General features: G+C 34.9%; 1 pseudogene; it reads left to right on the top strand.

Annotated features, from left to right (window-relative positions):
* Positions 1-93,333: 93,333 nt before the first annotated feature.
* Positions 93,334-227,807, top strand: LOC143390063 (uncharacterized; annotated as a pseudogene).
* The last annotated feature ends 60,551 nt before the right edge of the window (positions 227,808-288,358 follow it).

Genomic DNA, 288,358 nt, shown 5'->3' with positions numbered 1-288,358 from the left:
AATCAAGTTAAAGATCTAAGCATATGACAGAATTAACTCTCACATTTATAGATTTTCAAAATGCATATTTTTGGACATTTTTTGTACATTTCTAAGAACGTAGGAAAACAAGGAAGAATTAATTTTAAAAAGTCCTCTCTAAAAGAGGAAGCAATAATAGTGACAAAAAAAATGTGTGTGTGTATGTGTGCATATGTATATTATGTAGCACACATTCACAACATATACATATATATATATATATGTATATAATGTGTAGTTAAGTTACAAGAGATAAATGATGAAAAATAGGAAAAGCAGACAAGGCAGAAGGGAACAGGAAAAGCAGATATGATGGTGAAATAAGAGGAGGATGCAAGCTGCACTGGGGTTGAAGTTGGTGCCTGGAGGAAGAACAGCTTCCAGGGGGAGATTAGATCAGGGAGATTAGCTGGGGAAGCAAACTCTCCTTTGTATTCAGTCAAATGTCTTATACCTTCGGGGAGCAGAGGTGTTGTCAGGCTCATTGTTTTCCAGAGGAAACAAATCATAAAACAAATTTTTGCAGCCTGGGTCAGGGAGTTAAATCCTGTTTCCCCACAATGATTATATATATTCAGCTCTTTTCAAGGTATATATTTAGGCCCCCAAATGTCTACAAGGGGGACCTGTGTACATCTATTTTTACTCATATATATGTCAACCTCCAACTATTTAGACATAAAAAGAAACAATAAATAAAATGTAAATGTGCCAATGTACTATCGTTACTATTTATTATTGTTACTTATCGTATCAGAGAAATGTTTTTCTACTATTGTATTGTCATATAAACCAATTATTTAGATGAAAATTCTATGGGATTTTGGACTAAATATATTGAATTTGAAGTTCTGACATCAGTTGATAAGCGTGTCTCAAAGACAGAAATACCTACATGATTTTATGTTATAACGAATTCTGTTATACTTTCATTGTAGACATATATAATACAATAAGAATAACATCACAATGAACCAGGGCTAAAGTCTCAGTGCTTCTTTAGATGAAAAATGCAAAAGGCTTACAAAATAACCACCATCTGTTACGGATTGTATTTAGTTGTTAACACAATCTAAAATGCAACCAAAACAGAGGTTAACCTTTCCTCAGGAAAAACAGGTCTAGTGCATGCGTTGCTTTTTCACAATGTTACTGATATCCCACACAACTTATTTTTCTTCTTGACTGTGTGTCTTGTGTGGCTTGAATCTTCATGATTGTAGAATGATTCCTGTCATTCTGGTGAGCACATCTATGATCAAAGCAGAAGGAAGGCACTGCTTTTTTAATTACCTCCAAAGTCCTTTCCAATGACTTGTGCTTCTCATTCCTTGGCTGCACCTATCTGCAAAGGAAACCTACACAGTACACTCTTTGAGTGGGGGGTCTATCACCATCATGAATGATACCAAATTCTGTTATTAAGACAGAATGGGACAATGGATATTGGGTGGGTCACCAGCAGACACTGCCATAATCAAAGAAGTATCACCCAGCTCTGGAATTTGGTGACTGTAACTCTACAGGTGTCCTTTGGTCACTAAGTTTAGAGTCTAAAAATCTCTCCCAGAAACTCCATTCCTTGTGAACTTCCTATCACATTCTTCCTTATTTTCTTTTCCTCTACTTTTCCAGTTCTGCCCTTCCACCTATTCTTCCTGGTGCATCACAAAGGAAAAGAAATTGGATAGAAAGAAAGGAAGGAAATTGGCAACATCATCCCTGTAAAAAGGAAGTCACTGGCTGGAATTATCTTGTACCATATTAATGGTATTGAGAAACACATAAGAAGCATCGTATCTTTAGAGAGAAACTCAAGAATTATCAGATATAATTAGTAAGGACAAAGTTCCAATGGACCCTCCAACAAGAGTTCAGGGCCAGCTCATACCCGCACCCATAAAACAGATTAGCACAACTGTAAGCCATAAAACATCCAAGACACACAAAAGTAACAAGAGTATTTTGAACCATTGGCCAGTTCTTGATGTTGAATTTGGCAATCACAAAATCAAATGAAACAAATCTAAAAGGAAGTTGTATGAAATTTTTCCTATTGTCCAAGAATTAGTAATGACTCACACTTGAAAGCAATAAATGCTATGTACTCCACAGTCTAAAGGAGCAATTGGCAGTGAGCTATTGGGTTCCAGGAACCTCCACAGAGACCTTACTAGGAAAGAAAAGAATCAGCCTTATGAAAATCAACTATTGACTTGTTTCCCCTTACCAGGTAAATAATATATAAGGAGTGATGGAGAAAGGAACTGAGAAGTGAAGTCTTGGTAGAAGAGGAACCCTTAACAATGGGAGAACACATAAAGTTCTCCAACTGAAACCTTGCTGGAGATCCTCCTGGGGCTGTGTGATGGTGGTGAGGAGTGTGAGAAGGGAGTTCTTGGAAGAGAAGTCAGATTTCCAAATTTATGAGGTGTATATCTCCCCAGACACTGGCACTCCATCTGCTCTGGAGATTTCTGAAGAGAGAGTAGCTTGCTGGAATAGCCTAGAGGAGAACAAGAAGGACTATGACACAGGGTACCTGTGAATAAAGTGGGGTAATCCTGAACCTCATTCCATTTTTCTGCAACTCTTAAGGGAATAGCAGCTCCCACCGTTGTCTGTCAATTGAAGAATGGAGAAAACTGGAGCCTATGGACCAAGTTTTCTTCTACACTTTTGAGTATTTTTCTAGATTTTTCTAATATTCTTCACCTTTCTTCTTCTCTTTCACGTTACCTCTGGTATATTTGTAAAATGGGGTTATAATACATGTTTGGGATGACTATTAGATAACCCAGCATGACTTGCTTCAACATTTTACTTCACAGATGCAAAACTTGCCCCAAAACGTGTCTATTATTTTAACTAACCCCACTTAACCTAGAACATTACTCTCTTTCACTCAGAGTTCTCTGATAGCCTCCAGGCAAACTTTCTACTTGCAGTCTTGCTCTCTGTCCCACACCTCCTGTTCGTGGTATAAAAGAAGTAATTTTATTACAACATAAAATGCATCCTCACCTTGCTTTATGATGCCCAGAATGATCTGGATGCTGCCTCCCCTTCTATCCACATCTCCTTGACCAAATGGCCCACGGAAGAACCCCTAACTCTTCTTATCTCACTCTCCCCTCCCCATTATGTTCCAGTCACAGTTTTCTCAAATAACTGTCATATGTGAAAGTCTTTCTTACTCCAGAGTCTTTGTCCAAGTCTGTTTCTTCCATCCCTCTCTCTCTTCATGATTGATTCTCCTCCTTTGTGTCTTAGATCACCCAATCTAAAGTTAACTTCTCCTGTTATACCGTTTTCTTCTACAACATCATGGTAATAGTGTGTGGGGGGAGATGCTTTTATTACTGATCACAATTTTAAGTTGATTATTAGAATATATGCTTAGTTACTCTGCTTTTATTTCTCATCCCCTATCAATGTTGAATTTCAGGGTGCTGAGGATTTGAAAGCACAGGAAAGAGGAACAGTGATGAAGGATTGTGCCTGCAAGGAGGTGCTGGGGAAAGGGAAGAGGGGGATTTTAAGGGATTCCTACTGATAACTTCTATCTCTTTGGTGAAGAGATATATAATAAACTATGAAATATATTAAAATATTAAATGAAATGAGCATCAAAATAGCAAAGCACAGGACTTCAGAAGAAAGAAGAAGGTCAAAAAGAGCTTCTGAAGCAAAACAGAGAAGGCAACTGATTAGGGATATTCAAAATAGATTTATAGCACAATGAGATCAAGTCTTCATTTTGATATCCATTTGGTGTACTGACTTCCAACTCAGTTCCCAGCATTATACTTATTTCCAGCCTTCAAAGATAAATAGGCACCAACTTATTAAAAATCCTCTGAATCTGAATTAGAGGAGCATCCCTTATAGGATGCAAACAACCAGCCAACTCACTTTGCTCTTTTTGTATATGGTCAGAAATAAGACTCTGGTCATAGAACTTCCTTGCTCAGGGAAGACTCTTGCAGTTCATGAAAGGGCTTATTGTATGGAATCCAGAAATCCCTCATTTTATGAGCTTATGAGAATTTTACAAAAGATCCCCATTCCTCATTTATTGACCTGACTCTTCCACAATTTCCACAGGGCACTATAGCCCCTATTGTATGCCATTCTCAGGTGAGGAACAACAGATTATTCTGCGATTTCCTAAAATAGGTATTGAGCCTAAGCTATCAGAGCAATATTCATTTTATAAAAATAAAGAAAATGCTGTGCATTATCTTTTATATTTTTAAAAAGTTAAGAACAGTAACAGAAGCCCTCCTATGATCCACTTACCACTTTTTCTATTTAAACAGTATCATCTTTGCCATGGCTCAGGTTAACATCCAGATTCCTGAGTAAGTCAACTCATTCCTACAACTAAGACCATATAGAGCCTGACTGGAATTCTCCCTTCCCTCCTTTTCTCCTTTGCAGATCCTTCTATTTATGTTAAGCCCAAAGCCCTAAATTTTTGAGATTCTAAACAGAACAGTTCCAATCATCTAAAAATTTGAGGCTATCTAAATTACTTGATATATATTTTAATAATTAAGTCTTAAACTGATGGTCCTGAATTTAAAAGAGAAACCCCCAAATCCCACAAAACCACAAACCCCATATAAACAACTAAAATACACTATCCCTTAAAAATTTAAGCCTGGAAGTATCTAGGTAATAATCTCAGACTGAGATTTTAAAATAAAATTTGTGAGAATGAAAGAAACTAATGTTTAAAAAAAAGATATGTTCAGATCTTTTTGGCTAAAAGTTCAAGAAATATTAGACTTATATTATTAATTTGATAATTATTTGATAATCAAAAGTTATCAAAACTCATCAGAAAGGCCACACCAATACTTGGAAATAACTGGGACTTGGTTGACTCAGATGGCTTATTATTCCATCTCTCAGGAATGCAAGTCGTTAATGGTAGCATAAGAGATGAGGTGATCTACCCATAAACACAGGGCTCTGATTCAGCCTGAATGTTAGTAATTTTAATGCCAGACACATCCACTTTCAGCTGGAGGGTATTTGTTGAGAGCTGCTGTGGAGAATGCCCACACTTAGAAAAAAATGCACACCCTTAGCAACCACTAATGAATAAAATACAAACCCACCAACCAAGATTTGGAAATTTAAAAAAAAATGTTTTGGTATTTCAAAGTAATTTCAGGTATACAAACAAAAACAGAAGTAGAAAGACAGGTTGGCTTCTGTTGGCATCACCAAGCTATCCTTTCTTTGTGATCCTTGGGAATTCTGTTCAAATAAGCTCTTGGAGCTGAAATAGCATTTTTTTTTAAAATTCTTGGACTGTATTCTTCACAGTGTGCAAACGGTATTTAGCAGTGGGATTTTCTCAGATTGGAGGATTGAAACCTATGTCATGCCAACTGAAATTTGTCTGTGTAAAGAACATATCCACCATGAGAAATATTCAGGAAAATGAGAAACCAGCGGCAGGTTGGAGTGTTCCCAGTGGTTCTCACCACATCCACCTGCTCATCCCACCCTGGACGTTGACACAAAAAACTGACTATTTCACAGAGATATCAGAGACTGAGGTTGAAGGAAGGCTGAGGGAAAGCATCTGCATTAAATGACCTACAGACGTCCTGCCTTCCATGTCCATATCCACTACTGAGAACACCTATCACAGAGGCAGTGAGTGGGTAAGTCATATAACCAGTTTCAAGAGTCGTGTTCCCTATTGGTAAAGCAGGGATTCAAATGTTTGCCTCTCCATAACTCATTTAGCATGTGCTGAGCACTGAGTATATGCCAAGAGTTAGTGCACATCATGCCAAACACAATCCCTATTTTCATGCAGCCTATTTGTTTGGAGAAGAAAAACAACCAGACATACCAACAATGTGTAACTACTTGATAAAAACAAAATTGCCATAAATAAAAAGTATGAATAGAAAAAAAAAGTAAAAGGAAGATTCAACTTAATTGAGGCGGTCAAGGAATATCTCCTTAGGGAATGAGATTTAAGCAAGGTGGGTGGGAAGGGAGGAGGTGGAAAGAACATTCCAGAACAAGAGGATAACATGTGCAAAGGCCCGAAGGCAAAGAGGAGTTTGATGTGGTCCAAGCACAGCAAGGCTCATGTGGCTAAGCTGAGGGGAAAGTGGCAAGAGATAAGGCCCATAATGTTATTACAAGAATTAAAGGAGAAATGTGTGCGAACATGCTTTTCAGAGTACAAAGCCTATAGCACTGTGAGAACTGACACAGTCAGTGTATCAGGTGTACTTTCCTCAGTAGAAGCCAATCAAAAGGGAGGAAAAAAAATCACTTGAATGTAGATTTTACTTCTATTCCACCCTTTTAAAATCAATTACTTCTCTCATCTTTGTCATCAACTAAAGCATAAGACAATTTTCAATTTGCACTGATGCCAGGCTTAAAACAAGACCTCATTATTTCTCCTTCATATACCAAACTGAGCTTTTTAAAAGCCAGAAAGCAGTATGACTAAAGCTCTTTTATGTCTGAGCAACAGAAAGCAGTGGACCTTAAATATCTAGAATTCCACTGTATTTCCAAATATAAAATTTCATATTTTCTGTGACACATAGAAAAAATGACTCTGTGATTTTACGAGGATCATGCAGATGAAAGAATAGGGAAAAGTTAGATTACCTCTACTCAACTGTTTCATTCTCCTCTCCCACTCATTTTCCAATGGAATTTAGAAAATGGAATGTGGGAGGAAGAATGACGGGGCTCTCTTCCAACAAATGCACTCACTCATTAATTCATTTATTCAATAAGCAAATATTTACTGAGTGCCTATAATCCCCATTGAAGTTAAATATGGGGTTTCCAAAGGCTGATATTTATTATATTGATTTAGTTTCTCAACTATGCACAGGAATCAAGAACCTGGGGAAAATCCCCATTTAAGTTATCATCTTGTCTCTTTTATGTAAATATATTGTTAACCCATTAGGATGATTTGGATTTCAACTTCCTGGACAAGGGCCCAGAAATTGGCTATTTGCCATCAAGAAGGCTTAAAAACCAAAGGTCAAGAATGGAGGGGCATGGGGAAAGAGAAAAGAGAGGTCAGAGTCTTCTGGTGTGGCGGTGTAGGGGGCATTGATGTGCACACAGGGTACACTGGTGACAGTATATGCAGACAGTGTAGGTGGATGTGAGCTCACTTTTCTCTGAAGAGTGCATCAGGAGACAGCTTTGCTTGGAAGAGATTTTCAAACCAAAGTCATCAATAAAGCTTTTGCCTAGTTCAATAAGTGCTGTCTCCAGACCATTTTGTCTTCTGTTTCCTAAACACTGAGTACCTTGGGAAAACCAAGCTGACAGTGATGAATAGCAAGATATTAGGCAATTGTTGCAATGAGACACAGAATGAAAGGGGTGCTTCTGAAATGTTCCACATAAGGAAGGATACAGAGTGAAGTAGAAAGGAATTACATTAATGCAGCTGAGGGGACATGGGGAATGGGGTGCTGTTCCTGGAGCAAGACTACGGAATAATTTGGGAATGTTTATCTACAGATGATAAAGCAGACATTTGATTGCACCATCTAGAAGCGAACATGCAACACAGAGATTTAGAGTAGTTAATTCACCACAGAGAAACTTACCAGTTCTATATACATATGGTACTAGTATTAGTGGGGTGAAGGAAATTGTTAGGCCCAGACCGAATCAGTTATTTTTGTTATTGCTGTTGTTCTGATTTTTCCAGAAAGAGAAGCAAAAAGTACAGTGAAGCATAAAAACAAGTAAAAACTGATAAAGAGAAATCTCAAGAGCTAAGCTAGCTAGAAGTTTACTCTTAAGAAGGAGACAACTTCATATTTCATATAATATCAAGGAAAAAAGAAGTCGTAGGAATACAGAGAACAGATAAAAAAATTAAAGGAGACACAAAAAGTCTATTACAAATAAATGTCTCATATTTTACAGAACTCCTTTCCTGAACACAATGAGAATACAACAGGAAATTTAAAAAAAAAAAAAACATGAGCTTTTATCCTGATTTCTCTCTGGCTTTGTCACTTTCAGAATGTCAATTATCCATTACTCTCCTTTTGGCTATTCAAACATTTTAAAAGGTGCTGGGAAGGACTTGATTACAGTAATTTCACTGTCCGATCCAAATGATAATTTTGGTTACTTAAAATTAGCTTAAAAATGAGATTAGATGTTCCCTGAAAACAAGTACCACTATAACTACCTCTTGTGCCAAAAATGCTTTCAATAAGATTTACTAAGTCAGTGTTAAAATAAGGTTAAATCAATGTGAAAAGTCCCAAATGCTCCTCACCAGCAGCAGGAAACTGACACTGTCTGCCTCCTTTGGACACATATTAAATATCTGTCTAAATGGACAAGCCAACTCCTAGTAAACAAGATCCACTTATAGAAGTAGCAATATTTAAAAGGGCAAACTTCTTCATATTTAAAGATTTTTTTTTATCTTATGAGCTAATAATAGACTTAAGGAATCACTTTCAGACATGTCCATAGGACAGTTTCTTTTCTGGTGCTGGGGATTGAACTCAGGGCTTTGCACATGCTAGGCAAGCTCTGTACCGCTGGCCCACATCGCAGCCTCTATGAGGTAGTTTCCAGTAGTGAGTGTGAGTTCTGGGTTGTGGTAGAAGAAAAATTACTTATGAATGTATGTATAAATGATATACCCTTTGGTAGTAGACAATATTAAGCATTCAACTTTGCTAAAGGCATCTATTAGCCAGATATATTTAGAGAACAAAGAGCAACTGTGTTGACAAATTCACCCCAATCCTTGAATTACTCATTCAACTCATCTCTTAATAGTGATTGATTAACTGTGAAATATATCACTGAGCTCTTTCATCAAAACCTGACTTTTCCAATCAAAAAGCATATTTTCAACCCCCAGTTGCAAGCTTTATTTTTCCTGATTTCAACTATCTTAATATTCTCTTAATTGGGCTTTCTTCCTCCAAAGTATCTCTGCTGAATCCACTCTCCACAGTGGCAGGCTATCAATCTTCCTAAAAAATAAACCTAATTAAAGATTTTTTTTTTCCATCCCAATGATGCTAGAGGATAAAATTCAACTCCTTAGTGTAACAGTTTCACACCTTCCTACCACAGGTGTTCCCGCCTGCCTCACACACTCACTACCATTTGAGGATCCTGCCACTCAACCCTCTGGAACACTGCATTTGCTTGTAAATGGTTGAGCATTCCCTTTGACTGAAATGTCCTTCTCCTCACTTGCACCTATAAAACCCTACTCCTCCTTCACAAACAAAGCCTTTGTACCACCTCTCCTATCCTCAGAAGCTTTAAAACATTTCTTTTTGTACACTTTGTCTTTAAATGTTTGGAATTTTTTTTCTTGTTGCAGGAAAGGCAAGGTAAAGCTTTATTTTCAATGTGTCATATAACAAGAAGCTGCAAAACACCCTTCTGGATACTTCACTTAAAAGATATTTGGTTGGTTTTTTACATTTCTTCTATCGATCTTCTGTCTCCCTGGGAGGCTCTCTGATGCTTGAGGTTAAATTCATCCTTTCTGTGTCAACTCCAGTGCTTGTACAAGATTAGGAATTTTTTTGGATTGTATTGAACTACAGTATAAGAAATATTTGTTGGATTGTACTGAGGTGAAAAACATGTGCATTGGCAACATGGCCAATTGAACCTAATCCATAGTCATAGGAGGCTACAATAGAGCAGCTGTTGATGACCATCCTGTCCAATGCTGTTTTTTTCCCTTTTAACCAAGGATTGAACCAAGAGATGATTAACCACGGAGCCATATTCTCAGCCCTTCCTTATATTTTATTTTGAGACTGGGTCTTACTAAGTTGCCGAGAGCCTTGCTAAATTGCTGAGGTTGGCTTTGAATTTGTGATCTTCCTGCCTCAGCCTCCCAAGCCACAATGATAATGGTTTTTAAACTTTTTTCTCCCTTCCCTCTTATTTCTTTCTTAAAGTATCACAATTTTGTTTTCAACATAGAATTTATTCAAAAGTCCAAGGTGCAGAACAGAAAAGCATCATTCATGTTAACACTGGGGGAGCCCATGCATGTGTTTCTATCTCCTTTAAAGAACAGTTTAAAATACACTTTACAGTTATTAAAAACTATGGGGAAAGAATATATACATCCAAAATTGAATATCCAGACTTATACTCTGTCTAGTTTTATCAGAAGCAGACACTGAACATTGTGAACTGTCAAGTGGAATCCATTATTGGATTGCAGCTTCTCAGATAATTTCTAATAACAACCAATCTCTGATGTGCTTATTTTTAAAGCTCTTCTGGAGAATTATTTGCTTAAAAGCAATATACTGCAATGTTTATGTATCCAACACTGTCATGCTAGCTTTTTGACAACTTAGGCTCCCTATACTGTCTCCTTATATTTAAAAGGGGGCAATAATTGTACCTACTTCCTAGGATTTTGGTACAGATTCAATAAAATAATACAAGTATGAGCTTAGAACAGCTACAACATGTAGAAAATGTTCAGTTAAGCTGGGGTTTGTGAAGGTTCATGATGAGGAAGTCAAATGAAGAGCACCACAGGGGCTACTATTGGATTCAGTGCTTCCCAAATGAAAAATGTAGTGTATCCACTGAGGTGGTAAATATTTGCATGCTGCCTAATGTTTTCATTGTTCACTTTGCCAACCTAAGGAAATTGACAACTGGTTTAATTATTCTCCTCCTTTAAAGTAAAATATCTGATGATAATTAAAAAAATCCAACACACATATGCACATATTTACAGGGTTTCAAATCAATAAATCTTGCTAAGTAACAACATAATTATCCATATATTCACTAGATGCTTTGTTTTCTGGTCATGTAGGTTTCTGTCAGGGGACATGACACTTTCTTTAGATACAGATGTTCTGCATATTCCTTAGAACTAACTGAGCCACTTTTCTTCACAAAAGCAATACCTAGTACTCAGTGGAACAAAAGTCCACCAAGGAAAAGTCCACCAGAGAATGTGAAAAGAGAGCCCAAACCAGGCAGAAGAGAAACTGTATTCCAGGTGGTTAATCAGAAAACAAAATAGACTGTCATTGTGAGGCCAAACACAGGAGTGTCTTAGAACTTCCTCTTAAATCGTTTCACTAGACTGGGAAAGCAAAGTGCAACTTGGATAAAAATAAAAATAAACAAAGTGAAATAATTAGACGGTGGTCACCAGTGCTTCATCTGTGATGCTTCTGAAGAGCTGAACTGTCCTTTCTGTCTTCAATTACTAGATGTCTGCAGAGGCTCAGCAAAACCCTGGGATGGTAGGGAAACTTTAAAAGGTTACTTTGCTGGGGGTGCTTTTGGGGTGATTCAATCAATTGTGGACCAAGCTCAGAATCAGGATAAGGAAAGCTCTCTTCTAACAGAAATTAAAACAGCTAGAGACTTAAACACCTATTAGAGAAGCCCACCAACCAATGATGCTCAAATTAAAAACTGCAAATGAGTTGCCTCAGCAGTTTACAAAAATGTATAATTCAATGTGAAATAAAGAAGGTGACGGTGACTGTATTTTAAATGTTTGACACTTGAGAACTTTTAGATTCCCACCTCTACTTCACATTGGGCAATCAAATTTAGAGAGCTCACATATGCCAATAATTCTTTTGACACTGCAGAGAATTTCACATGTCTCAAATCTCTCTCTCTTGCTTCTATCTTTTCCCTCATTTACTCTACTGTTACTATAATGACTCAACATCCTTTTCTTTTGTTTTTGCATGGACCAAACCCAATGCCTTTTCTCTCCTTGGAGAATCCTGCCATTTACTATCTGTATTTTGTTTCATATATATTATTGATACATATATGTACCCTTCATCTCAACATCTACAAATTTCTGAGCTGGGGTGCTCAGCATCAGAAGAGGATTCTAGGTACCCACACCTAACACTTGGACAGATGCCAATGATCCTAATTCAGTAAATGATGTGGTGAACAATGGGCTCACTACCACTACCTGCATTCTAAACAAGTATCCCAGGTTTAACTATTGCAAGTGATTGACAAACTACTTAAATCTTCTTTGTAATGCTTTTCCAATCTTCAACATAAATTGCATTACTGCCTTCGCTGTTCTACATAGCTGCATTTGATGTTCCAATACAGTTTTATCACCCCTCTTTCTTCATCATTCATCAGTTCTCATGTAGTTCTTCCACCAAATATCCCCTAAATACATGAAAATAAGAACACTGGAAAGAATCACAATGTGCATTACTCTGGACTTACTTCCCTAAAGATGTACTGTTTATCCCTTGTGGTATATGTTCATGGACTTCTCTTCAATTTGGATTCCATGAGAACACAATTATCTGAGGCTTCATAAACCAACAAAGTGAATTTAGAAGACCAAGGGATTGAAATAATAGAAATATAGAAAAGGGCACCTTGGCGGGACTTGACTGAGTCATCTGATGACTATGGGATCAGGGTCACCTGCCACCACCACCACTACCAATGCAATAGTGATCAAATGACCTTTTGGTATGAACTTATTTTCTAGGATCTATGGGAATGTAGAAAAGTCCATAAATTGTCATCTTTATCCATTCTAAGAAATGTACTACATATACAATTTAACATAGACATTTTAAGGAATCTAATGGAATAAGCAGAGATAGATGCTGTTCAGAAGTCATCTCAAACCCATGTGCCCACAAAATTTTCCAGGAAAGATTGATTGGTATCCTAGTTAGCAGGCAGCTATACTTCAGTAAGAGAGAGTTGAATGTTCCTCACCAGATTGTGATTTTCATTGCATCACACTTTGAAATATGTCCATGTACAATACAAAGGTTATGTGCACTGACAATTGCAAAGACCCAAAATCTCATAGGCAGTCATTGAGAATTTTGTGCCACAGAAGCATAGCTGACTAATGGACAATGCCTCCACACTTGTTAAGTAATGAGATTAGAAATAGTATTTTTTAAAAAAAATTTTTGCCTGTTACTAAAGCAGTCTCAAACACCAAAGATACACAATACAGTATTTGGACCCAATGGACTGTTAATTGCCTGTCATCTCTTACAAAAATCAAGTCATCTTGAAAAGATGTCCAGAGAATGTATCATTTAAAGAGAGATTGAACTTGATATGTCAAAAAAGGTTTGACATGCTTTATCTCGCTCAAAGACTATATTCTAATTACACATGTGTTAAAGATATTTCATAAGTACCCACAAGGATTATTGTTTCCAATGTCAATAGAGACAGAAAGACATTTTGGAAACTACCCTTATAGGGGAAGGGTCTTCATGTGTAAGAAATATGTAAAGTAAGTGATACCCACATGAAATTTTTAGGAAAATAAATGGGATAATGTTTTATGTTTGTTTTGACATTTTGTTTCGTTTAGAACCAAGTCCTCTTCAAAGCAGGAATAGGTCCTGTCTGATGGAAATAAACTTTTATTTATAAAAGCTTTGGGTTCAGTCCCGAGTGGCTTTGTGGAGTGTCCCTGTTCTGCTTTACTGCTGGGTCGGGGTGACTGGTGTTTGGCAGCCTCTTCGCGTTCAATAAAGTCAAAATGCAGATCTTTGTGAAGACCCTGACTGGCAAGACTATCACCCTGGAGGTGGAGCCCAGTGACATCATTGAGAATGTGAAGGCCATGATCCAGGATAAAGAAGGCATTCCTCCTGACCAGCAGAGGCTCATCTTTGCAGGCAAGCAGCTGGAAGATGGCTGCAGTCTTTCTGACTACAACATGCAGAAATAGGCCACCCTGGTCCTGAGGGGTGGCTGTTAATTCTTCTGTCTGCATTCATGGTGCACAGTGATAGTATTATGCTGCACATAGCCATCTGCTCCAATATAAGTTTAGAAATTACCAGTTTCCATAATAGCTGAACCTGTCCAAAATGTTAATAAAGTTTTGTTGCATGGTAGAAAAAAAAAAGCTTTGGTGTTTTAGAACTTAGGATCCAAAACAAAAATAAATAAATAAAATGAATCTAAAAAATAAGCCCCCAGATAAATATATAGCTCATTATTTTGTATAGACTGAGTATAAAATACATTATTTTTTATATATAAATTCTCAAAATAAGCATTTCTCTACATACCAAAAGTTTTACTTAGGAAAATACAAGTTCAATAATTTTTTTTCTTTCTTCTTACAAGTTAAGACATACTAATGGTAGAATTTTTTTTTTAAAATACAAAAATTAAAAGAAGAACATTAAAACAAACATAAAGGAATAAGAAAAGTGAATTCAAAGAATTCTGTTATGAAACCAGAGAAAGACTTGGGAGCACATAGCTCAGGGATGACAGAGTGCCTTCTGGATTCTCTCTTTCCCACAGATGTGCCTGTTCCCAGTGGCAGCTCTAGTTTCTCATCCTGGCTCTGTGTGGGACATCTGTGGGCAGCCAACTCTAACAGCTTGGGAGCTTATAACCAGAGAAAATAGGGAGTCTACCTCTAGTTCTGGTTGGACAAATTTCAGGGAAGGATCCTGGGCAACTGAGTCACATAGTTAGGCCTGAAACATGGTATTCTCTGTATGACCCAGCCATAATCATAGCTCTTCCCTGTGTACCAGTGAAGAGGTAAGTTTTCTCCTTTGCAAACAGAGAAAAAGACATAGTTCTACCAAATAAATAAGCACATACCCATAAAATATGTTATAATAAATAAAATAATCAGTAGTTTTTTAAAAAATCTACTTTAAATATATTTGAAAAGATAATATTTCAAACTAAATTCTGAATTCTAAGGAGATAAAGTGAAGGGAGAAAAAGCAGGAATTCAGTTAGTACAGTCTAACATGGGCTGTGTTGAAAGTCATCAGATGAAGAAATGAAGCTCAGGTGGTCATGATCTTTCAGGGGTACCACATTAATTATGGCAGATAAGTTGATTCTAACCAGGCCATGCTCTGGGAAGCAAGTCATGGCCTCAATAAAAAGTGTGTTATAAACCTCAGGCCATAAGTGGACATAAGTAATACTTTACAACTTCTAGAATTAATAAATGAATTCCGCAAAGTAGCAAGATATAATATCAACACCCGTAAATCAAATGCATTTCCAAACATCAGTAATAAACACTTAGAAGAGAAATTAGGAAAACTACACCCCCAAAAAGAAACAAAAACAAACAAACAAACATACAAACAAACAAAAAGCAACTTGAAAATCAATCTAACAGAAGAGGTAAAAAACTTACACAATGAAAACTACCAAACACTAAAGAAAGACATTGAAAAAGACCTTAGGGGATGGAAAGGTCTTCCATGTTCTTGGACAGGAAGAATTAATATTGTCACAATGGCCATACATACCAAAAGCTTTATACAGATTTAATGAAATTCCAGTTAAAATCCCAACAACAGTTATCATAGAAATAGAAAAAAAAATCATAAAATTCATTTGAAAAAATAAGAGACCCAGAATAGCCAAAGCAATCTTTAGCAATTACAGTGAAGCAGGAGGCATCACTATACCAGACTTTATACTATACTACAGAGCCATAGTAACAAAAACGGCATGATATTGGCACCAAAATAGACATGTAGATCAATGGTACAGAATAGAAGACACAGAGACAAACTCATATAAATACAGTTATCTCATACTAGGCAAGGTGCCAAAAACAAATACTTGCAAAAAGTTGGTCTCTTCAACAAATGGTGCTGGGAAAACTGGAAATCCCTATTCAACAAATGAAATTAAACAACTGTCTCTCACTATGCAGAAAGCTCAACTCAAAGTGGATCAAGGATTTAAGAATAAGACTAGAGACCTTTCACATAATAGAAAAAAAAAGCAGGCCCAAATCTTTACCATGTCAGATTAGGGACTAAATTCCTTAACCAGACTCCTAAAGCACAAGAAATAAACTCAAGAATTAATAAACAGGATGGTGTCAAACTAAAAAGCTTCTTCTCAGGAAAGGAAATAATCAATAATGTGAAGAGAGTGCTTACAGAGTGGGAGAACATCTTTATTATATGCACATCAGATAGAGCACTAATCTCCAGGATACATAAAGCACTAAAAAAACTTAACACCAAAATAAATAAATAAATATAACCAATCAATAAATGACCTAAGGAACTCAAAAGATATTCTCAGAAGAAGACATACAATTAAACAACAAATATATGAAAAATGTTCAACTTCTCTAATAATTGAGAAATCAAATCAACTGCTCTAAGATTCCATCTCACTCCAGTCAGAATGGCAATTATCAATAATACAAGCAATAATAAATGTTGGCAAGGATGTGAAGAAAAAGTTACATTCATATATTATTGGTGGCACTGCAAATTGGTGCAACATGCTTTGGAAAGCAGTATGGAGATTTCTTAGAAAACTAGAATGGAACCACCATTTGACCCAGCTATCCCATTCTTCGGTTTATACTCAAGGGACTTAAAATTGGCATACAGCCACATCAATGTTTACAGAAGCTCAATTCACAATAGCTAATCTGGAACCAATCTATATGCCTTTCAACAGATGAATGAATAAAGAAACTGTGGTACATTTACCCAATGGAATATTACTCAGCATTAAAAGAGAATAAAATTATGGCATTTGCAGTTAAATGGATGGAGTTGGAGAATATCATGCTAAGCGAAGTAAGCTAATCCCTAAAAATCAAAGGCCAAATGTTCTCTGATAAGTTGAGGCTAATCCATAATGGGGTCAGAGAGCATAGGGAGAATGGATACACTTTAATTGGGCAAAGGGGAGAGAGGAAAGGGGAGGAGTAATGGGGGCAGGAACGATGGTGGATTGAGATGGACATCATTACTCTAGGTACATATATGACTGCACATGTGGTGCAATTCTACATTGTGTACAATAACAGAAATAAAAACCTGTGCTCCATTTGTGTACATGAATTGAAATGCATTCTGCTATCATATATAACAAAAATAACTTTTTTAAAAAAGTAAAATTTCTTTTCAATTCAAGAGTATGCATTGAGACCAAGGTTAAGAAAAGGCATGAAATTTATTCAAATAAAGTGCTGGAGTGGGAGAAAACTCAGACATTACAAGACAACAGAGAGTAGCAACAAGGAGAGCAGAACATAACTGGTTATTGGACAACAGTGACAGGGAGTGCCTTGTTTAGAGAATCACTTATATAGTACTAGGAATGAGCAAGTTAGCATATGCATTTAGCATTCAAAGAATAGTTATTAGAGTCAAGCATAAGCCTACTGGAAAATTTCCTTTAAGTGAAAAGTTGAAGTACCTTTGAAAGGTTTTCTTATATCTTTCCTTCCATATTGTAAGAGAAGTCTTCTGTTTGGGCGTGGACCAAGACATCAGGAAAACCAGGAAAGAAAGTAGGGGAATACATGGCAAAGAATTAAACAACAAAAAATCTCTGCCCTCTAGTTACTTGCACCTGGTAGGGCATGTCAAAAAAAAAAAAAAAGAAAGAAAGAGAAAACCCCACAGATTTATGCCTGGGGCTTTGCAAATTAAAAAAAGTTAAAAAAGTCTTAATTGTTTCAACAAATATTTATTGAGTATCCATTACTTGTCAGTTTGTTAGGAGACAGGGATAAAAAGGCATACAAGGCAGTCCCTTCTCTTGAGAGATTACAATTTCAGGCTGAGGCCAGTAGGTAAAATGTGCATTCTGACTAAAGCTCTAACAGAGGTATATATTACTAAGAAAATATAGACGAGAGAGCATTTCACTCGTTTTGATGAAAATAAAGCAAGAGCCAGAACCAAGCTATAAAGAATGACCCAAGAGACCCATGCAAACCTAAGGCCAATTGGAAAGACTGGGTTTAAGTATAGAAACCACCAGTGGATGAGGAAATCATGTTCAAACAGATATCTTATAAATGTTGAGTACTTCCTGGTTTGGGATGGGCCAGAAAAACCAAGATAACAAGTTTTGTGTATGCTAATGAAACTAGGAAGTAAAGACGACCAACCATGAAAATGAAACCTTAAAAATAATAATAATAATAATGAAGAAAACACTTAAAAGATTTGATGGGTCTGGGAGAATAGCTCAGTGGTAGACTACTTGCATAGTGTACACAAAGTCCTGGGTTCAATTCCCAGAACCACTAAGTAAATAAGTAAATAAATAAATAAAAATAAAAAAGAAATTAAGAAAAGAAAAATTTAAAAAAAATAAGAAAAGAGAAAAAATAGAGTTGATGACCAAAAATTGTTTTGGATTTGGGATGAGGTATAAGAAACTGGCATACTTCACATTTTAGAGCTATCTGTTTATTAATTCAATTTAATGTTTCCATCCTTCAATCTAGAAATATAACAAAAGATTAACAAGTACTAATTTGTCCCTTATTCAGCAAGAATTGCAATACAAAGAACTTAAAAATTAATTCTTCCAGGCTCCCTCTCTTCTCTCCTTCCATGACCTCTTGTAAGTCTTTGATCATTTGAAAGGAATGTGTGGGTGGTGTGTAACCTTTAGAAATGCTTTTCTGCCAATTTACTAGAGAGAAGATTTTTTTTCTCCCTACCCCTACACCTTTCCCTAGGCTCTGCATAAAACCACATCTCACTGCGTTGCACAAAGCTGCTCAGAGGTGTCCTTGAAAAGACTTCAGTGAGGAGAAGGGAGTCCAGGCTGTGAAAACAGACAGCACCCCCTCAAAACCAGATTTTGGTGTCCCCAAAAAATTCTGTCTCATTGTGTGGGATGCCTAGTGGTTGGTGAGTCATATTACCAGGTTTATTTATAGACCATGAACTAAAAAATAATAAAGTAGTTATTGCCCCTTTAGAATCTCAGGAGCAAAAAGTTTAGCCAAAGGAACAGTGGAAAATCAGAAATGTTGCTATTGTTGAGAAAACAGGGTAAATTCAACAAATTATCTAGTATAAAAGACTTTTATTCAAAAGACAGGGATCCTGGATGAGTCCTTTGTCAAGTCCATAAGATCTTCATAGGGTGGCTAACACCCAAAAGATGATCAACAATATTTGTTGTGGAATAGCTAGTAATGATTATCAGTGAATAAATTTGTTCATGTATCTATTTTTCATTTCAATTTGAAGTATGAATGGCATAGAGGAATGATTTTCCCTATCGTTAATTTTTTTTATATTTACTGCAAATTAAAGTTATTTCCATTAAATATAAGGATTAGACTCTTGATAAGTACTAAATTGGATGTTATATGGGCAGAAAAGAGCCAGAAGTAGTTACTGAATCATAAAACTCTTTTGCCTCAAAATTACCTATTGATTTCACAACCTAAGTTCCTCACCAATGAACCTGAGTTGGGAAAGGTCTCTTGCTTTCAGAGGTCGGAACTATTAACTGGTTGTGACTTGTTTCAGAAAGCATGTTCCTCCAGTAGGAATCAGAAATATAGGCAGTTTTATTTTTGAAACAGGAAAAATTTGGATAGTGATGGTCGAGTGGAATTAAAACAAGCAGATTTTCAAGAAAGATGGAATCAGCCATTAAGGCCACTTGCTTTCTGTAGACAGTTGCTTAAAATTACTTTCCAAATTGGGATGCACTGACCCAAAGTATGTGCAAGTTCATTCACTGGAATGAGTGGGGAAATAAAAAGTCAACATTTATATGTTTTTTGCCTAAGAAAGGAAAATTTTATGAATATCCAACATATGGATTTAAATATATACATATAAATATGTACGTATGTATTAAATACATTCAAATTTATGGGCTTTGTGAGCTATTATTTTTCATTGGTTGACTTTGTTTCTCACTAGCTTGCCATATATATTTTTATTGGTTTGTTTATGGAGCTTCCCAAGGTTTAGAAGAGTTCCGGGCTATAAAAGCATTCAAAAAATTGTTTTCAAGTGAAATGAAATACATTTGATCACCAAGATTGGAGAATAAAGGTTTAACTTGAGTGTGGTAAAGGTGGGGTTTTTCTAGTGATTAAATCAGCTCTAAACATTGAATCCTTCCTTTGCTCTGGACAAATGTGTACATTAGAGAAATACCCTTTGTCTTAGTCTGTTAAGGCTGCTGTAAAAATATTCTTGTTATTCCATAGTAAGGGTGGCTTATAAATTTCAATACTTATTGCAAATATTTATTTCTCATAGCTCCAGCTGCCGGAAAGTTCAAGGTCAAGGCAGTGGCAGATTCAGAGTCAGGTAAAAACCCACTTCCTAGTTCCTACACTGCTACATTGCTGTCTGTTCAATTTGTTCTGACATGGCAGAAGGTACAATAGTTCTCTGGGGTCTCTTTTATCAAAGTTCTAATCCCATTTATGAAAAGCTCTGCCCCCATGAATACCAAAAGCTTCCCTTTCCAAGTAATACACCATTAGGGATTAAGTTTCGTCACATGAAGGGGTGGGGGTAAACATTTTGGCTATTGCACATACTGCCGGGAAACACTGAATCACATGTAAAACCCACTCCTCAATGGATACAGAAAGAGTGAGCAAAATAATGTAAGGCCCCAAATGAGCCTGTTCAAAGGCCAGAGAGGAAGCATTTCCTTTATCTGGAATTAGAGACCTGAGAAGACTGCAGGAGGCTTTAATAACGTTGAAGGATCTAGGAGAGCTGGTAGATTCCACAGGACCCTAGGCAATACAATCCCCGACTTTAAGCTGCATGAAACTACACAGTTTACCTTAAACTGGGCCATAAAAATTTTCACCTTTTCTCAATTTAAGAAGAAGAGGGAACACATTAGACTCTGAACAAGATAAAATTAATAATCAGATATCCCATTAGAAAAGAAATATAATTTTTATAGGTTTTTTTTGTTTCTTTCTTTTAATACCAGGGATTGAACCCAGGGGTGCTTAACCACTGAACTACAATCCTACCCCTTTTTATTTTGTATTTTGAGACAGGACCTTGCTAAGTTGAGGAGGCTGACTTTGGACTTGTGATCCTCCTGCCTCAGCCTCCCAAATCATTCGAGAAATATGGATTTTTGAGTTATAGAGTAAGGGGTTTAAATACCTGTTCACTTACTTATTACTCATAATATTAAGAAAATTTTCTTCTCCCAGCTTCACTCTCCTCATTAATTAAAAAAAGACATTATCTCCTGCTGATTTGTTTTAATTAATAAAACATTTCTCACATCTTAGTTTTTCTTATTTTCACAATTTATATTGAGGCCAGCTAACACCAAGTGTATTATTTATTCTTACTGTGTTCCTTAAACATATTTCAAAACTTTGTAACTTATAAAAATTATCACTTAATATAACAGAAAATATTACAAAGATAAATACGCATTGCCGAACATCAGGGCGGTCACATTTTTTCAGTTGTCTGCAAAGCTTATTTCTGTCATCCTGGTGTAATTATTAGTAACATATTTTTGCTAATAGTCTAGACAATCAATGATGTGATCACCTACCTTTAGCTACCTGTGTGCCCCAGGGTGCACATATTATGGGGAAACGCTGACTCACATGTAAAACCCGCCTAGCAGAGCACATGGAAGACACTCAGCCAGGACAGGTGTCTTCCTTCCCTATGGTGCATGTGAGATGATAACCACAGTCCTAGCTGTAAGAGCTGTAAGAGCATACACACTGTGGGAAGACAGGGCCCAGAGAGGCCAAGAGCTATAGTTGTTGATCCTTTCATGTCCTGGTATCCCCACATGCTAGTATCAGAAAAAGACATGCAATGGATACCAGGTAATTTTGGTATATTAATGAATATAAATTAGCATGAATTAGCAAATTTGAAAGAAAAAAGTAGCTGGATTTCTAATGAAAAGGAGTAATAAAATAAATCAACCACCTCTTTCCCTTTCTCCCTACCCCTCTCCGCCTTTTCCATCCCCTCTCCCTTCTTACCTCCTCTCCCCTCCCCTTCCCTCTCCCCATCTCTGTCCTCCATCCCACCACACTATGTTTGTGTGTCACATATATATATGTAATTTATGTCACTGAGAGCAGGCAGGGATTGGGGGCTGGGATTGTGGCTCAGCGGTAGAGCACTTGCCTAGCAAGGGCGGGACCCTGGTTCAATTCTCAGAACCACATAAAAATAAATAAAGGCATTGTGTTGTGTCCATCTACAAAAAAAAAAAAAGAGAGAGAGAGAGAGAGAAGAAAGAGAAAAGATTCTCTCTCTCTCTCTCTCTCTCTCCCTCCCTCTCTCTCTCTCTCTCCTTTAAAAAAAAAGAATTTGAAGGAATAGCTGGGTGTGGTGGCTCACTTTTGTAATCCCAGTGACTCAGTAGGCTGATGCAGAATGATAGCAAGTTCAAAGCCAGCCTCAGCTATTTAGTGAGTTCCTGAGCAACTTAATGACACCTTGTCTCAAAATAAAAAATTAAAAAGAATTGGCAATGTGGCTTATTTATTAAAGGCTGGTTAATCCCAGGTATGAAAAGAAAAAAAAAACAAAAGAATTTGAAAGACTAGAAATTGTGACAAAAATTCCATTTTTCTGTTCCAAGTTTAGATTGACTTAAATAATTTGGTAGTGATTGAAGAAGAAAGTTGTCTTAGATTCTCTCTTAGCTTTTGAATCCAAGGATGAAAACTGCATAAGAATCAAACAAATGCATAAAACCAAACCAAAGCTTTCTAAGCATCCAAATCTATGTTCCTTCCATATCCTAGAAAATATTTTCTTGAATGAATGAATTACCTTTGAAGTATATCTAAAACAGAAAATAGTGGGACTACATGATTGAGAAAAATTTCTGAATTGTGAGTAAGGAATCTAAGTCAATCCTGAGAGACAGTGTTTGCACAGCTCTTGTCCTCCAGTGAGAGTTGGAGCCATTACAAGTAACACGTCCTTCATCTTGGGGATGAATACCAAGAACACTTGCTAAGCCAAAAAGAATGTCCCCAATAGCACAGAATGAAATAAGTAAACCATAAAAGAGAGAGAGAGAGAGAGAGAGAGAGAGAGAGAGAGAGAGAGAGAAACCCAGGCATTAGGAATAGAGTGTAATATCTTGCATGCTTGATTAATTGGAAAAGTACTTTTTCACTCCGCAATTATCTCGAGTCCATGACATGTGCTGGTTTATTCTATTCATAATACTGTTGAGTAGCACTGCTCTACTTTCAATGCATGCTAAGTGTTACAAAGTTCAGTTCTAAGTAAAAAGTGTCCATGGGAACATACTAAAGACCAGAAAATTAACAAAAATAACTCTTGTGATTTGCAAAAGCAGAAGGAAAATATTAGCTCTTTAAAGGTCAAAGAAAATTTTCAAATAGCTACATTTCTCTGCATTTGCCCTCTGAAAACTTCTTTTACAGCAAAATATCTTTCCAAGTGAAGTAGTTTTGAAAGTAGTTTTAACTCTTCTGATGTGTTGCTATCTAAATCAAGAAAACACTTCCTTCTGCTCATCAGTAGGTGCTGAAGTTTGCAGAAAGGATGAGGTTCTGAGTAGAAGGTACTTCCCCAGTACCTAGTAATTTGAACTTCTAAATGCTGGGCTACTTGCGCATTGGAAGAATAGTTTTTAAAAGCAGTATAAGCATGGTGTGCAAAATAAATATCCTTTGTGTTTTTCTTTCTTTAGGGTGGGGAAGGGTAGAGGAGGGAAAGGTTTAGAAAATGTACTTCATTATAAACTGGGATATTAGGTATAGGTACATTTTTTGTTGTTTCCTTACAGGAAATTTTTATTCAAGGTTTATTTGAGGTTATCTCCAAGCAAAATTCTAAAGACATAGATGTAATTGAAATTCACGTTAGACCTTGTTTTACTTTTATTGCTAAGTCTGACTTACTCTCACCAACACTATAATACTAGTAATTTGTTATTACTCTTTTTAGAAGCAATTTAAAGGAGTATCCTAACACCAAATTGATCTAGAGATTCAATGCAATTGTGATAAAAATTTCCGAAAGCATTTTTTCAAAACTGACAAGCTGATTCTAAAAGTTATATCAAAATGCAAATGACTCAGAATTGCCAAAGCAATTTTTAAAAAGAACTAAAGTAAAGAAATTAACTACTTGATTTTAAGATTTTAAGATAAAGCTGCATCAACAATGTAGTAGCAGCAAAAAGTAGACTTACTGAGAAAGGGATAGAAAAATCCAGAAACAGAACCATATAAATACATTGTCATTTGATTTCATTAGTTTTTAATGCACTCTTCAAACTGACAAAACTGTATATATTTATAATGTACAACATGATGTTTTGATGTACATATACATTGTATAGTGGCTAAATCAAGCTAATATTTTCCTAATAATAAGAACTCAACACCTATTTTTGTAATGATAAGAACAGTTACAAAGGAAGTAATCAGCAGAGTGAAGAGGCAATCTACAGAATTGGAAAAAAAAAACACTTGCAAACTATTCAACGGGGGATTAATATTCAAAATATACATGGAACTCAAACAACTGCAATAGCAATAATAATAATAATAATAATAATAATAATAATAATCTGATTTTTAAATGGATAAATGATCTAAATAGATATTTCTCAAAAGAAAATAAGCAAAGGACCAACAAATATTCAGAAGAATGCAAAACAGCACTAGTTATCTTGGAAATGCCAATTAAAACACAATGAGATATCATCTCACCCTCCTAGTTAGAATGGCTATGATCAAAAAGACAAAAAATGAGAAACGCTGGTGAGGATGTGGAGAAAGAGGAACTCATACACTGTGGGTGGGAATGTGAATTAGTAGAATCATGATTACAAAATGGAGGTTCCTCCAAAAACTAGACATAGAACTGCCATGTGAACTGGTAATCACCTACTGGGTAAATATCCAAAGAAAACGAATTAGTATATCAAAGAGACACCTTCATTCCCATGTCTAAGGCAGCATTACTTACAAAAGTCATGTTATCAAATCAACCTAGGTGTCCATCAAAAAATGAATGGATTTTAAAATATGGTTTATATCTAAATAATAAGATACCACTCAACCACAAAATGACATGAAATTCTGTCATTTCTGGCGATAATAGATGAAACTTGATTTCATGATGTTAAGTGAAATATAACAGGCACAAAAAGACAAATACTGCATAACTTTAGTCATATGTGGAATACAAAAAAGCTAAGTTCCAGAAGGAATAGAAGTTACCAGAGGCCAGGAAAGGTAGTGTGGGAGATGGAGAGACATTGGTTAACAGGCTAAGTCTCAGCCAAGTGGGAGGAGAAAGTCCTGGTGTACTATTACACAGAATGGTAATTATTTTCAATAATATTGTATCAGATAATTAAAAATAGCTAAAAGAGAAGATGTTGAATGTTCTCATCACAAAGAAATCATAAACGTTTGGGATTATGGAAAACCTAGGTATCCTGAGTTGATCAATACAAGGTATAAATTTTTTATAACATCACACTGCACCCCATAAAGGTGTGCAGTTATATTCTCCAAAGGAAAACTACTCTGTTAGTAATTTTGAAGAATATAATATATTGTCATTAACCACAGTCACCATGATATGCAACAGAGCTCTTGACTCAGTGTTCCTATCCAACCATAATTTTGCTTCCTTTTGCCATTATCTCCCCATTGCTCGTCACTCCCCAGACTCTGTTAACTATCAATCTACTCTGTGCTACTGTTAGTTTTTTTTATACATTTCATTTGTACTTCACATCATGTGGTATTTATTGGCTTATTTTACTGAACAAAATAATATTATCCAGGTTCATCTTTATTTTTTGCAAATGAGAGGATTTCCTTCTTTTAAAATTCTGGAGAGCATTCTTCTGGTCACGTGTGTCACATTTTCTTTATCCATTTGCTATGGTTTGAATGTGTCCCTCATGCAAGCAGGTATTGCTAACTTAATTCCCAATGCAACAATGTTGGTGGATGGAGCCTAATAGGAGGCATTTAGGCATGAAGTCACCTCACTCTTTAATGAATTAATGCCCATTATTTATTTATTTATTTTTGAGAAAGGGCTGAGACTTTCAGTTTGATCTCTTGCTCCCTCGTGCTTTCTTTCTGCCCACATACCAGGAGACAGTGTGCAAGAAGGCCCTTGACAGATGCCAGGCCTTTAGTCTTAGACTTCGCAGCCTCCAGAACCAGGAGTCAATAAATTATCCAACCTGTGATATTCTGTTATGGCAGCATAAAAGGGACTAAGATGACATTAATCCACTGATAGACATTTAGGTAGATTGTATATCTTGATGATTGTGAATAATGCCGCAGTGAACATGGGTGCAGGGTCATTTCATTTTAAATAAAGGCATCAAAGCTATTTAAAGGAAAAATTCAAGACTTTTAAATAAACTAGAGCACTTGTATAGAAAAGCTAAAAACAAAACAAAAAAATGCTTGATCCTTACACTTCACATTTCAAACAAAATTAAATGGATTGAAAATTTAAATATGAAAAATAAAAAATAGAAGAAAATATTTATGAGCCTGCATTGAAAAAACTTCCCTCTTTTAGATAGAACACCACACACATACACACATACACACACACACACACGCACGCACACACACACACACACACACACACACACACGAACCATAAAGGAAAGCCAAAATCCAAGCCACAAAAAATATGAATTGTCAACGTATGACTAGCCAATCATTTCACCTAAAAAGATACTCAACATTCTTAGACATCAAAAGTTCACAGAGATTTCTGTGGTGAAGGTCCATGGGAGTTTTGCTGATAATTGGTGACAACTGAAATTATTACAAATCTTTCAACAGAGGCATTAACAAATATGGGATGTTTACCCAGTGGAATATGACTCAAAAAGAATGATCTATTGATATAAGCAACAATATGGTTGAAGCGCAAAATCATCATGAGTTGAAAATCTAGACAGAAAAGAGCATATATTGAATGACTTCATTTACCTAAGATTCTTTGAAAAATACAAACCAATATACTATGATGGGAAGCAGGTTAATATTGTTAAACGCAACTGGAGGGAGAGTGGGCTTCAGAAGGGGTTAAGAAAATTTGGGATCCAATGGACATGTTCTGCATCTTGATTGTGGTGTTGGTTTTAGGCATATTAAAAATTGCCTTAAATTGCTCGATTTAACTGGATATAATTTATTTTATAAATATTATATTCCAAATTTGATTTAAAGTTGTAATGGCAAGAGACAAAAACAACCAGAAGAGATACTCCTGATGCATTTATTCCTATATTCATTTAGGAATGAATGTAATCTACATTACTTCATTCACATGTGTACTATTAAGTTGGTTTTTTTTTTCACCTATAAATAGAACCTATTATCCAAGTATTGTGTTCAGTTACAAAAATGAATAGTAACTGATCACCATCTTGGTGGAATCCACAATCTCACTCAGGAGGCAACTACGTAAAAAAGTAACACATCTACAATGTGATAAGTCATAATACAGGCAAGTACAAAGAAGTCTTAGACTTCTGTCTTCCAATATTGTTGCATTGGGAATTAAGTTAGCAATACCTGCTTGCATGAGGGACACATTCAAACCAAAGCAAATGGATAAAGAAAATGTGGCACACATAACCAGGGGAATGCTCTCCAGAATTTTAAAAGAAGGAAATCCTCTCATTTGAAAAAAATAAAGATGAACCTGGATAATATTATTTAGTTCAGTAAAATAAGCCAATAAATACCACATGATGTCAAGTACAAATGAAATGTAAAAAAAATCTAACTCACAGTAGCACAGAGTAGATTGGTAGTTAACAGAGCACCATATGAGCCAAAAAAGGGATTAATTAGTTTTTCCTGTTTCAGATGCAGATGGAAGGGAAAGAAGGCATCTGAGGAAAAATTAACAAAAGTAAACTGAACCAGATTTTGAATAGGATTTGTAGGTTGATTAAATAAATTCTATAAATACAAAATGTAGCGTGTTGAATACTATGGGGTTGTAAGTATACAGTCATCCCTTTTGTCTGGGAGTACTGATTTCAGGACCCTCCTTTCTACAGATACCAAATCTGATGGATGCTTAAGTCTCAGATATAAGATGGTATAACATTTGCATATAACCTATGCACATTATCCCATATGGTTTAAGTCATGCTTACATTACTTATAACACTTAAAACAATGTAAATGCTATGTAAGTATTTGTTCTGCTATACTGTTTATCAAATAATGACAAGGAACATATTCACTACAATGTTCCTACTTTGTTGTTGTTGTTGTTGTTGTTACAGGAGACTGAACCCAGGGGCACTGTACCTGTGAGCTACATTCCTAGCCCTTTTTATTTTAGACAACATCTCAATAAGTTGCTGAGGCTGGCCTCAGATTTTAGATCTTCCTTCTTCAGTCTTTAGAGTCAAAGGGATTACAAGTGTGCACCACACACCAGGCTCAAGCACAACTTAAAATATATATATATATATATATATATATATATATATATATATAGAGAGAGAGAGAGAGAGAGAGAGAGAGAGAGAGAGACAGAGAGAGAGACAGAGAGAGAGACAGAGAGAGACAGAGAGAGACAGAGAGACAGAGAGACAGAGAGATAGATATAGATATATAGATATATAGATATCTTACCCTTGGTTTGTTGAATTTGCAATATGGAAACCATGGGTACAAGTGGTAGAGTCTGCACATTTTGTTATAACAGACTAGTTCTGTTTTCTTTTCTTTTCCTTCTTTTTTTTTTTTTGGTTTGTTTTGCTGTTTGCTTCTCAATTCTGGGGATTCACCCAGGAGCCCACATGTGGTAGGCAAGTGCTCTGTCACTGAAGTATATACCAAGCCCTTTTAAATTTTATTTTGATACAGGGTTTCACCAAATTGCCCAGGCTAGCCTTGAACTTTCCATTCTCTTGCCTCAGTCTCCCAAGTAGGTAGTATTACAGATGTGTGCCACCACACAGGGCACTAATTCTTATAATATCATAAATTAGAAGAAATCTCTTTAAAAAATCTATAACAGCATATCCCCCCCTCTGCAAAGTCTGACTATGGTTCTGCCTCAACACCAGTATTATCCATAAATTAAGTGGCCTAGCTTCTCTTCACAGTTAGGCAGAAACCTGGACTTGGCAGGTTGAAAATAGAATATCAAATTTCATAGCATGTGAAAACTCATATTTGTACAAAGGAGCTGTAATAAAGGCTTTGTTGAATCAATTCATCCTTTTACTCCTGACTTGAATAACCTGTGAGTTAAAAGCAAACAACTCTAAGTCTTCCTTAACCTGCTCCTGGCTTCATCTGAAGTTATTAAGGGGAACAGGATTTTCAGAGGAAAATAAGATTTCCAAGAAAATGTACTCTGACAAAATTCCAAAAGCAAATTCACATTTTAGATAATAATATAAGTGCTCTCTTTTGCCTTCATTAGAGCTTTTGATGACAAATAATGCAGATGTCTATCCTAAATACTGATGGATTTTAAAACTGAATTTTAATTTGATATCGATTTTAAAAAAAAAAACCTTTAATTTTCAGTGTGTTAGAGTCATTTTTGGAAGAATCATCTTGAGATGAATCTTATTAGAGTTCAGTGTAGTAAGTTTGAAAACATCAACTTTTATATTTTGCTCTCCTACCAGATAATAAACTTTGGAATTATATTGAAGTCCAGTTATTTGTTATTTTGTTCCAATTTACAGTAAACAAGATACTTGGCAGGTATCAGGAAACACTGACTTTAAAATGGATTAGATAGCATGGTTAGGTTCTTAATTGAAAAAAAAAATTCTTAGTTGACATATATGCAAATCAAGTAGTATATTTACAGAAAATAATTGTTTATCATTTCCTTTTTTTAACATTTGCTTTAGTTACTTAATCAGTAATCCATAACATTTGCTTTTCTGTATTTGTATTTCCATAAGCCAAGTCAATGAAATCCACAACAATTTTGGGTTTTTGTTATTGTCCTGTTTTATAAACACACAGAGGGAATGCCTATTGTGTTAGTAAATAAGTGTGTATGTGTGATTCTAATAATAAAGTGACTATCTTTCAGGCTAATTATTAGCATAAAATATAATAATTTGAAAGTAAATAAATTGAATTTATGTCCTATGAACCTGATTACTTTTAATCTTTTATTGAACATCTACAGACTTAGTACTTAGCTAGAATCTATACAGACTATAAAGAAAACAAATTCTTCATTCTGTTATTTCTTAGAAACTTACAATCTGACTGAGAAGATCACAGAAAATATATTTGGCAAGGGAAGAACATGGATATATTTAAGATCATGTAGAACAAGAGTTGGACCTGAGAGAATGTAAGCAAAGAAATATTTAATATAGAGGGATCCAGGAAAACCGTCTTTTCTTCTGTCTTAGGAAAATATGCAAGAGTAGGAGTATTTTTCCAACTCACTCCTGGGGCTTAGGGTATACTTTAAAACACAAACAAAACCTATATTAGAAGTCTTAGTAAGATTGGTGACAGTAATCCTGATGTGGGCCATGAGGTTTACCTCAGGTTATGAAATAGTTAGGGACTCTATCAACCATAAAGTGTGACACACACAGAGGGTATTTTAAAGGCTTTCTGAGGAAAACTACAACACTTGCAGTTTCTCCTTAGCTTTCATAATCTAGGAAGGGAACTGTTCACCTGGGAATCCTTTGGAGGTCCTGTAAGAATTATTCCCAAGACTGGATGATAAACTGTATGTGTGCAGTTTGTTCTTGTGTGCAACTTAATAATTGAACTATGCATTTTAATTTAGTGCTATGGGAAGTATCAAATTATATCATAGTTCTTAAAAATGAACCTGCATTGACGGGGCTCTCCCCACAAGGGATGTACTTTCTTCTCAATCCTCAATAGGGCCTTCTCTGCTAGTGTGGATGAGACAAGCTGGCTTTATCATTTTGGGGCATGGATTTTGTCATATGGAAACAAAATTGTTCTGAAAACGAGGTGACAGTGTTGCTCTAACAAGCTCTGAACTGTTCTCTGACTGAGATAATTGCTCCTCCTGGGCAGAAACTATGACATGTGGCCTGATTGATTTACCAGAAAGAGTAAGTGTTTAGTATGAAGGTTGTCGGGTTTCATTTTCCTGGTGCTGCTGTGCTTGCAGAAATTTGGCTAGTGAGTTAGAACAGAAGTCAACTGGGAGAGGAAACAAGTGCCGCCTGAGTGTCACCTTCACACTCCCCAAGACACCCCTTCTGCTCTTCTCAACTATGTCCTCAGCTGCCTTGTGTCAGGCCATCTTCAACTCAAGGTCCTTCGTGAGTGTCTCCTAATGGCACATACCTCAGCAATAACTAGAGTTATCTACTTATCCTACCAGACAACTCTACTTGCCTGGCCTATTAGAATCTCAATCACAATATATATAAAATCAAACTTTCCCTGAGAAATCAGCTCCTTTTCCAGACTTCTAATTTCCCATTAGTTGCTGGACCATACATATAACCACTGGGATATGACTCCTCAAAATAACTTCTGACCAGATAAAGGAAACTAATTAGGTGGAAGAGTCAGGAAAAATCCTAAAATAAAAGTTGAAGTAGCACCAGTCAATAGGATCCTTTCTATATTTAATTGCCTAATAGATAAAATGAAAATGCATTGCTTATACCACACAATACCCCAAGTTTAGTCATGATGTCCAAGGTAATCTTAAAAAGCATGCTTAATTTTTCAAACTTCTGAATTATTTGCAGTGATAATGAACTATAAAGTTGGTAAAATATAGAAACATGAACATTAAAGAAAAAGAATTTGGCAAAATTTCCTAATAGTGCTAGGAAAGAAGATGCCCTGAGACTGAATGTTTATGCTTTGAGAACCTCAGCTGTCATTTCCTGGAAGAGACAAATGCATTTACCTATCAAGATTTTGATATACTAGCAATTTACACCATCAAACTTTCTGCTCCAATTAGTCAACTCTCTGCTAATTATTTCCACATTATCCTAGCTAAGCAGACTGGTATCCATACGAATGCAGATCATGTCATCTCCTACAGGATATTATAAGAATTCCATCAGGGATCTGAGTGAGTAGGGACTAAGAGTCGGACATGCCTGGTATGTACTAGAAGCAATGAATATGTGCCTTCAACATAACCAACTTCTTCACCATATCTATCTGCTAATTCCACTGATTTCTGTGGGGCCAGAGAGCTGTTTGATGCCCAAGAGGCAAGCAGTGTCATGTGTTTTTACGTACATGTAGTATGTACTAGGTTGAGACTTTGTTCATCAGATCAAGAGTAAAGACAGTAGCCTCTTATTTCTACTTGGGATCATTTAAGCATTCTTAGGATTTATCTTATGCAAAAACAGTCTGGGGCATCTACTCTCAAGAAGTGAGGTATTTGAATGTCTCTCAGTATGTAGCCGCCATTGCACTCTCCTGGCACACGTGGCATGGCATGAACTGAATGCTGGCTCTCTACTACCCTCACAGAGCTAAAATTCTGAGTCCTGCTTAGGCAAGCCTGGTCCTTCATGGAGGACTACTGCCCAGCATCTCTGCCTTCTCTGGGTCAAGCTTAACTACAGGCATGCCACATCCAGGTTCCCAAGGCTTGAAACTCTTGGTTCACTGGTTTTCAGTCATATACAACATATTTTCATACACAGCATTTTTCATCTTGCTCAGTATAAGTTCAGACCTCTGCCCTGATGGACCTGAAACTACCATCTCTCTTCTCATATTTGTATTCTCAGTCTCCCAACAGTCTGCTTTTCTTTTTTTGTTCACCTCTTCTTATTTCTATAGCAATGGTTATGAACTATCTACCAGCATCTCAAGATCTCAGACTTCAGAAATTCAAAAGAGCCTGTACAGCTTCTTTAGGAACAAAAAGAACTCTGATTACCTTCCTGTATCAGATCATTTTCATTCTTTCCAAACATGCAACTCTATCCCAAGAAAAAAAATGGAGGCCCTTTCCCTACAGCATAGGGAAAAATAAAAAAAAACAACAAACAAAATAAATACATTAATTTCAAAATGGGTCACACTACTACAGAGATATTAGAGTATTTAAGGTTAATTTCTAAATGGGTCATGCTGCTACTGAGATAAAAGGTGTGTGATAAATATGGGGCAGGCAACAGAAACTAAGCTGTAGGTATAAAGAGGTTAGGCATTTGGCCAGGCGTGGTGATGCATGTCTGTAATCCCAGTGGCTCAGAAGGCTGAGACAGGAGGATTGTAAGTTTGTGGCCAGCCTCAGCAACGTAGTGAGGATCTAAGCAACTTAGTGAGACCTTTTCTCAAAAATAAATAAATAGAGAGTTGAGGCTATGACACAGTAGTTAAGTGCCCCTGGGTTAGACCCCTGGTACCAAAAACAAAACAAAACAAAAGAGTCTGATGGAAGATCTTGACTCATCCACAAGGCTGAACAGGCAAAGGAGAATGGTAGTCTGCATCCAAGTAAAGAAAAAGGTGTGCCTCTGTGTGTGTGTGTGTGTGTGTGTGTGTGTGCGCACGTGCGCGCGCGCGCATGCACTTTTGCACATGGTGAACAAAACAAATATAACTGAGAAAAGCTTTTTACCCAATAGGCTTCATAAATTCTTATGTAGAAAGAGAAAGGGATAGTAATTTTGTATTGCAGGACTGAGAATAAGGAGTGAATCCCAGAATGTCCATGAAAGTTCAGTAACACAGAGTTGATAATAGCTGGGCCAAAAGGAGCAGGAGTAAGCCAAAGGCAGTACACTGGAAACTGATGGATCATTTCTAGGGAAGCTTCAAATGATTGTTTAGCAAATTCAGCAGCCACATGGGCAAAGTCAACAGTGGGGGCAAATTGGAGGCACTAAACTTTAGCAAATCAGTTCCACAACAGTAACCCAAGAATCTCTCCAGGGTTATACAAAAGATCTTCTCAAGACACAGTCAGTCATGAAGTAGATTGTGGGAACTCCTGAGGGGCTAGGAAAGAAATGAAACAGTAAATGTCTGTGAACTTGATACCAGGAATGTACGGAATAAGGCTAGGAAATAGCAGTTTTCAGATAAATAAATAAAGTGATTTGTTTGAACTGCAAACAGCCTGAGACAACTTTGCACATTTAAATATCTCTGATACTAGAAGCTAATCAAGCTTTCATTTTTTTTATTTCATCTGTGACATTTTTTTGCAAGTTGTCCAGAACTAAATTGGCCTTCTTATGTCTCTGCTGTGTGCGTGTGTGTGTTTGGTTTTAAGTTCCCCTGAGCGGGATTAATTCTGGATAACCCAGTAAAATCATTAATTTTTGGATGACCCAAGCTGAGGATCCAAATCCAGAGCCACAATAAACCAAGGGAAATGGGCATCATGGGCATGGGACATGTAATGAAGGGTCAGTCACGTATCTCTTTCATGCATTGACTTTATTTTCTACTTTCATAATTACAATCTAGGCCCTAATTAACCTTCATTCGAATCCTACACAGTGCTTCCCTTATACCTTATATGATCTCATTACTTCTACCTAAAATGCCTTACCTGTATTTTAAAGCCCAACTCAAATATTACTTTCTACATAAGAATTTTTTTATTATCCACTCAGGAAATCTTAAGTCAGTTTATTCAGGTTATACAAACGAGACTTTTTTACCTTCTTGTTTAGCAACTAGGGCACAAGTGTGTGTGTGTGTGTGTGTGTGTGTGTGTGTGTGTGTGTGTGTGTGTGTGCCCTAATATATACTAATTATTTGGAAAATTCCAAAGGACAAAAACCACATCTTTACCTCCTACCACAGTAGTCTTTGTTCTTGTTTAGCCTGCCCTCTACCCTGTTTGCTGCAGATCTCAAGCTGCCTGTTGAATTTTTATTGCTTTTTTTGTCTCAGGGTCATTTTTAATCCCTAGGTAAGATATATGTCATGTACATAAAAATATGGAAGGTTTGAAAGGGAAAAAGGTCAGAAAAGACCATTTAATTGTACTGAATCACATATTCCCTCACTCAGAAATGTATTTGACCCTACCAATTTCCTACATTTTAATAAATTGTTTTCAGCTTTTCTCCAAACTCCTGCATTATCCATAGGCAGAAATGTCTGACGAATATATAAAATAGTAACTTAAATGAGTTTTCCTACTGTTTCTTGCATGATTCTTTTATCTAGAGATTCTCCTATCATAACAATATTTTATGAGCAACATTATTGATGACTCACATAATTCAGGATCAACCAAATAAATAAAGTCAAAGCCAAATGAGTCATGTTTCCATTTCACTGTTTCATTCTATACTGACACTAGAAAATTTCTTTCAGTACAGCTGGTTAACTGAACCATCCATGAAAGGTAAAATTTAAGGAAGGCCAACCGTTCAGATCGTTCAAAAGGTGAGTGCAGTTGTGCCTCAAATCCTTCCATCAGTATTTGCACAATGAGAATTTGGTAAGTCCTGTACAATCTTGCTAAATTCCATTTTATAATATAAGTGCCCTTCTCCCCCCAAAAAAAGAAAAGGGAAAATGAACCATCACAGAAGTAAAACTAATTCCTGATTCCACAAAAGGAAAATATGGCTCATAGGTGTGGGTGGTTCTGGAAAAAACAATTTTCACTCAAGTTTCACTCACTTAAGTTGTAAGATACTTAATCTAAAGATATTAAAAAAAAAATCTAAGCTGACCTCACTCCAGTTCCTATTAAGGTCTCCTAACTAGGAATGTGACAAGTCTTACAATATTTCTCATTTGGAAAACTGATATTAAGGGCTGGTGTTGTGGCTCAGCGGTAGAGCGCTCACCTAGCATGTTCGAGGCCCTGGGTTTGATCCTCAGCACCACATAAAAATAAATAAATAAAATAAAGGCATTGGGTCAATCTACAACTAAAATAATAATAATAATAAACATTTAAAAAAACTGATATTAAAACTAGTCCTTCCCTCATAGATCTGTTTTGAAAAGTATATAAAATCACGCATATAAAAATAAATTGTATGTAGATCAGCTCAATAAATATCAGGTATTTTTTGCTTTTATTTTTATTTTCACAATACTAGAATTTGCACCCAAGGTGTACTCTACCACTGACTGCCATCCTTGACCCTATTTATTTTTTATTTCGAGACAAAATATTACTAATTTTCCCAGGCTGGGCCCAGACTTGTGATCCTACTGCCTCAGCCTTCCACCTGGCTGGAATTATAGGCATCTACCACTATATCCAGTTCAGCTATTATTTTTATTAGATAATTATTACTTTTATGCCAATATTATATCTATACAGAACCAAAATAAAGCAACAAAATATAAATATTGATAATTCATTTTATTTCTAGAAATTTGAATTGTGAAGAACAAAATGATAATCAGCATGAGTCTAAAAGTCTGCAATATTTTTCTAGGACTCAAACATTTTAAATTTCATATTTAATTATTTTGGTTTAGAACATATAGTTCTATTGTAAATGCTAACAATTTGCTTTTTAAAAAAATTTTTTTTCTTTGTTGTAGTTGGACACAAAACCTTTATTTTATTTATTTGTTTTTATGTGGTAATAAGGATCAAACCCAGCACCTTGCACATGCCAGGCAAGCACTCTACCACCGAGCCACAACCCCAGCACCACAATTTGTTATCTTGAATGAGTTCAATATGTAAAACATGTGAGTGAATTAATTTTTTTTTTTTAGTTGTCGAGGGACTTTTATTTATTTATTTATTTATATGCAGTGCTGAAAATTGAACTCAGTGTCTTACACATGCTAAGCAAGTGCTCCACCACTGAGCTACAACCCTAGGCCACATGTGATTTTGATTCCCAAATGAGAAAAAAAACACTTGAAATTTGCACAGAATGTTAATGTTTAACACACTAGTCCTGATGTATACCAGTGACAAGCCAAGCTAATGTACTACAGCAGATCTTAACAAAGGCTCAAAAATCTTCCTATTTTGCAGCACTCAGTTCTCTCAGCTACAAACATTAACCCTAGTTCACATCCTCATTTTTTTGAAATTTACAAACCACTGGGTGATTCATGAAATTTTTCACTTTCTGTTTGAATAAATCATTTAGTGTAAGCACCATGAAACTCCTGATTAATTTACTGATGGGGATAACAAGCACTTAAATAAACAATTTATATTTCTGTTTGTCACACTATTACCTTTCTAAAAGAGAGCAAGTCAAATCACTTTAAAAAAACTAAAATTTTCTCTTATTATTAATTGAAATGTCTTTCATTAGTGGCAACAGTATAAATGCCGTTGACCAGTTAGACTGCTAAGTGTCCATTATCAAGTGCTGATGAGCTGAAAGAAATTACCCTTTCTTCTGCAGTGTAACCTAAATGCTTTCCACACTTCCATCAGCTCTGGTAAGGTACACCAAATTATCTTGCCAACTACAGTTGTGTCACCTGGATGCATTTAACACCTTATTAAGTGTTAAGACATTTCTACAGATAATAAATTAGTCATGGCTCAGTACCTTGCAACACTTCTTTAGTACAGTACTTTATACACTTTATGTAGGCTATGGAAAATGCTGAAAACAAATAAATTCTTTAGAGAAATACAATTACGGAGATAATTTTATATTTGTCTAAGTAATGCTGATAGCACAAGGATTCAAAAGTAAAGCAATAATTTGAAACTGTCTATTTTTATAGCCACAGGGTTGTTTCTGAATTTAAAGTTTAGCTCCAGAAAGTTGATGATATACTTATTGATATTTTTCATTGAATTTAATTAAATCACTCCTTTATTAACTTTTGTTTTCATTTTTCCCTACAATGAAAGTTTTTAACCCTCAAAAATTGATTTCACTTTAAAAATTACAAGATATATAAAAAGGATGTTAACATCATAGAAGTAATTTTAAAATTTTATAGCCAATTTACATATATGCATTGTAAATTTTTACCCAACCTGTATTTTTGTTCCACAAATCCAAGTGTAAATATTAATAATTTGTTTCATCAACAAGAATGGAGAGATAAAATATCCTTTAAAAAGAAAAGTATAAATATTGCTAAAAAGGGCTTATGCCCACATCTACTGTTAAAGTAATTTTTTATCTATTTGTTTGTTTTTGATGGTACTGTACTGAGCATTGAATTCAGGGCCTCATATAGGCCAGTGCTCTATTACTGAGCCATATCCATAGCCCTAATTGCTATTTTTAAATAAAATTACACCTGGTTCTTTTCTCTTCTGTTAAAGATCATACATTACTAAAGACAGGCACAGAATTTTACTACATAACCACATTAAGGGAATTGGAGAACCTGGCCTATGTTCAAATGGTAGAAGTTATAAGATATTTAATTTCTCTGCTAAATACCACCTGGAGTTCCACCACTATAGAAGTGAGTTTGCAGAATATCATGAATACAGTAGTAAAGAATTCAAGAGTTATTTGCAAATAAGCAGATCTTTCGAAGTGTCCTGACAGATGTTTTAAATTTAAGCAATAGGACTTTTTTCTTTCTTTGTCAGCAAACTAGTAACTAGTATTAAGTGCCACATAAATAGATAATTGAGTGGAATGATCAAAAGATTACAAACTACTTCTCAGGTAGGAACCTCTAGAAAAGCTACCAAATAACTTGGGTCAAATGTTTAATAACCCTCCTCGATGCATATAAAATTAAAATTCCTTAATGAATTCCAGATTGGCAATTTTCAGCCTTCACATTAAGCTATGAATCAAAACACGATGACAAAATCCATTAGAATGCTGAGATCACTCTAGTTCAGTTCCTAGTGTTACAGTTAAGAAACTAAAATCTAAAAAGTTTAAATGAGTCACTCAAGGTCATGTAATGAGAACCTGGATCTTACAATTGCTTCAGCTGAAGTTTTTACCCCTAGAGAGGAGAGCAACACACGAAACATCCAAAGAACCTTTGGGCACGGTGGTTTATTACTGGTTTCTAGGAATAGTACTTAATAGATTAAAGCATATTCTTATATTCATACAGTATATCCTAAACTTTATAATAATTTTGATCTGCCATATATTAGAGTAGTTATAACAGTATAAACTGCCTTCCCCACATTATGACACTTTATTTGATAAACTGTGATCTCTTTGTTCTTTTTTTATATTCATGACAGTAGAATGTATTTTAACATATTATACATATATAGAATAAAACCTCCCATTCTTCTATTTATACATGATGTGGGATTATATTGGTCATGTGTTCATATGTGAACATAGGGAAGCAATGTTAGATTCATTCTACTAACTTACCTATTCCCAATCTCCCTCCCATCACTCCATTCCCCTTTGTCTAGTCCAAAGTAGTTCTATTTTTTCCTACCCCCTCTCCCCTTATTGTGAGTTAACATTGGCATATCAGTGAGAACATTCTGCCTTTGGTATTTTAGGATTTGCTTATTTCACTTAGCACAATAGACTCAAGTTTCATCCTTTTACTAGCAAATGCCATAATTTTATTTCTTTTTATGGCTGAGTAATATTCATCTCTTGAAGGGCACTGAGGTTTGTTCCATAGTTTATCTATTGTGAATTGGGCTGCTAAAAACATTGATGTGTCAGTGTCACTATTGTATGCTGATTTTAAGTCCTTTGGGTATGTACTAAGGAGTGGAATAACTGTATCAAATGGTCCATTTAGAATGGCATGCATCAAAAATGCAAGTAACAATAAATATTGGTGAGGTTTTGGGGAGGAAGGTACACTCATACATTGCTGGTGGAACTGAAAGTTGGTGCAACCACTCTGGAAAGCAATATGAAGATTCCTAAGAAAACATTGGACACTTTAATTCTGTATAAGGTTTCAGAATATTCCCATCCCTTTTTAGATAAGACAGGAGTAAGCCAATAGAAGTTTCAGTGATATTAAAATTGCTTACAATTTGCAATTTTAGATCAGTTTTCCCTTGCACCTTTGCAATATGACTTATCATATCCTAAAAAAAAACTGAAGTTGAACTACAAATGAATTGTTTCTTTTTTATCAAAAATATAATGATGTTGATAAGGTAAGAAATAGTTGAATACACCTGGGGGAGTGGGGATTAGAAAGAATATTTCAGACGATAACAAAATGCTTATAAAAACTTTTTGGAAAAGATACTGTAACTTCTACAGTTATGGTACTCTTACTATTGCATTATTTTTTCCACACTGAACCAAGATGGGGTTTAAATATTACTTTTTTATTTGTTTTAATTAATTACACAGGACAGTTGAATGCATTTTGATACATCATACACAAATGGAGTATAACTTTGCATTTTTCTGGTTGTATGTAATATCTAATTGCTCTGGTCATGTAATAATTTATGCACATAAGATAATAATGTCTAATTCATTCTACTATCATTCCTAACCCCACATCCCCTCCTTTTCCTTCACTCCATTCCCCTCTGTCTAATCCAAAGTACCTCAATTCTTCCCAACCCACCCACAATGTTATTTTTTTAAACAGATTTTTAGCTCTAGTTAGTTAAAAAATGGGTTAAGGGATGATATGCTCAAAATTAGTATTTAATTATTCCTTTGGGCCTCTCATTTTTTCCAGGTTGTAGTAATGAGTATCTATAGGAATTATTAGTAAATATAGTAATTAACTGTCCTTTTTCTATTTCTATTCTGTACCCCATTCTTTGATAATAACAGTGAGATTTATTTAAAAATGTATAAAGAAACAATAAAATAACAACTATTAAAGCTACCTTTCTTGATTATTTAAGGTAAGATGCCTATAATATAGCCAACAGATTATTAATCAATTTATGAAAGAAAACATGCATTTAGGGCTATTTTCTGTTCAAAGATTAAAACCCTATTCTTTGGGTAGTTGTACTTCTAGAAATATATATCATGGAAATCAAGATGCATTCAAAAATTTATGAAAATGTTTATTAAGGTACGGCCTAAGATACGAAACAAATGGGAAAAATCCATAGAATTCAGAGAACTGTTGTCAAGTAAATCACAGCATACAGTTATACTTGATAACCTTTGCTTCTTATTCAAAATTCCCTTAATAAATATCTATTACTTTTATTATTCTAAATACAGGCTGTGGACATGTTTTCAAAATGTCCTTTGACAAATATGAAAATTTAAAGAGAACCACAATACTAAGTTGCCATTGCCAGAATCTATATCATGAATGTATACTGAGATACTGTGTTCCAAAGGAGGCCAGTCAAAAGACCAACATGACCTCCTAGGGTTGACACCTACCCCAAACCTCAGCTGACATTTGCAAGCACCTGCACCAAGTAAGGATATTGAAATGGTGCTTCACTGTTTCCGTGGTTGGATCATGACATACCATGCATGCACACACCTCCACCTTGTTTTTTTGTTTTTGTTGGTTTATTTGTTGCTTGTTTGAAATTTTTGTTTGGTTTTGAAAGATTCTTCTAACTTTCCACCACACTGTAAAGAGTTCCAATCCAGTCCAGCTGGAGCTCTGGCCAACAGTTACAGCAAAAGCCACAAAATATTCCATTGTGCATATGTGCCACATTTTTTTTAATTCATTCATCAACTGAAGGGCATCTAGGTGGGTTCCACAGTTTAGCTATTGTGAACTGTGCTGCTATAAACACTGATGTGGCTGTGTCCCTATAGCATGCTGTTTTTAAGTCCTTTGGGTATATATCAAGAAGAGGAATAGCTGGTTCAAATGGTGGTTCCATTCCCAGTTTTCCAAGTAATCTCTATACTGCTTTCCATATTGGCTGCACCAATTTGCAGTTCCACCAGAAATGTATGAGTGTGCCTTTTCCCCCACATCCTCGCCAACACTTATTGTTGTTTGTATTCTTGATAGCTTCCATTCTGACTGGAGTGAGATGATATCTTAGAGTAGTTTTGATTTGCATTTCTCTAATTGCTAGAGATGATGAAAATTTTTTTTTCATATATTTGTTGATTGATTGTATATCCTCTTCTGAGAAGTGTCTGTTCATGACCTTGGCCCATTAAAAGAGAATAAAATCATGGCATTTGCAGGTAAATGGATGGAGTTAGAGAAAAAAAATGCTAAGTGAAGTTAGCCAATCTCAAAAAAAAAATGCTGAATGTTTTCTCTGATGTAAGAAGGCTGACTCATAGTGAGGTAAGGAGGGGGAGAATGGGAGGAATAAACAAACTCTATGTAGGGCAGGAGGGGGAGAAGAGAAGGAAGGGGGCAGGGGGTTAGCAATGATGGTGGAATGTGATGGACATCATTATCCAAAGTACAAGTATAAAGACATGAATTGGTGTGAACATACTTTATATACAAAGATATGAAAAATTGTGCTCTATATGTGTAATAAGAATTGTAATGCATTCTGCTGTCATGTAGTTAAAAAGTAAAATCAATTTTAAAAAGTCACAAAATAGCCAATATCAACCATTAGCCATGTGACTAAACCTAGAGGGAAAGTATCTCCGAGCTATTGAATTATCTATCTTTAAATTTTCCCAGCTAGAGCTCCAAACAAGCAGTTCTCACTGCATCTCTTCTGAGTTCCCAAAACTCAAAAAATCTGTGAAAAATAATAAAATGGTTAGAATTTTGTACCACTAATGTTGGGATGATTTGTTTTCTGGCATTGATAAATATTTCAACAGCTCCCTGAATATAGTTCAGTGGTACAATGTGTGTTTAGCATAAATGAGGCACAGGATTTAATCGACAGCAATAATAAATAAATAAATTGGGACATATGCCTCCTACATAGAGAAATAGTCACTTTCTACCAAAAGAGAAGAAATTAAAAAAAAAATCCATAAGGAACTCATCCATCCAAATACCCAAGAAAACAAATAAAATATTGGAAGGAATTATTACATTAATAAAAATATAACTATAATGCTTTAAAAAAAGAGTCTATTCATCTTGGTTTAAATGCTTAGAATCAAAATCAATTTTCAGAAAATACATTGAGTACACAGTGAATGCCTTACCACAAAAGGAAAATCATCAGACTTCACTCTAAGGGTTGAAGAACAAACCAAAGACTACCAAGGTAGGAGAAAGGAGAAATGTTGTGTTATTACTTTGAGAATATAAATAGCAGTACATAAGACATTGCTACAATAGAATAAAACATAAGCTTTCTTGAGGATAGAAATCAATTTTCAATTGGAAAACAAACCACTTTTGAATAGAATTTTAAGCTATATTTCTGAGAAGTCACCAGAATCATAAGGTGGATAAAATGTCACTGTTTTTAGTAGTGCCATACTGAGAAATTATTATAATTAATAATTTTGCATCCATCAGATGAATGTAGGGATATGTATTTTGTATCCATCCTATGAATGTATTATTTAACATTGTGATAAAGACTGAGTGTAATATACGCATTCCTTTGGATTGGTGATTGGTGTCCCACCTAGACGCATAAATGTCAGATGAGACTAAATTGTTATTTGTTGTATACAGGGACAAACTAAAAAGTCACAAACTCTTTCATTAACATAATGGGATAAGTGTTTACTTAAGAGTCATCACACGGTACTAAGCCACATATAATAAAATTAAATTTAAAAATAAAATAAAAATAAAATCTTGGGTAGGAAGAAGGAGGGGAAGTCCAAGTTAGTTATCTGAACAGCACATAAAACTGCATCTGATAGAGACAGTGGTGAGATGCCCCAGGTTCAGGCAATGTTATAACCTAAAAACAGCTCAAAGGAGAAAGAGCACACTGAGGGAACCCCAAGTAATTCATTGTGGTTGAAGTTAAGACTATGAGGTAGAAGGTGGCAGTGGATGAGATGAAATAGGGCTGCAGGGTCAGAAGGCGACATACCCCATCCATCAGTCTGTGTTTAGGTTTTATGCTGTGACTTTGAAGTGTTTTTTGCAAGGAATGTCATGATTAGACTGATTTCAACAAAGCTCTCCCTAGATGGGAGAAAAAATATCAATTAGAAGGTAGTTTGTATTGATCCAGGAAAAAGATGATAGTGGCCTCAAATTTAAAAAAAATAACAAAGGAAACAGAAGTGAATAGATTAGAGTGATATTAAGGTAAGACCATCAGTGATATTTGTTTAGTGTCTGTGGAACTGAGGGAAAGATTAAAACTTGAGAATGTACCAGAATGTTTTGCTCAAATGACTGAAAGCTTGGTGGTGCTGATCACAAGAACCACCAGGAGAGTGTTTGACTGGGATGGAGTGCAGAGATCACTTGTCAGACATTCACTTTGAGTTGCCTGTGAAACATGCAGGTGGAGATGTTAAAGAGACCCTTGGGTCACCAGCTCAAGGAAACAACTCTTTCTAGAACTGGTAGCTGGAGGAGAGCTTACTGAGGGCACCCAAAGCATAAAAGATAATTGAGAAGACCTGGGAGGAGTCTTCCAAGTAACAGATATAGAGAATAAAATATGTGGAAACCAGTGCTCTTTACGGCAGGACAGGAAGAGAACACAGAAAAAGTGGCTAAAAAGAAGTAATGATAAAGGTAAAAGGTCACATGTAAAGAAAATAAAACTATTTATTAAAAAAGAATAGGTCTGGGCTTGGGGTTGTGGCTCAGCAGTAGCATACTTGTCTGGCTATGTGTGAGGCAATGGGTTCGATTCTCAGCACCACATATAAATAAATAAAATAAATGTCTATCAACAACTAAAAAAATTTAAAAAAAAACAGGTCATCAAGAGTTTAAATGCTACAGAGAAGTCAGCAACATTAATACTGTAAAATTTCAATTATATATTAGCTTTTTTTCCTAGTCCCAGATATTCATTATGGTTTGCCTTATCTGTCTCTTTAGTTTCCACTCATTCTAGAAGGAGACTCTACTAAATTATTGCAATTACATGGGCAGGGACATTTGGGATATACAGGGCTTTACAAATTGTAAATATGCCAGTCAAAATATATTATATGAGAAAAGAATAATAGAAACTCCCTACAATTGGTTTCTATACTTGTTGTCTAACAAATTTAGTGTGTCACAAGTTTCTTCTTGGAAAATAGGGAAACTTAAATAGAGAAACTTTTAATGATCTTCAAAGTTTTTTTAAAGTATAGGAAATGGTCTTTGAACAGGGACATAGATATTCTAATACAGAACCCTATGTACAAAGCTCTAAGAATCATATGAGTAAAAAAAATAATATTTTAAATTTCCTTTAGAACAATTTTATAATACCACATTATTCAACTTGTATCATTTCAAAAAATACATACACAACTTTAGCATTGCACATAATTAAAAGAATTACTTTAAATGTGATTCTTTAAAGCCTCCATCAGTTTATCAATTAACAAACAAACCAAAAAACCTCATTTATTATAGTTATGCTTGGAAGCTAAATTTCTCAATAAAATTTTCTTATATAAGTAAAAGTAAAGGCCTTAAAGAATTGACTTTCCCCAACTTCCAGAACTATAAGTCAGTTATTATGCTTTCTGATATATTTGGTACTTTAAGCACAAAACAGAGAAGAAATTTGCTAACAATTTCTGCATTATAGTATCATTGTGTTTAACCACACTGATCTATGTACCATTTCATGAGGTGGGTAGAAATACAGACCGAGCTGACTCCCACAACTTCTAGGATACCTGCTATCTATCTGTCATAGGCTTACTCACCACATCCAGCGGAAGACAAATTCAAAGCCTGATCAAGAAATGCAATCATGTGCAACATTAGGCCTAAGCACATGTAAGGGATCTGTATAAGAAGGTAGGTAACTTTCATTGTTAAAGTGTTCAACATGCTTTATTCAAATGAAATATATAAGAAAAATAAATCAATCATTCTAATGTTAATGTATGAAATGAGTATGTACATGTAACAGATAAGATCAGACCTTTGGATACCTCTTAAAAATCAACAATCAGCTGGGCATGATGTTGTACACCTGTAATCCCAGCTGCTTGGGAGATTAAGGCAGGGGAATTGCAAGTTCAAAGCCAGCCTCAGCAATTTAGCAAGGCTCTAAGCAACTTAGTGAGACCCTGTCTCAAAATAAAACAAAAAAAGGGCTGGGGATGTGGCTCAGTGGTTAAGTGCCCCTGGGTTCAAGTCCTGGTACAAAACAAACAACCACCACCACAACAGCAAATAAAAAGACAATGTAATAATTTAAGAACTGTCCATTTTCATTATTTCAATAGTTATTTCCTAGATTTATAACTTAACGCTAGGAGCTAGGATAAATATGTTAAAAAATCATGATCCTCACCTTGAGAACTTTTAAGAAATGCCAAGTGAAACAAGAAAGTAAGTTGGGCTAAAGAGGTAGGATCCTTGTGGGCCCTGAGTTTAATCCCCAGCACAGAAAAAGAAAAATAAAAGAAAATTTGAAAGGACCCTAGGGTAATACAGCAGAATAAGGGGACATGACTAACAGCCACAGCCTTTCAAGTCCTCTCTTTTTTCACATCCAGATATCTGGTTTCCTGTTTCCAGTCACAACTTCAAAGGAGATGTGACTCAACCTTAGTTGCAAAGAATGATGATAAATAGAAGGCAATCAACACGTATTGATTCCTTTGACTAGTGATTGGTTTCCATGTGGGCATGTGATACAGTTTTATTTATAAGTTAGTATTCTGCTGGGGTCTCCTGGAAAATGCTTCCTTAATAAGAATTATATAGTTAAAAAATGTCTCTGATTCCACTGGATGTTGTTGTGATATGATAAGATATTTAGGCTGGCCACACACACACACACACACACACACACACACACACACACACATTTAATTTTTTTTTTGAGACAGAGTCTGGCTGAATTGCTCAGGCTGGGGATATAACTCAGTGGTAGAGCACCTCTGGGTTCAAACCCCAGTACCAAAGCTAAAAAAGAATTGATTGTCCCTGAGAGGAGACATCTCTCCCCAGATAGGAATGTTCCAATGCCACAATATCAACAATACACAAAATAAGAAAATATAGATAATACAGAGATTTCAGACACTCAATTTGAGGGACTATCTAAAAAATGATAATTTCAAAATTTTCAAAATTATAAAAGTCAAAGGAAGATTCAGAAGATGAAGTAAACTAAAGGGACCAGACAATTTAATGCAATGTGTGAAGCAGATCCTTGAGATAAAGAACATGACAGTGGATGAAATCGAATGGGGTCTGAAGATTATGTGACAGTGCTGTACCAGTTTCTGATTTTGACAGGTTGTATTGTAGTTATACAAGAAAACGACCTTGTTTGTAGGAGATCACATTGCTCAAGGGAAAGTTCTTCTGTGTGTGTCTTGTTATTATTGGGCTTGCAACCCTTCTGCAAAAAAAAAATGTTTCAAAAAAAATTTTTAAGTTATATATAAAAACATAAAAGTAAAGACATTTTAAATCAGTATACTTTATATTTAGAAAATGTACTTATGACTCCTTTTAAATCTTGAATTTTTCTTACAAACTACAACTGCTTCACACACATTATAACATTTGTTTCACAGGATGACTGCAGATGCTTCCATTTCCAGTGTGCAATGACAGGCAAGCAAGTTAAGGGAGTGTGCACAGGGTGGATTTCAGCCAAGCAGAAATGCTTACCAAGGCTCAGGCTGCTCAGAGTAAGCACTTTAAAAGTTAGTAGCCATGCTGGAAAAGCCCACTTTAGGTCCACCCCTAAGTGAACAAAAGAAAGGGACAAAGAACAAACAGCAGCTGTAGACTTGAAGGAACTTTGGGAATACTGAGAAACACCCCAGTACTTCCCCAACTCCATGATGTTCTTTGTATGTAGACACAGCCATACTCTTCTCTTAGACACTGCAGGCCTGTGTTTATACAGCAGTCAACTGCCTGAAAACTTTATTTTGCCCATTACTGTCACACTGGACTTCCCAATACTTGTCCTCAGTTGGAACATAATCGACCTGGGGAAAGAGCTGCCACCAGACTGAGCTCTCAGGGACCTGGTTTCTTTCTGCACTTAGATCTTTGAGACAAGTCTATTTTTGGTGCTTTTTTTGCTATTTGTCTTTATCTGAGCAAGGTTACAAACCCCTGGACATAGTTTTTCAGAATGTGTTTCTCTGTGTCACCATCTCTCTCTATACTTTGTATTCTCAGGGTCATCAAGAACTCTAATTCTTCCCATGGATGTCATAGAAAAGGCCATACCTTCCATTTCAATAGCCTGTGCTTAATTTTCAAAGCAGATGGAACTGACTGTAGTAAATAAATTTTCTGTGTCAATTAATATACAGATAATAATTGTGGCAGGGTGATGTCTCCACTCTCACACACATCTGCTTTATGTAACCATAACTTGGCAGGTACTTGCTCCTGGACACTACAACTTTTATTTATCCAGCAATAATTCCTCAGCCCCTACTATACGCCAGGTCCTACACTAAGTACTTAAGGTACATCAGTGAGTGAAATCGAAATAAATTAGTTCATTCGGGGTTTATGTCTAGCAGAGGATATAATGAATAAACAATTAATACAATTAACAAGCAGTTGTGCCAGAAGGTGATAAATGCTATGATCAAAAAAAAAAATGGGGGATGGGGGTGGAGGTAGGTCAGGAAATGAAGGGTTTGAGAAATACATGTTGAAACTTTAAAAACCAAACTAACAACAGAAGGAAGTTTACTTTGTCAAAAGAGAGAGAGAGAGAGAGAGAGAGAGAGAGAGAGAGAGAGAGAGAGAGAGAGAGACTTTTATGTAATAACAGTACACAAGACTGTGATAAGAAGTGGTCAGTTTTAATAATGGAAAACCTTATTTGTATTGCAGAGCTCTCTTCTGAAGTCTCCATCCCCAGGGCTACCCTAGGCCCATGAAGGGGAAAATGGAAAGAACTGAGCCAGGAGCAGAGGAGAAAAATCTGCAAAACCTTGCAGGGACAGCAGCAGGCTTAGAAGGTTGAGGGGATTGTGAAGAGGTAGGTAGAAATGAAGGAGAGAAGCGCTCAGGAGGAGGAATTTCCTTACACTATCTAAGATGCACTTAAAGTGGCCTGGTAGATGGAAAATCCAAGGAGAAAGTAGAGAGAGATTTTGCACAATTCCTTAGATGCACCAGTGTTCTTTATCACCTGTTAGGAAGATTTTTCTGGAAAAGAATCATGTTTTCTTTTTCTACTTTGTCAAGGCAACTAATGACCTCCAGGTTGCCATATCTAATGGCCAGTTCTCAGTCTTCATCTTTCTTAAATTCTCAGCAGTATTTTTGTAAGTAATTACTCCTTCTCATTAAATCCTCTCTACTCACCTGACCTGAGTGTGCTATCCACTGCCTCCGTCTTCTACAGTTAACAATCCTCTACACATCTTCAGCCTCTTCTTTTCACAGTGACCCAATCCTCTACATCTATATTTATCCTCAAAGAAATTATAGACATATTTCAGCTTTTAAATACCATCTCAATGACAATGGTAGCCTAATTCATATCAACAGCCTCTGACTTGTACTGCTACTTAACATTCCCACTGGGATGTCTGATGCCCATCTCAAAGTTAGCATATTAAAAACTTAACCTTTGAATTTTTCTCCCACATGCCAATTCTCTAGACTTTCCCATCTTCGTAAATAGCTACCCCATTCATCTAGTTTCTAAAACATCTTGAGATCATCCTTGGTGCTCTTCAAATTTATTAGGAATACCCCTTTCTCAGGGCCTTGTACCAGCTGGTCTTGCTCTTTAGAACTCGCTCATACATTTGAGTATGTAGTTGGGTGCTTTAACCATACCCAGAGTTTATAATCACTTTGTACCTTTTCTATTTCACAATTTGCAAAATGTCAAGAAGCCAACTGTTGAGGTATTTCAGTGTTTCATTTCTGGCAGTGTTTTATTTCTGGACCTTTGAAGGGATCTGCTTTCATAACAGTAAGTGTACATATACACAGAAAATCACCACAGATTTTTCCCAAGAGTTATTTTGTTCATTTCAATCTATTGCCAGAGTCTATGCCATACAACTTTACTGTTTTATGTCACTGGAACTACAAATATTTACTGAATGCCATCTATATATAGACCCCTATGTTTTACCTTCAAGGGACCAGAGTACTAACAACTGAAAGTGCAAGATGGCTTGGAGAAGAATGCAAATGGACATGGTGCAACCCATTAAAAGATTGTCACACTTTGCCTACCACAGAAAAGTGATATGAACTAAGAACCTTGGCAGAAATGCAAGATAATATAAAGGAAAATCATTAATAAATAAGGACTGACAAGTGATGATAAGAGGAAAGGGTAAAAGTCTTGACTTCTGTGAGTCCCTACGGTATACACTGTGCTGGCATTAGAAGTAGCTAGAGCTTAGGGAATTAAAGTACCACCAATAAAAATATGGTGGAAAAGGAAAAATTTTCGGTAATTTAATAATTTAATAATATTGATTTTGAGACAATAATTAGCCAATATAACTGTTAGCCAATAATATTCAGCTAACAGTTGTTCTGGAGGGTAAAGAGTTCAAAAAATCATTTCTAAAAATGTGTAAGAATGAATGAAAAGGCAAAGAAGGAACAAATAAAACCTAGTGTTTTCCTCTTGTTGAGTGTCAGTATCTTCAAATATTCTCAATCTATAATTATATCGTCCTCACTATCTCTCCAACACCAGTTAATGTTTTGACAATTTTCACTAGGTCTCTCTTCCAAGCTTCCAACATAAATCAAACTTTATTCTCATAAGGTTACGAGATTGTATTCCAGTGAATTTTCAAATTTGTCTACTTCCTGGTACAATCTCCTAATTACTCTGACAAACAGAAAAGTATTTTTATACTGTGGAAATGTACATGCAAAGTTTGTGTATTTTGGCACCTGGCCAAGTTAAACTTCAGGAATGTAACCCATTAATGTATAGTTGTTTACAAGCAATTCAGGCAATTTAGAATATCTCTCAGGTTTAACGAGTACTACAAATACAGCTGAAACTTTGTAGTATAAACTCTGTGGACTGACAGTTGCTTTTGATGTTGAACCTGAAAAACATAGCATTTTAAGAATGAGATAAGGAGGATACAGGGCTCTATTTTTGCTAAAGGCAAATGATATCTACATATTTCTTTGAGTTTGTGACAGAATAATTTACATCATCACATCTCCGTGTTTAATGTGTATTTATATGTACATTTTTTACATTTAGTATAACTGCATTTTAATTAAGAAGCCACCAAATTCAACAGAACTATCAGTGACTAGGATTTGGGTGGCCATGGTCTACTTTTGGAAGAAGCAAAACAAATAGTCTGAAAAATTTGAAACTATGCAGAAAGACCATGTAATTAAACTTATTCATTCATTAGATAAATGAGTTGATTTATAATAAAGGTATAGAGTGACAAGGAATGACAGAAATAGCTAGGCCCAGTGATGCATGCCTATATTCCCAGTGATTTGGGAGGCTGAGACAGAAGGGTCGCAAGTTCAAGGCCAGCCTCAATAACTTAGTGAGGCCCTATCTCAAAAATAAAAAATAAAATAAAAAAGGCTGGGGATTTAACTTGGTGATAAAATACCCCTTGGCTAAATCTCTAGTGCCAAAAAGAAAGAAAGCCCAGTTTGCCTCATCTAGGGAATGAGGTAGGGCTCCCTAGAAAGTAACTTTTCAGCTGAGTCCTGAAGGATGAGCCATCCAGAAAAAGAAGAAAAAGAAAGCAATATATGGGTGGAGAAAAAAGAATAGATCTTATTCCTATTACTTCCCATCCTTAAAAAAAAAACAGATATATCACAAGTACAAAACATATTAATCAATATAATATTATACTTTAAAATCTTCAAGTGATCTTAACTATACCAGACTTATGAAGATAAGTTAGCTGCTCCAACAATTGCAGGAAATTATTTTAAAACAAAGAAACCTTTCTGTGTCCTTTAAAAATGGCATTAATCAACTAAAGAATTTTGCTTTTTACCATTGGTCACATTTCTCACTCATAGACTAAAATCACCCCTGTCTTCCTTGGGGTTGTGTTGCTATTAATGGAAATCCACAGATAGAGAAACTTATAAAGAGGAGTATGTTTGGCTTATGGTTTGGAGGCTGGGAAGTCCAAGACCCTGGTACCAGCTCCTTGTAAGGGCTTTCTTGCCCTTTCATAACATGGCAGAGAGAGTAAGCATGGCAGGTCAGGTCTCTCTTCTTCTTAAAAAGTCCTAGTGCCATGCTGGGGGCCCCACTTTCAGAACCTCTCCTACTCCTAATTTACTACCAAAGGCCTCACCTCAAATACCATTAACATATGCATTTTATGGATGATACTTCTACCACATGAACTTTTTGGGGGCACATTTAAACCATAGCAATCCCCAAGTAACAAGAAAAAGAATTTGATAATACTACCACCTCCCCCCAAGGAAACTGTTTGCAATATCTCCTAATTTTTATAACTCTGGCTTGTAGAATACCATCTGTTTTAGGATATATACAAATATTATCACATGTAAATGGCAGCTAGAAATCCTAGAATTCATGACTGATTTTAGTTGCTTTTATATGGATAAGATTACTACTATAGTACTGGAACCTTCCTGCTGATTTCTAGACCATCAAAATGATTAAAAATCATTTTGAACTGTTGTCTCTTCTAAATGACTTCTATGTATGTGTCTCTAACATGTATAATTTTAAGTTCCAATCTACATTAGTAAATGTGAATTTGAATGAAGGAGACTGTTATTAGAGTTTTTTAAAAAAATTTCCAAGTTACTATGACATTTAAAATCATTATAACAAAACTAGCAAAAATACAATGAAATAAAATTTTAAAATATTAAACATTTCTTGTTAATGCAAAACAACAAAATATAAACATTAACAAGATTACCACTCAATTATGAATAAAAATAAACAGTCTACCTAATATAATCATTTTGACAGATCACTGGCTACATATTCAGAGGAATTGTCTTTGAATTCCTATCTTACCTGGTTATGTTACTTTGGACAAGTTTCCTGACCTCTTCAAACTTTGTTTCTGCATTTGTACCATGAAAGAAATAATTTTCATCTGTAAGGTTTTTGTAATTAGAAAATAAATTAAAGTACCTATCGATTTTGGAGTGATAAACATTAATTCCTTCCTCTTCCTTTTCTTTAAATATAGGGGTGAATTCTGTTAATGACAGTAAAATACTACTAAGACATGGAAATCCACATACTCTCAAGAACAATAATATTGGAACACTTAAACTTTCTATACTTGAATTAATCCTAATTATTGATTTAAAAAATTTTATTCTTTCCTAAAATATCATCTTACACTGATGCCATCTAAATTAGCATTCATACATCAAGAGCCAGCAGATACACTGAGAGAGTACTGGAGGTTCTTGAGAGTATTCATTCTGCTTCATTTCTTTCAATTCAGCATATGAAAAACATTGAGTTTTCTAAGGCCACATTTCAAGATGAAACAGAAACACTATATTTCACTCAAATATTTTCACAGTTATAACTTTTAAATATGCTTATATTTTCCTATGGTTGGGTTCTGGGACTTCAAACTGTCACTTTGCAGGCAATTGCTTGCAGTGGTGGCTGTTGCTGATGTTGCTGGGGACAACAGCTTTACTGTTGTTTAAGTAAATTCAATAACTGAAAGTCTGTAGAGAATGTATTATGTAGTCTATGGAAGGGCATCAAGGTAATCTACTCAAAAAAACTTTCCAAAGATTTGTGACTTTGTTAGAAGCCACAGATATCTGATTATTTTTCATATAAATGTATAAGTAAAGTAAAATCCAACTTTGATCTCTCACATTTACAGAGACTTTAATATAAAGGTAAATACACAAAAACTACTGATATTTGCAAACCTTAAGATGATTTTATAAACTAAAAGGAACTAGTTTGAATTACAAGGATATCAGAAAAATAATTTTTATAAAAGAATTCTTTTTCTCATGAACCTAAAATATAAATAATTCTAAGATAAAAATTAGAGACTATGAAATCTTGGTTATATTCCAAAAGATCTATAGCCCCCAAGTGGTCACTACTTATTATATTCCTTCTATCACATTGTGGAAGGTGTTTAAAATATATTTTACTAATCAGTTTGCACAATAAGGCTGTAAGATGGGAATGATTATCTTTATTTTATAGATAAACTGAATTCAAAGAGTTTAAAAAATTGACTTGAGATCACACAGCTAGTAACTAATGAAAACAGATGTAAATTCAAGTTTTTCTAATTTTGTTATCCAAACCCTTCTACCTCCAAGATTAGGACCAAGTTAGAATTTCTTTGGTAAGATCCTAAGTTATAGCCCCAAAGTTACAATTACTAAACAATTAAGTGTACATGTAGCATCACAGAGTATATACTGTAGTGAAGTGAGAAGTAGACTCTGAGTATAGAAACTGATTTTAATCCAAACTTTAGCAGAAAATATAGCTATTATTTTATTCATTACTATGTGAATTCCCAGAAGGCAGTTAACAAAGAAGAAACCTTATTACTGACTAGCTAGTCTAATCTAAGTGCTAAAATTCTATTATATGCAAGTGATTTGCTAGGTATTTTTGCACAGACTTCAACTTTTTTCATGTTAAAAAACTACACAAACAGTATGTGCCAATTAATAAAAATGAATAATAAGGAAAATCTAAAGAAATAAATCTTCAAATCTGTAGTACCACTTATCAGAAAAAGGTAAAGGTTCTTACATATGTATCCAACAAAGTTCCATTTCTATGATATATTTAGAAAGGTTCTATTGACCTATAACACAGAGAGGAAAAAGTACCAACTCATAAATAGAGAGCTGATGAATCTCATAAAATAAACATACTCACATTGAATTATCACCTAAATTCAGAAATAGACCATTGCAAGCATCCCAGAGCCCTCTCCCTGCCACTGCCAATCACATTCTTCTCCTGTCTCCTCAGAGAAACTCTTATCCTGAATCTTAGGACCACATATTAGTTTGTGTCAATAAATAGAATCAGAGTATATATAATATCAAAGTATAGTCTTCTGTTGGGCTATTTCCTCTCACACTATGATTATAAAATTTATCTGACTTTGATTATTTTCTTGCTTTTGATACCATGATACTTCTAATGTATAGAAATACAGAAGCAAGATGTTTATAGAATATATTATATTCAAATATGTAAACATATCATAGCTTACTCATTCTGCTCTTGATGGACATATGAATTTCCAGTTTGGGCTATTATGTGCAATCCTGCCATAAACACTTGGCTCAATTATTTTGCTGCACATATGTTTGAATGACTGTGGGGTGTTTATATATGGTTAGAATTGCAGGGTTATATTTGTTATGCTCAACTTCAGGAGTATAGAGCTAGTTTTTCAAAGTTTTACAAATGATGTCTTCTACAAGCCTTGAATGTGAGAATTCCATTTGTTTTACATACTTCTGATGGAATTATCACAATGATGTTTGGTTTCAATTTTAACCTATGTTGCTGGCTGTACAGAAGTATCTTATTGTGATTTTAATGTTCATTTATCTAGTGATAATTTTTATATGTTTATTGGCCCTTTGAATATCTTCTTGGGAAATACCTGTTCTATTTTGCCCATTTAAAATATCAGGTTTTCTGACATCTTACTATGGGTTTCGAGGATTGTGTATGCATTTTTATTATTACATGTAAGCACCATTTGACTTTTCTTATCATTCTTTTGATGATACCTTTAATGATTAGAAATTTCACCATAAAATGCTACAGACTGGATAATAAAACTACATTAAAACATTTAACCTATTAAAAGATGTTAAACACTTAGAAAACTGTAAGACAATATCAAGAGAAAATTTAAAATACTTAATATATGGACAGCTATGCCATGGTGCATTGGTCATAATATGAAAGAGACAATATTTTTAAGGTGTCTTCCCCCAATTGACAAATAAATTCAATTCAGTCTAAATTTTAAAATGAGTAAGTTTACAAAGTTGAAACTGACTTTAAAGTTGGCATAAAAATATAGAGACAAGAATATCCAGTGATCTTTAAAAAGCAAAGCAAAGACTGTACAACATATCAAGACTTATTGTAAAGACAAAGGTAGTTAATTCATGTGCTGTTGGCACAAAGATAGACAAGTAGATCAGTAGAACAGAACAGTGAGTCCAGAAATGAAGCCATATATATATATATATATATATATATATATATATATATATATATATATATATATATATATTCAGTCTTGGTTTATGACAAAGGTGACAATGCAGAGTACCTGGGAAAGGAATGTCCTTTCAATGGATGACTATCCAAATGGGTACACACTGTTATAAATTTTCCTTTCTTTCTATTTAATAATCTATTTTCTTTCTATGTTGACAGGTATAAATCTAACTCATATTTAATAACTGCATAACAACTCATAGTATGAATATATCTCAACTAATACACTCATTTCTGTCTTGATTGATGTTTACTTTTTTCCCATTTTTTTTCCAGTGGGCACTTGGGAAGTATATGTACACACAGAATTGTGAATCAAAAGAGTATGGATAATTTAAAGTTAGTGACATATTTCCCGCTCAAAGGACCCCAGCCAAGTATGCTCCTACCAAGAGTGTATAAAAGTGCTCAGATTGTAACATAAATAACAGATGTTCCATTTTTGTTCCACTTTTACTGTTCATGACTCATAAAGAACTTTGTGAACAAATGTAATCACATTAACTACCAATAAGTTAGAATGAAAGTAATGCCATCTCTGCAGAGATGGAAGTAAGAGCTGAAAGAGTAAACAGTGTTAGCTATTCTGTGATCTACATTCAAAAGTGGTCTTAGAGTAAAAATGGAGAAAGCACAGAAATACCCTTCTGCAAAAGCCGACGGAGGCCACAGAAGGTAATATGCTGACTACGAGTGAAACGTTCCCAGCTTCTATACTGATTAAATTACACCCAATTGCCAGAGATTGAATAAATTGTGTCATCATGGAATTCTGTAGTATTGAATATTGTGTAGTATTTAAATAAGTGGGTCATCTGCTGGGGTGCAGAAATCTCATTAAAGCTTTTCACTGGAATGGTATTTTGTAACTGGATTGGACTTTTAATACACATAAGCCATTCAGCTTGTGGTATCTTCCTTGAATAAAATGACTCCCTTTCTCTAACTATACATATCCTCCTCTTTATCTTTCAAGGCCCATCAAAGTTCCATTTTCTCCCTGAACACTCCTCCTGAAACTCCATGCCCTAATGACAAAACTGTTCTCAAAATTCACAGTTGCATGTTATCAAGTGCAGTTTTGCAGTATTCTTTCATTATTTCGTGTCTGTTGTATCATGCATGCACATTTAGTTTCCCAAAATTTACTATGAGAGAAGGATTAGATGGGAACATACCTTGCACTTTTTATGTGCCAGGCACTTAAATGTCATATTTAATCTTCACAGCTACTCCCTACAGCATGTATTATTATCCCCATTTATCAGATGACAAAATAGAATTTCAGAGACAGTATATGCCTCACTTTATCATGTAGATGCTTAAGTGGCACACTGGAATTCAAACTCAAGGTAGTTTTATTTCAAAGTCACTTATCACAATATCCTTCCCAAAGACAGCTATGTATGCATTTTGTGTTACAGAATTTGCACTTAGAATGTTTGATGTCAGCATCAATATCACCACTAAAATGGGAGGAAATATCATGGGGTTCAAGACTAGAAACTAGAGCTCTAATTTTGGTTCCTCATCTCTAAACACTTTTTGAGGACTACATACAAAATCTACGCAAACACCAAAAGATGCATCTGTAACTGGTACCTGAGAGTTACACATGGCTTCAACCCACTGCTGATTGAGAATATTCAGGAAAAGAAAATTGTGTTCACACTGAACATGTACAGACATTTGTTTTCTTGTCATTATTGCCTAAACAATTGAGAATACCAACTTTTAACATAGCACTCACATTGCATTAGATATTAGGAGTCAACTAGAGATGGTTTAAAGTATACAAGAGGTTGGCCTAGTTAAATGCAAATACCACAACATTTTACATAAGGGATTTAGGTATATGTGGTTTTTGATATCCCAGAGGGTCCTGAAATTAATTCCTGAAAATACCACGGCTGATTATACATTAACAATGTGAATTCTTCAGAAGTTGAGTAGAAGTTGAGTACCACAGTGTTCAACTTGAGTCTTAGTGTAGACAGAATCTGTGTTTGAAGTTAGAATCTGCCACTCCTCAGACATTTTTATACCAGAGTTATTTAATTTCTCTAATCATGTATACTCAGCTGTAAAATGTACAGAATTTCACTGGATCATTATAAGGATTAAATGAGGTTGTGTATATAAAGTTTTTAAGATGTTTCTGGGCCTTAGTAATTGCTTCATAAAACTATCATTTGTACTCATTCTCACTGGATTAATAGAAAAATGGCATGTATGTTATAAATATACTAATAATTATGCATTAACATATAAACTGCTTCAACAAAACAAAAAAAGTTTGCAAAATAGGAAACATTATTTTCATTTCCTTTAGTGGTGTTCAATACTTATTCAGTTATGCCAGGGGCAAAGCCTATTAGGTGTCATGTAATTCACAGCTATGCAGTCAAAACTATATTGGGAAGTTTAAAAGGAAAAATCACCTTTTCCTGAATTCATTAGGAAAAAATATTATCTAATAAGTCTATCTCAGTTTTCTTGTTTTATTTCACTTTTCTTGTTTTATCACAAAATTTAGCAAAATGAATACATAGTAAGAGACATGTTGACTCAATTTATAAATACACATACATTTGAAAATTCTTATATATTAGCTCAAGTAATAAAAATATAGGAGGAATAGGGGAGAAATAAATATTCAATAGATCATTCAAAGGAGAATGTCGAGAAGGGATGAGCATATGAAAAAGAAAGATAGTGGAATAAATCCAAAATAATTCTCCTATGTACTAATATGAATACACCATAGTGAATCCCACTATCATGTACATCCATAAGAATGAGGTTGTAATTAGAAGAAGATATATTCCATGCTTGTATAATTATATCAAAATGAATTCTACTGTCATGTATAACTAAAAATAACCAAAAAAGAGATTAAAAAACATAATTATTTTTTCTCACTCTAGTCTGCATTTAAACAATAAACATAAAAGTTAAACAGATTTAGAAGCAGTAGAATGAATTCAGGTAAAGATGGTAGACATGGATTTTTTTTCTTTTTGATGAGAATTTTTTTAAAACAAATGCAAGAAACCATGGTACAGCCAAGCATAGTGGGACACATTTATAATCCCAGGGACACAAGAGGGAAGTTTAGGCAGGAGGATCATAGGTTCTAGGCCAGCCTTGGCAATTTAGCAAGACCCTATCTCAAAAAATAAATGAATAAATAGGGCAGGGGAGTATCTCAGTGGTAGAGTATCCCTGGGTTCAATACTTGATACTGAAAAAAAAAAGACATAAGCAAAACATTACATTTAGATGTGATCCTGTGGATCTATATATGGGGAGGGAACTTACCAATATATTTTTAAGTTTTTTAACAAATTTGAAGTATCAAAGGAATACAGATTCAACTGAGTTAAAACTTTTCCCAAAAAACTTTGTAAGGACTCATTTGAATGCTGGCCTATCAAGTCAAACACAGCTATTGGGAGGCGGGGGAAACAGCTGGAGTTAAATTTGATGTTCATTAACATGAAGGGAAATTTCTTGCCCCATTTAACTAATATCTTAGTTGGTACAGTGTGACAAACAAGTTTTAGTTGTGAAGATCTATTATACCTGCTTTAAATTGTATCTCCCTATTGCCAGAGGCTCAATAGTTGGTTAAATTCAATTTGAGGTGTCAGGGGCTGTTAATGGGTAAGATTTCTATTTATTCTCTTAATTATTCTTTATCTAAATTATCACTGATGATGAAATCTTATGTTTACTACATTGCCACAAAATCAGATGGTCTAATAATTTTCCCCTTCAGCATAATGATATGGAACTAAAGACACTAAAGACCCAATAAAAATCTTTAGGGATAGGGTTTTTTTGGTTGTTGTTGGTGGTGTTTTTTTTTTTTTTTTGTCTTTATATGTGCCACATTTAAGCCTGGTTTTGCTTTTCTTAGAAGTAAATTTGTCACCATCAGACACATTCTGCATTTTGCTAAACCAACACTATTTGGGGAATTTGTATGGGCTTTGGAGTCATAATGACCTGATCTTGAGTTCTACTACATTTTCATCCCTAAACTTGAGCAAATTAGTCTTACAGTTTCTTGACCTTTAAAGGGTGAATAATACACATTGCATGGTTGTTGAGGGGCTTATATCATGCATCGGGAAAATGCTTGGCAAAGACATAGCTATACAATAGTAGCTATTTTAGTATATGAGATACATGAAATCACATGTATATACATATATTCACATATAAATGTATATACACATATACAGAAACACATTGCATATATATGTATAAATATGCATATGCCCATTAACCAAAAACTCAGGACACATTCATATATTTACTCATGTGTTATCTAATGCTTCTCTTTAGAAATGACTAAGGAAAATAACTATCCCTTGTCCACAGCCACACCCCCACATTACTTGCAGCACAGTGCCTCATGTGCCTAATAATACTTGTTGAATGAAATAAATGTAAGAGATGAGGGGAAGAAAAATATTGCAGAACATATACACTTAATCAAAATTTTGCCACTATTTTTAAGAGGTGTGTTTTGCAGTCCAATATTTTCAACAAATTAAGCTTCTAAATCAAACAACAATAAGTTCTGTCGTCCAACAGGTAAAATGTCAGAGCTACCTGTGATGTCACATGTCTCATCATTTGACATAGTTAAATGTCAACGATGGCAGGAGAACCAAAGGCTTAGACAATGATTAAAACAGTCTTGAAGGGGCAGAGATAAGTTGAAAGGCCTCTTGCTTTTCTAGAGTGACAAGAAATGCACAAATGAATTACATCTTTGAGGCGGAAAACACCTACGGAGATGATATGAAGAAACTCCATAGACAGGGAGGTGACCTGGAAATAGGCTGAAGAGTGAGCCAATCACCATCTCCTCATGTGTCATGGCATGGAAGTGGTAGGCCTCCACCCCAAGTTTAAAACCGGGGAAAACAGAAAATCTGCCTTCAGCTTTCTTTCTACTTCCCATAAAGACTGTCACCAAAATGAAACTCACACAATGTCCCTCCTTTAAATCCTCATGTAGCCCTGCTGTGATTAAGCTACCTACATCTCCAAATTAATTTCAAACCACTCCTTTCTTGACCACTCCACTGAACCTACATTGGCCTCATTGCTACTTTTTTCTTATTTTTAATAATAGCCTGGCACATTTCTACCTATCATTAACTGTCAAGAAGTCTCCTCCTCTAACACTATTTATTTATTTATTTATTTAGCTATTTATTTAGCTATTTATTTATTTATTTATTTATTTATTTATTTTGGTGATCCTGGCAATCAAATTCAGGGCCTCACACATGCCAAGCGAATGCTCTACTGCTGAGTTACACCTCCAGCCCTTCCATTTAGACTTTTCCAAGTCTTGCTTCCTCCCCCTACTTTCTTAAGAAATTAAATATTAATTCCTTAATACTTAAGGAATTAAATATTAATTCCTTACAGGTGCTGGGATTGTGGCTCAGTGGTAGAGTGCTTGCCCAGCATGCGTGAGGCACTGGGTTTGATTCTCAGCACCACATATAAATAAATGATTCAAATAAAGGTCCATCAACAATTAAAAAATATTCTTACAAAGGTGTTTGTTCCTCATGTTTTCTAAAACAGGTTTACATTTTTATTTGCTTATGTATTTATTGTCTTTCACCCCACCTACCTGGATGTTAGCTCAGTGAAAATAGAAATTTATTTCATTTGTTGGTCCAACCAAGTGCCTAGAAAGGCCCTTGACACACAGCAGTCACTTGGTGCACATATTTGAGGAATGAATGGTAAGAAAGGTCAGTAGCCAAATGTCTATTTCTCCTACGTTTTGTCATTTTAGTTTCATTTTGTGCAGTAATTGTGAATTCCCATGACCTGGTGACACCATTAGTCTGTCAATTTCTTAAGGAGGGTAGGACTCAGATCTTATTCATCTTTGACTAATCCCTGACACTGTGTGGCACTTGAGAAAATAGGTTTCTAACAAACGAAAATTTTAAAAATGAACAATAAGAAAAATGGTAGAAAATTTTCAAAGTACTTTTTTACATTGAGAATCATTTTAAAATGTTATTTTTCAAAAGTATTTAAGTGCATTAGGATAATACTTCTGTGATATAAAAAAAGGCTGAGTAACAAATCTCTGTCTCAGCGGTTAATGAAAAGTACTAGACACTGATTTTTTCTTCTGTGATTTTCAATATAACCCTATCAGGGTCCCATTATTATCACTCCTAACTTTTAGATGGGCAAACTGAAGAAAATCATTGTTACGCATCTTGCCCAGAATCACACAGCTAATAAGTGTTGGATTTGAGTTCTACTCATGTTAGCAGCTCTCTTTTGAAATTCTTCAATATCTACCATTCAGGCTGACCTTCTGATATTTCAAATATTATTTTCTCCATTGCCTTCTATCACAAATATAAGTTTCTACTGCTCTCTTCTGTCAATCAAATTAATATCACAAAATTAAGAAGTTAAGTGTTGCAAACTTTCATTTGGATACCATACTCATAAAACATATTTAATAATAAATGTATATCCCCCCAAAAGTTGGATTAATGTGCTCTTTGAGATGGTAGAACTTTACTTTCATAAGAATCTTCTAAGCATATTAACAACAACAACAACAAAAACATGTTGCTTTACTAAAACATGCCTTTCAAGGCATTTCTATGATTTACGAATTTCTCTCCTATAGAGAGAAATTCATCACGTGTATTTTGTAACTCCATATCACCTTTCTAAATCAATAGGCAGTTAGCACTGAGTAGGTATATTTGAGTTTGATGTATTTGAGATCCTTTTATGGGATCCTGTTAATATACTTTCATATGGTACCAGGTCAAACATCTAACTTGTTTTTAGACTCATTGCCCAGTATTCTTCAGCTCCTGTACAATTTGTACAATTTACTCTTACACTAATGCTCACAGGTAATACTGATTTGCATGGGTTAAAAAGAATTTTTAGTTTATTACTAAACATCTGTATAGCCTTCTGCAAAGATAAAAATATAAGTAGTAGCTTTGTATGCCAAATTAATAATCACTTCTTCAGCACCTTTACTTTTAAGGTTTTTTTAATTTTTCTTTTTTTTTTACAGGGGGAGTGGTGTGTTTTGCGGCGGTTGAACTTAATAAAAGTGCTTTACCACTGAACTATATCTCCAATATTTTTTTTTAAAGTCAGGGCCCAACTAATTCTCTGAGACTGGCCTGGAACTTGTGATTCTCCAGCCTTAGCCCACCCAAGCACCTAAGCCATGTGTGCACTACCATGCCTGGCTTATTTTTTTTCTTTTGATACAGGATAATTTCTATAACTGTGTCTTTTAAATTCACCATTGTGAGGTTCCTCTCCTTTCTACATGTTTATTTATTCACTTACTCAAAAAATACCTCTTATATTTAAGCTTTGTGTTTGCACTGGGAATACAGCAGGGAAAAACATAGACACAAAGAAGGAAAACATTGTGCATAGACATATTTGAATGCCCTACTCATACAATTAAATGAAAAGTGACAATTTCTTTGCATATATTGCACATAATATATTCCTGAGGTTGAGGGAAATGATGAAGTACACTGGGATTTACAAATACCCTCTCCACTAACTAGAGTGTTCTTTAAAAATACTGACATTTAATATGCATAAGCTATTCTAGAGTTTGAGCTCATGATATAAACATGTAATTTACTCAACATTTTTATAAATTACTGACAAAAATTGGAAATTTATTCATATGAAGCATTTCAATTTTTTTTATACTTTGGCCATCATAATTTAGGTGTATTTGAGATAAAGGGCAGAAGGATATGTTAATTTTTTAACCAAAACTCAGGGTATTCCAAGCAGAAGAAACTGTATGAAATGAGGCAGGGAGTCCAGATGCTCAGGAAAGCAGTCAATCACATTTGGTAAGTCACAATGATATTGAAGAACAGTGGGGCATAATACAGTTTAAAAGGTGTATTCAGGACTGTGCTTGGCAGATCAAGGAGTTTACCAGTTTTTTTATTTTTAAAAATGCTCTAATAATTTTATTAATTTATAATTGATATACAAAAAGCTGTTATGGTGGCTATGCCATATAGATTCCCACCAAAAACATGTGTTTGAATACTTCATGTCTACTTGTTTTGTTATTTTGGTAATATCCATCCTAATAGGTGTGAGGTAATACCTCATTGTGGTTTTGACTTGCATTTCCCAGATCACTGGTAATTTCAAGCATCCTTTAATGTATACATTGGCCATTTTTATGTCTTCCTCGGAGAAATGTCTATTCAAGTCCTTTGTCCATTTTTAAATTGAGTTGTTTGTTTTGTTTCTATCAAGTTATAGAAATTCCTCATATATTTTGGATAGTAACCCCTTATCAAATACATGATTTACAAACATATTCTCCTAATCTTTAGGTTTCATTTTAATTCTGATGACTGCTTTCTTTGTGCTGCAGAAGACTTTAGTTTAATACAGCCCAACTTGTCTATTTTCTACTTTTATTGCATGTATTTTTGATACTATACCTAAGAAATCACTGCCCAAACCAATGTCAAGAAGTTCTTTCTCTATATTTTCTTCTATAAACTCTACAGTTGCAGGTATTGTGGATCACAGATCCTGATAAAGACAGACATCCCTGGGATGCAAGAATTATTTTAAAAATACAAATCCATTAACATGATACACCACATTATCAGAATGAAGGATAAAATTCACATGATCATTTACAACAGATGCAGAAAAAAGCACCTGACAAAACTCCACATCTTTCCATGATAAAAACTCTCAACTAACTAGGTATGGGAATAATTTACTTCAACATTATAAAGACCATATATGACAAGCTAACTTCATACTCAATGTGATTAAAGAACAAAAAAAAATCATGTTGGCATTTATTTTTATTTTATTTATTTTTTTGCAATGCTGGGGATCAAACACAGGGCCTTGTAAATGCTAGGCAAGTACTCAAGCACCTAGCTATATCCCCAGACCCCAAACTTCACTCTCACTCTCACTCTCATTCCCTCTTTTTTTCCTTCAGTGCTGGGGATCAAACCCAGGGCCTCAGGGGTGCTAGGCAAGTGTTCCTTCTTGGTATATGTAATGTTGACTGCTCTACAGAATGAATCAATATTATGAAGATATTTTGGTCAATAGTTATAACAGGTAGAGAACTATAGATGTTTATTTAATACTCACCACTAACTTGCATAATCATAAATTGCCCAAATATATCATGCATTTGTCTTATTTTCCTATATATTATTTCCTCTCCAAAAGCATGTGGGCATCTTTATATACAATATCTGTTCATATAGAAATCATCCATAATTCAATGTAGCCTGAACAGTAACTATTTATAACAAAGAACTTTGTCCAGCTAATTCTTTCTCACACAACAAACTATGAAATGCCATCATCTGCTATGTGATGTGCATATCTCACAACCTATTTGTGGGGTCAGGAATGAACAGGAGTTGAGGGAACATTAAATAGTTCACAGCTTTTTCCACCACATTTAGAGTAAAGAATGCAGATTTCTGTCCTCATCTTTGCCAGTATTGTTGATACTGGGTATGTTAATTGCCTCATTTCCTTACTCTACCCTAATGTCAACCTTTTCTGTACCACATAACCATACAGGGGGCTAATCATGAGAATGTAGGTAAGACTACATCAAATCCTCTGGAAAAAAATCTATGAAAGCATAGCATATTATAATTAAGACAATTTCCACAGCCTTCAAATCCTCCAAGGGCCCCAGGGTTGGTTTGGTTTGGTGCCAGAATATGTCATGTTGACAGCCAACAATCATGGCTTAGTTCTTTTCTTTTCTTTCTTTCTTTTTTTTTTTTTAATCAAGAGAAGCCATCTAGCATAGTACTCCTGCATATTACATCACCACACTACCACAGGAGTTTGATGAGTTTCGATTGATTTAAGCCAGCACTCAATATAAAATGACAGCTGCTAGACTGACACACGAGGACAGGAAAACCATTTTTGTCCTTGGCAAAAAAAAGAAAAAATATGGGGGTGGGGGACAAGGCTAACTTTTCTTTCTTTAACAATTCTGTGTTATTATTAACTACTACCCACTTACTTGCCCTTGACTTGAACGCAGATTCATTCAAATTAGTCTATTTCAAGTTCACACCTGGATTCCCTTCCAAGAATCACTGTTTGTCTCTCTAAAAGTGAGCTTTTGGCCTCACACTCTCCTCTCAGAGATGTACTATGTACACTTATAACCACCCACCTCACGCTAATAACTTGTTCTTATTAACTTCTACCCACTTACTACTAAAAATTTTCAAAAACAAAAAATGCCGTGAAGATCTAAAAATACAGATACATATGAATAAGTTATTTTCTTTATCACATCACATAAAAATATTTTTTTAAAAAAAATCAATTATACAGAACAGTGAATTTCACTGTGGCATATTGTACATGAAGGAAGATGCCACAATGAAACCCACTATTCTGTGTGATTATTATGTACCCAAAAATAACTTTTTAAAATGTTAATTTAGGATTAGAAACCTCAGAAGCAACATAATGTACTAGACAAGCTAAGGAAAAGGAGCTGAGGAAAGCTAGTAAGGGCAGTTTAGTGATGGCCACAGGAGCCTTGAAATGGATGCTAAGAGGTTAAAATTTTTTCCCTAGAAGAGTGTATTCAATTACGCAGAAGGAAAGTGCTTAATAAAGAACTCAAATACGAGAAAGCTTGAAAGTGACCACTGACTTTGACAGTGAGGGTGACATGAATTACTTCATGAAGCAACATTAGCATATTTGGGAATATAGATAGGGCATGTTGTGTGGCACCATGAATAGTGACAATCTGGAGTCCAGAAATGAGAGTTAGGGCAACCAGGAAAAAGACAGGAGCAACCAAAGAAAAATTCCACTGAAATACAGTAAAGAAGGATATTTTTTAAGGATGGAGAAAGGAGCATATTCATTGCCTAAAAGGTAGGACCAAAAGAAGAGAGCAGATTGAAGACCCAGCTGAGAAAGTGGTATACTGGGTCCATTCTGAATCTTACTTGTGTGTTTAGGTACCACCCTAGATTCTGGGACTAATTTTTTGTCCTAAGAGAAGGCCATAGCTCTAGGCTAGCACCTGAGCCTCCAGCTTCTTCTGTTACCTTCTTCTGCTTTCTGACTTTGTTATGGGTCCCGGGTTCTTGGGCTCTGACTTTATCCTTTGTGATTAAGCACTTGACTTCAATGCAGATTCATTCAAATTAGTCTAGTTCAAGTTCACACCTGGATTCACTTCTAAGAATCACTGCTTGTCTCTCTAAAAGTGAGCTTTTGGCCTCACACTCCCCTCTCTTCTAGGTGTATTGCCCACACTTGTAACTACCCATCTCACAGCCATTCCCCCTTTCTTCTTCCTGATCAATATTACCATAATTCTGTTTTTGTCTTGAGTGACCATATGCTTTAAGGGATGCTAAGCCCCTCCCCACTGTAGGAAGGAAAATTTTACTTAGTCAAAGCTAGTTATGTAAATTCTATACTCCTGGATGATTATTTCTTTTGAAAGAAGGTATTTCAAAATCTACTGGCAGTCTTCAGGAAGCCCTGGAAGAAATGTTTCTGCTTTTTCTACTGGAACTGGCTGTGTCTGCATGGACTTGCTGGCATGTAGACACATCAGCAACCATGAAAGAACAAGGCAGGACTGCTAAGCAAAACCTGGGGCCATGGAATAGTGTTGAATGTTTGAATTGGCCACACCCAGAAATGCCTCTTCAGGCTTCGGAGTATAGGAGGTAATTTTTCTCAGATATATTTTAATGGATTTTCTGTTTCTTTAAACAAGGAGTGTTTCACATGAAAATATATATATTACAAGTAAAAGCTATAAAAGCTGATTTTATGGAGGTCATACTACATCTCAGATATCTTGTAACCATTATTGATTTCATTTAATGGCAATGTTGTGAGATTCATATTTGATCACGATGTAAAGATGGGTCTGACTCAAAGGCTATATTTCCCCCCATGAATTTGGAAGTTCTGACCCCTAATTTTAATATGAGCTATTAATTATTGCTTCTAGCATTCCCTGATACTAGTTTCCTAGACTTCAAACTTTTCTTTTATGAATATCAAGGTTCTGCAGGAGAGTATGAGACTATGAGTATAGGTTGCAAAAAAAGACAGACGGTTTCAACCTTAGCACATTTATTGATGAGGTGAACTAAGAGTACTTAGGTCTTAGAATCTACATTAGTGTCTATAAAAGACAATAATAGTACCCACCTACCAAAGGTTATTTTAAGTGTTAAACTAGACAATGCTTATAAAACATCTAGCAAATACCAACACCAATTAAGTCATGTAAAAAAATATGCTCCAGTCACATTAATACTCCTACTGCAAAATACATCCTCAATTTTTCAAATTGCATCCCAGCATTTTAGGACTACAAGAGACTGCAGAGATAAAATTTTGTGATATCCCTGTTATTGAGAGGCAAACTTAACCTATAATTTGAAAAATAGCTCAGAGAAAAATATATAAATGGCCTTCTTATTAGTTTCTTTAAAAATTCTAAATAGAATGAATTCATACTGCCACTAAACATATGATAACAATCATTTGGAACTAATGAACAGTTAAATAAACACTGTAACATAGCTCAGTGGGGGAAAGACAGTGAACTCGTCTGGTAAAAATATAAGAACCTGGTAATTTTCACTGCACTTTACCATGTCTGGATGACAATTTTGTAGCGTTGTTCAGTTGAAAGAACACTGAATTTGTAATCAAAGATGTAGCTGGGATCAAACCCCTTCTCCATTATTTATTAGTACTGTAACTGTGCACAAATCATTTACCATCTCTAAATCTCAGCTTTTTTAATCTTTAAAATGGGGATGTTGATTAAGTCCTTTGTTTATTTTAGAGATTGATTTTTAATAATCAAATTGCATGCAAACAAGCCTTTTGTATATGGAAATGTGAAGCAGACATGTAAGGAAAACTTCACTGATCACACATAGTGGAATCCTCAGATTCTGTAGCTTGTAACGTGTTTCTTAGGTTTGTTTCTTTTGGATATTTACTCATTACTGATTCTGAGGTGTCAGCAGCCTTTCTGAAACCACAGAGTAAAACACACAGCACAGTGCCACGAACGGTGATAGATTCAACCAGAGCCTTTTGATGCTGATGATCTTTGAAGGTTTCCCATCTCTAGAGCAGCTCTCACTTTGCTCTCTGTAGTTGATAGAATGAAACTACAGCCTTAGCGTGTGGTAGTGAGTTTGAGTCAAGGTTGGAAATCACTCAAACAAAAAATTACTCAATCACTCTGTCTAGAAAACAAATGGATTAGAGAAGAAAAACCAAGATGATTCAGACTCAATTCTGAAAGTGTTTTTAATGGGGCATTGATTCAGGCTCTACTGAATATTTACTGAAAATAAAAAAATTAATATTGGCAATACTCTGTGGAGTGTCTTCCAACAGCTGTGACATCTGAGAAACACTTGGAACATTGCACATATATATTTTTTTTTTAAAAAAAAACCCTCTATAAATAACAGTATCATCTTTATTGAGGATTATTTTTCTTATTCCCAAAGGCCTTAAATAAAAGTTATTTTCCAGGAAGTCAGAAAGCTCTAGAAATCAGTAACTCAGGCACTTCTCACTATTCTATTATCACAATTGACATTTGCTATGAAAGTCCAGAACCCCCTTTCCCAAGAGAAACTCTGCTTTAAATACTGACCAGATTTTTAGGCTGTTCCAAAAATTGACTGCAAATTTAATATGGGATAAAATGGGAAGAGTCTGCTCAGAAAATGAAGGTAACCATGAACTCACTTTAACAGTGAACACCATGTGAGAGGAAACACAAGCTAGGAGCAAGAATGGCCACACCAACTGGGGCCACATGTGAGAAGGAATATGTCCAGAAAAGACCAGAGAAACATAATTAGATAGTGCAGTTTTCTCTCTCTTCTTTTCATAAGCAAGCATATGAAAGGAGCAATCAACAGTGATTGACTATCCTTCTATTTACTGAAAAATTCTTTATATGGTATTTGATGTATATATAAAGAGACAACCAGTTTGGAAATATTACAACTATATTATACATCCAGAAATGTAATCACTTGATCAGAAATGAAAATTTCCAAGTTTCAAGGAAGTTACAAACTATTTTCTGAAGTTATTGTACCAATTTTTTATCCCACAAAGAGTGAATAAATTTTCATGAAGTTGTCTATCCTTCCCAATACCTGATATAATTTTACCAATTTTTGTCAAACCAATAATGGTGAAATTATACACAATTACTCTATTATCTTGCATTTTCCTGGTTATGAAAGACACAAGATATTCTTTTTTTCCCCTAAAGGACCTCACATTTAAGCCCTTGATCCTCCCCAAATTGATTTCTGAGCATGGTGGGTCTTCCAATCTCTTAACAGTCCATGCATTTTTAATTATGTTGCAGTTCTCCTCAATAATTTTCTCAGATTCAGGTCATAACTGTCTTTCATGTTATCAAATATAATGTGTCATTTTCTATTTCTGATTTTTTGGTAGAATTTTAGAATCTCTGCAACCCCACCCTCCTTGAAACTGTCTTATTTCAGCTATGACGGTGTTCTTCCAATTTTCCTTCTACCTTTTCATGGGATTTTGTTTAGCCTTCACTCCTTCCTCCATTTGCCTCCTAAATGGTGATGTGACCCAGAGTTCCATCTTCAGTCATTACTTTTCTCATCTATTTAGTACTTCTTTTTGTCCTTCCTATACCCATTCTTTATATGACTCATACATCCATTAACTCAAAACCAGATTTCTATCCATAATACTAGATTCTTCTAGCCAAATTACTACTTGAAATTACTTTGGGGACTTCCTAAAAGCATCTCAAAATCAACATCTTTAAAAGAGAATACTTCTTCCATCCCTCCACCTTCCAAATCTGAGCCTCTTAGTCCAGGACCTAGACTAGAGATCAATACACCCTCACCAGGTCAACAAATTATAAACAGGAAGCCCATGACATTCTGTTGTAGAAACCTGTGTTCTTTATTGTGGTTTTTATCCAATATTTTCAGATTCTTTCCCCATTTGTTGGCAATTTCAACATCTGGTATATTTTCAAGCCCTTTCATCAATACTCTAGCTATGGTTTGAATGTTTGTGTTCTCTTAAAAATTAAAATGTTGGAAATTCTAATCCCTCAGGTGATGATATTAGGAAATAAGGTATTTTATGTGGTGATTAGGCCATGAGGGAAGAGCTCTTGTGAGTGAGATCAATGCCCTTATAAAGAGGCCTGAGAGAGGGGCTGGAGTTGTGGCTCAGTGAAAGAGTGCTTGCTTCCAAAGTGTGAGGTACTGGGTTTGATTCTCAGCACCACATATAAATAAATAAAATAAAGGTCCAACAACTAAAAAATATTTTTAAAAAAGAGGCCTGAGAAAGATCTCTTCCTCCTTCTTTTAGGTGGTGACACAGCTAGATGGTGCCATCTATTTACCAGAAAGTTAACCCATGCCAGACACTGAACCTGCCAGAATCTTGACAATGGATTTTTGTAGCCTCTAGAACTGTCATTGATAAGCCATCCAGTTAAAGTATTTTGTTATAGCAGCCAAAACAAACTGAAATAAACTCACAGAAAACATATCAAAATATTGACAGCTCATTGATTGACCTAATCCCAAGAAACTTCCAATGCAACTTCTCTTCTCACTTTTCTGAGCCATCTTGTCCTCTCACATGACTCAAAGTACCTTCTGTATCATAATTCCTACCAAAACTCTGCTTCCTATATTGAGATGTACATCAAACTCCTACCGAAAATCACCCTTTTGATGCCTCCTAAATGCTTTGAACTCAAAACTGAATTTATTATATGCACTTTCCTTCTTTAGTATTTCATATCTCAGAAAATGGCACTACTCTCTACTCAGTTGCCAAAGGAGACTTCTTTTTTCTCACCTAAATTAAATTAATCAGTGAGTCACCACTTGCCAAATATATCTCAAATATCCCCCATACTTTCCTTCTTGGGCCCCTATCCTAAAGCAAAACTTTGTACTTCCTTGACTGATCTATAGCAACAGCCTTCCCTGATTGATTTCCCCTTTTGCAGCATTTCTTTATTTTAACATAATTTCATATGGCATGGTAGCCAGAGTTATTTTCCAAAAATGCAAATTTGCTCACATCCACCTTTAAAACCCTTAATAACCTTAGCATTACTTCCTTGATATATGGTAGAATAGCAGAGAGACAATTCATGCCCTCTAAACCTCTTTCATTTCTGCATTACCAAACATATGGGATCTGGAAGCCTTTCTAAAGTAATTCTCTAATTCAGTCTAAAATTTCAGTAACTCAAAAGCATAAGAAGGTCCATAATGGAGATTTGGACATCCAGGGAGAAGCCTTCCAACCTGTTCTGCCAACCTCTCCAAGCATCCTCCTGGCCACCTTCAGAAACTTTCAGCTCTTTTGAACTTTGTGTCCTCCTCCCCTGGACAAGTACTTCTATGTCCCTGTTCCCCTCATTCTCAGGGTCATACTTCTTCTTGTGATGGTTGTCTGGTCTGTTGAATTTCTGCTAGGTACAGATGGAGAAGAGATAAAGAGAAAGCAGCCCCACACTGCTCAGCTGTCCTTGAGTGGCACTTGCAAGAGAATGAGAATTTTCACAATGCACAGAATTTCTATAATAATTTGTTGTGAGTTTCTGCCTTTTCTTTTGTCCTGCTTGGAATATGCTTGAATCCAGAAAGGAGAACAGAATTTTTTTTATGGTATCCAGATTTCCACAAATATCACAATTTTTGAAACATCACACTGACTTATTAATTATCTCATTGTTCCTGGACAGAAGAAAGTGGCAAATACATGTGCCGCTAGTAAGATAGTTGTGTATCAGAGTGATAGAGAAGCCAAAAGAAATGATTATAGATCCTTTCGTATTAGTGAAGTTTTAGAGATCCAGTGTCTGGAGGTATGCCTGGATCTTCCCTCAAAGTTAAAGGGCAAGATCATACATGTTGTCCCTTCTGCCACTTAAAAAAATAAATATTTTTTTTTAAGTGTGACACTCAATATACCTCCTTATACCTTAGATGCAGCATATGCCACATTTGAAACTATTTCTTCTACACATTTAGAGGATAATATGGATAGCTTCCAAATTTGACTAGAGACAAGAAAACAGAAGTTTGCAGTAAATTAAAGATGCAGTACAAGCATCCTGCCACTCTGCCATTTGAACCACCAGATTCCGTTTTGATAAAGATAGTTAAGGTAGATTATGATGCTTTGTGGAAAGTTGAGATTTTTTTTTGCAAGGCTATTTCATGTGCTGCATTTAAAAAATAGCTGGCAAGCTACCAATAGAAACTAAGTGTATAGATTCTTATAGAAGCTCAATTCAAGACCATGAGAAATCAAGTGATAATGAATTAGAAAATGCTCATCATTAACTGGTTATCTTCACATCTTTCTATAACATAGTAAAAATCCAGAGTACAAATTCAAATGGTCCCAGTTAATATGAAGAACTAGCCCAGGCTCCCAAGTTGCCTACTCTTCTTCTTTAGGTAACATATGTGGTCCAACAGAGCATGTCTTGTCATCTATAAGCCAGATCTATGCTTGGGGTAAATGATAGATTAATTGTTGGTACACTACAGCTCAACTCAGGACTAGCTGTTGAACAGTACACCTCATTTTCAGCTTCATGGGGAAAGAGACCCAAAAGTTCAGACCACTCAGACATGAAGGAATGAAGCTCTGGGTAATCTTACAAGGCAAGAAATTTAGATTAGTGAACATATTGACAAAGTTGAGGGAAAACTAGAATGACTGGTATAGGACACAAATGGTATATTTCAAATTTGACTTTGGGACCAACAGCAGCAGCAAAGACTTGAGAGCTAGTCCCCCTTGTTTTGTTATATAGTGAACAGTCTTGAAGATTCATTGTTAAAACAATGACTCCATAAGGGATACCATTTGAATATACCGTGCATGAGGGTTACAGGAGCTTGTTTTAATGGATATGCTGGCTAATCTGGAAATGTTGAGGAGTTAACATCCCTGAGAAAAGTCTGCAATCAATAGCAATTTGGATTTGATCAATAAATACTCACTCTTCCTTGCCTCTCAGATAAAACAATTCTGAAGCATGCTATGCACAGTCTTCCAGAGTTCTACAGTGGGATTGATCCCCAGGTGTCCAAAGAGGTAACTTGATCATTAATTCAATCTGCATTGGGCTCTTGCTTTTCCAATCTTTCTTTTCAACTCTCCTCTGATCACCTCCCAAATAAACTACTTTTACCTAAATTTTAATCATAGGGTCTACTTCTGAGGAATCAAACCAAGATAACACTGATCTTTATTTAAGTTCTGCAATTATTTCCTGCATTTTTTTTCCTTTTTGGTATATTCTCCTCATTTCATTCACCTCTACCTACCAGGTTCATCTAGCTAAATTTTGTTTTTTAGTCTTAGCATAAAGTTTACTCCCTTAAGAAGGCTGACCCTAATCCCAGGACAAATTCAATTCTGGAAAAATGTGCTCCGAATTACCTTCTGTAAGTCCTTTATCATAGCACCACATTTATTTTTATTGTTTGTCTTTATTTTCCAATTGACTCAGCATTAAGAAGACAGCTGTTTTTTTCACAAGAAATAACCAATATCTAGCATAGGCCATGGTATGTACTAAGAACCTCATAAATATTTATTGAATAAAGTCACTTAGAAGTTAAACATTACAATGGCTACCCTCACCCCCCCACACACATACCTCCCAAAGATGTTGTCCTGTTGTCTCCAGCTGTCCCTAGAGAGAAGCTCCTCTCCAGGGAATTCAACTGCAGTTCCTGCACACTTCAGTCTGAATCATACTGTCAAGGCATTGCCTGTTTGTCTCTTCCCCTCTTACAGTATTCCTCTCCCCTCCACTAGGTTTATCCCTACTTATCCTTTTTTTTTTAAATGTTTATTGTTAGTTGTTCAATCATTACATAGTTCTTGATATATCATATTTCACACTTTGATTCAAGTGGGTTATTTATCCTTCATATCTCAAAGTATAACCATTTCTGAATCCTTCCCTAATGCCCCAGTATTATTTACAGACCTCTTCCCACTCCCAGAGAACCTGAAGCATAATTCTATCATAATTTGTTAACATGCTAGGTTCATTTTTAAACTTAATTCTCTTCCATTCCAAACCTATAAACTGCCTAAAAAAAAATCTTTGGGGTTTTTATTTTATACAGTGTCTAGCACAGAGCCTGGGGAAAGTATGTATTCAACAAATATTTTCTGGGAGAAGATAAATATGAAGAAATATGAAAGTACTAGAGATGACCATGGAGGAGGAGATTAGAAAAGCAGGGGATCTGTTCTTAAGCATGTTAGGGCCATCCAAAGAATTAAGCATCACAACCTAGTTGCTTTCTTCAGTTGCATCAAGGCTAACTGCTTTCTGAGTTTGCAGAATTAGATACTGGGGATGTAAAAAAAAGAAAAAAGAAATCTTCTTGGTTGCAACAACTGCTAATATATTTAGTTCCTTATATCAATTACTAAATGCTAGTGTTGACAGTTAACAGTTTGATGTGTATCTGTACTTGTTAACAGAAAAGGCCTTGGAATCTAGCTGCCGGGGTTCAAATACTAGCCCTACTTCTTTTTTTATTAAATTATTTTTATTCTAATTTGTTATATATACATAATGGCAGAATGCAGTTCATTTCATATTACACCTATAGAGCACAATTTCTCAAGTCACTGATTGTAAACAAAGTATTTTCACACCATTTTTGTCTTCATACATGTACTTAGGGTAATGATGTCTAACTCATTCAAACATCATTCCTACCCCCTTTTCCCCTCCTTTCCCCTCCCAGCCCAGTTCCCTATCTAGAGTTTCTTCATTGCTCCCATGCTACCCGCAATCACCATTATTAGTTAGCATCCTCAACAATTCAATGTAATTTTTCTATACCTCGGTTTCCAGATCTGAAAAATGGGGTTAATAAAAGTACCTAGCTCCCAGGATTGTTGTGAAGCTTAAATGAATTAACATATGTAAATCCCTTAATATGTGATATATATGTATGCTATAATAAAAGTTAATATAAAATACAAAAATTATTCAATCCATTAGGCAAAAGCAGTTATAATGTGTATAAAATTCAGAAAGGATATTTTGAATTAACATAGAAATTATTGTCTCACAGTTTATACTATCCAACAGTGGAATTAGCTGTCTCACAATAGTAAACATTATACCACTAGAAATTGAACCATGCAACCAAGCAGTGGATATCTATTCTGGGATGTAGTAGAGTTATCCTGATTCTATAACTGCCTTAGCACCACACTGTGATAGCATATTCCAATTTATACAGATCATCTCTATTTAGAAACCTCAAATTTTTTATATGTTTAAGTTTTCTTCTCCCTTTCAGAGGTAAGAAATTAAACATTGATCCAAGGAAGAGAAAGAGTACATTTATTACTAACTCATTGTTTAATGTCTCTCCCAACTAGATAACACAAACTACTTGGCCAAAGAAGATACTACTAAAGGCTGGCTGGAGCCTAACAATCAAAACATAGGTACCACTCTTCTTTCTGCCAATCTAATTCCTCAGCTGAGATCTTTCCTGGGCTTTGGCAGTCTTCTTAAAACATACTGGTAGATCACAAAATTGATTCTTAGACTACCATGTGCATAGTTAGGGCGATGCCAGAGAAAAGAAAGTTTCTGTTTATACACACACACACACACACACACACACATATTTGTACTTGGAAACAATACCTTTAATTAATTAATTAAGTAAGTAAGTAATTAATTAATTTCTATGTGGTTCTGAGGATTGAACCCAGCACCTTGCACGTGCTAGGTGAGTGCTCTACTGCTGAGCCACAACCCCAGCCCCAAGAAAAAGAAGTTTTGAAAAGTGTGTGGGAATGCACAGGGAAGCTCATTTGTTAGGAGAGCCTGCCTGCCTCATAAAGAAAAGCTAAATAGCAATTCACTAAGGCCTACATCTGAGGTCTGATCTGGAAAAAAGCACTGTTTTTTTTTGTTTTTGTTTTTGTTTTGTTTTTGTTTTTTTTAATTCCCCATGTTATCCAGCATCCCCTACCATTACCACCCTCTTCCTCAGATAATAATGTATCTAACCCAGGACACACAGGAACTCTCTACAGGAACAACCTCTATTTTTTTCTGACCAAAAAAATATGAGAATGTAGTTCTCGTTTCACCACATTTTTATTCCTTCCAGCAATATTTTGGATTGCATAAATCCAAGGTTTAGAAAAAGAAATTGATACAGAGATGAATTGAATCACTCAAGAAGAAGGGTCACTTTGAAAGTTTTCTAATGACATTAGTGCAAGAACTGGAATACAAAAATGAAGTTTCTAAAAAAAATTATTTTTTAGACTGACCTCTTTCTATGTTGCACAGAGTGATCTTGAACTCATGGTCTCAAGAAGTCCTCCCCAATTAACCACCCAACTATCTGGGACTATGATTTCCTACAATAGGCAGGTAATCTTTTATTATTTTGATGTTATTGTAAATAATTTTATTTCATGAAACACTTGGACACTCTTGCTAAAAATATAAACTAATACTGACAACATGAATAATAATGTGGGGGTTTCAAACAATTAAAACTAGAAAAACCATATGACTCAGATATTTTTCTACCATATACTGTATTATCCAGGTCCTCAAAAGATCAGAATTAATAGAACACATATATGTATATGTTCATGGACAAGGAGACTTAATAGATCAACTAACATGATAATGAGATGAGTAGTCCTCAAAGCTGCTGACTATAAGAAGGGAAAAAAAGGGAAAACTTATAAGATCACAGGCCAAGAAATTGGAAACTTCTTAAATCAAATTCAGTGAAGCAGCTATTGTCCAAGACAGAAGGATTAAAAGGCTCATGTAGAGGCAATGGTGCAAGTCCACATTCAAAGACTGAAAAATCTGATGTCAGATGTCCAGAGGTCACACAACAAAAGGGAGAAAAACAAAACAAAACTAAACAAAAACTAATCTATAAAGATAGAAGCACAAGCCAGTGACAGTCTTCATTCTCTATTTATTCAAATACAATGGACTGGTTGGTTTTATGTACATTCATGACACCTCTTCCCCACTGGGTTCTGACCCAATTTTTGAAACACACTCAGGAAAACCCAGAGGTATTTTATATCAATTTTCTAGGAATACCTAAATCTGCTCAGGTTGACCACTCAAGGTAACCATTACAAAAACCAAAAAATAAAAATAAAATCCAACTTTGAGAATATCTGCACTCCCAATAAAGTGAAACACTACCCATAAAAGCCATTTCATATAAAAACTTAAATGTCTATAAAATAAAATAAAATAAAAAGTACCTGGGGTTGAGGCTGTATCTCAGTGGTAGAATGCTAACCTGCACATGTGAGACACTGTATTTTATCTTCAATACCACATAAAAAATCAATGAATAAATAAAAATAAAAATATATTCTTTCCATGTAGAATTAAAAAATAAAACCCTAAATATAAAATCTGTATATATATGATATACATATAATGTATAAATAATTTATAGCAAATACATTTACACATGTATATTTATCTATGTTCATATGTTCATATATCCATACTATATATATGTGTGTGTATGTGTGTATATATATATATACACACATACACACACACACAGCTAGAAACAGACAGGTATAACTTCTTGTTTTTAAAAATTTTCTTGAGTCAGAATCTTTTTTGCTGCTGAGAATGTCACTAAGATACTTAGGCTGGCCACTAAAACCTTGATTTTCAAAGAAGGATGCTGTAGGTGGCTGTAATGTAGTAAGAGGCTGTCTTAAAAATAAATAGTAAAAATTACTGAGGATATATCTCAATAAAAATGCAACCCTGAATTCAAACTCCCTATTTTTTCACCATTTAAATTAATATGGATGAAGCTGGAGAACTTCATGGAAAGTGAAATTATCAAGACACAGAAAGAAATAAGAAATGCATTGCATATTCTGTGTTTAGAACCCTGTCCCAACCAACAAAAAAAAAAAAATGAGTGCACACAAATAAAATGTTGTGTATTTCAGGATGATAGTTAACAGCAATGCATCACATTCTGAAAATCCCAATGACAGTAGAATTTTAGGTATTCCTAATACAGAATAAAGTAATTTTGTGAGATGATGGATTTTTTAACATAAAAACATACATATTAATGTGATTAAATGTAATGTTTTCATGCATACATTCACAGATATTAATCATATCAATATATACTTATTCCATCTTTGTTACCTTTCTACACACCCTAGATATAGTAATCAATATTCTATTTTAACAAAATTTTATTTTAGTTATCTTGAATAAGAGATGTAATAGATTTCTGTCTCCTTATTCACTTAAAACACATCATCCAATTTATTTATATTTATGTCTGAATAATACTGCATTTTGAATATATAATATACTTTCTGATAGATATATTAAGTTGTTCAGGTAAAACTGATTTTTCTTTTTATATCTATCACTAAGCACAGTTATAAAACTTAAACTTATATCACAAAAGAAGGAAACAACAGAAACCCCCCCAAAAATACAAGGAACTGCTTTTTGGCCTATTTTTATTAAACTAAAAAGAAGCAATCCAAAACATATAAATAAATAAATATATATATATATATATATATATATATATATATAAGATTTCCTTTACTTTAAATTTATCTGTAAACAAGATATCAATATGTTAATTCTCCTTGTAACTGTCACACACAAAACTAATATTATAGTGTTCTGTAGATTATATTACATTACACAGAAAACCTGCTCTAGGAAAAACAATGAAATAAAACATCAGTGTGATAGACAATGTATGATTCATACTCTTTCTGCACATGTATACTTTTGGTGTTACAATTATTTTGCTCAATACTCCCAAGTTTATGTCATCCATCAATATATCTATAATTGAAATCTTCAGTTATTACAAAGATAAAAAGGAGAGAGAGAGAGAGAGAGAGAGAGAGAGAGAGAGAGAGAGTTGGTTTTAAACTTTGTCATTTTACCTGATTACTACCACAGTCTAGGCAAGGAGTTCTGCCCATGGTGATTTACGAGAAGTATTGCCAAGCACACTTCTCTTCAAGCAAGGTTCATCTTGAGCAAAATTTTTTTGGGGCTTGAATGCTAGAATGCAGGTGAGGTGGAAGTAGCATGGTGAGTAGGCAGATGGTGTGTGAGAGTTAGGAAATTTGTCCAAGTCCTATAAATAATCATTTTTAAATATCTATATTTATTTTTATGTGGTGCTGAGGATCAAACCCAGTGCCTCACAGATGCAAGGCAAGTGCTGTACCACTGAGCTACAGCCCCATCCCCAAATAATCTTTTTTTAAAAAATGCATCAACTGCATTTTTTACATCATATGTATCTTCTATGATTCTACAATTAAACCTCAGAGACTCTGTTCTTTATACCCTGTGAGCTCAACACAGATTTTCTTAGAGTCCTCTTCCTTACACTTTGAAATAATTATTTGCTCTTTCTCACAGCACTTGTACACATATATCTCTCAAACAATTTTTTTTTATATCTGGGGAACTTTTAAATGCTGAATAATTGCCAGGTGAATTAATAGTTGGTGTTCCACTTCCTAAGATGTGAAGAGCCCTATCCTCTCTCTGTGGTCTCCGTCTTCTCACATAAAAATGGCAAAATTACTTCATATTTGCAACCCTAAATTTCATCCTGATCCAACTCTAATTATTTGAAAGTAAAGGATGCAATCCTTGCCATGGTTTTTGGAACACAAGTCTAATTTCAGTTACATGAGAGGCTGAGTCTAGAGGATCACAGCTTTTAGTTGAGTCTCAATAACTTAGAAAGACCTTGTCTAAAAATAAAATTAAAAAGCCTGGTAATATAGCTCACTGGTATAACATACTTAGGCCCAATCTGCAGTACCACAGTGATAAAACATAATTTCTGCCCTCTTTCTTTAAAGATAAAGCCCTTAGGAAAAAAAGAGGACTTAGGGACGTGACTAGACCTGGTAAAAGAAAGCCATGTGTTCTATTTTTTCATTTTTACCTTTTAAGAACTTTCTAAAAATCATCTAAGTATTTTGTTTTTGATATGATTGTTATGAAAGTGGTTTTTAATTTAAAATATAAATATTCATATTCTTATATACATTAACAACTGATTGATCTTTAATCTTGTTACTTTTCTGACCTCACTTATAGATACTAAAAGTTCGTGATAAATTTTTACTTTTAAAATATCCACTTGAAAACACTTCTATCTAATACCTCATTTGGAAAAAATTAAACAATTGAGGCAGTAAGAGACAGAAGCAAGTTACAATGCCTCTTATTTTTACAAAGGAAAAAAAATTGCTGAAATCTTCAGCCATCTGTAATCACTATGAGTCAGAAAGCAAGACAACAAATTTCCACAAACACACATTCAAGACACAGTAGATGATACATACAGTAGCCAGCAAATTTTTCTTATCTCAATCTAGAAGGAGGTAGAATGAAGAAAGTAACCCATCAATCTTAAAAACTTAAAAATAATAATTGCAAAGACATTAATTTAAGCATCATACCTCCCCTTATATAGAAAAGGGTTGTTCAATGCAAATAAAAAAAACATGTCATATTTTGCTTGAAAATATTTCTTCAGGTACAAATCATGAGAGGTAGTCTAAAGCAAAGTTGGAAATGTTCTTAATAGCATAATACATAGTTTCCATTCCATAGAAGCTTAGTACTTTAGATTAAAGAAGTTTTATGACCAAACTATTGATGTTTCTGACAAAAATAGTAATCTTCAATTATATTTTGCAAAAGATTTGCACAGTTTTGACAACTACTATTTAGTTTTAACATCTATTTTTCATATTAGCATTTAGTCACATAGTTAATTTAAATTTCAGGAAAAAAATCTTACTTTGCCACTTGAAACATAAACATAAATGTAAATGCTTAAAATAATAGGAGTTTATTCTTTGAAAGTGAAGAATGTTTAAGTATCTTGACAACAGAATACTCTCACTTTGTCTGCAGAGCCACACTCCTTCAATACTGTGTAGGAAAAAAAAAACTACTCTAGATTCCAGTGATTGTGGGCATTGCTCTGCTTATGGTCATAAAGTATTTTCTTGTTTTTGTTCTGATGTAACCCTAAAAAATAACACAATAGTACATGATGGTACACAAACAGCTACCGAAAAACTCACACAGTCTATGTCCCTAGCACAGAAGATGGCAGATACCTGTGAGCTTGTCTTTGCTTACAGTAATTGTCAGAATTTAAGAAAATGAAGCTATAAGGACAATAAAAGGAAGAAAGGTATGGCACCATGGGCCTTCAAACTGAAGCAGTTCAGGAAACAGATTCACAAAAATATGGAATGAAGAGAGAACTGCTTAGAACACTACCTGTGAAATATTAAAAATTTCAGAGATCATCAAACCTAAATATGCTCATTGGACATAGTCAAACTCAAAAGCACAGCAGAGGATATAGCCCTGTTAAGATAGCAGGTATTGGCTATGTATTTAACTTGACTTTGAGAAACTTTCCTAGATGAATATTGACTAGATCACCCCAACTAAGATCATTTTCAACCTGTGTGTATGTCCCTGCTAATCCCAATATGATGTGTCTTTTCATAACATCTCTGGGGGTTCTTATATACTTCAGGTATTTCATTTAGTTATTTCATTCTTTCTAAATTCAACCTGGTAAATTTTTCGGAGATTGCCTCCATGAATCCTAATTTTGTGCCAGTGATGGTAGCACATGTCTGTAATCACAGAAATTTGAGAGGCTGAGACATGAGGATGATGAGTTCAAGATGAGCCTCAACAATGGTGAGGCACTAAGCAACTCAATGACAGCCTGCCTCTAAACAAAATACAAAATAGGGCTGAAGATGTGGCTTGGTAGTTGAGTGCCTCTGATTTCAATCCCCAGTCAAAAAAAAATCTACTTTTGTTTTTATAAGTCAGTGTGTCTCCAAAGTCCAAAGGTAAGATCTAGAGTGGGAGATATACTTAGTTAACTCTTCTAATAAAGTGCTTATAGTTGATAATATATGAAGTACTATTCATTTCTTTTGGGGAAAAAGACATCACAACCAAGTACAACACAGAAGAGAAGTTTCAAAAATTATTCCAAAGAAGAGAAAATATTAAAATGAAAAATAAATACATAAATTAATAAATATGTGAGTATAAAGCTATACTATTTAAAGAACTTAAAATTCAAGCCAAGAGAATGTTGTATATTTACCAAACTGTAAAAAAATAAACATACACAAAAAGAGACTAATGGTCACAGAGATGTTAAGTGACAAAAATTGTCAAATTTGCTGTGCTAAGATCAAAGGTAGAGCAACGTTGCAACATGGTGTGATGCTATCTATTCAGGCTTATGCAATGAACACTTAATTCTACCTGTAGACAGAAGAGAAGAGAAAATATATATATATATATATATATATATATATATATATATATATATATATTCTATGAGAATTTTCTAACTTGCCCCTAAAACTGCCACATTTACCAACTGAAAAATTTTCTCCATCTACCACCACACCCCACAGTGCAAGAGGTTTGATCAGTACACTGAGGCTCAGTTTTCACACCAGTCCAAACATGGCCCAAACATCACATAGAGGAGACCAGATGGCAATGGTTTATTTAGTAGAAATGATCTGAAGAATAGAAAGAAAATTGAAAGAAAGTCAAGCTAAAGAGAGAAAAATATAGAAGTGGAAGAGGAGAATTATAAGGGGGGTCTTTCCTATTAATGAGTAAAGAGGGAGCCAATTTCTTTAAAATGTTTTAATAGTATTAGATGAAAACATAAAGTAGTCATTACAGTTGGGGATTATGAAGGGTAGTAAGAGGAATAGGACATAAAGAGGTTGTCAGGGCATAATTAGTGTTCTATTTCTTGATGTAGGCAATAGTACATATTATTCATTATTTGTGGTAATTCAAGAATCTATATAATTTCAATGTCCTTTTCTGAATGAGCTCAATAAAATCAAATTTCTTTTGTAAAAGATTGTAGAGAATGCCAAAAGGGATTAAAATTGTTCTAGAAAACACTATGTAGTAATAAACATGATATATTTTTATTGTGGTGCTGGTTTCTTGGGTATGAATATATGTCAAAAGATAAAAGTATATTCCTAAGAAGTGTAAAGGTTAATATGTGCTAATTAAACCTCAACAATGCTGTAAAAGAGTGGTTTGCATCCAAAGCTGCATCCAAAGTTGTAGTAGTACTACAACAAAAAATAAAATATAAAGTATTTTAAAAAGCAGTTCTAAGCTGTCCTCAGAAAAAATGAAGCCCTAAGTTATTCAGTGAGACCATCTCTATAAAAAAAATACAAAAATAAAAAGAAAGCTGGTAATGTGGCTCAGCGGCTAAGGACACATGAATTTAACTTCTGCCCTCTCCCAAATTAGTAAGACTTAAATTAGTAAGCAATAAAATGAGTAAGAATTTATTAGCAAATAATTTATCTTAATAGTTTGGAATAAGAGTGTATTTATGAAAATAAGAGTAGAGAAAATTCTAAGCAAAGGAGCAAATTTAGCAAATATTAAAAAAAAATACCACATAAAAAATCACAAATGTCAATGTTGGTGTTTTTAAAAAGCAAATGAAATTAAAGAGCACTGAAAAATTTTATTATTAAAAATCATGTCAATTATACACTATATAATGGCAAATATATGTATATATACACTGATGTTTCACTTGTTGAGATTATTTTCTGGAAAGTTTATATAAATATGTTTCTGCCATTTTACAAACAGCTGAATTTAATGACAAGAATCCAGATGGCACAGACTACTACATGCCCAGGCTATTTGCTACATGCATTGTTGTACATGAAGACTACAACTGATCAAAACATCACAATGACATCAACAACTGATTCTGTGATTTGTGACAATTAGTGTAACCCTCAAAATAAATTCATAGACTATAAAACTCATAGATTGCAATGGAGGGAGAAAATGGCATTATTTCCCCCCCCAAAAAAATGTTAGAATAGAGGGACATAGGTGTTGCAATAAAAATGCAATTCTACCCTTTACTCAAAACATAGCACCTCATTTTCATATAATGCTCTATATAAAAATTTTAAGTAGGGCTGGGGGTGTGGCTCAAGCGGTAGCGTGCTCGCCTGGAATGCGTGCGGCCTGGGTTCGATCCTCAGCACCACATACAAACAAGGATGTTGTGTACGCCGATAACTAAAAAATAAATATTAAAATTCTCTCTCTCTCTCTCTCTCTCTCTCTCTCTCTCTCTCTCTCTCTCCCTCTCTCTTTAAAAAAATTTAAGTAAATATTACTACAACATAAAATAAAATAGAATGCATTAAAAAATAGTTCTAAGCCATCCTCATAAACAATGAGGCCCTAGGTTACTCAGTGAGACCCTCTCTCAAAATAAAATACAAAAAATAAAAAAGAAAGCTGTGGTAATGTGGCTTAGTGGCTAAGGACCTCTGAATTTAACTTCTGCCCTCTCCCAAAAATGCTATTGTACCCTTCATTTACACAGTATAAGAATCCATTTTTATGTAGTAAATATTGAGCATATAAATTATGAATAAATAATACTAAAATATGAAAGAAAACATAAAGAATTCAAAAGTTATTGTAACAAAGAGAGATAAGGTTCATGTGGTGGGACGAACCTGAATATCCAGTATTCTGGAGCCAAAGACAGAAGGATCATAATTACGCCGATAATCACAGCAACTGAACAAAATATTTTCACAAAATAAAATTTATAAAAGGTTAAAAAAGCTTGAAAATATAGCTCAGAATTAGGACACCCTGGTTTCAATATTCATATCACAAAGAGGAAAAAAAAAAGCAACAACAACACAAATTAGACAGTTATTTCTTTGCAAAATTACATAAAATATTTTTAAATTTATAGTTTCATAATATTAAAATAAAATTCTCCTCATCAAATACCATTAAAGAGTGCAAGGTGAAATGACAGAGTAAAAGAAACTAATTTCCTCACATATAATTAAACAACCAATGTGTTGAGGAAAAAAGATTGCAAAGAAAAAGCATGCAAGAAACTTGAACATATAATTTATATGAGATATCTAAGTGTTCAATAATTCTAAAAAACTCAAAATTAGATAATATAAAATAACATCACAATATTCACCACATTAAAAACTATTGACAAAGATGTGGAATGAATTAATTATCATGTAGGGAAGATGGTGTTTTAGTTTTTGCTATCCACATGTGCAGACTGTTTTTCTATTGAAGATACCTGATACACTTCCACAAGCAACAGACTAAAATTATAGCACATTTATAGATATGTATACAGCAGTATTTTTCCAAAAAGTTTAAAGATAACATCTTGATTAAAGAGGAAATACATTTAGAAAGAGATAAATAATAAACTGTGGAAAATAATGGTTTCTAGAAGAAGAAACAAAATTTTTATCACATTAAATCCAGAAGTGGGGACTATAAAACACCAAGTATGGCTTCAGTTGTGGCTCAGAGGCAGAGTGCTTGCCTTGTACATGTGTGGTACTGGATTTGATCCTCAGAACTACATCAAAATAAATAAATAAAATAAAGATATTGTGTTTCAAAAAATAACACTATATAAGTTTTTTTAATGTCATATGAATGTTATATTTTATAGGAAACATATTTAAATAGAAAATATGTGAGATTTGAAAATATAAAAAATGCATAGAATCACATAAAACTCTCATTTAAACACCATGTGTGTAGATGACAAAACTCATCATTATAAAGATGACCATTACCCCCAAATTAATTTATAATAATACTAATAACACCCTACCAAAATTTCAAAATGCTTTACTTCTAATTAAAGAAGAGACAAAAGAAAAAATTTCTAAATTTCTTCAGAACTCTGCTCATAAAAGAAAAAAGCAGCAGCTCTCATGTACAAATCTTTCAAGATCAAAAATAAGTGGCTTCACATTAATGTGTGAGTATTTCCTTAGTCTAAAATCCACAACAGGAGTGAAGAAAAAGGGGTAAAAATCAAAGGTTCATGATTATTTCTAGAATAGATCCTTAAAAACTTGAATCAGAAATTTAGTGCACCAGCAAAATTTAAGGCCTTCTGAAGATGTGTACAGCTCTTAGAATGGCTACTCTCAGGGCTTAGGGTTATGACTCACAGTTCTAGCTCTTTTCTAGAAGGCATGAGGCACTGGGCTAAATGCTCAGCATCACAAAAAATAAAATAAAATCAAGGTATTGTGTACAATTGCAACTAAAAAATAAACGTCAAAGAAAACCAAGAGTGGTTACTATCAAAAAGTTGAAGGATAACTAATATTCCAATTATATGGTTTTGGAAGAAAAAATAAACACTTTCACACTGAACTAGAATATAAGTTTAATAACTCACATTTTTAAAAAAATCATGAGAGCTCTTTAAAAGCTAACACAGTAAAAATAATTCTGGTTGTATTTTCTGGAAAATACATCTGGAACTGGAATCAACATGTCAAATAATGGCTGCATTGTAATCTTCATTGTAGCAGCATTCACAGAAGCCAAAACACGGGGTGTGGAGAAACTTAAGTGCATTTTTAGATTAAGGATACACCAAAAGATTCAAAAGATTCTTTCTAGCCACAATGCACTCAGGCTGTTTTGAAACTTACACCTCTCTCTAACAGAATAGGACTCAAGTACTGAGTCTGGCCTTGAACTTGTGCCTTAGAGATCTTACATGTGTCAGGTGTGAGATACTAATATCTAGCTGTTTTGAAACACAGGACCAGAAAAAAAATCAGAGAGGGCATGATATCCCCATGACATAAACTCCACAAGAAGGATTCTCAGCCCAAAGACATTCTGACAAGGTGTCTGTCCTGGAAAAGACAAACAAAGAACACACAGATACAAATTTTTATGAAAATCTAGTGATTCTTCTCTAGTCATGTGAAATGCTCAAAAACAAACAAACAAAAACAAATGTTTTGCTTTTTATTTTTCTGTGGTTCTGAAGATTTAACAAAGGGGCATGTTAAATCTGAGCTATATCCCCAGCCCTTGTTTTAAAATTGTGAGATAAGTCTATCTAACTTGCCTGCAGTCTACCTAAATTCTTGAATTTGACTGTAAAATTGCAATCTTCCTGCCTTTTCCATCTGAGTCTCTGGGAGTACAGTTATGCGGCACTGAACCCAGACAGAAAACAAATCCTATAAACAGGTCCATCCAATTTCTTCATAAAAATTAAAAAAAATACTGTGCCCATTAGAACTGTAGTATGAGAAAAAAAAGTGAGTACTGTTGGGCAGAGATAGTGTCATTAGGAATCTGGACAGGAAGATGGAATTTATGAATTTACTGACAGATTTAGAATATTCAGGGTTAACCATGCAGAATGACACACACCTTTAATCACAGCAACTCTGGAGACTAAGTCACAAGATCAATGACAGTCTCAGCATCTGTCTAAAAATAAAATTTAAAGTACCAGGGATGTAGCTAAGTGATATAGGATCTCTGGATTTAACCTACAGTACCACTATACTCACAAAAAAAGAAAGACTAGCAAGATTGAGAGGAAGGAATAACTGAGACTCCTACAGATCACTACCACACTCATGCAAGGAGAGAACACATGGAGTTTTGATTCTAGTGACTCTGCTCACTCCAGAACACAATCTTGAAAGGGGCTAAAATGCTGCACTTTCAGAAAGAAGTTCAGGTAAGAATGGAAGATACTCTGCAGAAATAGGACAGGACTCCCAAAGTCCCCATCACTGACACATGCCCAAAATTACTGGCCACTAAAGACTCAGAGATAACCTAACCTAGATGAAGACCATGGCCTGAAGATTCTAGAGACTACCCCAGGGTTACCAGTCCACAGTTGCCAGTTCCTACGAGAGTACAGCCAATTTCATGAAGCCTTGCCCACCAGTGTCAGGGTACCAGAGCACACCACCACTTACTAGTTTTTGAGGGGCCCAATGTTCTGTCAGTAAATATTCCAGCACATGAACAAGGGAAAAAATTAGATCCACTGAACATAAAGAGGAATCTTAGAAAGGGAAAAAATGCTGGCAATCTCTAGAGAAAAAAAGCCACACCAGATGGCCAAAGCCTGCCTCTCATCATTGGCCATGTGCTATATTTGATATAGCACACCTAAGAGGACAGCACTTATATTTTCACTCTCTCAGGCTAATCCTACTGAGTTTTCTGTTTTAGTGACATGTCATCAAATGCTGAAAAGAATGAGGTTAGAAAGACAGATTCTTGGTTGCAGTTTTTTTTTCAGTTGCTGGGAACTGAAATACAGAGCCTCAGGCTGCAACTGGCTTAAGTTAAGGTTTCCTGGTAGTAGTGAGACCCAACCTACCCAAAAGAACATTTGCATTTAACCTCTCACATAAGGTCTTTTTAACTGTGATTTTATAAATCTGTATATTATTTTGGATGGAAATAATAAAATAACAATAATGAAAAATTTTATTTAACTTTCTTGCTTTCTCTTTTTCTGAAGAAACATTGAAAATATAACTGGGATGCAATCCTTTAAGGCAGTAAGCACAATGATAAGAATACATCAGACACAAATGTAGTCATTTTTTTTTTACTATTCACAAAATAAATAAATAGTAAAAAATTGATTTTAATGGCATAAATATTTTAATATGGGAATATTACAATTATGTGACAAATAAAATATTATTTTAAAAGTATATGCATTTTTGAAACTGTGCCCTCAAAACCAATATGTCAAGCCTCCAGAATATCACAGCTCATAAAAACACATTCCAGACTTCAGAACTATAATTTTTCTGACCTCATAAAAAATAAAGATCCTGACTGCTTCTCTTTTATTCTAGGTGGGGGATGTAATTTTTTTCAAATACTTCTTCTCAAGTCCAAAATATATGAGAGATAATGCCATGGATAAGAGCAGGAAGGTCTAACTGAAAAGTTTTCAAAAGTAGACTATTTCCCACCAAATGCTGGCAATTGACCCTTTCACTTAAGATATCAGACAGAAGCAAAAGAAGATGTTCCAGAAAGTGGTGCCCATGTCTTCACATATAACCACAACTTTGAGTCTATTATTTAAAAGCATTAAAGGAAAACTCCTTATTTCATAATTGACTTTAGACCTAATGACTACTACTCTATGACATTTGTTTTTCTTCCATGATTAAAGACACTTTAATTATTAGGCAGGTGTCACCACATATGGTGACACATGTGTAAAACCTCAGTGGCACCAGAGGCTGAGCAAAGAGAAACACAACTTCAAAATGACTCTCAGAAACATAATGAGGCCCTAAACAACTTTGTTGAGACCTTGACTCTAAATATTAAAAAATGCTGGGAATGTAACTGAGTAGTAAAGCACCCCTAGGTTTATTCCCTGGTACCAAGAAATAAATAAATAATAAATTTAAAAAATTGTATCTAATTTGAAAGCCCAAATACCTCTACCACACATACAAATTTTCCTATTATTTTAGACCTTGATTAATGATAAATATTCAAAACAGTGATATATATATATATATATATATATATATATATATATATATAAAATGATATATTATATATATACATATGTACATACATATATATACTGTGTGTATATGTATAATATATGTAATATATTATATAATATAAATATAAATATATTTTGTTTATATAATAGCATGTGTATACTATATTATATAGAAAACATATATTAAACATAATATATATATATATATATATATATATATATATATACATATACATATACATATACTATCCATAGTATATATTTATTATGCATGTAAACACACACAGTATATATGTATATATATATATATATATTATATATTATAGATATCTCTTTATGCCTCTAAGTAGAAAACTCTAATTGGGAACATAGAGTAAAAAGAAGGCAAGGAGGAACATGAAATTAGTTGTATCATTTTGAATCACAACAGGAAAAAAATGGAATTTAGACATGGAGGACTCAACATTTTATATTTGTTCATGTGTATGACACAGGGGCCTACATTAAAAAGGTTATTACAATCTTTTGAAAGAAAGTATATGTGATATATATGAATGGCAGATAATGTTTAAAAAATTGGAATCTTCATGGTGTCTTACAGGTGCTTTGTTAGGTCTGAATCACAGCCCAGTCATGTATTAGTAGGCTGCATGAGGAACATTGCTAATCTTTGTCCTCGAAAAGTATTCCCATTGTAGATATGAGAAAACACAGTTTTCTGGACATCAAAAGGCAACTAAGCAACACACAGAGAAGTACCTGAATACAGAACAGTATGAAATTTCTTCAAAGCTTAACAAAGTTTGGTTTGCTCCTTATATAAAGAATGTCAGTCTGGAGAAATATTTTCTTCTTCATTTTGAAAAGATTACCTCAAAAATACTTCCTAGGAGAAACACAACTGATTTAGCATCTTACATGTTAAAGGTACTCTTCTGAAGCAAGATCTATCAAACCGGATTTTTATAGAGGGGAAATGCTTGGAGATTACAGGGTTTAAAAAGCATATCACAGGCCCAGAGACTGAGCATGACTTAAAAAAGAAAATGATCTAAAACACTTATAAGATGTTAAGAAAATATTATGTAACTGTTTCTAAAAATAAATTCTTTTTAGTTGCTATTTCCACAAATATCACATCTCTGGTAATAGGATAGGCTGAGATTGATAAAGATGACAATATTTGAAATAAAGGCTTCTGCTTCATTTTCTCCTAATATATATACTATTAATATGGTATATGAAAAATGATCAACAAACTATATTTTTTTGTATAAGAAACATTTTCCTTTGAAGTTCGTCTTGAGATCTCAGCTAACACCATAATTTTCTTCTGCAACTTCACATTCCTTTTCTTGCACAAGACCTAACCCTAGAACTTTACCATTGGTTTCTTGGCCCTAATATATGTAGGGATTCTGAAAATTATGGGGTTTATAGTTACAGATGTTTTTGTCTCAGTATTTTGGAGATTACATCAAATATAAATTAATAATCTACTTTCACATGTTTGGGGGAACTTCTCCATTTTTACCATCTGCCTGCTGTGTGTTCTCTATGACATTACCCTCAGCCCCAGAAGCTCCTGCTTGGCAAAGTTAAACCATAAATTCTCACATCAGAGCCTGTGATTCCTTGTTCCTTGTGGGAATTCTGCATGTTCTTGAATGCTTGCTTCTCATTTTCTTCTACTGCCATCGTCAATGTTACCTAATGTGATCTTATATTTATTACTGTATGCTGAATAATTATACCAATGTATTACTTTCTAAGGCATTTATTTAAAATATTTGAGGTGTTCCAGGAATTCTTTTTTATAGGGCTCATATCCTCAGTTCTTTCTAAAATTCAATAAATAGATAAACCTCTAACTAAAAAATAAATGATGTTATCACTGTTAATACCTGAACATTAAAATAAATAAACAATATTTAAAACTCTCAGCCCTTAGGTATAAGGACTTATATTACATAGATCAATTTGTTGGAAGACACAAACAACCAAAATGCATTGTGTCCTTGGTGATCATTGTACTGGGAAGAAATTATTGGTTTTAGCATTGGACTCTCACCAAGCCATGGATTTATTAAGGGTAGGACACTGGTATTTTCTTCTGTAACCATGACATGGTATCAATCATATGTAAAAAGGAAAAAAATAACAGAAATAAGAAATGGTTTTCTCAGAAAAAGAAGACATTACCAGCACACTGTAATCTTGCACAGAATATCCAAAATGTGGCCTCTGTCTACTGGGGCATCTACAGAAAGCATGAACATGTATACCTGATGGGAGAAAAAAAAATGTTCCAATCTTGCAGCAAATTGGGCTTTATTATTTGAAATTATAAAAAGCAGCCATTGATAAAGCAATATTTCTTGCAGGATTGAACATTGAATGTATATTTGCAAGAATATAAAATAGATTCTCAGAGCTTTTCAATACAGAAATATTGATAATAAATAAAGTTCAGAAATTATCTGAATGTCCATCATTTGTTTAGTTCCAACTTTGGTCAACCTACACCATGGGGAATTTAAGATTTTTGCATATGTGGAGTGTTTTCCAGGTTGTTTCATTGAGTAAAAAATAAGGGGCTGACAGGATATACAGGATCACATTAGGTCACATTGACGATGGCAGTAGAAGAAAATGAGAAGCAAGCATTCAAGAACATGCAGAATTCCCACAAGCACTCCCTTTTGGGTAAGAAAAAAATTTACATAATAACTTATTATTGTTATTGCCTCTTACCAGAACAAGAAACAGTAAGAATATATACTAGAAACAATTAAAACATATGGTTATAAAGGGCAATGGGAAAAGATTAGTGGAGATGGAATATAGGTGAGTCATCAATGTATTTTAACTGGGTTTATATTCTAGCCACATAAACAACAACCACGTTCAAAACATAGAATAAAATCAAAGGACAAAAATCAAGGGCCAAAAGACAGGTAAGAGTCTGACAACTCAAACATGAACCATACTATTCTGTGACTAATTAATTTCTTAATCTTGCATGATTTCCAGGATCTTTTTCTCCAGTGTGATCAAAATTTTTACCTGAAGTAGCAATGCTTGTTGTGCTGTAACATTTACTGATCAGTAATTGGCATAAAAGGATCCCAGGATTCATATGTAATGTTTAGTGTCTGCACAGCAAGGGACAACATGGGTTTTATACTTTCTCCATTAGACTGGAGTCTCCAAGTGCAGGAGCCACTTCTTATCTAGGGTGAGCAGTCCGGTGAATACACAGATAGGATTATTAACATACGCTGGAGAATTCTTTGAATAGTTAATGCCAAGAACACAGAGAGGACTTAACAATTACTTCCAGGTCCAGATTTCAGAAGCTTGGGTATACACACTTGGGGGAAAATGACCAGTCCTAGACCCTGTGTGAGTATGTATTTGAATGTTGTGGTAGTTTATCATGAGCCTAGGCAGACAAAGGTGTGGTCTTGCAAGGCAATTAAGTCATGTGGGTAGAGCCATTGAATGGGATTATTGTCATTTATTAAAAGAGAGCTGCAAAGAAACTTCTTAATTTATCCTGTGAGGACACAGATGGTGCACTTCCTTACTCTCATCAAGATGCTACAATAATTTATGGTAGACTGGGTGGTTTATAAGCCACAGACACTCATTTTTCACAGTATGTAAATTCAAGGAACAAGGCAATTCAATATTTGGTGAGGACATTTCTCTGGGCATTTCTCATGTATGCGCCTATGTACATGCATATACAACAGCAAGGAGCTTGGGGCTTTCCAGCAAGCACAATCCTCCTATTCTGCATTTCTACATGTCAAATTTGGGAACCACCCATTTAGCCCCATCCCTGAAAGATAGTCCCAGACATCCTGTGGTGTTACTCTCTGAGCTACCTCTTTAAGGTAGGAGTGAAGCCTGCTTCTAATCTGTACTCTGGACTCTGCTCTCACCTCCTCAGCCCTGCCTGTACCCTGGTTAGAGCCAGGCCTTCCATTGTACCTGTACCTCCTTTTACTGATCTATTACCTGATTGTTATGTGCCAACACTTTACCATAATCATTTGTGCATTTTCCCCTCTGTTCCCACAGCTACAATGAAGCTGCCATTTGCTAGCTGTATTACCTTAAACAAGTTAACTCGACACAGCTGAGCATCCCTGTCCTGCAACATGGATATAAACATGGCTTCTTCTCATGGAGTTCTTATTGCCAGTGAAGGGGGCAGGGGACAAAAATCTCAAAAACAATAGTCCAGTACATGATTATCAATGGCTCCTGATGTCATTAAATGTTACCATTACTAGCTGTCAATCTCACTTCACAACATGGGAACATGAATCCCTGAAAAGTAAAAAAATAAAATAAAATAATTAAGTTCAGTGGGCCGAGGTCTGCTCTGACTCTAGATTCCCTGCCCCCAATCAGAGCTCAAGGCCAGGATGAATACAACAGTGCCACATGAATAAAGGACTAATGTAAAGCTGATAAAGGCAGTTTCATGAATGGACAAAAGGGAAAGAATTGTGGGAAGGAGCCAAATCCTATATCTGACACCTGGAGAATCAGGAGGTTTTACCTTCACATTGACTCCCTCCTCTTGAGAATAAAACTGTACTGAAAACAGACCCACAAGACAGGTTAGTCATCAATGCAGGCATTAAAGGACACTCTGGAAGTTACCAGGCTGTTTGGTGCATGTACAAGCACTCAGAGCCACAGATTGAAAGACCTCAAATGGTTCACATGAGACCGTTTTTGTCCTGCATCTTCATTCCCTGACTCAAACAATGTCAGGCTGAACTTGGACACTGAAGGTTCTGTGTGCTCGGAGGTGACATACCCAGAAAATAGCATCTACACATCTTTTCACAAATTTACTCATTCTACTCAGGCATAAACAAGAATGGAATTATACCATTTGTGGGAAATGAATGAACCTAGAGATCGTCAAATTAAATGAAATAAATTAGACTCAAAAAGTCAATTGTCAAGTGTTTTCTCTCATGTGTGAAAGGTAAAAGGAAAAATGGAGTGAAAAAAGAAGTGGATCTCAAAAAAATTGGAGAGAGAATAGTTGAGTTTAGACAGATGGAAGAGAAGATAAGAGAAATGATTCAGGCACTGAGAAATGAGACTGATCAATGATGTTATGCCCATACATGTATATGTCACAAATAAATATACTAATAAAATCAACATTACCTTCAGCAGTCCTTTTATGTATTTTTTTTGAAACAGAGTTTTGCTAAGTTATTCAAGGCTTTGCCAACAGACAAAAAGCTGGGTGCTCACAAAGCAAAAATACAAGGGCCTGTCATCCCCCTGGCTTATGTAGCATTCACTAGGCACCAAGTGCCAACTATCTATGACTTCATTTAATTTTCACCACAGTCTTGGGAAGCAAGTGGCATCAGCCCCATCTTAAAGATAAATAAATAGAAGTTGGGAGATGTTAAAGATCTATTCAAGCTGAGTGAGGTGGCACATGTCTGCAATCCCAGCAGATTAGGAGGCTGAGGCAGAAGGATTATGAGTTAAAAGCCAACCTCAGCAAAACTGAGGTGCTAAGCAACTCAGTGAGACACTGTCTGTAAATAAAATACAAAAGAAGACTGGGGATGTGACTCAGTGGTTATGAGCCCCTGAGTTCAAACCCAAGTACCAAAGGAAAAAACTCTATTCAAGCCTCTAAAAATATATAAAAGCCACAATACAAATGTATAATATGTACTCAAGACCTTGGTCCATTAACATTTATTTAATACTAGTCATAACATCTAGGAACCTCCCTGAAAGATTAATAAATCCAATGCTTAAGAGTACTCTCCAGAGATTATCGTTTCACTGATTGAAGCTAATGTCTGGGTATCAGGGTAATTGAATCTAATGCTCACAATTAGGAATGGGATCACTTTTCTATTAAAACTCAGGGAAGCTTAAACAAAGAGATTGGAGTCACCTGCTCAATGTTGTGTGTCAAGTCCACAGGAAAATCAGGGTGTATGTCTGTACTTCTGTAGCTCTCCAAAGAGCTCTCTGTGACTCAAAACAAAAGGAGACTCCACAAAGCTGGGTGAGACACAAGCCAACCCCTCTACCACAACTCACCCAACAATACTCCCAGAGAATAAGTGAACATATAGGAGACAATTCCAAGTGGTATCTTGATGATCAATTGGCACGATGCAAGGAAATAGGGCACAACCAACTTCAGCAAAGGCAGAGGTGTGGCTGGGCCAGGATGGGGGCTGGTATAGAGGATAAACTTTTCCAGGGCACATAAAGCCCAGGGCTTTCTCCTCCACAAATGAGCCTTGCCTTATCACACAAATGCTTGTTCAACTAGTTATGCTCTTCTCCTATTTTATATTTCTCTTGCACATGGCTTTGGAGGTCTCATGCTTTGGTATTTCTTATATTTTTTATGCATCTTTCAAACTATCCCAAAATCAACCATGTAGAATATTACCTGTACAGGTTATAGTTTTATTGTATTACCATTTAGTTCAAGTTTCCAAATCTCTCTGAAATACCCTTTTTATTTTTATGACACTTTTATTAATCCTTCACATATTGACAAGGGTTGTGATGAAGCAGTATTTTATGATTTCAACACCTGGAATATCAGTGACCTGCTTAAAATGATTGCACTTTCTTTTGATTCTCCATCACAAGTCTCCATTTTATTTTTTACACTTTATATAACTTTATATATAGTACACACAAGCCCAAGCTAATATTACATGGTTCCTCTAGAAGAAAGGGCAGACCTCCCCTCTACCACCATTAGTGAGTATGAGGGCTCATCACAGGTTCCTTAGTGTGGCCTTCCAGCATGTGCTCTGACTCAGCTCCATGTTCAATCTTCCTGTGATCTCCTCCTCCTCCTCCTCCTCCTCCTCCTCCTCCTTCTTCTTCTTCTTCTTTTAAATTTTGAGATTAATTTTAATATTTTACACAGAGCCTGAATCACAAAACTGCCACTTTGAAAATGGTGGCATACAGAAACAAAAGTACCCAGAAAACCAGGTGCTTCATTTGGGAACAAGCTAGGGAAGAGGAGCCTACCACACATGATAGAGGTAGTACCCTCAGAGCCATAGTGGAACCATTGGAGGTGCCGGGAATCCCTCACGCCAAAGTTGAGGCATTGTAAATTGTTTAATGGGACTGGACTAATTTGATATTATGATCAGAATAATAGCAACTTTGACTGAGACATGATTCCAATTGAAATGTCATTCCAAATAAGTCCAGAAAAAAGTTTGGAGACCAGCTCTCCAAGGATTGCTGTTACCCAACAAAGAAGAGAGTAAAATTAAGAGAAAGCTGACATGATACACTGGGAAAGCCACAGTTCTGTGTTTTCCAGGGGGATTTTTGTCATTTTTTATAGATATTCAAATTATAGGCCTGCAGAGACAGAACTTAAAGATGTCTTTCCTTAATATGTGCAACTCTTTAGGCTGTTACCTACACCACATCCTCCCTGGCCTCATCCATCTGGATAAGTGCCTCTGCATTCTTAGATTCAGAAGTAGTGTGCAGTTGGGTCATGGAAAGGCTGTGGAAGGAGGGACTTTTAGCATACTGGTGAGGTTTCTTGTAGCTGCAGAAGAGAGACTTTATCTCCAACACTTCTACTCAGCCTAGAAAACTGTGTTCCATATGGTACATTGAGGATATTTTCTTCAAACAATGTTTGCTTCTTTAATTCATATCCTCCTAAAATAAGTCATTTTTAAAATAGGGAATGATGATTAATTTTAGTTTCCCATTTGTTCTAAGTTTAATGAGTTCTACTGATACAACTTACATATGGAATGTCATCTAGAGATTTTAAACATTACTTATTTGTATACATATTATAAAAGAAGACATGAGTTTTAACTTGATATTTTATAAACATTTATTTTATTTATTTTCATGTGGTGCTGAGGATCAAACCCAGGACTTCACACATACTAGGCAAGTGCTCCACCACTGTACCATATCTCCATTTGTAATTTAGCATTTTTTATTTATAAACTTGTTACTGTAATATTAATAAAAAATAGAACTACTAATGATGTGAATTTTATAATTTGACTAATTGTAAGTTTTAAAATTTTTAGAAGGAAATGAGATTCTATGTTCAAAACTTTATTTTATAGAGAGCAATGTCACAATGCCATAAACTACTTATATTTCTCATAAAGTCTTGGATCCAATTGAACTCAAAAAATTAAAAATTTCCTGACCCTGTACTCTCTCAGTTAAGAAATGACAAGTGAGAGGATCATGATAAAAGGGTTTGGAAGCACACTGAAAATTTTTGAAAAATCAAAAGAACATGCTAGTAATTTCCCATTCCTGGATTAAAAATACACAGGAATATAATTTCCTAGTTTAGAGGAGAAATATTTGTGTTTATTAGTTCTTTATGTATTAGTTTCATGCGTGCCTATATACATACATATATGTCCTTTCGAATTTCTGTTACAATGAAAATGTCCAAATCTAATTTTTCTTAAAGGAACATTTAGGTCAGTGGAATCCCATCCTACCCTGATCACTGTACTTAAATTTCTGAAGTTTTTACAAACTCAGTTGTTTTTTAGTTGTTTTTTTTTTTTTTGCTTGTTGTTTGCTTCTTTAGCATGAACAAATAATTGTGAACCTATCTCCTTCTCTGATCACTGAAAAGCAAAGAACAAGATGACACAGTAAAGCCAAAGTTGTGGGGAAAAAAAGCAGGACTTGAATTTTACATAACTACATCAATCAGAGAGACAGACTGCCCTGTAAGACTCCTTGGGTTTCCCAGTAATGACAGCTTGGCATCTGTGAAGAAGCATTCTCTGGTTTCCTATTTCTTTACTTTAAGATTCAACAGATCTTAACTTTATGAAACATATAAATTTATTGACCATCAACTATGTGAAATTTTAAGGCTAAACTCTGGGATGAAGAGTTCTTTAAGCCAATGTTCATTTTCTAGCTTGCAGGGTAATTGCTCTGTAATGTAGAAACTGTGTGATTACCAAGAATTTCTTAAAGAATTCTATAAATAGAAAGAGGCATATAATTTCAAATTACTCATATAAGCATATATTACATTAATACATCTGAATAAATGAAGCATATGAGATCACAAAACAAAAACATGGATCTAAGACTCCTCACACAGCTATGAAAGTGCTGTAATTACAAAGCAAAATAATTGCCTTTTAGGTCCAAAGCATGAGGTTTCAAAGTCCTGTAGCTAATAATGTCTATACCTTCTTTATTTCAAATTTATTGCTGTGCTTGCATTACTATAATTTTTTGAAGGATCATGTGTTGATCTAGTTTTTCATTTTAAACAAATCTCTAAAAAGTACTAAGAATTTTTCTTCTAACATCTATCACTCATACAATTAGTACCATAGTTATATGGTGAATTTTGAGCCTAATGGAGAAGTTTACTTAAAATTTAAAAATTATGTGTCACTGAAAAGGTAGAAGATATATTATATTAAAGCTGACCTTATTGTCTAGGAAATAGGAATATGCCAAAGGAATTATTTCCAGGTATTTTGTCATTTTTGATGTACTGATCTGTGTATAATAAATAAAGTTTAATTATATTTGCAGATTTATAAATGTGCCTTGAGAAAGAATATTAATGTATTTTGCTTCTACATCTATGTCTAGAAAATTTACATAATATAACAAAAATTACATAGTTTGTGTAGAAATGCTATTCACTGTATCTTTATAGTATTTTGGGTAGATTCATGGCTTTGGAATTTTTGCTTCAAATATATTTTGTCAAAAATAAACAGAAATTGTTCATAAAGCTTTTTGTTTTATATTATATCTTCAATTTATGGTGACAATATTATTCTCTTTCAAGCACAACCATATATAAAAAATAGTGATTATTTTTCTTGGTGACATGTTCTCTTCCAAAATTCTTATCCTTTGTGAAAACAATGATAATTTTGCAGTGCTGAATTACATCCTTATAAAGCCTATTTTATTTCCTCAATTTTAATCATGGATCTAAATTTATATTAAAATGTATTGAACATTTTAGATTGTGTATTATAAGCCCATAAACTAAGCTAAGTATTTTACTTAATGATCCAGATCTTCAAATATGCAAGTCTATTTTCCCCACAATGAATTAAAGTAACAGTCAAAGAGAAACATAAAATGAGATAAACATCCACAATGAAAAGAGGAGGTGATCTCCAGTGACAAAAGACTTCAAAGAACTTCTGGAAAACAAAAAAGTCTGGAAGCAGATTAAAGATGCATTTGAGTTCTAATTAGGGCTCCCAGGGTGGTAGACTAAGACCATGACTAGGCATCTTGGAAGTCCATGAGTGAGTATGCTTCAGATCAGCACAACGGAAATAAAGGGAAGGAAGCACGTTTGGGTGCACAGAATCTGGGGTTGCAGTCTGATCTCAAAGGAGGCTTCTGCTTACTCAAAGTAAAATTTTGGAGCTGTCTTGCACTCTCATATTTGTTCCTACATTGAGACATGGAGTGTGATTTACATGAGTTCCAAACAATCTTGAGTGTAGGAAGCCTTGAATGGTCATAGCCACAAAACTCTCTTCTCCTGATGAAAGTATTTTTAAAAGACCACTTTCAGCAATTGTCTGGCAAATGAGTCCTTCAATCCTAATGGTGCCATAAAGCACAGTTCCCTATAGTGACACCACAAAAATTCACTTTTTAGTCTACGTTCTGTACTTAGTTTATGGTACTGGTGAGACTCTATTCCTGAAGAAAACTTATAAGAAGGGAAAACAGTGCAATTAATTACAGTTTTGACAGCTGTGTTAATTGAATGTCATACTAATGGTCATCTTATGTCTCTTCTGCTGTTCATTTTAAATCCCCTAAAAATATTTCTTTTGATCTCTATAACTTAGCTGATTGAGTGAAACTTACACTCTTCCCCAAATTATTTGAGCCTCCTCACCATAATTTTCTCAAGAAACAACTACTACTCTTTTTTTTAACCATTCCTGTAGGGCATCTGTTTTCAGATTGCATTATCTGATTTTTGTCTTTATTACAACATGGAATAAATGTCCTTCTGTTAAGGAGAATGAAGTGACCTAGCTAGGATTGTAATTTCTTCTCTTCCTTTCTGTTTTCTTAGTACATAGAATTTAGAGTTCTCATATGCAGTTTAAATTTTATTTGGAATCTTGTTAGACATTCTGTTGGAAAAGTGTCCTCTTAAATAATTAGAATTTCTAAAACTGGAGGATGCAGAAGAATGGTGTAAGAAAATATATTTGCCAAGTTGGTTAATGGAAATGATCGTGAGTGAGGACTCTTCAACTTTGACTTTCTGGCTCCTGGATGTATGTAGTCTATCTCTTGGTAGCACAAACTGATATAATGAAATTTAAGTCATGGTCTTAATCTACCTACTGGGGAGCCCTAATTAGAACTCAATATTCCAGTATTCTACCATGCCAGTAGCTTTTTGTTTCTTTTGTAGATGATAATAGAGTTGATACCATGGTCATAGACTAATAGTAATATCTTTATTTTTGTTAAGTGTGGTCTGATTCAATTTTAGGCATAATCTCTTGACACTTTATTAGTGGTGTTTGCTTAGCATTTATTGTCTCTAAAAGCAAAATGTAAAAAAAAAGTTTGAGTTTTTCTGGTTAAAATTATTTCTCAGTTAAGAGGTCCACTTGTTAATTTATTATGAGAGAATGATGAAAAGAATTATCCTGTAACAAGAACCTAGAGATAGACCTCTCCTCCTAGCTGGCTGGTTATTTGGAAGAGGTATTTGATAGATAAAAAGCAGTTATGGAAACCATTATGGTACTCAGTCCTCATTCATCCTGTGCAGCATCCAAGACTGGATAAAAATAACTAGCCAAGTCAAGTTGTCAACTTGGCTGTCTTGTTCAATGTCCATGATGTATGTGCTTTTGTATGTGATAGCATGAATTCCCATGATTTACACTGCATTGTCTCTCTCCTTATTACTGTACCCCCCAAATTTTATAGTCATCAAAAGTTTCTTCTAGACCCTTGATCAAGTCTTGATTTCTTCCTATTAGTTTATGTACCTTATTACCTGAGGTAACTTCTTTATCAACGTAAAATTAAGTATGAAGTGTGCTGCCAAGTATTCTGCTCTTTAGAACGAGTTTTTTTTTCATTTTTTAAGGCTAACCCTTAAAGATACTGTACAATGGTCTTATTTTATTTCAGTTTACTTCTAAATGAAGAAAACTCATATTTATTTCTAGTAATATTTTTATAAAGGTTCACCAATTTCCTCTTCTATCTGATTTGCAAAAGGGACCTTTTTCCAAAGAAGGAAATGAATAGGTGTTGTACAATTTCTTTGCTCTGAAATTGATTGGGGTTTTCTGAAAAAGATTGTAACTTCAGTGACTATCTTCAGGGGAAATGCCAAGAAAGATATACAGTAAAATAAGTAGGAACTATCAATTGATTATACCTTTGTAACTTAAGTAAGGTTTTTGAAGTACTATATGACTTTAATATCTCTCTGCCTTCCATTTAAAATCAAAATATAAAATTCATCTTTATTTTTTATGTATCACCAATAACTTTCTAAAAATACAATTTACACCTATTTTTTTCTAATCCTGTTCATGATTTGTCTATTTTCTTGATTAGATGATTTTTTTATAACTGATAATAACTTGATGATCTGTATCATTTCCTGGTTTACAAACACTTATGGATTTTTGTATCTTTTTTAGTTATAGTTGGCCTCCAGTAACTAAGAGAAAGACCTCTTTCTATCTGCTCCTCCCAGCCCTCCTCCAGCCTCTAAGCTTCCCAGACCCTTATGCAGTTGGTTGTAAATTCTACAAATTTTTTCACTATTTTTCAAGACTAAAAAAAATCAAAAAATTTAAGAAATACTTTGAAAAAATGTGCAGGGAGAAAGCAGTAACATATTTTTTTATAATTAGGCTTTTAAATTTTTTTTTTAACATTTGTCTGTATTTAATGTGGTTCAGCCACTGATACTTCATCAAATTAACAGTTTCTTTACTAGTTCAGGTGACCAAGGAATAGCCACACCCTCAGAACAAAACAAAACACACACAAAAAAAAAAGAAAAAAGAAAAAAAAAACAACACAGAATCATTTTTAACCTAACTTTTTAAGGATGTTTCAGATCTCCATAAGATTCTGTGTTTAGTTGAATTTTAACTTCTTTTTGTATTTGAAGAGAGTGTGACTCTTGAACTTGAAACCTTTTATTCTAGTAACTTTGTGGATTCTGATGAGGTTAAGGGGGTGAGAGGGTGAAGGAAAAGTGGAGGAATCTTTTGTATCATAACATGAAGTTTCCCACACAATCTGCTTTCAGGTGCCAGACTTCAAGTTTTTTTTTTTTACACTGGTATACTTTGATTATTTTTACTTCCCCTTTACCCAAAAGTTTTAACAGCATTTTATCAAACTGCACTTATTAAGAACAATTTTAAAAAATATAGTTATAGTTCACTTCACCAGTCTGCACTTATTGCTATGGTTTCACTCCCCTGCTATGCCACTTTTTGGTGTCTGAAAAATAAACATAGTATTTTCCATATTTTACCCAGTTTCCTATAAGTATATACTGGAAAGAAAATCAGGTCTGGAAATATTCCACTTTGATTGAATGCTATATTCAAGAAAATAAAATTTAAATATGCTAAATATATCTCCAGAATTTCTCAAGTAGCTACGCTTAAAAAAAAAAAAAAAAAAAAGAGAATATCCTGAATAGAAAAACCATGGTCAGCTTCAAGAAAGCAAGAATAGAACCCAAGTATTTATCACTAATGATGGATTATAGATGATAAATACAGAATAACCTCATGATTTAAAGGAAAACTAGTATTCAATCTGGTATTCTAAACTGAAGCAGACTGTCCTTTAATGATAAATAAAAATAGATTTTCATAAATGATAAAATTCTAAAAAGTTATTTTTTGTGCCTCATTTCAAAGAGAGTTACTCAATATAGAAGAAATATAAAAGAAAAGGAGCTGAATTTGTGGACGAAACAGTGGCTGTAACTACAGAGCTGAAGAAAGTTATGCTAATTCTTCAGTAGACTTTGAAAATGGTTTTGTTAGCATACCTCAGTCCTACCATCAAAATGATGGTTTAATAGAAATATTAGCTAGTGAGTAGTCAAGTGACTAAATGTAGCAAAAGTTAGAAGATTCTAGTGATCTATTTTCCTCACCACACACACAAAAAAAATGAATATTAGAAAATACAGAAAAAACAAATTGAGGAAAAAGAAAGTAAAATCCCAATAAACACAAATAATGGAAAGTCAAATTCCGCATATAAAATACAGTAAAATGTGCAATTTTTTAACATTTGATGGGATAGAAGAAAGTAGTATTGATTGTTCTTGATGGGAAGAACATCCCTCCATGAGCAGCATTCATGTCCTGATATTGGATGTCAGAAAGGCTAATGAATTAGACAAAGAAATCATTCTTACTTCTGGTGTGTGTTTTGCAATGGAAACTATTTTAAAGTCAAATCTGTGAAAATTCCTTCTGGTTTTTAAACTTTATAAATTTATGTAGACAAAAAATGCAAAACATAATTATTTTTAAAAGAGACAAACTAACTGATGAAGCATGAACACAGGGACTTTTAAGTATTAAATAATAGAGTGGGGTGTAGTGGTATGTACAGATGCTGATACTCAGAAAAAATAAAGTGTCCAATGTAGATTAAGCAGGAAATCACAGAACACATATCATTATGATTACATAAATGATAACCAATTAAACACTAAAGCCTTTTAATATTTGACTCTTTGACCTTAAAAGAAAGAAATAGCCCCATAAGCTAAATTGTTTTTTCTCCCTCTCTCATTGCAATTGGAGAAAATAATGGAATCCTTAATACTTTGTGAAGGGTCTTCTATGTATATATTTCAAAGTTATGATCAATATCAGACAACTAGTACTAGGTATTGCTAAATTTAGTTGCCTTTTAGAACTTTACATAGTTGCAGATAGAGTGGAGGCTACTGATTTGGGTGTAAATTTTGGAAACTACTGTTTTATATAGTCCTAGGAATTGAACCCAGGGTTGATTTATTACTCATATATATTCACAATTCTTCAGTATTTTATTCTGAGACCTCGTCTCAGTTACCAAGGCTGGCCTTGAAGTTTTGATCCTTCTGCCTCAGACACTATGATTTTTGAGATTACAGGTGTGTACCACCACATCAAGCCTGGACACTACCTTTTTTTTTTTTTTTACACGAATCTAATAATCAAAACTATTTTAAATATCCCTGCTTTTTCTTTATTATAGAATATTCAATACTACCTTCCCAAATTTGTTTTCACCATCACATTCTTTTTTTTTTCAAAAGGCCAATCTTCATGTTGTGTAGTTATACATTTTTTAAAAAATATACTCAATAGATTGTATTCTGAGTTAGCAAGTCAATTTTACATGTTTCAGAAAAACAAATTGCCATAAATTGTTCTTGTCATGCTCTTAAAAGTAGTACCTTTCTCTTAGTCATCATCAAAAAAATAGGAGGAAATTTAGTAAAGTCAAAACCTAAGATTCAACAATTGGTTAGTTTTTTCAACCAGATGTTTAGATTTGATTGATTCTCTTTAAAATTTCTTATTCTGATTGCTCTGATGGCTTTTCCTATGATATTTAATAGCTCAATTTAAAAGCACTAGTTTATGTGAAAAGTGAATACTAAGGGAAATAAATATCTGAAATAAATTAATATTACTCAATATGTTTCTGATGATTATATACAGCTTCCTCCTACCATTCTGAGATTGCAATTCATAGAGTTTTAAATGACTTCCATTCCTCACTATATTTCACTAATCAGCACATGCAGAAATAATTTCTCAACAAATTTATATTAAATAAGTAGCAATTTAGAGAAAATCAGATGTACTTCACACGTGTGAAATTAAAAAATATATATGTGGCATTTTGCCAAAGAATACTTGGCATATTCAAAGAATAAAATGAAGAAATATTGCTTTCCTTTATGTCATAGGGCACAGTTTATTGTCATGTTTTTTCAAAAAAGCATTGACAGGGTTCTGGGGATGTGGCTCAAGCGGTTGTGCACTCACCTGGCATGAGTGTGGCCCGGGTTTGATCCTCAGCACCACATACACACAAAGATGTTGTGTCCACCGAAAACTAAAAAATAAATATTAAAAAATTCTCTCTCTCTCTCTCTCTCTCTCTCTCTCTCTCTGTCTCTCTCTTTCTCTCTCTAAAAATTGACAGTTTCCTTATGAAAAAGTAGTTGTTATTGTTTAACATAAATTTTACTTGAAATTTTTTTTAATTTTTACCCATTTGAACACTGAGAAGGTATTTGCTGTGGTCAAACACAGTGAGATACTGTTGTAAAATGCATATCTGAAACATTTGCAATTGTTTTCATTTTATATAATAGCATCATGCACACTCAGCATGAGAAGAGCTTGCTCATTAATTTTGGTATCAATACTGGGTTAAGTACATTGAAAAGATGCTGAGAAAATTACTTCTATGATGGTAGGATCTCCCAATTCTTTGTTTTCTTTTTTCCTGCGGTGCTTCTGCTATTGATATTAGTATGTTAACTTTAATTTGAATTGTCCATAGAGTTTCTTAAAACATAAGACACTTAGAATTGAGGAAGTCACATATAGCATGTTTATTTCATAAACTGATATAAGATTCAATAAAAGACTTCAGCATTATTATTGCACATTTTATCAAAATTCCATTAAATCACAATGTGAGATACAGTATTAAAATTTTATATAGCTAAAGGATTTTTAACAATGAATTATAGGCACCCTAAGCAAGTATGTAGTTCCAATTATTTATTTACTTAACTTCATTCATTCATAATATAATAGTGGATAAAAACCACACATCAGAGTGTATGTTTTCGAAAAAAATTGTTTGGTGAATTACTAACAATGCAGCATGCAATTTTTATTTATTATTGGTTCATCATACCCACATCTTACCCACATAGTAAGATTGTTATAATATTCAATAAGTTGTAGCTAAAAACATGAAATACCACATATCATATTGTACAGATTATATATATTCTCGTATTATTTCTTCATCCTTTTCACAAATATTTATCAGGAATTTGCTTTATGCTAATTAAAACTAAGTTCATCCTAATTATTTCAGGTATTTAAAAAAAAAACCTGCAAGACCTCATTTGAAAAGGACAATATCGATTTCAGAAGTAACTACTGTTTCTCTAGTGAATAATGTATATAGAAGTCTGCTAAGGTGTTGGGGTATGCAAATATATTCAGGATGCATCAGAGAGTGCATATGAAAAAAACATACTAATTATCATGTTATATAAATGAAGTAAAATATCATAACAAAAGGTTAAAAAAATTAACTTTTGGGGAAAAAAAGCAAAAGGGTGCACTAGTATTTGAAATAAACTAATAATAAATTTTACTATAATTAGTTGTTTCTGGGTCTCATTTCACACTTTACTTTAATTATCTATTCATTTTGTTAAGTACCCCTAGGCTAATATTTGAGAATATTGCCATTCAGTGAATAATGCCAACAATTTTCTGTTCTGCAATATTAAAGAACTATTTCAAGTTTATTGCAATGAATAGTATTGTTTAAAGGTAACAATAGTTTTTCAATGTAGAAATTACTACAATAAATTTGGGTGTTACCAAAAAGTCTTTAACAACCATATTTGATGCGTTTGTTTCTAGATTGTCATGGATCCCTCCTAGTAAATTCTGAGATGTGTGAGAGGTTTAACAAGCATAGAAATTTGCTTATGAAAAATAAGCCATGTTGTACATGGGAAGTAAACAAGAAAAGATGCAAAAGTCCTCCTCTAAACTTGTGTATGCTGATACTACACAAGGTTATTCCAATGATGTCTGGTTTGGGGTAAGGAAGCAGTTTTTCTTATACATTATGACACAAAGTTCATGTGCTGACATTCGCATTTACACTTTAATTGAAATTCATTGGATTGCAAAAAGGGCCTTTGATTCAATTCCTAAACTCACTATTCTTCCTTACCCTACACTGGAATCCTGCGTACTCTCTCCATTTCACTGCAAGTTCTCTTTTACATTCAGTAGTCCCAGGTACAAGATCTTAGGCCATTGTCGATGGATTTAGAAGATTCAACTCTGCAGAACATAATTCAAAACTATGTATCCAAATCAAGGGCCCAACAAACTTGTGTGCTTCAGATCTTACCTAGTTTTCTATTTTCATACTTACATTTCACCTTACATTCGTACAAATATCCCAGTTGCCCAATACCCGTATTCATCCAGCAGAATGACTTTTAACCCACATCGAACATGATATGACCCTTAACCACACTCTGTTCCCTCAATCTATTTTCACATAACAGCAGGTCTTGAGTGGATCTTGCCATACAGGTATGTAGGGAATCCTACAGCTGCTGAGAAGCTCAAAGGTAGATGCAGAAATGATCCCTGGAGCAAATGTAGGCAGCTAGGTAGGACGTGTGTGGTCTAAAGTCATCTTCCATGGCCAACAACCCAGTCAGGATGAAAAGATGAGGCTGCATCAGTCTCTTACTTCTCAATGCAGGGAAGATGGACACAATCAGGTCTGTGTGGATTGCTGATCCTGGGCTCCTAGGGTGTATAGACATTTATGTCTTGTGAAAATGTCACAGGAATGTGGGGAAGCCTCCATCTCATGGAACCCTTGGAAACAACTGTTAGGACAAAGTGGTTGCCAAGGCAGTGACCTCATTCACTTCCCTGAAGGAAGTGACCTCACCTCACTTTCTTGGTGATGGAACTCTCTGAACTTGGGTTCCAGGAGGTGAGGCATCCAGAGGCAGTTCCATTCCCAGTGGGCTCACTTGATTGTCTGTACCAAGGCCAGAGTCATTCTTTGTTGGAACCTAGTGATGTGTGGATAGCCAAATGCCTTGAATGGTCTCAACAGTGGCCTTTCCTGAGAAAGAAGTGTTGGCTCATTGCTGGTTCCTGACAACTACACAGAGATGGCCAAGGAGACCACAGCTGAGACAGGACAGGCCACTGGTGAGGAAAATATTTTGACCCACCAGTCAGAGGACAGAGTGGACAGATAAAGACCGAATACAGGGGTGGTTTGTTTGTCTCAGAGGGTGTGCGTTTCAATTTGTCATGTTGTCTCATGTTCAGAGAACATGAAGGAAAAACTTTTGTTGTTGTTGTTGGTTTGAAATGGACTGTTAACTAGTGAGCATTTTTATATCGGTGGATCCCACTGGATTTGTGGTTAAAGAGAGTATACAGAAGAATGCAGCCATGAATGTGTCCCGTCTAGTGGAAATCATTGCAGGATTCCTCATGGCCAATTTATGAATGGACTGATGCTTGCCTTGCAGATGGGCAACACCTACCAAGATCCTAAGTTCCTGTATTCTTCCTGAATTTTGGCCGCTTTCTGAAGGGGTTCGTGGTTTTGTGTCCAAGATGTGTACCACATTCAAGCTCTGTGACATGGCCATGGACTGGATTGCTGAAGGGCATGCCAAGCATCTCAGAAAACTCCAAAATTAGCATGACTGGCAAGGATCTCTCTGGAGAATGCCTGCTTGGATAGATAGTAACCCAAGTTGCATGATCAGGAGCTGTCAGTGCCACAGTGTTCAATTAAAGAAAAGTTTTTCTCCAGGCTTCTTTCTTCCCTATTGTTCGGTTCCCCTGAATGTCAGGGAGGTGTTTGCCTTAGGGCACTCCTTTGGGACTCCTCAAGAACACAGTTTCCAATGGAAATGAAGAGGCCTAATCTGTGCCTTTTAGGTAAAGCGCTTTGTAAAAGCTGTGTCTGAATCAGACTCTTGGCCCTGTGTGTGGCTGTGAATTACATTCTCAGCACCCCAAGAAACTCAAGAAAAATCCCATGTGTCCATCCGAATCTAAAAGGATGAAAACAAAGTGTACAATTGGATGAAGTCTCTTGCCTTCCTCTGGTTAGACTCCTGACCCCTCTGAAGTCAGAACAGGGATCCTCTGGGTCAAATGAGTTGTTGCAAGCCCTCCAGTAACTAGCACACAGGTGTTTGGGTTTTTTCATGAGTCCAGTACACATAAAGAATCTACCCCTGGCAGGCAGAAGGCCTCTAATTTGACAAGCAGAGCAGTATGAACTACAGGCCCATTTTATCTATCCTGTTTCTCAGGAAGGGTGTCCAGGCCACCATGACATTTGGCATATGATGGGCATGAGAGCTTTCTTTGCACACCTTCTAAGACTGCTCTCCCTATAGAAACCCCCAGCCAGAATGTTATGATGAGTGTCTGTATGAAAGAAGATAAGGGCCATGTGGGAGTGTTTTTTGTGAGAATACTGGTCTTTTGTGTGGTGGTTGGAAAAGATGACTGGGTACACCTAAGCTTGAAGTCTGGTGTGATGCCATTAGAGACTGAGTACCGGAACTGATCTCAGAGAACTATGGCAATGAATTTTGTTGTGATTTTACAAGGCCAGGCATTAGAGGAGCCTTTGGAAACTGAGATCTAGGCCGAGGGTGGCTTTCTCCACAGCACTGGGAATCTCAGCCAGGATTTCACATGATTTTGCTGTGAAAGCCTTCTCAGCTATAGTTGAGAGACAAAACTCACAGGAACCTCATATTTTAGACCCCAATGGGCCTGAATTTTTGTGACATTTCACCACTCCTTGGGAACCTTGCCTGCATGCGATCTCCAGAGCTTTTACTGAAAGAAGATTCCTCATCACTTAATGGCTCCTGAATGAATCAAAACCCACAGTGTCAACTTCTTCATTCTTGAAATATGGCTAGGCCAATACCATGAAGTTTTTGAGAATCCCATGGCCAGAACCTTTAGATCTCCTGTTGTTCATCATGACTGAACCAGCGAGTGCCATTTTTGACTGAGTGGAATTCATGACCATGGTGAAGAACAGAGATGCCAGTGAATAGGAGCCAGCAGAGAACTGGGCCTAGAGCAATGGAGTGCAGGTGTGTGATCCAACATCTGTGGAGGGCCCCTGTGGTTCTGTTATTGGCTTCCAATTGACATGTGACTGACAAGGTGCATCCAGGAGACCCGAAAATATAAAGGCATGTTGTTGTGGGGAGAGGATTTGGTGCGATGCTCAGAAACAAGTTGCTACACTCAAGTGGGAAAGATATATGGGGTAGCACCCCAGTTTGTGTTTTTGCCTTCAGACCCTGACTCACCCCATGTGATTGAGCTCCCTCCAGCACTGTGTCCTTGTTGACCTTTTTGTATTTCAAAAACAAACACCAATTTTCCAGGGAAGCTGTAAGAAATGCCATTAAAACTGAGAGGTGAGCCAAAGGCTTCACAATGCACCCAGAGAGACATTCGTACCCCAACAGCCACAGTTACCTGCAAAGAGAAGATTCAGCTCTGCTGCCTCCTGTTCGTATTGGAAAATATGAACCCATGTCCTCCTGGTCACATAGACTCAGACCAAGCTTTCATAATCTCACTACAAAGGAAGCTAAAACACAAAGCTATCTTTCTAGTGGATGAATGTCAGAGGTAGATGCCGCAGTCTCTGGCTGGGCACAAATCACGAGTCTCCACACAGCTTGTAGATTCAAACAGCAATTCTTTATCCCCGAACTCACACCGGCCGTCTACAAACACGCTCTGGGGGAATCCACGTTCTCTGCCAAAATCCACTCTCTCCCAAATCCACCTCTGCCCAAATCCACTCCGCATGGGCTTCTGTCTCCCAAAATATACTGTCTGACCCTAAGCACTCAAGAGGAACTCAGCAGCAGGATACGCCCTATTCTAAAGGGGGAACACCCTAAACACGGATCCTGCCCTGGATCCTGCCCTGGTCCTTGAGCAAGGTCACCTTTCAGAAGTCCTTCCACTAGACAGCATGGGAGTAAGCTGGCAAGGAATTTGTCATACCTACTTGGCTGATGGCTCCCAGCAGGTAGATAGTCAAGAAGTCATTAGGCGAGCAAAGTTTCATGTTTCTGGAATGTTTACCCTGTCCTCTACTTTTGGGATCTCTTCTGCCACACCCAAGTTTGTGAGCTCCTCAGAATTTCCAATTCCAGATATGTATTCACAGATTTTTTTGCTCTTCTCCTTTCATTGTGTCTTCTTTGGGGTGATAGTAATGTCCAGGCATTGTGGTGGATGACAGTGGAAGATTTTTATGTGCCACGTGTTCCCATATGTTTTAGAGTCATTTTCCATTTTGCCATTTAAATATTGAATCTCTGACACTAACCCATAACCTTCTAGGCTCTGGCTACTTATCCTAACATCAATAAAAATAATCCTAAAGGAATAGAAGTAGAGGCATTTGATAGGGGGCATGGTGTATACTTGGACTTGCCTTTTGCTTCATCAGAGATACATATTATAAAACCTGTGACACATTTTTCTCATTTTACTTCTCCAAGAATTTTCAAAATTAACAAATATGTAACTTTCTGACTCCTTGTCTCTGTCACCTGGGTCACAATGTATATTTTTATATACATATATATAATCCTACTGCCATCACAGGTATATTTTTGAGAGTACTCTCACTTTGGTAAATACAAATTTTATGAAGCGATCACTGCCCCCCCCCCCAATTCACTGAGGTAACTGAAAATTCAAGCTGTGGTGAGCTTTATACTTCAACAAGTTTAAACATGAAACAATGTAGAGGAATATGAATATTTTTGGTACATATGTGAAGGATATATATCCCCTTATGAATTTCGATCGGCATACATACTATTACATTTTAATGTATTAAATATATATATATATATATATATATATATATATATATATATATATATACATATATATATATATAGTACGAATTTGCAAACATGAACTATATGTGCCATATACTTATACTACCTTGATTCTTTCATGTCCATCTGTGTGGATTTATAATCAACTTTTCAGGAGATATTTTTCAGAAATATTCAATTTCTTTACATACATATTCATTTCAGAATACTCAAAATGAACTTCAGTGCCAAGGTTAAGAAACTCCATTCTATGACAACAGCTTCACAGGAAGCCCTCCCCACAAGGCCCTCCTCAAGTAACAACATATTCCTGCTGTTATTCTCTCCCTCTGGGCCTCAATTCCCCCACATAGTTTTCTTTAACTCACCCTTGAAACTATCATCAATATTAAATCATCTTCAGAAACTTCTGCCAAATGAGTCTTTTGATGTCTTCCTAGACTCTAACTGGTACACACAGGATGAGTCATAAGAAAAAAATAGTACAAGAATTTTCTAGCAAATGTGCACTGACCACTGCTAAGTAAGAGTAGAAGTGGCATGGTCTGGAGGCAGGAGACAGGGGTTTTAAACTCATGAGAAGTCTTCAAGGAGAGAGGGTCACCAAGTGATTATTAGGAGACCAGCAGACTCAGGGCATTCAACCCCAACACAGGAGAAGACAAGGCAGGCTACATGGGGTAGAAGTGCCTTTCTAACCCTGAGTGGACACAGAGGCAGATTTACCACAGAGCTAATGAAGCCAATGGGCAGTATCCCTTACTGGCAGGAGCAGTTTCTAAGGATGTAAGGGGGGCCCTAGTGATTGGCCTACATAATTATATATGTTGAAAAGTTTTTCATAAATAAGATATTTTAACTGCAATTGATTAACAATGCCAACTTTCCTTTATTAACCACATGTGGTGGTACATGTTGGTAATCCCAGTGACTTGAGAGATAACAGCATGAGGATCACAAGTTCAAGGCCAGCCTCAGCAACATAGTAAAACCCTATGTCAAAATTAAAAAATTAAAAGGACATGGAATATAACTCAGAAGTAAAGCACCCCTGACTTCAATTTCAGTACAAAAGGAAAAAAAAAATTCCTCTCCAACTTTTCTTTTATCATATTTGAATTCTTGTTACTGGGCACTAGAGGATCCAGCTAAAAAAAAGCTGAGTTGAAGATATATATAATTGTCTTTAGTGGGATATGTTTATATAGTTCACAGTCAGTTTGGAGTATGCTAAAGTTACTACTAGCCATCCAACTGTAAGAAATACTCTTAGGAGTACTTACGTCACCGTCATCAAGAACTCACCTGGCATTATGACATGAAGAGTCAGATCCAGAGCTCTTAGGACAATACGAACATATCTAACATATAGTGTAGGAGATGCATTAAGACAGAAGGTAGTGTCTGGAAAAGCCCTTCCAATCAGTGAATATGTAATTAGTTCCTTCCATCCTCTGATCCAAATGGAAGCTCTTTCCTTCAGGAATATACTTGTGTCAGACAACATGTACATTAGTCAGCTTTTCATCACTGCAATTCCAGAGAAAAATTACTTGGAGGAAGAGAGATTTATTTTGTCTCATAGTTACAGAGGTTTCATTCCATGATCAGCCAGCTCCGTTGCTCTGGGTCGGAAGTGGCAGAGAGCATGACAGAAGAAAGGTGCTCAACTTATAGCATTCAGGAAACTAGGAGGGGACCAGGGAGAAGATGAGCCATTTGTGGAACACCTCCTGTGACCTATTCCCTCCAACTAGGCCCCACCTCCAAGTAGTCCATTAATGACTTTATACACTGATGAGGATCAAGTCCTCATATTCCAATCAATTTTCAAAAGGTCCACCTCTAACACATGAGACTGTATGGAAAAATTCAAATCCAAACCATAACTTTCCATCGCTGTGACAAAATAGCTGAGATAATCAGATTATAAAGAGGAAAGATTTATTTTGACTCTCAATTTGAGGGGTTTTAAGTCCATAGTTTCTTAGCCCTGTTGCTTTTAAGTCCATAGTTTCTTGGCCTGTGGTACAATAGTGCATGATGGTGAGTATAAGTGACAGAGGAGATCGGCTCTCCTCATGGTAATCAGCAAACAGAAAGGAAGGGATCTGGGTCCCATATTCCCACAAGAACACACTCTCAAAGACTTAACTTCCTCCATTTAGGCCACGCTTCTTAAAGATTCCACCACCTTCACACTACAAACTGGGTATCAAGCCTTTAACACTTGGGTCATCATGGGACATTCCAAGTCCAAACCCTAGCAATACTATAATGCAGAGTTTGATTGCAAATGTATCATTGATGTTTTTTTTTTTCTTTTAGGGATTTCAGGGAATGAAGAATAATGATCAGGCTACACTTCAGCTTTTATTGACCCCCTCACCTGACCCCTTTGTAAGAGCACAGGGGTAACTATCAGCTACTTGAATGATAAGGAGACTTTAAAGCTATATCAGAGTCTAGCAGTGCATGGCATATGAAAAGTGCTAAGTAAATTGAACAAGCAGATGAATGAATGAATTGGCATGCCCTGCCGTAGTTGGGGAGGTTTCATGGGAAAATAAAGAGGTCAACAATGTTTAAGACAAACTCTGGAAAAAAGCCCAGTGTAAAAGAGGTCGAGTGAGGAAGCCATCCCCTGAAAAGAACAAGTCCTCCAAAGGAGCAATGGAGGGTTATGCTGGGCAGGAGGGTAGGTCCAGGATCCTGTAACTCCTTGCATTATGGGATAGTTTCATTTTTATATCCTAAATAACAGCAAAGCATTATAGGCTCCAGAGCCTGGTAGTGAGGTAATAAAAAGTAGTATTTCCCAAAAACTAACTTTGTCAGTGGACACAAGAAAAACTATAGCAGGGAACAATGAGAAACAATGAAGCTTTGTAGTAATTCAAGAATGAAATGTTGTGGGTATGTATTAAGGTGCTTGGAATGAAGAAGAAAAGATGACCTTAAGAATCATGGCCAGGGAATCTCAAACTGGTATTTAAAATCTCTATGATGTTGTAGAGTACCTCTTAGGATTGATAATGGACACAACGATTTCATGGGTCTGCATTTGCAGATGAGCTGTTTGACCATTTTAGGCTCTAGGATTATATAATTTGTTCAAGAAAAAACTTTTCAGACATCTTGGTAAAGAAAATCTCCATGCAGCCTGTATCTTAGCCCCTATCTACACTCACAGAGTCAGCTGCTCCCACTGTCATCCTCTTCAGCTGTTCGGTAGCATGTGACATTTCTGAATGGGAATTGAACGGAAATCCAGTGGGTACTGATGCCCATTTTAGGGCCTGCTGTACGGCAGCGGAAATGTACGTCCTCTTAGGATGGTGGGTGTATTCTGGAGCCCTCAATCAGATGAGACTGCTCAGACCTTTCCAAAGGAACTTTAGGATAATTAATTAAATCACTGCTTTTCAGTTGCCCTGGTTGGGTATTGAACTATCCTCAGCAGGTTTCAATCCTCTAGAGAATCATTCCACTCAATGGAAAACTGTTTTTTCCCTTCTTCCAGGTCTTCTGGCAGGAGGAAGCCAGTCCATCAAAGGAGGAAATGGATTATTCATAACTTTTGACAATGCAGTCATTAAAGTGCTGTTGCTAAATGAGTCTGCCTTATTTATCTTTCTTCCTCACTCTGCAATTCCACGATGCAGCATGTACTTGTTACCCAGAATCTTAAAGGGCTTTAAGTATTCCCTGTGAGAATTACCCAGAGTCACTTTGTGCTGTGTCTCACCGGGACGCTCTTCTTTATGGCCCATGCATTTTGGTCAGGCCAAGGATCAGATTTGAGCAGCATTACAACTTTCCTCCTGAGGGCTGAATTTTTTTTTTCAGAATAGTTGAAAATTATTCTCCAGAATTCTCTGTGCTTCCTTCTCCTTCGGAAGGAGCCCTGACTTTTGCTTTTCCCTATGCCAACCCACATTTTGGCCAGATTAAATCTAAACAAATGACTACAAAATTGTGACCAAATGCCAGAAAAGAGCATTTTTTTACAGAATATAAAATCTAATCCGACCAAAAAAATGTGACAACTTGAATAAGGAAGTATATAGTTCAATTAGTTCTTCAAATCGTCTGCAAAAAGATTACAAGCTACCCAAATATCAATAGGAAGAGTTCAAGAATTTCTCCTATCCAAACTTCATAGAGGAAAGGTAAAGAGCAGTTCAGTTATCAATCACTGTTGAAGAAATGACTTTGAAACATAGCTAGTCATTTGACTTTTAAATTTAAAATATTAGCAAAAATTGTCATATGATTTTAACAAAACTAAAAAACTTTCTAAATTTTTCATAATTTTCTCCTGTCCAAAACTGGCAATAAAATATTGAAGGAAAGGATAAAAATTTGATAAAAGTGAAACTTTTATTAAATATTTTTATAAGAATAATTGCTTTTTCTGCATCTCTTAGCATGCACTGCCATTCTCTGTGGATCATCAGTTTTCATATTAAAGTTCCCCATAACAGTCTCCTTTGGGGTGTCTTGTTCTTGTCACCTACAGTTGCCCTTCGATGGTTGGAATGTGTTCCCCACCCCCAGTTTCACGTGTTGGAAATTTGGTTCCCTATGTGGCCATGTTGGGAGGTGGTGGAACCTTTAGAGAAAGGTCTTCAGGGAATTGGTTAGGTCATTGGAAACCACTGTCCAGAGAAGAAATTAAGAAAATTCTTGTGGGACCCTATGTTAGTTCTTGCAGCAGCAAGTTGTTATAAAGGAGAGAGCTGATTCTTGAAACAATTACCCTCTTCCTTCCTCATCATGTGATTTCTCCTTCCACATAGCTGCCACCACTGAAATTCCATCCACCAAGGGTCACTCAGCGGAGCCAATACCATGCTGTTTGGACTTGTAGCCTCCACAACTATGAGCTAAATAAATTTTTTCTTTATAAATTACCCAGTCTCAGGCATTTTGTCATAGTAATGGAAATTGGGCTTCTTAATATATACCTTCATCAGTAATTTTCCCCCAAAGGACCAGGTATCAAGTATACATGGAACAAATTTTTTACAATGACTTTTGTTGAAAGGCCACTCAGAACATCTGAGTGAGTACATTTGGATTTTATAGACATACAGTTCCAATTTATTTTTGAGGCAACAAAATTAAACCTACAGGGTCATTTATTATAAAATTACAAACATTTTCTCATGTGCTGAAAATGGGTGCAAAATTAACAAGCCAGCTTCTCTATCATCATTGAAATCACTGAGAATGTCATTAAGAGTAGGACAGGGTAGAAAGACAGAATCCTGAGGCATATGCATAACCATCCTGGTTAAAAAAAAAAAACTAACACAGCACAGTGATTCAACCATTTATAATGTTTTTAACTTTGTTATTCTACTTATTCAACCTAGAAATGAAAAGAACTTTGCCAAAAGTTCACTGCCTTATGGATTGGGAAATTTTGGCTTTTCTGGTTTTTAGTTTTCTATGTTTCTCATTATTGCCTAGATTTTAGTCTCTGAAAGTGAGCTTTAATACCCTTACTGTTGTTACCCAATTTGTTACATTATTCCCACTGAGCGACTGCTTGCCACATTCAGTCTAGAGTGAAACTTATGCTCAAGATACTCTTTTCCCTTTCCATTCATAGGCTGTGCTGCAGAAAATTAAATTAAAGTAAGCACTGATGAGTATTGCGTGGTCTATCAGTCTAATGTCCCCCACCCCAGTAGGAAACAAATTAGTGTGACATGTCCTCACTGAACCAGCACGGGCTTTTACAGTCACCAATCATACTTCAAAGGATTTAAACCATCGGTCCAAGGGCATCAGACTTAGCAAACATCCATTTCTCTCACTCTCAAGAAAGATCTTTCATTAACTGAGTTGTATTTTATATCCAAATCTTAGCTTCCATTAAAGCTTATATACAAAGTCTCTATTCCCAGTGCAAAACAATAACAGTAACAAATTCACAGAAAAAGCAATGGTGGGGAGAGAACTGTCACTCAGAAAGGTTTTGATGTGGTAGAAGTGTTTCCTAATTGATCGTTCCTTCTTTCCCCAAATGCGTAAAGCAAATGACTCTGGCCTGAGACAAAACCCACTAATGTGAGTGGAACGACAGGTTCCTTTAGGGTCCCTGACTATGGCTCTCAGACCCAGTTCTCTAGAGACTTCAACTTCCTGTTCTCTCCTTGAGAATGTCTTCCTGCAACAAATCCCATGTCACACAAACTGGTGAACTCCTTGGTTTCTGATTCATCACATTGCTATGGTTTGGATGTGTATTTCCCAAAGGTCTGTGTGTTAAAGGATTGGTCCCCAGGACAGTGCTGATGAGAGGTGGTGTAACCTTGAAGAAGTAGGACTCTAGGGGAGGTTCTCATATCACTGAGGGTGTGCCCTTGAACAGGATTGTGGGACCCCTGACTCTTCTTCATTTCTTGCTTTGCTCTCTAGCTAAAAGTGTAAGTGGTTTGCTCTGGCAATTATGTCCAGCCACTCATGCCTAGCCACTGCCATCCAGTTCCCTCTGCAGAGGCCCAAATCAGTGTGGCTGTCCAATCTTGTACTGGCACCTCCAGATCCTTGAATTAAATTAAAATTTCCTCTTTATAAGTTACTTACCTTAGGCATTTCATTATAGTAATGGAAAGCTGAGTCACGCATATTCAATCCACCAATACTTAAAAACATATGCTACATGTCAGGATCTGATCTAGCAATTAACAAAATAGATAAAGGCCTTAACTGCCTTGGAGCTTATGTTCTTGTGCTTTGGTTTTGTCGAGGTGTTTGTTTTTGTTTTTTGTTTTTGCATCACATGGACTCCCATTGCGAGACTATGCTCATACTCTTCTAGCTGCTTAGAATCCTATCCCCCTCAATCATTTCCACTTAAATAATTTCCAACATCTTTTGAGTCCAACTCAAATCATATCTCTTCCATGACTCTTTCCCAGCTTTCTCTAGCTCAGAATGTCCTTAAATTCCAGCCAAACACACCCTTGATCAATTATTTAGTTTGCACTACCTTAATTATTATTGATATATGTTTATGCACATATCCTGTCTCTGCAACTATACTGAAGTCCTTTCCAGGACAGGGAATGATTCTTGTCATTTTTAAACCCCAACACTAAAAAGAGTGCCCTGTATGAAGAAGGTACATTATAAGTGGTGGTAGCTAAAGGAAATGATAGCAAACTGAAGAGTATTTTTTCCTTTTACCTGGAACAAAGAGGCAATAAATAAATCAAGGATATCACCAGTAGTGGTGCTTTCACTGGTGACAATTTTTTTTTAATTCACTGATAACTACCTACCAGCCAGTTTTCTTGATTTGATCCTAAGTATAGTTCAAATGCCTATTGTGCGCTATTGCTTTGAATCCACTGTCTTTAAAATATCCCTTTGGCATTGAAATCAGCTGGTTCATTGATGCTTACTTTAATTTAATTTCCAGGTGAGCAGTCTATGAATGAAAAAGGAAAAAACCTTTGACTCTCATTCTATTTAAACTGAATCGAGCAAGGAGACACTCCGCAGGGGTAATGTAGCAGATTGCATAATACCTATAGCAGTATGAAAATTTACTTTCAGATGATAAAATTTAAGCAAAAACAAGATGTGCTTTATAGACTTTTTTAAGAGGCCAAGCTTTTCCTAAACTCATGACAGTCATGTGACCAAGTAAGCTCTGTCTGCCAGAGAAAGCTCTAGCATGTAAGCATCATTGCTGTTTTGGCTGGCATTTTTCAGATAGCCTAGGAAACCTGGGAACTTTTGAGAAGCATAAAAATATAACAAACCTTTTCTTACGAATATCATTCTAAAATTTACAGCACATTCATATACTTTATCTCAGTCCTTCCACAAATTCAGCAGAAAGCAGTCAGTATTATATACCTTCTTCTTGTTCTTTTTTTTAATACTGAGAAACGGGATCTGAAGTGTGAAGATTATTGCAAGAATCCATCATATTAGATGACATTCCCATCAATAAAAGCTTTCACCTTCAAATCAGGTCTCCTTTAAGACTTCCTCCATGTTGAGATGGAGGGAAAATTTTTAAAATTAAATTTATCCTAGGAAAGAGACTTTCATGCTCAGTTTGGAAGAATCATCGACCCAATGACTTGTTTCAGTGAGTTGTACCTATTGATTTCTTATTTTTCCAGACATACCTATGTATTGGCTCCCTGTTTTCCTTCCTTTGATCCATCTCTCTGTGTTTAAAATTAGACAAAATAAATAAGAGTTCTGCCTCTGGCAAAGAGGGTTGATTTGTGGGGACCAATTAATAGATAACAACTAGGAAACACAGGTGAAGCACATTGAAATATCTAATGGAAGGCCTCTTGGCTACAGGGGTGGTGAGAATTTTTGAGTTCAGTATCCTAGAGAGAAGGGAAGCTCAGAGAACTGAATCCAGTATTTGGTGCACTATTTCTGCTCAAAACATTTATCAATTCAAAAGTAGCAGTGAAGAGTTTGAGAAATTGAATAGAGTTTTCATAAGTCTCCCAGGGACAGGGAGTAAGAATTGGAGTCTGGATATATGGGAAAAGAAAAAGAGTTCTTAGCAAATACTCCAGAATTTTTTGTTGTGACATAGAAAGGCTACAACCAAGATGAAAGGACAAAGTAGAAATAGACTCTTTAAGACTGAAAACACAGTAAGATCAAACCATTTCCTGAGAGGATTCATGATTCATACTCCCACATCTGATATCTTGCCAGGAGCAAAAGTAAATCTTTCTTGGAAGAACGTAACATCTATAACTTCAAACTATCTCTATAATTTTTCAACACAATGTCCAATATGCACATAAAAAAACAGTCCTACCAAAAGATAAGAATAAGCCATACAACAAAAGAAAATGACAATGAGCAATAATAAACTCAAATACAATGGTAGAGAATAGTAACAGACACACATGAGACTCATCTATTGAGACTATGAGGAAAGTGTCCAAGAATGTAAGTGATAAGATGAAACACATTAGGAGAGAAGTAGAAACTACAAAAAGGAGATAAATGAAAATTCTTAACAGAAATGAAGAGCTCAATGAATGGAAAAACTTAATGCAGCTGAAGAAAAACTATAGATGAGAAAAAATTCTCAGACTGAAACATAGAGAAACAAGAGGATAAAAATTAGTGAACTTTTTTAAAAGAAGAAGAGGCATATGGAATATAATTTTTTCAAAAGTCTAAAATATGTTTTATTGGTTTCCAATAGAAAGAGATGAGACAAAATGGGACAGAAACAATATGTGATAAAATAATGGCTGAGAATATCTAAAACTAATGAAAGGTTTCAAACCATAGGCTCAAGAAGCACCAACTACCCAAAGCAGGGTAAACAGAAATAGAGTCACTCTTAGGGATGTAATAAATTATAGAAAAATGCATACAAGGAAAAAAGCAATTGGAAAAAAAGGGACATATTTCTTCCAAGAAAACAACAATCACACTGAAAGCTGACTTCTCAACATGACCAAATGGAATACAGGAGACAATGGTATTAAATCTTTAGAGAGCTCAAAGAAAAATTTCATATGTTGAAATTATTGTTCTATAATGAAGTCTTAATAACAACTTTTTCTGATAAACAACTGAATTGTCCAGCCATATAATCACACTAAAGGAAATACTAAAGAGAGTTCTTTAAGCAAAAGAAAAATAAATCTGGGAGGAAAATGGAAATCCAATAAGAAAGAAGAGCAATGAAGAATTAAATATGTGGGCAAATATAAAGAATCACTGACAGTAAATACAATATTGTTCTATGGTACTTGCAACAAATAGAAGACAGATGATTGATAGATAGAGACACAGATATAGATAGATTGATTGATTGATTTAAAAATAATCATCAAATGGCACACATATACACAGTAGCAAAAATTAAAGAGATTGGCAAAATTAATTGTTGATGAGGGTTTGGAAAAACTAGAACTCACACACTGCTGGTGTAAGTATAAATTCGTACCACTAATTTTGAAAACTATTTGACAGTATCTATTAAAGTCAAGCATATAGCCTACAAATTTCACTTCTAGATCTATATTCAGCAGAACACATGCATTTGAACCAAAAAGAATGTACCAGAGTATTCATAACATCTAAAAATGGCACCAATCCTTGTCAGTAGACAAAATAAATTAATGGTGGCATACTTGTTCCAGGAAATACCACACAGTTATGGAAATGGAGGAAGTACTGCTATATACAACAACACAAATAAGTTTCCAATCATAATCATAATGCTAAACAAAGTTACACTTGCTGAAATAAACATTATATGATTCTATTTGCATAATGTTGATTTTGAAACACAGGCAAACTATTGTGCTAGAGATTATAAATTATAGTTGAGGGAGGGAGAGGTTTTTGTTTAGCAGGGGTCTGATGACAACTTCTGGGGAGCTGGTTAGTCTTGGGAATGGCAGCCACACTGGATACATTGATTTTATCATTCTGTGGGCATAATTTGTGCATTTTATGTATTAACATTATACTTCAATGAAAATTTACCAAACAACAAAAATAAATTTAAAAGTTTAAATCTATTTTAAAAAATCTAACTAAATTTAAATTTTAAATCTATTTAAAACTATTTATCTTTGAGAATGTTCATTTTCAAATAACGGTTTCCCAATGATTTAACTTTTACTAATTTGTCCCAAGGAAATAATGGTAACAGAATACAATGATTCCACTTTTGGTAACTCATCCTAAGGAAGTAATTTTAATGAATATATCCCATGGTGTGCATTTCCTGTGTTTTGAATAGCTATCTCTCCTATTGTATATTAATTGTCTTCTCAATGTTGTTTTTATGATAAATAATGCTGTGATAAACAGATGATACAGACATTTTTCCTTTAGTTCAAATTATCTCCCGAAAATACACTACCACTGAAAAATGTTTATAAAGAGGACTTAACATAAAATCTGATGTTATAACATAAAGAATAAAAAAAGCCGAGAATGAAATTACAGAGCAAGAATGCTTACAACTTTTCTCAAAGTTAATGAAGAAATAAAAGAAAAGTTAATGAAGAAAGATTGCAAGGAAACATACCAAAATTCCATAATTTTGATTGTCTCTGTTTAGAGTTATTATAAATAGATTTTTCTCTTATTTTTATTACTTGGATACTTTATGGTAGATATATATATATATAATTTTTGTAACAGTCACAATGTAAAAACCTCATCATTAAAATGGGAAATTGTTATTTGTAAAGGAACCACCCAAGTTCTCACCCTGACTCTGCCTTTCCCCTCTACTGGGGGGTTTGACTTTGAGCTGGTGCTACATTGTTCATCAATGTCCCCCGCAACACACATATTGTTTTGATTTTCATGTTTTAGAACTTGGCTAAAACACAGTAGCAGCGCCTATTGTAACTTCTGTTCAGTTCTTGAACTGACTCTCCCCAGTAAGAATATCCATCCAAGCCAATGTGAGAGACTATTTCATGGCATGTGATTTTAAAGCAGAGTAGTGTGTGAACATATACACACAAATAGCTCATTAGCTGATGGAACTTGCTGGAAATGTTTGTTGCATGTCATTTGAACCATAAAATAACTACTGAACCCAATTCTCCCTGATTCCTCCATTAGTTCCTGGCATATGCCAAGATGCTACAGACACAAATTCACTTTCCTCACCCTCTAAGTGCTGGTTAGTACATTACTATTGCACAATTTACTTTGGGGAAACTTATATTTCTATGTATTTCACAACTTTTAGTTAAAGCCTGGGGGTTAAGAAAACAATGTGCAAACCACACACACTAATTAAAAAAAAAGTTTACTCATTATTGGCTGGAAACCTATTGGGAAACTACATTTAGAACCTTTTTTTCAGAGAATTTCCATGGAAAAAGCAAAATTAATCACTTTAATCATATAAAATTTTCTTATGAGTCATTTCATTCATTCCATTTCAGTGCCAATGTTGTGTAAGACACTATAGTGGGTTCTGGATATTAAAAAATAATAATAATAAAGAGATTTTCCCTGAACTCAATGAGCTCAGAGTCTGGAGCAGAGAACGTAAGTCAACAGTAGGGTCAGGGCTATGATGGAAAACAACAGTGTTGGAGGATCTCCCAGGAGGGACACTGGATTAATTTTCTATTGTTGTGTAACAAATGACCCCAAACTTGTGGCTTACAACAACACATATTTATTATCTCACAATTTCCATGGGTCAAGAGTCCAAGCATGGCTTCTACAGGCCACTGCTCAGGATCATACAAGGGTCCTAATTATTGGCCAGGCTTTCTTTCTTTCTGGAACTTGGTGTTCTCTTCTAGGCTTACACCAATGTTAGCAAAATTCACTTGTTGAGAATTAAGGTTTGCTTTCTTTTCTAGCTGTCCATGCAGGGCAATTGTCAGCTTCTATAGGCCCCTAAACATCCCTGATATTTGGCCCTATCACAGGCCATCTCACGGCATGTCAGCCTACTTCTTAAATCCAAGTAGGAGAAAATTTGAATTCCATACCTTCTTTTAAGGGCTCACCTGATGAAGTCAGGCCCCCTAGGATAATCCCCCTTTGATTAACTCAAAGTCAACTTAATCACATCCACAAATTTCTTCACCTTTGCCATATATTATTAGAACACTTCATTCTGATTATATGATGTGTATACACCAGAGAGTAGAAAACTTAAAGGTATATTAGGTACTACCCCAAAACTGAACTTTCAGTGACTGCCTAGAAGAAAAGACAATAGATCAATTAGTAAAGATGAGTATCGGAAAGGATGCAGAGAGGAAGAAGGGTGTTTTAGTTAAAGTTACCAAGTGCAAAGTCACAATGAAAAATATCATGGAAATTTTGAGAAAACAGTGGTTTTTGCATTTCTAACTAGTTGTTTGCTAGTAGATGAGGTTGAGTCTGTAGAAAGAAGAAAGTCAGCGATAGACATGGGCTCATCTTTTGATATATTGACTTTGTCTATGGAGCTCCCATGAACAAAATGACCAGAAGAGATACCAGTCTGTAACTCAGAGAGAAAGGATTATAACAAAAATTATAGGTTTGGTACTATCTGTTCAGAATCCATAATCAAGCCTTAGTAATGGATAAAATTAGCCTTGACATACATGTGGAGAAGACATTCAAAGACTCAGATGTCAGAATAGCACTATTCAAAAGAAACACAGGGAGGCAAGACTGTGAATAAGACTGAAAGAAGCAGCTAGAAGAAGAAAAAATTATTTCTAGAAGAAAAAGGAGAGGACCTCTTGGAGGTGGGACCCAATGTCCAAAGCAGTCCAAATGTTGAGATAAAGACCCAAAACAATCTATCACCAGATTGCTGTTTAATTTGAAGTAAAGGAAAAAAAAAAACACTGGGGTAGATGGAAGACTAGCTGAGCCATGGGAATGCTGTGAGTTTTGAAGTTTCTTTGAAGTAGTTCCATATGAAGAGAAGGAGAGAGAGTTGGGCAGTGCAGGGTGGAGTTTGGATTGAGGACTGAGCATAACTTGAGAAGATGCCATAATTCTATGTGTGGTGAGTCACACTAAAATGTTACAGCTGGAACCGACTGTGCATATAATCTGCACTATATTCATAACAGATGTCAATTAGAGTCTTTTCATTTGGAAAGCTCTCATGGATCGTGCAGGCCAGAGCTGAATCCTTCTTCAACACACTTTTACAACACGAGCTCCACCTCCCCTTCAGAGAGCTTTGATCACAGTGGCAATTTTCCATTAACTTTCATAACTAGTTTGAACTCCATGAAGGAAGATATTGGGTCTGGTCTGCTCACCATTTTATCCCTAAAGCCTAGCACACTTCCTTGCACATATTGTCCATTCAATAAACACATGTCAAGTACATAACTGAGCCCTTTCATTTTTGAGGTAAAGGAAATTGAAGCTGTAACATTAAATTACCTGTCATTGGTTACACTGTTATTAGAGGTAGGTTGAGTGAAGGCGTGTGGGTTCATTTTCAGACTTTTTGAAAGAATTGTCACTTTTCACCTACAGTACCATTATGTGTCCTCTGAACAGGCTTTAAAAACATGAACAAACTCCTCCAGGATTTGTACCTCATGGCTGTTATCATCTCACCTCTTCATACATTCCTTTGATGACAGCAACATACTGTTTCTTCAATCCTTTGTTTAAATTATCATTTATCAAGTACTAACTCCATGCTAGACACAAAAAACCTAAGGATATTATATTAATTTCCATTTTATTTTTCATAACAATTTCTTAAGTTGGTTGATATTACTCTTATTTATAAGGAGGATAACCAAGTCTCAGAGAAGTGAAGTAACTTACCAAAAGATTGAATGTTGGGACCAAGATACAAATGCAGGTCTGTCAGAACTCCAGAACTTAGGACCTTATCCACCATGTTCTGATACTTCTTTGACTTTGCTCTTTACGAGGTTTTTAACAACTCCACAATTCTTTCTCTACCAAATACACTAGCTTAGGGCAAATACGTAACTTTGCAGAGAAACCAGTTAGCATGTTCAAGGTCCTGTGGGTTGCCATGAGAGAAAGGTATGGAAAGAAAAGTAATGTAAAGCACATTATAGAATTTAAATGTGTTTAGCATTAACTCATTTCAATAATATAAATTCTATGGAAATGAATAATTTGAAAATTATATAGATATGAATATACATATGCATTACAAATATATTAGTAATAGTATTCTTGGTAATGCCACATGGGTATAGACAGTTTGGGCTTCTCTAGATTAACAATTTTTTTAAGTGTTATCTGTTATACACTTCCTTCTCCTTCCAAAACAGCAACTACATTTAATCTATTGCTCCTCATGTTTCCTAAGCAAACTACAATATCAAACATCACATATGGAAAGAAACAAAAGAAAACTCTCTAAACACAAACCTTTGTGTTTAAAATAGACATGGAAGTCAAACACCCTAATTTTATGGATTAAACTATCTGTGACTAAGACAATGCAACTCAGTCTTTTGACAGACGTATTGATTGAAGACTTGGAAAAAAGGATTTCTGTTTCCTCCTCTAAAACTACTACTCCAGCAGCTGTGCAATGTAAGAGAGATTTCATCTCCACAAATCAAGTTCTACATCTGTTCAATGAAGCTATGAACATGAGCTCCCTTCTCCCTTGGATTCTGTAAATACAATGCAAGATGGGTTAAAGCAAAGAGTGCCATCAGATTAGAAGAATTTTGTTAATTCAAGAACTCTCTCCAAGATTATATCTCCAAACTCATCCACATAGAAGTACTTCAGGTTCCTCCAGTTAGTATTTAAAATTGAATTCATCATACTTTCATTAGACAAAAAAAAAGAGTGCTCCTCAACTTGTAGTCCCTCTTGTAGTAAAGACAGTTGCCTCAGTTCACACTATCAAGCTAGAAACCTGAGTCTTTTCACAGCTATTATTTCCTCCATTACTTTTACCTGATTTATGGCCATGTTCTGCTGATGTCATCTGAGTGGTGTGTCTAATTCCATGTGCCCTCTCCAATTCCACATTCACTTCCTTCAGGCAGGTATCTTCACCTGAAACCTGGAGAGTTACAAGTCAAATGTCCTCAGCTGCAAATCTTTCCCCATAATGCGTATGGATTTATCCATCAGAAGAAAAAAAAATAGAAGGCATATCAGATGATTCATTGGTTATAAATACCCACATTTATAAATTGCCTCTTCATTGCTTACAGGATAAAAGCAAATTCCTTAGCTCGGAATTCAAGTAACTTACTAAAGGAGGACTCTATACAATCTCCTTAGATTGATTAAAACCATTTCAGAATTCCACAGTTGATCTTATCTCATGTCTCACACTGGTCAGAATTGCCTCTTTTGCCCAAGCTTGCAAAAGGGAATTCAACCCTCTTGATGGATTAAGACCAATCCAGAATTTTCCTGAGGTCTTTTTTGGAGCCAATTCTTAAGTAACCTCTTATCTTTGTCTATGGTTCCTGGCACAGAACTCCTAAACCCTTTGAATTTTCCTGAGTGATGGAGTTATAAGAAACCTGAGCCACCTAAGACAAAAGCCTTGAACTTTTGAAAGCATTTGGACTAAATTTAACTTCACTTTGGACTAAAATGAACTTCACTTCATCCTTTTCTTGCACTATCTCCAAAATAAAGTCAGGATATAAAATCTTTGTTATAATAACGGAACGATTCTCCAGGACAAGAAAAGTGAAAAGACCCATAACACTTGCATATGCTAAATGTTTTTCCTGTGGCTTCAAATAAATAATCCATCTTTACATTATCTTCCTAACCCCTGTCTGGGAAATAAAAATGGTTCCTATTTGCAGTTTCCTATATTGGGAGCCGTTTATTGATAAGAACTATAGATAGCCTCCACCTCTTTCATCTGATCCCCATAGTAACTACCAGAAAGATCTGCCTACAGTAGAAAAATTTCTGTTCAGAGACTGATTATAGCCAGTGGAACAGGGAAGGAAATGCCCTTTCATCTATTCTGGATTAGAGCAGAATAACAATGTACATTTTTATAAGACCAAACTGATCATAACCACAAGGCAATTTTGCAGCTAAGAGGGGTATGGCTCATCAGCCAGTATTGCACAGAAATCAGCATGGTACCAGGCACAGGCTCAAGGACAAATTGTCCCCTCTCACTCTATGGGCATTAGTATTGCACAGAAATCAGCATTTTACCAGGCACAGGTTCAAGGACAAATTGTCTCCTCTCACTCTATGGGCATAGACTGGGAGGAGATGTTGCCTGGCCACTTGAAATGTCATCAGTAGAACCCACAGCCAGAGATTTAGAGTCATCAGCAGCAAATTGAGCTACTGGTCTCAACTACAGAAAAATTGAGGACAATAGAAAATGAAATTTTACCATTGGTGTTAAAAGATTCCTACTTTCCACCAAAATCAGGAAAAGAGCAGAAAGTCCTACCTGCTTAGGAATCCAAATGAGAAATTTCATAGGTGTGAACTAAACCATTAACTCACATGCTACATTTCCAAGACAGAAACGTATAAAATTATTCTCTATTTTGCAAAATGGAGAAGAAAAGGGCATTTCAGAAAATAAGAGTGATTTGATCTAACTACCTGCTAAGAAGTCACAAGGAAAACGGATCTCTTCATTCTGTCATGTCCTGGACCCCAGTGTTCTTCTGACCATGACCTGGCCATCTCTCTGCTCATTAAGTGCCCTGTTCATCATGGAGCAAGCCCTACTCAAGTCAAAGAAGAGCATTCATTCAGCTCCAGGAACACTGAATTGCACCATTAGTTTTCAGAGGCTGATGGCAGGTCAGAAGTTCCCTGCGCCTGTCTGAAATAGAAGAGACCTCTTGGATCCTTCCAACAGAGATTCTGTTGGAATCACCAACAGAGGAAAAATACCTTGACATTATGAAGCTTAAGAGTTCATCTGAGTTAAAGGGAATCACAGCTACGTAGAAACATTTACCCTGTACTTCATGGTTCTCTTAGAGGTTTTCTTTCTCCCTTTGGGACCTTGAAATATTGGGTCCATTATGTTGTTTTTTTTTTCATATCCCAGAGAACTAAAAATGCTAAAAGATAAAATATACAAGTTTTCCCATTGCCATAACCTATATACTTGAAAAACTATATAGGAGCTTGTATATATGCTGAAGTCATTTGTGACTGGCGATTAAGACAGTGTCATAGTGTAACAGTGGTCACCTCGTGCTTTGAATATAGCCCTTATTGCTCTGCCACTGAGGCTTATTTTAAAATACTTATGTTTTTTTATTTCTCTTCTCCACTCCCCCTCCCTAACCTGGGGTACACCTTTCTTCTCCACTCTAGGCCCAGTTATCTGTCCTTGGTGCCAAAAGAGCTAAGAAATAACTATCTCCCAAATTAACAAGTAAATTCCAATCCTCCTACAGGGAATACCTGGATCATAGCCTTTGAACTACCTCTTTTTTAAATGCTGTGTTCTCCCTGATGGTGAGAATCACAGGTTTGGGGATAGAAGTGCCCCATGTTTTTTGTTTACTAGCCTCAGTTCCTCTGCCCATTTATTCAATGGCTGTCTAACGAGAGCCTACTCTGCACTAGGCCCTCTTCCGGGTGTCAGAAAAAGAAATAAATAACTCAAGAAGACATGGAGGCAAATGGAGCAGATGGATCTCTAAACAGATCCATGAAAGCGAGTGCAAAAAGAGAGCTAAACACAAGGTCATGGAGGCATGATGTACATGAACCCCATTCTGGAAAGTGGATGACGTCAGAGCTGAGAGGGGCAGGAGGGAAAAGCTGGGTAAAGTGGGTCAGGAGGGAGAAGAAACTTTTCGTATGTCCTCTCCAAGAGAGATGGCCTTGCATGTGTGACCAGGAGGGCACAGTGGGCAGTGGAAAAGTGAAGAACTTATCTCAAGAAAATCAACAAAGATATTAGTATTAATCTTACTTACCTACAGGGAGGAAAGATTTACAAGCTTTATTTTATCCTCCTTTTTCTTCATTTTCCAATTTTTCTAAAATGACTCTATAATGCTTTGACAATGAAAAAAGGCAGAAGCATCATGAATATGAAAATAATACATTTCTTTGCATGGTTTCTTGCTCCCATGACCCTCCCATCATTATCACAGGCCTGAGGAGATGACAGCAAAGGGTCCATCCGGGGCAGTTCTGAGCAAAAGGCCTTACCATATCCCTGCCAAAGATGGGCTGCCACATCTCTCCCACCTCACTGTACTGCTTGTCACAACAGCCTAGACAGCATTTCTCAATTTGTTTTGCTTCATGTTGCCATGGGTAAAGATGTCAATGTGGCACTAAAACCTCACTTTAATTTTTCAAGACTTGTTTTTATTTTTGGTTGGATTGTCATTTTATTGTTTGTGTCCATCATCAGGATTGGTTTGCATTTTTAAAAAGATGCCTAAGGTGCTCGTCCTCCCTTGTGGGCAGAGAAATAATATCACTGGATGATGAGCTCTCTGTTCCCATCAGATTCAACCTGAGAAGTTGCAAACCCAAAAGGACCTCGGATGGAGCAAACTATAGGGAGTGTTGGGGTACCTAAATTCATAGGTGATAGTTATAGTTGGACATTGAACGTTTATCAAGTGTCAGGCACTGTGCTAAGGCATTCATTTGCATGGTTTTAATCAATTATTGCAAGACTCCTGTGAAGCAGATATTGTTCTTATTATCATCATCATTATCACTATTGTTCCTGTTTTTGCAGATGAGAAAACTGTACCAGAGTGAGGCTAAGGAAGTTGCCAAAGAACCCAGACATAGTAAGTGGAAGAGTTACATCTGAATCTAAGGGTCTTCACTGCCATCCTAGGCTGGGATCTGTTGCCTAAAGATCATTCCATTTCCTCAATCACACTTCCTAAGTCCCCGTGGTGTGCAGAGTGGTGGTTCTTCTCTCCCTTTACAATTTCTCATTTTGATCATTCCTTTCCATCCCCACCATCTCGGCTGCTTTCTTCCTCTCTCACCGGGATTATTTCAGTAATATCCTCACTGGAGTTCAAGCCTCTGGACTGACCCTTCAAATTACAAGACAGGAATTTTTTTTTTTCCAAAATAGAGAACTGATCAAATCCTTCCTCCACTTAAAACCCCTCAGCAGCTCCCCTCACTTTCAGAGTCAAGGTCAGGATCTTCTTAACCAAGTAGACAAGGCCCTTCATGATGTAATTCCTCCTTTGCTCTCTAACTCATCTCCCGTAACTCTCCAATTCCACACCATATACACTGTCTCTCTCTCATACACACACACACACATTCACACACAAATGCACACTCTCCTCATCAGCCTTCCTGAACTATTTATAGTTCTTTCCAGGTGGGCCATCAGTAGCTCCTCTCATATGCTTCTTCTGCCCCTGAATGCTCTTTTACCACTGCTTCATTTGGTCAAATCCTACTACACATTTGAAGCTCAAGCATCACTTCCTTTAGAATTTAAGATATGGAAGCTCCTTCTCTTGCTTTATCTTTCATAGTGCTCATCACCCAGTTCTATAATAAATGATCTACTATCTCTCTTCCTCATTAGGCTGAGCTATTAACAATAAATACAGCAATATCTTATTCAAATTTGTATTTTCAGCCCCTCTGATAGCAACCAGTTCAGTAAATATCTGTACAGGTAATAAATTGTTTGAGAAGAACTTCTAGTTCCCCAGCCTTGGGTTCCCACACAGAAGAAGTTTCACTAGAGTAAGTCTCCCCCAGTTTTTATGGAAGAAAAAACTGAGCATGCCCTGCTCAGAGCCTCCTGGGGTTTTTTCTTGGAGTGGGTTGGCCCTCAGCAATTTTGTCTCCCAGCTTACTTGCGCGCCACAGTGCAGTAAGGAGCCTACTCTTTGGGGAAGCCTATGATGGCTCAGCCATCAAAAATTTTTTTTTTCCTTCTTTCCTTTTTTACCGAATTTATTGAGGTATAAATGCTATGCTAAAAAATGTACTACTAATGCATACAATTTGATGAGTTTGAACATGCATATAACTGAGAAACCATCACCATAAAGCAAAGTACTAACATTTCCACCACTTTCAAATTTTACCCCATACCCCTTTTTGGGGGTGTTATTATTTGTTTTTGTGGTAAGAACACTTGAAATGAGATCTACCCTCTTAACAGATTTTTAAGTGCACGGTACAGTACTTTATTCAAAAATAGACAATTGAGGCACTATATTGTACAGAAGATCTCTAGAACCTATTCTTCCATAACTGAAATTCTATACCCATTGAACAATATCTCTCATTTCTCCCTCCCTAAACCCCTGGCAATCACCTTTCTATTCAGTGTTTCTATACATTTGATTATTTCTATGTGTTTGATTATTTTAGATACCTAACATTAATGGGATGGCATAGTATTTGTGTTTGTGTAACTGGCTTTACTCACCATCAGAGTGAAGACACTTTGTTTAGGCCCAAATCTATGGTCTCCTATCTGTCTTTTCAGTAAGAAGAGGAATATTTTCATCTTCATTTTTCTGGATCCAAAGTCTACCTCTTTATGGATTCCAAACTCATAAGAGGAAGAAAGATGTGATTTATTGACTCCACAAAACCCAAATGAAATGCTTAATGAAGTAATAAATTAATTACTGAGACAGAGTCCCCAGCTTCAAGAAATTCCCAATCAAATCAAAGCAATGAGAGTGAGAAGCGAGATAGTTTAACTAGTGAGCAGAAGGAGCACTGGGAGATGACATGAACCACACATTTGCATCAAAGAGGATAAGTCATGTGTGGAAGGCCGTGGACAAATGAGTTGGAAGTTCGTGGAGTAAGAATGTGGGAATATAAGAAAAGGAGAGTGAAATTGCTTGGAGAGGAAGCCATTTGCTTGCATGGAATAGTGTAAATGTGCTTCAAAAAAAAATAAGTGTTAAGACAAATGAGGACTTTAATAAAGATGAAAATAACAACAAGCTCTATGGACACTGACACTGGGTCAGGACAGCTTCCCTGGCAGCTGCCAGCTCCACTACCCAGCATTGAGGTGTGGCCAAGTGAGAGCTGGGGATGGAGTCCCCAGAGCCCCAATGTCTCTGTCAGCCTATCACACACACACACACACACACACACACACACACACACACACACACACACCTGGAAAAAGAAACACAAAGAGCATCACAAGAAACAGGGTGGTGTGCTGGAAAGGGCCCTGGGCCTGGATTCTAAACACTAGGTTCTCCACCAACATTCCACCTACCAGGGAAGGCCTTTCTGGGTCTGAATGCCTCCTGGAATGATCAAACATGCCTTTCAGGATTGTTGTGGATAGTGCATGGCTTCATATAGAACAAGGTTGCAGAAACTGTAAAATGCTTTAGACTATTTTCACCATAAAATCTAAGTTAAATATGAAGGACCCCTTCCTAGATGGCCAGCAGTGTGTTTCCACAGAATTGCTCCTCTGTTTTCCTTTGCTCACTGGCTGGCTTTGTTCACAAGGGAGGCATGAATTTGAATATTTAGATTGAATATTTTCCGAGACTCTGATTCCCAAGCAAGAGTCATCACCTCTTGCTTGAAAAGCCAAGTAGAACCTCTTGCGGTAATAAGGAAGGGAGAGAGGTGGGGGTTTTATTTTGCTAAATAGATGAACAACTTAAAAATAAGCTTTGAATATAAAGACTCAAGCTGTAATGTATAACACACACATTCACACACAAACCTCTCTCTCTCTCTCTCTCTCTCTCACACACACACACACACACACACACACATTCACATGCAAAATTTCCTTCAGTTCCCCTTCCTTGCAGAGTTAATTTTCTCAAATACAGAAGCAGATGGATACTATTCCACATAATAGTGCTATTGATAAGCCTGCTTAGGATCAGTACGGATCACTCCTCCCAAATATTTCATAAAGATATTTCACATATCTAATGTAAGAGCAGCAAGCTGCTTTCTTAGTAAGAAGACACATCAGATGCCATTCCATAGATCTGATGATATCACACTCAGTTCTCACTAGCACTGCAGATCTCAGTGCAAATTGAATTTGTTCAAGTCAAGAGCCCTAGAGGGAATTGAAAGTTCATCGGTCCTACCTAAGGCATAGCACAAGGGACAGCACTAGTGAGACCTGGGAAAACTCCAATCTCTTAGAGGCCACTTTCTGAGTCATTTGCTTTTTCAAAGTGTCTTATTGTTATGAAGCAGTTGCAATAAGAATGGGCCTCCTAGATGTCTGGCCCACCAGGCAGGGTCTTTGAGGTGAAATGTCAGAAAGCACCCAGAAAGTCTCCAGAATCCAAAGTCCATTCTGTAATGTCACTTATAACAAGAAAATATGCATCATCTCACTATTTCCTCTACTAGATAAAGATAAGTGAGATTATCCTTGACAGAGTGTCTCAGACTTCACCAATTTTATCATCTTCCTGCTCTGAACAGATTCCATGAATAACAGAGTAGTGTCACAGAGAATCAGAGCTAAAAACATCTACAAGAAAACAAAGATTGGTGAGAAAAAAATCTATCATTGGGATGATCAGAACATTACATATGGAACACATTCCGAGTCAGATTCTTCCACTCATTAACTGACTCCTTCTTAAGACTACATAATATTAAAGATTACATAATATTAGGAATTTCTGAAGGAATGACTGTTAAGATTTGGATATGAGGTGTCCCCCAGAAGTTCATGTGTGTGACAACGCAAGAAGGTTTAGAGGAGAAACAATTGGATCATAAAAGCCTTAATCCAATCATTGAATTAACCCCCTGATAGGGATTAACTGAGTGGTAACTGAAGTCAGGTAGGGTATGGCTGGAGGAGCTGGGTCCCTGGGGACATGGCCTTGAAGTATATATTTTGTATCTGGAGAGTGAAGTCTGTCTCTCTGCTTTCTGATCATCATTGAGCCACTTCCCTTTGCCACACTCTTCCACTATGATGTTCTGCCTCATCACAAGCCCCAAGGAATGGAGCCAGCCTTCTATCGACTAAGACCTCTGAAACCATGAACACTCAACTAAACTTTTCCTCCCCTGTGCTCATCAGATCATTTAGTCACAGCAGCGGAAAAAGCTGACTAAAACAATGACTGAGCATATTGGTACACTTAAATGCCCTTAAAATTGATTTCCTCTGGCAGATCAAGAAGCAAAATTTTCCAACAACCATATGTGCTTATAGACTGAATGTCCACTAATTGGAGACACTGCTATATGCCTGGAATGTATATGAGTTCTGTGATTTTCAGCACTATATGGAACAATAGTAGACACCACTTACAGAAGAACCTATGCTCAAGATTTCAGTTTTTTCCATTTTGATGATAAAAAGAATTCCTTGAATATTTTTGGGTTTGTTTTTTTTTAGTGCATTCTAGTTATGCATAATAGCTGGGTTCCTTCTGACATAATCATACTTGTAGGGAATACAGTTTGTTCTGCTTCAGTCTGCAGTGCTTTCTCTCTCCCTTTCTTCCTCCAGCTTCCTATTTTCCTTGCTCTACTTGGTCCATCTTTCTTCCATTTTAATAGTTTTTTTTTTTAAATTAGTGCTTTATAGATATACATAAAGGTGAGATTCAGTGTGGTATATTCATATAGGCACATAGTACAGTTTGGTCAATTTCACTCTACCCTTTCTCCCTTTTCCCTGCCCTTCCTCCCCTACCCTCAATCTCTTTCTTTTACTCCATTGATCTTCCTTCTATGTTCATGGGGTCCCCCCTTTTTCCCCTTATTCTGGGCTAGCTTTCTCATATGAGAGGAAATATTGGACCATTGACTTCTTTGAGTCTGGCTTATTTCATTGAGCATGATGTTCTCCAGTTTCATCTATTTACCAGCAAATGTCATAATTTCAACTTTAATAATAATTATTAAAGTAAATTTAATAATAAATGTAATAATTTCCTTCCAAAAATAATCAAAGCTCTTTTTAGTGTACAGTAGGGTTTCTTAACCTCAACATTATTTACATTTTGAATTACATGATTCTTTTTGTGAGAGGGTGGTCCTCTGCCTTGGAGGATATTTAGCAGATGCCAGCCGTGTCCTCACCACAGTTGTAACTACCAAAACAAAAAACAAAAAACTCCAGTCATTGCCAAATGTTCTCTGAAGGACAAAATTTCCCCCTGATTCAGAGCCACTTCTATGGAATGATTTTTAAATGTTAAGATTTTTAAATGTTAAGAATAATTTACCAGTGACTCAGGAGGCTGAGGCAGAAGGATCACAAGGCCAGCATCAGCAATTTAGTGAAGACCCAAGTAACTTAGTGAGACTCTGTCTCAAAATAAAAAATAAAAAGTGCTAGGGATGTGGCTCAGTGACTAAGTGCCCTGGGTTCAATCTCTGATACTAAAAAAAAAAAATGTTCCTCAAGTATAAGCTTGAGATAGTGGTTAGAGTAAATTATTGGATTTTCTCTATATATTATCTCTCTATATATTATCAGTAAGAATTGTACCTTTGAAAAAGTTTGAAAGTTAAGTATATTTAATGATGCCTAACATATTTTATTGGCTGTATTTAACAAAAGGCACTATGCTGCAGTTGTTTTTGACAAGCATGAAAACATCACAGCATGAGACTGCAAAAGGAATTATGGAGAGAAATTACAAGTGATCCATCTCTCAATGAATTATCCACCTCAATAGCCCGCAGAACTCAGCTACCAATTAACACCTACTTTATTACATGTTGGGATGTACTTAATAACTTTCATGTGTTTATGCACTATTACCTTGACTGATGCCTCTTGTACAATTAGGCATAATTGGCATATCCATATGCAAAAGTTAAAAGGATTAACCCTCTTAAAACTAATGAGCATTTCTGAATCCAGCTGCTAAATGAGACAAAGTTAGCATTTTTCACTTTTGGGCAGGATTTTATCATGCAGTTTCTCATTGTTGATATTACCTTGTTACATAACTTTAGTTTGGGGGGTTGTATGCTGGACTGCTAGAGAATAAGGGTTTTCCAAAGTTAAATTAGCTATAATTATCCCAGCTTTTGTTTCCGATTTCTTAGCCTGGGCAATATGTATTCCTCGATAAGAAACAAAAATAAAAGTTACTTTGGGTTATGTGTGCTAAGTGCATAATTATATAAAAGGGGTATTTTAGTGAGGATATGTCATTTCACCGAGAAAACTTGGCTCAGAGATACTGTATTGAAAGCTTGCCATGGCATTAATTTTCTTTCTGTCTCAGTTCTTTTCATCTCTTTTTCCATGCAAAATTTTCTGACTAGATACTGACAGAATGTAAAGTATTTTGTCATATTTATTCAAACAAGCCCGTTAAAGTTATCTGCTTAAGCTAAACTAAGAACTTGATTTTTTCAGAAGTTGGGTGATGGGGTGAGGTCAAGGAAGAGATTTTGAATTTAGGAGAAGTGGGAAGAGATGTCTTCTAACCTGCCCATGTTCATGTGAAGCACACTTAGTTGTAACAGAAATTAATATAAAATTGCATACTTACAGACCATACATGTTTTGCATCCTATTTGATAAATGTCTTATATATAATTTGTTCACCAGTATAATGATTGTATAAATCTTATATAGACTTATCCAACTCTACAACGCACAAGAATCTTATATTACATAATTCATATTGATGTTATTACAAAAATGAGTTTAAATATGCTGATATCACATTAATTGAATCACTTCGTCATTCACTTATGAAATTTTTTTAATTTTGTTCAATTAAAAATATTTTATCATGATTATATACTTAAAACACAGTGGCTTTTATCCCAGTACTTTACACAGAATGGAGATATGCTCCAAGGGATATCGCTTTTACTCCAATTCACCACTTATTAGGTGCTTTTATATTCTAGGCATTGCTCCTGTTACCAATGCATCAAGGTCTGAGTTGACAACACCATCTTTGAGGTTTCTGTCTCAAAACTGTTCTGCTGACTCTCAATTGGATACCTATAGACACACACTCAACTAGTTGATGCATGCCATATTCATTTCTTCCAACTTGTTTGGAAGGGATTTAACACTCCCTCTCTGCACTCTGGTTCAAGAATTCTCACTTTTGTTTTACATGACACTTCAAAGAATCTATAGAGGAATTAATCCACAGTTTAGATAAACTTAGTAATTTATCCTTCCATTAGCTTTCTTTCCATTTTTTCACTGTTAGAAATTCCTATCGTGAATTTGTTGGGGCCACTCATTTCTGTTTCCTCCTGGAAACACACACACACACACACACACACACACACACACACTTCATTTTAGCTCTAGTTTTAATGGGGACCAACTTTGAATCTTGAATGGTAAGTGCTCTAGAAAGCAGTGCTTTGGTAATATTGAACCACTATAAATCTCGTAAGACTGGTGGTAAATGGAGTGATGGTAGACAGTGCTTGGCTTAAAAAAGCATCATGGAATTGTCACATAGTAGAATGGAATAAGATAAAGTAGGAAGTTGAACCATTAGCTTATACAGGATAGCTATATTTAAACCATATCTGGGCAATTAAATTATAAATGATATCAAGTTGACTGGTAGCTTTACAGGCCTTGAGAAATGAATATTACATGTTCAGAGTTAGGCAACTCAAGGCATAACACAAGAGTTAGAATGACTCTCTGCACATATTTAAATAGACACCTATTGCCAATATCCACAGGGTGTTTGTGCTGAATATCAAACTCAGGGCTGAGCCCAAACTACTTAAGCTACAATGTTCAGTAAACGCAAACCCTCAAAAAAATCTGTGATAATATCTTTAGTAATATGGGAGGAACCAAGTGATATCCTCAGATTCGAGAAGGGGCACTTTGAATTTATCAGCATATGTAAATTGAATGCTCTACTCTTCTCCTAAACCCCTCAGCCAGAAGAAGTGGCAGCCTTCTTGTAAGTAGTGGCCTTGAGATATGGTCAATATTTCCCAATTTATATATCTAAATTGGGATATCTGATCAATATATTGTCCAAAACCTCCCTCACTGCATCCATGATGATAACTATAGTCAACACAATCCAAGAAAAGAAACACAATGGACATTGTAGGAGAAAATAGTGTATACATCTCTCCCCCATATTTTGAGCTATCTGATTATTTACTGGAAGAAAGCAGAGTATACTATGTTAGAATGAGTCTGAGGGTATTTGATAGTGAGGCTGAATGTAAGGCTGCATAGGAAATGGACAAAAGTGAACAGAAGGTTGATAGCAGGTGCCACAGTGAAAAACCATGCTTTCTCACTGAGTTTTCTAATGTAGTTGAGGTCTCATTTATTGAAAGCAAGGCAGGGTCCCCTTTAGGAAGTACTCCACGGTACCACTGCTTATACACTTAATATATAATATCCCATCACTTTGCCATAGGTACCTTAACCAGAAAGGTCCTTATCAGACCTTTGGGTGCTTACCAAAAAATTTGTACTCTAGAGAGAGATATATATCCATCATTAGCAATTGTTGTTGGTAGGGCCTCTGAATCAATATTGATACCAGTGCTCCAGTAGAGGTATCATGGAACCTAGAATGTGGGTTTATGATCAATTCTAAATGGAGTACTGGCATAAATTAATCTTGCAAATGGATCAGTGGTTTAATGTCACATCTCAGATCTAAGTACATAATTGGGATATAGCACCTGGCAGAGACCTACTATTTGTGTCTCAGCCTATAGAGACAGAGCCAATCCTCATTCCTGTTCTATGGGATTACTTTCCAAAGAACCATCTATATACATGACCTCATTTCAGATTATGCTTTCAGAGAGGAATCTAGCTTAAACAATGCCTCAATGAACTGTATAAACCAAGAGTCATTTCTAAATTTTCTAATAAATTCATGGGGAGAAAGGTTGTATTGCTTGCTTCTGAGCTTGACCTACCTGCTGGACACCTGTAATAGGAAACAATCATCATACAGGTGAACCCGCTTCTAAAGGAAGCCATCAGAGAACAAAGAAAATATGGAAACAAGCCAATTACTCATAAAGCCATTCTAGTCACACATACACGTTTCCTTAATTCATCAGTTAATTAGGTCAGTTTGTTACATTGTACACATAAGCAATTTTGATTTGTGTCTCTGCAGAAAATATACACCTATGAGAAACCCAGGCACTTATTCCTGAGTGGTCTGGGTCCCTAGTTACATGTACTCATTAGGATATGGTAATGTACTGTTAAAATTGGACATGAAAGTGCCAGTAGACATCCCAGTGTATCAAGTGTCAAAGAGTCTTCCATGTTCTGACAAGGAAGCACACTGTACTTTTTGGGGATCAGTGTCAATTACAATTGCTTATATGACAATTTATTTTTACTTTTCCTGCTGATCTGCTGCCATTAGAAGACAAAAGTGACCAAGTGCAGATGCAATTTTTAAGGTGAGTGAATTTCGTGTTATATCTCCTGGTTAAGAGGAACACTCACCCAAGCTTGACCAGAAATGAAGGGGATTCTGAGAGACTGGATTCTTGATTTTAAGTCCTAGACAGTCCTAGGACAAATTTATCACATTATTCTTCATAAAGGTATTTCCTCCTTAGGAAGAAGGTGTTTGCTAGGTATGTTGGGAATCACCTGTCTTCATCCTGTAGATCCTAAACTCATATATTGGGATCTAGCTCTTGGCTTCACAATGCTATATAATGAGTGTTGGTTTAAAAATATTGCCCTATGTGAGAGAATGTCAACTCTAGCTGGTTCCTCAGTGGTGACTTTCAGAGACAAAGGTACTATGTAGCTTGTTCTCTAACCCTGGTGTGTTAAATCTTTTGAAGAGATTGGGGGTTAAGAGTCTTTTTATGAATTAAGCATGATGGGTGCACAAATGGACCTAAGCAGCCCAAGCAAAAGGACTATCCAGATATTTCCTATTCGCTGCTTAGTAGAACCCATGCAGGGATACACTCAGCCATTTCTGGTGTCTGCACATGTCTGAATGTAGACAATGCATGACTCATCAGAGCAGGAGCCAGTGGGTAAATATCCTCCTTTTCTATTCCTTGTAATATAATATAAAGCTCATTCTATGTGACTTCTTTTAAAATTCCTCATGGGATCCAGCCCCCTTTGACAGTGGTGATAAACTCGATGACCCACTATTAGATTTGTCTGCCCTTCTTCGCTCTTTCACTTTTCACTGATTTTCTGAAAAGATTTCCAATGCATCATCCTTGTTTTCGGCATGTAGGTGTGATGTTTGGGAGCTGGTTAGCCTAAAACCAACATCCTGATGCTTTGTGAAAGTCACAGTGATTGCTGCAAGCTATAGAAATCTAACCCAAACTGGTTTATACACACAAAGTGACTCATTAGCCAAATTAGCTGATAAATCCAGGCAAATGTGGATCCAGGGTCTTAGATCATTGTAATAGTCATAGGCTATGTCTCCTCTTCCTGCTCTGCTTCATTTCCGTGGTGGCTTAACCATGAAGATTATTCCTGTGCATGATGGCCTACTTATCGCAAAATAGTCTCAAGTTCAGCAGAAAAAAGATACTCTTTCTCAGCAATTCTAACAAAAGATGTGGACTTAGATTTCTTTTTCTCTTTGTCTTAGATAGGTTGGGTTGTATTCTCCACCAAATAAAAATCCACACCTTGTTATGATCAATCTCAGTTACATTTCTAACCATGGAGCTGAGTGGGAGACACCAGACCCTCATCTCAGCAATGTGGATTGAGTGGTAGGGGTGGTTCATTGGAAAATAAATAAATAAATAAGAAGCAATTGCCATTAACAGGAACGGATGTTGGGCATAGAGAAACAAAGCTCTACTTCTTGATTCAGGCCTCTCAGCTTTATGCCCCAGTCCATTTTCATAAGAAAAACTTGTGCGCTTGTGTGCTCCCTGCCCCCAGTTGCCACCTGAAACAGGGCACACCGCCCTTCTGCCAGGAACCCCTAATTCTCCTACCCCTTTACAAACCCACCATTAGCCCCTACATCTACCTCTGTTCACCAAGTGCTGAGATCTTCCCTGAGTGTTGCAACAGTCTCCAGTGCTCTCTATGAGGTGCTCTATTTCTTCACAGGATGCTCACAGAGGAAAAATCACTCATTCATCGATGTCCCTTAACACTGCTTTTGTTTCACGTGTGGCCATTCAAGCAGCAAGGGAGGCCTCCTGAGGTCATCGGAACCTCATGGATGCCTCTTGTCAACTACCAGGGAGGCACCATAATAAACAGAGAGGTAGGCTGAGGCAAGGTGGTGGCTCAATTCATCATGGAACTAATAGAACATATCCATGGAGTGATCAAAGAAAGATTCAGGGAAGAGAAAAAGGATGCATTGCTAAAAATGTGTAGCAGAAATTTTTGTTTTTTATATTTAGGGCACTAGGCTGAGACTTGAAAATGGATTAGTTTTTCAGGATCTCGTGAAACATTTCTATCTTAAATCTCAAGGAGAGAAGCAGTCTCTGTCCACTCTTCTGCTTACAACCTATGCAATATGGAAAATTTAGACATTCCTGTCTGATCGGGTACTTTTCTACCTATTTACAGCCAAAGGAACGGAAGAACACTGCTTCAGACACACTATTGAGTGGCCTATGGTTTAGGTCCGAGGCAGTGTGGAGCAAAGGGTTCCAAGTCCAGGTGGCCTAATTAATTTCCTCCAAGGTCTTGAACTGCAACTTAAATTTTTTCCCATCACTTCATAAAGTGTCATCACTTTGTCACTCTGTGAATAAATGGAGAAAGCATATTTAGGTTAATGCTAAGAACTTATCCTACTGGAAAGGGGACTTAAGCTTTCTGATTTATTTATAGTGAGTTCAGAAATGTCATTTCTAAAGTAAAAACTACTAGAAATTAGAGCATGATTCATGCATGGTCAGATAGACAAGGTGCTTTGGAGGCTTGACCTGAACCCCCAGCCCTCTTTCAGCTACAGTAAGAACCTGGATTCCCAAAACAACTAAAAGAGTACATTCTGATTGCTTCTCTTGCTCTATGTAGGACTTAATTAGATGGCTTTATCAGAAGAACTATGCCCCCTTTATATCAAATTCCAAATAATCTGTTTCTTTGGAAACACTTATTCTCTTCAAACTGGATTACGTTGCAAATTGACATTAGAATTAAATAGGACCAAAAATATTCCCCCATGATTAAATATTTCTTGGCTAAATATTGCCTGTAGCTTACTTTCCAAATTCTGGCAACCTATATGAAAACTTTTATGATTTTGTTTTGACCTGACATAACCACCAAGAGTAACGATTATATTCTATTTTCCAAATATAACCTGTTTGTTGATACATTCTGATTTTGTAAGTGTTATAAGTTCTGTCTGAAATGACCTTCCCTGACTGGTGTAATATAATCAAGTTGTTACCTTTCTGTGAAGCCTTTCTAAATCTCAGCCCCTCCCTCCTCTGTGCCTCTCAAGAAAAGTACCCTTTTAAGATGATTATTATTATTATTATTATTATTATTATTATTATTATTATCACTATCAAAACTCAATTTTACCACCACAACTCATAGAAATGAATTGCAGAAATGGATACTTACAATGCATGAATAAATAAGTTATATCTTAGAGTTACATGTTGATAGTTTATAATGACTTGTTTGTCTTTTCTCTTTCCACCTTCTTTTCATTTTTTTCTTCTTCATTTTATCAAGTTATTTTCCACCTAATTTAACGAAGTTCACTTATTATGTGTGTGTAGTTTACTTTGTGTATATCCCTGTAAACAGGACACAATCTCTGACCTCATGATACAGCCATTTTAGCATCATGTGACTCTGTGTCTCATGGTGTATGTTCAAGAATGATTAGGATCATGCAGGAAAGTAAAACAGAGAAAACAGAGAGAGAAATATTTTGAATTATGTGGTCAAGAATGTTTTCACTTGGACATATTTGAGCAAATTGCTAAAAAAAAAAAAAAGTAAAGGAGAAACCAATCTGGGAGATAGTAAAGGCCAGGAGCAAGAACATGCCCAATGTGCTGTAGAAAAGCCAGGCAGCCAGTAGGGCTGGAAGAGGTGGTGAGCATAGTCCCTGACATGACAGTGAGTTAGAGATGGCCTTATATTCTTATGGTAGAAATATGATATAATAATTAAATCAGTTAGCCAGTACTATATGAGAGGCCTTCTGAGAACTGGCAGCTGAACACAGCAGCAATTTATTACTTCTCACGAATCTCCTAAGCTGAGCAGCTATGCCAGTCTAAACTAGGGTTGGAAAATATCAACTGGGCTTACTCATGAGTCTCAGTCAGCTGGCAAGATGTTAATGCCTGGGATATCTTGGATGGCACTTGCTAAGATAACTTGGCTGTAATCTGAGTCATCTTTCAACCTCCAGCAGTGTAGTTAGCTCACCTTTCTCCTCTTGGCTATCCAAGGAAAAAGGCAGAAGCATGCACAGCTTCTAGAAGGTGCACATTGTCATGTCTGTCATATTCTAGAGGCCAGCAAAATTCACAACACCAGCATAGACTTAGGGTGGGGAAATTTAACTCACTGCTTAATGGGACCTCTGCAAAATCATACTCCAAAGGACATGGATATACAGAGATGAGTGGAGAACTTGCACTATTTTAGCAATAAATCAACTTATCAATCATAGTTATTCACATTCTCTCACATAAATATATCTTTACCCACTCTCAAAGAACCCTAAAGGCTAATACAGTCATGGATCAGACTCAAAATCCAGCACTTTTTGATCGAATTCACATCTGAATATGGTGTCTCTTAATGAAGAGCTATGAGTCCAAAACACAGGTTCCTCTACTCCATGCCCAATATAAACTCAGTGGGGAGCTAGGGCAAGGTGTGTACAATAGATGATACCACTGAGAAAGAACAAAAATGGAGGATGAGAAGATCATAATTCACAGCAATTCCAAAATCATCCTGCTGTTACTAGATACCTTGACTCTTGGGACTAAGAGTGTTGCTTGATCAGGCCCTTTTCTCCCTGAAAGTGGTATGTATCCCATTGATACTCAGTGTTTTGGTACACATCCCACTTTTTTGGGCTGTGCCTTCTGAAATCAATTTCCTTATTCATCCTTTCTGGTCATTTATGAAGGTGGTATTTTATAATATAATATATACTTTGGGCAATGTTTTAAACCTACTTCCAACATATTGTAAATACCTTGGATGTGACAAGCTGCTATAGAAAACTTCCCTTAATATTCTTATGAAGGATTTTTTTCCCAAAGTATTGTATGAATTCAGGCTTTCTAGAGGAACAAACATAACCATAGAACACTGATAAATATATATGCAGAGAAAGAATTTATTTTAGAATCATGATTCATATGATAATTGAGGCCAGAAATGCCCAAACCTGCTGGGTGGGCCAGCAGGCTGGAGATTCAGTAAAGAGCTGTTTATTCACTCAAGTTCAAATGCCATCTGCCACTGCCACTTGCTTGGGTAGGTCAGTGTTTTGTTCTGTCAGCCTTCAAGTAATTGGGTGAGGCTTGCTCACAGTATGGAGAGCAATCTGCTTTACTCAAAGATGCCTGATTTAAAGGTTAATCTCATCAAAAATTTTCCCCCTAAAAACATTCAAAATAATGTTTACTACTTATGTGGATACCTTGGCCCACCCAAGTTGACATAAAATCAACATTTCAGGTGTTTATTAGATACATGTTAATTATTTAATAAGTTGTAACAAACAACCCTTCAGTCGTATCTTTGATTTAATCTTTGGCTCCCAGTCTTCATTAGACTTGGAGAATTTTTTCCCAAGTACAATATTGAAAGAGGGCATACAGTTTTTTTGTTTGTTTTCAAAAGAATTTTTATCTCCTTTATGCTCCCTCTAAGCTCCACTTACAAATTCAATAATTCCTTTATTAGCTCATCTCTTTCTTTTATAATTAATATTTTCATATTTTTCTTATATATTTCATATCCTTTCCTGAAATTTTTTATGACTCATGTCCATAAGATTATTAGATAAATTTTCTGTCTGCTAAGTTAGTGCAGATGATTGATTTGCCAATAGTTTCACTACTGTGCAACATAAGATGACATATTTCCCACCATGTATAGCAATTTTCTCATCATATTCCCAGCCCATATTTGTTGCTTGGACTCAAAGACATTACTAGGTATTTTATTTACTCATGGAGGGATCTCACAGAACACTACCATTTTCTATCTCAGTTAACTATTGCTGCATGAGAAAAAATCCTCAGATTCTAGTTTCAACACAAAAATAGTTTCTTATTACTTATGAATATGTAGGTTGGTTAGGAGGTCTTGCTGAATTATGTCAGGCTCAATTGACTTAATCTGATCTTCACCTATCTGTGATCTATAGTCAGGTGGTATGTCATTTGGGAGGTGTCAAAAATGCTCAAAGGGCAAATGGACTTTGTTCAAGGTTACTGCGACAGAGGAGAAAAGGAAGAGTTCAGTCTAAACTCAACTTTACTAAAGTGTGGGAGGAATTTTAAGCTCTGTGGTGAGTTAATGGAAAATACTGGAGGATGGTAAGGGGAAGTCACACGTCAACTGTGTTTGCTAACTGGCTTTATCGAAAGGAGAAATAAACTGCTTACTCTTTATGACTCCAGGTACTTTTTGAGTAGGTGACAAGAAAGTTAGGCTACAAAGACTGGGAGCTAGGAGTTCAGTGTTCCCTGACAATTATTTTTCAAAGATTTGGTTCTTATTTCCTTGAGGATGATATTTTTGGGTTGTAAAATTGGCAAGAGACTTTTTTTAAAAAAAGGTTCATATGTCAAAGTTACAGAAAAATAGTTTAATTATGTATTTCCTGAAGAAGGTGCTAAAAGAATGATAGTCAGGTACCTAGAACCAGAAAGAAACCTGGATAACCCTGAAGGAAATATTAAGGTTCCCTTGGTCCGGGGTAACAGGATTAGGATGATTTTGTCTGACATAACTTTGTTCTGCTCCAAGTCCCTCACTATCCAATAGACCAACTCAGACTTGCCAAATTCAAGGGTCAGAGAGTTAAAGTGAGAACAGGAAAGGCCTTCTGAGAACAAGGCTTGGAACTGGCATGCTGTTACTTCTGCTGCATTCTATTAACCAATTAGAGATAGAAGCATAATAAGGACAAAAGGTGGGCAGTAAATTCCACCAGTCATGGTAGAGACAGGCAAGTTGCAAATCACTTTGCAAACATCATGATTGCATGGTGAGTCAGGAAATTGGGGTATTTTGGCACTAAGTTTTTCCCAGTGATTCTCCTTGCACAACTATAACTTAAAATTACTTTAAAAACTTCCCTGCTCCATAGCAAACCAGGACTTCTCTATAACCTGAAAAGATGGATTTTATAAAAGGAATATTCTGAAGCTTTCTTCTAACTGATGGTTAGAAAACAGTACTCCATGAAATATATATCATCAGTCACATATTAACTGAGTGTGAACTTCTAAAACCTGGGGTGTTCCCTATGCTCATAGCCAGCCTGTTTCACTCAGTGTTCATCACTCTGCTCAGAGTGCAGAGCATGCTGACTTGGCCACTTTTTCTAAGAGTGTCCACCTTTTCCCTTCGGTTTCTGTCTGTACTGTCTCCTTCTGTGTCAACCTTGTTAAATAGACTTTTTACAGGGTTGGGGACGAAGATGGACAACAGTGGAGATTTTTCAATGAGAGGTAATTCATGAGACTGATAGTCTAGAGTCATGCATGCAAATTGGTGACTGAGTTTTTAGTAGTCATTTGCAACTCCCATGAATAAAGATGTTGGGATTTCGGTTTTCCAGGTTTAATTCTGGCTGTCTCTGGAATTTAGAACCTGTGTGCAATTTGCTACGGATGTTTTTTGATGTATTTCATAAAATGTAGAATGATCTTAAACATATTTTTGTAGCAGGTCATATTGTAGGTGTTGATGAATATGGAAGACCACTAAGGACTGCAGCTGTAGAAATCAGGGTGCTACCACCAGGGGACAGAATCAGGCTGAGGAAAAATCCAGGCACCAAGAATCAGAAGTAGACATGATTCTGATGAATTCATGGAAGCAGTGGATACGGCACTTTCCAGATGAATAATTTTAACTTCTTTTTTTCCCTCAGAAAGAGAAATTTTGTAGTTTTGTTTACACTGAGCAAAAGACTTAGAGAGTTCTAAATAAAAGGTAAATCAAAAGAACACCAATATTTATTACAAAACATCCAAAATCACTGTTCTTCTACTTTGTCTTGTTTAGAAACATTAAAGTGCCTTTGAAACTAGCAAGAGATGCATTTTTCAATAGCAAAACATCATTTATTTAACATGCACTACTGATTTATTGTTTCTTTTATCAGGGTAATTTCACTTACTGCTGCTTTCAAGAGAGCAGCTACCTCCGCTTTCTTTCTTCCTCTCATCCCTTCCATGCATACCTTCACCAATCAATTACTCACACTGCCTGATTATTGCCCACCCCCGTCACTTCCTTATTATTTTCCATCTCACAAAGAGAATCTTCTAACGCTGAACTGGGTAAATGATAGGTGATCTAGAAAATTATCTTCTTAGAGGGTTTGAATTATTTTTTATGACTGCTGGGTGACAATTTCTATTACTCATCCCACACCAAAACAAAAGGCAGTGATTTTCCTGCTTTCACATCTTAAATGAAAGTAACCTTTATTCATCAATTCTTTTTTTCCCCCATGGTCATAACTTAGACTAATAAAAGTTGATGTCATGGGTGGAAGAGAGGTAATCTGAGTTTATAATGGGAATGATACTTTATCATTCCCAACAGATCTTGGGCTCTGTGTAGGCAGTAATTAAAGGAGGGTCTCAGGACTTGTGAGGACATAAATAAGCTTCCTTGGAAGAGATCTTTATTGAAGCTCAGTGGGGACAGAACTCAGAATGGTGACAAGAAAATATTTCAGAGATTCTGCAAGTGAAAAACTGGAGGTCTCTGCTGAGGGCCAACTGTTCTCAAGTGTCCTCAGAGCACAGTGAATCCTGGAGGTGCTCTCATCACTATTACAGAGGGGCAGAGAGACTGAGAAAAGCTTCCAATTAAATGTGAACGGCTCTTATGTGGAAGAAAGGGTTCCGCCACACTCCTGGATATAAGGGCTGCCACTGAAGCACAGGGAATGAGCAAGCCAGGTACCTGGAAGAAAGTGATTCAGAGAATAGAAAGAGATTCTGACCAGGTAGATGTGGGGGTGGGGGTAGAATGGAGATCAAAAAAAAAAAAAAAACCCACAAAACAATAGCATCTGAAACTGCATCTCTTTGATCTCTTTGGGTCTGAACAAAGATTCTCCCTTGCAGTTAGAAGTTTCACAGTGTCCTTCAATATCCGGGTAAGGTCACTTCTTATTACAGAAATAGGATGTTAAGGAATGCATGAGAAGGCTTAAGAAGGAATGGGTTATTACCCCCTCTTTCTGTCTCTCATTTAAGCCATTTAGGGAAAAAGGAGAGTAGGGAGGAGCGAATGAGATTGGTGGTGGAGAGAATGAATAAATGGAAGGAAGGAAGGAAGAGGGAGGGAGGGAGGAAGGGAGGGAAGGAGGGAGGAAGGGCGAGCTTGTCAAGAAGGGTGGAGCAGGGAGGAAGGGAAAAAATCTTGGGACCTATGAATCAGTCCTGCAGCGATCTGACTTGCAGTCAGGTGTAATCAGGTTGAAATGAACATCACCTGTGTTGAGGGAGTAAGAGCAGAAGCCATGCTCTTATTTCAGTAATTTCAGTCTGGGAGATGGAGTTTAGCATGATCAGGAGAGAAAGGGAACTGCCAAGCTGGCCATAGTATTTAGTTTTTCTTAGGACTGGGAGATGATTTTGATCTGAAGTTTTCTTGTTTATCACAAGAATTGTGAGGTCCTTTTGTGATCTGTTAGTAGTGGTACCTTTTTTTTCTCTCTCACCCTTCATTCTCCATTCTGTTTTTCTAAATTAGTGCATCAAATCATGTGGGCTTGAGAGTATCATAAAGTTAGGCCACATGTCCCAGTTTGACACATGCTGATTTGGGCTGGGAAATAAAGAAGTTCTGGAGCAACTTCTGTGGATTGGGAGGACACCCTGACAGATCCAGGTTGTGCCACCCTACCTTGCATGTATAAATTCTATGACTCTGACAAGGTCCAGGATTTGTGCTATGGTTTGGATGTGGTTTGAGTGTGTTCCCCAAATATCATGAGTTAGATGCTTGATCCCATGTGGCTATGTGGAAGGTGACAGAACCTTTAAGAAGTATGGCCTAGTGGGAAGTAACTAAGTCACTGGGGGCATTTGATGTAGTTCTAATGGACCCCGGTTAGCTGTCATGAAAATGTTGTTACCAAAGAGCAAGACTGGTTCCTGCCCACTCTGGCTTCCTGTCTTGCCCTGCAAACTCTCCTTCTCCCATGTGCTCACAATGTTGTGATGCCACCTGCCAGGAGGCCTTAATTGGAGCTGAGCAGAGACCAGAAAAATTTCTTGAGCCTCCAAAACTGTGAGTTAAATAAATCTGTTTTCTTTATAAAGTTCTCATCCTCAGTTATTTTGTTAGAGCAATGGAAATGACTAATATAGTGAAGTTTCCTCATCTTTAAAATGGGAATAAATGTATTCCTTCTAGAATCATAAAAGAGAGTGAAACACAAAAGTGCCTAACATGATTCTTGGCAATGTTTATAAAAAATCCTAAAGGAATAATGAATCCAAGTTTTAATACCTTACACTAAGGGAGAGCAAGATGCAGGATAGGGTCCTAAAAAGAGCTTTGGTTTGGGTGACAGGAAGTCTTCCACTAAAATCCAAGCCTTCAATGTGCCAGCTCTTTGCATTAGATTTCCTGAACCTCTGTGTGTTCATTTGAAAATGAAATTAATAAAATCCACCCTGGGGCACCCATGAGAATTATTTCTGATGCTCAGAATGAGCAGCTTAATCATGAAAAGAATTATAGAAGGAAAGTATGGAGAGATAATGAGTCCATCTTGTGTCTCATCTTGACTTAGGTTAGAAAGATTGGAGTCAAAATGTGTGGTGCTCATAAAGATCCCTGATCAGGAGCTGCAGAAATTGCTGTGAATTATTAATTGAAGTTTAGAAAAACTCTTTAAAACTGAGATTAATGTCTAACGGGTGAAGATGGTGAAAAACAGCATCAACTGGTCAGTGTTGAGAGCCAACACCCATCAATGTGATATTTTTTTATAAAAGGAAAAGCAAGCTTAAAAAAAAAAAGAGCTAAATAATTGCTTTCATCAGTAGTGTTTGCCTCTGTCAAAATCAATCTGACTTATCCTGACTAAACATGCACCCAGACTCCAGAACTTTCTAGATCTTGAAAAATGAAAAATTTCAAGAAACCAGGACATTTTTATTTCCTCTCCCTCCCGCCTTCCGTCCCTCCCCCCCTCCCCCCTCCCTTTTCTCTGTTACAGAATCTTTATCTCTGCAGAAGATGGGTCCCTGAATTCTTAAACGCATATATTACAGTTCCTCCCATGAGCACATACTGTGCCCATCTTCTAAGTCTTCATTCAAAACACCAAGCAGATAAAAGCCAGCAATGACTCATCTACAACAGGTGCAAAGGATGCTTTGTCAGACAAAGCCAGAGGGTCAGTTTCATCCTATGGTCACAGAGACTGTTGGGAACAAGCACATACTACAAAATGGCAATAAGGAAGAGTTGCTTAAAGGGACAAAAGCTAAACGTGGCCTTTGGCTTTCCACTTTACAGATCTAACTTAGCATCTGGCAGGTTTTTTCACTTGTTGACTTTGTTGCAATCAGTTGACGGGGGTGGATATAATGAAGACAAGAAATGCTCCAAGTCAGAAAGGAAAAAACATATAGTCATATTCACTGCCTTTCTGAAAGAGAGGGTGACAGACTTTTCTATCGTTCTTCCCAAATTTCAACTCCAATCAGAAAACATTTTATTCTTACTTTGGGTTAAGAATTTTCTTGGAGAACCAGAAAAGAGTTTTCCCACCACGTCCTGTTCAGATCAAGGAGTGTAGCTGGAGGCTGTGCACCAAATCCCATTCCTTGAATGTGAAGCCAGAATTAATCCAGTAATTATCTGCATTGAGAGTTAATCAACCACCTCCTAAGTAAAGAATAAATTTCATGGTATTTCCCACCTCATTAAGGAAAATTGCCTGCTGACATTCTCTGCCTATTCCCTCCCCAACTTGCACAGATAAACTCCTTTTTCATTTTAAAGAACCAACCTCTATGAATCTGAGACATATTTTTTTAGATTTTTGCATTGACAAATTTACAAAATGAGCTAGTTTAAGGTCCTGTAAAGCAGCATGCTGGGTAAATGAAAAATAAATGTTCCCCACAGGGGATAAACTTACTTGGAATCATAGCAGTCAATTGTCCTCTTTAGCCACCTTAGCCAACCTCTCCATCTTTCCTCCACTTTAACTCCCCAGATGAGCTGCAATTAAGAATTATGTTAGTATGCAAATTGGTCTCTTGGGCACTGGATTGGATTAATAGTTACTGTCCATCATGTGTTGAGAAGGAATCTGAGGTTTTGTACTGACTGAATTTAGAAAGAATGCAGAGGTTAATATTATTGAATATTAACCAATAATATTAATATTATTGTTCTCGTAAAGTAGAAAAGAATAATACCAACATGTATGCCATTAGGTACCTCTGGCTGTATTGAAGGAAGCCTGAAGGAGATGTTCTTTTCTCCTTATTAACATAAAATCATATGGAATATGGTTACACTAAACATGTGAACCCATGTTCAACATTTATTTAACACCTTTCATATGCCAGACACAATCTCTCTCTCTCTCTTTCTCTCTCTCTCTCTCTCCCTCTCTCTAGTAATTACCCTATGAATAGAGTCTATTATCCACCCTTATAGATCAGAATCTAAGAAGTAATATGCCCAGCCACATGGCTAGGGCATGGTGGAACACAGAATCTAGGCCTGCTAAGTCCAGTGGCCTTAACCCTTGAGCCGTGTTGTACCATATGAGGGTTCAGGGTGCAGGGTGTCAAGTAGGGACCCCATGTTGGTGCCATAATGAACTCCTTCACCCTGTATCACAGCCAGCTTCATTCACATCCTTCACTGTATTTTACTTCCACAGAAACCATATATATAGATAGCTATAATTATTCTTAAATTTGTACCTTTAGAATTGCTTGAAAGTAGTCCAAATCATAATGATTATACCCATAAATATCAGCAGCGATCTCAGTATCTCACTCCATAGTTAAAATATTGGCATTTGGATATGAAAGCAATAGAATCTTGAAGCAAAGAAACTTGCAAGTCCCTATTAAATCCCAACAATGGCATATTACAATAAAAATATTAAAAAGGACAAATTAAAAATAATTTTGTTTGCAGTAGAGTTTTATGTTTGTGTATATCTGTCATCAAATGGTTTCAAATGCACTTCACTATAGGTAAACATTGTATTATGAACTCATTTGTGTTTATGATTCACTGTGAATCTCATTTCCCTTCTGTGAGTTATTTTTGCTTTATTTTAAAGTACAACAAATACATAAAAATTACAGGATTAGCAAAACCTTCCATTGGCCACACACATCCCCAAACAATTTGTACCTAGAGACTCTATTTCAGGTTTGTTTTCATCAAATTTCCATTTGAAAAAATAAATTTTCTTCTTATGATCAATACAGATGTCACTCTGTTCATTCTCAATCCATCGCCTGGGTGATTCATACATGGAAAGCCAATACTTTACACAAGGAGGCAAATGGCAATGTAAAGAAGCCATCCCAGTGTCACCAGCATAACTAGTGATAAAGCCAAAGCTGTGTAAGAGCAGGCCATCTGTGGGCCTCTCCACCTCAGTTCTGTTGGGAAAAGCCACAGCCAGGCTTTCTGATGCTGTGTGTGTGAGTTCAACCTACGATTGCCATGGGTGCTTCACCAGGTACTCAGAAAGCACCTGGGGAGGAAGCTTCTGTTGGCAGAAAAGGTGCTCATTTTCTGTACCAATTTTCTAGAGTCAGAGAGGCTTATGCATAAACAATGAGAGAAAAAGGGATGGGTCATCTTGCCAAATGGAAAGCTGTAGGTGTCCCTGCAAAACAAGCGGAAACAAGGAAAACAGCCAGGCGGTGCTGTGGAGGAGGTGAGGGCTCCTAGGAGCAGACCTAGGATCACTCCACTTCCCACCATTTGCTCACCATGAGGCTTTAGGCAGGTCGTTCAACATTGCAAAAACTATGTCTTCATCTGTAAAACAGAGACAATGATCCAGATTGCTGTGCTGATGAAATGAGATGATGTCCTTAGCATTCTGGTCAAACATCTGTATCAAAGAAAACATTAGCAAAAGTCAGGCACCTGACTGCTTCTTTCCAGCACCTCCCAACAGAAACTAAGACTTTATTTGGGTCTCTAAGCCATCATTTCAGCAAAGATTTTGTGAACAGCTCCGTGAGGGAAAGATGGCCTCCTTTTTATTGATTACTAATGTGTGAGGACTAATAATTCCCCACTGTGTGCATGTTAAATAGAGTTGTCTAACTATTTCAGAGTCACCCTGCCTTCTAGTCATCTAGCTCCCTCTAATAATTTCATTTATCCTTTCCTCTGGGATATTATACTCTGCGTCCCTCCCACAATTAAATTTGAGAAATTATCCCTCTTCTATTCTCTGGCAATGTAATTTAATTGGGAAAATTTCTCATCCTGGTTCTAGAGGTAAGCACATGACTCCAGCCACTGCCAAGTAAAGTGTTAACTGTTGTTTCTTTGTTAAATAGAGTTTAAGATGAATCTTTTTTTTCCCCTTTAGAGATGGTGGGTTAGGGCCCTACTTTGAAAATTATTTGTCCAAAATGAGTCTAACACAAGATCACAGAAAGGAAAAATTCAAATCTTGGTGGCATGATTTGAGATCCCCTCCAGCTGTGACTGAAATGTGCAGCTTTTGTTCACATTGGTGCAGATTGCTAAGGGCTAAGGGACACCTATTTAAACTGGTTTTGGAGAATATAGCTCGTCAGGGTTAGCCAGGAATGCAGGTGATTGGTACCCTGGAAAAGAAGTATTATTGCGACACTCTAGTAGGATAAGAGGATGCGGGTTTCAGCAGTGGAAGAAATTAAAGCCTGGAGCTGCAATTGGTAATGGGGCAAGGTTTCTTTGTTTATATTTTTTTTCTTCTTAACTTACCATCTGTAAATGAGAGAAGTAAATGGTGGAAAAGCTCCAAATGATGAGTACAGGTAATAAGAGCTATTTCTGAGGAAGGAACAATGAGTTATCTAGATGATAAAGCTGTTCACAGAAATAAAGTGGAACAAACTCTTAGTGGAGAAACAAATGAGAACAATGTTCACTACCAGCAGGAGGGCTCAAAATTCCTACCAGGTGCCAAAAGGCATATATCGCTTCATATGATGCTGCTTATACTGGCTTCTCATGAACTGAAGATTTTTTTCCCTGTTTTTTTTTTATTTCTACCTTTTCCAAAATATTCTGATAAATTTTTCTGATGTAAGCCCAGTCCATAACATATACCTGTCATCTGCCTTCATGATTTTGCTGTTACTATTACCAAATAATATTCAGTAAATATTTATTGGATGATAAATGAATATTAAATGTGCATTAATTTCTTGCTTATTTATTCAATATGCAATTACTGAGCACAGGATCATAGAAAGAAAAGATGTTGGTCTTTGTCTTCTAGGAGCTCACACATGATTCTTTACCCATGTAGTATTTCCAGAGAGCAGGACTTATTTATTGTTTCCCCTATTGTCTGTATGTGTGTGCGTGCATGCATGTGCCTCTAGAGCCATGAGATGAAATACAGAGAACATTAATACAGAATAGTAACTTAGGTCCATTTGATGCCTTGTAAAAAAGTAAAGGGATGATTTCCATTTGCAGTAGAGGCCTGGGAAAGATAGACTATGCAGTTACATGATTCCTCATGGTGTCTGCTATAAAAATAATAATAATTTAGGGTCTTAAATAACAACAACAATAACAGGGTCCTAAATAATAATAATTTAGGATCCTAAATGTTATGATTTGCTGAGCGTGCAGTGTCCCTTGTGTGGAGCTCAGGAAGCTCACTAAGGTGGAGGTTATTGCCAATGTGCAAGGTGGGAGGCACATAGTCCTATATCCCCATGATGTGAGCAAATTGAATTATTATCACAGGATGGTTAACTGTGCAGAATAATATTAAGAATTGAAAGAGGGAATGAGTTTTGCTTTCATTGAAATGAATCTTTAATGCTAAAGTTTTAAATTTTTGCAGTATTAATAGATTTATCTGAATTGAAATTCATAAATCAAACTTGATAACTGCAGAATATTTTAACCATATGTGAGGTGGCATTATGTGCTTTTGCTATTTAAACACTAGAATTTCTCTGTTTCTGGTGAGTATTTTTTTGGTTTTTGTATTTTTGTATTTTAGGAAAAGTATGTAGCAATGAAATAGAAGGCATGTTATGGGTTTTCAGTTCTACTTTATCAGCTACTAGGATTGGGTATTATGAAGAAAAGATATTTAATTTCTCTGTGCCTTTCTTATTGCATCTATAAAATGGGAATAAAACACCAGGATTATTGAGCTGAGAGCTTTTTTAGGACCCTGTGGGCACACTGTGATTATTCCTTCTGTCAAACATCCCTCCAAGTTGTTTTCCTCATATGCTGGGCCCCAAGTCACAGTCCTGTGTATCATCTTTTCTTATTGTACAATTGTTTGGGACAGGAGAGGACCTTATTCTCTATAATCACAGCACAAAGCAGGTGGTTAACTAATGTGCTTGGGAGGGGATGCAAAAATACTACACTTATTTAGTTTCTCCTTCAGTTAACACATAACATAGGAGAAAGCACATTTAAGTATATAGATATCAGATATACTAATCACAGGTAGTAGGTGTGGGCTGGAACACAACTTCAGCTTTATCGGTCCTTATTCTTTTTCTTCAACTGACTTTCTCTGTCCTTCAGTGTGAGAGCAGCCTGACCCCTTGGGCATTCTACAAAGTCATCAGGAACCTAAAACAGGAAGTACATTGAAAAAAACAAGGAAAGAGGAAACAGAACCAAAAGAAATAACTGTCTTGAAGGTGATGTAAAAGTCCCCAGCTCATTTCTCTGATTAGCTTCCTCTAGCAAACACAGACAGGGTCCTCTTTGTCTGGGAGAGGATTCCCTCCTATTCCAGTCTGCCCTCTACTCTGAACAAGTGTTTCTTTTGCATCATGGATTCAACTCCACTGAACTTGTTTCAACCAAAGAAAAGGAGAGAAATATTTTCTAATTTTGTTATTTTCATCAAACAATTTGATTTCTGTTTCTTCCTTATTTTCTAAACTGCATTAACATTCTTGTGAAGTTGAAAATACAAACATCATGCAATTACCCAGGTAGTCTGTTGGATGGTTAACCCCTGTCACATCACCCTTGAGGGTGATCACAGCCCATCTTCCTAGGAACAAACATTTTAAATTAAACATGAACTCAGGTTGGAACAGATGAGAAATCCACTTGCATTGTAAAAAAAAAGACTTTCAAGCAAAGCCTTACACCAAGCCATTTTAGATGGCATGATCCTATTCTTCAGTAAATCCCAAGTTGAGTCTTATCTACAGTCTAATGTTTTGGAGTGATTTTAGTTTGAATACAATTTTACTTAAATTAAAACAACAACAAAAAAAAACATTTCTCTACCTTTTAAGATGTAGATTAATGTCTGATGTTCTACTTTCAATGGCTTCATTTTCTCACTGAAACTTTTGTTTACTCTTTGTTTTCCCAGACTTAATTCTTCACTATTAAGAAAAACTCAGATTTCCCATCTTAATGCCTTTGCTCATGGTGGCCCATCTGTAAAACAATCCTTTCTCTGAGACTCAATTCCTCTTAGATATGTGTTCAGACTTTTCCCATTTTTTTCAGAAGTGGCTAACTTTTTTTTATTTCTTTCTCAAAAACTTCTGTAGCACATCTCACAGGAATATTCATCATTCAACAAATAACTATAAAGTTCTCACTTTTGGCTAGCTACCATATTGGCCACCAGAAATACAAGTTTAAATAAGAATACAACTAGTCTGAATAAGTTCTCCCATGCACTTTTTCTAACTGCATTATACTTTTGAATAACGTGTATATGCATAATGTATATTAATGTGGTTAGCAATATATAGTTGAATGAATACATATACATATCTATTTGTAAACACAGGATGCTGTAGAAAAATAAATATTTTAGAAACAGCAGAATCTAGGTTCTACTTAGACCTTTATTCCTGCTAATCTGTGATCTTCATAAACTACTTAACTTCCTTGAATTTCAATTTTCCCCTCTTAAATGGGGGTTAGTGATATTTGGGTCATGGTGGGCATTTAATGAAAAAGTGCACGCCAGCAGTTGGCCTACGTGTAAAATAGAAGAGAAGTAGCAAAGATTCTGAAATCTTTAAGGTTCTAAGATGCTAAGATTTCTGAAATCAATGAATAAAATTTACTGTTTTGCCAAGACTGTTGTGATCTGACATAAATCCAGGTGTGACAGAACCCCATCTTTTTGCTTTGGTTCCCTTTTGATATGAGGATTGTTCTCCTTTCAGAATCAAGGTCAAGAACATTCATCCTCTCTGCTCCCCAGAATGTAGGCTTGGAAGTGACACTTGTTTCAGGAGCACCTTCCTTTCTGTGCTGTGTCACACAGACATGCCTGGAGGGATGACAGCACATCTTGGGGTATTCCCCAAATTGAGGAGCTGCCTCTGGAGTTGGTATGTTCTGTATCCTCTTGTCACAGCTTTAATCTATCCTTCAAGTGGCCTAATGTTGAAGATAAATGTTTCCTGGGGCCTGGGAATTCATAATGGACTGTAATTAATTACAGATTAAGAAAATAAAACAAGAAATAAGGTGATCATTTTAAAGTTCTGAATAGAAAGAGTCAAGGGTTGGACCTTAACTAATTGGTTTCCTGATAAAGGTTTCCTCGAGGGCCTTGGAGAGACCTTTTATTTTAATGAGTATTTGCCAAGATTAGAGGTTTCTCTAAGCTACTGCCTCCTGGTTATCACTATCTCTCACGTGCGCACGCGCGCACACGCACACACACACACACACACAGACAAAGGATGAGAAATCTAAACTTTGTAACAGCCTCCAAGATTTGCTGCATTCAAAAGGAACATTACATAAAGTTACCCTGCAGTGTGTGGGGTGATGATTAATCGGCCCTTCTCTAGTTTTGTGCCCTTGGGGGCCCTCATTTGCATTTTAAGGCTAAAGCTGAGGCTCAGAATGGGTCGGTTTAGGAGTTTCTAAATTAGAGTTGAAACTTCCATTCTCCAAACTTGAATCTACATATAACTCTAGTCAGCCTGGCAACTGAGAAATTTCTATGATTTTCTTCAGTTGTGGAGTAATTTATGTTTCTAATAGTGATAAAATAAATAACCCTCTAATATCCTGAATTAATAAATTAACCATTAAAGGTATTCTCATCTTTTAAAACCTCACTGTATTTTCTAGCTGGGAGGCATGCAAAATAATACCCAGTATTTCAGGCAGTGTATGTGCTAAGAAAAACACTTCCAGCCATCAGTGGCTTCCTAGAGTAGTTAACTGTGAAGCTGAAATAAATAGGACTCAGAGGGGAAATGACCATGTCTCCCTTTATGCAGAATTCTGAAAGCACAGATTTGTTAAGTGGTTTTAACACATGTCAACAAAGTGATTCTACGTTTCTCCAATTAAGAGTCGAATTCCACACTCTCTGACCATGGTCTGGCCTTAGTGATTTGCTGATAACACAGAATGTGGCATTCTGCATGACTTCTAAGGTTAACTCATACAGATGTTACAGCTTTTGCCTAGCTCTCTTATGGGGCATGTGTTCTCAGAACCCTGATCCACTAGGTAAGAGGTCTGGCCATGCTGAATCTGTCATGTATGGGAGACCACCTGGAGAGACCCTATGAGGATAGAGATGACTGCGAATTCTAAAGGACTCATGTCCCAGATCTTTGAGTTTTTTCAGCTCATATGAATAAAGAAGCTTTCAAGATGCCTTCAGTTGTCACCTGTACTCAAGTACATGAGAAACTCAAGCAAGGAATGCCTAGCTTAGTTCAGATATCCACAACAGCCATGAACAATAATAAGAAACTATTATTGTTACTTATGCCCCTAGATTTGGGGTATATTATTACATGGAAATAGATAATTAAAACAAGGGAAAAGCAACAGGGTGGTCTGACTGGAGAAAAGATTTTATCATGACCACATAAGGATCTGAGTGAAGTCAAATTAGACAGTAGGATAAGTTGGGTCTCAGGGGACCTAGAATTTTTGGTGGAAAAATTCAGTTTTTTTTTCTTTTTGACAGAAGTAAACTATTGGCATCTTAAAAGATGATTCTGGTAGAGTCGCATAGATCACAACTTGGAAACAGGAGATCCATTGCCCAACAAAAATTCTAAAAGAGGGAAAGGGTAGAAATGAAGATAAAGAGACTGATTTTGAATTCAGACAGTTCCAGTTTGACTTCTGGCAGATCCCATGCTCCTGCCTAGTTTTGTTTTCTTTCCCTACCCTTTCCATCTCCATGTGATGGGGACAAAGAGATGCAAGTGATGGATACATGAAGTTAAAGGAATAATTTACAAAATGGGCCTATTGAGCTGACCCCCCACACTTTCTTTTCCAAGAAACAATTTACTTGCAGACCTTCCTGACTTAAGTGAACAGGATATGTCACATTCCTCAACAAACTACCTATTATCTACAGAAGAAATGAAGGCCTGAAATAATATCAGTAAGAGAAATGCAAGTTACCCTGAAGGGTGACCCTTTTGCGACCCTGGTCATAGATCAGATCCCAAAACTTGGGGAGATAAAGACCATTCCTCTTAATCATAAAATCTGTAAGAATGTGTGGTTAAGAATCCAAATAGAACCCATCAGCATGAACCAGGTGACTAGAGTTGTCATGGCAGTAAAGACCTGAAAGTCTGATATCATCCAGCTTTCAGTCAAGACTGAAGAGGTAGACCTGGACAGGACTCTCTGGAAACTTCTCTTGGATACCCAATGAAACCGAAGTTCAGGACAGGCACATGAAGGGAACTACTCTCCATAGAGAGCATCCCCTCCCACCTTCCCTATCCCTTCAACAAACGAATGACTGTTTCTCTGAGTGACATATATGAAATCTTTCTGACTTGATCACAAGAATTGGGGTTTGAAGGGCAGGTCTTTGTACTGCCTCAGTTTGCCAGGAGGCTTCAGCTCTGTAACATACAGTATCTTACACTTCCCGGGCACATGGTAGGACTTGGCAGATATTTGTTGGCAAGAGAGAAACTGTAGTTTAATAAAAATACTTTTGATTAAAGGAGGAAGAATTTGGTTCTATTTCTGGCTTCAGAAGTTACTGATCATATAAAAATTAAGTACACTCCTTGGGACCAATTTGCTTCTATTGAAATTGCACTAATATTATTAGGTTCCTGAGCTTATTGCAAGCTTCTCATTTCATGTTTAAACCACTCCCTAGACAATTTTATCAATACTCATGGCTTCTGTTATCTCATAGATGCAGAACCTTCTAAACATAACCCTGATCTGTCCCCAAAATACTGACCAACAGATCATCTAATATCATCTCCATCTGATAGCTATGGATAATTCAGAATCAGCATGTGATAAAATGTAATTGGCACTTCCTTGTTCCAGTCTTCCTCTGGCCTCCTACTCTCCATAAATAGTTTCTAAAATGTTCTTTCTAAGGAGTCATGACCTAATCAAAAGATATAAACTTTAATGACAAAACTGGCCAAAGTAAGAGACTAACAGGAATAAAATATTTGATTTGAGAAACTGTCTGGTAGCATGAACATTTCCTACAATCACAACCAACTCTCTCTTCCAAAAAGAATTTGGCTTGCCCACATTACCTCATGTGCCCTTCATTTCTCATTTATTAAATATGATTGAATTAATAAGCAGAAATCCCACTGCAAATTGCTGTACCTGAATCAGCTGCATCCCCAAATTAACAATATCAAAAACATTAATATCTGATCAGGATGGCCCCAAATACTGTAGATTGTATACGTCAGTGTTTGTAATCAAAAATTTATTTCTATTATCTCCAGAACATTGCTTAATTTCTTTTATTTAGAAAACATGGAATATCTCTGGTGGCATCTGATTATGGGTTTTCTGGGCTCACAGCATGAGAATTCAAATCATAACTACCAGATAGGATTTAGAAGAATGACAATTTGGACTTCTGTCTGAAAATAACTGGATGACAAAAGATGGTTAGTCCATCTTTTGGCACCACAGCATATATAGACCCTCAACAAAACATAATAAGGTAAAGCTAGTGTCGTTTTCCCTTGTTAAAGATGACCTAATGATGTGAAAAAGAACACTGGATCTTGCCACCCTCTTTTGGACCTGCCTCACACAATGGTATCTCTTATCAGGGAAAACACTTAGCTACATTTTAAATCAATCTCCATTAAGATTACAGCTGAGATAAGAAGTTCCCTTTGAGTCAGAATTAACTTTTAGTTAGTGTTGATTTGATGCATTTTTTTTTAAGTAACAAGGAAGGAGAGGAAGACTGTAATTTCTTATTTCAGAAGCTGTCTTGAAGTCAGTGGGATGGAGAGTTTTGAAGAGCTTCTTAGCTCTTTTCCTTAGTGGCTTTGATTTTTCCTAAGAAGCCTGAGCTGATTCACATTTGGCAAGTGGGGCGGTAGTTGGGGACAGCCCAGGTTTGTGGATGGTACTGAGAAAGTTTAGAACACAAGCCAAGCTCTATTCTGCACTATAGGAGCAGGCTTAGAGCTACCAAAGACGTGACTGTTTTCTGTGAGCTCAAACCTGCTTCTTTCTTTTTTTTTTTTTAGTTGTCAATGTGCAGGTTTGATTGACATTGCATCTGGAGGAATAAGTCATTGATGCATGATCATGCCAGTCACTGATACACACTACACATGCTGTAAGTGAAACTAGTGTTCACTCAAAACTCTTAAGAAATCCATCCTGTAGAAACTGGTTATAAGGAGTTCCAGATCATAACAAAAATATGGCAAAATTTCTTCTAGAGGTAGGGAAAACTGATGCATATGCACTACAAGAATGTACTTAAATGTAATGAGGGTCAAATGCTTAGCAAAAAAATGCCATTTAATAACTACGTGTAGAAAGTTTTATTTAATCCATAGAACTAAGCATAAGCCATAGTTCACCCCATTATAGGTAGTCAGAATGCTAAGATGTTATTTTAGTTCTCTAAAAGCATAGCATTTCTTGACTACCAGAAAGAGAAACTTGAGGAAGGAAACATAGGGCATCTTAAAATGGTAGAAATTGGAAGAGAAACAATGGATTACAGATCCGGCTATGCCAGAATCCTTGTTTTATATTAGCTCCCCTTCAACAAAAATTTGAAACTTGAAAAAATAGTCTTTGCAGGCACTAATGAAGAACAAAATTTAGCAAAAACTGTAGACTCTTTGACCTTTGTAGAAAGAAAATGGCATTGTGTGTTTTATAGGTTTTATCCTTGGGTTCCTTTCCATACTACAATGTACAGTGGCTAAAACCCATATAAAAATTGGATGCTTGTTGGTTTTACGCATTTGGAGGGACAGTGACTGAAGCTGACAAAGTAGCCGGAAATGAGAAAATGAACATGAAAAGTGGAAAGGCACAGTGGGGTGTCCCCAAGCTTTGCCTCTGAAATCCCCTCACACTCGTTGCAGATACTTGAATTTCACATGCCTCCAAAGAACCCAAAAGAGAGCAACAATTGCATAACTGAAAATCTAAGTCAAAATTTCTTCTATTCTCCATCACAGTGGGAAACAGAGAGAGTTTGGAGTTTGAATCCTACCAGGCTAAACAAGTATGGTAGTCACCTTGGGCTTCCCATGAAACCCCAGAAGAGCTAACCAATCAAAGAGAAGGTGAGGAGCAGGGGTTAAGGATCTTCAAGAAACAAATGGCAAATCTAAAGGATACAAAATCTAACAAAGTATACCCCAAACAAGGAACAATTTCTATGTGATTATCCAATAATTTAATTACTTATTAGAATAAATGTTATTTGGAGAAAGGCACCTGAAACAAGTCTTCAATGTAGTATATTTAAAATGCTTAGCATATAATCAAAATTTATCAAGTACATAAAGAAATAAGACAAATTAAGCTAAGATTAAGGGATAAAAGCACACAACAGAAAAAGTGTTAGTGTTTCATAGGTGTTAAATTGATAAAAAAGAAGTGATTTCAAAGTGACAAACCATAGGTTAATTATTAATAATGAAAATCAAATATAAGATTTCAAATAAAAGATATGAATTGGAAAATATACACATGGTCTTAATAGCCAGCTGGAGAAGGAAAAGATAATGGAGTCAAGAATAATGAAAAATAGAGTAATGGAAATTATCCAAATTGAAAAAAAAGGGGATAAAAAGGATGAATGAGACCTTAGAAACCTGAGACACAATTACCAAAGTTTAGGCAGGTGGATAACAGGATTTCTAATAAGGGAGTTAATAAAAGAAGTGGATTATTTATTTGTAGCTCTGATGATTGTTGCTAATATTGACAGGACACTCCCCATGTTCTAAGCATTATGAGCTCTTACACACTTTGTCACATTTTCTCAACTTCATGATGTAGGCATTGGTGAACACAACTTTATAGATACATAAAAAGTGACTCACAGAATTGGCTTTCCTAAGTAACCACAGTAAGAGAAACCTAAGAATATGGCTTTCCTAAATAACTACAGTGACACATACCCTCAGTCTTCCTGACGCCTGCGCAAAATCTCCAAACCCACTTTACCTTTCATTGTTAAGTGAGAGCTCTATGACCTTTTCCAGGTATTCTGAATCTACTACAACTCTGTTTCCACAGGGATGCTAATCCTCATCCTTTATTTACAAAGGAGAAAGTGTTCCAGGAGCTATCATGACATAGCAACATTTTGCAGACTGAAAAAAACCAAACAGTCATGTAATATTTTTCAAGTAGTTAATAAATGCTGATGGGAACACCTTTTACTGACTTATTGGAAATTAGCATGCAACTTGACCAGTGACATCTGGAGTCAACTCTTTCCTTCTTGAAAGATCAATTACACACATCTCCATCCAGGTTCATTTTCAGTGTAGTTTGAAGTTTACATGGGAGAGTATTTAAACTATAGTTTGGCCAACATGTTAAATCAGAGTTTTACCATCCCAACTCCCCACACACATACCAGAGAGCCAACTAGTAAACATTTGCCAGCATTCCATTGATATTTATCTAGCTACCACTGAACCCTAATTTGATGACTTAACATAAGATTTTATTTCTTAATGAATACACATGATTAGAAAAATGAATCAAGAGAAAATTTTATATTCATATGCATCATGAACCTAGAGCATGTGATAGCATCAATTCATTTTCTCTCTGTATCTGGGCTCCAATTTATTTTCTCTGAATTAGCCCAATTCTCAGACAGGTTTTCCCCTTGAGATCAAAGAATTTACAGGATGAAAGGCATGCCCACTCTTGATCTTCCCAATCACATTCAAAAAATTAGTTTATTTTCTATGCATCTGATTCTGTGGCCAAGTCACAACATTTCCTCTGGAGTTTGGAGGTAGTATCAGCTCCATCCAAAACACAACCAGATAGTAGAGAGCTCTATGACCTTTCCTCAGAGGGAAACAGGGTTAATTTTAGTAATGGAGGGATTCTGAGTTGCATGGCTACCATAATAGCAGATGCTCATCAATTCAGCATGCCCATGAATATTCAGGCCAAACTATAGCATGAAATACTGTTTATCCACCAACATATGGACTTGTGCTGATAATGGTTTTCCAAGATTCTGGGGACTTTTGACCTTGCTACTACATGCAGTTCTTCTAGACTCACAGATTGCCTCTTTCACAAAATGAACATTTTTTTTGCCACTAAATTATTTGGCTAGGTTCTCAACAAAATTCTTTAGTGTCAAATCTTGTCCACCTGGCATCTTAGACACTCTCTGTGCCACCTAACACAGTTCTAGAGTAGCATGAACAAATGACAATGACCTGGTTAAAAGAAAAAAAAAAGAAAGGGTAAATAATTATTATTTTTTTAATGTTACAAAGAGCATAAAAAGAAAAAAAAACTGAACAGGAGTTTAATCTTCTGTGGGTTTTCAAGTGATCTGGGGTTTAGCATGAGAAATATTAAATTCAATCTGAAACTTTGAGAAAGAATGTGATTTTATGTTTTCATCTTATTTAAAACGAACGAGGCTGCCAGTTCTCATTTCAGCAACTATATTTTATAAAGATATGCTTTGTAGGTTGATCCTGCTGCACACATGGATTACTGGAGAGGTACAGCTCAGCTTTCCAGAGTGGGGGAGCATCCCCTTGAGATGCAGCTAAAGAGACAAGCAGAGACAGGTAAATCTCTGGCTTTCAACTTATTTCCTCATCTTCACTTTTCCCTGCTCTTTGAACAGGGTTACATTGCCATCACACATGACTCATTCTGTCTTGGATGTGGTTTTCATCTTCTTTTGCCCAAGACACAGCTGGTTCACATATTTCCAGATCAAGAAGGGACTCCTTATGTCCTATGCCTGGATAAATTTCACTGTTACAGAAAGACTGGTTAGTTCTGTATGTCAGATTAAGAGATCATCTTTCCAGTGACCGTACCAATGCAGTTTGAAATGTTCTATCTCAGACCTTGTTATGAAGACTTTTGGAAGCCCACATATGAATTTGTATAGTCTTTTTACTTATTTACTTACTTAATTACTTATTTCAGTGTTGGGGATTGAACCCAGTGTCTGCTAGGCAGCCATGCTACTACTGAGCTACATCCCAGCCCTGAATTTTTATGGTCTTTATCTTCAATCTACCCTTTTGACTCATTACCCTAAACCCTGCATTTATTACCATCCCATATTTATTTGTAATTTTTCCCTTTACCACCAAAATATCTCTTTATTTTTTTAATCTACCCATCTAAATGGGAACCACATTTTAAAAGCTTCTTGATATCATATAATATACCAAACTTGTCCCATCTCTGCTTACTTGGTCCACAACTGTGACAGTATAAGCCATTTTATTTATTTATTTATTTTTATTAGCATAAGCCATTTTAATAATATTCATGGAATTTTTTGTTTTCTTATCTATTTCCCATTATTATTACTAACCAATATAGTATTCAAAGCAATCTACATACTCCTGACATCTGGGCCCACTACTGTGCATTCCTTGTATACTTAAGGTTACAGTGCTATTTGTTGCTATAATGAACTTAATTCTCTCCTCGACTTTACAACAACACCATAGACTGTCACATTTTTCCAGACACTGATTTCTTAATTCTTAATTCTCCAACTTAAGTGTATTTCAATGTTGTCTAGATTGTTGGGGGGTGGGCAGGGGATAAATGTGTGTATATATATATATATATATATATATATATATATATATATATATATATATTCCTCCCCCCCAATCCATTCATAAGGATTCAATTTATATAGGTATACACACACACACACACACACACACACACACACACACAAATGCTTGGTGGCCTGAGAGAAATCAAAATTAAAAATTTGAACTATTGTTTCTACTAAATGCATACTGCTTTTGTAACCATCATAAAGGTGAAATTAAGTCAAATTATTTGTTATCAGCAATTATTTATTTGTAAGTACATGCCAATACTGAGTATTGCATAGGACTAATCTACATTCCAAGTTTTAAAAAATGCATGCCAGATTGGCTGGGGTTGTAGCACAGTGCTAGAGCACTTACCAGCATTCGTGAGGAACTGGGTTTGATCTTTAGAACCACATAAAAAATAAATAAAGGTATTGTGTTCATCTACAACTAAAAAAAAGGTTTAAAAATGCACACAAGAGAGGCAAGGTAAAATTTAATGCATTCAATATCTAGACAGGTAATTTGGAACACAATTTGGTGTCCGTGTGGGTAGGCAACATGTAGCTCCAGTCTTGTTATTCTTTGGGAATGAAGATATAAAATTGTAAGATCCTTCAATGTTTCCCCCTCCCCGGAGAAGTATGTGAAATCTTTCACTCCTAAATATCAGTGCAAAAAATGTATATAATAAATAGAAAAACAAGTTTGCTTGCTGCTAGCCTGAGTTCTATGCTTTATTTAATGTAGTTCTATTTAAATAGGTAGCCTTTGTATTAATAGATAAGATGAGACCACTTAGTTCTCCAGGGTCTCTGATATCTTACCCCTAAAATGGATCTAAGATTATACCATATGATTTTTTAATTCATTCAATCCTACCAAGTTCTAAATCTCTGGATTCTCATATGAAATATCATAGTATTTTTATTTGTTCTTTTTTAAAAAAAATCAAAAACTACTTATTGAGCTATTCTTGAGCTAGATGTTAAGGATAAGAAGAAAATGAAACAGATGACTCTTATGAGTCTTTCATCTAGTGAAATAAATGATAATACACCTCAACTAAAATGAAAAATCAAAGTCTTGATGTTGATCAATTTATAGTATGATTAAGGACATGAAAACCACATAGATAGGAGAAAGACCTGAGAATCTTTTTCAAAAGCTCACAGACATGAACATATTGCCCATTAGAAGAAGGAGTAATTGGAATAAGACATTATTTTTTTTAATGAAAGAAAAGCCTTTAAACCATTAAAATGGGGCCATTGTCAGAGAACTATGAGGATCAGGCAGCTTGAACTCCAGCAGTGGGAAAGCATTTGGCTAAATTTAGTAAACACAAAGCTGGGACATTGGGACCAAGGCTTTGTCAGAATGCATCAGCATTCGTGAAAAACTGGGTTTGATCTTTAGAAAAGGTTATCTGAGAGAAAAGATGTAAGACGATAAGTCTTTTCATATACTGTATGTTTTTCAAATGGGAAAATGGGTTACATTTGTTCTTATTGCCCCAAGGGGTAGAATTAGCTTTAATAAATAGAAGATTCTGAGGATAACTTTTGGGTGTGTAGAAGCAAATGAGTCTCCCATCTGTCACACATGGACAGGTCAGTTCCAAGAGACAGTTTCTCTCACAGAAGATACTAGAGGAGAAGACAGAGAAGGAATAGTGGGGCTGTGAAGAGAGGATCTGAGCATTAGAAGGTGAGGTGGATGGTGTGCTGGTCCACAAGTCTTACTGCTCATCAGCACCACCTGGGAAGATTTTTAAACATGAAAATATGAAAAGAGTCTGATTCACTTGGTCTAGGGGGAGCCAGAGAACTTCTGTTTGGGGCAAGTAATTTCCAGTTATTCTTTTGCAGCCATCTGCCAGTGAAACCACTGGACTTAGTTCTGCAGAGTGCCCCTTTCACATTTAGGATTCTCTAAAATGGCTTTTAAAGCAGTCACCTGGTTTTGATCATGCATATTGTGTGATCAGCTGTGCTGTTTGCATTTTGTTCTTTACCTTTTTTAATGCTTCTCTCTTCCATGGGGCTGGTTCTCATATAGATGAGTAAAATGATGCTTTGTGAGGTTTTATGACAATGGAGTCAAAACACCACTATCCATAGTGCTCAGTCTGTGTTTCTTTGTGCTTACAGAGAGTTGTTCCTGGAATCAGGAGGTATAGGAAAGCAGAAAGGAGGTGTTCCCAGGAATGTGGCAATAACTGAGCTAGTCTTGTGATCCTTCGATCAAGTAAAGTCTTCTACTACAAATATCAATTAATTACATTTCCCAACAAACCACTGGGTACTAATGTGCCTTTTATTATATATGGATAAAAATAATTCAAGAGATGGAGATAACGGGGAAGATAAAGTAAAAGGGAAAAGCTTGAGGGGAAAACACTTTTCAGATGGAATGATATTTATCTGATTAATGTATTGACTTCCTCCTCATATTTAATGAATAACTGCACTTAGAGCCACACAGAACTTTCTCAAGAGGAACTGTTGAAGCAAGAGAATGTAGCAACTATGTAAAGCAAACCCAATAATGCAAACATACAATCAGTGTAACTGGTTCCAGAGAAAAGGCAAAGCCTGTGGTGTTGAAAAATTCAATTCCTGATTCCCCCTCAGCCACTGAAAGGCAGTGTGGGCACTCTGTAATGATCTTGCAACTCTATTCAACTCTTTAGTTAATTTTCCCCTCCAGGATAGGACAATAGAAATAACAAAGTCAATGTTTTCCCATGCAAAGAAGACCATATTTTTGTAAATTAAAATGATCTCTGTGTAAGCAAAGGTCAGTCGAGTCTGGAGTTTTCTTTCTTAATTAACAAATCATGGGCCTCTGTTACTTCCAGTTTTATTTTAATCAAAGAGAGGCCTGCAGATGCTATCAGCAAGGCCAGTGAGGCATGCATTACATTACCAGAATCAGAAACAGCTAGGAGGAGAGCCAGTTATTACCATATGTTTGTACGTGAGCTCACATAGAGATGTTGATAAAGATCTAGATACTCAGAGCATATGAAATAGCACTATCAGTGTATTTTTTGATTTTAAAATAATACTATTCATCCTAGTGGTAAAGAACTTTCCAGAAATAATAATGGGGCCCTTATATTGTATATCATTTTCTGCCCACTCAGGTGTTTTATGTTCTTCTGCAGAAACACTAAGGTCAGTCAGATTGCCTCTGAGATACATACAGTAGAGTCATTATCTCTCTACCTATAAAAAGGTATCTGCAAGCTATCAGAAGAGAATAACTGAAAATATTGTCAGTAAAAATAATCTGAATGTGTAGAAATTAGTTAGATGGAAGAACTAGAAAAATCTCTTTATAATGGGACAGTAGGAGTAGATATCTATGAAACTTGCCTCAGAGACAAGGTTTACGCTTTTAACCACACCAACAACAGCACATACTCAGTAAATGTCTGTTGAACTCATGGATTTGGCATTTGATTGGTCACAGAAGTTAAAATGATTACTGGATATAGAATCTTCATCGGGGTGCGCTACCTGCTTTTGTAAATAATGTTTTGCTGAAATACAGCCTATCCTCTTGGTTTGCATTTGGCCAATGGCTGCTTTCCTGCTAAAATGGCAAGGGCTGACACCAGATGACCTTCAAGCTCATTACCTGGAATACTTTCTCATTGAACCCTTATAAAATGCTCACCAGTTGGACATGCTACATGAATGGAATGGTATTGGTACAAACAGAAGAGAAGGTATAGTTTAGGATATAGGTAGAAGGCAGTAGTTTGATTTGACAAGTTGGTTTGTAAATGGCTATTATTGCTATAAGAAAAAATTAAAAAAGAAATAAGAAAATTATAAATTGTATGCTATTAGTATTACATTAAAACAAATTTCCAGAGAGCTGGAGTCATGGCTCAGTGGTGGAAAACTTGCATGGCATGTGTGAGGCCCTGGGCTTGATCCTCAGCACTGCATATAAATAAAGAAAAGATCCATTGACAACTTAAAAATTTAAAATTACATTTTTAGGCAGTATGGATTGGGTTTTTATACTAGACTTATTTTGGAGGGGATTACTGGGGATTGAATTCAGGGACACTCAACCATTGAGCTACATTCCCCATTCCATTTTGTATTTCATTAAGAAACAGGGTCTCACTGAGTTGCTTAGCACTTTGCTGTTGCTGAGGCTAGATTTGAACTTGTGATCCTCCTGTTTCAGTCTCCTGAGCAGCTGGGAGTTCAGGCATGTGCCATAGTGCCCAGCTATACTATGCTGGACTTTTTAGTAGATTTTAATGTCAAAATCCTAACATCAGATCTCTGATGAACTAAAGAAAGTTGATAAAATTTCATTATCTGGGTTTTGTTTATTTGTTTCTTTTCCCTAGGAATAAACATGGTGATCCAGACCTGGTGGTATACTCCTATAATTTCAACAATTTGGGAGGCTGAGAGAGGAGGATCTCAAATTTGAAGTCAGCATGGGCAACTTAGTGAGACCCTACCTAAAAATAAAAAATCAAAAAGGATTGGGGATGTAGCTTGGTGGTATAGTGTCCCTGGCTTCAATCCCTAGTACTGAGGAAAGAAAGAAAGAAAGAAAGAAAGAAAGAAAGAAAGAAAGAAAGAGAGAGAGAAAGAAAGAAAGGAAGGAAGGAAGGAAGGAAGGAAGGAAGGAAGGAAGGAAGGAAGGAAGGAAGAAGGAGGGAGGGAGGCAGGGAGGGAAGGAAGGAAAGAAGGAAGGAAGGAAGAAAGGAAGGAGAAAAGAGAAATATGGTATTCAATTACTAAGCATGTCATTTTTTTTTGGTACCTGGGATTAAACCCAGAGGTGCTTAATTTCTAAGCCACATCCCTAGTTCTTTTTATATTTTCTTTAGAGACAGGGTCTCACTCAGTTGCTTAGGGCCTCACTATGTTGCTGAGGCTGGCTTTGAACTCATGATCCTTCTGCCTCAGCCTTCTGAGCTGTTGGGATTACAGGCATGTGCCACTGTGCCCAGTTGTCAAATAATTTTTGAGTATGAAACCTATTTTGAACTTGATATTTGATAATTCAATTTATTGTTCAAAACTGAATGCTATGAATCACTAGTATTCACTCTCACATTAGTAAAGAACAAAATTTCTGTTTTCAAAGACAACGTTATAATCATACCAATTCCAAAATCCTTCAATCTGATTATTTGTTCTCTAGAGCCAACTCTGGAATCAGTACAGTATACATCAGGTTTCAACATGATATAGGGAAATCAGATTAGGCAATTCATGGGTGAACACTTCGTGCATAGTATTGTTAAGCAAGGTACAAAATGATGAAAGGGAAGAAACAGAATATTAAGTAATGGCAACATAAGAGTAATAACTACAGAAAGCAACTATCAAAATAAATCTGGTGGAACAAAAAGATGAGGATAGAATTAATTAATCACAATCTTCACTTTTTTAGGAGTCATCCTGTAGAGGTGGAACTGAGACCAATGAGGTAGCATCACCCTCTGGTTGCAGCTGTTATCAAAAGAGCTTGGCCAGTTGCAGTGGCACATGCCTACAATCCCAGAAGCTCAGGAGGCTGAGACAGGAGGACTGTGAGTTCCATGCCAGTCTCAGCAACAGCGAGGCACTTATCAACTCAGTGAGACTCTGGGTCTAAATAAATACAAAATAAGGCTGTGGATGTGACTCAGTGGTTGTGTGCCCCTGAGTTCAATCCCTGGTACTCCCCCAAAAACACCCCCCCAAAAAAAGAAAGAAATTGGAGAGTTAGGAATATAGCTCGGTGGCAATGTGTTTGCCTAGCATACCTGAAGCCCTGGGTGTGATCTCCAGCATCACACACATGAACATGCTTGTGCGCACGCTTGCATGCACACACACACATACACACACACACACACACACACACACACACACACACACACACACACAAATACCAGAGCTTGGAGAAGGGACAGATCAGTACCAGGTTCAAGATCTCTCTGGAATAAGTATTGCTCAAATAGTCATCCTCAGGGGCTCACAAGAAGGGTCTATTCCTATGCATCTGGTGCAGATTTCCTTTTGGAGGGTGAGGCTGAAAAAGGTAGCAGATACCAAAAGCATCCCCTGGTGCCTCTAGAGCCTGCCTTCTATTGGTGGAATGTGAAAGAAAACTACCTGACAGAAAAGAAAAATATTTTCCTATTCAGCCCCAAAAACATAACAGAGTAAATAAAGATAGATGATTAACAGATAGCAAAGCATACCAATTCCCAGTATGCATGGCCTTGAAAGTAGGCTTACTGTCACATTTGGCCATATTTTATACACAATTTAGGAAGAATATATAAATTCAAGCTCTAGGAAAAGAAGGAAGGAATCAATGGGGTATAGTTGTTTGTAGAAGAGGTGTGAGAATAACAATAGAGTGTGTATTTATATTTAGTATAAATGGACATAATATATGTGTCACTAATGGTCTGAGTCCTCTCTGATCCCAGTTAGGGGAAACCAGGTGTGTATGGGTGTGTGAAAGAGGCCAGGTGTTCTGTATATGTGCTTCCTCATTTGCACCGCTCTCACAGTATTTGTGCTTAAACCAGGAGTGAAACATGGTCACACATGTGCCCCAAATTAACTCCTATCAGTTGTTTTGTAATTAAATCACCTTATTAAGTATAAGCCAAAGCAATGCGACAAATCATCACATAGAAAGAAATCAAAAACACGGTACATTAAATATGAGCTAGTGAGAGCTTATTGAAATTAATTTGTAAGAGGTCTTCCTTTTTTAAATGGTTTATCTTTCATAATAAAATAGTTTATGGGCACCAAGGTGAAGGAATCCATTTGCTTTTGCAGTAATAAAAGGGTAGGGCAATTTGTAAAGTTCATGTTATACCTCACTCTTTTCTCTGGATAGTACACAAAAATATCCCAGAGATGGGAAAATAGTATGCCCTTCACAGGAAATGAAAGAAATCAAAAGTGTATTGTGAAATCATTAAATCTTATATATAAACCATGTTCTCTGGAATAAAGGCAAATAGGGAAATGGATTTAACTGAAAAAGGTTTTAAGAGAGAGACATAGGAAGGCAATCAAAGGGCTATATTTTGAGAGACAGTCTGGAAATTGGCAGGCAGGAATTGTGGACTTCTCTCAAGCCTCTGTGTCTACAAATAATTGCATCACTAATTGTCAGATAACCCAGAGCAATTAGGGGGAAGAGCCACAGAAATAATTTGGAATCAAAAGCAAAGATTTATGAAAATGAGACATGTGCTGAAAAATCCTGCTAGTCAGGTTGGAACATGGCTGTCTTGTTAAAATTCAGGTCTTTATTGCATTCCTCAACTGATGAACAAGATCAGAGGATTCAAATAAGAAAAAAAAGACAGGGAGGAACAATCTTCTCTACAAATTGCAGGTCCTATCTTGAGGTTGAAGAGCTTATTCTTAATGCTTAGAATGGTGATCTGTCCAGAAGGAGCAAAGTGATCAAGATAATGAAGGACTGATTTGAAATCCCCCATGGTAATGGTGGACAAGGGTCTCACTCCCATGTTTGTTGCCTTGGAAATTTAGAAATTAAATGGGACCATCCCCTTTCCATCTGCTGTTGGTGATGGTAACTTCCCCAAATGTAGCCCTCTCCATGTTGCTGATGGTTTTCATGACAAATAAACCTATACAGGATTCCTTGACAGAGACTGGGTTTGAAATACATTCATAATCAAAAGCAGTTGATCTTTTCTTGAGCCAATGCTTGGCTTGTTTTAATCCAAAAGTTTTTTTTTAAATTTTTAATATTTTATTTTTTTAGTTTTCGGCAGACACAACATCTTTGTTTGTATGTGGTGCTGAGGATCGAACCCAGGCCGCACGCATGACAGGCGAGCGCACTACCGCATGAGCCACATCTCCAGCCCAATCCAAAAGTTTTTAATCCAAAATGTGAAGGATGCCTGAGTTACCAGCTCCTATGTTGGTAGCTTCCTAGCTGTCGGGATATAATGTGAATGCTGATTGAGTAAATAATATCCACTGGGCCAAGAAATTTAAATTCCCTAGTAACCTCCCCATCTAAGGCTACACATATGAATTTTTGCAAACTCTGGGTCCTGGTATTCTGTAAATTCATAATGAAAGCGCACATTCACTGTACCTCTGCAGTGGTCCAGAGAGAGATAAAGGAACTCAATGCTGAATTGAGTTCCCTTCCTTAGGATACTTACAGTCTCATGAGTGCAAAGAGACTTATATAATGGGGGGAGGGGGTTAAAGTTCCATATTATGTAATAGATGCTGTAACGAAAGCACATCCAGGGTTTAATGGGAACCCGCTGGAGGAGTGAGACTGAGATAGCAGAATTCCCTTTCAAAATGGGTCCTTAAGGACGCATAAGTCTTGAAATATGGACAAGGCCTTAGAAGTAGGAAAATGAAGTAATGCCAATATTAATATCAATACTTCACCTTCTAGAGTGCTTATTTGTGTGAGTAACTATGCCAGGATTCTTGCATGCATTACATTCAACCCTATGAGGTTGTCATTGTTATTTTCAGTTTACCTATAGAAAAGAGCAGGTCAGCATGATCAAGTGGGAACTCAATATTCAGGAACATTTATTGAATTCTAACATTCATGCACTTGAGTGAAAGGCCCCTGCCTCCCCCCTGACAAGGGAGGGAAGAGAACTACAGGCAAATGGAAGCACCTGTGCACAAATCGAGAGCTAAGAATTCTTAGCTGAGTAGGAAAATGAGAATACACTGGTGAGGCAGGAAGGGGTCATATTAGAAGACACTTCAAATGCCACAGTAAAGCATCTGGGTTCTCAAGTGGAAAGCAAATGAAGATCACTGAGTGACAGTGAACTAGAAGTATGCCATAGTCAGGTTTGCATTTTAGTGAACTCACTTCACAGTGGAATTGTGAATAAGTGTATGAGAGACAGATGAGACCAGGGATAGAGTTCAAAGTCTAAAGGAGCCTCAAGTAAAGAAATGGCAGTAGAATGCAGAGGTGAATCAAGAGCTCAAAGCCATTCAACCATAGACTTGTAGGACTTGTTGAAGAATTGTGCAATGAAAGTATGAAATAGGAGTTTCAAATGCTTCCTCAGTATCACCATTAGATGACAGTATATATAATGCATGTATCTTTGTATGGAATATAAAGAATCAGGATAGTTTGTGGAGGAAATACCAAGTTAAATTTTTTGTTAATGTGGAATTAGAGGGGTTTTTAGGTCATCTATGTGATTATATGCACAGGAATATGTGGGTCTAGGATTCAGGTGAGAGGTGACCCAGAATACGCTAAGACACACCTATTTTACAAACAACAACCACAAAAGCCTTTAAATGTTTCATTTATCTTTGAAATTTGCTTTAGAATTTCAGAGGAAAAAATAAGAATAAACTATCTAAAATTATTTCAGGAACGTTAAATAGATGTTCAATTATATGAGAGTTTGTTCTTTATGTTTCATCATCCATAAAGATGTTTATGTATAATATAGTCCTATATTTTTGTAGTTATATTCAGATAGAACAAAAGTACCACTGTTCAAAAGGGAGCTTTCCTCTGGAATATGTATCTCACATCACTTAACAATGGTGATAACCATGCAGACGCTTGGAAGAGGCAGGTCCCAGTCTTAGCCCCATTCCACACACGCCAATCATCATAGTTCACAAAAAGAGACCCTTTTGTTCTCTATTTTTTCACCATAATTTTTTAGTCTGCTTTACTTGTTTTGAAAGCTCAGGATGTTTTTCTTCATTCTAATGAGTATCATCTTACTTTTTAAAGAACAAATATGCTAAATAAACTCTCATCACAATAGCCATAAAGATTCTATTCTGCAAGCTCAGTCTACAGCCCCTTCAACACCCTTATTTTTTAAGGGATCATCATAAAAGATGTTAGGTTCACCACACTGGGCTTTCCTGTCCAGGAGCCCATGAAAGCAAGGCGATGGGTGTAGCCACTGAAGAGCTCTCATGTACTTTATTTTATATTCATTTGGACATATCTGGCTCATTGGATAGAAAAAATGTTTCAGTAAAAGATTTTCAGACTAAGTCTTTCTACCAGGCATCTATTATGTATTTGAACTGAACTGGACTTTAAGTATCACTGACGTTCTGTAGGACCTGTGCTATTTTCAGGCACTAGACTAGGCAGCCCAGGATTCACAGCTTTCTACCTCCACAGCAGGGGTTCCCATCTGAGGCAAGCTCTTATGGACCCCCCCCCCATAAGTCTGTTCAGCCATCTTGAGTAAGGACATGGAGCAGACACTCTGCTCTCTTGTCACCATCTCTCTGTTGGGCTCCCAAATGCTACTGCTCAATCCCCACATCCTCTTTCACAGTCCTAATGTCTGACTGACATAATTCACAAAGATAAACAAAATATACCTGGTCTCTGCACCCAGGCCACTTCTTCTTCTTGGGTTCTGCTTATTCCCAAAAGGGAATCCACTTTCCCCTTTGGGTCCAAAAATGAATGGAAACATCCCAGACACCAATCTTAAAGGAGTGCCTTTAAATAAACATGTGACCATGAATCAGAACACTTTCCTTTTACTCCACCCTTATCAGTGGGCACACTTATTTGACGAACATCCTCACTCTGCTATGGAAATCTAAACTTGAACAACCAGATCTAAATGTTTTTAAAGCCATTGCTCTTCAGTGGACAAAATGATTAAAAACACAGAAAATAAACAAGTATTGATGAGTGAATGGAGAAATTAGTAAAGTTGTATGCTATTGTGAAAATGTAAAATAGCGAGTCCCCTTTGGGAAATAATTTAGATGTTCCTCAAATAGTAAAATACAGAGTACTATATGATCTAGCATTTCTTCCCCCAAGTATATATACTCAAGAAAAAGGAAATCTAATATCCACACAAAAACCTGTATATGAATGTTTACAATAGCATTATTCATCTGTATGAATGGATAAAGAAAATGTAGCATATCCATACAATAGAATATTATTTGGCAAATAAATAAATAAACCCTTATGACATGCTGATACATGCTACAATTTGGACAGACCTGGAAAACATTATGCTAAGTCAAAGAGGATTGTCATAAATGGCCACATATTCTATCATTGCATTTATATGAAATGTCTAGAAGAGATAAATCTATAGACACAGAAATATATTACTGGGAAGTCCTGGGGGAAATGGAGAGATTTGGTCAATGGCCACGGAATGCAGCATTTTCTGCATTTAACTTCACAATTAAAATCTGATTGTGATGGATGCTCCATTGTGTGAATATGCTAAAAGCTGTTGAGTTATTCACTTTAAAAGAGTGAATTGTAATATGTGTGAATTATGCCTTAATAAAGCTGTTCAAAAAATAAAGAAAACAAAAGGGAGTCTTTAAATTTTCAGAATATTCACTGCAGGTTTCCCTTGAATATTGAATTGCCCTAGTGAATTACACTGATAGATAAAATGAAATTAAGTTTATAAAACCTATTACTCTAGGGTAAGGCAAGGCCCTGCAGTGTGAGAATTGTGTGGATTATATTGCCACCTGTGGTCCAGTGGGTCTCTCTCCTAAGAGAAATTCCATAAACCTGTCATCCTTATTTTCCCCCACAGCACTTTGATGTGAGGCTAATGCGTAGCCCCCAAAAGTTTTCTTACAATTACCTCCCTGGAAGTCAGCCTTCAATGTCTGCTGATCTTCCCTTAATGGATTTTGACACAGGTGAAATTAGAGAAGACAGAAAATACAATCAAGGATGGCCCTGAGACCTAGTGGCCCCACCACCAACAGGGCTTTGTTGTCTGAGTGCCTTGTGATTTAAATATATATATATATATATATATATATATATATATATATATATATATATATATATATATATATATATTGTTGCTGTAACAAAGAGTTAGTCCTTTCTCATCAAATTTGCAGAGTTTTATAATCAGACTATTAACCTTTAAGAAAGACTGTGTGGCTATGCTGGGGTGCCAAAGTGAGGAGACAGTTGGGAGATAAGGGGGGATCTCTTACAAGTTAAGTGTCACACTTAAATTACAGAGTGTTAAGCCTATGCAACTGAAAGTCCACCATTTTTTAACCTATAAGAATGAACAGATCTTTGTGTGTGTGTTCGCAAGGGAAGTTTGGCTTCAGTTAATACTGGGTTTTAAAATAGCAAATCTTGGCTTTAATGTCTTATTGGCAATACCTCCACTTACTTCCATACCGTGTTTATTTTGGGCTGCCAAGTGCCAATACAGAACATAAGGACCCTTGGTGTTCCAGGAAACTCTGTCTTTATCACATTTACAGATCAATCTGTGGACCCATATCCACACTACCAACTGTAAGTAGACCATCCCTGCCCTAGAATCAAAGTTAATTTAACTCTGATTAAGGTTTGATCAGAGCCCACTGTGGCATCCACATGCCTGTAATCTCAGCTATTGGGAAGGTTAAGGCAGGATCACATCAGCCTCAGCAACTTAGAGAGGCCCTGTCTCAAAATGAAATAAAAAGGGCTTAGGATGTAGCTCAGTGGTAAAGTACCCCTGCTTTCAACCCACAGTAACCCCCCCCACACACACACACACAAAAAGTTTGGATTAGAAAAGACAATATGTGCTTATGTCTATTTTCTATCAGATATTTATCCCCAGGTTTGGATTCATTGTCCTTACTCTCTAGTGCAAGACCACCAGTGCACACTGCAGTCAGATCTCTGTGTGCACGGAGAGGGAGAGTGTGTGTATGTGTATGTGCGTGTGAAGAAGCCAGCAGAGGGTAGTTTGCCCCTAGTCCAGGATTTAGGAAAAATAAAATTATTAGAAGTATAATAATATAATTCATTGATTTTAGAGTCAAAAAATCTGAAATTCAAACTTAGTAGAGGGATGATATATAAAAAGCACCTTATTCCTCTAATTCTGACTTTCAAAAGCTGAAAATGGCCACAAAGACTGAACCAATTATAGCCTCATGGTAAAGATGAAGAAATGGAATAAGGCATAGGAAATTGTTGTATATATAGGGCAGCCTTTGCTAATAATAATTCATGTGTTCTCTGGGTCCTACCTAGAGGGTTACTGTCTTCCCTGTAGGTGTGTTATCCTACCTTTGGACTTATTTTCTATCTCTTTCCAGCTGTCTCAATCCATAGAGTAATTATGGAAAGTTGTGAGTATCCCAAAGTGTGAATTGGGCTTTCACTTTCTGTTCTCTCTAAATTTTCAATGAGATTCAAGCAGCTGACCATCTCAGCTTCAACTCAAATGCTCAATTACCTGAAATATGCACCCTTGAGCATTTGCAGCTGCCAATGGAGGGAATTTGGGAAATTAGACTGGGAAATTAGACTGGGAAATTAGATGAAGTAGCTAAATGCTGCCAATTCCTATTTTCCAAGCTTCTAGAGACTAAGACCACCATTTAAAGGATTAATATGTAAATGATAAGCATATTGATTCTTCTAAAAGGCTTGTGCAATCATAAATAAATTTAAAGACCAGACTTTTCCATGTAAATAGCATTTGGTAGGCCTGGCTTTATGAAAACAAATCATAGTCTTGTCCCATCAAGACGGACAAAAGATGGCACTTGGTAAAGCACAGAAACCTATCTCACTCTCTAAAGTTTAGCTACTTTAATATATCTGTCCCTGTCCATTGCCCAAGGTAGAATGTGCTGCAAAGGTGCACCCTAATCCAGGATGGCTATTTCTGAACCCAACCTTAAGATGCAAATGCAGCTTCCTCCTACAGATAGCATGGCATATCATAAAATCAGCTGGTGCTCTCTTTGTGACTCAGAGGCACATCTCCCAGATTTGGTCTCCTTCATTACCAGTAATGTTTCTTCCATAGATTATACAACTATTTCCATCAGCTATTTCCTCTTCCCACTATAACACTTTCCTATCACTGACCCCACTCCCACCACTAATCAAAATAATATTCTAGGAAAGATTTTTGGCATAATCCATTTATCTTTTACAGTAACCTTCAGTGACCTAGGTGAAATCATTGTGAAAACATAAGATTTTCATTATGGTGTCAACTCAGGTAGCAAGGGTCTGAGGCAATTCATTAAGAGAGATTCAGAAACAGCATCTAGGCTTAAAGTGGGTTTGTGATGGAGAGGAAAGGGTAGTGAAGATGATGTAATCACCAATTGCTAATGTATAGAATTTAGGTCACATTTGAAGCAGACTTCTAGATGTTCCTGTCTCTACTTGGGGAGAGTTAGGGCATAAGTCAGCATGCCTGCCTCAAATGGGACAAGATAAGGAGTTGTTTGCATGTAGCAAGACAAAAGAATGCTACTTGTAAAAAAGAGACCAGTCCTTAGTTTTGAAGTAAATTCAGAGTGCAAATTTTTCTCTCAAGTAGAAAATTTTATTTTGCACTTCTTTTCTATCATCTTATATACAGTTAACATCTATACAGATTGTAGTATAAGGAATCTCCATATCATTGTGAATTAGAGAGGGCAATGTATGACATTTAGAGTAGCAAATAGCATTCAGTGTGAGTCAACGCTTTTTAGGGCAATGTAGGCAGGTGGGTCTGAGACTCTCCTGCCTCAGTTGATGCTGGGCATTGAATGCAGGGGCAACTGACAAATGAGTCACATTCCCAGGATTATTTTATATATTATGTAGTGACAGGGTCACACTGAGCATTTTAGTGACTCTTTTAATTGTGGCTGGCATTGAACTCACAATCCTCCTGCCTCAGTCTTCAGAGTTTTGGAATTGCAGGCATGTGCCACAACACCTAGCATAAATTCCTTGTTATAGCAACTTTTGACAGATACATATGGGTTATTGAATCTAAGGGTGGTATACCCTTAAGCCACAGCCATATACCCAGGCCATTCAATATTTTATTTTGAGGCAGAAACTTCGTCATGGTGTTCATGGCCTTCCTATGTTGACAAGGCTTTCTTTGAACTTTTGGTTCTTCAGCCTCTACCTCCCAAGTCATTGAGATAATTTGTGTAATACCATCCACAGCTGTATTTTATTTTTGTATTGAAATGTATACTACTTCTGAAAATGAGTTTCTTCTGGTATTAAGAAAGCATATAATATATGGGGCTGGGGATGTTGCTCAAGCGGTAGCACGCTCGCCTTGCATGCATGCGGCCCAGGTTCGATCCTCAGCACCACATACAAACAAAGATGTTGTGTCTGCCGAAAACTAAAAAATAAATATTAAAAAAATTCTCTCTCCCTCTCTCTCTCTCTCACTCTCTCTTTAAAAAAAAGAAAGCATATAATATAGTTTTCTCCCAAAATAATTTCTTGTCCCAATGATTTTTTGGGAAAGAATGTCATATTTCTATTTCTGCAAAACACTTCACACTTTCTCTAAATTTCAGATTATTGTTGTTTGTTTTATTTTGTTTGTTCCTTTTTCTTAATAAAGGTTCTATGTTAGTTACTCACATCTATTTATTCATATTATTATACGGTATGTACTTATTTCCATAAGTTCATATTGTGCAACCATGTGTGGTAAAATTCATCTATTGTTCAGTGATATACTTCAAGTAAATATAATATGTAGCCTGAACATTTTGCAATACAAAATTCTAGATTTCAGTATTCACTATGACATATAAAAAATAAATAAGATAAATTTTTAAAAAAAGTTTAAAAAGTTTAGAGTTTATTTATTGTAATATATACCTATTATTAAATGAGGCATTTTTGGTTCAGGTACATATATATTACTATTATATACAATTAATATTTTATTGCTACATCTCAAATTAATCATATCTCTTTCAATTTAATTTGTCTTATGGAAGCACCCATACATGACACTCTATGCAAATGGACATTTTTTTGTGGTGTGAAAATTTTGTTTTTGCTTGTATATTCTGCCCTTTAGTCTCCTTTTTATGAAATTGTCATTTCAAAATTATTCATTTTCCTGAATTTTTGACCTTTTATTTTAACTAGTGAAGTCTGTAGATTTTCTTTTTATGCTCAGCTTTAGGTGCATCTTATTATATAAAGTTTTAATGTTCTGAAATTGACCTCTAATATTCTGTAAAATTTACTTCCAATTCTGAGCACTCTGGACAATTGATGTCTGAATGAAAAAAAATTTCAAAATTATTCATGCAAAAAGCAGGAAATGGATGGATCAGAATGTAAGACTGGTGGATGCTAAGTATGTAGGTGACATTATTTTTTTAAAAGTATTGGTGGAGGGGCTGGGCTCAGCTCCAGATTTCTGGACATAAGCGCATAAGAGGCCCTCTGCTTGATCATCAGCACCAAATAAAAATAAATAAATAAAATAAAGTTATTGTGTCCAACTACAACTGAAAATAAACACATTAAAATTGTGAAACATATGGGGGTAGGGAGAAAAAGATCAATGAGAAAAAAAACTAGAGCAGCAAAAGGGTTCAGATGCAACAAATCTATAATGGCATCATGAGGTTAGAGGGGTAGTGTTCTTGGAAGCAGAAATAAAATTTGGGAAGAAAGAAAAAGGTAACTCATGCACTATTCCCAAGTGAGAGAGCCAGTTGAGTGGGTTCTGTTTTTAACTCTTCCCATCTATATGTGGGATTGACAGTTCATGAGGTATGCCTCAGTATGTAGTCGAACACCATATCGAAGTACCTTTACACTTTTTCAAGGCTACAAGCTCTCTTTTACAATTGCATTCACATTAAATCTTTGTACTTTTTAGTTATTCATTCATTTATTCACTTATTTATTTGTTTCTTTATTTACCACTTTTTCTTGTCATTGTGTTTACATTACTAGTGATTATATAATGGTATAAATATCCCGAATGTTAACTTCTTCAATGTTGGTTTATGTGTTTATGTATATACTTATTATTTGAACAATTTCCCCCTTGCCAAGACTGATTTATATTATATCTTAATCTTGTTTTATAAATACTTGATAAAAACACATTATTTTAAACACCTGAAGGATCTATATCCTGAACATAATTCCAATCACAAATTAAAGTGGGCATCTGGGTCAGTTTAAAGCTGTGTGAAATCTTTTCTTTGTTCCTATTTACACATTACAGTTGGACTCCTCTCTCACTTGTATATGTTTGAGAACATACTAATTTCTCAATGCAGCATTTAATAAATATAGATGAGTTTTCATCAACAAACCCACTATTGTTTTTTAATTGTTTATATCCTTGACCCTGAAAGTTTCACTGATTACCCCCTCACCTCTCCCTCCCTCCCTCTCTCTCTCTCTCTCTCTCTCTCTCTCTATCTCTCTCTCTCTCTCTGTCTATCTCTCTCTTTCGGTCTCATATTACAGATTGAACCCAGGAATGCTTTTCTGCTAAGAAACATCCTCAGCCCTTTATAAAATGTTTTATTTAGAAAAAGGGTTTTGTGGGGTTTCTTAGAGCCTCACTAAGTTGCTGAGGATGGCTGGCTTTGAACTAGCGATCTTTCACCCACAACCTCAGAAGACTCTAGAATTACAGGAATGCACAACTGCACACAGCTTTTGATACTCTCTTTAAAATAATCAGTCACAACTCTAATAATTGAAATTGCATTTACATCACTCTTTTCTAATGCAGTAATATATGACCATCTAAAATATTTTTTTTAAACAAATGTATTAGATGACTATTATTTTATTCCCAGAGTTTATTCTGTTACCTTTTTAGGATTGATAAATGGTCTTCTTTCTCTTCTTTTTTCTTCTCAGATATGTGTGGTCTCTTGTTATCAAATGGGTCTATGATAAGTGTGTTGAAAATTATGATTCTAAACCTACCATGAATCCCAACATTTCCAAGAGTATTGAGAGCAGAAAAAGAACAATATTCATAATTAATGAATCACTTTCAGTGGAAGCATAATACCAGTGTCCAAGGTGTAATGCAATCAAGATGCTTCAGTGGTAAGGTGGTGTCAGAACACCACCCTAGGGATTTGGGGACCTCTAAAGCACCATGTCATATCAGAATCTTTTATTCACCTTTTAAATACAGTTATTGCTGCTTCCATAAAAAATAAAACACTATGTGTATAAAAAAGGTGAATGAGAATTAAATCCTCTAGAGGCACCAAAGTTGATCTTTAATTCTAGTGGATAATTAGAAAACTAAGAAAGACCTTGCAATAGCCCCATCTTTTCCAACGACATGGAATAGAACATTTAGATGTACTAAACTGAAGTGACAAAAGTCATTTCATGGAGGTGGTATCAAAGAAATTTTAATGGCAGAACCCTGAAATTGTTAGATAAAAATACATATATATATATATATATTCAGTTATACAGAGAAAAAGATAAATGATAAGCTCATAAATGCAAGGGTAAATTCAGTGTACATGAGTTGTATGTACAAGGTAATGATAATAGCATGAGTTGTATGTACAGGGTAATGATGGAACTTAAAAAATCAAGAAAATAGTAATTGAGGTGATTCGGAACTCTATAATTGTGGGGAATAATAATAAAAATTTAATAAAAATAGATACTGTTATATCCCTTTGGGTATGCCTCTTTCCTCTGCTGTTCATCTGAATTTGATTCTCTCAAATAAGCTTAGGTGGGTATTTTGTCAGCTAAGTCTTGGAATGCCCAGTCCTGAACTCACTTTTGTTGCTTTGTAAAAACTTATTCTCATCTGCAGTGGCACAATCCCACTTCACTCATTTTGTTCAACAAACTGACTTTTTTACATCTTTGCAAAAAATTTTTGGAATAGTCAGTCTATAGGAGGGTCTTCCATATCATATAATATGGTTCTCAGACCCTGTGGGAATTGAGGGTAGTTCCCTGCTGTTTTACTATCATCTTCTCTGTGAGAAGGCTTATCTATCTTTTGTATCCCACCAACTCAGAAGAGAAGTATTTGTGGTCAGAAGCTAAAGAACACTAGAAGCTATAAGATTTGATAAAATGCAAGAAATAATTTTTTCTTAGACTTTTATAGGCAGTATGGCTATTTCATCAACTTGATAAAAATTTATATACTCACAGTCATTCACACTATGAAAGTCTTGTATTTAAATAATCCATAATTGTAAGAAATAATTTCTGGTTATATCATTCCTATAAGTGACTTAATTTTTTAGCTATATTAAAAATCAGAAATTACTGAAAATTAAATCTATGTATTCAAATTTCCATCATGATAATGTGATCAGAATTAAGTAGGAATTAAAAGAACATTGAACAAAGTTGCTTTAAAACATGATTGAAACTTCCCTGCCTTTTCTGAGTGTAAGAATCAGGTTGATAAAGCAATGTCAAATTTCTGAATAGAATGTAAGTTTATTTGTGATTCATTTTTTCAGTACTAGTTTCCAGGGCTGAGGATATAGCTCAGTTGGTAGAGTGCTTTCCTTGCATGCATAAGGCCCTGAGTTCAATCCCTACCACATAAACACTCAAAGAGAGAGAGAGAGAGAGAGAGAGAGAGAGAGAGAGAGAGACAGAGAGAGAGAGAGAGAGAGACCTGTTCCTTGGTGATGTAACTTATTGGTGGTCTTTGCTAAACCATTCTCTTCATGTTAGATACTCACATGTTCTCTTTGCTTTTAGTTACTTTTGATAATTTCTGCCTTAACTATTATTTTCTTATGAACCTAATAGGGATACATTTTATTATTTGAAACTAAGAAAACTGCTTTTCAAAAAAGGAGGTTTTCTACTGTTATATATATATATATATATATATATATATATATATATATATATATATATATATATATTCTGATTATTCTAGTTTTATATTTTGAAGATTGGCTGTTTTATTCTCAGCTTTTTTACCTACTCAATTTAAACTTGGTCAATTTGTTGGCTAGTTTCCTATCATTTGTTTCATCAAGTGAATGTAGTTTGATCAATTTATTGTCCCATTCTCTATTTTTCTACCTCATTGATATTGGTTTCTTCAAAGTTTCCCATCAATCTCTCTGATTGGTGGTGGGAATAACTTGAAACTAAACTCAGGGCTACTGGAGTACTGAGCCTCACACCCAGACCTTTTTTGTATTTGATTCTGTGGCAGGGCCTCACAGATTTGCTTAGTGCCTTGTTGCTGAGAATAGCTTTGAAGTTGAAATCCTCCATTCTCAGTCTCCAGAGCTACTAGGATTCTAGGCTTAATCCACCTTACCCAGCTAGATCTTGCATTTTGTAATTTGATGTCATTTTAAACTTGCAAATACAAGTATGTTGCACTTACAGAAATATATTTCCATTCATTATGCAACTATTATTGTGGTAAGAATTTTTTTTTTGGGGGGGGTAATGTTTCTCTATAATTTTTTCTGTTGTACTTATTAAATTAAGAATATATCATGTTAATGTCATGTTAATGACAGTGTTTTACAACATTTAATATTTTTGTAGCTATGTAGTAACTAAAAATGAATAAGCTCATATTTTTTCAATCTTATATGACCCCAATGTAGCTAATTTCAGACACACTTTTTAATGTTTGTACTCAAATTTGTCATTTTATGATTAATAGGCCAAAGACAAAATTTAGTTTTCTTCAAAATATAAATATTTAATTGTATTTATTCAGATTATCATCACATCTGATAAGCCTTTAAAGAAAATAGTAGTGTGACTACTTCATAGGTGATTGTGAGTTGTTTTAGTAATTAATATTTTACCACAATGTGTCCATTAGAAACAGCTCATAATTTACTCAGTGTACATTCATTAAAATATGATATTTTGAGAGACCTTTAGCATGACAGAATGAAGAGAGTCATGAAAGGTTAGCCCAGAAGAACTAGTGAACAGAAAACAAATTCCAACTATTTATAATTGCTGGTCCAGAAAAGTACCTCAAGAAAATAGACAAGTAAAGGTATAAACAAAAGTATAAAAGGCAATAGAAATACACCTTTTCTACTTTCTTAATGGATATTGAAAGCAACATATAAAACTGCATATTTAGAATTTATGTCCCTAGTTCCTCAAAAAGCCTAACCTGAAAAATAAAAACAAAAACAAACAAAATGACTGCTCTCACTATGTGGTAAGCATTCTTAGTATTCTTCTTTATATTGTTTGACACATATTTTGAGATTTCTTAAGAAAAACATGTAAAAAATATAGAGTGTCTTCAGACTGAAGTGTCTAACATTTTTTTTTTCATCACCCACACACATACATTTGCCTTGGTACAAAAATCCTTGTTTAATTCTACTAATTCGCACTTTTTTTCAGAGTGCAACCAAAAGTTTCAGGATGTGTATCTTCTAGTCTAGCATGTACTTAGTGCCAAATTAGTTATTCACCAATGGAAATCAGTACTCAAAAGGCCTTGATTAATTAATTAATTAATTTTTAATTTTACTGTAGTATTGACTTTAGTAAATGTGTGGCTCTTTTTTTATTCTTCTTATTTTTGCTCTTCTTTGTACTGGGGATAAAATTTAGCAGTGCTTTATAATTGAGCAAAATCATCTCTGCCTAAGTTTCACAATTAGTCTTGTACTTTCATTAGTATCAGGAATTAAACCCAGAGAAACTTAACCACTGAGTTACTTGAAAAACTTTTTTTTTTGGTAAAATTTCTGAGGTTGCCTTTAACCTTAAGAATTACCTGCTTTTTCCTTCTGAGCTATGGTATTACAGAAGTTCACCATCATAATAACGAATCTTGTAATTATTTGTTTGGCCTCACCATCACAACTTACTAAAATTATAGATGTACACCATCATGTCTGGTGCTTGCTGAGCAAATTTGAGGTAGTGGGTTCAATTCTAAGGATCACATATACATAAATAAATAAAAATTAAAAGTCCATCCACAGCAACATTCATACTTCATATTTGTTTTTTATTTTATTACTAAATTAATATTTGTTAATAAAATTGTTTATTAAACCCATACTATTATAATTAGGCTTTATAAAACTGAATAATGAACTAGAAGTAATGTATATGTTTTGGTCTCAGGAGATTACAGTTCAACAGTTATTTACAATATATATCATGTTCCTTTGATTTGCAACTGTTAGTTATCTTCTTCAAATAGAAATTAAAGTAGAGGCAAAAAAACTTTTAGGCCATATTTGTTTAACCTAAGTGCTAATTTTGTAATTTAAATAACTATTAGATAATTAATTCATTTTTAGTAAATTTCAGATATTAGTCATTTTAATGGCTGCGGTGATTGACCCCATTGACACTTTACCAATAAGTCACAGCCTGAGAATTTTTAATTTTAAGACATTGTCTCTCTATGTTGCATAGGACTTCACTAAGTTGTTGAAGTTGGGCTCCTACTTGCAATTCTCCTGACTCAAACTTCAACATTTCTGTGATTACAGTAGTGTTCCACTGTCCCCTAAAGTTATTAGATTTTAAGAGAGCATTATTGGAAATTGAATGACCTTGCTTAGTTTGCTTTGTATTTGTAATCCTCTGACCTCAGCCTCCAAAATTGACAGTTTTACCAATGTATGATAAATTGTGTAATTTGCATCTTTGTGAATTACTCATGTAACTTATGTGTAAATAACATGTCAGGAAACTTTATGCTCAGGATCTTATTTCTCAGGTTTCATTTGGTCTTTTAGTAAAAGCCTTGTGACTCCTTTTTCATAAATCTGACTGCCCCTATGCATAGTTTCTTCTGTCTGAAAACATGGCTATGAGTTATAGACGATTTTTTGCTTTGTTAATGCAGACTTTTTTCCTGCTATGTTAGAGTAAGACCCATGACATATGCAAGAGCATAGGTAAGAGAGATTGCAGACACTGAACTACAGCAAAAGCAGGAGTGAAAAGGCTGAGGAGTCCAGAGAACTGAGGATTGTGTGAGACTGAGCACAATAATCATCAGGGAGATCAAGTTTATATTCTACATAAAATAAATAGGCAATACAAGAAAGCATATATGTGAAGTATTAGAAGATACTAGTTAATCATGTGAATTTTTTTTTCACTTATAAAACAGCAAAAACAATCAATAGAGTATTAGCAGAATGTTAATTAGAACATAATAAATGTTCACTTTTACAATAAGAAATATATATATATATATATATATATATATATATATATATATATATATATATAAAATACAGTTGAAAATTGACATTAGATATCTTTTCAAAAAGAGATAAATAGACAGATATTGCAAGACTTGCCTGTAATCCCAGGACTATAAATTAGAGGCCAGCCTAATATACTTAGGAAAAAACTCTCTGCCAAAAAAATCAGAAGGACTAGAGATATAGTGCACTGGTAAATGACCCCAGGGTGCCCTCTGTGACCAAAAATACAAAAGAGAAAGAATGAGAGAAAGATAGAGAGTGAGGGTCTTAGAGAGAGACAAAGAGAGATAGAAGGAAATGGAGAGAGAGAGAGAGAGAGAGAGAGGGAGAGAGAGAGAGAGAGAGAGAGAGAGAGAGCCAAGATTAAAAATATACATTTTAAAGGGTTGTGGCAAAACAGTCAAACACCTGCCATGCTTGTGCATAACTTGGGTTTGATCTCCATTGGTGCATGCACACACACACACACACACAAAAATGAATATTAATTCATTTAAGAATATCAAAACTTGACTACTTTACAATAGTGGTTGATGTATAGACCTAGTTTTCTTATTTACTTATTACAAATTATAAAGTAAAAATGAAAATTAAAAAAGTCACAGTATATTCACATAAATGTAAGTGGATCTCATAATGAAAACTCAGTGGGTTTTTTTTTAACAATAATAAGTTACATTTTTATTTTCCTATTTTACAGGCTTTAATTTTGGCTGCTTTATGAGTTCCATAAATTATTTATCTTTTCATTTCTAGAAAGCAGATGTGAACTTAAAATTAACTTTATAAATATTTTCAGGGTGTGATTCTTTATCATTTAGTATATTCACATGTTTACCATCCCCAGCATTTAGTTTCAGAAACTGATCTAGATGAAAATAAATAAGTGTCCACTAACAGTCTTTCCTTTTTTTTATTTTTCACATAGCTCTAGGCAATGACTTATATGTGTTTTGGATTCATGAATTTACTTGTGCAAAAACTTAAATATAATATTAATTGTAAATCACATTACAGTTTCTCTGCTTACTTTCAATTACCTAAAGGTTTCCTTGTACACATTCATTGTAACATTTAGTGCTCTCATGAATCCTACTTGCTCAATGTGGCTGGGATAATAACTCAGAGGTAGAGTGTTTTCCTAGCCTCTGTGAGGCCCAGAGTTCAATTTCTAGCAACACAAATATAATATTCCTGATTAACAGTATACTGTGAGGATTTACATGTTTCCATTTATCTATTTACCTTGCATTGATTTTACATATTGGTTCTTATGAATAGTTCAGTAATTAATATTCCTATATGAATGACAGTCTCAATACATTTTTAGTAACTTTTGGTTTATTTCTGAAATAAATGATTTTTCATCTAGTAATTCTTTATTTTACCAAGAAACCATCAATGATATTTTACTTTTGTATCAGAGAGGCATGGAATTTTCAATATTCTTCATATTTACATTTTTTTCTTTTCCATATTGTTTTATTTTAGGGTGTTTTTGAAATATTTATAATTTTTTTACTTAATATAAAACAGTTGCTTTGGATAGGTAAAAGGATCAAAAGAATAATGTCAAAAATAAACAAATAGTTGTTTATTCAAAGGTATAACAAAGACAGAACTGTGGTAGCAGTTTTATATAATCTTTACCGTATACTATGTACTATGAAGTAATCTAGATTTTAGTAATTATCATTGACTTAACAGCTTTAAAAATTTGTGGTCTCTGGGATGTATAACACTTTTTTCAATAGTTTAGACCCTTATTGTTGGGTAATTATGAAGGGTTCATTTTGGCACTGGAGTATGAGAGCTTTAAAAGGTGATTATTTGGGCTCTCAGCTCAATCAGCCTCTCAATAAGGAGGAATGGACTGCCCTCTAACCAAGGCTAAAAACTTGGAAAAGATAGGTTTTTGAAAACAAAAAGAAAAACTTGATAATTATGTCTTCACTTTCATGGTGAGGTTATTTTTGTACAGCAGTTTTTTCAAGTTCAATTTCTTAATTCTTATTTTTACTTTGGAAGCATAAGGAAGACTCCACAGCTGAATCTGAGCTATAAATGTGTAATTGTTTTCTTCTTAATTTTTTATAGTTTTAGTTCTTATATTCTAGTATAAAACACATTTTATGTTAAATATTGTACATAATCTCATGTAAAATCCAATAACATTACTTAAAACATAAACATGCATTTATATCAATCTACATTAAAGAAGAGACTACTTATTCTCCATTTAATTTCTCTGACACAATTTTCAAAATTAAATTGACCAGAGGTATGGAGTTTACTTATAGACTTCTAGTTTTCTTCCATTGTTGTGTTGTTCAATCTTATTTGTATATATACTACCTGAATATTCAAATAATTATAATGATTAAGGTAATAGGATATGTCAATGTCAGTAAGATATAATATGTAATGACAGAACATTTTTACTTAATTTTATGAGACATTAACAAATAAAACTAGTGAAAAGAAATCGAAGCACAACATTTTTAGAAAAAAAAAGCACACTTTTTTTTTTACCTTGGATTGAACCAGAGGCACTTCACCACTAATTCACATCCCCATACCTTTTCATATTTATTTAGTGACAGTACCCGTCAAAGATGCGTAGAGCCTCACTAAGTTGCTGATGCTAACTTTATATTTATTATTTTTCTACCTCTACCTCTTGAGATACTGGGATTTTAGATATGTGCCAGCATATATTAGTTTTTGGATTTTATAAAGATGAAATATTGTTTACTTGCATTATTGAAAATCATTCTCACTTATTAACAGAAGTGTTAATAATCAGAAAACTTTAGGATAAATGTGGCCTCTTTAGTTAATAGCTGGAACTGAATTTTTATCTGTATACCAGGGATTACTCTTGTGACAAAGGGGGGTTTATGTACCTCAGTTTTATTTTAGAATTGATTTTTATTTAAATTATTATTTGTTTTCTATTCATTTATATTTTTTTACTCTAACTCATATAAAAATTTCTATTATGATATTTAAAATAATTCTTGCAATTAAATTTAAAATACTGCTCTATCAATGCATATACATCATAATCATGGAATGCATTTCCCAATTATGTCTATTTGAAATCCTTTTGTATTGACACACGTTTCATGTAGCTTTATGTTCTTATATAGAAAGGCACAGATAATAATCTCATCATGGAATTCTAGTGTATTCTGTGGTATCTTGTTTAAAAGTGCTGTGTTCTTCTACACTCTTTCATGGGTTTTTAAATTTTCATTTTTAGCACTTTTGGGACACAGATAATGTATTCTTTTTCTAAAATTTCCATAGAATATTTTAATGCCATGCCTATAGGATACATTGTAGCATTTTCATATTTCTCACATGGTAAGAAATTAAGAATATATTGTTTATTACTGATTTTTTTTTAAATTGAGACATCAGCCATTACTCAAAATTATTCCAAGTTCTTTTTAGAAGGCTCAGAAGAACACTCTTGAGTATCTTATCCCCACTGGTTATGTACACAATATGGATACAGATCCTGCTCTTTTTGGTATGTCTCTGTCCAAAACCTCAGAGAGTAAGCAAATTTGCATGTAGTATGTGGTTTAGTGGAAATCTTTGGGATTTGGAGTCATGCATAGTTGATTCTGAATTCTACCTTGTCTGCTTAACAGCTGTGTATAAACAAACACATTCTTTCTTTCAAACCATTATATAAGCTTCATGTATAAAGTAGGGTTGAATGATATAGAGTGCTTGATATCAGCAATTCTTTCTTATTTTCTGCCTTTATAAACTACATATTGTGTTTTTCATCTTCACCTATTAAAATGCAGAATCAATTCATAAGTCTATCTAATATTTTTTTCTTGCTTTTTCTTTTTTCTTGGAGTGGGGGTGGAGTACCAGGAATTGATGTCAGTGGCACTTGGCTACTGAGCCACATCCACAGCCCTATTTTGTAGTTTATTATAGACAGGGTCTCACTGAGTTTCTTAGTCTCTCAACATTGCTGAGGTTCAGTTTCGAGAATTTTTTTAAGTATTCTCCTGCCAGAGTCTCCGGAGACACTTGTATTATGTTCAGGCACCCACCACTGTTATTTGCTTTTTTTTATTTATTGTGGCTCATAGGAACCCGTAAAGATGAAAGTGAATAGTATAGTACCTACACTCAGAAGATCTTGATTTCTTTTGATTTTACTTTTTAAATCCTGTTGTGTCCAAAATAACAAGCCTACATTAGTGGAGGAATTATCAAAGCAGAGAATCATTGTGCTGTTTGTGAGGATGATAGCTAACCCTCTGAAGTTCACCAGCCAGCAGCTAACTTTTTCTACCAGAAAAACCCAGATAAGCCCAGCTTAAAATAATAAGGCAGCCCAATCAGAATCTAATAAGCTTTAGAGTGAATCATTCACCATTTATAATTGGAAACCAAGATTCTGTCACATACTTGGAGAAAATTCTGTGGAAAAAAAGCAGTTGCCTTATTGGTACTCTTTTCCTTTTTTCCTAAGTCTTGACCATTATTGAGGTGCTATTAGCTTATGCAGACATGTATACATCAGATTGATGCAAAAACTGTCACAATACCTCATACAAACTGAGGAAACAATACCACAGCCTAGGTAGGCATTAGGTCAAAGGCTAAGTTACAAAATAAGATGTTTGTCTTTAATATATTTTAGTTTTAGAATCAAGGCTGTGAAAAGATATACCAAAATGAGACATCCAACTCTTGGAACTCTCTGTTATGCTCTCTGACATCTGAAATGGGAATGATTCTGTGTCCAGCATCACATAGAAAAAAAATCATTATCACTTATACCTTGTCTTTTGGTCTTCATTCTCTTTCTGAGGGCAGTGCCACTACTGCTCTTTGATTTTGTGGAAAAGTATTTATTAGAAAGTGTATTCTCATATCTCCTGTATGGATATCAGTGGTCCAGGCACTTTGATTCCCCAAAGACAGGGAAACCATATTCTCAAAATGGAATGTGATCATTATGAATTAAGTTGTGCTAGAGCATTAAAATTGAGAGAGTTGTCAGGATCAAGTTCTAAATACATATATATTCTTTATTAGTTATTTTATATTTTTCTCATAATAAGAATACTGTAGATAAATTCAGTTTTGTGATTAAAATAAATTTCAACTATGTCTTTTTTTTATTTTATATACTAAAATAATTAAATCTACACCTGTGCCTAACATATTATTTGTAGTTGGAGATTAGGGGAGTGCTTCCCAGTTGAGAGCTCTAACTGTCTTTTTAGAAATTAGATCAAGAGACTTTAATAAATAAAATATTGCCCATTGTATAGTTTTCAGTAATTAACAATATGTATGCATTTAATTCATAGATTGATATTATGCTATATAAAAGGCTTAATGTAAATATCCTATTGCCAGAATAGACTCCATAACTTTTAAATAAACTTGCCTTTTAAAAAAGCTGCTGTCTGTACTCAATTATAATCACCTTTAAATAATGAAGTAAATGCACACAAGAACATGCCTATCTTGACTCATTCTGGCCTCATTCATTCCTGGAGTTGATGCCATCTACTGTTATTAGATAGTAGGCTCAGTGGATTCAGACTAGGAGAGAAGCAGTTTCCAATCAGGTGCTCTTGGATGATAATTGTTTAATCCAACATATGATAAGTACAAAAGCTATGACTTACACTATCTGATCAACTTTTAATATCTGGAGTTTGTCATTCTTTCAGATTCATTTCTAGGCTTTCTTCACAGTGCTCAGGAGACTGAGGTTCTCCTTCCTCCTAGATCATAATAAAATCTATTGGGAAAATGCAAGTCACCCTGAAAGCCAGGCAATAGTTAATGTGCAGGGTATTGAGACCATATCGGTACACTGGAAAGGGAGAAGCACTCTGAAATATTGTGTGGAGATTATCTGGAGAGTAGTTGGATGCCCTGCACCTGAAATAAATCTCTTGAGACACCCTTCACTTAATTCTTTTTTTTTCTTTGACTATTGGCAATACTGCTACATGATAATGGGCATGCAGTCATTTCTTTTACTTATTCATTTGAACTCCTTGAATTTATATCCAGAATTAATTTAACCATGTTATATGTTATTTCTGTTTTAAATAGTTCAAGGAGTTTACATTATTTTCACAAGTGACTTTTTTATACTTACATTTTCACCAACAGAGTGCAAGGGTTTTCTTTTTTCCATATCCATAGTTTTTTGACTCTTTGTTTAGTATTAGATTATTGACAAAACTATCCTCTTTTTTGGGGGGTAGGCACTTGGGACTTAACTAAGACGCACATCCCCAGCCCTATTTTGTATTTTATTTAGAGACAGCATCTAACTGAGTTGCTTAAAGCCTCACTTTTTCTGAGTCTGGGCATTGAACTCAAGGCCCTCCTTTCTCAACTTTCCAAGCTGCCAGGATTACAGGTATGTGCAACTGTGACTGGTGACAAAAGCTACTCTAACACCTGCATTCAGTATACAATTGTCCACTATTTGACTTGCTTATCAAATATGTCAGGGATGATTGTGGAGCCCAGTTTGTCAAGTATTCACAGAGAGAGTGTGTGGAAACCATCTCTGGGAATTAACAAATATATGTGCTTTATAACCCCTTATCTGAACTACTGCGTGGGATTTTATAAACCCATTTAGATGCTTGCAAATCAATAGTAACCAAATATTTTGTTATCTAGGGGAGATTTGCCTATGATCAGTAAGCTTTATTCCCAGAACTTGAGCATATGGAATGGCCTTTTTTGGGGGGTCCTCTGCCTACGCCTCCTACTTTTCTTTCTCTAGAGTGTTTTCTTATATGTGAGGTAATGAGTTTCTTCACTTAAATGGAAGATGTTGAGATATTAAATCACTCAAAAAAGAAAAATTTTTCTGCTGGGAAAAATTTGCTGTCATGAAATTTTTAGAGGGGCAAGCTGAAGACTGGAGTTCTTTGTGTGCTGATCACCCATAAATACATAAACCAAGTTATTTGTGATTTAACTTCTCTTTCCCAATCCCAGGGTCTTAAGCCCATGGAAGCCCTTGGAAGAACATAGATAACTATTATTTTTTTCTGGCTTCTTAGTGGTATTAATGTGCAGATCCTTCTTCAGCACAAGCAAAATTAAGATCTAAAGCACAGAAAACAGTTTAGAGGTAGGGTGTTAAATATATAGTCTTAATCTTCCTCTTCTTGGGGTTTCACTAGCTGTTGGTAATTCTGTTCCAACTACATAGCACATTGCCTAAGGGTGGACTGAGATCCAAGCCTACACTAGCTTTATAAGATCATCAAAGGGTAGACATTTTCCAAATTGTACAGTTTTTATGAATTTTTCAACTCATTTTGTTTTTACTTTGCCTAAGAGGAACTTGAAATATAATATTTCCATTTAATGTATTCATTAATGGAAAGTGAGTCAGGAGCTACTACTTATTTGTATTCCCAACAGTGCCCTCACTTTAATGTATGCCTTTTATCATTGGGCTATTATTGTAATCCTGTGTTTTGCAGATTGTACACAAACTACGCCAGTGAATTCTGCCCCCACGTCGATATTTCTTTAGGTTGACCATGTTAACCATTCACATGTGATGTTGTTCTTGAGGTGTTTCGATTTATGTTGACCTTTAAATTCCTATTAAGTATACATAAAGTTTTACATACATATACATTCATCTATGGATTTTGTTTTTTATTATTGTAAAATAAGTTCTTCTTTAAATTCAGAATTTTTGGGTTGCTGGTTTCATATATAACATATAACATTCCGGATGAATTTTAGAATTTTTTCTCTGGTCACTTCTCTCGTTAAAAGTAAAATATGCTAATATTTTAATGAAGTGATATTGTAGATTTAGGGGAAATTTTACATCTTGGTAATGATGAGTTTTATCATGTACACAATGATGTGTATGATAAAATCTTTTATGTTCTTTTGTATATTTTTATTTTCACAAACTCTACATATTTTTATACATGCATGAATGCAAAATAACACATACATGTGACATCTACATAAAATTATGTGATGACTCACATATTTGTCAAACTGGATGTATTTTGATGAAAATGGGTTTTGAAAATCATTTTCTCACTGTATTCCCTTTGCCTTTCTAACACTATTATTGTTATATCTCTCTCAATGTACATTGCCTTTTCTCCATGTCCTGGATTTCAGCTGTTTGCACCAATATGGCCATATCCTTATATGTTATCATGGTTCAGATATGCTGTAATTTTAATGAGCATATGCTTCTGCTGGGGAATAGACATGTATTTTCAATAGCCATTTCTTAAAAGTAATTACAATTTTTACTCTTTCTTTAGTTCCTGACAATTTACTTGCTCCATGTTTTTACTTATACTATTTTATTTTTGTGCCACAGATATGATTTTAATTACCATTTTCAAATTTTTAAAGCTATTGAACTATTTTATTATTTATTGAACAATATGTTTCCTTTTCAAAGGTGGCTATTGAAGTCTCTTCCCTTCCTTTTATTGGCACTGAGCATTGAATTCAGAGGCACTTAACCCCTGAACAACATCCTAGATTTTTTAAAATATTTTCTTTTGATACATGGTCTCACTTGATTGCTTAGGCCCTTACTAAACTTCTGAGACTGAGTTCGGACTCACAATTCTCTTTCCTGTGTATCCTGAGCTGCTGGGAGTATAAAAATATGCCACCAATCATAGGTCTTACTTTCTCTATTTTGGAGTCTCTGTGTTTGATATTCTTTCTATTTTTATTTACTATTTTGGTGCCCAGTTTTAAAATCAGGGATTCTTAACTACTGTGCAACATCCCCTAATATTTTTATTTTATTTTTTAAGTTTAAGACAGGGTCTCTAATTTGCTTTTGGGCTTGGATGTGTTGCTGAGGCTTGGAATCCTCTTGCCCTAGCTTCTGTTACAACTTTTTCTTATGTGAGGCATACATTTTGTCATATGTGAGGCAATTAGTTTTTTCCCCAGTTCGTTACTTCAGTTTGTACCCTTTAGTGGTATCATATTATAAATGTGATTTGCATTTAAGAATTTTCCTGTTTTGTTATAAAGGTATCATTTAGTTGCTGGGGATGTGGCTGAAGCCATAGCATGCTCACCTGGCATCCGTGGGGCGCCTGGTTTGATCCTCAGCACCACATAAAAAAATAAAATAAAGATGTTTTGTCCTCCAAAAACTGAAAATTAAATACTAAAAAAAAATTCTCTCTCTCTCAAAAAAATAAAGGTATCATTTCACTTTGAAAATAAACAACCATATTTCTGTCTCTTAATGTTATTATTATTTTATTATTCTTCGTGATTAAAAAAAGGTGTGTCATACTACTCAGACACATTCACAGCCATTTTTAAAGTTTATTTTGAGTAAGCATCTCACTAAGATGCTTAAGCTGATCTTAATTTTGCAATATTTCTTTTTCTTCCAAGTAGCTGGTATTACAATCACCAACCATTAAGTACACTGTATAAATTTCTTTCTTGTAAAAACTTTGGAATATCTTATATTTTTCTTTTATATTAAGGTATATTTTACCAGTGAATGATTTATTAAATAATACCAGGAAATGATACAATGGCAATTTTTTTTATTATGCAGATACTCCATTGTTTAAACAGATTTTTTTTGGAAAGTTTATCTTTTTCTTCTCCTTTATGGTAGCTCTGTTTCTGTGTTATAACATTGTCTAAATGGCCAGAGTCTTCTTCAGTATTCTGTCTTTAGTTCCACAGGGATAATAACTCACCTCATTATGATATCTATATTGATTGCTATAGTGTTAAATCCAATAGTCATATGTAGCACAATGTTTTCATTAATGACGGACTTTATGTACTCTAATGGCTAAATTATAACCTAGGTGTGTAATGGTATATACCATGTAGAATTAAGTAAGTAACCTGCATCATTAGTAAAATAACAGAATCACCTTATGGTGTATTTTCTATAATGTATCTATATAATTAAATGAGGCATCATTATACATACCATACATTATACAAGTATACAATATATAAATAATATAAAAATCTTACTTATAAAATTTACCAGAGCTCTTTTAATTTTAGTTGTGTTCTCAATGCAACATTTGGAATTACTGATACTTTTTTATGCTATATTCACTGTTAATATGTTCAAATATTACTCCTTTGTTAGTATTTTCTCTATACACTCTACCTATAAAAATTACCTTTCTCAAAATATTGAGACTGATATTTAGTGAATGAATTCTTACTTTTATATTGAATTTATCATTTCATCATGTAATTTCTAGTACCCTAATTTTTTTGTCTCCCTTATGCTCTTCCTCACCAACTTTTATGTAATTAATTTTATTATATTTAACAAAGCAAATACTTGATCAGCATCACAGTTTACCGATCAATGAATTATTACAAGTGGAACATACTATGTGACTATTATTTCCATTAAGAAATAGAACATTAATGATGCTACAGAAAACAGCTTCGTGTCCTCTTGCTTTCACTATACACTCCAGTCACCCTAGTGGTAACTTCAACTTTTTTGTTTCAACTAGTTATTTAAAGTATTATTCTTTAAACAAGCAAACAAACAAACAAAAAAAAACAATTGGGACAATTTATTTATTTTATTAATTGTACAAGAATTGAGTAAAATATGTATCTCATTGTGTAGGAAACAAAATCTTACACCAATTATTCCTGAAGCTTTTTTGGTGGAGCAAATAGGAGGGTGATCCAGGAGTCATAAAAAAAAGGGGTAGCTCAAAATATCAGGGATGGAGCATAAACAGTTCAGTTATGAGGGGTTACCTGAGTATACTTGAGTATAAGGATTGTGGGATTGTTTGAAGAAAAAAGGAAAAAAAAAGCTTAGGTATGAGTTAATGGAGACAATCTGAGGGAGGTCAGATGGAACAGGTTCAGAAGTAGAGGGCCAGCAGATTTAAGTTGGATGAGCAGTGCCTGGAGAGGGATAAATTTGAAGTCTTGAAAGAAAAGGAGAGTGACATTTCTGGTAAAGCTCTAAGAGCAGGAAGCCAGGTGTGTGGCATACTTGTTTGATTACAGCATTCTGATTTTCAGGAATGTCAAAACATAAGGCGACTAGGGTAAGTATCCTGCTGCCACAATATTTCCTGTCTTCTTTCCCATGGGATCAACCTCTTTTCTTATATAATACACAGTTAGCATTGTATTCATCCTCCTTAGATCCATTCTTTTAGTCATTCACCATTTTTTCTTCTACTTGTTCCAATTTGCTTTTTCTTTCATTGTGTCCATATTCAGATCCTTGATTCTCAAGGATGCCTCATTTTTTATGCTTTACTCTAACATTGTTGTGGGACTGGGCATGAGCTCATGGGAATCTTGGTAACCAGGGCCCTGACTTAGAAAACCTGGACAGTGAAAGATGGTGGCATAAGCAGTGTATTTTCATGATGAAAACAGCAGTGGCAGTAACCTGTTGGAAAATTCAGAATATTTTGTTGTCCAAGAGTAGAACTGATGACTCATTGATGTATACCTATGTAGGCAGTACCAAATAAATTTTCCACAAGGCTTGTAAATTCATTTTTTTTGCCTTTCTATTTCATGTTCTCCTTCCTGATTGACATGCAATAGTGAATTTGTTTTTTTTGTAAACTTGTCTCTATAGTCATGATTTATACTCATTTTTGTAAATTTTCATAGTGGTTTAATGTTTCCTCTTTAATTAAGTGAATTTAGAAATATTTTGACTGTAACATAATCTTTTGGTATGCGTTCTTTTCCTCACAAATATAAACCACTTTCATTCTGTCATATCAACTTTTTGCTACACATGTACTTTGCAAGTATTTTCTCTCAATTTATATTTTATCTTGGATACCTGAATGTTTCTTATCTACAATATTTAAAATTGGCCTTCACATACATAAATCCATGAAAATAAACAGGAAAGCATCTTAAAGATTGAGTAATATAGATCACTGATATAGTTTCTCTTTTCCCATTATTCAAATAAGTTCCATGCACATTCATTTTAAGAGGATGACCAAGGACAGGCAGAAAGTATAAATAGGGCATTAGTAGGAATAATCCAAAGCTCCATGTAATTGAGTGGTTTACAGGGTTTCAAGAAAAAATAAATAAGACTTCTACTCTGTACACAGCTCTGTCCTCTGCTCTGCATCTGGAGACAGTGTATGATGTCACGATTTAATCTTTCATAGTCAGGTTTGTGCATAATTAACCTGTCTTGCTATATTCTCCTGGATCAGTGTCACCTCTCTTCCTTCATCCACTGTGCATGAAATTTTATTTTTTGTGATTCTGTCAAATACTCTCTTAAAAAATAAAAATAAGCTCAATGGAAAATCTAACATCTATGTTGGTATAGTTTTCAGATTTTATGAGGCTTGAATGTTGTAACTTGTTATTACAGCACCATTCTCTCTCTCTCTCTCTCTCTCTCTCTCTCTTTCTCTCTCTCTCTCTCTCTGTGTGTGTGTGTGTGTGTGTGTGTGTGTGTGTGTGTGTGTAGTCTCTCTTTATTTTTTTGAAGGCCGTATCACTACTAGGAGAAGGGAAACATTTGTAACCACAACAAAAATAGAATAGCCATTAAAAGCTGGAATGATTTTCTTCCAGAGTTTCTGAAGGAGTGTGTATTTGATAAAATTTGTTATTAATCCTCTGTCTTGATAATAAAAAACATCCATTACTATAAAAGAATGAGTTTTTATTGTTTTAAGCTGTTATATTTGTGATTATTTTTTTAGTAGCAATAGGAATCTCAGTACTTTTTTGCAACTTTAATTGACAATTTAACCATACCGAATTCTCCTAAAGTGGTAGGTATCAAATATAAATACTGATTGTCCAGGTTGTTTATATATATTTGCAAGTTTAATTGAAAGCTGCCTAACATATTTTCAGAAACAGAATGAGATTGGTAAGGAAAATTCTTCAGTATTTCATTCATTTATTTAATATTTTACCTGCTGCTTACTGCAGATGTGACTCTATCTTTTATATAACTTCTAATTCTTTATAAAATATTTTGTTCTAAAATACTTTTTAATATATTTTATTTTTGCAGTTTTCAAAAGGGTAGGGCTGATTCTGACAAACTTCCTGAAAATATGTTTTTATTTTCTAAAATTGGAGGAATTCTTTATTTCTTCTGTCAACTACTTAATTGAGAACAGAAAATTTACTGGTTCATGTTTCTTTCACTTTTTTCACTGAGTGGATATATTTGTGTCTCTTTGGTGGTCTTGTTTTTTTGTTGTTGTTGTTTTGTTTTGTATCTGAATTGTAGATTTTTGAGATTCAAACCAATGTTTTTAATATGGTAAAATAAGATATATACCAAGTAGCTTACTTGTATCTCTTGCTATTTAATTTTGTTTTTTCAACAAATGAGTTATAACAGAGATAAAAAGTAGATATTTTCAAGGTTACCATAAAGGAAGTGTGTAAAAATAGAAAAAAAAATAGATAAAATGGAAAAGTCAACAAAATATATGCACTTGGGCTTCTGACTAATGTGGTGAATTTCTGGCTGAATGTTATCTAAAGTGTGCTGTCATTCTGTACATAAAAATTTCAGAGTAAAGACTTAAATTCAGAATGGTCACATAGAACTGTTTTTCATCTCTAATGTGTCTTAGAGTTTTTACCAGGGGTATTAAAGGATCACTATACTCCTTATTGTGTAGTGTTCACTGACTTTGAAACTGTTTATGAATTCACTTTCCTGAAAACTTTAAAAAGCTGAGAAAAAGTGTCTTGTAAAACATAAAATAATCATATATAAGAATACTATATTCTGTTGTTTAAATGGTATCTCAACCTATAAATAGTGATATTAAAAATCTATACTTAGAAATATGTGCACATAGCAAAGAAAATTTACCAAAAACTGCATACCTATTAATATTCCAGCCAAAATGTCACTAATAACATTTTATAATTTCTCAGTATTATCTATTAAATTCTGTATGTGCTTTATTATTGTCAAAGTTTTACCACACTGCCTACATTTTGTAATATATTAGAAATCTTCTCTTTTTTTGGTACCATTGATTGAACCTAGGTACACTTAAGCACTGAGACAAATCCTGTGCTCCCATGCTCTTTTTATATTTTTATTAGAGACAGTGTTTTGCTGAATGTCTTAGAGCCTTGCTAAGTAGCAGAGGCACTATTTGACCTTGTGATCATCTTGCCTCATCCTCCCAAGTCACTGGAATTTTAGATGTGTACCACCATGTCTAACATATATTAGCAACCTTAAGATTGACACTTGTTTCTTTTTGTTTTATAATAACCTATGGTTATTTTGTACAAAAATTATGCAATGTATTTTGGAATGTATTATGTGTACATAAACATTTATAGTATTTACACAAAGTGTACAAGAAAATAAACAGTCTGTGGTAAGGTTTTTATTTTGTATTTAGTAAACTCATATAATATTGGCTATAATTAAATTGAGATGATAAGATGGAAATTATAATTTTCTTAGCAACCAGTAAAAATGAAATATAGTGTCATTGAAATACTAGGAAAGAATAAGCTAAGGGGAATAATTATTTGTCTAGAATTATTGATGGCACCACTCATCCTAATGGTCCAAAATGAGAAATTACTCAAATGTTCTTGAATGTTGAAATGAACTATTTGTAGCGCATCCATGAAATAAAAAATCAGTCATCAATAAAAAGGAACACTTTACTGAAGCACACATGATTATTGACTCTTACAGCAGCTGAATTTAAAATTATATTGCATTATGCCAGGCAAAATAAAATTATAGTTTTTATAATACATTACAGTAACATCCTTCTGGGAAAAGCAAAGTTGCATGTAAAAGAAAAAAAAAATATTTGGGGGACGGCGAAAGATGTAAATACTCTGTGCTTAAGACTAGTGAATATTTTTAACATTCTAATTTGTTAAAACTGTATAATGTATTTCTATGACATTCAAAATATGTACATAGGACATCACCAAAAAATAAATATACAAGGAGGATGGCTGGCCTTCGTTGTGAAATGGGTAGAAGCATACAAAAAATAGAAATGGCATATAATAGGAAGGTATTAAATCTGGGTAACTGGTAAAATATTTACTTTTTTAAGGTACATTTTACATTTATGTAATAAAAAATTCTAATGCTAGTTATTAAGAACCTTTTTGCTCTTTGGGATAGTAGATGAAAAAACTGATTTAGACTGTCCTGAGCAAGGCTGATTCAAAATGTGTTTACTTTTGAATAACTTCTGAATCTTTACGTAAATGTTTTTTTTGTTGTTTTACATGTGCATCATACTTTAATGAAAATTTTAAAAGATATGTTTCTGAAATAATTATATTTCTCAGAACACTAGTAACAATTTATGATTTGGTATAAATCTCAAATTGGTTATCTTTCTATTTTAATATTTTATCAGTCTCAAGCATTTACCCATGTTCTAACACTTGGACATAACTTTATTTATTTATTTAATTCAGCAACCATTTGGTAAACATTATTGATTTATTCATTTTTTCCCTCAGTATAGAGGATGGAAGGAAGTATCACCAAATACACACACACACACACACACACATACACAAGTGGATATATATATTTTATATATATATATATACACACACACACACACACACACACACATACTCACACACATTCACTGGTAAAATATTCACCATACTATGTTATGAATTCTGTCACTGAACTTGCAATCCAAAAGCATAATGCAAAAAAAAAAAAGCATAATGCACATTTATTGCTAGAATTATTGGCATGCAGTACAACACATGGCTTAACACATTTTTTTAATAATTTTCTCCATTTAAATTATTTGATAAAATGATATGGTTCATAATCCAGGCACTTAAAACTGTGCCTGGTGTATTCCCAGTAAGTTTTTAACTGAGTTAAATTGGCAAAATGAATCTCAATGATCAGTGTATGCAAAAGATATCAATTATATAATACTGACACTCTGGTTTGAATAATTGCTCAATAATAGTCCATATATTTAAGGTTTATTTTCTTTCTGTTTTTTAATTGATAGTAGTTTATTTTATTTTATTTTTTTAAATTAATTTTTATTGTTGGTTGTTCAAAACATTACACAGTTCTTGATATATCATATTTCACACTTTGACTCAAGTGGGTTATGAACTCCCATTTTTACCCCATATACAGATTGCAGAATCACATCAGTTGCACATCCATTGATTTATAAATTGCCATACTAGTGTCTGTTGTATTTTGCTGCCTTTTCTATCCTCTACTATCCCCCCTCCCCGCTCCCCTTCCCTCTTCTCTCTCTACCCCCTCTACTGTAATTCATTTCTCCCCCTTATATTTTTGTCCCCTTTTCCCTCACTTCCTCTTGTATGTAATTTTGTATACCCCTAAGGGTCTCCTTCCATTTCCATGCAATTACCCTTCTCTCTCCCTTTCCCTCCCACCTCTCATCCCTGTTTAATGTTAATCTTCTTCTCATGCTCTTCGTCCCTACTCTGTTCTTAGTTACTCTCCTTATATCAAAGAAGACATTTGGCATTTGTTTTTAAGGGATTGGCTAGCTTCACTTAGCTAATCTGCTCTAATGCCTTCCATTTCCCTGCAAAATCTATGATTTTGTCATTTTTTAATGCAGAGTAATACTCCATTGTGTATAAATGCAACATTTTTTTAATCCATTCGTCTATTGAAGGACATCTAGGTTGGTTCCACAGTCTTGCTATTGTGAATTGTGCTGCTATGAACATGGATGTAGCAGTGTTTTTATAATAACACAAAATTATTTTGTGTTATTATAAAAACAAGGTTACTATAAATTACAAAGTCTCAACAGGTATAATTCTACATACAAAGAGTGTCCCTATAGTGTGCTCTTTTTAGGTCTTTAGGGAATAGACCGAGTAGGGGAATAGCTGGGTCAAATGGTGGTTCCATCCCGAGCTTTCCAAGAAATCTCCATACTGCTTTCCAAATTGGCCACACCATTTTGCAGTCCCACCAGCAATGTACAAGTGAACCCTTTTCCCCACATCCTCGCCAGCACTTGTGGTTGTTTGACTTCCTAATGCTGCAAATCTTACTGTCTTATAGAGGACAGATTAAAACTATAGTGTTTTATAAAATTATTATTGCTAAAGTGTATAACAAAAAGCATAATTTTGTCTAGGAAATTTGACTTTTGTCTCTCAGTATTTACAAGCATGAATAATTCCCAACTATTAAAAAATGGTCTAAAGATTCTTCAATGTCAGGCTAAAAGTTGTTGGCCGCAATCCAAGAAACCAGAAAAACCTGTTTAGAATGGGACCCCAACCTGGGGGACTCTCCCAAGGAGACCAATAAAGCTGCATCTTTGGGAAGTTCCCCCAGGGAAAAATATACCCCCTTCATTGGTCTATGTTACCTCAACTCTTTTCAGCTTTCATGAACAAGACCCCCTCAGGAAAAAGGTCAGAAAATATTTAAAATTCTATATTTGTTATATGCCTAGGTTAATATGTTTTTCTGATTACCCTCTGCTTTATTCTGAGTCCAATTTTCAAGGGTTAACTCTCATTCTAATTGGTTTTAAAAAAAAATAAGCTACAAGGCTTTTTTTGTCTGTTTGCTTTGTGTGGGTGCACCAGTGTACTGTCTGTCTATATGTGTATTGCCATGTCTACATATATTTGGTACAAAAAAATATTTTCATATGAGCTCATAAATTAAAATTTTAAAAAATGGATCCAAATACTTTTGGTTAATATAATTTAAAAGATTCAATTTAAATTGGGAAAATAGATAAAAGTACAAATGTCTTTAAAGTTACTAATGCACAGTTTTGTTTCTAGATGTTTAAAGAGCTGTTAAAATGTTAATGTCTATAAAGTGTCTGATATTCATTGTCTCTAGGGTTTTTATTCAACAACAACAACAACAACAAAAGATTACTAATACTATTCAATGCACTTGTCTGATACACTGTTTTAAAAAAAAGATATGTAAATTTCATCTAAAAGTATATAAGATTAATCATGGATCTGTTTGTTAAAGACATCTAATTGGTACAAAGTTAAAATGCTAACTGTTAAATATAATATCAAATAGTCTTAACTCTTTAAATTCCATAAGGTAAAATATTTAAAGAATGTTGGTGTTTTCATAAATTGGTAAACATAAAGAAAGTTTAAAATTATTTTGTGTTATTATAAAAACAAGGTTACTATAAATTACAAAGTCCCAACAGGTATAATTCTACATACAAAGAGTCAAGATTCTTCAATTGTATTTCAATTAAAGTACTGTAAGTAACAAATATTTCATATTATTAAAAGGGATTAATTTATCTAAATTCAAAAAAATATAAGGGTTATTTCAAGGTACAAAAAAAGGACCAATGGGTTAAAAGATTATTTTAAAAGTTCTAAATATAAAAATATATTTACTGAAAAATCTTTCCAGGTTAAAAGTTTTTATGTGGTAAATTAAAATTAGAATATATCTAAGTTAACAACAAAAGGGTCTAATTAAGTAATATAAAGCTCTATAATGAAAGACAAATATTAAACAGTTTATATGTAACTAAGTTGGTTATATATATGTAACACAAATATTTAAAACTATTCAAGGTTGTTCCCTAAGGACAAATAATAATGTACTGATATATTTATATGTTAAATTGACAAAAACATCTAAAAATATTAATTTTTATTAATTAATTACATTATGTCTGTTAAGTTTTATCCCCTAGAACAAGTAATCTTGGAAAAATTAAGGTTTGTACATCTGTGGCTAAACAGCAACTGTTATTTTAAAGTATTGTCTTACTTTACAAAGTGTAGATTTTCCTTTAAAAGCTAACCTTGGTTAATATAAAAACATCAATAAAAGTGTGGTACATTTTTCTTTTTTACAGATTAAGTGTCTTCATATCTCTCAGGTATACAAGTCTTTAAGGTAAAAGGTTTAAGGAAACATTTTATCAAGCTGGTATTCTCCAAACTAAAATTATCTGTATTGGTAATTTAAACTTATAGAGATAATAGATTTTATTGGAGATTTATTTATATCAATTGATATTGTGCAACCAAATCTTATGTTACCTTTTACCCTAAATTTAAAAAGTAATGAGAGCCTAATCTATTTAAAGGTTAAATATTATAAAACATTCTGCCACTTTTCCACATTAAAAAAATGTTAAGTGTTCTCAGCCTTTCCTTAATTAATGTTTTAGAATTATGTCATATTGTGCTAGCTAACATTCATAAAGAGTCACAAAACAATATGTGTAAAGTTTATACAACTAGATGTAAAAAGAGAAACAAAGATCAGCTTTAGCACTAAAACACTAAGATTTGTAAAAATCCCTGCCTTACCTGGGATAAGGCTCTGCCTCCCACCTTACAGCATGTCAAAATAACTTCAAAGTAGGCCAGATTTTAGTTAATTTAAAGTTATATTCAAAGATTAATTTTATTACAAAAATTACTGTAATCTCTAATAAAAAATATAATGTGTAACTCAGCCACAGTTCAAAATTATATACAAGCTAAATATGTTTTTACTATTGTAATTTCACTTTGTATTCTCATTATAACTAAAAAATGTGACCACTACACTAAGAGCAACCAAGAGACCTTTACTGTGACAGTGTCTGATTAACACACACACAGAGAGAGAGAGAGAGAGAGAGAGAGAGAGAGAGAGAGAGAGAGAGAGAACTGCAAAAGAGAGAAAAAAGGAGAATGAGAGAGAAAGTGAGAGAAAAAAGAGAGAGCAAGAGAGAATGACCTGGCAAGAGAGAGTTTTTATAGTCAAAATCTAATGGACTCTCTGTATCTGCAAGCTGCCTTGTTGGTGTACAGTGATTAGATCATACAGTAGATGCTAAGGTGTCATCTTCTGCCTTCAGGCAGATCTTCAGCATTATGTAAATTAATCAATAAAATAAGGATATTGTGTTATGTTAAAAATTAACTGAAAAGTTATAAAGATTAAAGTCAAAGCCCAGCATTCTTACTTTAAATCTGATAAAACTGACTTGCTGGATGTTTAAGACCAAAATTAAAAATTAAGGGTAAAATAAAAGAGCTGAAGAAACCAATATATGGCTCTTGCCCTCTAAGTCAGCCTGAACCCAGGTCAGGGGATAAAACTTTGCAAATTCGGGCCACATAACCTCCCAATAAGGGAGATTAATGAGACCAAGGGAGAACAGAAAGCCAATGAGTGTACATGCTGCAAAACAGGAGGGTCATTTAAAAAGGAGACGTGCCTGATGCTTCCAAGGGAAGCCATATGGTCAGCAAGACCATCCTAATGCAGATAACAGTAACAGAGCTAAAATGCTGCTCACATGTTCCCCAAGAATGTCCACCAAGGAAACTCAGCTGACTCTTACCAATAGATAGGAACAAGGTCAGTTTGTCCAGCTTGGTCTCAAACACCTTGCAAAAACAGTTAAAATCAAAGCACAGCCATTTCTGGACATTTAAAAAGAAACAACAATTATTTTAATGTAACTTAAAATGTACACTAGTGTTAGCGTCTCCCAAAATAAGAAAGACTGGAGGCAACACAGAAAAATTTTTAGGCAAAAATGCCTGATAACTACCAATAAAAAAACTGCCAGAAGTTTTTAGTCAGTTCAAGGCCTACAGATCTTCCTAACTTCCTACCACATAGATGTAATCAATATTTATTAATAAAATTATCTAGCCTTAATTAACAAAAGGATCTTTACTGAAAACAGTGTCATGTCAAAAAAGGTATTTTTACAAAAATCAGATAACATTAACTCATTTAACTAAATGTTGTGTCTACATTCCTGATAGTTCTGACAATGTTAAAGATTTATGTTCCCTAAAAAAGTGCCTTATTAGTCTTTGGTAGGCCTTGTTATGGGGACATTTTCTCAGGTCTTCTGCCTCCTGGTAAACAATTATTAATTTCTGTCATTTTCACGATATTCATGGACAGGTTCCAGATGCTACCACTGCTATTTTGTATTAATCTTACTTCAGCACTCATGTCTTTTTGTTTCTCTCATAGAAGTGCCCACCCATGGTGACTTTTCATCCTGTTCTTCCTGAACCAGATTTTTACCATGGACTCCTTGACCCACTCAGTTTCTAGAAAGGGACTCCAAACTGCTTGCCCACTGCACAATGCCCCCCTTTCAGCTAGAAGTAGCAAGAACGGTCATCGCCCTTTTCCCTTATGGCAGTTGGAGGTCCCTAATATTAGAGGAAAAATTATGGTCAATATAGATGTTCACCAATATGTCTAGCTCAGGAAGATGTACCTGGAAAACTGCTTCCAAGATCACCCTAGGTGATCTACCAAAAAGAGACACTTGCTTCTACAAACCAACTTATAAGTGGAAAAACTCCCTATTCACCAAAGATTGTGCTTCCTGGGTCCCACTTTGAACTCCTTCACTAAATCTCCAAACTGTCAATAACTCTGAACTATGTAACCTACTATTTTGATGGAGAAAAGGGAAAAGAACACCTGGACTTATTAAAAGGCCAGGCCCCACTGATTTATCAACATAGACTGGCTGCCCCCATTTTAGTTCCCCTCCTAACTGTTTTGGGAATAGCTGGATCTACTGCTTTAGGAACTGCAGGTCTTGTCACAAGCTCTAAAAATTTTAAGTCCCTCAGCCATCAAATAAATATAGATTTAGAAAATTAGAAAGGTCAATCTCCAAACTAGAGGTTTCACTAGACTCTCTGACAGAAGTAGTCTTACAAAACAGATGAGGTCTAGATGGTCTCTTTCTGAAACAAGGAGGACATTGTATGGCTCCAGGAGAAACTTGTTTCTATGCAAACCATTGTGGGATAATAAAGGACAGTTGGGCGCTTGTGAGAAACAGGTTAAAGGAAAGAGATGAAGCACTAGAAGCTTCTGGCAATTGGATCCAAAACCTATTCTCATGGTCCCCTTGGTTGGCTATCATCATTCAGCCAAAGTTAGGCCCCCAGTCTTCTCCTGATTGGTATTATCGTAAGACCCTGCCTCTTACAAAAGAATGTAGATGAGGTAAGACTTATGGTCTTGTGAGCCCAGTATAGTCCTTTAGACACAGAAGGAAAAAAAAATCTGAGGTCTATGATGTGCAAGATTGACATCAAACCTACTAAAACCAGTGGGGAATGTGATAGTAGGAACAAATGTGACTCCATTTTGTTTTATGACTTCATCCTGTAAAACAACCATGCCAAGTAGAAGAGTCATGACTGGAGCAAGAAGTTCTTTTCTTTTTGCTATAGAAACCTTTAAGAACACGGAACTAACTAATGGGGTATTGTTTCTATAGCTAGGGTAACGGGGCTCTGTTTCTGTAACTGGGGTGACTGGGCTAACTGTGATTGGTTAGACTTCCCTCCACTTGACTGCAGAGTCCCGCTTCTGTAACCTGGCTTGCTTGCATTGGCTAGACCCCCTGAACTTCCCTTTTGCAGTTTTCAGGCTTATAAGGAGTGCCCTTGCAATTGTGCGGGCTGATCAGGGGAACAGCTTTATGTTCTGGTCAGCCACCACTGGTGTGCTTCAATAAAGGCTTGATTCTATTATATGTGAGTGGTCTGGAAGTCAGTTTATGAGACCCTGGGACGAAGCTTTAAATATAACAGAAAAAATAGCAAATAAATAAGGTGAAATGAAAATGGACCAAAGGAAGTTAGAACATTCATATCTTTCTGGACATATTGTGACATGCCAGAAATCACAACAACCTGGAGGTTGAGGATGAAAGATCAAAACTGAAGCTTAGTGTCGCAACTTAGTGAGAGATTGTCTCAAAAAAAATAAATAAAAGGTCTAGAATATATCTTAATTGTAGAATACCACTGTACCAAAAAAAAAATCAAAATTCCAAATGAAGTATCCTTTACCCTGAAGCCAATGAATACTTAGGAGTTTTAAGAAAATTGTGTGTATGTTGGTTTGGGCCGCTATGAGATGGCTCAGTATTCTTAGAGTTTCATATAAAGGAAATTATCTAAAGAATACCAACCTGTTTTTTTTTAACAAATATCATGTTCTGACCCCTGAATGTAAAAGTGTTCATTTAATATTATTTTATGTAAAACAATGGGAATATTCAGAATAAGTATCTGAATCAGCATATTTAAAATAGTGAGGATCTTCTAAATCTTATTGAGAAAGGGGCTCTTCTATGGCAGAACATAAAAATTGGAGGTAATATCTTCAACCACTTATTTTCAAAAATGTCCTATATTGTGTCCCATTTTCCTCTGACATTTTTTTAGATTCTATGCAAGGATTCAATTGTCAACTTCCAGATTTATATAATTTATAACAAGCTGGTATACAAGTGTGTTCTTTTTTATTAGAATAAGTAACTTGAGTGAGTAAATGTAGAGACCCCTAATTTATAGGAAATTAATTATAAATATGAATATTGTTCTATTCTGGGGCTTGAAACTGGTACATAAGTTAGCAAAATTTGATAGTAGTGAACACCAAACTTGTGGGATCTGTACTAGATGGTATCAGACCCGAATTATTGGACTACTAGTTGTTGAAATATTGGTGGTTGTTCAAGTTTGCACATTTGGTATCAAAAGTGGTTGCAGAGTCAGGAAACGTTGCACAAACTTGTAATCATTGTGATGTGGAAAAATTAGGTAGGAAGAAAGTAAATATTATTCAAGACTCAGTAATTTAGTGACCCTAAGCAACATTGTAAGCCCATTTGTCACAATTAAAAAACATCAAATTTTTTTGAAATGCGTTTCAGGTGTAGAATCCCGCTGGATTAAATCTCTAATTATAAAAAATGCTGTTTCATAAGAAAGACATCACAGATCTGAATGTTAAACTAACTTCATGTTTGTGTTTGTTCACTAGTGATAACTGAGACCCTGGTAAAAGGAGTATTTCCAAGCTATCAGAGAGGCATTTAGGGTGCCAGAGCCTTTCAGAATTTTTTTCTTAATGGCTTAGTATTTTCTCACTTTCTACTTTGAACTGAGCCAAGTGAGGATTCAGTTTCACAGAGTGGTTTTATGAATCTGGAAATGTTAAACCTGATGTGTCAGTTTCCTTATGAACTGAGAGATTAACAGTCTATTCACTTAATTTGCGTTTTTATTTTTTTTTTTTGTTATAACTTTGTGCCATGTGATTCAAGTTGACCCAAGTACCTAAGTGTTTTGTAATAATTTGCTAGTTAAAATTTCTATTCTTTTGTCTTAGAAGTGAGTTGTGATGTTGTAAAAGTAATTTTTTAAATACACTGTAGATTTATGTTATATTTAAATAATGAGAAGATAGACAACTTTGGAGATAAACATTCAAATAATTATGTGGACTGTTGAAAGTTTTGGTGTGTTTTTAGTGATATCTTATGTCTTCAACACACTAAGGTAACCACCATCATTTGAGTATTGTTATTACTTATAATTTTGTTATGCATATCTCAAGTATCATTGCTGTGTTTGGTTGTGCTTCTTTTGAATATTCAATAACTAATTGCAACTATTATTTATCCTTTGGAATTATGTTGGATTTTTTTTCCCACTTTTTGTGCTTCAGTGTTTTGCTTCACATGTGCTGCTCCTTGGGTTTCATTATAACAAAATTAGCCACCGATTTCACTTCTTATAATAAATTTTTGGGGTTGGGGATATAGCTCAGTTGGTAGAATGCTTGCCTTTCATGCAAAAAGCCTTGGGTTTAGTCTCGGGCATCACAAAAAAAAAAAGTATCTTACTGAATGGTTGACATCACTACCATATATGAAAGCCACCTCTTTTAACTCTCATTAATATTTGTATGAAATTAAGTACTATGTCATTAATCATATGGTTTATGTAATATGTATTTCTTTATTTTTATTTCAGGAGCCATTGACATTAAAAGATGTGATCATTGAATTTTCGGAACAGGAATGGAAATTCCTGGATCCCTCTCAGCAGACTTTGTATGGAGATGTGATGTTAGAGATCTGTAAAAACCTACTCTTTATTGGTGAGTCTAGATTTCATTCAGAATTTTTAATTGAAAACCAATATTTATTTTTTTTTAACTTTATAGAGTGTCTTATGGTAGCTTCTATTCTGCATTAAAAAGTTTGTATCTTGTTTTTAGTACAAAGCTTGGGCATTTGTTTATGTGGAAAAGAAAATTTTAATTTTTTTTTCTTTTCATGTTTAACCTATCTTTTCTAAGTAGTGCTCACAATGTAGAGAACGAAAATGATTTCAAAGTATTTTAGTGTCTTTGTCTAGACAAAAAAATATTTGAGAAAATAATTTTGTAGACTCTTATAGGATATTTACTCTTTCTTTTTTTCCTAATGAGGGTAAGACTAAAAAGACTTCTTTAGTTACCAAGAAAATAACAAAACATGACATATTCCATCAAAAGTGTATTGATGTCTCTATGTAATCTTTGGTCACCACGTGGTCTCCAACGAAATAACCTTGAGATTCGAAGAGAAGTGACAGTAGACATGTCAAGTTGGGTAGAAATCAATGAAGCAAAGAATACAAATAAGAGGTCCAAAATTAAGAGGAATTCACATTTAAAATGTTAATTGATTAGCTAAAATCTGACAGAAAATATTTTTTTCAAGCCTAGGTTTGTTTCAGTTGTAATCATTAAAGATGATTTCATGGTCTCTATTTACCATGCATATCAGGTATTTAAGCTCCCTCTTGTTCTTCAGTGATATCCCTACATTTAAATTAACAAAATATTGTAGGAAAATCAAAAGAAGAGGGGCTGGGGATGTGGCTCAAGTGGTAGCTTGGTTTCCTGGCAGGCATGTACCCTGGGTTCGATCTTCAGCACCACATACAAACAAAGATGTTGTTTCCACCAAAAAAAATAATTCATATTCTCTCTCTCTCTCTCTCTCTCTCTCTCTCTCTCTCTCTCTCTCAATCTCTCCCACTTTCTCTTTTTTAAAAAAAGAAAATCAACAGAAGACACAGACAAGTGACAGAAAATGTGGCATAGTGACAGAGAGGCCAAACTGCCAAGCTTTATTTATATCAATAGGTTAATTTAGGTCATTGGCATCACTAGTACATACTGTTTACTTTATTTCTAGGCAGATTTCGAACTTAACAACATTATGCAGCTTATTTCTCAGTTATATACTAAGTTGCAATGTGCAGTGTTAGGAGTTTTGTGTAGCTCTCAAGAAAGTCCATTGTATAAAGTTACTGTTTTATGGAGAGGTTTAGACTCAGTGAACCATTGTGCTTGTCTAAAAAGAGAGGTTTTTTTTTTATTCCGAGGAGTTGTGTGCCAGAGATTATGTTTCAGGCTGAAAACACTCTTTTGCAGAGCCTTTTCAAGCAGGGCACTGCCATAGCAGCTTTAGATTGCACATGTATTTAATTACTTGACTAATTCCTAGGGAAAATTGCAGGGCATTCTAAGGCAGGGAAACAAAGAATTGTCACCCCTACAAATTATTCCACAATGACTGTGAGGATATGCATTACCTGGCATTTATTTGCATTTGGAGGCTCCCTAGAAAATCTGCTCATTTCCAAATATCTCTAGGCAAACCATTGTAAGATATTAATACTACAGGAGAGTTTCTTTAATATAATTTAAATATTTATTCATTCAAATTTTTCTCATCAGAACTTTAGATGAATGCTTATATTGAATATTTTGTAAAGTTTTTTTTACCATGTAATGAATAGCAGTATTTCACAATACCTGCTCCTAGTGGTTATGTACGTATATCTGATCAATGTGGTTTAAAGAATAATTTTCAGGGCTGGGGCTGTAGTTTAGTGGCAGAGGGCTTGCCTCACACATGTAGGGCACTGTGTTTTATCTTTAGCACTACATAAAAATAAATGGATGAAATAAATGCATTCTATCCATCTATAGCTACAAAAAATTAAAAGAAATATTTCTATTGTATTACAATTATTCATAATATTGTAGGTAAAATTTCTCTAATTCTTGTATCTTTTTTGACTCTCATACTTTAGGGAGCTTCAGTGTTGTTCATTATGTTTTCTCACATTAATGATACTGTTTTTGTTTTTATATCTATATGTAAAAATTGAATAGAAATTATCATGACTTTTCACTTTGGACAACATTAGGTAAAATTAAACTGCATGTGACCCATATACCAATTTTCAGTCAAGTTTTCTATGCTTTTACTTACAAGTATAAATATTACCCCTGTTTTATATATGATTGTATATTGTCTTGATTATTTACTCTGCTTTTGAGCTTAATCATGTAATGTATCCAAATTTTGTTATATATATATATATATATATATATATATATATATATATATATATATATATACACACACTCACATACATACGTACACATACATACATACATACAAACACACACATACACATACACATACAGCAGATTGAACACAGAGGTTCTTGTAATATTGAGCTACGTCATCACCCCCTTTTGACTTTTAGTTTGAAATAGACTCTTGCTAAGTGGCAAAATTTGGAATTGTATTTCCATGTTTCAGCCTTCCAAGTAGCTAGAATTAATGGCATATTCATCATCTCTACATATATAAATCTGTTCTTTTGTCTAGGAGTAAGACTTTAGCTTTTTAAAGGTACCATAAAGATGTTTACAATTCTTTTATCTTTTATATATTTGTCAAATATGTAATTATGGTCAAAACTGTATATCTTTGCTGAACTTATTATCTTACATATTTTAAATATACTGGTCAGTTCTGTTCATTCAAAATTTTTTGTAACTTTTTTTTTTCTAGAGAATTTGTATCACATTTTTTCTTCAAACAAGTTCTCTTTTTCCTTACTTTTTCATCCCTAATACCATTCCTTTTGGTTTTCATATTTGGCTATAGTAGATATCTCTCAGAAGTAGAATTAACTGGTATTTCTTTTTTTGGGGGGGTGTGAATTACTCTTTTACTTAACATATTCTCCTAAATGTTCATCATTGTAGATATTATATAATTTATTATCTTTGAAAAGATTTCTAACGTTTTCATTCAAAATTGCCTTCTTGTAGCCATTTGAAATGATATTTGATTGGCTTGCCATATTGATCTCTTTTGAATGTTGTTTAATGAGAATATGTCTGTAAATATATTTTGACTTGACCATCAAGTTGAGGGCTAATTGATATACTTTCAATTTTATTACTCATGGCTTTCTCATTTAAACTCATTCCATTGAATATTGTAGCTTTTATTATTTTACATCAGGAAGCATTATTAATTTTTTATGTGTAGTTATGGATGCACCAAGAATATTCTAAAGAATTGTTCAAATAACTTATTTAGTTTACACAAAAATAATATTGATTGTTTGGTGTTACATATACTTCTTAGATTTTGGGGGATGCTACTGGCACTTATTCTTTAGAACAGGTGCTTAACCACTGAGCAACATCAATAGCTTTTTTTGGGGAAGGGTACTGGGGATTGACCTCAGGGGCACTTGTCCACTGAGCTACATCTCAAGTACCATTTTTTATTTTACATAGAATCATGGTCTTCTTGATTTGCTTATCACCTTTCTGTTGATGAGGCTGGCTTTGAACTCACAATCCTGCTGTTTCAGACTCCCAAGCTGCTTGAATTACAGGTGTATATTACTGTGCCTAGCTGGTAGCTATTTTTATATTTTATTTTGTGATAGTGACTAGGTAAGTTGCTTAGGGCCTTGCTTAATTGCTGAATTTGGCTTTAAACTCATATTCATAAATTTTGAATATCACTTTCACTTTTTCCTTCCAACTTATTATTTTATGTTACAAAGCAATTTTAATATTTTAATATCTTTAACTTTTTTTTGTATTTTTAACCTAATCTCTTTGGAAAAATATTCCATACACTATAAAGAAGATTGCCTCTGTAAACCTAATTAGTTTTTAATGTTTTCTGAAGTTTTTTCATTCTCTGGGTCCTAATGCAATCATATTTTTTTATTTGCATCAACTGGGGATTGATGTATCCTTCTATTACTGTGTTGTTTTTTATGCTGTTGAATTTTTTTCTATGATTTCTTTCTAGAATTGATTTCCTGTGATTTCTTTCTATAAAAATATTATTTGAGTTATAAATGTTTCTACTATGATTGTATTCCAGTGATTAGTCATATTTATCTTTGTATGATATTCTACTTTGTATCTCATTTATATAATTATTATCACCTTTGCAATTTTGAATGTAATATTATATCATTTTGTTTTTAGTCTTTTTGTTACCTTATATCTTAAGAGAACTTTATGTAGATTTGCATCTGACATAGTTAATATATTTTTATTTTATTTTAATATATTCTTTTAATCACATTGTTTTCTGATTACTTGTTTTCAAATTAGGTTATTTCTACATAAATTACTGATGAGAAAGAACTTATTTCTCTAGATTTCAAATTTTGTTGATATTTATAAATTTATCTACTATAAAAAAACTGCCTTAATTTGTATTTCATAAATTTTATGATGATTTTTTTTAATTTTGCATGGGTTGAATATACTCTTTATTGTGTGAGCTATTATTTTCATTGGTATTTTTCTATTCAAAATTGGTTCAACTAGATCATTATAGTCATTTTGTAAAATATTTGGAATTTCAAAGTAAAGAAAAAAAGGTGACGTGCAATGATATATAAATATAATTCCATATAACTGGAAAGCTGAGACAGTGGAATGCCAGTTTAAAATAAATTTCAGCATCTTTTTGATAAACTATCATTAAAAAAGTGTATAGATATAGATATAGATATAGAAATATAGAAATAGATATATAGAAATACAGAAATGCCTGTGGATCTAGTTTGGTGATAGAATACCCCTGTATTCTCTTATGAAATAATCCCCCCAATGACAAAAATATAAATAAACAAATAAGAGATATACATTTCCTGAATATTTGAGTCACAGGTGGAGTCTGAATATGTTGAAGTTAAGGGCTATGATTTGAAATTGTTGTAGTAATGTTAGTCAGTTTGCATTTTGTCCTCATTTGTGGTGGTATAATTTCTTATGGTAATTTTCAAAATTCTCAAAGCTTTTATCATCATGTTGTAATAAAATCTATATATTTTTTGAGTAATAATGGCCTTCAATCATACTTTTCTCTTGCTATTCCCCCCCACTTTGATAAAGTTCTATATAATTGCAGAGTTATTCACCATAGTAAGTGAAATAACTTCCTATTTTTTTTTAGGTATGACTTCTAATCAAAACCAAGAATTTTCAGGAGAGCAAGAAATAAAATATTTTTTGCAAAACTTGAAAAAGCAATGGTATGGAAAGAAGGACAGTTAATACTTGGTTTTAAACAAGAAATTTAAATTGAAAGAGAGGGAAGTTCAGAAAATTTGTCTGAATGAGTGGGAAAAAAACATGAAAATTATTTATTCATAAAATTACAAGTTAATCAGTTTATATTATTACAAACATCTAAAAAGACTGACTGCTCAACTAGTGCCATTCAGTTTTTATTTGGTTAAACTTTAAATTACATTTTTGTAATTCTAGAATATTTACTACTCAGTATTTTGTGTAAAACCACTTGCAATACACAAAATTTTAAATTGCCAAAATACGTATCAAATTATATTTACACAATGTTTACAGGGCATTATGAAGCTGTATCTTAAAAATATCTTTTGAAAAATAAAGACTAAACCTGTTTGCTCAGCTTTTAAATAGGATTAGAATAGAAATAGGCATTATAATGAAAAACTCAAAAAGTTATAAAATGCTTATTATCATTTACATTTTTAAAAGTTTTGATGATCTCTACATAAGTGCAGGTTAGAGAAAAGTGTACAGATCATTAATTTAAAGTTGCAGCATTCTAATCTGTCTTTTTTGTAAAGTAATAAGAAGGAGATTTTCTACACAGTATAGACAAATTGTCTTTTAATTTAAACACATGTGTACTATTTCTACTTAAAGAAAAGAAAAACATGCAGATTAAGAAATGCTGCAACAAGCCTTACTAAGCCATTTGTGCTGAAAAGAACAATTCAGTAATTAAATGTGTTTACAGTGAAAGTTTGGTAGGTATTGCTTTTTAAATGCAATAATAATTAAGCAAAAAAAGGAGAAGAGAAGCAGTTGAATCTTTCTAAAACCAATCAAATAAGCAAAGAGCTCATCTGTTATGTATGACAACACAGAAAAGTCTCAGAAACTTTTAGCACAGTCTCCCAGAAAACCCACAGCCCAAATGGCTTGCAAAAATGCATAACACCCCAGAAGCAGACATGAGGGTCTTGTGAGAATTGTGAAAGTCTTCTGACACTTTTCTGGGATTGTGCTAAGAGGTATAAAACATGCCTGGAATAGAAGTAGTAGGGATGGTGTGGGCCAAATTAAGGACAATGAAGGGCTTAAGCTAATAATTGTATAACCCTTTGAGAAAAGTAAAGCAGCCACAGTGGTGATTTAAGACAACATTTGAATGAGGAATGGCTTACAATTAAACTTCTCTGTAAGAAAAAGAAGATCTATAATGTCTTTGTAATTTCATGATTCTGTCTACCATTGCAGAAGCCCACTTTTGTAGAACCTTCTCCCTGAAACTTGATAGTTTGAGTCAAAGGTGCTTGTAAATATTTATTTATAATTTTAATTCAACTTGAAGCAGTATTTGTGTAGTTACCAATGTATTTATGGCTCATAAGTTAGCATAATTAGGGCTGGGGATGTGGCTCAAGCGGTAGCATGCTTGCCTGGCATACGTGTAGCCTGGGTTCGATCCTCAGCACCACATACAAACAAAGATGTTGTGTCTGCCGAAAAACTAAAAAAATAAATAAATATTAAAACACCCTCTCTCTCTCTCTCTCTCTCTCTCTCTCTCTCTCTCTCTCTCAAAAAAAAAAAAGTTAGCATAATTACTCCATGTCATGGGACATCAAGCATCCCACCTGAGTAATTTGTTTTTTGGATGGTGATGAGCCATCTGAAAAAAAATAAGTATCTGAAATAATTAATAAAGGAATATAAGACCTGGCAATAACTTATGTTAAAAGAGGTAAAACATAGATTCTCTAGACCACATAAGTTCTGAAAAACAATTGCTAGATAATTTTTCCAGTTCTTTATTTAAGGGAGTGTGCATCAAAATAGGAATAAGATTTCAACAGGAAGAATCTTTCTTGAGACAGGTTGATTGGCATTCTGACATGTCTCACCCATCTCACTGATGCTAAGTGGCTATATGGCTCCAATGGTTGATACCATCTCCAGTACCATGCTGAATTTAGACAAAACTAGGTAGTATATAACATGTACTGGATAGTCTCAACCCAGCTGGATTTCATCTGTGAGTTCAGGGATACCAGACTTTTTTCCCTAAAGACTTCCATGCTTTTTCAAAAATTTAATGCACAGTATATAGATATCTTTCAGGAGCTCTATCTGACATGCACTGCTTCATCTTTCATATCAACAGGTATTTTGACCAGACTCCTAGTGAATATCCCAAAAGATCTATGCATTTTTGTGATTTGGGGTGGAAAGGGAAAAATTTTCCAAGTGTGAGAAACAGAGACTTCCTGGATCCTATACATGTCCCTAGTGAACTAAATCCTGTTGCTATTAGATTTTTCTGAGGCCCTAAGACTACTTATCTGTGCATCTAAAGGAATATGTTTTTGACAAATCAAAAGTATTCTGTAACTTATTTCAGTGAGCTAGTTACATAGAAAGAATTTTAAAAACACCCTCAGTGATAGATATTTTGCTGGAAAGTTGAGCAGCCCAGCTCAGATGAAGTTTGTTTTTTGGCTTAATGAAGAATACTCTGACACATCAGGACAATGATTATGTCCCAGTGCCTGCAGGATTCCCCACAAATTAAAACTAGACAATAGTGTGTTGGAGGCAAGGTGGATCTGTAGGGATGTGGGACATTGACTAAGCTGGAGAGAGACAACAACACATATGGCAGTCACATTTGAGGACCTGTGGGTGCTTGTGAATATATTTGAACAGCATTTGTAATTATACCATTCCTCTAAAAAATAAAAAAATTGCAATGGAGTCTATTTCATGCTATAGTTAGTCACTGGAATAATTTAAAATTCACCATTGAGTAAATATCCACAAAGATTTCTTTAGATAATTTAGTTTAAAAAGAAGGAGAAGGAGAAGGAGAAGAAGAAATTTCTGAGTTTTAGTAGTCTCCCTGATAATTACTTTACAAATATGATGAAATGAACAGTTTCTCCTTGTGGCAATGCATGGAATAATAATGAATGTGGGATTAATTGTAATTTCCTAATATTGCTTTATTTAAAAGTAGAAAGAATTTTAAAAACACCCTCAGTGATACTCAAAGAGAACTATATTTATGATACATCTTTTAGGACCTGTAGACTGTCTCTACCCTAGGTAATTCACAGCATAATAGATTTGGTGTAAAACAATATAAATTCTGTGAAAGTCATTAAAATTTTCTTCTTTTTTAAATCCTAAAAATCACCCATGTGATCATTTAAAAGAGCTTTACAATGACAAAAGTAAAAAAGTTTTTAATCCATACCCAAAATTTATTTATCCAAGCTTTTATAATCAAGAGACAAATTACAGCTATAAGGCATGTGAAATCATTTTTAATAAAACTACAAGAATTCCTGAACTCCACAGAATTAATATTGGTGGGAAGCTCTACAAGTTAAAAAAATATGTAAAAGCATTTAAAAATAACTCAATTCTTTATCAGACCAGTGATAAATCCTCCATAAGTAAAGAATGTGAAAAATATTTTACTCAAATTCTATGTGTTACTAAAAACAATAGTCTTTACAATGGAGATAAACCTTACAAATTGAAGAAATGTGAAAATGTCTTTAAGTGTTGCTCAAACCTCTTTAAACACTACAGTAATCATACTGGAGAGAAAATCTGGAAACGTAAAGAAAGTGTCAAAGCTTTTAGTAAAAAATTACACCTTCCTGAACAGCAGAAAATTTATACTGGCCAAAAGCCGTACAAATGTAAAGAATGTAAAAAAAAACTTTTGATCGAAAATTATGCCTTATTCAACATCAGAAGATTCATACTGGACAAAAGCCATACAAATGTGAAGAATGTAAAAAAGCTTTTAATCAAAAATCATGCCTTATTCGACATCAGAAGATTCATACTGGAGAAAAGCCATACAAATGTAAAGAATGTAAAAAAGCTTTTAATCAAAAATCATGCCTTATTCGACACCAGAAAATTCATACTGGAGAAAAGCCATACAAATGTAAAGAATGTGAAAAGGCTTTTAATCGAAATTCACACCTGACTGAACACCAGAGACTTCATACTGGAGAAAAGCCTTATAAATGTAAAGAATGTGGCAATGCTTTTAATCGAAAATCACACCTTACTGAACACCAAAGACTTCATATTGGAGAAAAGCCATACAAATGTAAAGAATGTGGCAAAGCTTTTAATACAAAATCCTGTCTTACTCAACACCAGACAAACCATACAGGAGAAAAGCCATAAAAATGTAAAGAATGCGGGAAAGCTTTTAATAAAAAATCATGCCTTACTCGACACCAGAGAATTCATATAGGAGAAAAGCCATACAAATGTAAAGAATGTGGCAAAGCTTTTAATCAAAAATCTTGCCTTACTCAACACCAGAGAATTCATACTGGAGAAAAGCCATACAAATGTAAAGAATGTGGCAAAGCTTTTAATCAAAAATCACACCTTACTCGACACCAGAGACTTCATACTGGAGAAATGCCATACAAATGTAAAGAATGTTGCAAAGCTTTTACTCAAAAATCTTGCCTTACTCAACACCAGAGAATTCATACTGGAGAAAAGCCATACAAGTGTAAAGAATGTGGCAAAGCTTTTAATAAAAAATCATGCCTTACTCAACACCAGAGAATTCATACAGGAGAAAAGCCATACAAATGTAAAGAATGTGGCAAAGCTTTTAATTGAAAATCGCACCTTACTCAACACCAGAGACTTCATACTGGAGAAATGCCATAGAAATGTAAGGAATGTTGCAAAGCTTTGAATCAAAAATCATGCCTTACTCAACACCAGAGAATTGATGCTGGGGAGAAACCATACAAATATCTGTAATGTAGCAAATCTTCTAATTGAAGGTCACTCCTTAGTCAACACCAGAGGCTTCATATCAGAGAAAAGCCATAGAAATTTGGAGAATGTGGGAAAGCTTTTAATCAAATATCGTAACTTATTTGACACCAGAGAATTAATACTAGGAAAAAGTCATACAAGTTTAGAGAATATGGCAAAGCTCTTTATCAAAGATCACACATTTCTGAACACCAGAGAATTCATACTGGGGAGAAACCATACAAATGCAAAGAATATGGCAAAGCTATCTATTAGGAAAAGTATTGTTGTTCACCAAATATTCATATTGGATAAGAGCCATGTAAATGTTAAGAATGTGGCAAATTTTCAGTATGCTTCAAGTGTTAACAAGAAACAGATCATTCATACTTGCAACAATTCTCACAAATACATAGACTGTAAAAGTCATTTCCTGTAAGATGAAACCTCATTGGTCACCAGAAAGTTCATACTGGAAAGAAAAATTACCATTGCCCAGAGATAGCTCCGCAGCACTGACTCCATAAAATTCCGACCCTTGCCCTTCTGGCCATTACTCATTAGCCCATGGAAGTGGGCAGGAAGCATGATTGGATGATCTGGTTTCTTTCCTTCTGTGGACCTCTCTAGGGTCAACTGTCATTTCCTCAGTTTCTCTGTATTGATTGAATTCAAATCATCTTTTTTTTTTCAAAAGCTATATTTGGACTTAGAGGCCTACTTGTACCAAACCAACTCATTAATAAAATTATCTTATGCCTGAATTCTATGATCACATCAATATTTTTTCCATAATCTCAGCTGGACACAATGGTCCTATGTCAATGTCTTATTTATTTATTTTATTTTATTTTCGGGGTATACCAAGGATTAAATTCAGGTGCACTCATCGACTAAGTCACATCCAAGCCTTATTTTGTATTTATTTAGAGACACAATTTCACTGAGTTGCTTAGGGTATCACTTTTACTACTAAGACTGAATTTGATCTTGTGGTTCTCCTGCCTCAGCCTCCTGCACTACTTGGATGCAAGGCATGCATCCCTCAACCCAGAAATGATTGTCATTTGCTTTGTAGTTAATTAAAAAATTTTACTCAGAGTTTCATGTCCATAAAAAGCATTCAAAAGATGGTTCTGTCACACTTCAGGCATCAGATTCTGGCTTTTAAAATGTCCTGCATGATACATCTTAGTTTTCTACATCAAATGCAGAGTTCAAAAGTTTGAAACCAGATGGTGGAGAAACAAAGATATTAAACAGCAAAATGCAACACATGGCGTGGTTAAATCCACACATGTAGTGGCTATAAATGCTCACACTAAATAGACATCAAGAGGCCTGTCCATGACCTCTGAGAGTCCTGAGCCTCCATTCAGACTTTGAGCCCCTGAGCCTTCAAAGGGTCTGCACAAATGAGAGTGAAGCATACTACCTTTTCCCACCCTTAAACATACTATTGCATTTACTAGACACACCAGAGGAAGAACTGTGTGTCTTTGTACCAAAGTGTGGCTCTACTTGCATATATATGACATCTGTTTTAGAGAACACTGATGTTCTTTAAAACAGATGTCATATATACCTAATGAAACATAGTTGCCCTTTTTTTCTCTTAATAGAAAACCACAGCCCTGCACATTTTAAAAACAATTTTGTTACAGTTGAAAAAAAATAAGAATGGTTAAATAATTGTGTCAATGAAAAGCATTTGAACTGATGAGTCCATCCTTCCAGTAGAACTTACAAGGATAAAGTTGTGTCACCCAGGAAAAGGCAGGTCTGTCCCAAGCCACACTGTGAAATCTCAGAAAGTTACATATTTCCCTGGACCCATCCTCAGTTCTTCAACTTGCTTCAACCAAGTAATGATGTTTTTAACGGTTAATAAAGTATAAGCAAATCTCTTCTACTGCAGTACTTCAGGTTATTTCAGTATTCTGGAAGACTCAAACTTCAGCTGGGCACACTGGTACACACTTTTCATCCAAGTAGCAGGGGAACTCAAGGAAGGAGAATCACAGATCCAAAACCAGCCTCAGCATTTTCTCATGAATCTAAGCAAGTTAGGAAGATCCTAACTATAAATAAAAAGATTTGGGAATGTGGCTTAGTGGTAGAGAGCACTTTGGTTTGATCCCTAGTACAAAAAAAAAAAAAAGACAAAGAGGCTCAGGTTTTGTGGTCATCAGAGTCAGTTTATTCAGCACATAAGTCTGAACAATTGCATTATTTAATTTTTTTTAAATTATATTAGCTACAGTTACTTAGTGATCACCATAGTACTATAAAGCACAGATACCTCCACTAACTTTTGCTGTCACAGAAATACCTCCATAAGAATCCCACAATATTAAGATGATGCCTCTGTTGATGCAGGGATTCATTTGGTAGCCTCTGTTCAATTACTCTCTCACAACAGGTGTGCACGTAACCCCTGAAAGTTTCAGTAATTCAGACTAAAAAATCATGCCTTACTCAACGCCAGAGAATTCATACTGGAGAAAACCCATACAAATGTAAAGAAGGTGGCAAAGCTTTTAAGAAAAGTTTATGCCTTATTCAACATCTGAGAACTCATACTGACAGTGGATATACCCAATGGACACTGGGCATTCTATAGGCATTTCTATTTTCAAGTAGGGAATAGGATTACTAATCATCATCATGATGACCAAGCCTCTTACCAAAAACAAGCCTTTGGTCTCTACCTTTTACCATGTTGAGGCTCAGGGTAGATCATACATGCTAAAAAAAACTGCTATTTTTCTAATTTATTTTTTCTCCCAGTGCTTTAAGCACAATGATTGTCTCCCAGTAATGAGGAAGGTAGGAAAGAAACAAGAGAAGGAGCAGAAGGAGACACACAGCATATTATCAGAAGAAACCTAAAGCCTGCAGACAGGAGAATTATTAATTTGGGCCTGATTGTGTTGCTACAAACTCTCTGTCACAGAGTTCTACCATCCTTCCCAAACCTTACCAGTCTCATGTCAGTTGTCAGTATCAAGCCAGATGCCCCTACTTGAATAACAGACAAGATCCTTTTTTAGCAGAAACCCCATTGAGTAAGCAGTCATTCCACCTCTTCTTTTCCAATAATGAATAGTGAGTCATTGAGAACTTCACCTGCATTCTTGTGCACACACACACACACATACACACACACACACACACACACACACACACACATACACACAAATTATATTTCAGGCCTTCAGATTCTGCAACACAATGCTGGATCTGGTTATTTGGGACATTATCTTGATATCTACAAGAAAAACCTTTGACTTCTGCTTCTGCACATTCCAGAATTTTCTGTGCGGTGTTTCACTTTCCCCTTCCAAGATACTATCCGAGAGAAAAAAATCTAAAGTGAGATTCAAAGCCTTGCCACTGCCATCTTCTCTGTATCTGAGTAGTCTGCCTTTGTCCCATACATCCTGAGTTTTCCCCAGGCAGGTATCACCTGGTGACAAATTGAGGATCAAAGACAGAGGAGAGACTGTTGACAGGCATCAGAATTCTCTGCTCTGCTGGCCAAGATTTAAGGCTCACTGTAAGACACTCTATTAAAACAAAGAGTTCCGCTGCTCCACAGTCACACACAAGGCTGGATAGAGTCCATTTTAAAATTTTACCATGAGCCAGGATCTCACTAAATTATTCAGGCTGACCCTGAACTTACAATCCACCAGCATCGGTCCCCTGTATCACTTGATTTACAGGCATGGACCTCACCCAGGCATGGACTACTTCACCCAGTCATGACCTTCTGGAGAGAGCCAATTTTTAGAGATAGTCAGCCATCTTCCCATGTTGTTCATGTGAAAATTAACTAATATAATTTTCATATTACCAATATCCTTCCTATTATGCTCCCAGCATCCAAAGTCAGTTTTTGTCTGACCAAATCATGGCATGTCCAGTTACCAGAATAATAGAGATGGCTCATGCCCCCTAAAGTTCACTGCAATTATAACATAATAACCCTAAATCCACTTATGCTGTATCATCTTTTCTTCCTGCATGAATAGAAGAAAGTCTCTTTTACATGGTCTCTATCACCTCCCACACCCTCATCTCCTGACCAACCCTGGAGCTTCCCAAATGGCTCTTCACTACTGTTTATAGAAAACTCTAGCTCTCTGTGACAGTTCATGTGTTCATTTGCATCTCCTATATATGATTAAAACAAACCCTAAGCACTATTACGACAATGGGAAATCTATAAATCTCCTCAAAAAGTTCCAGAGCAACTCCATCTGTAACCTGTGCCACTTGGACTTGGTCATGGGGAGGCACCGAAGCCCCTCCTTTCTGTTATGCCTTCCCCATCTTAGTGCTGGGGAACACAAAAGTCTTCCAGAGGTGAGAGGAAAGGAAGGGCTCTACACCTGGAATGTGGGAATTGTGCAGACACTATTCCTGTTGCATGCAGTCTCTTCCACCATTGTTGTAAATGTGGGTTGCAGAAGTGGTACATTAGCAGATAAAGTCTACAATAGTCCAGAGTAGAGCTAGGCTTGGATTCAAATTCGAGATATCTTCCAATCTTCTCAGTTACCTTCCTTATAAACACTTTAAAGCATCAAAAAAAAAAAAAAAAAAAAAAGGCAGGCCATGTATTCTGGGTGTTCATTAAAACCAGAGTATACTTTTCAGGAGAAGAAAATATTGACTCTAGTTTTCACTTCGAGATTGGTATTATTAAGGCCTATGACCATACCCCTGCCACTACCAGAACTTCAGGCTGTGGGCAAATAGTTAGCCTGTCCTGTATGAGGAGGAGGACCTGCACCATTTTCAATAAATTTCCTGCTACAGTACTATAGTAGTACTGTAGTCAAAGACCCTGGCTTCATATCACTCTCTGGAATCTTCAGTAAAACCTGCCTGAGCATAGGGTCACTTCAGGGACTCTGATGGGAGCAACCAAGAGAAGCCCCCAGCCACCTGCAGAGTGCCTCCACTGGCAAAAAAAAAAGAAAAAAAAAAAAAAAAAAGAAAACAAAAATCACACTCGCCATCTAGCGGTCTTATCGGGCAACTGTAGGGATCTGCACATCATGATCCAGAATTTTTATTAAGAAAACCATGGTCCATCCAATCAGAGTTACAGTGAAGTAACATGGCCTTTATAGATTTTTAATTTTTTTTAAATATTTTTTTTTTAGTTTGAGGTGGATGTAATTTTTATAAAATTTTATTTTTATGTGGTGCTGAGGATCAAACCCATGCCTCATGCATGCTATGAGAACATTCTTTCACTGAGTCACAAATCCAGCCCCCTTTAGAGTTTTTAAACAAGAGATTAGGTTATTGCTTTAATCTCTGGAAAAGAAGTAAAGGTTAAAATGTTTACAGGGATTGACTCTTAGCTGTGGGTGCTGTGTTTGAAGGTCTTAATGAGGTCACTGCAACATGATTCCCTAAACATTTCAGCAGGAAAGATCCATGCACCCAGCCCCTTGGATCTCAGGATCTGTCCACCAGGGCTGAAATTAGACAATTTTGGATGCAGGTCATTAAGGTGTAAGTGAGTGAGTTCATAATAACTTTTTTTTTTTTTTTTTTTGTAGAATGGTGAAAAAAATGATCTTGGAAGAGACACCAAATCAGGACACAGATTATTAGCCCCAACCATGGAACTGAATGGATCATACAAATTAAGATTTGTGAGCCACCCTGAGTCTCATATAATAAAGCTGAGCTGCAACCTGAGAATCCACATTTCTATCCAGTTCTCTGGTAAAACTTATGTGTGTCTGGGGGCGCAGTCTTTGGGACATTGGATCAACAACAGCATGGTTTAGGCTAAACTACTTCTTGCTAAATGATAGGGGACAGATGTGAGTGGTGAGAGCATGAGGTTCAGGGAATAATTCTATAAAGTGGGGGTCACTGTGCTGACCCCCACATGCTTTTCTCTTCATGAAGAAATTAACCTGTAACCCTGCCTGCCTTAAGTGGACAGGATATATCACATTTCTCAGTAAACTGTCTGTTATCTTCAGGAGAAAACCAGATATAAAATAAATGTCCATAAGAGGAAGCCATGTTACACTTGAGAAAGGAACTTTTGTGACTCTTTCCACATACCAGATTCTGTAACACACAGAAATAAAAATATTTTTCCTAGCTCTAAAATCTGCAAGAATTTATGGTTAAGAATCCAATTAGAATCAGTTGCATTGACCAAGGTGACATAAAGTTATCATAGCAGTGGGGACTTGACACTTGGATGTCATCCAGCTGTCAGTTCAAAGTCAAGTAGTAGGCCTGTGTGGGACTCTTTGGAAACTTCTCTGGGATACCCAACAAAAGTAAATTGCATAAAAGAAACACTGTCTCTCTCCCCTCTCAGAGGACCCATTATCTACTATGAGAGTGTCCCCTTTCCTTGTGTATCTATTCAACAAACTCACGCCTGTTTTTCTGAGTGAAATGTCTTAAATCATTCTGACTTAGTTAAAAGAATTAGAGTTTAAAATGAGGCCTTCTTACTCTCTCAGTTTATTTGAAGTCACCAACCTTGTATCATTAAACATTTACAAAGTTCTCATGATATACATTAAGCTTGCTCCAACTACATTTTCAAGTTTTACAAAATTGTAGTCTCCAGCTCTTTCAGGCAAAGCCAAAAGATAGAGCTAAGATTAGCTAAGATAAAGCTAAATGCTGTGACTGTCTTTTCCCTCACACTCTTGTGGTTAGGACCACCAGGAGATAAGGTTGAGCCCAGTTCCTGTGCAGCAAAAACCTTTGGTTCCCACTTCTGAATCCAAAATACCAATGAGGTTAGGATGGTCATCATCCACAGTATGTGAGTCCAGGTATCAAATGTTTTCACAAAATACATGCAAATTTTCATCACTTTCAAATAAAGATTTGCATGTGAGGTGATTTATGCTAGAAACTCACCCAAACAAAGGTAAGCATGTGCACTGAACAACCAGAAGAATTTCATCAGAGGATCAGTTTCATCCTGTATCTCCAGCATAAGGGGCTCTGGTAAATGCTTGGTTTAATAAACCACTCTTAGTTTAGAAATAAGCAATAATCTGATACCCACCCACAAATTCTGTTCAGCCTATTCAAACCACTAGTACATGTAGCCAATCAGAAGTTATCCCTGCTCAAGGGAACCTCAAGAAAGTGGAATCTATAATCTGGCTGTTCCTGTTCTACTCAATCAAGGAATGTATCTTAGTTGATATGGTTTTTAATATTCATTGCAGAACTAGTAATAAAAAATAATTTGCCTGAAGCTAGAAACAAATTATTGGTTATAAGTTTATGCCACTTATTATATATCAGTAAAATAAACAACAAAACAAAAAACCCCAACAATTTCAGAGTTAGTTCATTCACTGAGAAACATCCAGCCCTATTTTGTATTTTATTTAGAGACAGAGTTGCTTAATACAATGTTATTGCTGAGGCTGGGTTTGAACTCAGGATGCTCCTTCCTCAACCTCCAGCGCCACTCATATTACAGGCATGTGCTGCTGCACCGGGCCCCAAATTTGTTTTCTTTTAAAAATAAAATATCTGTGGGTAGTTCTGACTGAGACACAGGTGACTTCAAGAACCGGTGTCTTTTTATCTCTCACTTCCCATTTTATTTTCTGGCCTCCCCTGAAGCCATAGTTGGCAATAAGCTTTCCATGCTCACTTTCTAGTTATTTGTGGCCCTCTGAAAGACTATGTCCAGACCAGCTCAAACCAACTTTGCAGGTTAAGATCCTCTTGGTCAGAGGGGTTCATGCTATCACTTCCTGGTCTGGGTAACCATTCTGACTCACCTCACATGGAGTGGAAAGCAGAAGGGGATTCCCTGGAAAAAACACAACAACTTCTGGAAGAAGAGAAAACTGAAAGACACTGAAGACAAATAAGACATCAGACTCCCTTCTGGTCTCCAGGGAAGCCATTGTCTACACTGTGGATCTGAGAATCTATGTTAGTTCATGACACTGTCCAAGTACTCATGCCTCAGAACATCTCCACTTTATAGATGAGGAGACTGGAGCTCACACGTAGTTTAAACTTCCTCTCAAAGGCCACTGGCCTTGAAAGTGATAGACCTGAATATGAAGACAAATCCAGACAGTTTTGAATCAGTCTTGACATCCCAGCTCAAGGCTAGTCTCCTTCAAGTACAAGAAGATTATCATTGACATACAGAAGGAAGAGGGGAGGCAGGAAAGATAAAGATTCCCTGATAGAATTTCACATAGACCATGTACTGGTCAGTTGGTTCCTGATTTTGGGAGGTTTCCTGCCTACTAATGACTTCTAGTGTTTCATAAACATATATATTTCCATATTACTTTTCCAATTTTGGCATTCATATTTCTTTTGTTCACTTATTTTTCTTAATTCAACTTGCCTGCTATACTTACAAAAATATCCTTAAAATCTTAATTGTTTGTGGCAGTTTTAAATCAAAGTGAGTAATGCTTGCCTCAAATAAATATTAGCTTTAAAATTCTATAAAAAAATTAAATGAAAGGCTAGCCATCTGTTCACCATTTAATATCATCCCACAACTGAGGTAGGGTCTTCAGAATCAATTAGAATAATTGGAGCTACCAGTTCACACCAGAACAGAAATGACCACTATGCTCCTCCTCCACATGAAATTTTCCATTCCTGTACTTTCCTCTGCACTCTAAGAGCAAGGCTAAGGAAGTCCTGGTCCTCTAAACCAGAATGTCAGGTTATCCTACCGCAAATGTGGCCAAGTCTCCACACCTTTTCTCAGGAACTAGATCCTGGCAACTGCACCCTCTACTTTCTGAACACATACTTTTGTAGGTGTGTAAATTTATTCAGGGACCTTGATTTCTTCCAGCACTGTTTTACTGAACAATGTATAATGTTATAACTTCCATTTTATCTTTAGTGGGATTATTTCTTTATGTGCCCTGAGAAGAAGTCACCAGGTTTGCAAGGTGTATCCAGGAAGCCAGGCAGTGCTAGGCCATGCACATCTTTTCCCACTTTTCTTCTGCCTAGCTGCTGCACAAACGTCTGTCTTAGACCAATTTTCAGGGGAAGACACAGAGGCAACCAACCCCAGAATAAAGAAGGGCCTTTGAGAGTAAAACCAAATACCAATCACTGTGAAGAGAAAAAAGTCAGTCCTCAGGGACCTGGTCTAACTATCTTGCACAAATAACTGGGACAGAGCTGTACTTGATCAGTATCTTCTGATTTCTTGCACAAGGTTTTCTTTTATTCAGCTGAGATTATTTCTATCCCAAATGACATTGATCTCCTTTCTCTAAGAATAGAGTATGCAAAATTCTCATTCTAAAATTGTCTAGTCTCTGTGGAATAGCCAGGTAGTCATAATTACTTTCTCTCACCTAGGAGATGAACCACATGACCTCCTAGAGACTAATGATCCTATAGAAATAGAAATAAAAAAAAAACTTGGAAAAACAAAAGGATCTAGAGAGCCCCACCACACCTTGCCTCATCCTGAAGACTCCAAGACATTTCATCCTGTGGATGGAGAAAGCTTCATGTGATTGCATAAACCAGAAGGGTGCACATAAAGTGCATTTCCTCTGTCTCAGAAAGCAATATGAAGTAGTTGTGGCTTGAAGTCTTTTCTCTCACAGTTGGCCACTCAGCTCCCTTCTCCTCAGCCCTGTTTCACAACTGGGTTTCAGTCTGGCTCCTCTCTCAGTGCTGGTAAGGGTAATCCTTAGGAGGTCAATTCATCCCACCTGCTCAAAATCTGTGCAACTACAACAGAAAGATAGCTGAGTATGGGTGAGAGACACAAAGAGTCTAAGGAGTTGAGGTCCAAACAATTTAAGGACAGATATTCTCCCAAAAGCCTCGACATCCAAGAAAGTGTGGTCGTGTTGAAAAGGGATGGAAGAGAACAGAAATCATTCCTCAATAAAGAATATTTCCTCTAAAATCACTTCTTGTTTTATTATTTGGTGTAAGATGTTTATTATGATTATTTTTAGAATGGCTAAAAACCAATCACCTAAGATAGCAATATGGCTGGGTATCCACCCAAGATAGCAATATGGCTGGGTATTCATGGTGCAACAATTCTACAACTCTCATGCAGACCTAAGAATGATGGTTTAATAGTATGGATGGTTTAATTCAGATAATATTTATATGTAAAAAAAATTGTTAATTGCATGTGTGGTGAGATTATTACTGTGGTAGTTGATGCTGCATTTCTTGAGCAAAATGTTTCAACCCATATACAACTATAGTGGTCCTAGTGAACTTCCGGGCTAGTGCATAAAAATATGGAAATACATGACTGAAGTATAATCCCTGTTTCCACTCAGTGCCTCAGAGTGGCCAGGGTTACCCAACTCTGGCCTGCATGCAATATAGAGCTGTCCCTAAGAATTTATGCTAGGAAGCTCATCCAGGTACCAAACCTCCCCTGCTTCATAGAAGGTGCCACAACAAAAAGAATGACACTGTATTTTGCAGAGTGCATGTGGTCTTGAGGAAATTTTTTTAAAAAAATTTAAGGCTTGGAATGGACTTTCCAATGAGAATGAATGTGTCAGTGTTGCTTGAGGGTTGAGCCCTGACCCTAACCTCAGGGGGTTTACAATTCAGGATGACTATTCACAGGTCTTGCTCCTTTTCCAGTATTGTAAGAGAACTCAAGGTCACTAGTACCTGTCAAGTGCCACAACCACAGTTCTCTTTGTCTGTTTCTCTGTCTCTCTTCTTGCTTCCCATCTTTTTTAGCAGGATCCCACAGGTATTTCCTTCATCAGCACTGTGTAAAGCCATATTTGGCATGCCACTTGTTAACACTGAGATGAAACTAGAGCTTCCTTGTTGGAGCTACTACCTCTATTGGTCAGAAAATACAAGGAGAGTGTGGGTCATGTCTGCCAATACCAAGAGTCTGTGCCAGCATTAATCTCAGCTCTTTGACCAATGTGCCCCAAAGGGGTGGTTGTATTATTTTAACCTTGAAAATTCAAGAGGGTACTTACCTCAAATTGTGACTTCCAGAGATACATGGCACACCTTTGCTGGGAGCGTCTTGGACACATTGCTACCAGTCACAGCTTGGCTTAGCTAAGGAACTGGTCTTTGGAGAAATGGTCCATCCCTCTCCTAAACATCTGAGGACCATGCCTGGTTTGGATTCACTTACACTTAATTGAGGAGGGTGTATTTTTTGGCCCCAATATGTTTCATTTCTTTCTTGCTCCCTACTCTTTTCCATCTTCTCACCCTATATTCATTTTTTTCCATAATCATGGTAATGACAACAGTGTAAAAGTCATTCATGGACTCATGGCCATGTGTCTTAAGCTTCAGAGTCAATCCTTCAAGTGAAATCTTGTCCACACTTCATAAATATAGCAAAACTGGTTCCCAAAATGCCATAGATGCTGCTACCAAGAAGCAAAAGTCAAAAACACTGAGAAGACAGCACCTCTAGCAATTAGAGAAATGTAATTTAAAACTACACTGAGCTACCATCTCATTCCAATTATAATGCCAATTATCAGGAATATAAGTAAAAGCAAATGGGTGAGGATGTGGAAAAAAAGAAAACACTCAAACATTGTGGTGAGTCTGCAAAATTGTGTAACCTCTCTGGAATGCATTGTAGAGATTCAAAATAAGATAAGCCTAGTATTTAAACCCCCCCACTTTGAACTAATTATCAAATTCTTCAGTATATATATATATACTTCTTCAGTATATATATATATATATATATATATATATATATATATATATATATGACTTGATATCAGCATAATACAGTGACAAAGTCACATCAATGCTTATAGCAAAACAATTCACAAGATTTTAGCTATGATAAATGAATAAATTGTTGTATATATAAACAATAAAATATTACTTACCCATAAAGAAGAATGACTCTATGACACAGCCCAGTAGTTAAATGGACATGGAGACTCTTATTGTAAGCGAAACAAGAAAATTAAAAAAAAAAAAAAAATATAGGTGGAATGTTTTTGATGATATGTGGAGTCTAAACCCCAATAAATGAGAGAGAAAAAGTGAAGAAGTTCAGTATATTATCGAAAGAAGCCTTCAAGAAAGGTAGAATAGATAGGAATAGGAAAGACATTAGAATGAATAATTAGAATAATTATGAATTATTGTTTTAACTGGACAAAATATCATTATTTATTTTTCTGGTGCTGAGAATTGAACCAGATCTTTACATGTGAGGCAAGCACTTTACCAACGTACTATATCCCAAGCTCAAAATAATTATGAATTATAAATAAGATTTCTATGCTTGTACAATTTTACCAAAATGGATTCTATTCCATGTAAACTTAAGGAAAACAACTGAAATAAATTAAAAAATAGTGAATAGGAACATGAAACAAAATTGATAGAATAAAAGTCTGATGATTAAATGTCTTTAGGTTCATTTCAGAATTTTCTGAATCTGTTCCTATGTGGAGTCTGCCAAAGGTATTCAGGCCTGAAAGAAAAGTAGAAGTTCATGATGCTGTAAAGAGAAGAAGAAGGGACTGCACCCCTGCTGCATTGATATACAGTTGAAGGGATACAAATACGATAATCTCAAGCCCCCCCCCCATGTTTAACTAGAGCAGAGAGAAGCAAGGTGCTTGATTATATATTAATTTAATGGCACATACATGGAGATACATATAAAATTATAAAAAATATGGAATTAGTTTTCCTGGATTTACAATGAAAGCCATTTTTTCCTTGAAGAAAGAGATCCTTGACCCTCTTCTAACAATAAGTCTTGTCTGTATTATATGACTTTTTGCACCCCTGATATTTGGGGAGAAAGATACAGAGCTCTCTTTCGAATCATATCAAAATAAGCAGGCAGAGGTGAGAAGTTAGTAATGCTGTTTTTTTTTTATTCTTTGTAAAGTACAGAGTGTCGAGCTGCAATTATGGATGCACCCCTTGGCAGGGCCTTTTTGATTGTTGTAGGAAGGCAGGAAAGCACCCAGATCCCAGGATCTAGGTGAGTGGTGGGAGCCAAAATTGTCCAGGTTTGCCTTGTTCTGTGGAAACCTGCCATCATGTGGTCATCATGGGTATTTCTTTCATAAAAATTCTCACCATGAGCAAGGAAGCCAGGGACAGCTGGATTTTACACATGTCTGTGCTCTCCAATGTCTCTTCGGTGCTGATCTTTTTATTCTGCCTCCAGATTAAACCACTCAGAGAAAAATCAGGCTCTAATGCGGACATCCACATCCAAGTCTACTATGGGCACCTGTCAAGCCTGCTGTAAGCACTCAACAATGTGGGCAAAAGGCAATGTGTTTATTTGGCACTGAATACTTCTTTTCTGTTTCTACTGTTTTTGTTTTAGCTACCTGTCCCAGGTAGCCAATGTATCGGTCAATTCTACTGACCTTCCAGTGTTTTAAAAGATGTATTGACAACTTTCCAACAAACTGAAAGGCCATATTCATTTGCATATGTTTAAATATATAAAAAATGAAAAGTCAGCACTCCAAAGAATGCTTTGGGATGGTCTTATTATAGGAAGTGGCGCAGGTAATGAAGCTTTAAAATCAACTTGAATTTTTTAGCATTAGAACCAAATAGAACTTAGAACTCTGGTAACCAGGCACACACATTCCAGAGAGCGTGCATTATTCATCTCATTTAAAGAGAGATGCACAGGTTAAAGAGATGTTTTCATGATGTATTCAAACCTTCCAGGGTTCAAGGCACAAAAATGTCCAGAGCACATTTGCATGTTGGCTCAGCCTTCACATCAGGACCTATGACTATTTATCAGAAGGCATTTATGGGTAAAAGAGAGCAATTTAGAGAAGACCAATCCAGGCAAGTCCTCATCTGGCATCACAGCTGGATAGTTTTTTGACCTTCCCCTTCTGTGTGTGTGTGTGTGTGTGTGTGTGTGGGTGGAGTAATTGAGTGACACCTTCAATGGCAGAATTAGGTTATATCAGGACATGGGTGGTAGGGTGGATATTTAAGTATTGGGTTCTAGTTGTTTTTTTTTTTTTTTTTACTGAAATAACTATCCAAAGACCTTATTCTGTAATCCAATGTGTGGAGGTCTATGCATATATTTCATCTATTTCTAATGTGCAAATAAAATTTTTCAGTGGGAATGTCATCTTTGGAAATAGCCAGTATTGATTATTATCATACATGTAAAACAAAATTTTTGCCAAGCTCCTTGTAGACCATAATAAAGCTACTTGTTATTCTGTCTCCTTGGAAAAGAGGAAGTGCACCAGAAAACTCACAGTGATATCTGTGTTGTAAGGTTAGCTAAGCCTTCGGGAAAATTGTCTCTTCAAGAGAAAAAAAGCTGGAGATGGCCAGAATATGCAGAACAAATACCCAAGATGAGGAATCTCCTAAACTCAAAGAATTTTACCACTTGAATAATCTACCTACCCATTCCAAAAGAATTCTAGATTGTATTATTCTCCCTGACAACATAATACATGTAAATCATCAGATTATATACGTGGAGAAATTACAGAGAAATCATTTTCACTTTGCTGTCAGTGTTTATTGGGGACTTATATATTTTTGTTGCTACTGTTTTTTTTTAACTAGCCCATGTACCAGTCAACTCCACTGGCCTTCTAGTCCTTTATGAGACTTATATATGAACATCCTTATTATGAAAGTTTTGACACAAAGAGAAGTGGGAGTTATACAAACAAAAGAGGTAAATGTAGTCTATATTTTTTTTATGAATTTGCCATACCAGAAAACAAGTCTCTATATCCCCATCTGGTAAGAAACTATGTCCTTGAAGGCCTTTAGAATATTCTAGTAAGAAATTTATTTATTTATTTATTTTTGCAGCAGATCAGCCTTTCAATGCTGTTGGAATGTGATTTGATCCAATTGGACATTCATTCAACTAAGGGGCAGGGACAGTGTATGTGTATCCTAATGTGCTGCATCAGTGTCAGAGGGATCTCATAAGACAATGAGTAGATGGAGTTACACAGATATTTATTTGAATTCTTGAATTTTTAAGATCAAGGTACTTGCTGAAATGATTCCTTTGAGACCCACTCTTTGAGATGTAGACTTCCATCTTCTGTCTCCATGTTTGCAAGACATTTTTCTGGGCTTCCCTGTGTCCTTAGAAAGCAGGTTGCTCTAAACATTAAAGCTTTAAATACAATTGATTATACTGCTTTCACCATTTGCATATTAAGTGAACCAATTAAAATTACCAATAATTTGAAAAAAAATATCCTCATTTAAGAGTTCTAACTCAGTCTTTATTAAAGAGCTATTTTGAGAATAGCTTGGTTATTTTTCAGCCAGTGCCCATGTAAAATTATTCTTTGCAGCTCATTGTTCTTTGCTTCAATAGAAGTTTTGGTGTCACTCTTACCCCTAAATTGTGACTAGCTTCTAGTATTAATTTGTCCAGGCCTGTTGTTTACTTGTACAGCTGTTGGCTTTCCCGTGGTTTTTTTTTTTATTGAGCTGTGTTTTATATTACTTTCTGTAATGATAAATCAGTAATCACTGCTTATTTCTCTTTATTTTTTTGTCTTATCAATTTTATTTAATTTTGTCTAATTAGAGGTAATCCATTACAGAATAGTCACTTTGTAATTGGTTAAGCATTATTTCAAGGTTTTCTTGCCTATCTCACAATCAAGATATTTTTATATTTCCAGACAAGTTTTCTTAATTCAAGATTTAAGTTGTTAACAAGAATATTTGTTATACATTTTAAAAGATTGTATTTTTAATCTAAAGACAATATTCTGAATATAAAGGTTTTAAAAATAATAATTTTCAAAAGAATCATAAAAGCTTGGATTAAAATATATTTATGCAGCCAAGTAGCTTCACTAAAGTGAAGAATTTTTATGTAAGTCTAAGAATATTTGTTGTGTTTTGTTGTTGAAAGCAGATATTCCTAAGACAATTTTCTGAATAGATTTTATTAAAATTATGAAAGTAACTGTGGCATAAACTTTTTTTCTCCCCTAACGGATCACCAATGGAATCTTCTCTTTGAGCCCTGTTTGGTCATTTGTCCACCTTGGCCTCCAACTACTGTTTGAATCTAGAGTATTTTTAAGGTTATTTAGCAAATATTTTTATTTTGGTTATTGAAACAGGAAAACAAGCCTGAAATATATGTAAAAGTCATATTTAAAAATTGTAAAAGTACTAATTACCTTAGAAAATATGATAACAGCTATCACTTTTTATTTTTTATGGAAAGTAATTTAGATATACACTTTATATCAAATTCAATCATAAGAGATGCCTTTTTTTTAAAAGAGAGAGTGAGAGAATTTTTTTTAGAGAGAGAGAGAGAGAGAGAATTTTAATATTTATTTATTTATTTTTTAAGTTATTGGCGGACACAACATCTTTGTTTGTATTTGGTATTGAGGATGGAACCCGGGCCGCACGCATGCCAGGAAAGCATGCGACTGCTTGAGCCACATCCCCAGCCCCAAGAGATGCTTTTTTTGTTTGGTTGAAACAGAAAGAAAGAAAGAAAGAAAGAAAGAAAGAAAGAAAGAAAGAAAGAAAGAAAGAAAGAAAGAAAGAAAGAAAAACTCAATATCTCATTGCCGTAGAAAATGTTTAGGCTGAGAAAATGGCAGTGCAGAGTTTTATTGAAATGTTCTGGCAAATAACACTCAGAGTTTCTCGAGATTGAACTCATGGGCACTCAATCACTGAGCTACAACCAAACCCATTTTTGTATTTCATATAGAGATAGGGTCTCACTGAGTTGCTCAGTGCCTTGTAATTCCTGAGGCTGACATTGAAATTGTGATTCTCCTATCTGAACCTCCTGAGCCACTGAGATTAAAGGCATGTTCCACCATGGCCAGCTGTGTAAGATATTATAAATCAGTATATGCATGACATTTTTATAAGTTTGTATGTTACTCAATGACGTATAGCTTTTTATTTCTAATAAAAATTCTGCTTTTAATTGAAATGGAAAGACAGTTCTGCATTGCTCCTGCCCATATTGTTGACAGGCAATAGTCATATGTGATCAGATGTGTTCTGTAACAGCAGAGGTGCTTTTTAGCCTGAAAGATGTTGGGAACCACTAGCGACAGTACACACAATTAAGTTCTGAGTAAGGGGGTACTGAATGGTTAATGCACCCCAGAATATATTTGTCTTTTACCCTCACTTGAATAATGAAGTGTGGTTCCAATTTTGGGAATCACTCAGTGAGGTTGAGTTACACACTTCTATTCCTTAGGAATTCTATCTCTTTGCACTTTTGAGGATAAAATGTTCCATGGAACTTCCCCTTGTGTTTCCCCTATATAAGAATAAAAACCTTCCAGTGGCTGTCTCTCTTTCCATGGAAACTAAAGGTTGAAGAGCCATCCCAAAGTGTGAAATGGTACTTTTTTGTCTTATGTGCTTCTTTTACCATTTTCTTACTTTTTGATATAGTCAGAGTTGTGAACACAGCATATGTCACCAACTCCATTGGATGGCAATAGGAATATTTGTCTGGAAGCCTCCTACAAATTGAAACATTGCATCAGCTTTAAACTTCCTCAGTCAGTTCACAGACACAACAGGAGTGAGAGATTTTTGTCCAGGGAGAAGAACCTCTTCTCCACTCCTACTACTTGTTAATGTTATCTCATGTTGAGCTTTTATGCTTACAGGTAATTATTTTTCAGTTTGAAAAGAAACAGTAAGTCTTATTTTCCAACTTGAAAAATTACTTAAATAGCCTACTAATCATTTTAGTGGCTATTATATATTGAGGACCTCTTGAAACATATCTTTTTTAATTCCTCCAATTGGCTTCTGAGGCAAGTATAATTAGTTTTGCTTACAATCCTCACAACTGCACATTAGAGCTGATAACTTACCCAAGAGCACAAATGATGAGTTAGGATTCCAACCCTGGTCTACACACCATGCTCTCTTCTGCATCAGCCTAATTCTTCTTTACAATTAACTCGCTAAAATTTTCATGCTCTTGATAATTTTTTCTCATATTTTTTTTCTTTTTTATTATTTTGTGTAGAAGATTGGCTTTCAATTTGAAAAAAAAATTCCAGTTTTGGCTAAAGATAGAAAGGCATTTTACTTTTACTGCTGCCCAAATGGTTTGCAGGCAAATATCAGATGGGTTCAGCTGTGTTCTGCACCACCAGATGTTTCTTTAAAAAATCTGAAACATTTGACCAAAAGTTCATTGTGCAAAATAAAACATTTTTATGCTTGTTATGTAGGTTTTATTTAGACTAACCTCAGTTTCTGTAGCAGTGTCAGTTATTGGTGTAATTCAAAACTAGAATCAATAATATTTGTTGATATGGTAATAGCAAGCAGCCATGGATGACAGTTAGGATTTCTGGCCTGATCAACCAATAGGATAGATCTTTTCCTGAAATGATGAGACCCTTTTTATATTTATTTATTTATTTACTTACTTATTTTGAGATGCAAGTTTGTGTGTGTGTGTTGATGGTTGTGTATGCAGTTTATTTTGGACATTTGAAATTTGAAATATATATTGCTTAGTGAATGTTTAGAGAATTGTATGTATTGAATCCAAAGTAAGCAAAGGTTATCTATGTTAATTTTGGCATGTTAATAAAATTTAAAGATTTTTTTACAAACCTTTAAAACATGTTAGGCAATAGGTCCAGCTCAGGGACTCCCATTGCATCAGGCATGCTCTTATCTTGGAGTCACAATGTTTGTTTTGGTTACATTTTTAAAAATATTTTTGGAGTATATAGGGAGCTGTATATCTGAACAATAGAAGAGGACTCAGCAGTTGTAAGGGTTGCTATTTTGTCAGGAGAGCATGTAAAGAGTAAAATGGTTTTCCAAAAACATAAGTACCTAATGTCTGAAAATTGTGAACGTGTTAGGTTACATGGAACAGGGGGAATTAAAGTTAAAGAAGCAGTGAAAAAATGACAAAGATGGAAAGAAGGGATGAATGCAAAAAGGGAGACTTCAAGTTAATGCTGCAAGGTTTAGTATATCTACCCTATATCAGGCACACACTCAAATGCTGGAATCTCTTTGTTTTAACATCTTGTTCACAGGCTTTAGCCCTGAGAGTCACATTTCAATGTATGTTATGTATATACTAAGAGGGAGAGGTCTAATTCTCTCAAGTTTCCTCTTCGCCCTCTAGAAAGAGAAGGGCTTAGCATTTCTTATGTAGTTTGTGTAGGAGAGGTAGTAACTGAATCCTCATACCCACCTTATAGCTGTTCTCATTTGCATTCTTGGCCCCTTACAACATTACTGTCCTAAGATTGTGATTTTCATTAAAACTCTGAGGTAAGAGAAGAATCTTTTATTTTTTTAAAAAAATCCTGGTTATTTTATATTGGAATAAATCTGTTTAAATCTGTAAGTATTTTCTAGTTTTTGTTTGTTTGCCCCACTCACCTCTCGTGGTACAGAAATTGAACCCAGGGAATTCTACATCTACATCCCTGATTATTATTATTATTTTTTATTTTTAGACAGAGTCTTACTAAGTTGCTGAGGCTGACCTCAATTTTGTGATTCTCATGCCTTTGCCTGCTGAGTCACTGGGTTTATAAATGTGTTACACCACACGTGGCACAGATAGTTTTCTAATCTTACCTAGCCCATAAGCCTAGGTTTTGACCCTCTAAAACATCTTTCTTTTTATAACTATATTTGGCCTGCTGATGTGTATAGCAGATATAAAGTACTGGTACAGCTGAATGAATGAAAAGATGTGAAAGAATGTCAGGTACTGTCTTTAAACTTCATCAGAAGAAACAAAACTAAAAGAGTAACCAACCTCAAGACAAAAAGCGTTTAGAGCAGAAAAATATCTTGAATGAGCAAATGATATTTAGAAAAAAATGAGAATAAGGTGTAAAAAATGAGAATGCATTAGGTAATAATGGATTATATTTTTCTGATAATATAAAAAAAATGCATGTTTATTTCCTTGGTTTACTAAAATCAAATAGTTAATTTTCTATCATTGCATATGAAAAAATGCAAAGAGAATTTTATACAAAGATGTATAAAACCTTGTTTTATACATATAGTCTTATTTTTAAATATTATTCTTCTGTATGTGCTTTGCTTTATATTTTATACATTTCCTTTTCTTACTCTGACTATGAAATACAATCTTTGATGTCAAGTAATGCTTATCTTACTCCTGTGAGAAAATTAATGCAACCATTTATCAGAATATGACACCAAATTGGGTCTGAGCAATGGCAATCTTCTGCATAATTTCAGGTTTTCTTGTGTTTAAATAACAGATGACAGGAATCTGAAAGCATAAATATTCTTGCATGAGTTTTACTGGAATTGTGAATTATATAGACTAAATATATCAAACTTTCAGTCAGCATTTTGATAGATGGCTTGCCAGTAATGATCTGGACTTTGAAGTATGGGCATCCCAAGTGAATGGGAAACATTCTAATTCATATTTTTCCATGCGTAAGTACTTGAAAATACATTTGCTTATTAACATTTTATTTCAGGTGCCCCAAGATAGATATGTTTAATTTAGCACAAGTCACAACTTAATGCTTGAATAAAGATCTGATTGTAATAATAGAGTATTTCTATATGTGTAAACTAAGTCATATTGTGTTAGAACAATAATAATAAATATTCTAGAAGATATGGATTCCAGACCATCTTCCACTTGAGAAATTGATTTTTTTTCCGTTGTCCCCATTAACTCATGTCAAAAATGAAGATGGTGTACTGAATACTTCTAAGATTCTTTCCAGTGTTAACATGCAACAATGCTGTTATGGAAGTTGGGAGCTTATGACAAGTTTAGCCTCTCCCACTTTTTTCCCTTCTTCTATGCAGTCTTTGAATAGTTACTGAACACTTACTTAGTTCCAGGTCCTGTTCTGGTTTCTATGTATAGAAAAAAAGACAGAAGGCTAAAATGAATTGTTGGTCATGAGAAAATAGGTTAATAATCAGGTTCCTTTAAGGTGAGGATGAAGGCTCAGAGGACATGAGCAGGATGTAATGGAAAAGAGCACTGAGCTGGGTGATGATCCTTTAAATTAAGTGTAAATGATAGCCTCTTTGTAGAAGTGACATATAAAAAACTATTTTATGAATTTATATTTAATTTGTAACAGAATGCACACATTTCAAACATGCAGGTTGATGGATTTTAACAACTGTATTCTTAGAAGAACTTACTATGCTAGTGGTAAGAGTTTTCTCTACATTTCTTTCTGCCCTACCCTGCCAATAATCTATTATTTTTTTTACCTAGGTTAGCAATTATTACCTATCCTAAAATTTAATACTATTGGAATCATTGAATATGAAATCCTTTATGTCTAACTTCACTCAGTCAACATAATTTATGTGTTATTCCTAACATGATAATTAGTAATAACAATAATTAACAATTTTTGAGTGCCAGGCACTGTTTTAAGTGTTTTGCAGATAATGATTTGTTTAATCATTACCACAGCCCAGTTAGTCAGTGCTGATTCTCACATTACTGGTGAGAAGAAAGGCAAAGAGTCTGGCAGCAAGAGTGCATTTGGATTCCTGATAATACACTTGACCCTCTGTGCTATGCTGGCTATTAGAGTGATATTCAAGGGTGATTAAAAGTTAGCAGTGCAGATCCCAGTGAAGGCATGACCTAGGTAGAGGATAAATGCAGGCAGGTTCAGAAAAGGGCTGTATGTATTTGCAAAACTAAGAATCTATGGCCAGACAATTGTGTTCATACAGGACAGATGGGTGGACAAAGATATTAGAGTCCCTGTAGGCCCCAGAATCTAGAAAGGAATATTGATTTTATTTTTTTAAAATCTAGAACTTTTTGAAAGATTGTTTTTATTTTGTTTTTTAAAAAATAATAATTGTGTAAAATATCTATATAACATGAAAATTACCATTTCATCATGTGTAGTTAAAAGAGGATTAAATACATTCATTGTCTGGCAGTTATTACTAATATCCATCTCCATAACATTGAGAAATGAAGCTTGATACTCATTAAACATTAATTCTTTGTTCCTTTTTCTCATAACCCTTGGAAACCACCATATTATTTTCTGACTATAAATTTTCTGCTCTATGGTCCTCATTTACATAGATTCTATAGTATTTTTTATTTTTGTCCGATTTTTCACTTTTAATTAAATAGTGTTTGGTGATGATTTTCAATTCACATGCACTTTCAGAAAGTAAGTCAGGGTGATGCTGTCTCCTTTAGCCAGTTTTTGTACATCTTTAAAAATGAACACAGTGTGACAATCAGGATACTTACAATGATACAAATAGGATACAGAATATTTTTTTCATACAATAATATGCCACATTTTTAATGGCTGCAATTATTTTTTTTCTCTTGCCTCAACCCCTATCTAAACCCTGGCAATCACTAATCTGCTATTTCTTTGTATAATTTTGTCATTTCAAGAATTTTTTTTATTGTTGGTTGTTCAAAACATTACATAGTTCTTGATATATCATATTTCACACTTTGATTCAAGTGGGTTATGAACTCCCATTTTTACCCCATATACAGATTGCAGAATCACATCAGTTACACTTCCATTGATTTATATACTGCCATACTAGTGTCTGTTGTATTCTGCTGCCTTTCCTATCCTTTACTATCCCCCCTCCCCTCCCCTCCCCTCTTCTCTCTCTACCCTCTCTACTGCAGTTCATATCTCCCCCTTGTAATATTTTCCCCTTTCCCCTCGCTTCCTCTTGTATGTAATTTTGTATAACGCTGAGGGTCTCCTTCCATTTCCATGCAATTTCCCTTCTCCCTCTTTTTCCCTTCAAACTCTCATCCCTGTTTAATGTTAATCTTCTTCTCATGCTCTTCATCCCCTACTCTGTTCTTAGTTACTCTTCTCATACCAAAGAAGACTTTTGGCATTTGTTTTTTAGGGATTGGCTGGCTTCACTTAGCATAATCTGCTCTAATGCCATCCATTTCCCTCCAAAGTCTATGATTTTGTCATTTTTTAATGCAGAGTAATACTCCATTGTGTATAAATATCACATTTTTTTAATCCATTCGTCTATTGAAGGGCATCTAGGTTGGTTCCACAGTCTTGCTATTGTGAATTGTGCTGCTATGAACATCGATGTAGCAGTGTCCCTGTAGCATGCTATTTTTAGGTCTTTAGGGAATAGACTGAGAAGGGGAATAGCTGGGTCAAATGGTGGTTCCATTCCCAGCTTTCCAAGAAATCTCCATACTGCTTTCCAGATTGGCTGCACCAATTTGCAGTCCCACCAACAATGAACAAGTGTACTCTTTTTAATATAATTTTTTAATATAATTTTCTTGTGTTTTATCAAAACATTTACCATGATGTACACTAGAAATTGTGATGGCCACTCTGTTAACTACATGGCCTTCTGAGGCAATACTGTGATCCTGACCTTATACATGAGTGCTAGTTTCCTGTCACTTGAGCAAATTTTAGTGCATTTCTATTTGTGTCTGCTGTTCTTACCTCAAAATATAAGATTCAAAAATTGTTATTATACTTTTCTTTTCTCTCTAAGTACTCATATCTCAGAATAAATATAGCATATAAGAGTAAATTTTCCTAAAGGTCAAGTCCAACCAACAATCACTGATGTCTCAAAGATTCATTCTTCACTCAAATCTGCATTGAAATAGTCTGCATTGTTCTAGGTTATCATTTATTATAAACAAAATGCCCTATAAATAATACAATTATAGTATTATTATTAATATACTATACTTCAAATTACTATATTCAAATTATTATATTTCAAATTTGTCCAGAGTTGCTATTAATTCTAATTTATTAGTGTAAAATCTGATGCTTAGAGAGCTCTGCCACCTTGCTCATAATGTCATTGTAGATGGAACTGGAAAGAAATATAAAAAGAAAGGGAAACACTGACATTTATGGGCAAGAAGAAGAGGGAACATCCGTGAGATAAGGAGGAAGACTGCACAATTGAGAGGAGAAAAAGAAGATTGCCAAGTATCATGGTGTCAACTGAGTAATACCATCAAATACTTATGCTATTACATATTAATGTTTTTTAAGAAAATAATGTATCTTGCTATTGATTTTTTATGTTTAAAATAAATGACAACTTGAACTCTGGTTTTCTTTGATTTAGTTAATATTTTTATCTATTACTAAGGAATTTATAAACTTTAGGATTTTGAACATGATCTTGAAAATATTGTTTCTACATTGATCTGTCATAATTGTTCATTTTTACCTTTCTATATGCAAAGTCTAGTAGAATTTTCTGCTCAGTCCAATATTATAACCAGTTGCCATCTTTGATTACTAAACACTTGAGGTCTCACTAATATGATTGAAGAGTTGTATTTTAAATTTAAATTTAAATTTATATAGCTTCTTTATATTTTCTGAATTTTTTTTTTATAAACAACACCAGTAGACTCTTACTGAGTCTGAAATTTTACCAATTTAAACATTATTTTATTCTACTTATCTCTCTTTGCTTTATGGGCCATTAATATATGTGTGCTTGTGGATTTATGTGTGTGTGAGTTCACAATCCATGTTCTCAGCTTCATATATTATTCTATTGAAAGCATAGTTCCACAGAAGGTCCTGATTCTGTGAATATATTGTATTCTGTAAGTTAATACTCCACTTAACAGAATCTTGCCTCCAAACTGGTATTTATCAACTCACTCCCCATATGACTCTTATTCCTATCTGGTCATTTACTTCTGGCTGGCATTTTACCTCCTTTTCTGTGAAGTACGTGTACTAATTAAACAATATACTGTCTAGGGTTTCATGCCTATGGATTTGATATTCCCCTAGCTCCTGGATAGTGGTTCTGGCTGAGCCTCTGTAAGTAAAAAAAATAAATCTCTAACTGGAATAGATATATATTCTTGTTTTAATGAACTTCTGGCCCATTGAAGATGGAAGAAACCCAATGTAGTTAACTTGCAGCAATGTAGCCGAATGGTTTTCTTCAGGATGGTACCAAACAAGGAGTTGGGATTTAGTCTTTTTTGATAGTTATTTTGGCATAAAGTTAGGAAGTACCTCACCTTTTTAAATCTTGCTCAGACTCCATCAACTGGACTTGCAGTATCTTCCTCTTTTAATAGTATTTACCCCATGGAAATTAATTGAAGGAAGGGTAATAGTATAACCATGAAGTATGTTGTGAAAATCCATGTTATCAGCTCATGTGTTTACTAATCATATTGATCCCAGATACACTATTTCAAAGTAACATAAACTATTTCTATGCCTACCCAGCATCATGTTTTCATAGGTATGAGAAAACAGAGCTCACAATGGTTATTTTCTTTCACAGGTGAGGACCAAGTAGCAGCCAGGAGTTGTGTCTCAAAAAACATAATACATATAGTTCTCTGGCTGTAGGTACCATGATTTGGTTCCTGATTTCCAGGAACATATATCATGATTTTCTCATTTGGTTTTGCCATAGAATCCACATTGCTTATAATGCTTTCCAAAAAAGAGTGCCAAAATATATGGTCCACACATCAGGGCAGCTTATATCACAGACTGGAAGTACTGTTGCTTGGTCTTACTGAGAGCTTGTAATCTGCCAAGATGAGAGCAGTACTATTTGAATTGTTTATGATGTAATGATATATGTATTTCTCATCTCTGAAGCACATAATTTTTATTTTTGTTCATTTATTGTGTACACCTAGAACTATAGCAAGCTAGACATCTCTTGTACACCCTACCTATCAGCCTGATATCTCTGATATTATTGAGCATCCTGGGAGATGGACATACAGCATAAACAGATATGGACACTGTTATAATGTGACAGAAGGAGAATTGTATAGCTATGTCCAAATAGTAAGGAGAATTGTTGATTACTCCATGTGAATGAAACATTTTTGGTTCCTTTTCCCTGACTTCCATAGTTCAGAACATGTTTGTCCAATAAATAACCATATACCATGTATCTCAGCCCCTTTAATCTATCTTAGCAATGATACCACATCTAGCCCGCAGCTCTGATCAGGACTACTGGTTGGCTCAACTTCTGTAATATACAGATATTCCCCAGGATTCATGTTGTTGCTCTAGTAGCCACATTAGTGAGTTAAATGAAGATACAATAGAGATCACCAGCACTGCATTCTATGTACTTTAAATGTGTCACGGATCTCTGAAATTTGGAAGACAGAGCCTGATTCCTTAGCCACATTTCCCTTTAGAGACTACAATATGTACTAAGTTCATCATGAGGAGAACAGATTTTTTTTACCATGAAGTTTTCCAGGTTAAGCCATTGTAAATGCATATTGTCAAACTGAAAAGACATAAATAATATTTTGATCTGCACTCTGGACTCCTCAATCTCTTTGGATATCATTTTAAGACTTATTTCATCAACAGCCCTCTGAGTTCTGGCAGTTTACAATCTGGTTTTAATTCATTTAGGGTTCAAAAATAAGTCCACTAATGAGCAAGTACAATGACTACATCTTCTACCCTCAATATTGACCAGCAATGGAAAGCCAGCGATAAACTACTCAGTGAAGCTGATATACTCTCCACCAGCATAATTCTTAAAGAACTAAGATGTAGCCTGAAATACAAAATAATCTTGGTATGCTCTAGGAACTGAGAAAAAATAGTATAAATAGAAAATAAGATATAATAATTAGAAACATAGGGAAAAGGTAAGACAATGAAATCTCCTATAGCCTGGAGAGGTAATTTAGTTTTATTTCATATACACAAATAGTCAGCAAATGATTTTAGTCATATAAAATATGTAACTTCACTATCCTCACTAAATATTCAACTTGTTTAATCAACAAATGTAGAGGTGGTAGAGAAAGCTGAAATAGAGATATTAGCCTTACAGTAGTCCTGGAATAGTTAGAGAAGAGTATATAATGAGGTAAAGGATCAACAAGCATATGCAAATATATTTGAGCTGTTAATGTGAATATGAATTGAGTCATTGTTTTTTAATCTTTTTTGATTATCCCCTTTTAATTGATTTTTTAAAAATAAATGTCAGTGGGATACATTACAATTCTTATTACACATATACAGCACAATTTTTCATATCTCTGGTTGTATATAAAGTATGTTCATGGCAATTTATGTTTTCATGAATGTACTTTGGTTAATGATGTCCATCACATTCCACCATCCTTGCTAACCCTCTGCCCCCTCCCCTCCCTTCTTACCCCTCTCCTCTATCTAGAGTTCCTCTATTCTTCCTATGATCCCCCTCCCTACTTAACTATGAATCAGCCTCCTTATATCAGAGAAAACATTAGGCATTTGCTTTTTGGGGATTGGCTATCTTCACTTAGCATTATCTTCTCCAATGCCATCCATTTACCTGCAAATTCCATGCTTTTATTCTCTTTTATTGTTGAGTAATATTCCATTGTGTATACATGCCATATATATTTTTTTTATCCATTCATCTACTGAGGAGCATCCAGATTGGTCCCAGAGTTTAGCTATTGTGAATTGTGCTGCTATAAACATTGATGTCACTGTGTCCCTCTAGTATGCTGTTTTTAAGTCCTTTGAGTATAGACCAAGGAGAGGGATACCTGGGTCAAATGGTGATTCCATTCCCAGTTTTCCAAGGAATCTCCATACTGCTTTTTATATTGGCTGCACCAATTTTCAGTCCCACAAGCAATTATATTGAGGGTACCATTTTCCCCCCATCCTCTTCAACACTCATTGTTGTTTGACTTCTTATTAGCTGCCATTCTGATTGGAGTGAGATGAAACCTTAGTTTTGATTTGCATTTCTCTAATTGCTAGTGATGATAAACTTTTTTCATACATTTGTTGATTGATTGTATATCCTCTTCTGAGAATTGTCTGTTCAGGTCTTTGGACCATTTATTTATTGGGATATTTGTTGTTTTTTGTTTGTATGTTTGTTTTTGTTTGGCTTTTGTTTATTTGTTTGTTTTGGTGCTTAGGTTTTTGAGTTCTTTATATACCCTAGAGATTAGTGCTCTATCTAATGTGTGAGGGGTAAACATTTGAAGTGACATAGGTTTCACTTCACTGATTATTTCTTTTGCTGAGAAGAAACTTTTTAGTTTGAATCTATCCCATTTATTGATTCTTGGTTTTAATTTTTGTGCTATAGGAGTCTTATTAAGGAAGTTGGGCCCTAATCCCACATGATGAAGATTGGGGCCTACTTTTTATTCTATTAGATGCAGAGTCTCTGGTTTAATTCCTAGGTCCTTGATCCAGTTTGAGTTGACTTTTGTGCATGGTGAGAGAGAAGGGTTTAATTTCATTTTGTTGCATATGGATTTCCAGTTTTTCCAGTACCATTTGTTGAAGAAGCTATCTTTTCTTCCATGAATGTTTTTTGCTCCTTTGCCTAATATAAGGTAATTGTAATTTTTTGGGTTAGTCTCTGTGTCTTCTATTCTGTACCATTGGTCTACCAGTCTGTTTTTGTGCCAATACAGTGCTGTTTTTTTTTGTTTGTTTGTTTGTTTTGCTCTGTAGTATAGTTTGAGGTCTGGCATAGTGATGCCACATGTTTTACCCTTCCTACTAAGGATTGCTTTAGCTATTCTCTTATTTTTCCAGATAAATTTCATGATTGCTTTTTTTTCTATTTCTATGAGGAATGCATTTGGGAGTTTGATCGGAATTTCATTAAATCTGTATAGTACTTTGGGTAGTATGTTCATTTTGATAATATTAATTCTGCATATCCAAGAGCAAGGTAGATCTTTCCATCTTCTAAGGTCTTCTTTAATTTCCCTCTTTAGGGTTCTATAGTTTTCATTGTATAGATCTTTAACCTCTCTTGTTAAGTTGATTTCCAAGTATTTTTATTTTTTATTTTTTGAGGCTATTATAAATGGGGTAGTTTCCCTCATTTCCTCTCAGAGGATTTTTCACTGATATACAGAAATGCCTTTGATTTTTGAGTGTTGTTTTTTTATACCCTGCTACTTTGCAGAATTCATTTACTAGTTCTAGAACTTTTCTGGGGGAGCTTTTTTGGGTCTTCTAGGTATAGAATCATATTGTCAGCAAATAGTGACAATATGAGTTTTTCTTTTATTCATCACATCAATGGACTCAAAGATAAAAATCATATGATTATATCAATAGATGCAGAAAAGGCATTTGACAAAATAGAGTACCCTTCATGTTCAAAACACTAGAAAAACTAAGGATAACAGGAACATATCTCACCATCATAAAGTTTATCTATGCTAAGTCACAGGCTAACATCATTTTAAATGGAGAAATATTGAAGGCATTTTCTCTAAAAATTGGAACAAGCCAGGAATGCCCTCTTTCACCACATCTATTTAACATAGTTTTTGAAATACTGGCCAGAGCATTTAGACAGATGAAAGAAATTAAAGGGATACATATAGGAAAATAAGAACTTAAAATAACCACTATTTGTTTTCTAATCTCTAGGTCACTTATATACAGAAGTTATGACATTTAAATCAGCTGGAAGAAAATATCACTGACAACAGTTCATATTAATTAATAGTGATATTTAGAAAATGATGTCTCAGTGAATATTCAAAGTAGTCATTAGAGTAGCTTAAGCCAACTGGCTTATTATAACATAAATATCAAGTTTCTATGGCTAATTCCTTTGTACCATGTCATAACTACCTCTGTGTTTATCATAACTCCTGTCAAAATTCAATATTTTCACCACAACACACCTCAAATTCTTTAATATTTCTTTGTCCATAAAATATAATTTTCCTCAGGACAAGAGAGATGTAATTCATCTTGTTTATCTTCAGACTTTGATAATTTCTCAACACAAAATATGTGTTCATTATTTTTTTTAAAAAGGGAAGTACTATTTTAACAGGTTAAAAAAATCTATTTATATTTATATGTGCATTTTTGTTTGACTAGTGATATACTTTATTTAAATAACAAATGGTAAGTTATCAATTTGTGTTTAAAAAATAGATTCAGACATGTAGATTGATACAGAATCTGAACCTATAATTACTTTTTTACTAAATATTGATAGTAACTGAGAAAATAAGTCAGTTACAGAGTTATAGTTATCAGTTGAGAATACAGGACATTGTATAACTTTATAAAGGCACAGACGAGGAAATGGAATTTTGACACATTTTAAAGAAATGTCTCTAAAAATGGACCAACAAAAATCATAATTATTTCTAAAGTTAAGTATAAAGTCAACTTTTTTTCAGAAAACAAAAGTCAATAAATGTTTTTCAGGTTTGGAAGATATAATACAAGCACTAGTGTTTATAATAATGTTAGAAATACAGGTTGAACTTAGGGCAGAGACATCATCAACATCAGAATAGCTATTATTTTAGAGCAAGAAGACCACCATAAAATATCTTAACTAGAAGGTCTAAAATGGATGTTTCTCAAGATGTCAATTGAAAGTCTCTGAATTGTGCCTGTGCTTGTTTCTCCCTGCAAACTTATCCAGAAAATTAATTTTTCTTCATTTTTTTTCTCCGTATCTCACTGCATGCCTCTAATTTGGAATCACACTGAGTAGGCAATCTGGGAAATGCAGTTCTTAGAATCTTGTGCGAGTTGCAGAGATATCATAGATGGCAGAAATTTCTAGTGAACCCAGGGAAAGAGATTCCAAAAAATTTAGTTCATAACCTCTCTTATAACATTCAAAGAGAACACAGATCATGGACAGTCCTAAAAAGCCATACTGAAAACAGATATGGCAAAAAACAACTGTCAAGTCAGTATCCATAGAGTTGCAGAATGAAGTTAAAAAATTATCCCATATTATTTTTATGTCACCAAGCTTGATACAACCTTTCCTTGTTAAATCAAAGATATATTCCCTTCAAATGGAGATGCTAAATTTGAAAGTTTTCTTAATCTTTGAGTGATAATCATATACTTAGTTTCCCAATCAAGTTCACTCTTAAACATACTGTTACTTCAATTTTTAAGTGTCTAGTTAAGAATATATACATCATGTATGCACGTATATTAGAATACACTCTACATTCATGTATATCTAAATAGAACAGATTTTTAAAAATATTGAAAATACAATTTCTTGCCTAATCCTAAAAAAAAGAACAATCATTTTATTAATTCAAGGAAAATGTGTAATGAAACCAGTGGTGATATAAAATTACAAAAGAAAATATGTTTACCTATCACCATCATCAACTTTGCAATGTGCTATGTGGTTATAAATAGTATCTATAATTTATTTCTATTGTATTATGTTACCCCCTCCCTTATTTGATGCCTTAATTGGCCATGATTTTGTACCTGGAAAAGTAAGCCAAAGCTTTGTTGCATAATTAGATTTACAAATAACAGTCCTGTTTTCTTTCAAGGAGCAAATTTTCATTACTTTTTATCTATCAGCATAAGTAGTCAAAGCCCAGATAATCTTCTAGGCTGTAGAAACACATCTCTTCTTGCTCCCATTATATAGCAATTACTTTATTCCATTTTTCCTGACACTTATAATTGAACTATTCAATATAATAATCATATTTTTTTTCTTTTTTGAAATTTTAGTGGCAAGAGTGACAGAACACTCAGGTGATACTCTTAGCTTTCAGATCAAAAGAAATGTTGTTGTGTTTCTCTATTCCAGTGGATGCCAGGGAAAAGGAGGAGGGACAGAAAATAGAGAGAGGAGCCACTGGAATTTCCACATTACTACTCCAATTTGTCTGATATGCTGACTATGTGAGTTTAAAGCACACTAATGTGTTTTCAATAAAAAGCACATATTCCATCATAGGATAGCCCTTGAACTCTTTTTCTACCTGTCACCACACCTGTGTCATGACATGGTCAATGGCAGAGGCTGACTCTCTTGTTTCTTTGGGACAGTGAATATGGAGGATACTTAAAATTCTGTTAAACTCCATGTCTTCTTCCTCTAAAATGAGTACTTTGTCTAAAAGTGATTTTGGAAAGAGTAAAATGATAAGGAGCAAATAATATTATGGAAACCCATTGATGGTGCTCTTGGAGAAATAGTGTGAGCCTGACATAAATACTCAGAAATAAGTATGTCTTTATTCAGTACAAATCAATGCCTTGTCTAATATTTACACTGGAGTTCAATACAATAAGTATGTCATCACATGGCTAGACAATATTAGAGTTCAGGGGATCAGTTTTTTTCTCTGCTTTTCAAAGTTTGGAATTAAGCTGGGATCATGGACAGATTATTCACAGACTGTTACAGAGATTTCTGTTCTTTTTCTGAACTCTATTAACAATCTTATAACAATTTGTGTATTATTTTGTTAATAGATCCAAATAATATACACAAAAACATGCCTCAAAACTACAAAAATTCTACTAAAAATTACTCTTTCTTAGTGTGAGAAATAATACAGGGGGACATCTCAACATAGCCCACTGGGAACCTATAAATCTCACTGAACTATAGGATTTCCAATTTAACTGGCATTTTCCCTACTTGCTCAAATATAACACATAAAATGTATACCCTGTGGTTTTATTACTATGTCTAATTGGCATTGTCACATTTTTAATGTATATTATCTAGCTTTCCACTGCTAACCTGAGTGCTTTTTACAAGCACACTTTGCTACATATGCAGTACACTGAAAATGCTGTGAAACTGACACCCATCTCTCAGGAATAAACTAAACAAAAGACTGAAGAAAGCAAGATATGAATATTACAGTTTACTGCATCTGCTAAGGCTTTGAGTAAATTAATTAAGAAATACATGTTTTATGTTGGCTCCTGAATTTCCTCCATGACATTAGATGCCAGTTACTAACAATGGTAACTTCACTGATAATAGTACAGTATAGTGTACCTTCTTTTAAAATAGTTCCTTTACTTAAGATGAACTTGGAATAAACTCCTTAGAATCAAATTGATATCTTAAGATCTGATTGGAAAGACAAATCATGACAATAAATTATCATTGCAATGCCTTCCACAAAACAGTCTCATAAATAAACTGACCTGACATTCGTCACATACTAAAACTAAGACAAGATAATTTAATATGATGTAGAAGGAAAGTTGTTTTTATTTGCTTGGGAGCTAGACAGCACCCACATAGGCAATTGTAACATTTAATTTTGCTGCTTTTGATAATTGACAGATGACATAGTGCCATACAATGTCAATTTTTCATGTCTACTAATTTTTATTAGATTAGCTGCTTATGAGGGATTCTATTTAGACCAATGCTTTTTAGTAAATTATAAGGGATAAATTTTATTTTTGTAACTTAGAAAAAAAGTTGGTGTATGTAGGGAATTAGGAAAGATACTTTTATATACTCATCAAACTTAGGAGGCAGCACAGGTGCGATGATTTCTCGAATATTAACTCTTTGCTAATAATGTGTTCCAAACTTGAAGTACCTTTAAGCAAATAAAAATAAATAGAAGAAAAATAGAAACAGTAGGCAAGAGGGAAGAGTACAGAGGAGGGGGTATGAAAAGAATGCTCATCTTCACAAGGAAATATGACACTTTGTCAATGACTTGGAAAATAAACCTAGTAGTAGTCCAATTTCAGTGTATTATTTAGTCTCCAGGTATTAGAGGAAGTTCTATATTTGTTTAATCATTGATTTCTAATTTAATTTCATTGTGACTTGATACAATGCAGGATGTTCTCTCTCTCTCTCTCTCTCTCTCTCTCTCTCTCTCTCTCTCTCTCTCTTTGTATTTGGTAAGAGTAGCTTTGTGGCATACAGTATGATCAATTTTAGAGAAGAATCCTTGCTGACAAGAAAGTGTATTCACTCATTGATGGAAGAAATATATTTTATATATGTCTTTTAAGTTTAAATTATTGATTGTATTATTTAGTTCTATAGTTTTTTTTGTTGAGCTTTTGCTTGGAGGATCTATCTAGTAGTGAGGAAGGTGTGTTAAAAATACCCAGTGTGATAGTGTTTTGCTCTATTTGATTCTTGAAATTGGAAAGGGCCTGTTTAATGTATGTACATGCTACATTGTTTAGGGCATAAATATTTATGATTATTATTTCTTGTTGATGTATAATTCCCTTGAACAGTATAAAATGTTCTTCTTTCTCTGTTATGGTTAATTTGGTTTGAAGTCTACCATTTCTACTATGAGGATAGAAACACCTGCTTATTTATGAGAAGCATGTGAGCAATATGCTTTTTCCCCATCCTTTCCCTTCAGTCTGTGAAAATATTTGCCTATGAGGTGAGTCTCTCTTAGAGACAGAATACTGTTGGGACTCATTTTTTAATCCAATCTGCCAGTCTATGTATTTGAATTAACATTGAAGCATATTATTGAAATATGGTCTATTCCTGGTAATTTTGGATTATTACTAGCTTGTAATTTGAATTAGTTTCTCCTTTGATTGACTAATTAGTGTACTTCCTCCATTTTCTGGTTTTCACTTTTTCTTTTCATTTTCACTTCATAGAATAGTTTGTTGAGAATGTTCCATTGTGCAGGCTTTCTAGTAGTAAATTGTTTTACCTTGTATTTATCAAGGAAGGTTTTTAATTCATTTTCTAATCTAAAGCTTAATTTGGCTGGATATAGAATTCTTGGTTGGCATCCATTTTCTTTCAGAATATACATTATTCCATGATTTCTTAGCTTACAGAGTCTGAGTTGATAAATTAGCTGAGATTTAAATTGGTTTCCCCTGTATGTAATCAGATGTTTTTCTCTTACAGCCTTTAAAATTCTATCCTTATTCCGTATGTTAGGCATTTTCATTATAATGTGTCTTGTGTGACTGGTGTCCTGTAAGCCCCATGTATTTGATTTTTTTATTTCATTATTTATGTTTGAAAATATTCTGATACCATTTCATTGAAAAGAAAATTGTGCATTCCATTGTTTTTTTTTTTTATATCTCTGCCTTCATTTATTCCAATAGATCTTAAATTTGGTTTTTCTATGTTACCCATAATTCTTGGAAATTCTGTTCATGGTGTGTTACCATTTTCTCTGAGTGGTCAATTATATTTTCAATATTATATATTTTAACTATATTTTCAATATTGTATATTTTGTGTCATTGCCTGAGTTTCTGTGTTCCAACTGGTCTAATCTGTTGGTGATGCTTTCCATTGAATTTTTCAGTTTGGTTTATTAATTCCTTCATTTTGAGAATTTTTTCTTGATTTTTTTTCAGAATCTCCATCCCTTTATTGAAGTTAGTCTTTCACCGCCTGAAATTTATCTCTGATTTTATTTCTTACATCTTTGTTTACATTGCAGATCAGTTTAACTATGTACATTATAAAATCCCTTGCTGACATTTTTTTCTACTGTGTTGTTGATGCATTGTATTATTGGAGCATTTTGGTTTGTTTGGGGAGCTTTTTTCCTTTGTTCTTTCATGTTGTTTTTGCATCTGCCCATCTACCAATGTGGATCTGAAGCAATACAGTTTATTCCCTATATAGTGTCCCTGAAAGATTCCAGTACCTTGCTTTTAAATGCAAAACAAATAATAACAGCACCCAATGCAAACAATATACAGCCTTAAACCAAACAGCTCCTATTAAGACATGTGCATTTTTGTCACATGAAACAGAAATGATGTGTTCAATTATTGTTCATAGAACACACAGTAAGTTTGCAAAAGGGTTTACAATTTCAAATGTTACAGAAGAGAAGAGATGTAGATTGCGACTTTTATGAGGAAGAAGAAGAGAAGGTAGAAGTAAAAATTTGTTAGAAAGAGTGAGAGAGGAATCAATAGAGGTTGGTTTTTAACAGAAGAAAAAGATAAAGAGAATCAAGGGAAATAGAAAAGTGAAAGGAAAAAAATAAATCTTAAAAACAAAGCAAAAAAATTGAAAAGAAAAATGTAAAAATAAAAGAATATACAAAAGTACTGTAATATACTTTTCAGAAATCCCAGTCATCAATAAACTGATGAATGAAAAAATGCTTGGTTTCAAAAATGGTAGGAATGTGAGAGCAGGAGTGGGGAAAAAAATTTTAATGAATAATTGAACATTTTTTCCCTGTTGTTATTCAAAAGTTTCTCAGCTTCCCTTCTCAGCAGTTAGGTACTATTGTCTGGAATTTTATGCTAACTTCACTCTTAAGATGGTTGGGGTTGCTAGTATAGGAGGGTTAGTCCTGGAGAGGGGACTTGTGGAGGTGGGTATAGTCTTAGTTATGATCTGGTCTTTTTGCTGGGGCCTATCAGCCTGGAGATTTTAAGTAAGCATACTTTCAAGGCCCATCCATTGCTGGTTCATATTGGAAGACTTCATCCCATGAATCCTCTTTCATTTTAACTTGTATGGTGTAGGGGTCTACTCATACCCCCTACTTTGCCTATGGACTCCACAATTCCTAGTCTCCAATTCAGTCCCTGAACTCATTCTCTCCTAACCCAACCTTTGTAATTCCCAGTTAGCAGCTTCTTCCCCTCAGGTCCTGCAAGCTACCAGATTGGAAAGGAAGGGGTAAGCCATGTAGCTACCCAGAACTAATATTCCTCCTGGGTATAAACCTTTCTCCACATTTGCTTTTCTCCTGTTCACTTAGGCAAACTCTCTGTTACATAGCATATGTTTGTTCTGCTAATTTTGTGGGTATACTCAGGTCTGCTCGTAATTGGCTTCCCGAGCTGCCAGGCCCTACATTGCAGCTGCAAAATGGTTCCTTCCACTATCATCATTCCATTCCACTGAAAGAGGTAATGAATTCTCTCCTGTACATGGACACTATGCAGCATAGCTCACTGTATTTTTTTTTTTTTGAGAAGTTTCTCTGATCTCTAAGGTCTCCATAACTTGACATGCCTCAGTCTCCCAAGAATGAGAGTCCCTTTAATTCTTTGTTGCTTTATTGTGTTCACATAGGGAGTCTTCTCGTTTGCATCACTAGCCACTGTCACGGCAGTGAGGTTGGAATCTTGCCACCTTATTTTGTTATACAAGATCTCCTGAGTCCCTGAGCAATTTTGAGTGTCCAGTATTAAATTCCAGTAAAGTACCCTCCTATTTCTTGATCATTCACCCACCTTGTTGAAAAGCTGCCTGTCTGCTTTTCTTGGTACACACAATGATCCACCAGGGAAGTGACCCATCTGTTCTGCCATCTTCCTGCTACCTAAGTGTTAAGGTTTGACAATGCATTCACCATTCATATTGAGTTTGAAGCTGCAGTAGAGAGATGGAAAGATTAAAATGAACAGGAAACTTTATAGTCAGATGAAATTATATATGGAAGTAAAAAAAAGGAAATGACATGTTGTATTCCTGGAAAATTGGAGCACATGAGTTGGATTCAGGCATGTGTGCAAGCATGGATATTTTATACCATAAGGAGTCACATCACATCAGCCATCTGTATTAAAAAGAGATAATAACATCCTTATAAATTGCTGCTTTCCCTCTTGGAGTTGATTAATTTAGAAACTAATTTTTCTCTACCAGAGCTCTTCATTAAAAGATGCAGTATATAATAAAAAAAATCTGAGCAATTACATTAAAATATTTTGAAGAATAACTCTTGAATTTTAGTTTGCTTAACATAAATAAATGCAGAGTTTATGAATGAAAGTTTATCAGGCTAAAGTATACTTGGTAAAAATCATGCAGACTTTTCCTTTTTGTGTGTCCAGTGAAATCAAGAAAGTAAAATGCTCAAGCCAAAATGACTTCCTCTGAGAAAGAGGCTTCACACATGTTATTCAAGATACTCTTTATTACTCCAAAATAAAAACATATCCTTATATGAAAGAAATAAAAACAAACAACACAAACTGAAAAGTCACATCTGACTGATTCAGGTCACTGCCAAAAGAAGGACAGGGTTCATATATTTCTTAAATATTTATTGAAATGTGTTTTTTGATGTTGATACTTATTTTGACAAATCAGTTTTCTAGTTGTACATTATCATAATATGTTCTCTAGACTTTTTTTCCTTTATCCAACCTAAAGAAATAAAAATTCATTATGATAAAATATATTTTTACATATGATTACATGCCTGAACCACCTGTAGAATATCTATTGTTTGTTGGAAAGTGACACTCCCAAATTCCATAGCACTTTCCTTCAGCTCTCTGCGCACTGGCAATTTTTCTAAATTTCTTTCTAGGTAATTCAAAGTAAAAGCAAGAATCGAAATCCATAATTTACATAAAACATTCTATTGAAACCTCAAGAAAAGGAAAAAATCAGGAGAGTGAGAAGAAAATCTACAGAATGGGTCAATATATATGCAAGTCTTCACGTGATAATGTTAATATTCAGAATATACAAAGAACTCGAAAACAACATCAACAACAAAGTAATCCAAATAAAAATGGGCAAATTATCTGAATCAATATTTCTCTTAAATAGAAGCACAAATGGTCAATAAATATGTGAAAAATGCTCAATATCATTATCTACCAGGAAAATGTAAATGAAATGTACAATGAGATAATATCTCATCCCAATGAGAATGGTTATTAGTCTAAAAAAATACAGCTTAAGATGTAGAGAAAAAGAAACGTTACACACTGTTCATGTAATAATGTAAATTAGTATAGTCACTAATGAGTGCAGTATGGAGATTGCACAAAAATTAAAATAGGTCTACCATATGACCCAGTTCTTACTCCTGGGTACATATCCAAAGGGAATGAAATTTGCATACAAAAGAGATAAAGAGATACTTGTTTATTGTTCGTTAATCCCAGAATCTGAATATCAGAATCAATCAAATTTCCCACCAATATATAAATGAATGAAGAAAATAGTTTGGATTAACTTCTATGATAATTACAGTAAAAATATGTATTAAATTTAGTGACTTACTTTGATGTCTACTTGGCATCGGAATTCTTTATATTTGACAAATTAAGTCATTTTTATTGTTTTAGACTACCATTCCTAAATGACAGTACACAAAATATAACCAATGATTAAACTCTTCAGTCAGTATAATTCTACTTTTTTTCTAATTTAAAAAAATAATGTGGCCATTTTATTTCTGGTCATGATGGATTAGCTGTTAGTGAATTTTACTCCAACCTAAAACAGATAAAAGATCTGGACATTTTGCATATATGATTGCAAATAGATAGATAGATAGATAGAACAATAGAACTAGAACAGCAAATTCAATGCCATAACAATTAAAATACCTGGAATATTAAAGGTGAGCTCCCTATTTACACATTTATTTTTCTCCTTTATTTCTTTCTTCTTCTTCTTCTTCTTCTTCTTCTTCTTCTTCTTCTTCTTCTTCTTCTTCTTCTTCTTCTTCTTCTTCTTCTTTTTTAGCTTACGTATATTTTCCAAAGGTGGAAAGGAATACTTGATGTTTTCCCATGAGTGAAACAGATTGAAAATAAAGCCAACCAGGGTAGTAGAGGTTTTTTTTTTTTTGTTTGTTTGTTTTTTTAAAAGAGAGTGAGAGAGAGAGAGGGAGAGAGATAATTTTTTTTTTTATTTTTTAGTTTTTGGAGGACACAACATCTTTGTTTGTATGTGGTGCTGAGAACCGAACCTGGGCCGCACGCATGCCAGGCGAGCGTGCTACCCCTTGAGCCACATCCCCAGCCCAGGTAGTAGAGTTTTGAAGGCAGAATTCTGAAAAGGTGGAAACTATGTTTAAGGTGTCCACAATATCTGTATGAAAATTCCAAGATACCTTTTATTAACTTATTCAACACCAAAATTGGGCACATTTTAGTGGAAAACAGATTCTGCATGTTCAGTTCCAAATTAAAACATGAAAGATTACACAGCACTGAGAATAATTTGGTGTACAGACCAGTAATAATGGAAAAAAATTATCAAAGAGTCCAAATACTCAATTGAGACACTGAAGGATACCAGTGAAAATAATATAAAGAAGTGATACATCCTAATGATCCTAAAATGAAATCTCAAAGAGATTACAGTGATCAATGAGAATACAAGAGCAAATATACACACTCTTCAGAAGACAACATAATTCAAATTCTCCAAAAAGTATTATTCACAATGGCCAGTATAAGATAAAAAGTTTGTAGACATGGTAAGAAATTCATTTATCAAGTTATATTCAGGAGGCAAATGTGTCAATTGAAGCAAATCTGAAAATATTTCCATTATTGGAGTAAGAACAAGAGGAAACATAATTAATTTGTTAAATAGGAAATTATATGATGAAATTGATTTAAAAGATGACTTAACACAGGTTAGTATTAGTAAATGAAAAATTGGGTTAGAAAACTTGAAGTTAATTAAAATAATATTCAGTCTAAGGACTGGGGATAGTGCTCATTGGAAAGTGATTTTATCACATGTGAGAGGCCCTGGGTGCAATCTCCACCATGTGTGAGCATGCACACACACACACACACACACACACATATATATATATATATATATATATATATATATATATATATATATCCACACATACCAAATATATCCAATCTGAAGTAGTGCAAAAAGAATGAAAAAACAGATAAAAAGCATAGGAGAAATGTAGCATATGACCAAAAACTAACAAACATATAATTAAGGTCATAGAAGAAAAAGAGAGGGAAATTGGGCAAAAATAATTAACTGAAAAAACATATTTTCCAAGCCTAAAAAGACATACACTATATATCCAAGAAAATGAATGAGCAAACCACAAAATGAAATTCAAAAGAAACTACAGCTAAGAAAATCTTAACAAAATATAAAGAATGAAATGTAAAGAATAAATCTTAAAATCATCCAGAAGACAAAAATATTTATTTCACAATCAATAATAAAAATAAACCTTGTTTCATAACAAAATTATCTCAGCTCATGACAATGGAATGTCACCTTTACAGTGCTGAGAGAAAATAAGCCTGTTAACCAAAAAATTCTATATCCAGAAAAATATCCTTCAAAAGTGAAGGCAAAGTAAAAATAGATTTATAAAAATAAAACCTTTTTTTCAAATATTTAAAAAATGCCACATTCCCCCCAAAAGCAGAAATATATAAAAAGAAAACACTATTGAAAGTTGTAAAAATATGACTAAATATAAAATAGTATTATTATTTAAATATTTAAAACATTAATTAAAAAAAATCTTGTGTACTTTAACTTAAGCTATATTAATATATGTAACAAATATGTGCAAAAAGCTAGTAGAGGAAATGAAGCTAATCCATTGGAATAAGTTTTGCATTGTTTTAGGTATAAAAATACTACCAGTTTATTGCTAGGAATATAAATATGTGGTGTTGTGTCTGACATGCTAAGGCTGTGTTTTCAATTTAAAAGACAAGTAGAAAAATAAAAATGGAAGATACAACAACAACAACAACAACATAAAGGTAGTTAGAGAAATTGAAATAAATACTTAATACAAAAGATACCAAGAGGGGTTGAGTTGTAGCTCAGTTGTAAAGTACTTGCTTAGCACATGTAAGGTACTGGGTTCAATCCTCAGCATCACATTAAGATAAAAAAAATGAAATAAAGGCATCATATCCGCCTACAACTGAAATAAAATATTTTTTTAAAAAAAGATACCAAGAAAAAAAGGAAGCAGTAAGTGACTCGTAAACACAAAGAATAATAAGGAAAACTTGAAAACAACATTTTCAGCAATTGATGATCTAAACATTTCACTTAAAACACTACGATCTTCAGTTTAAAAATAACAGCAACCCAAGTCATTTTTAAACACATACCCACACAGATGCATTAAAAATAGTGAATCACATAAGAAGTCTAACACATCCAAAGTCATGTATTACTGTTAAAATATGTGATATGTAAAGCTCCTAGGAAACTTTTGTTTAACACACAGTTCAGGATACTTACAGTATAAAGTATAAATATAACACTGATTATATTACTACTATGCTTTTTTGTGTTTTTTTTTTAATTACTCTGCTTTTCTCCTATGTAAGAAAAGGTATGTGTTCTCATGTGGAACATTGTAGTGTTTCAGCAAATGCAATTGAATTTCCTTTGGTTTCCACTATAACAATTTTGGAAGACTTTTGTGTTTGTATACAATACAATGATTTTCCCATTATCCTTCTTTTGCCACATTATACATAACTGAGTTCATATTCCATGAACAAGGTTGGTCAACCTTACCTTATAGTGTCATCTTGAATTGTGAATTGGAGTAAAAGTCAGACATATGAAATTTTATTTGTGAGTGAGCTGATGTTAGCTATGGTCCAGGACCCAAACAGTCGGTATATCCAGTATAGCACATGCTGATATAAGCAGGTCAGTGGGAAGAACTTTTGATGCAGACAGGTCTTGCCTCTGCTGGTGCTTTAAAAGTACTATCCTGGGGCTGACATTGTGGCTCAGCATTAGAGCACTTGCCTACCAGAGGCGAGGCCCTGGGTTAGATCCTCAGAATCACATAAAAAATAAATAAAGTAAAAGTATTGTGTCCAACTACAAATAAAAAATTTTAAAAAAGATTTTTAAAAAGTACTATCCAGAGTTGATCATGATCCAATGTAGACACAAAACATCACATTTCACCTTATAAATATGTTCAAATAATATATGTCAATCAAATTTTTAAATAAAAAAATTAGAAAAACAAAAATTTTGATTTTGAGGCCACTCATTTGAAACCTAGTTCTCTCTAACAATGTCATTATTTTATTTGGTCCTCATGACAAATCTCTGTTCAGAGCCTTAATTCCTTCTTTGTGTTGTCAAAACAGGCTATGATCATGGACTAACTTGCCAAGATCCACAAAACATGTGACAGAATTTTGAATGACCAAAATGATCAATTACCATATTCATTTAGGGTAAAGTACATAAGAAAATTCAGTTGTTTGTTCCAACAAGATGTAATCTGATGTTCTTTTGTACAGCATGCTAGATATAGCAAGAGTGTCACGGCAAAAAAAAAAAAAACTGGGTTTGATCACAGTCATGCACTGCTAAATATCCAATTTGGGCATTGCATTGACCATTTCTGAGCATGATTTCTAATATGTATCATGAAAAAATTAATGTATGCCTATGTATTTTGTTGTGGAGATCCCATGAGTTAAACTTAAGGAGTCTAGTGTCATAAATGTCATGGTTGAATTATTTCAAAAACATAGTAGCATTTATTGTTAAAAAATTCAACAATTGCTTAAAACAAAATAAAGAGAAAATATACTCTAATTATTCTTTCTGCATTTTTAAGACTTGAAAATATATGCAGGTATTAACATATTAATCTTTCTACATCAATAGCTGAACTTTTCTAATCAGGTATGGACATATTCTGTTTACTTTTAAGATGTGTCTGCAGTAGTATTACTGGAGCTTTACATTTTCAACTATTTTGCTGCATGAATAACTTTAGTCATATTTTGCAAATAATAAAGTCATTTTAGATAACTTCTCTTTTAGAAAAAAGATCTGAGATTTTATTATTAAACAATATAGTAATTAAAAATTTAGAGAGCTCTTTTTAGGAGTCCTGTTGTATGCCAAGTAACAATGTTTATGCTGGTAATGTCACAAGTACAAATGAGAAAAGATCACAGTCTCCAAGGAACTCATATATTGATGGTTGGAAATAGACCTGTCAACACCAAACATAAAGAGGCAGAATAAAATGTGTGTCCACTATGAATACCTAAAAACAACTTGTAAATTGTTACCCAGAGAATAAGGAACTCTATCACAGAATAGTTGCCTTTTATACTGTCTTGAGGGATGAAAAAACACACAGAATAGGGCTTTCTTGGTTGAAGAAACATTGTATGTCAGAGCTTACAAGTACAAATGGAAATAACTACAGACATTCAGAAAGATGTGAGCAGTTCCATTTACCTTGAGCATAGCATGCTGAGATTGGAATCATTGGAACCTCCAGACACTACATGCTCCATGAATCCTGAACATAACAGTGGCTGGAATTGCAAACCTATGAGATTATGTCCCTAGCCTGTGGTTGTTATTTGACCTATCTGCACGTTGGAATCACTGTGGGAGACAGATTGCTAAGATCTTGTTTTTACCCTAGAAAAATTGAATCAGTGTCTCTGGACGAGGAGATGGGCAAAGGGCATCCTAAAATTAAACCAAGACTGAAAACCACTGACCCAGTTACTACAGTCTGATATAAATTACCCTTTCCAGTTATTAAGAAAATAAAGGCTTTCTCCTCTGGTGTGCCAGTGTTTCTAGCAAAGTACTCTGTTCAATAAAAGTACTCCTTATTTGTTTGTTTATGCAAATGATGTTATAGTTAGTGTTTAACTCAACTATCAGTATGTTTTTGGCTGTGCAACTATGACAGATCTAGCAATCTATTTATCTACTTATTATCTATCTAATTAATCATATTTATTGTAACTATAAAATAGTGTCTGATATATACATTATAAAATATACAATATAAAATTTTTCAAGAATTAAAATATAAACTAAAAAATGTAAAATTTTTAAAAATTCTAAAACAAATAAAAAAAGGACTAATAAGATAATTTTTTTCATCAAAAGATTTGAAAGTTAAAAACAGAATGGAACATGGTTAGCTAAATTCTTTGTCAGACTTTTATCTCAAAGGAACAGGTGACGCATGATAAAGGAACTATTAACATTTTGCTATTAACTGAATACAACATCACCCATAGGGATAAATATTCAGTGGAACTCTTATTTTTAATTTCTACCATTTGTGCTATTTTCATGGGCAGGCTTCTCTTTTAAAGTTTTGAGGTATTTATTCATCATAAATCAAAGTTTTTAAAATTTAATTATTAATACCACACTTTTAAATACTAAATCTCTCAATTATATTTTTCTTTTAAAACTTGAAGATAATGTCATTAATTTTGATGTTCTTCAATTGTTTTTCTAGTTTACTGATGAAATAAAATCTTAGCACAGAATATGGAACCATCAGAAAATTGAATATATATATATATATATATATATATATATATATATATATATATATATATATAATTTTTTAATTTCCTTTCTGATAAACTAAAAAAGTATATTTTTAAAAATGTAGAAATCTCAACAAAGGAGAGAATAGTAACTAAACATTTCAAATTTGAAAGCAGATGAGAAAAGTGATTCATCAAAAAATCAGATCTTAAATTGTCAATGAGAAGAACTCATAACCTGGCTCCCAAATCACTGTCCTATGACTTTTGGAGTATAGGGAAGGTTTACAACATGGGTGGAGCCAAAGTAATGGTGATGTTCTAATCTTATTTTGGACATGCAAAAGGCCATTATACAGTTATTCTTTAAACTGTGTTTTGTAACCATTAAACAATCAATAAAAATACATATGCATTATACTTTATACTTTCCTTTTTGTTTCATTATTGAAAGTTAAAACAGTCTTTCTTCTAATCAGAATTTATTTAATCCCTAATTTGTTGTCATCTTTCTTAATAGAGGAAGGAATGATCATATGTGATGAATGCAGGTGAATTCAATAAGCATGTATGACATTATGTCTTAGCTATATGTTTATAGACCGGGACACATCCTTTAGAATAAGAGTTCACAAGAAACAGACAATGTTGTTTTTTTTTTCTTTAAATCCACTGATAAAGTAAGCAAGAGGGCCAGACAAGACTAAGTTTCATCATAGAAGTTCAAATTAGACTTTTTTATTATTTTTTCTAATTAGTTATACATGACAGTAGAATGTATTTTGACACATGATACATAAATGGAGTATAGCTTATTCTTCTGGTTGTACATGATGTACAATAACACTGGTTGTTTAATCATATATGCACATTGAGTAATAATGTCCAATTCATTCCACTGTCCTTCTCACCTCCATACACCCTCTCCTCCCTTCATTCCCCTCTGTATAATCCAAAGTACTTCTCTTGTTACCCCACCCCCTCATTATAAATCAGCATCCATATATCAGAGAGAATATTCAGCTTTTGCTTTTGGGATTGGCTTATTTCACTTAGCATGATATTCTCCAGCTCCATCCATTTATCTGCAAATGGCATAATTTCATTCTTCTTTAAGGCTAAATAATATTCTGTATACTAAAATTTATTTATCCATTCATCTATTCAAGGTCACCAGGGTTCGTTCCATAGTTTAGCTATTGTGAATTGTGCTACAATAAACATTGATGTGGCTACATATGGTAGTTTGCTGCTTTTAACTCCTTTGGGTATAAACCAAAGAGTGGGATCACGAGCTGAATTTAAGCCAATCTATATTAAAAGCTAGATTTAAATCAAAGATTAAGAAGTCAGTTTTGTTGTTGTTGTTGTTGTTGCTATTTTTCAAAACTGGATTGAATTAACAGAAAAGAGGCATGGTGGCAGGGAGTTGTATTTCTGTAAGTTATACTTTTGTGATGGTGATAACAATACCTACATCTGCACTTATAGCAAAGATGAACTCTAGTCTTTATGTAATATTATTGTATGTTCTGAGGCATTATGTCTCAGATCCATCTTTGGGATACATTTATTACTTAAGAAAGAAAGTAGAACTCATGTTTGTTTATCTCTTGTCTGGAACATTTTGTATTGAATAAAATCAAATCTATAAATATTCAAGAATATTAGTGTCAGGAGGTGGATTTGACATATCAATTAGAAAAACATGCCAGGAAGCTATAATTATTAAGGTAACAAAGTGTTGTTTTCATAGAATTTGGGGTAGATTTTTTCCCCATTATTATAAAACAACTCCCAAGAAAATGAGAAGATGGCACACACAATGACAAGCTTCTAGTAAGAGCAGGGAGCTTAGAGAAATACATTTAGAAATCTAAAAGACGAAGGAGATTTTGTGATAGCAGAAAAAGGTCAATTTGTGGGTGCCATTGTTCTGAGAGGATTCCAATGAGATTTAAAGAAACAACAAACCACATAGTATTAAGAACCATGATTATGAGAGATGATTGAAGATACTAAATTCCTTACATGGACAAGTATATGTAGGGTGTGAAGAGTGATGGAACTAACATTATTTTTTTCTTAGGAAATAGGAGAAAATTTATAATTTCTGCTCTATTCCTAATTAAAATTTAATCTTAAGTTTGCAGGAGCAAGCCCTTTGATTTTTTTTAAATATCTTTATTTTATTTTTTATTTATTTTTATGTGGTGTTGAGGATTGAACCCAGTGCCTCACGCATACAAAGCAAGCACTGTACTACTGAGCCGCACCCTGGGCTCCAAGCCCTTTGATTTTAAGGTCTGATTTTATATGTTCAAAATAGTATCATGCAAGCTGGATGTGATGGCATACAACTGTAATCCCAGCAGCTTGGGAGGCTGAAGCAGGAGGATCATGAGTTCAATGCCAGCTTCAGTAATTGAAAGGCACTACACAACTCAGTGAGACCCTGTCTCTAAATAAAATACAAACTAGGGGTGAGGATGTGACTCAGTGGTTGAATGCCCCTGAGTTCAATCTCTTGTACCAAACAAACAAAACTAATACCATGCAAAAACTGTTGTGCAAAACATTCTAGTTTTATATGGGGAGGGGTGAGCCTGACTCACCATGAGCAAGGGTCTTAGACTCCAGAGTGATCTTTTGAGCGACATAATCACACAAGGGGCTTCTGTCTAAAGGTGGCCTCAAGATAATGCACATAGCTTTATGAATCCATTTCATAACTGTAGAAAAAAATACGGCCAAGTGCTCATTCTTTTTATTTTTTATTTCAATAAAAAGATGAGCTAGTGCTGTGTCAATTTTACGTTAAAATTTCTTTCTCAATAATTTGTAAAAGGATTATTATATAATAGAATAATAGTTATAGTAATAATTTTTTTAAAAAATGGAATTTTCCATGTGGCAGGGGTACATTAGTATGGATATAATTAAATAAATGGAAAACTTAAGTATGAAGATGCATTAAATGAAAAGAAAAAATGCATAAATTTTTTTTTGCAGTAAAGTAATACCCTTAATGTGCAAGATAATTAATAAAAATGTTAACTCATACTAATCTTGAAAGATTTCAGAGAGCATTTTACATTTACTGTTAGTGAATTTTTAAGTTTAACGTATAAGAGAAAATATATTCCTATTCCTGCAAAAGTTATGATGACTAATAGTTGTGCAAACCTGTTTACCATGATTAATATTCATCATTCCAAGTATTCAAAACTGGTTTCAGACTTGGTGTATAGCTCAGTGAAAAGAGTGCTTCCTGAGCATGCTCCAGGACTGGGGTTTGATGCTCAGCACCACACACACACACTCACACACACACACAAATACACATATGCACAAACTTAGAAGATAGAGTGCTACTCATTATTGAAAATGTATATGGAACTGTGCACAATATAAAATAAAAATTATAATTCAAAGGTTTAAGTCATCCATTTTCAGAGTACTCTCACAAACAGAGAAAGGCAGAAGACTTTCATTTAGTAAGAGTTGTCCCTACCATTTTCTATGATTAGTAAAAATAACTTAAAATCATGTTATAGACTGCTCTGTGGGATTTCAGGCAAAACAGCTTTTCCCTGTAGTTGAATTTCAGTGGGAAATTAAATGTGTGCAATATCAAAGATTTAAAGCTTTTACTTGTGAATATTTACTTTAAGGCTATGACAAAATATTTTGTTTGGTCCCTTTCCCCCCACTTTACATATATTACTTTATCTCAGAATTAACACAAAGGTCTCTATAATATGTAGTTTTATTTAAAAAAACAAGTAAACCTCAAAGAAATAAGTCTGGAGAAGTCTTGAGAATTTTAAATTAAGTTTTTTTGCCTCAAGAAAATACTCAGCCTCCATGAAGAATTCACTAAGCTGTCTTAACCACTTGGATTTTCTAAATTTGGAAAAGTGAATGAAGTTTTTCCTTCTTATTTGCCATCATTTGCAGATGAACAAATTCAACCATGCTTTTTTGCTCAACTTCTATACTTAAAACACACAATCATTTCACAACTATGAACTCCAAGTTTAATCACCATGCATTAGTGATATCACAATTTATTTTGGGCAAGGTAAAGTTTCATTTTTCTAAGCATTTATTTTCCCTTCTCAGAAATAAATTTCCATAATGCACAAACTTCAAATAGGCAGCTTTATTATATTCACTCATGGGTAAGATTCACTATTGAAAAAACAAAGTGAAAATTTCATTATTTTTTTTTCCTGTTGTCTGTTTTTCTTTGAAGCATCAAATAGGATATTGATATTTTTTGGCACTTAAGTTATTTACTTACTGATATTTAACGAGCCGCTATAAAGTGAGCCATATTCCCTCTGTGCATTTCATACAGCTATTACTAGAACTTCTCTTCAGAAGGATTCATCTACTAATCAATATCTTTCTTATTGTGCCATTTCCAGAAGTACTGAAGAGACTTCCCTTCTGAAGCAGGATTGGACTTTCCTGCTTACCCACATTAACAGTTGTACCGTTTGCAGCAGGGACTCTACAGGTGGACTGTGAAGTTTTGTGATGTGCCAAGGTCATCATTATTTTTAGGCATTTCCAGGGAAAGTGAAAATCCCCCAACTGCATTAATAAGTAAAAAACAAAGTGTTCCAGAAATCTGGAACTATACTTTAAACTGTTCTCTTTAATGAAAAACAACATGTCCAGACGCCACTAATGAGATGTTTTTAAATGACTTTTTCTGAAAAAATATTTTATATTATAAACTCATAGAGGTATAAATAAAAAAAATATAATTACAATGATGAATATACTCTGAATTCCTTCTCTTTCTTTCACTAAACTTGGAAATTTGGCAGGAATCAAATAGGGAGCAGTAAATTCTCCAAGGATTATACACAAAATTCCTTTTTAATAATAGCACTCTCCACGTGATTATATGTATTTCTACAGATGATTTACAGGTTACAGTCATGCTGTGCCCTCTGTCCCAATTGCAGACAGATTAGGCAGAGCTGAATAACAGGGACTAAAAACACTGGGCTATTTTCTCTTATGGGGGTCTTTGTTAAAACCTGCTCTCTGAGCCCTCCCAGTTTATTCGCTTGCAAATCACTGTTCCCAAAGAGGTCTTCACTTCCCCAGCCCCAACCTGGAGCCCTGCAGCGCCATCAGCTGTAATATCTTCCTATTTGAGGGACATCTCTTATAAATCAAAAACACGGATTGGAAACCAATCAGATAGAGAGTTTCTTTGGCTTCAGCTTTCCGCCTGTCTGAGTTAAAAGTGAGGCACACTGAGATGCATGAAGATTCAGCTGTGAAGATACTATAAAAAGAGAAGAGAAGGAATGAGACAGAAGCAGAAACAGAATTATCGGTGCTGAGCACGGCTAAACTCAGTTCTGTTACTAAACAAGGTATGCGGTTTTTACTCTTTTCTTGATAATATAAGCTATTCAGTTTTTGCTTTCTTAGAATCAAATAGTACAAATATTGCTTTTCTCCCAGTTGCTATATTTTGCTTCTCTCTCTCTCTCTCTCTCTCTCTCTCTCTCTCTCTCTCTCTCTCTTTCTCTCAACACTTGGAAGCAGGTAAGAATACATTTTGTAGTGCTTAAATAAGACTTGCAAATGCATAGTGATAAAACATGTATTAATTTCTTATTGTACTTTTAGAAAATCTGATATCTACTCAACCTCCTTATAGTAAAAAATGTGCATATAGAATATTATCCTAAAAATAAAAGTAAACTTCAAATTACATTAGAGGCCTTGAATTCCTCTTATTTAGTGTATTTATGTATATTCTTATTATATTAATTGGAAATGGACTTTAAGCATGTTCATAACTTTTGTTTAAATAATTTGATTCAGTACTGTCAAACATAAAGGTATCTTTATTAGTAATTTAATAAGTGACTTTCTTATTCTCAATATTAAAAATGAAATGATACATAAATAGTAAAAATGGTTCACATTTAGATGGGTATCAGATGTCAGGATTAAGGTGAGCATTTTACATGGTAAAGGGGGTTTCTTCAAATATTTGTGGTTCTGACCTGTGTCAACATTCTAAATTATGCTTACTGGCTATACCTGGCAAATACATCTAAATGTCATGAAGACTTGACAAAAAAATCACAGGAAAGGGAAAGTGTCAAAAGTAAAATAGTCATTTTTATATTTGAGCTCATTGAAGATGCATTGATTTGATGGAGTATTGTTCCTTTTTTCCCCACTGCACTCTAATATATATAACTCACGTTAATTATATTTCTTTGCAAGTTCACTAATATTTTTAAAAAAAGCTTGATTAATCAAATTTTACCTGTTAGATTATCAAAATTCAACAATATTTAAAGTTAGATACTGTTAACAGTAGCAAAGATGAAATAAAAGGAAAGTTAAAATTATCTAACTAGCAGATAAGTTCACATTTATTTGTATGGTTACCTTTTGGGTAAGGATTAATAAAATGTGAGGAGAAATCAGTGTTGTTTTCTGAAGATCTGTTGTTATTTATTACCTTATGCTGTAGATATATGAGACTTATAATTTTCTTTCACCAGTCTCCAGAATATTATGCAGTAAGAAGAATTAGTGATTTTGTGACATCAAAAACAGTGGTAACTTTGTAATATAGGAAGAAATATTCAATTGTTTGCCTTTGGTATTATCTATGAAATTAGAAGTTACCCGTTTTAAATATTCTTATTTGGTAAAAAAAATTCTGCACTCAATAAAAGATGAATCATATTTTCAGATTCCAACACTGACTCATACCCTAGGCAATGTTATGTCAAGTGCAGAACATGTTTGTTTATGAAACTGGTCAATACAGGTATAAATAGATCCTTTGAAAGAGAAAATGAAATAGCATGCTCTTCCAGCACATAGCACCAAAGAACTTGGATATAACATGAGCAGCATGTATTTGTAGTCCTTTCACCTAACATATTATGGGTTCAGCTGAAGTTTTATCAAATCGAGAGTGCAAAAATAACTGTAAGCACTTAATAGATATATTGTTGAAATGTCATCATATCTATATTAATGTGTTTTTAAAAAATGAGTAAATATAAGGTAAAGTGCATGCTACAAGTAAATCTAATTCCAGATGTAATAAACAGGAAAAGGTGTGAGAAAGCAAATAGTATTATCAATTTAAGAGCAGTGCACTAACTTCCAGTTAAATTAGTACTAATAAAGCAATATTACATAAGCTAATGCTATTGTATAAGAATAAAAACATTTCTTCCATCATTACACTACATGGTAATTAAGGAAATATCTGAAATGGTTTTCATAGTCGTATCAGCAGTTTTATATTTATTTCATTATTGAAATAAAAAGTGTCTTATATACTACCTATGTGTAGCCACATCCCAATTCAAAGCCAATTTTGAAAGTATGTCTTAAATGTTGTGTTAACAGACTTGATGAACTGTGTATGGATCAGAAGCTCCTCTGAATGTCGCCTTGCATGGAGAGGTTATGGTCTTGCTCTTTCCTCTAGCCCCTGTACACACAAAGCTTTAGTCATTGCTGAGTCTCTTCTGGACTGTATTCACCACCTGAGATTGTTTTTAAAAATGGAGATTTTTTTCCCTCTTCTTGTTAATGTCTCTTTAGGCATCAATAGTTACTGATGAGTCCTCCCACACCATATTTCAACACTATATGACTGTAGTTAACCAGAATGCTTTGGTGTATCTTTAAATTATATAATATAAATTGTGTAAGTAATGTGGCAATATATTTATTTGAGAAAGTATGAATTATGATGACAGAGAATTTGAAGAATACATGAGAATGTGTTGTAAATAAACATTGACTGTAACTTATTTTCAATGGAAGGAAACACACTAGATGCATCATTATTTAACATTAATACAAACACAGATGCTTCAATGTAACTGATCATTTGTTTGCTAAGATTGATTTGGAACACTGATTTGTACATTTGACTATAATGTAATTAATCTGATATTTGTAAATTGTGAAAGTTTTAAAAATGTTTGATATAACATTTTAAACATGTATACTTCTGAATATCAGGATATATCTATTTATGTATGTATAGTTAACCAGTAATAGTATTAAATGCAGAGTAGGTTTGGGTTTTGGTAAGTTATTAGTGACTAAAACTATAGTTAGATTATTGGGTTTTTACTTCCGAAATAATCTACTTAAAGTTAAGTTTTTTTAAGGAAGAAGGAAGAATACTAAATATCACCAGAAGACATAGTTTAAAGTTAGCTTTGTTTGATTTCACATGATGCTGTATTTGTAAACATGATCATTTTTATTGCAACACTTAAGACTTGTTTCCCATGACACAGCAATTTCTTTCTGTGTATCTTACATTTGTTTTTAAAATTGAATTTTATCTTTAAATATATCTTAAGTTAATTCTGTTAATCCCCATGTTGTTATCTCATTTAAAGGTTGAAATAAAATTCTAGAATATTAGAAAAGGGATTTTAAATACCTTCAACTCTGATTTTGCACATGAAAAAACTGAGGATTAGAAAGATTGGTTTGAATATACTAAGTTCTTCAATCATAGATGTATAATGGGCAAACTTATGTAATAACAGCTCACATTTAAGTCTTAAAAATAGATTAAGACTGACAAATACATAGGTAGGTAGCTAGATTGGTAGATAGCAATAACTTCTGTGTAGTTAGAAAGGCCCTCTAAAACTTCTATCTCATTAGATGCTTCATTTCTCTGCCTAGAACCACCATTATCTTCAATAATAAAAATATGGTAAGGAGAGCACAGTGAGGAGAGTGTCCTTACAGTACTTTTATACTTTTTCATTGCTGTCCTAACACGTTGATGAGCTTATCCCTAAATTTAGCACTAGTAAGTGATGGTCTTATAGCCACATTAGAAATGAAAAGTGCTGGATAAAAGCAGTCCCTGGAGTCTAACCAGGAGATTTTATATTAGCACTACCAGGAAACCCCTCCCAAACATAAAAGGCATGGTAATGCCTTTTACTAACTGTGAAGGGAAAATGGAAACATCATGAGGTGTTGTTATCAGTTGCTGTGTGTTTTATTTATTTTATTTTTAGGATGAGAGCTAGGATTTTTAGGATAAGAGATGCCAAATGTTTGTTTAAAATGATGTTGAATGTTTCACTTGTTTGTATTTTTTTTGCTATTTATTTATTTTGGTGAATTATAAATCAATTACAGGAGGAATGAGTGCACTCATGTCTTTAATTCCTCTTCAGAACAAAATGACTCTTGGTCATTCTAGTTATAAAACATCAAAAACATACGATTTTTCTCAAGTATGGTTCAAAATGTTTGCTCCTCACATCCAGTTTTAGAGGATTGTTCTACAATTCTGAAGAACATGGTTGATTTTATTTTATTTTATTTTTTAATTCCAAAAACTTATTCCAAGTTGTAATGAAAATACTAGTAACTAATAATTATTTATTTAAATTTGAGTTTAAAGACTTACTATACCAAGGTGCATTGGTTGAAGCACATATATCTGATGGAATTGTTATTGGATTATGCTGCATTTTCCACACTTCATATATTATTAATAGAATATACAATGGATAATGGAACTTTCCATCATATTTAGTGAAACAGGATCTTGTGGAAGTCATACAGAATATCAAATAATTCCTACAAGTAGTGTAACAAGGGAGACATTAAAAACATAAGATAATGGGTAGATAAGGCCATAATTCACTTCCTGGGTCAAAAGACATGACAAAAAAAATACATACTGCTGTGATAAAACTGGGACATTAGTCCCAAAAGTTCTCAAAGGGAGATTTCTCCTAGATTTCTTTTCTACCAAAACAGGTTAAAGTAATAATTTTCTATAAGTGCCTGAAGTTTTTGTTTGCTTGTTTCTTTTTTCAAAATCTTCACATCTATGTGTACACTTCATCATACAAGAATTTAGAAGAAATTTAAATAATTTCACCTGTAATGCTAATAAGGATACAAATAAAACATTCAAGAAAACTTGTATTTCAAATGACAGAATATCATCTCTATTACCTATAAATATTTCCAGAAAATAAAAAGGGATAGCAAATTCAATTATTTTAACATATAAATTATTTGAAGCCTTTAATGATTATGATCCTGTAACAAGAGGCACTAAAATGCCACTGTTTTTCTGGTCAACTATAGATATACCACAAATAAGTGAAAAAAGTAGTACCAGAACTTTTTTTGTAAGTTATACACAATTATAATCCATGTATTATAATTGACTCAGATAATTATTTGAATCAGATAGGCTGATTTTTAAACATTATCCAGAAAACAAATATGTTCACAGTTCTTGAAGTTCCCATAAAAAAAAAAAAATATATGTATCTGTCCATCATTTGGTGAGTGGGGAAAATATTATGGAAAGTAAAAATGATAATGTGCTCCCAACCCAGATTTAAATGTACATTAGATTCTTATCAGAAAATAAAATTCTTATAATTTTTCATTTGTCAGGAATCTTAATTTTTTTACCACTTTTCTTGAGGACCAGCTCAATAGGCATTTGATATATTTTTTATTAGTAAATTAACAATTTGCTCCACTAAAATTTTCTTTTGTATTAAAGCCTTCATACTAAGATTGAATCTCATCGCCTTGTAATTAATATGATGTACTGAAGAATTAATAACATTGTGAAGAATAAATACTTTTGTTAATGCTATTTCTTCTAGATTAGTTTCACAACTTATTTGTACATTATAAAACAATTATACATGATATACTGAGCATCGTTTGGAATAAGATTAACTATTTAAACAGAAATAGAAATTTTGATATTTTTACTATGCCTTCATTTTAGTCTATCTTTTTAAACAAAGGAGTATTTAAGAAGAATCAGGTTTGTATTTCTGAAAATAAATACTATTTTAAAAACTAAATAGTTAGTCTATTATTTTAACAGTATGTATGCTTATGTGTGCAAACGATATTCATCTGACTTTTATATTTTTATTTAGAATTTGGCTCTCTGATTCAATTATTTGCAATAAAAAATGTTATTATACCTTCACATAAACATGTTTTTCTTTGTCATGAAGAGTAACTTTGGTTAGATTAAATTAGGAAGTTCTCTAAAATATAATTATGAATTCTAGTAATTAAGTTATAATTTGAAAACTTACTGTTATTTTCATATATTAAAATGACAAATTTTCTGTTATTTATATCTATATCTTATCTCTCTAAATCTAAGCACTAGACTACATCTTATCTCTCTAAATCTAACATTATCATACATCATCTGATGAGTTCACTAGTTTGGATCTGTGGGCTGTGTTAAATTCAATTTTCAAAAGCTAAGTAAGAGACAGATATTTAAATCAAAAGTGAGTTTGAACTTTGGAAATGGTTATTATTTTAGATAGTTAAAAGAATTGTAATAATAATTTTTGTAAATGAGTATATTTCAGTATGATGCTCTGAAATTATTTTTCAACTGAGATGTGTATATTAAAACCCCCAGGAACCAAATGATAGAACTGGGGGACATAAGTTTTGAGATTCCATAGCAGACTCAGTAGCATAGTCATGCAACAGTTCACCTTTAATAAAGATACCTTCACAGACATTTTTTTCTCCCCTGACCTGAACTGAACTCAGGTTTGCTGTTTCATTGATGAAGTTCTGGCTCTGGGATCTTACAATGCTTTATTTAAACATGGGTCCAGAGATTTTTCTATTTTATGCTTGAGACTAAACTATGTTTTGGTAGTCTTACAATGAAATTGATCTTTAGACATATGCAGGGAGTAACAAAATGTTATGTTAGTGTGAAAACATCACTTACATATGTTTTACATTATGTTTTAATGACCATAATCATAAATTACACTTTTCCAAATTTGCAAGAAAATATAGACAAAAAATTAATATGAGAAATGTCTGAGAAAATCCTACATTAGAATGAAATCCCTCTCCAGATTTTAGGTTTGGAGAAACATAACTATTTATGAAAAAAAAATGTTTTGGAAAATTTGTATTTTAAAGCTGATTTTGAAAAATAACTAATTATTTTATAATTATAAAACATACATACATATTCAAAAGATCACAGGTCTCTCTTATTTAGCATTTATATGAAAATGTTCTAAGTCACATTACCATACTACAGTATATCAACTAATATACTAATAAATACATATTTTTATCCAGTGCATATGTATATATAATGAATTAATGAGCTACTATTTACAAATATGCAAGGGGGCTGGGAGTTGAAGCCCGAAACTCACCCATGCTAAACATATGCTCTGCCACCAAGATGAACCACAGTAAGGCATTATGTATTGAAAGTGTTACATTTATTTTCTCTCTCTTTTTTTAAGTAATCTATGAAGAAAGATCTCCACACCCTTCTCTTATCCTTTCTCTTTAGCTTGAATTCTAAATCATTTTGTGGCTATCATAGACTTTATTTGTCTACTTTAATTGAACATTGCCTATTTTTTCCAAAACCCTGACCATGGTTTTATGGTGGTTAGCAGAAAGCAGACACGGACCATCTCCTGCAGTAAACTGAGGTGGTGCATTTTTCCTGTTGCTTGGTCACCTTGAGCTTTCCTACCTCACCATAGCTCTAGCTTCGCTGACCCTTCTGTCTTCACCATTCAGCTTTTCTTCATTAGCTCATCATTCTCCCCCTCTCCACTTCTCCACTCTAAAGACAGAATATTTTTAACTACAAGTGTCTATCCTTTGTAACTTGGCTTCCACTCTGGGAGATGATTCAGTGTGTAACAGAAAGTGACTTTTGCAACATGAAAAACTCCTTAGATGCCAGGATTGAATAAAAATTTGTCAATATAGTTCATGACCAATTTTAGAAACTCCTCTCCTCTGCTGTATCTCTCTATATTTTCACTGTCTAATTCACTGGAAATGGGCCATTTAGGGAGCTGAGAATTACCAAAATCACATTCTCTATTGTTTCCTTTTCCATATTTTTATGGTTGCATTGTAGTTGTACATAATGGTGGAATATATTGTTACACAGTCATATATGTACACAATATAAGATATAATTTGGCTCATAATCTCCAGTATTTCCCCCTTTCCTCCCCTCCTCTCTCTCTAGTCCTTTTCTTCTATTATACTAATATTTAAATTTAAATGAGATCCCCCTCCCTCACCTTTCTTTTCCCTTTTTCTCTCTAGTTTCCACATGTGAGAGAAAATCACATTATTTTAAGAGACATAGTAAATCAAGCAGAAGCATCTCACTAATAAGAAGACTGATGAGTCCAGCATTATATCCCACCATGTACACAGCTACTTGAGGACTTGGAGAACTCTTCATTTTTAAAAAATGAATATTTAAAAGTTAATCTTACTGCAAGTGGTTGAGAGGAGAAAGTTTGTCAACATATTCTTTACATAGACAGTATGGCTGCAGGAGCCCCATACCTGATACATTCAATTTTTCAAACTAAAAAAAAAAAAAAAAAAAAATTCTCATATTCTACTTCAATGTGGTAAAAACATCAGTCTATCTTGAAATTTGCAGGTGCAATAGGAAACAGTGTTTCCCTATCACTACAAGCACAAGAGTCATCCTCAACCTGTAGACGCTTGTGGAGAAGCCTATTCAGATGTGTCATGGGCCCTTCATTTTCCTTTATTACAAACTGATAATAAGGAAAAATCCTTTTATATTATTCATAATAATTGATTAGTCCATCTGTTGACTGATCATTTAATTTTCTTATATTTGAGTTTACTCCTTAGTGAAACTGCTGTATCCAAAGTATGTAACTATAATATAAATTGCATTTGCTCTACTGGGTGCTCTACTGGGAAGGTCACATTCAGATGGAGACAGCAGTTGTTTCCAAATAACTTCAACCTTTAGACATTTCTTTTGGCCATCATGTCAAAATCTGCTTGAAACTTCCCTCCCCTCCCTCTCCTCCTCCCCCTCCCCCTCCCACTTTGCCTCCCCCTCTTCCTCTTCCTCTCCCTCTTCCTCCCCCTCTCCCTCTCAGCTTTTCTTTTTTATTTTTCCCCTTATATAGCTTGGAATTCATCTAATAGCATTAAATGCCTTTCCAATAACTATTATTTTTTTTTCAAATAAAAATTTCCCCAGTTATTTTTTCTGATTATTATACATTCTAGTTACTGCAATTTATAAATAGCAGCATTTTATAGATTACTCTATTATTCTAAATTAATCCTGAATGAAGGTAAGTCTCATTTTTATATTGTTCCTAAAATTTAAATTAGTAAATCTCATATGAAACACAGAGCACACAGTAAGTAGAACTATTTAAAAGAGTTCTACAATAAGTAGAATTATAAAAGCTACTTTTCAAATTAGTTCAATACAATTTTTAAAAATTTTCTTCCTTGTTACAAATGACCTGCATAGAGAAAAAAACTTCTTCATGATTTGTAATCATGTCTTACAGGTTATATGATATAAATTCTGAGAGATTTAACCTTTGTCAAATTATACTTTGGTCTTTCACTGTCTATCCCTTGGTCCTAGTTCTTGTTCAGAACTTCAGCATCTTGGGAATGTGTGTTTATGTGTGTGTGTGTGTGTGTGTGTGTGTGTGTGTGTGTGTGTATGCACATGTGCATATGTGTGTGTATGCAGTACTGGGGATTCAACTATGGGGCATGCTCCCATTGAAACACGTCCCCAGTCCTTTTATTTGTTTGTTTGTTTGCTTATTTTGAGACAGGGTCTTGCAAAGTTGCTGAGGCTGATCTCAAACACAGTCCTCTTGCCTCAGCCTCCTATGTCCCTGGCATTACAGGCTTTGGCTAAATTGCCTAACACCTTGTTATATTATTTGAACAGCCTTTTAATTATGTACAATTCTTTTAACTACTGAGACATTCTTTATTGTGTAATTTTGTAAATTAGGGATCAGTCCAAGCAATTTTTCTCTCCTTACACTTACCACCCCCACATCCCTTCCACTGATACATCAGCTTTGAATTCAAGATTCCTGCAATTTACTTTATCTTATATTTGTGGTTTTTCCTGCCATTTCTAAGTCTTAAAAGCATAATGTCTCAATTTATATCTATATGTTGGCACACAGATATATACTTGAAACACCAAGTTTTGTCAAGAAATATTTGAAGAATTGAATAATGTCCATGCATGACTTCAAAATTGCTCTAATCAAAATCTAGTAAAAATCACTTCAGTCAAACCAGATATTATGGTTCATTGGTATAAATATTATACCCATTATACTTTATGGGTGGGGGGCAACTTACCCATCCCTGTCTCAGATTCTTTTTTTCACATTATTCTGTTATTCAAATATCATTTCCTCTACCATTCCATTGTAACAGTGGCTACCAGTTATTATATAGTATATTAGTCCCTATCAATATATTCTAAATTTAGGAAGTAGACTCTGAAATCTTATTTTTACCAAAGAATACTAGAAAGCTTGATCACAATTTATCTGAGAGTCATTGCCTTAAAATGTAGGTCTCAAATGGTCAGAATTGGTTGTAGAACTTTTAAAAATATAATGTCTATGATTGAATACAAGTTACTTGGGAGAAAGTCCATAGCTTTTATACTCAAAAAAGGTATGAATTACTTACAATTAACTTATCAAACTTCATTTTCACTTAAGACACAATTTTATTGGAATATAAAAGAAAGTACACAAGGTTTATGAAGTGAATAGACCCATGATCTCTTTCAGATTTCCACAGTTACTTATTCTGTTTTATTTGTAGGTTATCTTCACTTCTGGGTGCAAATTATAATAAGCACAAACTTTAGATAAACAATGTTTTGTGATTAGAAAAGACAGCTTCCTGTGGTCAAATATCTTACTTATAAAACTCCATTCTCCTACAGGCCTCAAATGTAAATTCAAAAAAATAAATTTAATATCCACAAGCTCAAACTTTTCTGTGCAAAATTCAGGTACTGGTGGTATTTATAATTCAGGATAAGAT

Source organism: Callospermophilus lateralis, unplaced genomic scaffold (assembly GCF_048772815.1).
Source record: "Callospermophilus lateralis isolate mCalLat2 unplaced genomic scaffold, mCalLat2.hap1 Scaffold_147, whole genome shotgun sequence".
NCBI classification, from domain to species: Eukaryota; Metazoa; Chordata; class Mammalia; order Rodentia; family Sciuridae; genus Callospermophilus; species Callospermophilus lateralis.
Note: the sequence above shows the minus strand (reverse complement) of the source record. Positions and strands in the feature narration are given on the sequence as shown.